Source organism: Amblyomma maculatum, chromosome 6, assembly GCF_055883805.1.
Source record: "Amblyomma maculatum isolate TAMU_Amacu chromosome 6, ASM5588380v1, whole genome shotgun sequence".
Lineage (NCBI taxonomy): Eukaryota > Metazoa > Arthropoda > Arachnida > Ixodida > Ixodidae > Amblyomma > Amblyomma maculatum.
In genome coordinates this window covers 148,546,989-148,764,703 of record NC_139349.1, presented here as the reverse complement: position 1 = coordinate 148,764,703, position 217,715 = coordinate 148,546,989, and the positions used below count along the sequence as shown (strand labels likewise).

The 217,715-nt window shown below is 45.9% G+C and overlaps 1 protein-coding gene and 1 long non-coding RNA gene across 3 annotated transcripts; both read right to left on the bottom strand.

Annotated features, from left to right (window-relative positions):
- Positions 1-15,914: 15,914 nt before the first annotated feature.
- Awh (LIM/homeobox protein arrowhead) lies at positions 15,915-202,722 on the bottom strand. Of its 2 annotated transcripts, XM_084605749.1 has the most exons (6): positions 202,591-202,702; positions 174,674-175,009; positions 73,200-73,381; positions 18,698-18,915; positions 17,311-17,556; positions 15,915-16,557 (listed from the first exon to the last, which is right to left on the bottom strand). In XM_084605749.1, exons 2-6 carry the CDS (start codon positions 174,734-174,736, stop codon positions 16,451-16,453), a joined length of 816 nt encoding a protein of 271 aa, XP_084461875.1. In that variant the 5' UTR covers positions 174,737-175,009; positions 202,591-202,702; the 3' UTR covers positions 15,915-16,450. The 2 variants fall into 2 exon arrangements, with proteins under 2 accessions (XP_084461875.1, XP_084461876.1); XM_084605750.1 differs by lacking the exon at positions 174,674-175,009 and having other exon boundaries at positions 202,591-202,722.
- Positions 107,510-112,698, bottom strand: LOC146186996 (uncharacterized). The gene is made up of 5 exons (XR_014707889.1): positions 112,186-112,698; positions 110,534-110,663; positions 109,990-110,190; positions 108,532-108,744; positions 107,510-107,678 (listed from the first exon to the last, which is right to left on the bottom strand). It is a non-coding gene; the product is annotated as an uncharacterized LOC146186996 (long non-coding RNA).
- Positions 202,723-217,715: the final 14,993 nt, after the last annotated feature.

Sequence of the window (217,715 nt, the reverse complement as noted above, 5' to 3'; positions counted from 1 at the left end):
CGTCGGCGGTCGGGTTCGAACCCGGGTACCCTGGTACGGCAGTCGGTTGTCAGACCACTGCTCCTCTGCGGCGGGGCTGCTGTGCGATATCAGTTCACATTAAAAATCCCTAGCTGATCCAAATTCTGCACAGCCCTCCACTATGCCTCACCTTGCTTTCTGCTTTCCACCACCTTCCTTTCCTTACAGCGTGGTTCAGGTGTACACAGCAAAGGTGACAGATAATGCGCCTTTTTTATAAAACTATTTATATATCGGCCTGTAGTTTCCGACCATGGATGTTAACGGGGTTTTATTCTCTCAAGTGCACTATATGACGTGTGTTGTGGCTGCAGGAAGAAGGAAAAGAAATTGCACGGGCCTGTTACTGGCTCTGTAGCTGAGCCACCTCCGCTGCCTTGTACGGACAGAAGATATATAATAATTATAATTGGCTGACAGGAAGGGAAATGCGCAGTGCTATCACACTTGTTTTTGTGGACATCTGAACCGCTGGGTAAGGGAAGGGAGGAAGGCGGTGAAACAATCGAAAGAGAAAGAGGAGCCGTAGTGGAGGGCTACGGAGTAATTTCGACTACCTGGGGATCTTTAACGTACGCTGACATCGCACTGTACTGGTGTTGACTGTACACGGACGTCTCTTCGTTTCGCCTCCATCGAAACGCAGCTGCCGCGGTCGGCGTCGAACGGATACTTCAGCACAGTAGTCGGGCGTCTTACCACTGTACAAACTGATTGATTTATAGGAAGGGAAAGGTGTGGTAACTGTCTCACTTGTTTTCTGTGAACACCTCAACCGCGCCATAAGGGAAGGAAGGAAGGTTGGAGTGAAAGTGGAAAGAGGGAAAGAGGCGCCGTAGTGGAGGGCTACGGAGTAATTTTGACCACCTGGGGATGTTTAACGTGCACTGACATCGCACAGCACTCGGACGCCTATTCGTTTCGCCTCCATCGAAACGCAGCCGCCGAGGTCGGGTTCGAACCCGGCTACTCCGGCGCAGTAGTCGGGCGTCTTACCACTGCCCCCCCCCCCCGGCGGGGCGACCAAGGGTGGTGCCGTGGTAAGACGCCGGACTACTGTGCCGGAGTAGCCAGGCCCGAACCCGACCCACTCCAGCGGGTCTCGGACAAAAGAGAAAATAGAGAACAAAGAAAAGAAGAGGGAGAGACAGACGAGCGCCGCAACAGCCTGCGTTCACCAACGAAGCGGTGGCGGGTGCAATGACGGCCCACAAGAGATAAAAAGTCAGTGGCAGGCTAGCCCCCACTGCAAGCGGGGTGACCTACCTATCTCAGCCCCATCAGGGCCAGGTCCAGCCACCCCTCCGATCACCACGCGCTAAATGATGAAAACGTTTTATTGAAAGGAAAAAAGAAGGGGATTTATATGAAGGTTCGGATCCTTAGTCCGGGATTCCATTGGTTGAGGTCGCCACCCTCGCTCTTTCCACGACGACTCGCTGGTCCGAACTGGACAGGGCTGCCTGCCATCCTTCCCACGTTGGATGAGTTATAGTAGTGACTAAGACATTGTTATCCTGGCAGGTGCACACCATATGGTACAAATCTGCTTTGTTCCCGCAACGTTTACGTTCCGCCGAGGATTCTGGCTCGATAGCATAAAGCTTTACTGGACTGTTAAATGTCATAACTTGTAATCGGCGTACTGCTTTATCTAATCCCTTGGCTGGTCGCCGGAACTTTAGTCGTAATAAGCGCAGTGCTGTAATACGTCTTCGTAGGTTATTATCAATGGCTCATAGGGAATCCGAGAATTTAGGAAGAGAGGAGGAGGGACCCCGAGAGAAAAATCTCGGGCATCGGCGTGTGCATGCTCATTTCCCCCTACACCCTGATGACTTGGTGCCCAAACAAGCACTTTGCGCGGTGCACAAACTCCTGACTATCAGGATGTTGTAAGCTAGCGGCGCAATTTTAACCCCTAATGATATCTTCGGAATCAGGATGCGAAGCTGCCATGGCGATTACCACCTCTCGAACTGCAATTTTCCCATGTCGAACAGAAAGTCCATTGACCGTGTCTGTCCCTGATTCACCACCGATATTGACACCCTCTTACAGGACCCGCAGCATCTAATGTAGAGTAGCTCGTGTCCATCACCTTGGCCCTGGTACTCCCTCTTTCTTGATGGTATGCGGGCGCAGGTTTTTAGGGAGGGGCAGTGTCCTAAACTTGCCCCTCGACTTCTTCGGAATGTTTCGTCTGGCTTCCACGAAGCAAAGGCAGCATGATTTTCAAGTCTTCCAGCACGTTGCGCCCAGCTTTTTTATTCAGCCTTCAGCGTGGAACGGCGGTGACCACCATTGATCTTTGATCTTTAGACGATCCCCGTAGACGACTCCGAGCTGGCAGGAGCTGCCAACTTGGGTCTCTCGTTTCACATGGGACGCTTATGTTAGAATCAGCCTGCCAGGACCTTGGCATTTCGTTACCCCTCTAGGCCACTAAGGCACATTCATACAGCTTGGTTAAAGCGGGGCTTAATGTGTGGGCTGGGGAAGAAGAAGAAGGAGAAGAATTAGAAGAATGCTCGGTACCCCGCAGCTATTGGTTTCCCTCAATATTCGATTCAGCAGCGTTGAACTCTTCTAATTTTTGTTGTTCCTCTCTGTCATGAACATCATTTTACTTCATTTTACTGGCACATTGCTTCTAGTTCACGTTTCGGAGGTTTTTATCCACTATATTAAGTCTTTGGTTCAGATTCCCGCCGCAAATATAGCCTCCAACTTGTCTATAGCAGATGGATGGAAGAAGAGTGGTGCCATAATTCTCATACAAACGTGCGCATTTTCTCCGGCCCGTTTCTCTCAACTCTGGGTTATGGCGACGCCTTTTCGAGCGAACGAGCTGTATACGATGCGTATGCATGGTCGTTGCTTTCTTGAGCTGGTAGGCCCCCTGACGACTTAGCGCCCGTGTCCACCAAGACAGTAATCATGAGGCCGTGGATAACCACTTTGACATCGGTTGCTCATGCCTTCGCTGAAGGTTGGACTCGGAGTCCTACCTCGGCTTCGTCGTGTACTGTGATAACGGTTAGCTAGGACATGCCGCTGTCGTCTGGGCAGCGGTGTCAGAAGTTAATTCGTGCCACTGTCGAGGGTATTAGGGCGATAACGTTACTTGTCTATGTTTGTGATTTCGTGTCATCAGAAAGTGGACGCAAAACTTGTCGGCACGTTTGCGGCGTTCTGTGTTCAGTGACGAGGCAGGCGTAAAAGAATGATTGTATAAAGTATAGGGTGGAAAAACTCTCGCTAAATACCTAATTTAGTCGATGTCCACGTCGATTAGGGACTTAGGGGCAAGAAAATAAAACGTCGAAATAGCGACTGACGTTGGTATAGCGCGGTAACGTGCAAAAACGGGATTGATGTCAGATTAGAGCGGAAGTCGTAAAAGTTGCGGCAAAAGAAGCACAAGCAAGATGAATAAAGGGTTGGAATTGATTAAAAGTGATTAATTAAGATGAGAATAAAAACGACAATTAAGACAGAATTTGTAGAAAATGTCAAAAAAGGGTGCTCTCGTGGTGATATGTCAGCGCGGCTGCTACAGAGACCGCCGCTGCCGCCGCTGCTGCCGCCGCTGCTAACGTCATGGCGCATCCCAGCAACAATGTGACATCATGGTAGAGATGGATGGATGGGAAACATTTATTTCCAATGGCTTTAAGAGGCGAGAGTTCAGTTTGATTGTTGGCCGCGCCAGATGGCCGCCAGTTCCATCCTGTCGGCGATCTCTTCGGCCCACTCAGTGACCCGAGCCTGGATGGCCGGGTCGGAGCTGCGCAGCACGGCCTCTCACTCCTACAAAGATGGAGCTGGCAGCAAATCGGCGGGTGGCGGATAGGCCGCGCACCCCCATGTAATGTGGTCTGAAGTGGCGGCGACGCCGCACTCTGCATTTAGGGTCAACCTGCTCTTTGAATATATATGAATATAATTTGGGGCAGGGTAAGGAGCGGGTTTGTAGCTGGCGCCAGAGTCTCTCTTGGGCCTTGCTTAATTAATTATGTATGGGAGGAAAGATGCGCCTTCCCAGGAAAAAATGGCAAGTTATATCGTGGAACGAGAGGAAGTCCTCCCTCGCGCTCTCGGGAAACGACGTAGTCCCCGCCCGGCCGACGAAACCTTCTCGTTCCCGGGATTGCCTCAGTGAAGTTCTATCGTCCAACCAGGGACTGGATGGTAGCTTTTAAGGAAATTCCTCGCGGCAGCCGACAGACGGTCCCTCCCGAAATTCCGTACGGCTGTTTTGGAGTCACTGAAGCGACGGCCAGCGCGATGGCTGCTTCCTCTGCAGCCTTGGAGGTTCTGGTGCGTACAGTAGCTGAAGCTAAGATTTTAGAAGGCGTGGACTCACGGGACCCAGTCACCGAACGGCGGCGCGATGACGTTGTGGGGGGAAAGCGGTGGCGCGTTGAAAAAAAAAATAAGAAAGTTCGTGTGCATCGCCTTCGCTTCAGGCAATTCTGGCTTGTGTCAGAATGTGACGGGGCGCGATCGGAGCGACGCCGTACCGCCAATCCCACACTTGAATGAGCGCTGCAACGAATGCACTTGAGAAACGCCACGCGACAGGAGTGATTGTGTACCGTCCAATCTCACACTTGGAGGAGAAAATGAGATTCTGTGTCTTTCCTCTAAACCAGGCATATAGCACTGCAACGAGCGCGCACCATGGAAAGGAAATTTACACTGTGCAGCACGAGTCCCGGCCTTGCTAACAAAATGTTTACCAGGGGCTCGCGATATATATCACGCTCGAGCTTTCGCATTCCTCTAGGGCAGATTCTGTAGTGCTCTCGGAACCTTTAAGGCGAAAGCCTTACTAGGCCATGTTGGAACCAAGTGTGTCTGCAAAATGTGGGAGCGCGAAATGTAACCCGTAACGGGAAGTCATCAGATGGTGAAATTATAGTATTCATGTCTGAACATTTGTTGAGGTACATAAACAGTAGGTCATTTTCGTGTAGGTCATTTAGGTTCTCATGATATGCCATTACTGAAGGCAAGATTAGCCGTTTGTGTTGTCATACAAATGATAGTCATGACTTGTGGGTCACAAAAGGTTCTGAGTCATGGATTCCAATTTGGCTCACATAAAGTGTAGTCATGGATCAAAAATGTCACGTTACTATCATAGTCATAGTCATCACTTGTTGATCACAAAAGTTGCTCAGTCATGAGTCTCAAACTTGGTCACAAAAGTGCTGAGTCGGATTGTAGATGCCACACTACTAAGAGTATCACTTGACAAGGTCATGTAACAGTGAAGTTACATGAGAATGTCACGTCGCTAGAGAACGTCATGCGCCAGGAGCGATGCTTACCAACAATGCACTGCAATGCACTGGCATGAGCGCTGCAACGAACCCGCGCCAAGTTTCCACTATGCAGCACGAGTGCAATATACCGTGGCTGCACAATACCCAGGCCTTCGCGTTTCTCCAATGCAGTCTGCGCAGTGCTCTCGGTTTTTAGGTACAACACAGTGTGTCGCCTAGCTCCGGCTTAATTTAGGGTGCCTCGATGCTTTTCGCCTCCGCTTCGGAGGCGAAAGGCATCGAGGCACCCTAGCTTAACTACCTTGAAACCGGACCCCAAGCGTACCCCAAGACTAACAATGTATGCCATGTATGACTGTCATATGAAGATCTTCAGGCGGCCTTCAGTGTAACTTTTAGCTATTATAATGACATCACATTGACCTGCCGAGGACGTTGACCACGATGCAATACATGTGTAAAAGCTCGAGTGCACACGGGGATGCGTTCAGTTACCCATCGAGGAAGAGTGCGCCAGAACATCGTCGAGACCCTAGACCTCCACCGATATCGATTGCCTATCCCGCAACCCGGTAGATCCGCCGCCTCAAAGCGAGTGTGACGATGACACCTGTGTGTCGTCCATCTCTGGCCTTTTAAACATTCGCCGTGAGCAGCGCTTTGATCCCAAGCTTTGCACCATTATCAATCGCCTCAGCAGTGATCACCTTGACGCTTCCCTTGCTTTGTTTGTGCTCCATAACGGCACTTTATATCGCCGGAATATGTGACCAGATGGCGCCGAGCTCCTGCTCGTAGTCGCCGAACAACTGCGTGCCGCCGTTCTTCAGCAGCTGCATGACGCGCTCACTACGGGCCACCTTGGTGTATCTCGTACGTACGACAGCGCCCGCCGGAACTTCTCAGCCAGGGCTGTACCGTTCTGTTCGTCGTTACGCGGCTTTTGTGACCGGTGTCAGCGACGGAAAAAGCCCTCAGGTGTGCCTGCTGGATCTCTGCAGCCAATCGGCATCCTAATAGAACCGTTTTCCCGAGTTCGCCTTGATCTCCTCGGGCCTTTCCTTTTGCTTCGGGGAATAGATGTATTGCGGTGGCCGCGGACTGCACTATGCGCTACGCTGTCACATGAGCAATACCCACCAGCTGTACAGCTGACGTGGCTGCGTTTCTTCTACATGACATCATCCTGCTTCATGGGGCTCCACGCCAGCTGCTCACTGACCGTAGCCGTTCATTTCTTGCTCGAGTAGTCGACGATGCCCTCCGGTACTGCTCCATTAACGCTATTTCACCACCGCTTACCATCCATAAACGAACGGCCTCACCGAACGCCTCAACCGCACGCTCACAGAGGTGCTGTCAATGTATGTATAGGATAACCACCATGATTGGGATATTACTTTGCCATTTGCAACGTTCGCGTATAATTCGTCCCGTCACGATACAGTGGGCTACTCGCCCTTCTATCTTCTATTCGTCCGCGGCCCTTCACTTCCGTTTGACAGCGTACTGCCTCCCACTGCTAATGCAGTTCCTACGTTCGTGACGCCATTTCCCGAGCTGACGCTGCCCGTGTTATTGCTCGCCGCCGTTTGGCTTCCTCCCAAAATGCTCAAAAACAACGCCATGAATCTCGTCATAGGGATGTCCACTACTCTCCGGGCTTTCTAGCCTTGCTCTGGACTCCCGCTCGTCGAGTTGGGCTGTGTGAGAAGCTTTTGCCACGCTACACAGGCCCCTATCGTGTTTTACGGCCAGTGACTTACGAGATCCCCCCTGTGCATCCGCCACAACAGTTCGCTTTGCTGCGTATCGATATTGTTGATGTCGCACGAATGAAGCCGTACTAACTCCAACAGCAGTTCTCCGACATATTACGCATCGGGACTGTGCTTTTTGCTGCGGGGGTAATGTTACATATATGCCATTGCAGAATGCAGAAGACGATGATCAAAAAGAAAGATAGAAGACGAAGTGATAGCTACAGTTGGTGCTAAGAGAAAGTTGGCGCTGCTGTGTTTCCGTGTGCTGTGTGCCGTGTCATCAGCTGCTGTGCTTCTTGGACTAACCTTGCCATGTATCAATATCATGCCCCAGCTCTTAGAAGACATCTTCCACCCCAGCAACATGAGGCGGACGCGCGCCGTGCTCGCCCTCGACCTGGAAACGGCACTTGACAATGTACACCATTCAGCCATTTTAGATGCTCTAGTCCCCACAAGTCAGCCATCGAATTCACCAGTACATCTCAGCCTTTATTCGTCAGCTCACAGCTGAAATCGCCTTTGGCTCTACTCTCATCTCCATGACAAAGGTTTTGTCAGCCATCCCCACCCTCGAACACTCATTATCTGTTGATATCACCCTATGGATCTCTATATGTAATGTGGGAACCATTGAAGAAAAACTGCAAGCTGGCATAGACGTGGTGACCTCATGCTCACAGGGTCGATCTTGCATGCTCACCCATCAAATCTGCGCTTTTGGTCCTCCACCCCCATCGCACAAGGATAGACAAAGCTCCCCAGCCTAGCATCGAGGTCACTATTAGTGCCACCCGCATCCCGGAGGTGGACAGAGTTCGCATCCTGGGGATGATTCTTCAGAACAATGGCAAGAACACTTCCATGATCACCAGGCTCACTGTTACCGTTCAGCAAATAGTCCGCCTAATTATATATGATCGTTAATACACAGTTGCATGATGGAACACGACCTCCGTCACCTGGTTGACGCTTTCGTTCTTAGTCGAGTAATCTATTCCTTACCCCTATCTCTTCCTCTCTCGAGTAGAGGAGAACAAGGTCAACTGCCTTATCCGTCAGGCGGCAAGACGGCCCACAACCTTCCCCACCAGATGTCGAATGAGCACCTTCTTAAGATGGGTGTACGCAGTACACTCGCCGAACTCACCGAGGCTAATCGATCTGCCCAACATGATCGGCTCTCCTTCACCCTAGTCGGCCGTCAAATTCTTGACGCAATTGGCCTACATTCCTCTGGATATTACTCCCATTCCTTTTCCCCCACGCCGCACGAGAGACCTTCTCACCATTCACCCTCTCCCCAAGAACATGCACCTCGAACATCACGCGGCTCGTCGTATTGCTACGGCTCCAGTCCTACACAAACACTATGGCACACAGCGGGAGACCATCTACGTTGATGCTGCATCTTACACTTCTTCCGCATTTGCCTTGGCGGTAGTGTCAAACTCCTTCATCCCTCTTACGGCACGTGCTGTCATCGCTTGCACTTCCGCGGAAGTGGAGGAGACGGCAGTTTAGCAATCGCTACTAAATCGGCGGCCCTCATTTTCACTGTTTCAAGGACAACGGTCTGAAGCTTTGCGAAAGGCTGTGTCTCCGAACCCGCGCTCCGGCTTCTTAGCCGGTCTCCCGTCCCTATCCGACCTATTCAGCTTCTCTGGATTCCGGCCGGCCACCTAGGTAACCAGGCGGCTAATTCTTAGTTCGACCCCCAGGGGTGGTGCAGTGGTTACGGCGCTCGACTACTGTTCCCAAGGACGCGGGATCGAATCCCGGCCTCGGCGGCCGCTTTTCGATGGAGGCGAAAAGTAAGGCGCCCGTGTGCTGTGCGATGTCAGTGCACGTTAAAGAACCCCAGGTGGTCCAAATTTCCGGAGTCCTCCCCACTACGGTGTCTCTCATAGCCTGAGTTGCTTTGGGACGTTAAACCCCACAGACCAAACCAAATTCTTTAGTTCGAGGTTTCGTCAGCCGAGCAGGAGCCGGCGACACCTGGGGAGGCGCTCGAGATCGTATGGTCGCTTACCACGAGATCACTATGCACTACCGTGAACGTCTTGCCTATACCCCTCCACACAAGTATATTTCACTAAATTGCAGCAGGTGACGTAACGCCAGCTACAATCCCGCACCTTCCTTTCCCCTGACAGCCATTGTTAACCCAGGACTGTTCACGCCGGAATGCACACTCTGTGGTGCTCCCAAAGCGGATTTTGTTCACATTTTTTATTCTTGCTCTAAGCATCTTCCACCAGCCGAATAGCATCTCACAGACATCTAATAATGGGGGGCTGCGGTGTCCAGTTCTGAACCGGTTGCCCAGCGGCAGCTGGTAGACTGGGCTTTGGAAGTCGCCGGGAAGCTTCACCTTCCGGCCACGATATACATCCAAAAGCAATCCCATCACTAGGATGTTAAGCTAAGGCTGACTTTAATAAAGTTTGTCACCACCACCATCCATGTGCTGTGCAGTCTGTTGTTGTTGTGGCTGTAGGAAGAAGGAAAAGAAAATGCACGGGCCTGCTACTGGCTCGGTTGCTGAGCCATCTCCGCTGCCTGATTGATTGATTTATAGGAAGGGAAAGGCGCGGTAACTGTCTCACTTTTTTTCTGCGGACACCTCAACCGTGCCGTAAGGGAAGGGAGGAAGGTGGGAGTGAAAGTGGAAGGAGAGAAAGAGGAGCCGTAGTGGAGGGCTACGGAGTAATTTCAACCACCTGGGGATTTTCAGCGTGCGCTGACATCGCACAGCACACGGACGCCTCTTCGCTTCGCCTCCATCGAAACGCAGCCGCCGAGGTCGGGTTCGAACCCGGGTATTCCGGCACAGTAGTCGGGCGTCTTACCACTGCACCACCCCGGCGGGGCCCTCCGCTGCCTCAAGCAGACAAAAGAAAAAATAAAGAAAGAAAAGGAAGAGGGAGAGAAAGACGCACGCCGCAACAACAGCCGTCGTCCAGTACCGAAATGGTGGCGGGTGCAATGACGGCCTACAACAGATAAAAATTCAGTGGCAGGCTAGCCCCCGCCGCAAGCGGCGGTGACCTACCTGTCCCAGCCCCGTCAGGGCAGTAGAACCCCAGGTGGTTGAATTTACTCCGGAGCCATCCACTACGGCATCCCTATCTCTCTTTCCGCTGTCTCTCCCACCTTCCTCCCTTTCGTTATGACGCGGTTCAGGTGTCCACAGAACAAGTGTGATATACTGCGCCTTTCCTGTCCTTTGTGTGCGTGTGTTCCTTTCAAGTGTGTGTCCTTACCACAGTGTGTGTGTTGTGGTGAAAAACGTTTAATGATTGAAAAGGAGATAGAGGCCTGCATGAGCCGGCTATTGAATAACCGGCCCTTACAAATACTAGGTGGGGTTCCTAGTACGGGACTCCAGTGGCGTCGGCCGCTGCCCAGGTGCACTCGACCAAGGCCTTTAGCAAGGTCATAGCAGCCGAGCAGGGTCGCCTCCCAGTCCTCTCGAGTGGGTTTGGGGTGCGAAAGAATAGCTGGATTGGATGGGCAAGGCCACACCATGTGGTAGATGCCCGAAGACGTCTCCGCCCAGTGCTGGCAACTGCCCGTGAAGGAAGGACTAAAATGGGTGCTGCCGGGACAGCAGGGTGTTGGTACAGACACGGTGTAGAAGCCACTCTTCCGTCTTAGACCTTTGCTCGTGCGAGGGTAAAGGCTATGGCAAGATTGATAATAAAGAAGAATGTCTTTAAAAGAATACGCAGGTTCGAATTCGAGATTCTGTTCTCGGGGGTCGAGAGAGGAAGCCTGGAAAGAACGCGCGGGAGGCAGCGTGGCTGCCTCATTCTCCTCGAGACCCATATGAGCAGGAACCCATACTATGTTCCGGTGAGCTGGGTCCCCGGTATAGGGGCAATTTTGAAGTAGTCGGCAGGCTAAGTATAGAGCCCAGCCTTGCTCGACGTTCCGACAGGCCCCTCGCGAGCCGGAAAAATTATTTTCGAATCAATGTGGGTAGCAGCTAGCGCAATGACGACCTCCTCCACGCGAGTCATGTCGCTGGCGCGTAATTTAAGTCTGTTAACTGTTTTGGACTGTTCGGCCATTGCGGTCGTGTATCATCCCCCATGGTGGCGGCCGGAGGTGTCCACGTATTAAGTGCCGGGCTCCGACCCATTATGGCGGCCCAGGGCTTCCGCCCGCCCCAGGCGCCGATCATTGACATGTTATTAGGAAGAGGGCGTACGTGGAGGGCGCATCTCCGCTCGAAAGGGAGACATACACACTCTTACATAAGGGTGGTATGTTGGATGTGTAGCCGGGCAAGGAGGCGGCGACCCGACGCACACTACCTCAGAATACATTCTTACAGGTTCACAGACAGTATATCGCAATTACCTCTGGGACAGGATTGCACGGCGAGCAGCTAAAATCCTGCAAGATAGTTACACCCGTTTCTAACAACCACGCATAAGCATTTAGTATGGGTACCAGGTCACTAGGGCATCCCAGGGAACGAGAGCGCACACGCCTCAGCCCAAGCATTTCCCCCCTGGGCACCCAATACAGATCTCGTGGAACCCTAGCCCATTGCTAACCTACACTGAAATACTTCAGCACTTAAGATTATCTCGCCGGGTCTACCCTCTACCGGCAAAGACACTAGATAAAGGGGAGGAGGTACACCTCCGCAAGCTACAGACCAATACTTTTGACTACCCACGAAGACTACACGCAATAGATCCAGAGTCATTTGACTCACAATGCAAATTCTGCGGGGAGAAGGCGGACCTGTACCATATGGTGTGGGCATGCCAGCGAAATCAGACTGTCATTAGTAATAGCCAGCCAACGCAGGAGGGGTGGGAGGCAGCTCTGACCAGCTCGGACGAAAGGGGTCAAAAAGAACTCATCGAAAGAGCGCGAACAGTAGTAGCCTACGCCAATAGGGTTCCGGACGGAGGACTCCAACAGCCGCTAAAACCTCCTAACCATTTTATTAAAACATTTTATCATCACCACCGACAGAGCCTCAGAAAGACGCGTGTACTGGTTGGCTAAGTGAGCCTATCGGATCTCCCGGAACGTGTTCACCATGCCCAGGCCCAGGAGACGCTGGTTAAAGGTTTTCTCGAGGAGATAGAGGGCTCTCTGAAAATGTTTGAGCAGGATGACTTCAAGTGCATCCCCGTCTTGTTTCCGAAGGTGGAGGTAAGGAGTCGAGTACAGGATCAACTGGTTACGAAAGCATGCGCCAGCCGCAAGGCGTGTTTGCTCCGCAACCCTCCACGTTTGTTAGAAACCCGACAACGTCGATCGGCTAGGGGATCAACAGGTGCAACTCTGTAGTTCACTGGGGAAGTCTGGTTGATGACCTTGTAGGACCAAGGTAGCGGTGGTGAAATTTCTCACTAAGGCCAGGAGTGAGGAGTGGTGTGTAAAGTAGTACTTCGTCACCCGGACGAAAGAGACCACACGATGAGTAGAATCGTAGCGACCCTTACGATCTTCCTAGCAGGCTTCTGTGTTGAGGTGAGCAAGGTGGCGGAATCTGGCCACACGGGATACGAACTGGGCAGGTACTGATGTGGAGGAACAGTCGGACGTAGAGAAAAATGAACTGTCGAGAATTGTGGCGGGAGGGCGGCCATAAACGAGGAAAAATGAAAAGTAACCGTAGTTCACTGTTCTGCTGTATTATAGGCGAATATGATGAACGGTAAAGTAGTGTCCCAATTTCGATGATCCGATGTGACGTGCATGGAGATCATACCCGATAAGGTGCGATGAAATCGTTCAATCAGACCATTAGTCAGTGGATGGTAGCTTGAAGCCTTTTGGAGGGTGGATGATGCGTGGAGAACTTCGGCAACGACTGTCGATAAGAAGGTCGCCCCTCGGTCATTTAGGAGCACCTGGGGAGCGTCATGCCGCAATACGATATATCGCAAAAAGAAATTTGCAACCTCTTGATCCGAACCAGTGGTCACGGGTGCTGTCTCCGCGTACTGCGTAAGGCGATCGAAAGCACTGATGATCCAATGGTTGCCGTGATCGGAGAAAGGCAGGGGACCATATAAGTTGATGCTGACTACTTCGAATGGCGTGGCGGGACAGGGAAGGGGTTGTAGGAGGCCAGAAGATGGAGAAGGCTGTTTTCGACGTTGGCACAGGGGGCAGGAAGCGACATATTTAGCTACTTAGGAGGATAAACCAGGCCAAAAGAATTGTCTCTTCATGTGGTAGTAGGTTCTGTGAAAACCTAGGTGACCGGCTGTAGCGTGATCATGTAGAGCCGCTGGGGATACGGGGCGAAGCAGACGCGGGACACTGAGATCCAGCGGGTTCCTTCAGGGCAATACATGTAGCGGAGTAAGATGTCATCTTTGAGCTTCAAGATGCGTAACTTGTGTGTTCGAAGCGCCGATAAGGCGGTAGATGATGGGAGAACAGTAGGCGTCGAGTAGTTCTTGCGACCTGAGAGCGTGGCTTTTGTCAGTGGCGCGAAAACTACTGTGATAAGCATCGGAGGGAGGGAGTGTCGGCTCTGGTCAGAGGAGGAAATGCATTGCGTATAAAAACACATTGATGGCGAAAGTGGGCAGTGAGAAAGCGCGTCGGCATCTTGGTGATAGCGACCAAATTTATAAACGACGTCAAACTCGTACTCTACAGGCGTAGAATCCAACGACCAAGTCAAAAATTTTCAGCGAGGGCAACCAGCAAACAGCATGGTGATCGGTCACAACTGTGAAGTGGCGACCGTATAGGTAAAGCCAGACATTCCTGCTCGATAATGGTATAATTTTGCTTAGCTGGAGTAATGGCTCAGCTGGCGAAGGCAATCACTTTCTCACGGGAAGTTGCGGCGCGCTGTAGCAGTACAGCGCCGATACTGCGACCCCTGGCATCAGTGTGCAGGATGTTTGGAGCGGTGTCGCTAAAGTGGCCAAGAACAGGATCCGCTGTGAGGGCGTGCTTGAGGTTGTTAAAAGCAGTGTCGCACTGTGTAGTCCACATGAAAAGGCTGTGCGCTTTAAGTAGTTCATTAAGTGGAGCCGCAACTGTTGCATAATGTCTAATAAAACGCCGGAAATAGGATGCCAGGCCAAGGAAACTGCCCAAATCTGCAGCCATTTGAGGACGAGCAAAATTCAGGACCGCAATAATTTTTAGGGTCTAGATGAATGCTGTCATGGCTAACCAGATGCCCCAAAATTTTAATTTACTTCTGTGGAAAGTGGCACTTCTTGGTGTTGAGTTGAAGACCTGCTGAAGCGACACACGTGAGAACATCATTCAGGTGCCTAAGATGGTCGTTAACATTTGACGAAGAGATAAGAATGTCATCCAAGTAACATAGAAAGGTTCTCAATTTTAGGCCACGAATTACATTGTCGATCATTAAAACGTCGTTGCTGCGTTACAAAGGCCGAAAAGCATAACCTCAAATTCGTGAAGTCCATCGGGAGTTGCGGAAGCGGTTTTTTCTTTGTCGTCTTCGCGCATAGGTATTTGCCAATAACCAGAGCTGGGGTCCAAGGTCTAGAAATATTCGGCGCATTGGAGTCAATCAAGGGCGTCCGCCTTTTGCGGGAGGATCTGGCGCCATCATGCGGGAGCGGCGAGAAACACATTGGACGGCAGCGTATCAGACGACACGAAAGCGCACCATGCGAAATGGACATGCCAACTCAGGTAGAAAGCGAAAGCTTCCCACTTTTTTGCATTCGGGACAGAAAGTAGTGACAGTGATTGCAGTATCATGTTCGCGCAGTATGGGGGAATGTTTCAGCGTTTTCACAAACCACACATAACGCATACAGATACTGTCTTCGTATTGTAGGAGTGTGTAGCGCGGGACATGGCGCGGGCTGTGTTCCGACGTGACAGAATGAGACGTGGCCTCACCGTACAGATTCACGACATACTGTTAAATTTATTGTCAAAAAAGAATTCGAAAAGAAGCGGGAAGAGGAAGGAATTCGAAAGCGGGAAGCGAGCTTGTTTTTCGCAATCTCAATCCGAAGTTCGAACTGCCGGTTCGACGAAGTATTGCCGTAACTGCTGTTTGAAGGTGGTCCAGTTAGTGGTGTGGGGGTTCGTCATTATTAAACCAGTTTCTGGTGACCTCAATGAGGTAGAAAGAAAAGTTGAGAAATTTTAGAGCATCGTCCCACTATTTGTAGGCCCTGCAGCGTTCATAGGTGTCGAGCCAGTCATCTACGTCTTTGTCGCGACGAAGAGCGAACAGCGGCGGGTCGCGTTGTCGGGTGGGTACAGTCGGAGGGGGTGGTGCAGCCGAGGTAGAGGGTCCGGCAGGTTCGCGGGTACTCTCAGTTGACATGGCGATGGTGGCAGGTGCCAAAGAGCGACCGGCACGTAGCTCCAGCGAGAGGCAGGGCACAAAGGGACAAGTCTCACCTCCACCACTTGTGGAAGAATGCCAGGTCGAGACGGCAAGGCAAGGGATACCGTGTCTAGTGTTTATTCTGTTGGCGACCCGAGGCGTGTGCCACAGGTGGCGCCGCGGGATGATGACGATGGTATGTACACGTGAAAGAAGATCCATTGAAGGCTCGCAATAAATATAGTCTCTAAGTCACCGCTTTTGTAGTTGTCGAGTAAAAGCGTAGGAAGCGGTTCGGGGACTTGTTACCTATTACGCGTAGAACTGAAGGCTGCAGTTTTCAAACTTCCCAAATGCATTTCTGGTAACTTCATAAAAACAATAAGCAAACAGCAGCTTCCTCAGGACGAATGTAATCGCGTGGGTTACGGAGTGAACAAATTACAGATAAAAAAAATCGAGTTCCCGTGATTTGTTAACTCAGAACAAAACCTTTAGAGTGTGAAAACAAATGTATTTCGTTTTCGTAGAGGAAGTTTTATTATTGTTAAAGAGTTCATTGCGAATGAAGTGCACGAAAGCCCGGTCGACGGCGGCTGTGCTGGAGCGAACACGGGTGGCCCAGACACCAGAACACGAGGGAAAGAAAGCTACGAAAATTATGCCGCCGCAGAAAATTCTCCATAACATTCTCTATCAAACCAGGTTCATCTAGAGAGGTTCATAGGTACTTTAACGAATAAACCAGGCGACCAGGAAATATAAATATCTGTCCTCGTCTCAGTAACGGTACTCGTTGAGGTTCTCTCCCGCGTCGTACTCATCTCCCTCGAAAACTTGAAGGCAGGGCTGCGGGTTCATATGGATGTACCGGGCTCGACCAACGACCTCAGCGATGAAATGTACAAGACGCGCAGAAAACGGAACAGTGTGCGGTCTGGACGCGGGCAGGGCACTCGATTGCGTCTCCTCGCGTAGCAACAGTTCACCGGGTGTCACAATGAGGCTCGTCACGAGTCCGCTGCACGCCACACAGTTCCGTCCCGGCAGGGTCACGTGACCTGTCCCATGGTCAGTCCTTGATGGGCGCACAGGCAGTAGAGCATCCCGCAGCCGGAGCAGGCGGGACCCGCAGACACGCCGCCGCCCACGGGGTTCACTGCGTAAATAACAAACGGCTGTGGTCTTTCAACCTCGACAACAGCGGCACTAAACTCGGTTATGCTAAGAAATGCCAAGCCGTTGCAATCAAGAGGAGCTCGCACAGAGAAGAGTCAATATGAGGTCACTGACACTTGTTCTGCAGTTAGCTACCCTAAATGTGGTAACAAGTATATTGATAATTAAGCTAGGGGCAGTGCTGTTTTACTGGTTACAGAAAAGCAAGCAAACACTATACAATCTTTCTCCGATGAAAGTGTGTCCTTAATATCTCCAAGGTGGACTGATTAACGTCCTAGAGTGTGCGTCCACGGTAACACTACCGTGCTGCACATTTTAGCCTTTTATTTGTCGATAAACTGAGATCTCCTCCGCCACAGTATAGAGCACATTTCTGCCGACAAACATATTCCGTTGAGATCTAGTTTACTATTGTAGCACATGCGCCCTCGCAGAGCCAGCGCACTATACTATGTCTATGCCAGTGCAAGTGAAATCACAGCACTTCATTTGCAGAATCACTGTGTGATCTGATCCGGGCAGGGGGCCAAGTTGAGCGAATGCGAGCCCAATGGCGCATTAAACAGCGAAAGGAGCAAGTGAGGCCTAGCGAGCTGCCCAGAAGGAAAAACATGGACTTCAAGCAGTGGAAGGTAGAACGCTAGAAGTGCCTAGGCGCGCCCTCATGGGCAGTATTACCGGCATATTTCGTCGCCTTTAAGAGCAGCTGTTAAGCTATAAGGAAACTTGCCTTTCTTAGCCTGGTTGTTGAAGTACTTCTTCTGGCGGGCGCGGGAGTTCTGGAACCAGACCTGGGTGACGCGCTTGCTAAGCCCGGTGATCTGCGCGATGCGTTCCAGGTCCTGTCCGTCCGGGTTGGAGTCGAGGTTGAAGTTGGCCTGCAGCACCTGCAGCTGCTCCTCGGTGAACGTGGTGCGCACCCGCTTAGTCTTGGCCTTGGCCGACGAAGAGGACGCGGACTCCTGCTCGCTGCTCTCTGCAAGAGGACCCACCTCACTCAGGACGCTGCGAGCGCGTTCCAAAGGGGAAGAGAAACCACAGTCGGCCTGTGTCAACCCCGAATTTTGGCCACAAAAGTGACACTTTCGACGAAAACAGATCGGTGTTTCAGGGCTGCTCGCCGGTAATTTAAAAAATCGTTTTTTTTTTTTTTAGGTAAAGCGATTACTCGTATGACAAAGTAATACCAGCGTTGGCGGCCGTCAGAAAACAGGTAGTCACTTTAACTTTATGAAGCTAGTTAACTAAATCCCAGTAAACATTTAGCTACTTCTACACATAGGTACTTTGCGGCAATAGATATTCGGTTCGGTTTGGTTTGATTTATTCAGTCTAACGTCCCAAAACGACTCACACTATATGACAGACTCCGTAGTGCAGAGTTTGGAAAATTTGGACTACTTTGGGCTATTTAACTTGCACTCACATCTCACAGTACAAGGCACCTAAGCTTTCGCTTCCATCGAAAAGCGGCCGCCACAACTGCGGGAAGGCCACGTGTCCCATACGCCGCGAACTGGCACGATTTGACAGAAGTCGCAGTCGGCACAAAGCTGGCATGAGCGAATTTTAAATTCAGCGTGAGATGAGCGAAATTCGTTGAAACTCAGCACCAAAAGTTTTTTGAAATTTTATGAGTAGATATTGCTACTTGTTTTAGTCAGATAAAAACATGTAATTTTACTAGGTGCTTACATTTTATAGTAAAACATTTGCAGCGATTTAACCATGGTAGAACCGAGTTAGACGAGCGATAGCTTAGTTTTGCATGTTTTTGCGTATTTTGCCTTTTTTTTATCATTCTACTCACCGAGACCGTTTCAGTGGCATACAACCTGATGTCAGCGTAAAGTGAAACTTTTATTCAGTGTTAATCAATTAAGGCAATTACTTATTATTAGCCCAGCACAATTACACTCGACATAAGCTATCCAGCTATATAGACTTGATGCTGTAGCTCGAAGGTCTTAACATTACGAGTGTTGATTGATAGGCAAGAAGCTTTACATTCAATTTTGACGGTATCCCTCACTAGCAGACAAACATCAGCCTTTCCCCGGTGATCCCCTGAATACATTTTCATAAAGAACGAAATCTGGATGTAGTATAGGACGCACCGTCGTTGGATCCCGATGCGCCGTCGAGCAACTCGAAGTAGTGGCTCTTGCAGAGCACGCGACCGTCGTGCAGTGCGAACTCCTCGCCGGTGGAGAGTTGCCTTTTGCAGGCGTCGCAGGCGAAGCAGGCCAGGTGGTACACCTGCTCACGGGCGCGGCGCACCCAGTCCGAGGCGCCAATGGCACGGCTGCACTTGGCGCACTTGGCCGCGAACTGGCTGCGAGAAGGAAGAAGCCACCCACAGAAATCTTCGAAACTGGAACTTTCTCTCCGGGTGTTATTAATGCTTTTATTCCGTCGTGTGGAATGGCGGACTTTTTACTTGCTCTAACTGATGGCTCGCTTAAAATTAGTGCTCGGCGCGATAAATTTCGCTCCGGAATGGCTGACCGCGATTATTTCTCTGCAATATTCATAAAAATGTGCCAATGGCTGGGCTGCCAATGCCAATGGGGTATTGAGAAGACAATCGACTCCCTTAAAATATGTTCTAGCCCAGGCAGTGACTTCATCAATTCAAAATTTCTAAAGGGTGCTAAAACTTACTGTTCATTATTACTGTCTAAGATATTTCAGCAGTCCCTCCACACTGGTGCCCTACCTGCTGACTGGACGGTCGGGAAGGTGATAAGTTAAGTTAAATTGGTTCACAGGAAGGGAAAGGCGCAGTAACTGTCACACTTGCTCTGTGGACACCCGAACCGCGCCGTAGGGGAAGGGAGGAAGGTGGGAATGAAAGTGGAAAGAGAGAAAGAGGAGCCGTAGTGGAGGGCTACGGAGTAATTTCGACCACCTGGGGATCTTTAACGTGCGCTGACATCGCACAGCACACGACGCCTCTTCGTTTCGCCTCCATCGAAACGCAGCCGCCGCGTTTCGATGGAGGATCTATAAATCAGGTAAAAGAATTCACCCCTGAATTACCGCCCCATTTCCTTAACAAGCATTCTATGTAAAGTTTTAGAACACATATTATATTCAGGCATTGCAAACTTTCTGGATTCCAATTCATTTTTTACTAATACACAGCACGGTTTCCGTAAGCGGTTGTCTTGTGAAACACAGTATCATTCACACATAAACTTCATTCCATCCTCGATCGCCGCTCATTAGCCGACTGCGTCTTTCTCGACTTCGCAAAGGCGTTTGAAAAAGTACCCCATAAACTACTACTCCTCAAGCTAAGTAAACTTAACCTCGATCCAAATTTTTTTTCCTGGCTTGAATATTTTCTTTGTAACCGCTCTCAGTTCGTATCTACTAACATCTTCCCCATTACGTCCCGTCGAATCTGGCGTACCCCAGGGTTCAGTTTTAGGCCCTCTCCTCTTTCTAATTTATAATAACGACTTACCTAATTGTGTATCTTCTAACAATCACCTTTTTGCTGATGACTGCGTTATTTTTCGGGAAATTAACGACATTAACGATTTCTGTGCTCTATAAGACGATCTCACTTCCATATCCGCGTGGTGTAAATTATGGCTAATGCAAATGAATTCTTCAAAATGCAAAGTTTTACTTGTTTCCCGCACATCACCTGCTACTAATACATATCATCTGAATAACACTGCACTCGAGGCTGTCACATCATATTGATATCTTGGCGTCCGTATAACTTCTTCTCTCACTTGGTCACTCCACATTACCACCGTAATTAACAACGCTAACAGCATGTTAGGCTACCTGCGCCGCAACTTCTCCGCCGCTCTATACTTCATTAAAACTAACGCTGTATAAAACGCTTGTCCGCACTAAACTCGAATACGCATCAGCAATTTGGGACCCAAGCTCCACTAACTTAACTAATTCACTCGAGCTAGTGCAAAACAACTCTGCCCGGTTCATCCTTCTTAACTACAATCGTACAGCAAGTGTCACCTCCATGAAAAACATGCTAAATCTACCTACTTTAGCCTCCCGTCGAAATTTCTCACGGTTATGCTTATTTCATAAACTTTTCTACAATTGCCCCATTCTACGAGATGAACTTATTTCTGTTCCGTATTTCATCTCATCCCGGCTTGATCATGCACATAAAGTCGGCATCGCATCATACAAAACCAAAGCTTGTTCGCAGTCGTTTATTCCCCGCACATCTTCAGATTGGAATCACCTTCCCGGATCGACAGCCAGCATTCAAGACAGCCTGCGATTCCGTGCCAACTTAGCTAACATTGTATACTCAGGCCCTTAACAATCGTAGTCATTGCTGTTACAATAACCAATGTTATTTTTGCCTTGCACTTACAACTATATTCTTACTATAGGAGCTAAAAATGTATAACCAGGACCATGACGCTTGTATTTTTCATTTTTGTTCTTCAACCTCTGTTCTATTATTTTTGTAACCACTCCCCTCTGAAATGCCCCTGGCCTTGAGGGTAATCATAAATAAATAAATAAATAAATAAATAAATAAATAAATAAATAAATAAATAAATAAATAAATAAATAAATAAATAAATAAATAAATAGTATCCCCGAAATCACAAACCATCTAATCCGGCAAGTTTCGAAGCTTAACTATAGAAGACGAAGCTCAGTCCCTTTTTATTGTGTCCGAAGTTGTTTGAAACCTCCAGTGGTACGTGTTTCATTTCCTTTATATATTTCACGCCCGTTCGTGCTTGCTACTGGACCTTTCTTTAAGACCGAACCGTCACTCTTCATCGGCTGGTTAGACCAACACCGTGTTTACAAACAGAGGGGGCGCTCGCGGCGCCGCAGCCGACTGGGGGGTGAAAAATAGGGTTAGCGCCCATAGGAATACACGGAAGCGAAATATTCCAAAGCAGTTGTCTCCTTTCACGGGGCACCTGTGGTGTCGTTATTCGGTACAAAGCAACCATGAACATCCTAGAACAGATCGTCAAAATATGAAACCTCATTACCGAGACGAAGTATTTTTAAAATACCGCGAAACATGTGGGGGTGCGAGTTGGGAGGGCAACCCGTAGAAATACATGTAAACACAACTTACCGGAACATTTTTCTCATTTCGCAGAGCATCAGAAGTGACGGCCGATCGTTAAACGTTGATCAGCGCTTTGAAGAAGTGTGTGATAAAGTATGGTGCGTCATTACGGAGGCAGTCTACTTTTAAAACTCTCCGAGTAACCTGTGTTATGAATCCAGACACCGCCAAAAGGCAAGCTGGGTGTAGCGAATCGCGCAGTTTTGCTTACAGTCTGATATGCTGCCGCATAGGGTAAATAAGCTTGATAATACTGTCGCTCCAGTGATACGTGCTAGACAGAATTACATTTAAAAAGCAGTTGTCAAACGCCATGCGACAATATGAACCGAACGAGAATTCGCGCATTGCAGCAGACAGCGTAGCTGGCGATACCCACCGCGGCCGCCTCCAGCTCCGGAGCGTCTGCTAGCGACAGCGGGTGGTGCATGGTCGTCTGCAACTGTGCGCGGTGAGTTTATCGTACTGTGAGCGGTCCCGCAAGTCGTCAGACTTACATTACTTGCAAGAGCTAGAATGTAGTGTGTCATGCAACATGACGTCGGGGCGTCGTACGTCACCAAAAAATTAGAAGGGTTCAACGCTGCTTAACCGGGCAAAACATTGCGGTAAGTTGTGTTTACATGTATTTCTATGGGTCGCCCCCTCAACTCGCACCCCGATACGTTTCGCGGTGTTTAAAACATACTTCGCCTCGGTAATGAGATTTCACACTTCCACGATCTATTCCAGGGCATTCATGGTTGCTCTGTACCGAATAACGACATCACAGATGACCCGTGAAATTAGAAAACTGCTTTGGAATATTTCGCTTCTATGTATTCCTATGGGTTCTAAGCCTATTTTTCACCCCCAGTCGGACCACGCTGGCGATAGAAGCGTCACCGCATCGTGCTTACGTCACAGACCAGTGTTGGTCTATAGATACGCCTCAATTGAAGGAAGTGGGTAACCTGGCTGGCTACTTCAGGAGTTAGCGACTAAACTTGCAGAAAACCGAAAAAATAGGTATCGTAACCAGTCCGAAGAACAGTTCATCGATGGTAAAAACTAATTGACGGCTAATAAACCAATCGTAGTTGAACGCGCAGCGAGCGCAGGCTTTGTGTAAGGGAACTAAACAGTACAATTACGGAGTGCGGAACTCCAAACGCCGGATCGTACTCTTTCCTGCTGTGCTCAGGTAATATAACTTCTATTTGACTTCTTCAGTTGAGGATTTCTATGCGGGAATGTCCATGAAATAGCACTAAGTAAACAGACCTTTGAGCAGGTTCGTGACAATTTCCCAACACTAACCTCCCGCCGAAGCAAGATAACTAACTGTTCGTCTCCCATTCTGCATGGACCTCGTGCTCACAGACACCTTGAGAAAGTCTCGCCTCTCATAGACCTCCAGTCCCCATCATCTATAGCACGGGGCGGCAGTATACTGTGCGTGAAAGAACAGCATATAAAAACGCCATTGTGAGAAAGGAACACAGAATAAAAACAGCCCAGCAAAAATATTAGTGCTGCGACAAAGTACAGCGAAAAACGGTGAAGCGTTGTTGCAGAGAATTTGCGAACATGTAATAGACCGACATATATTGAAAACTGAAAGGGGCGCTGTTGAAAAAGAGAGAGTTGTGTGTGCAACCAGTTAGCATAATCGCCTTAAACAGCTGAACTAGGCCCACCGAATAACAAATGACTCTTACTTATGCACATCCACAACTATAACCGACTCCTGCGTCAGCTTTATATATATATATATAAAGCGAAGGACACTTAAAAAAGACCTGCCATTGACGCCACGTGGAATTCGGTACTTGACAACAATTAATGATGATTTTCAGTATGACCTCATCATGCTATTGGGCCTTCACAGTATTTGGAGGAGTAGGATGGCTTATAGACACTGTGATGTCGATGCACGATCTGTATGTGATTATTTTGTTGAACAAGTGTATAAATTAAATAAAATTTTGAAGCAGCAAGACGCTGCGGAGGAGGTCTTGAGTCTGATGGGCGAACTTGTGGTAATGAAAGTCCATTAGACACGGTTGTCAGCCAAGGGGCATGGCAACCACGATCTTTTACTGATGTATTTGTACCAATTCATGCAATAAAGAAAAAAAAAAGAAGCGGTGGCTTTGTGGTAGAGCATCCGCCTCGCATTCGGGAGGTACCGGGTTCGATCCCTGGTTTTTCAATGGGTACAAGCTTTCCCCCGGCCTGGTGCTCGGCTCTTCTGGGGTGAAATACTTGGGAAAAGGTGCCCCGGCCGAAATAGTTGCGCCGATGTGGCAGTGATTCGTTCCGCCATCGGACAACAATAAGTCCGCCTCGCGCGGCAAAGGCCCTTTATGTGGCCTTTTTTTTTCTTCTTGAACCTATATTTTTGGTTCATGGCCCCTTTATCCCAAGCATTTCACCCCAGAAGAGCCGAGCACCAGGCCGGGCCGGTGGGTAACCGGCGGCACTGGGGATTGGACCCATATATATATATATATATATATATATATATATATATATATATATATATATATATATATATATATATATATATATATATATATATATATATATATATATATATATATATGGCCATATATATATATGGCCAACCATATGAACAACCATGGCCTTTGCAGGCCATGGTTGTTCGAAACTAAGCCCCCGAAGGGGCACAGCAGGGTTAGCAGAGCCTCTTCCAAACGCACACCCCTAAAGGAGCCGGGCGCCGGGCCGGGGGACGCTTGTACCCAATTTTACCGGTGGGTGTCCGGCGGCGGGTTTCGAACTGACCACCTCCCGCAGCCGAGACGGGCGCCCAAACCACTCGGCCACGACTATATATATATATATATATATATATATATGGGTTCATTCCCCAGTGCCGCCGGTTACCCACCGGCCCGGCCTGGTGCTCGGCTCTTCTGGGGTGAAATGCTTGGGATAAAGGGGCCATGAACCAAAAATATAGCAGCTGCAGAAAAAGCGGAGGAAGCGAGGCGCATGCAGACTGATCCGGGTTTTTCTGAGCCGTGTGCGTCCGGCCTTCATACGAAGTTCACCTGTATTAAAACCATTTCATCTGTTACATTTGGTGCTAGGCGCTGGGTAAAAACGTTCTGGATCCACCAGTACCTCGTCGCAGCCGTCTTGTAGCAGGTCTGCCATCTTTAGATACTCAACAGTACCTTTCAATGGCTACCACTCGCACGACGCAGACTCATGAACAGCGACCTGAAGAGACGACGACCTTTCCCCACCATCGTGAGCCGCGTACGTTCCACGGTGAGCCCGAAGATGACGTTGAGGAATGGCTACGACATTACGAAAGATGCAGCAAGTACAACCGATGGAACTCAATCGCACGTCTGTACAATGTTGTTTTCTTCCTCGCTGGCACGGCTCTGACTTGGTTTGATAACCACGAAGAAATCCTAACGACCTGGGACCAATTTGTTGAAGAAATTACGAAGCGAATTTAAGCGATTCATCACAAGAAGTTAAAAAACTGGCTTATTTAACTTTCATTAGACCAAAACTTGAATACGCGTCAGCTATTTGGAATCCGTCACAAGCTTACCACGCCGCTAGCATTGAAGCCATTCAAAATTGCGCTGCACGGTTAATCACATATTCTAAACGATGCAGCGTCACTTCATTAAAGAAATACCTCGAGCTACCGTCCCTCGCATCTCGTTTGTGCCTTCTTCATACATTCTATCATCACCCACGGTCTAGACACGAGCTTCTAACTACACCTCCAAGAAGATCTTCCCGTCTAAACCACAGCCAGACTTTAACACGCATTCCTACCCGCACCTTAGCAATGAATAGCTCGTTCTTCCCCCACGCAATAGTCCTATGGAATTCCCTGCCTGAAAATATAGTCACCTGCACAGATAGAACACAGTTCCGCGATAAACTGAAAAATCATATAAGCTAATAAGCGATTCCAGCTGAACGAACGACACTCTGCCTTATTTTCAGCCTTTTATATTTTCTTAATGTTTTCCCCTGCTTGTTCTGTTTTTCTTGTATTTGTTTGCTCTGTAATTTGCTTTATCTTTTTTTTGTTTCTTACATCGTTCACTACATGTTCCCCTGCTTGTTCTTTTTTTCTTGTACTTGTATTTGTTTGCGTTGTATTTTGCTTTATCTTTTTTGTAACGTTCATAATATGTGAAAATCTGTAGCCTGCCCCCCCCCCCCCCCTTATGTAATGCCTTCGGGCCCTTAAGGTGGAATAGATGAAAAAATGAAATGAAAGTCCTTTGGGGATACTCTTGCGAAGAAGGAACGCGCTGAGCATCAGCTTTCCCAGAGAGCCCAACTTCCCGGTGAGGCATGCACACGTTATATCGAAGAAATATTGAAACTTTGTCGCATTGTAAACCGGCAGATGTCAGAAGAAGACAAGGTAGGGCACCTTCTCAAGGGGATTGCTGAGGATGTGTACAACTTTCTCTTATTTCGCGGGACACCCTTGCCCCAGTTGCAGATGTCATCAAGCAGTGCCGGGCATTTCAGGCGTTAAAGGCACGTCGGATAGCGCCCAAATTTGGCCGTCTTTCTAATGTGACAACTGTTGCCGGTATCGACATTCCGGAGGCTGAAGATATCGCTTCTATGGTCAGGAGGATTATACGCGAGGAGCTGGATATTCAGCGGCAACGTACACATTTCGATGTAACCTACCACCCTACATCGAGGTCCGTATCATAATGGGAACAACGCACGCCATGGGTTGCACAAAATAATGGCGAACCATCTCACAACAACGGCGTGGTGCGGACCCTGCATCATTTCCAGCAGATGATGTGCCTCGTGGTGCTCCTCGTCGCGCTTCAGTCGCCCCATCTCGGCCTCCAAGGGATCCTGAAGTGAACTACCAGAGCCGCCAGCCACCTGTATGTTACGGCTGTGGGGGCAGCGGACATATCTTCCGCTTTTGCCCGCGTCCTCAAATTTCCCGACCCCCTGTCCAACGAGCACCGCGCTTCACGAATGGTGCCCAGTGGGAGCAGCAGCCACCTGCTACCTTCTATCGGCCCTCTTCCCCTCAGCGCCAAGCATGGAATGACTCCCCTGTGTCTAGGTGGCTTTGCCTGTGTCCGATCGCAGCATCACTCCCCCGCCGCAGCGACAACCCCGTTCGCAATCCCCACGTCGCCGCTTTGTTTCTCCACCGCTGGGAAACTAGGTGGTGCGACCGATGGAGGTAAGGTCGCCGGACGGTCAATTTCACTCATACCTCTACCTATCGTCATGCTAAAGAACAAAGCGTCAGTGTGTGTAGACAATGTTAAAATGGATGCTTTGGTTGACACTGGTGCCGCTGTGTCAGTTATGAGCCTTTCATTTAAGAACCGCCTTCGATAGAAAGTTATGTTTGTGTGGGACAAAAACACTACGTTTTGTGGAGTTGGGGGTGAAACTTTAGTTCCGGTTGGCCTGTGCTCAGTTTCAGTTGTAATTGGTGATGAGTGCTATAGGGCAGAGTTCGTTGTATTGAGACGTGCCACACATGACGTTATCTTGGGTGTTGACTTTTTGCGCGAGTGTGGTGCGACTGTAAATTTTAGTGCCGGCGAAATTTGTTTGCAGCCGACCATTATCCCCGCATTAGTAGATAGCATGTCTCAGAGTCATCAAGGAGTTCTCGCCTTGAAGGAAGATGTGCTGCTGCCTGCGATGACGGCGATGTTTCTCCCCGTGAAATCATCTGAATACTTCATGGGTAAACATTCAATAGTCGTCGAGCCAGATGTCTCGAATGGAGCGAAAAAAAATATTTTGGTGCCATGCTCCGGGGGGGGGGGGGGGGGGGGGTCGTGGAGGCGGAGGATGCTCGCGCATACCTCTGGGCTGTGAACGTGCCAGAAGAGCCTGTTCGTCTTCCTTCTGGTTTGACAGTCGCGAGATTTGAGAATTATGTGACTCATACCGTTGTAATTATTTCCGATTGCAGAGGAGCCACGAAAGACAAGTCTGAATATTGTGCTGAGTTTGAGGGCATGGTCAACAAATCGCTCCCATCTAGTGAACGTTGTATTCTGCAAGCCATTTTGACAACTCATGCCCAAGTGTTCGACTTTGCCTCAAATGGATCGGGTAGCCATTTCCCAGCTTCTCGGCTACAGCACAAAATTACCACAGGAAGTGCACCCCCGATTCACCAAAAACCTTACAGAGTCTCCCCGGCAGAGCGCAAGATAGTTCAAGAACAGGTGGACGAAATGCTGCACAAAGGAATCATCCGAGAATCTTTCAGTCCGTGGGCCGCACCTGTGACCCTGGTGCGAAAAAAAGACAATTCTTGGCAATTTTGTGTAGACTACCGTCGTTTGAATGCGGTAACCAAGAAAGACGCATACCCGTTACCTCGGATTGATGACGCTGTCGACTGTCTACATTCGGCGTCATATTTCTCCTCTCTTGATTTGCGATCTGGCTATTGGCAAATTCCTCTACATACATCCTCAACTAGCTCGACAATACGCTCTTCTGATCCATGCGACCGTGAGAAGACTGCTTTTGTAACACAAGATGGTTTATACGAATTTAATGTAATGCCCTTTGGATTATGCAACGCTCCCGCGACGTTCGAGCGATTTATGGACACTATCCTTCGTGGCCTCAAATGGGAAATATGCATGTGTTACCTTGATGATGTTATCATTTTCGGAAAGGCCTTCCAAGAGCACGATGAGAGGCTCCATAAAGTTCTTGAATGCATTGGCAAAGCGGGCCTCATTCTGAATTCTAAGAAGTGCCATTTTGGAGAGCGACAAATTTAGTTCTTGGGTTCTTTGTCAACGATGATGGTATCAGGCCGGATCTGCAGAATTTTGCTACAGTACGCGACTTCAAAATTCCACGCACCCTGAAAAGCCTTCGAAGCTTTCTTGGCCTCTCTTCTTATTTTCGTCGCTTCATTGCTGGTTTTGCGCAACTTGTCCACCTGCTTACTTCTCTATTGCACAAGGATTCGCAATTTGTGTGGACCCCAGAGTGCGAAACCTCTTTCAATCTTCTCAAGTCTTCTCTAACTTTAGCACCACTGCTGTGCCACTTCGACCCTTCTGCTGTGACTGAGGTCCACACTGACGCCAGTGGCGTCGGTCCTGGGGCGGTGCTTGTGCAGCTGCATAGTGGGGCTGAACACGTTGTTGCATATGCCAGCCGTACGTTGACAAAATGTGAACGGAACTACACAGTTACCGAATTGGAGTGCCTCGCAGTTGTGTTCGCTGTGCACAAGTTCCGACCATACCTATATGGACGCTACTTCACCATAGTTACTGACCACCATTCGCTATGCTGGCTCATCGGACTTCGCGATCCATCTGGTCGTCTGGCGCGCTGGGCATTACGCCTACAAGAATACAACTTTGGTGTCGCGTACAAGAGTGGACGACATCACAGTGATGCAAACTGCTTGTCACGGCACCCACTGCCGACTTCCGTTAACGATGATGACGGCTTCGACGGGTGTTTAGCCTCAATCGCGTCGACGTTTCCTAGTATGGCGACCTTTAGGCGAGAACAACGCAACGACCGGTCACTACAGCCTTTTATACAAGAGGCACAAGGAAGAGCAGAGTCAACACAGTTTACATTCGAAGATGGTGTTTTGTTCAAGAAGAACTATTCAGTTGACGGTGCTGCCCTCCTTTAGGTCGTTCCAAAAAGTCTCCGTGCACAAGTTTTGCATGCCATGCACGATGATATTACCTCTGGACATCTAGGCTTCTGTCGTACCCTGTAAAGAATTCGCCAGCGTTTTTATTGGCCACAAATGTATAAGACCACAAATGTGTAAGAATGTGAAAAATTCCAACGACTTAAGGCACGCACCACCCCGCTGGCCGGACCTTTACAACCCGTCAAGCCACCTACCTCACCTTTTGAAAAGATTGGAATTGACCTGCTCGGTCCTTTTCCAAAGACTGTGGAGGGCTGCGGATAGGTTATCGTCTACGTTGACTATCTTACTAGATATGCGGAGACCGCTGCTCTCACTACCGCAAAGGCTGCTGATGTTTTGTCGTTTCTTTTGAATTCCGTTATCCTTTGCCATGGCGCACCCCGTGTTATTATAAGTGATCGTGGTCGGCAATTCACTGCTGATGTCGTAGAAGAAATGCTCCGACTTTGTGGTTCACATTACCGACACTCGACCCCGTATCATCCGCAGACCAACGGTCTCACAGAGCGCACCAACCGCACCTTGACAACCATGCTGTTCATGTACGTCTCGTCTGACCATCGCAACTGGGATTCAGTGCTACCGTATGTGACGTACGCTTACAACACTGCAAATCATGAAGTTACCGGCTATTCTCCTTTCTATTTACTCTATGCAAGAACTCCCCACGTTTTCTTAGACACCATCTTCCCATTTTCCCCCAACGACAATGCGTCTGTTTCCCAGATATATGCCGTGCCGAAGAAGCCCGCTGTATAGCCCGCTTAAGCACACTGGCTTCTCAAAGTCGCTCCAAAGAACACTACGATCGGCATCACCGTGCGGTTGCTTACACCCCTGGAGACTACGTCTGGCTTTGGACGCCTATTCGCAAGCGAGGATTTTATGAGAAGTTTCTCTGCAAGTACGATGGACCCTTCGCCGTGTTGGACCAACTGAATGATGTGAATTACGTTATCGCCAAAGTCACGACGGATAACCGCCGATCCCGCAAGACACAAATTGTTCACGTGGCTCGCATGAAGCGCTGCCATCTTCGATCTAGCTAATTTTCTCGAGGACGAGAATCGTTCGCCCGGGGGGAATTGTTACGCCGCGTAGCGGCGCACTGAGCAGCTGCAGAAGGAGCAGAAGAAGAAGCGGAGGAAGCGAGGCGCGTGCAGACTGATCCGGGTTTTTCTGAGCCGTGTGCGTCCGTCCTTCATACGAAGTTCACCTGTATTAAAACCATTTCATGTGTTACAATATATATACTAGGCTTCTCTGGAAGAATATTGGTCGATACCTCGATTTCTCAATGCGGAAGTCCCACAGAGTCCTAGACTGGGTAATGAGATTCTAGCACACCCGGAAGTCAAACAATTTAAAAGTAAATATACAATAGGATCACAGCGGTGAATGACCGCTTGAGGTGCTCTTTTCTTGAGAAGTGGAGACGCTGCTGAAGCATATTCTTGTGTCGCAGGTGTGACGAGCACTCCGGCGGACTACGACAATATTTCTCGCATCAATTCGGCCGCGGTACTTACAGTAGTCTTTCAGCTCAAGTTCCAGAAACAAGCATCAGAATCTGTATCACGGTGTCTCACCTTTGCAATTTTAGAAATTCACAGCTCTCTAAAAAAAAGCGGCGTATGAAACGTGTAGATATCAGCAAATAATGCCATGGTCATCCAATACATTGCAGTGTTGTAGTCTGGAAGATATTACTGGACCTTATTATTTTATTTCCGACATTTGAAAGCCCTAGATGCATTCTTTATTTCAAATAAAGTGACTGAAGTTGCGACAACGAAGCTCCTTCCGCTGACAGCGACCGCCATGCTGATACGATTGGTGATGTCACAGACTTACTCCGCGTCGTCTGCTGCTGAGCCGGCGCCGATAAGCTGCCGATACATTACTCTGTTTGCGCTCGCTTACTCAAAGACCAGCATGATCGACTCCCAATGAGTGTACTCAGCACCTTTATCAAAACAGATACAGACAGTACTGAAGCGCGATTTAGTTCTCGCCCACACATCCAACTTCAGTGCGACCGCCGCCTTCGTCCGTGACAGTACCCCCACCGCCGTGAACACCGACGCGCCGGCTGTGCGCTTTGAGCCTTCCGCAAGCCACCCGCTTCAAAGATACCGCAGATCCCTTGCGCCTGTTGTTGTTTTGTTGTTGTTGTTGTGGCTGCAGGAAGAAGGAAAAGAAAATGCACGGGCCTGCTACTGGCTCTGTAGCTGAGCCACCTCCGCTGCCTCGTGCAGACAGAAGAGAGAAAGTAGAAAGAAAAAGAAAGGGAGAGAAAGACGCCCGCCGCAACAGCCGTCATCCACCACCTAAGCGGTGGCGTGTGCAATGACGGCCTACAACAAATAAAAATTCGGTGGCAGGCTATAGCCCCCGCCGCAAGCGGCGTTGACCTACCTGTCCCAGCCCCATCAGGGTCAGGAACAGCCACCCTTATAACCACCTCCAGTATCCCTTGCGCCTTTCTCTGAAAAGCACGCTAAAATTTGTTTTTCTCGTAATATTTTCAGGCCCAGGCAATTTAAAGATAAAAAAAAAATTCTTTTAGAGAAATGTTGAGCTATACGATGGTGGTTTTTGCTTACAACCTTCTGCTAGTGTGGTGCCTACGTTCTTGTAGGCTAGCTCTGCTGCTGAGGATTCGTCGAAAATAATTTCCTTCATTACAAAGCAAAGAGGTTGACAGGAAGTGTCATGATCTAGTCGCCCTTTTACTAAAATAGTAAAATGCCTCGCTGATCCCTTACAAAGTGCCGACCGCTGTGCCTTCGATATGCTAAGCAATGTAGGCCTAGCAACGATTACGGAGAAGCAGACGGCCAGAGCATCGTCGTCCACCGCGCTCGTGGGCGGCACCATTGCTTGCAGCATCCTAGCTGTGCTGTATGCCTCATGAGTTTATCGTCTACTTTCATAATGCTGCTGGGGCCAGACTTGGACTTGGCAGCAAGGAGCGTAAACGATGCTGCTAAGACGAGATGGTGTTTTGCGTGCCTCGATGTAGAGCACCGCACCTATACACGCTGCTGCGCTGTCGTGTGGCACTCGAATATTGTACAAAAACGCCATCGGATGGCACTTTATGCGCATTTTATGTGTTGCTTTTGAGACGTGTTTCAGTGTACATTGTGTACGTTGGCTCTAGTGGGCCAGACGTGTTTTAGTATACAGTGTGCCGGCTGTTCAAGCGGGCCAGCTCATGCGGCTTTCGTACTGGGCGCCGACGTGTTCCTGATTCCCGCCCACAGGCGTAGAATAAAAGCGCTAACAAAGATCGAAAAGTAGTTTGCGGTAACCGTGGTTAGCGGCATGAGTTGTTTGGTCCGCCACACCAGCTTCGCGTAACCGCAGTTGACGCAGCTCGTGCACAGACCATGCAGCAGACGACGCGGCTTCAGTTTATGTCGTCACCGGCTACGCCGGTGGCCAGATCAGCAAGCTGTTCACGAAGAAAATAAAACACTGGTCTTAAAAATATTTGCAGTTCCTATAGAGTTGAGACTTTCAGGTTTATTTGCTTGGTACATCGGGAATAAAATTCAATAAACGGTTTATATTCCTTTTTTTGTGAAGAATCGGGGCATCTTAATGAAAAATTAGCCTGCGTGTCATCGTCGTCAATTTGATGCCGAGCTCTGCCTATATCACAGTCATCTGCCTGACCCCAACCCCTGCATGGCAAAGGCCTCTTCCGTATTTGTTCAATTAATCGGCTGTGTGCCACCTACATCTACATGATATTGTCATGGGTCCTTTAGGCTACCCGAGATGGCAGTCCAGAAGGACAAGGTCGGGGCGTTGAGGCGCAGGAGGCAGAGAGCAGGAGTTCAAACCAGGCAAAGCAGCGGCGGCCCAAAAACACACGCACTCCGATGCGATCTTCCTTTTCTTCCTCTTTATTGCGGATCCGCCCCATGCAAACAGCAGCAACTGTTGTTACCACGGATGACAATTCCACCAAAATGCCTAATGTAATCTGCCCACCTAACCTACTGCCATACCCTGCCATGCTTTCCTTTTGAAGCTAAAGCTTCACCACGCTAGTTAACGTAGGTCTTCACGCGGACTTCAATTTCAGATCCAAGGAGCAGGAGGACAAACTGTTGCTATCTGCTTCAGGTGTCCACAGGAAAAGGTGACAGACTGTGCCTTTCCTTTCCCATATAAACTCTAAGAACGTTGATATAAACAAGGCACAGCTAGTGTCAGCGTGGAACTGTTATTGTGCGGTTCAGGCAACGTTCTTAGTAGGTGACCCCAGAAAAATGTGACATATAATCTGACTTTCCTTTTCTAGATAAGCCAATGCACAATATCAGCGCGGGACTGTTGTGCGGTTGAGGTGCAAAGAAAAAATTGGCGACGATTACGGTACTTCCTAATACGAAATTTGAGCGCAGCTCGTCAGATAGATAGATAATTGGTTCACAGGAAGGGAAAGGCGCAGTATATGTCACGCTTGTTTCTGTGGACACCCGACCGCGCCGTGAGGGAAGGGAGGAAGGTGTGAGTGAAAGTGGATAGGATAGAGAGAAAGAGGAGCCGTAGTGGGGGCTACGGAGTAATTTCGACCACCTGGGGATCTTTAACGTGCGCTGACATTGCACATGTTTCAGTTATTCGATAGATTGAGGCAAATAATTTGAGCAAGACATGCGTGTACAATGACAGACAACTGGTCACGAGGGGCAACGGCGACAGCCATGACGACGTGAAACCCAGGACGGGCGCCATAGAGCTTAAAGGGATGCTGAAAGGTTTCTCAGAAAAATTGAGTGAAGAGGTGCACTTTACTTTTTCCACCCTCCGAATTCGAATTTCTCATCGAAATTAGGCAAAGGAAAGCGCAAACGTATTTTATTTTGGCGAAACGTCCAGCAGCCGCCGCGGGCCAGCCTCGCTCGCAGCGCTGCCTCCTGCGATTGGTTGGGCATCTCGTGACGTCAACAAAGGTGTTTGCTCGGTCGGCCCAACGCTGTCGCCGCCGCTGCACATGAAGCGCGGCGCACGGTGGTTTGATGCTGCTGGTTTGCTTCTTATATGACGATGGAACACATGGACGATTTCCCGGAGGATCTTGGTGTCGTGGCCTATAACCTCCCCAAGGAAACAACGATGCTGGCTCAAGCGGTGACTTTAACTCGAACGAAAGCGAAGTGTCAGCACCTCCACGTATTGAAAACGTCCTTTGGTAAGTATACTTCTCTTGTCAAACTGCATTCAGGATACAATGAGTGAAATTTGAGGCGAGCAAACGTAGTATAGCACTGATCCACGTAGCATAGCACTGTTGTCATTGACGGCTTGAAATCCTTTCGCTTAACAGCAGTGCCCCACTTCGCGGAAAGCCTCTTATTTTGCCGGAAATAATGAAAGATCACATCGTCGCGGCCGCCGGTGTTCGTGCAGTCGAAGGCTGCGCAAAACGCCGGCATGATGGGTCCACCGCGTCACTCGATACCGTACATGTTTCTGCACCTTACAACAAAAACGCACAAATACAGAAACACAAGGCAGCTCCAAGCAGCTTATGCAGGCACACACGCAGAAAGAAGTACGATCGCGGAGGCTGCGAAGCGACGATCACCAGTTTTGACGTCACCAGCGGTTTTCGGTTTCGGCTCGCATCGTCAGGGTTATCAGCAGCGCTCGGCGGACGGCGGGGAGCGGAGCTACCGCTCAAATTTAAACGGCGATTACGTCGCTCCTAAATAATGAATCTGCAAAAAAAAAAAAAAAAAAAAAAAAAAATTCACCCGCATGATTTATAAGGATCCCACATCCACACGTGAGCATTTTAATGAATTCGAAAAACTCTTGCTGAAACGATGCCATCCGAGACATCTTTTTTTAAAAAGCGAAGTTTTTTTTCTACCGGGGTGAACTAGGTGTATATATGCAAGCTGCACCAAAATATAATGCTTTTCTCTGTGAGTGTGAATTCTCGGTTACTGCACATGTTACCCTGCAGCTTGGTGTGGGCTCTCGCATTATTCATGAATTACCTTTGCAGTGTATACCATTTGTGGTCATGTCTTCCACTTTAGCTCTGAAGCGTGCCTTTCATAATTGGTTCACAGAAAGGGAAAGGCGCACAATCTGTCACACTTGTTTCTGTGGACACTTGAAATATCTGCATTGTGTACTATGTGTGGCCATATCTACTTGAGCTGTGAAGCGTGCCTTGCTGAATTGATTCACAGGAATGGAGAGGCGCAGTATTTGTCACACTTGTTTCTGTGGACACCTGAATCGCGCCTTAAGGAAGGCAGAAAAGGTGGGAGTGAAAGTATACTTGAGCTCTGAAGCGTGCGTGCCTTCCATAATTGGTTCACATGAATGTAAAGGCCAGTATCTATCACACTTGTTTGTGTGGACACCGCAATTGAAGAAAGCAAGATGACACTGAAAGTGGAGCTGGTTACGAGGAACAACGCTGACGCCACGAAACCCATGAACGGGCGCCAAAGAGCTGCGCTCTAATATGGGACTGATATTGTGCATTTCCTTTCCTATAAACCAAGAGACAATGCCGCGGCGGCCGCTTTTCGATGGAGGCGAACAAGCAAAGCGTCCATGTGCTGTGCGATGTCACTACGTTAAAGAAAGCCCAGGTGGTCGAAATTTCCGGAGCCTTCCACTACAGTGTCTCATGGCCCCAGTCGCTTTGGAACGTTACACCCTAAAACCAAACCAAACTTTATATCTATCGCTTTACGTTTCATAGCTCACTACGTTGCCCTCTGTACGCACCACAAGGGTCGCCGACCGCTCATATGTGCCCTATGGAGGAGGTCTTGCTCCTGGTTACGTTTCCTCGACATATTTTTTTGAGTCCGTGAGAGAAAGAGTGCGTGCGTGCGTGCGTGCGTGCGTGCGTGTGTGTGTGTGTGTGTGTGTGTGTGTGTGTGTGTGTGTGTGTGTGTGTGTGTGTGTGTGTGTGTGTGTGTGTGTGTGTGTGTGTGTGTGTGTGTGTGTGTGTGTGTGTGTGTGTGTGTGTGTGTGTGTGTGTGTGTGTGTGTGTGTGTGTGTGTGTGTGTGTGTGTGTGTGTGTGTGTGCGCGCGCGCGTGTGAAAACGCTACAGGAGTCATAGTTGAGGCGGTCTCTGGAGAAAACGATTCCATCCGAGTGCTGCTCTTCACTCACTATGCGCGTGATGCATCAGTGGTAGTGTCGTCTGCGCTGCTCAGTCTACCTGCGCCGAAGCGAAGTATGATCCATGAAGCGCATCACCACCTCTGCTGCTGCTCGTCTCCCTGCGGCGGATGCCGCCCCGTTTGAGCGAATGGAGGCCGAGAACTGGGCTCCACCATGGCCCCGCCCGAGGAAACAGCCGGGTGCGTAGCCGAGGAACTTGGAGGCGGCCTGCCCCGGGGGAGAGGCTTGATTGCGAGGCAGCATTGATCGCCGCTCCGCGCACCAGCATCGCTAACGAACTGCTCCGGGGTTCCGCAGAGACACGGCAAACAAGGGCGCCCACGAAAGATTTCTGTGCAACGCGGCGGGGCTGCACTCTACCTACAACTCTGTCATACCGCAAAGCCGGCCGGCGTCGTGAGCACTGCACTAAACTGCGCCGGACTCCAGGAGCTTGGGTGAAGCTACGCCGACTAACGAGCTGCAACTTCACTGCCCGAATGGGTATCTTTCGGTGGGAGCCTCGCCGGCCCTCCGCCGTTGCGCAGTCTGTAGGGGCTGCGGAACTTCTGAAACGGCATTCGGGTGTTTACTCATATATATATAAAGAATAAAAACAACTGAGCTGAACTATACGTGCATGAAACGTACTGCCAGCAGACTTCAGCCAGTCAGGAACGCTACATGACCTTCCCGCCTTGGCTGTTATCGCTTGCTAAGCTTACTTCGCAAGTCCCTATACAAAGCGAGTCGAACGTCGTGAAAACTAATAGGGCTCATTGTAAACATGCCGAAACCTACATACTTAAAGTACACGCACTTTAAAGGCCTATATGACGGATGCTGGTGGCGATTTAGCTTGTGCGCAGTGCCTAAAGTCTGGCTCCATCGAAGGGGCGCTTGGTGATTTGAGCACAAAGGGAAAGTGAAATAAGGAGGAAGAGAGAAGAGGGAGAAAGCCGCTGGTGACCTGATTTGCCCATTGTTTTATACAAAAAGGAGACATTGTTTTTCTCCGCCTAAGGTTTTATTAATTATGATAATGGCTCTTATTAAAACTCACTGCAATATTGCCGAAACAAACATGAAATGCGACAACCACTGGCAGGAATAAAAGGAATTCATACAGTACTTATATACATACATTCGATCGTGAGCAGGAGGTTGGGGCAGTCTTAAAGGCTAGTGTAGTGGCGGCCGATACCCACTGAGACCCCCCTGACTTTAAGCCCTGCTTGTGCGTAGCCGTACGAAGACGGTTTCCCCTGTCACTCGCAATGATATCATTGCACATTGTACGATGGCTATTTGACTGGAAAAATTCTCATTTGGCCGGTTTCTTTTCAAATATCTGATCAGTAAGTCGGGGGGCATTCCGCGCCACCCGCAGCTTTGTTACTTAATAAAGAGAATTGAACGCGGCATTCACTTAAATGCATTTCGAATATTCAGGGCCAAACTTAAATGTGTACATTTTCTTGTTGATATTGCCAAAGATTTTATTTTTTGCCCAGCAGCGCCTGCTCGGTAGGTTTACTCTTTAAAGCCCCATTGACAAGAGGCTACAACGTTATATTTGTCAGAAAATTTTTGTAATCTGTAGTTAATGGTGCCCTCAAATACTTTTGATAAAACAGGAAGTACTGAAATAGGCCTGTAATCACAGATTCCGTTCTTTCGCCACCTTTACAAGGTTGAGCCTACTCGAGCGATATTTAATCGTTAAGGAGCATGCCATCTGCAAACACAATGATTTGTGCTAACACTTAAGACATTGACAGGGATTTTAATTACACATCGGCTATGTTATGACACCCTGGCAGTGAATTATGCTTAATGGTTTAATTATTGCTAATATTTTGTCAGCAGTTGTCGGCACAAAAATCCTTAGGTTACGTAAATGTCTAAAAGAACTGAGGTAACGTAGCACGCCGTTGGGAAACAGGACTCGAAGCCGTCAAATATTGACTTACTCAAAGTTTAATGTGTTTTTTGTTTTGTTTTTTACTTCCACGCCGACCCGAAGCTCTAGCGTTTGGTTCATGCGGCTCCTGTCTTCATTTTCCACCACTCCTTTGATCTAGGGAGAGTGCTGTTACATAATAAATCTTCGGTTCGGGTTAATGAACTGTAGAAACGGCTACATTCACGAGAACTCGTTACTAACTGTTGCGAGCCTACAAGTAGCCGATTCACTACCGGGGGACCTATTTATTCAGATCATGGACCCGGATTTAATGAATTTGGTCATTTCTTTTTTCTTTAGCACTTTTTCATGACCATTTCGAATTTTTGAAAATCGCTCGATGTAGTATTCTTGGACATTTTTAGATCACAATTAGGATTGTTTCCAAACGTTTTAAAAATCCTGAAGTAATGCTATGTCATTGCATTTAAAGCAAGGAATGGCGCGTTGTATTTTGCATCTCAATAATTAGGCAGGAAGACATCGTTATAGCATTAGAATAAGTGCTTCAAGAGCATGACATAGAACTAGTTTACATCACAAGTTCCATGGATATCCCAAGCTGTGCTATAAATTCCACTTGGATTTCGAGCACGCCCACACACATTTCTATATTACGTATGTACGACTTCACACTTATGTGCAACAGGCTCCCCAGTAGCACAAATTGTTGCCATAACGTTGCAGAAATGTTGTGAATATCGTCTAACGTTACCGCGACGTTAGCAACGCTGCTAAAATGTTTACATGATTGGCATTCAGCAACGTTGAAGCAATATAGTCAAAATGTGAGCAAGTTGATATATGCATTTTCTCACATTGGGACGTTTCAAAAGAAGCAAAGTCAACATTGCTGTTGTGCATCAATAATCGAATTACATTTTTGCTGAGGATTTTGAAAAACAATTAGTAAATGCAATGGGGACAGTTTAATAGCGGCTAAGCACTAGAAAAAAGTAAAGCACTCAAGTAACCTTCCGAAGTTGAAACTAATGAAACCTGCCTTGTACTTTGTATTATTTTCATAGTATGAATTGTCTATAAACACACGAAATCACTGCTTTCGGCACAAATGAAACTGAAAACGGAACAGTTCAAAGTCAAAATCGTAACCAAATCTGCAAAATGGAAACAATCGTCGTGTACATTAGCCAATGTCACGTGATCAAATATGGCGGAGATTCCGTGCTTTAGTGGAGATTCTTCTGCCCGCCTTTGTGGATTTTGCATCGATTTCCATGGCGTCGAACTGCGCGCAAGATCACGGCAAGTACCTCCTCCCCTCCTGATATATATTCGGCTTTTTGACAGCATCCAATGCCCAATCGTGTTACCGGGAATCGCATGTAGGGCATCAACAAAGCGAGTGGCTGTGTTGTCTTGCCGCGAGCGATGCGGTATATCGTTTGCTAATGTAAAGAAAGCTTATGCTGAATAGTAGCACTGTCATTTTGACATATAACAGGAGAATGAAACAGCGGCAACCATTATAGCATATAACCAATGCTTTTGCAAGGTAAGTGTGACATGCTGAAAAAAGGGCCAGTCAGCAGCCACTAATGCTCATCTTGGATCTAGTAGCAGTGTGAAGCTTTGTGATGGGTAGCACATAAGGTGTGAATCTGGTTACCAAGTTGTGGATATAATCACTAATTGTAGTGCATTTGCATGCATGGACCCCGAGTTTTATGTTTTTATGTTTTTAAAATTTTGCGGGATTTTATTTTTGCCAAAGGGGGCCACCCACGGAACATGTTGGTCGGACATATTTTTTTATTTCCAATACCTCGAAGATCCCAGGAGTGCGGGGTTTTACATGAAGGGTTTCATGTTGCTTTATTGTTCACACCTGTGCATTTCATTAAACCTTTCATTCTAGGCTTTAATGTCAACTTAATTCCAAAAATCATTCAGCGGGTTTAATTTGAAAGTGCGCATAGTTTTTTTTTTTTTTTTGGTTTTAATCCCTATATCTTTTAGCTGTGTCACCCTTTGTGTATATTGTAATTGTTAGGAAACAGTGCTATGCTTTCAAGTACACTCATACCGTGTATATGGTTCTCATTTGTTTCTCAGTGCTGCCAAGGGCTCCATGATTGCGGAAGCAGACGACTGAATCTGATGCCAATTGTGTAGCGGGACATGGTTTTGTTTTTGCTTAATTCAATAAAAATACTCCTCACGCAACCACAGCTCATCTTTTTGCATGTGCAATCCACACTGCACGAATCATTACCTATACGCTATTTAGAATGCATGCTGTTTTATTGCTGCAGTGCATGCTCTTGAAATTCGCGTTCCTGTAATATGTCATGCAATGTTGTACGCATGCTGAAAAATGTTACTGCAATATTGCATCAACACGACAGCCATGTTTATGTCAACGTTGCCGGAGTGCGGTTTAGGGAGGATATTAGCCACGTTCTGGCAACGTTACGGGACCGCATTTTAGCAATGTTGCAGTAACGTACCGTGCTACCAGGGTCAGACGTACCCACACCGTTTGACGTAAGGTTTCTGCTATAAGGCGAGCAAAATAACTCTATCGGGTGAATTTCATGTACTTGAAATCTGCCAAAGCAAGAGCAATTTCAGGCCTGAAGTGGGCGGCGAATTATTTACTAGTGTTTACCTTAATTTGCATTTACCCGTCTTAAGCAACACGTCTTAGGGCCTGGGTGATTTATGTTTGTACAGTTCACATGCCATGATTTCAATAAGGATGTCGTTCGCGGCTTCAGCCGGAGCGCGATGTCGTCGTTGTCGATGTTTACTGTGCAAACAATTCCAGTCGGTCGAAAACCGCACAAGCTTTTCTAGAGCAAAGCAGAATATCTTGGTATGAAGCTCACCATTTAGTCATACTTTCAAGTTCGAATGGTAGAAACCAAAGCCGGTCATTCAAGCGCTGATTACATACGTGGCACTTCAAAGCAGAAAATTGCAAGTGTTTTGTTCCCTCGCGTGCTATTAGGACTAAACGTGGTCATGAAAATTGGGGGTAGCTCGAAGGCAGCATGCTCTTATCGAAATGAAGCAAAACGTTTAGCAAAAATATCGCGCTATGTGATATCCAGCACATGAGGCCCATTCTGCGTGAGTTATCTTCTTATATCAAAGCCCAAGCTAAACAAGATGAATATTCATTTATTTTACCCTTTACTCGATAGAAAGAGACTGATCGTACGAAATTTAGGAACTACGTGCTTAGTAAAACAAACCTCTACCATATCACCTTTAGAAGACGATAATAGAGTCGTATATGATGATGTAGAAGAAAAAAACAAACAGATCTATTAAACTTCTTTTTATTTCGTCTTCATCCACAATCTCAGTGTCGATTCCTTTCAAGACACCATCCTGTATTAATGTAATGCCTCAGATTATTTTGAGATTCGAGATAGCCTAAACTTGCTCTGTGAACTTAAAGTAATACGTCAATGGGTCCGGACGACGATCCTGCCTTTATACTGATGGTTTAGTTTGTTGGGTTTACCGTCCCAAAGCGACTATGGCTGTGATGGACGCCGCAGTGGAGGACTACGGAAATTTCGACCACCTGAGGCTCTTTGACGTGCACACGGGCGCCTTCCCTTTCACCTCCATAGAAAAGCGGCCGTCGATGCCGGGATTCGATCTCGCGTCCTTGGGGACAGTAGTCAAGCGCCGTAATCACTGCTCCATCCCAGCGGGGTAATGAGACCTGTGTAATGAGGTGCACCAACTGTTTGAAAAGCCTCTGCTAGCAACCTCTTTGCCCATGGATTAGAAAACTGTGTTTACAATTTTAGTACATAGGTGGCCAATGAATGTTGTGTGTATTTTTGTTTACTAATATTGCATGTAGAACACGAACGTATTTTATATACTTAATTATACATTTCAGACAACATGACGAGACATAGCCTCCTAAACAGCTCCCAGCGTGCTTCTGTCACGGTTTTTAGTGCGTCACATATCTGACTGAATTTGTTCATGGCCTAATTACAGTGTTGAGCGTGGAATTTCAGATCATGACTTGTTATCGTTTTGTTGGTCTTGTAACTATGAACGGTTGTCCGAGAATGTACCACCTGGACGTATTCGAGACTTTAATCGATCAGACGACACTGCCATAATAGACTACCTAGAAAATTCTTTAGTTATTAACGAGAGCGATGATATTCATGTTTTGTGGAATATATTTAATAAATCAATACTTTCTGCTATTGAAACTTTTGTTCCTCTGAAAACAATAACCGTATCGAAGGAATCCTTGGGTCACCCGGGAAATTATACACCTGAAGCGCAAAATAAAACGACATCGTAGGCAACTTAAAGCTCCTACTGCAACCTTTCAAGAATTAAAGCACGCGTTAGAACAAAAGTTAATGATGGCAAAGAAGCATTACTACGAAGTTATTCTTCCTTGATATTTAAATACTAATCCTAGCAGATTTTGGAGCATCTAAGTAAGAGAAAGGAAGTGAAAACGGATGAAACAGTGTTACTTGATAGCCAGAAAATTGCGGATTCTTTTAATCATTACTTTCAAAGTGTTTTCACATTGAAACCTGTCCTTACTAAGCCGAAAGAGTGTATAGATCCTAGTAGTATTTCTCCCATCTCAACAGAAGGCGCATTATGATTGCTACGCCAGCTTGACACAAAGAAAGGCTGTGGAGTGGACGGCATTCAAAATACTTTTTTAAAACGCTATGCTTCACAGATTGCTGAGTATTTAGCCAACATGTTTGCAGTTTCCTTCCGTACAAGTGATTTACCTTTTGACTGGAAAACAGCAGGTGTAGTGCCTATTCACAAATCAAGTGATCGATCAATACTATCCAAGCAGCTGTTGCAAAATTATAGAACACGTTCTGGCGGGTATCGTTAGGTATTTTCTCAGTGACAAAAACATTTTATCACCTTTTCAACGTGGATTCCGAAAAGGAATCTCAACAGTTACTCAACTTGTGTCAACTGTTCATGAATTATCCTCTGCTCTTGACAATTCCGGCCAAGTGGACATATTGTTCTTGGATTTTGCCAAGGCCTTCGATACGGTCCCACACAATAAACTTATTCATAACCCAGTCGGAAAAAACTACAGAAAATTTTCTGATGTTACGACAGAATTTCTGTGCGGTTTCTGACGGGAAACCCGTTGTGACAACAGAACATTCTGTAGTAACGCCAGAAATTTGTGTAGTTACAACAGAAAACTGCTATAGAACTACAGACAACAATAATATACTACAGAAAAACTACAGAACTACAAAAAATTCTGATGGTTACGACAAAACTGCAGGATATTTTGTCGTATTTTTGACACAGTTCTGTATATTTTTTCGACTGGGAAATTAGAGCTAATATGTCTTCCACAATATATAGTTCAACGGATAGATGCATACTTGGAAAAGAGGAGGCAGTTTGTTGAGGTGAATGGTGCCGTTTCCGAATCACTGTGTGTCACTTCGGGTGTACCGCAGGGAAGCGTGTTGGGGCCATTACTGTTTCTTATATATATAAATGATTTGCCTGATGTTATTCCGAATTCTGTATCCATACGATTATTTGCAGATGATTGCATAGTGTTCAAGCAGATAATGGAAACTTATGATCATGGTATTCTTCAAGCCTCTATGACAACTATTGACAAATGGTGTGTGGAATACAGCATGGAACTTAATATCAAGAAAAACTGTACTCCTACGTGTAACAAGGAAAAAACATTTTAGCCCATTCACTTATTCCCTACAAGCCTCCGATAGCAAAGAAGTAGCAAGCCACAAGTATTTAGGGTTTACACTTACCAATCAATTGGACTGGTCACCGCATATCTCACAAATTTGTTCTTCGGCATTCTCGACAAGTCTGCTTCCTAAAACCAAAACGTAATCGCGCCCCCTCTAATATAAAGCTTTTGGCATACAGCACATTCATCCGGACTAAGCTCGAGTACGCCTCTATCATTTGGGACCCTCACACAAAAAAGAACATAACTGCTCTTGAAATGATACAAAGGAAAGCAGTCAGGTTTATTTTCCACATGTACAGCAGATCTGATTCTCCCACACAGCTAATAAAGGAAATGACATCCCGCTCCTTTCAGTCCGCCGCAAAATGAACAGAATTTTGTTTCTTTGCACGATTCTGTTGCAGGAAGTTAATATTCCATTACCTAACTTTGTCCAACCTTCTACTGCTAGACGAACATGACGCACCACGGAACACATGCTGCAACCTGTCTTTGCCCGAACAAATTCATTTAAATAGAGTTTTTTCCCCCGGACCATCTCTGATTGGATTTTGCTTCCAGAATTTCTTTTCCAAAGTAGTAATTTTAACAAGGCACTGGAAGGTCATTTGTTTGGTTAGGCTGCTCAACTTTTTAGTACTTATATCTGTTTCCTTTGTTCATGCCGAATTGTGCTGTGTGTTATTGTCTATTTTTATTTGTTATAGACTGTCAAATTTTTTAATAATTACTATTACTATTATGATTCCTTTCTTCTCGCCGAATTGTGGTGTGTATTGCATTTTTTGCTTTTCTGTGTGTGATTGTTACCTGGTATGCCCCTCCTACTTGGGCCATAAAGCCTGCAGTATTTTGAAATAAATAAATGAAATAAATAAATACGGTGTAAGCAAGTAACATTCACAAACAAGACTTTATACAATGTAGTTAATGAAACAATTAAATTGAAAACATCTTTATGCACTACATGCAGACAGAAGGTATTTGTCAGTAAATTATTTCTTTTATGTGTTTCAACGGTAACTGGGATATATGTCGTCCTCTTGTGCGTGAAGTTTGTTCAAAAGGCGGGGTAATATGTCTGATATGCTTTACAAACCAAAATTGGTTCTACCAGCCGGTACCTACCAGGGTTCAGGCTTGCGACTTCAATAGACCTGCACGTGAGATTAGCAAGCTCGCTAATGTTAAGATTTTGTAAGGTTTCTTTTACATACCGCTCCATTATTTTCACTTCATATAACCGAAATATTTGGACCATGTCATATTTTTTGAGCAAGTGACCTGTGTGAGCCTTAAACTCCGGGTTGTAAATTGACCGAAATGCAAGTTTCTGCAGATAAAAAATACTTTGTTTATTATTTACAGTGGTAGGTCCCCACACCAAAAGGGCAGAGTTTAAATGTGGCATAAACAAAGATGTGTACAACAATGATTTTATTTTATTAGGGACTCAGTAACGATGTCGACTTATGATCCCTACGGATCTAGATAAACTGTTGATCAGAGTATTTACATTGCTGTCTCAACTGACGAAACAATTGAAATGAACCCCTAATACCTTCATAGTTTGAACTATTTACAATTTCTCGCTGCCGAGCTGAATATGCGGTGCAAGCACTACGTCTTTATTCCGCGCTCTAAATAAAACGGCGTTTGATTTTTCTTGTATTTATGTTTAAATGATTAATAACAGACCAGGACAGCAGAGCCTTCAATGCAGCATCTGCTAGCTGTGCTATCTTTTCCGTAGAGAGAGACGAGAACAGCAGCGTCACAAGTATAAACTGGGCATCGTTGGATGAATCTAGAATGTCATTAACATACAAGTTAAAAAGAAGTGGTTCCAAGATGCTTCCCTGAGGGACACTAGCATTTACTAAACTGAAGATCGAAAGTGTTTTACAGTCACATACTGTGTGCGGTATGCAAGGTAAGAGGTAAGTAATGTGTGAACGGGTGCCCGCAAACCATACTTCTCCAACTTATATAGAAGCCGGTTATGATTAATGCAGTCAAAAGCCTGTGTTTAGTCGATAAATACTCTCAGTGCAACTTCGCTCTTTTCAAAGCTCGGCAAACACTTTCTCTTAGATGTAGTAAGGCGAGTTCTGTAGATTTATTTTTTCTGAAACCGAATTGACATCAGAGATTAGGTTATGAGCCTCGCAGAAACAAGTTATTCGTTTATGAATTACCATTTCATACCCTTTGGAAAACACGAGTACAATGGACGCAGGTCTGTAATTAGATAAACATTTTTTGTTACCTTTCTTGAAAAGACAGTGACTTTAGCTCTTTGCGTGCGCCGGGGGAAAAAAAAACCCGGAGGAAAAAAACCTTCTAAAATGCGCAAGTTATATAGATCACTTAGCACAGGGGCTAAAATATCGATCACAAACTTCACAGGTTTTATCTGTACATCATCGGGATCATGCGATCTGCTATTTTTCATTGACATAAAAATTGAGAATACTTCATTGCATGTAGTTCGGTTCATATACATTGACTGTGAATGATGAAAAAGTTCTGTACATTCCTGAGCAGATGAATTACATAGCGCATTTTGCTCTACAAAGGAGGCGTTGAAAGCTTCACACGTGTCCGTTCCTACTACGCTTTTACCACTAACAACTATCTCAGTCAGAGGAGGAGGAGGAGGAGGATAAACATTTATTATTTGAGGAAGTCAGGCAGGCAGGAGCTTCCACGCTAGATGGCCAGGAGCCCTTGAGCTCTGGCGATGCACACTCGATGGCCCGTAGTTGGATTACCGGGTCCGAGCTCAGTTTTGCCCGTGTTTTACTCGAGTCCCCACATCAAGATTGAAACTCTGCGTAATAATACCGATTCCTGGCTTCTCGAAATTCCTTAGTCAGTTTGTTTCTGTAAATGCTAAACTTCGCGAATAGGTCTAGCGCACGTGTTTAAGGAAAGGACTTGAACATTTTATTTTTTGTTTCAACCTTGCTCAGTAATTGCGGTGTGATCCATTCTTTTTGAGCTTTTTTTGCTCTAGCATGTTTCTTGTTTGGATAGTGTGCTTTGTATACGAGAATGACCTCAGAAAATGAATAGTATGCCGTTTCTGCATCATCAAACTTCACAATATCATGCCATTTCACATCAGCAATTGCTTCCTTGAATGTCACAAGATTTCGGCTAGTGATGTTTTGAAACACGTGAGGGCATTGCGGTACATTATTCACACCTGCTTTGACCGCAAATAAATCTGTAGGTGGTCACTAATCTCGTAGCAGAAAACTGCCGAAAGGAATCGGTCGCTGTCAATATTTGTTATGAAAAGATCAATTAATGACTGGGAACTGTGTGTGATTCTTGTAGGTATGTCAATTAAATTTGTGCATTCATTACCAGAAAAGAGAGAAATAAAATTTTTGGATGGTACGTCATCCACCAGTAGGTTTATGTTAGGCACCACCTAAAACTACCCCATACTTATTATTGTTAATGAAGTACAAGAACCAGTCGAAGAAAGCAGAAATATTGGTCGAGGCAGCCATCAGGTGGACGAGCAAGCACAGTAGTACCAGGCATCAGACAGATCATTAAATGTCACTGTCCAGAGTTACTAAAGAAAACTTCGGTATAAGGTCACACTCCACATTTTTGATAACTAAAATGAAGACACTGCCACCGCGCTTCTGAGCGCGGTTTGCAAAATACGTGTTGTAATTTTGTATCTGAATCACATCTTCTTCATTTGCATACCATGTTTCTGTGAGCATAAAGACTTCATGGTGGACTGGTGGGCGCTGTTTGACACAAAGACAAAGAGAAGAGACAACCTACAACTCGCCTAACTTACCTTTCTGTGGAGCTACATAAAGACTTCCATCAAATTTAGTTCTGCGAACATATGCTTCAGAGCAGCAGCTTTATATAGCAGATATAACATTAATGTGAAAATAACGAAGATAGCTTCCAGAAAAAGCCGGATAATTTTCTAACTCGCTTACAGTTGGTATCTTTCTGTGGCCGTATAGTCTGGGCAGTTACTGAAACACAGTCACGCCCAGGCATCATCTGATAAGGGCGTGCAAGTCCTCCTCACATTTGATAACATGTAGAGATTGTTGATTTTGACGCCTGGCGCACTCTCGACCACCTCTGTCACGCGTACTGGTAAACATCCTCAGTTGCCCACGCTTCGGCTACCGACAGCAGTTCCCTGTTGCACCTCGTCAAATTCTCAACTAAAAAATAGCTTCGATCCTGGTTCATTCATATTGTTTCTGCTCTTTAGCCAGTTGTCTCGAGTTCCCTGGCTGACAAGCCTGATAATCATGCCACGTGGCTTTCCCTTTTTTTGCTGGAAGTCGAAGCACCGCAACTGCCTCGCCAGACTGCACTTCAGGAACACCTAATTTGGATGCAACTTCGTTTAATTTGTCAAAGGGATTCTTCTTTTCCGTTTGCTGAATTCCATTATATTTCAAGATTTTGCTTGCGGCTGTGCCATTCAAGCTCGTTCAGTTCGACTCACAGCCGTTTTATAAAAGCAGACAGTTCAGTTTTCTCGATGCTTCGAGGCATTTTTTTGCGGATTGTAGCTCCGTGTCATGCTTAGAGAGCTGTTTCAGCACATCATCATATTTGCTAGATAATAGCTCATCTTATGACTCAATACCAGCAACAGTCTCCACCAGTGGCATAAGCATTTCTAGCTTCGCGTTGATTGCAGCCAGCATTGTGAGCCCGTCGGCGTCCACTTCACACTTATTTTGACTAGCATCCGGTGCAATGCCCTCACAAGAGGAACATTTCCAAGTTTTACGCCAGGCTTCCTTCCGCGACCGAGCTGTGGTGGCGTTTGCCGGCAGCAGGTTTCATGATACCTCCTGCCACATTGTGTACAAGCTACCAGCTGGTCCTCATCGCCGAGCTGATTGCAGCATCTAGGACAAATGGATTCACTCTGATCATTCACAGCGACAGAAACTGTATCCTTTAAAACCAAATAAAGCAGAAAATTATTCCAGGTTACACATTTCCATTCTCATAAACCTGTCTTTCTCTGCGCAGAAATGTACCACACCTCGGTCTGTTTTTGAATATTTACAACATGAATTCCTTAGAAGCGCCGGTGGCGCCGCCAACATATGTTTCATCGCGCATAGATCACTCGGGCATGAGTTCTTTCATTCCGAAGACATCGTCAGAACAGGCCTCCCACAGGACGTTGCAGCAGTGAATGGCATTGAGTGAATTGATAGGAAGCCCTAGTTCAATGCTTTTCGGTCGTTTGCATTTATTTTGCTGGTAAAAACTCACTCCATTATATTAATAGTCTTCTATATACACCGTTCTTAGATGTGTGTTCAATATTTGCGCTGACGATGTTTTACTTAGTTTCCATATTTTATGCCTCTGTGAATATAGCCTTCTGGCATTTTTAATTGTGTTAACGTATAATTCCGGGTTTCGGATTTTTCACTTATATATCTATTGAAGTTACTTATTTTACACTCTTGTGTATAGCTTTTTTGTTTCTGAGCACAAGTTATTTCGTGCTCTAAATAATTTTTTCTTACAATGTTACGCACCATTCCCCCATTATTGCCCAGTGGGCCACGAGGGTATCTCCAATAAATAAACAGAAAATACATTTAGCTTGGAAAAGTATTTAATGATTACTTTAATCTATATTTTTGCTCAGAGTGTCACTGAGCTTGCCTTAAGTTGACAGAGTGGCTCACAATCGAGCGGAGGAATACTGGATTTGGCTGTTGTGCTTTCTAGGTACAAGCTTACTGTTTCCGTACCAGGTGTCACAACTACAAACGTCAAATAGCTTCATCATCATCATCTAGAGGGCGTGAAACTAACGCATGGAGCTATTACATTCACCGCCATGTTCAACGGCAAAGTTAGAAATTGTATGATCATTATCGTCTCAGCTGCTGTAACAGCCTAATTCTACGCCCGCTGCTCGGCAGAATTAGACCTATATACACACTATTCAGCCTGCCCTATGTCAGCTGATATCAGCTTATTACTGAAAACTACAAATCTCCTCCGCATATCTGATTTTGTGCTGCGCCCCGCTACCTTATGCTGACGTGTGCATTCCAAGAGCGGCAGCCTAGGCTGAAATATTTGCATGTATAACACCGGAATTCCTATACTTTCCGTTAGCTATAAGAAGCAGTCATAGGAGATGACCGAAAAACTTTACAGAAAACGATGCAAAAAATTGGCGCAATGTGTGCAGCTATACTTCGTCTCACAAGATATCTGCAGCACTGCGAAAAGCAGAGGAGCCCTTCCAATTATGCTCTGAAGTTGATCTTGCCCCTGTGCCCTATAATAGAGAATTGTGCTCCTACTGTCATCCCTGCCAATTTGGTGGACGAGAGGCGCGCAGAAGCACAATTGCCTGTTGTAGTGCACGTGATTCCGATTGGTCTGGGGTGCCTCTGCCCTTCGCAGTGCTGCAAAACATCTTGAGAGACTAAGTATAGGTAAAAATTTATTGGTAATGTATTTATTTTACACGCTGTGTAATATTTCGAGAATGTATTGGCCTCGAGGTCGAATAGAGTCGCCACCTTGCGGCGCCGTGGAGAACCCTATACTCAGTGTGGATACGTGTTCGCGTCGTTTGCCAGTCAGCAGTGATATGTGCGCGCATGCGGCGTGTACAAGTGTATTTTTAGTTTGTTTCGTGGTTCCGATGAGCTTTGTCTTATCTCTTCTGCCTCTTTCAAAACTCATTCACGCTTCATTAAAAAAAAAAAGCTTGTCCATATCGAATATATCATGCTGGATGGGACATTCTGTCGGTCTTCGGCGCTTGAAATTTTTTTACAGGCGGCTTCTCAAACGAAGCGACGCCGTGGCTGGACGCCGTGTCAAAGCAAAACATGTCGCTGCCGTCAGCGCAACTTAAGGGAAGCGCTCAGAAATTTCCGTTTCTGTTTGGAATACTAATGCTACTGACGCATGGGACCGCAGACTGCTGCATAGCAGAGCACAGTTCGAACAGGCCAATCTGTCTGTGCTTTCTGTATGCACGATAAAGTGGTTTGAGTACCTTCTTATTTATTTTTGCCGGTAAACCTCCGTCGCGGTGCCTTAGTGGTAACGCGCTCGACTGCTGAGTTCGAAAACGTGGGGTTCAACCGCGGCCGTTTCGCAAGGCGCTCCTCTGCTGTGGGATTTGACTTCCCGTTAAACAACTCGAGGTGGTCAACGACACCGAAGTCCGCCGCTACAATGTCGCTTTGGTCCATTAAACCCATATCCATGTTTTTGTTTTTTTGCGGTTGAAGACTTCTGCGCATTTTGCTTGAGAGAAATGTTCGAACATTTGAGAAAAAAATCTTTCCAACACCTAATTGTTACACTAATTACATAATAGATCAACGTACTTCACGGGTAGCCCATTAAAACTCCTTTTCGTCCAAGTATTACTGCTGTCTACCGAGCAAACTCGTTTCTGACAAGGGGAGTAAAATAGCTTCATATAGGCTTAACTATCGGTGTTTAGTTAGGGAACAAATACATCTTTATACCCGCGTGATGAACTCCATTCCTTCCACGACAGTTTTACATCAGGCACCTGTTTTGCAGGTAACCCTAATATTTTGCTTCACAGAAGATTTAGTCCCTGCTCAATAATTACACTGGTAAAGGAATCTTCAGCCTCTCAAAATTCCTTGCCTGAACATGACAGCGCCCATAAGAAGTTTTGTATGATGTCTTCGCAGCACTAATTCGTAGTTTGCATTGCAAATGGATCGCTCATGGAGTCCTACATTTTGTTAAGTGTGTAAAACTAGCACACAGTAAAATTTATTGGCCTTGTAAAAAAATTATGACACTACTAATGTACAATTTACCACTGTCACAACTCAGTCTACGGGGAATAGACCGTAGACTGAGTTGATGTGCACTTAATCTACGGCAACCCGCCGGACAGTACGCTGTCAGTGCTGCGTTATCGATTCATGTGAGATATAGTAAAACACGCTGTGTCTCGATTCATTCTAAAGTGCTACAGGACAGAGGACGAACCTTGCATATGCGTGGGACTGAGACTAAATTTGCCTCTCTGACCCTCGTATAAGACATGCACGGACAGTTGAAAAGACGATAATAAAAACAAAGCTGTCATTAGGCAAGTGGTACACAACACGAATATTAGGCCCATGAGCGCGGTGCGACGCAAAAAGCGTGCAAAACGATGCCAGAATTTGCGTACCTTGTTTTGCTAAAATCCGCGCTTCTTTTTCGCAGCATTGGCCAAATACATTATTTTTTTACATCGGTATTGGAATACTAAAAAGAGTAAATCGCTAATGCATTGCAGAAGGCACATTTTCTTCGCCAACAAACCCGCCGTAAACTTGGAAGCGGACCTACGCCGCGTGCGTTTCTGCTAGCGCCGCCAGCTGGCGACCCACACTATCGGGGCGACGGTGGCGCCACGTCTAGGTCAGTTCCGCGGCGGGAGAAATGAAAATATTGAGGGGCAAACGAAAGGGGACGATGCTAGAACATTTTCGTTGACTTTTTTTTTTTCACTGATGTTGTACTTAAAAGAATCCACAGCGTGCCTAAGCTCAGGTTTGATTTGGTTTACGAGGTTTATGGTCCCGAAGCGGCTCAGTCTATTAGAGACGCCGTAGTGAAGGGTTCCGGAAGTTTCGACCACCTGGGGTTCTTAACACGCACTGGTAGCGCACAGCATACTGGCTTTTCGCCTGCATCGAAAAGCGGCCATCGCGGCCGGTATTCGATCCCGCAACCTTGGGCATAGCAGTCGAGTGACCCAACCACTGCACCACCACGGAGGGGCTAAGCTCTGCACAATTTTAAGACTGTAATTATTCTAAATGGTTGAAGAAAAAACTTCCTTTCCGTGCGGGGGTATCAGGGAATGAGGCATTTGAGGGCGCTATACTATTTTATAGTATCTCAGGTTGTGTAACGTGCATGAGCTTAAAAACGGCAGCAGCTTTTTCATTTCCAGCAAGTCATAACAAGATTAGCTGGACTGCCCGCGCATTTAATTAACGTTGGAGGTAACCACTGTATGCAATTGAAAATGCCTCATATTACTGGCTCAGGCAACGAAGGCAAACCAGGAATCACGTGGTATCTGGTTTCTGAAAACATGGAAAAAGGCGTCTACGTGCGAAGTTTAAATATAAACATCCGCAATGCAACATATTTCGCCCGCCTTGGGCGTGATTGACGTTACGTGTTTTCCTATGGCAACCGAACTATTCCTTTCCCACTTCTCGTTGCCGTTTTTCGTTCGCCAGATTCCACGAAGTAAGTGACGCTGCTCTCCTCGCGATGCTTGCGTACTCCATTCCACGTATCAGGAAAGTGCGCACTCGGCCAGGAGGTAAACAGTGAGTTGCAGTAGGGCGGCAGGGCCCGGGGGCGCACGCCGTTGGGCTCGTAGCTGGTTACACGTGCCGTCCGCGTGCAGTACGAGACGCAAGAAAACGCACCTCAAACATGGGCTCTAGAGGCCCTTTCCCCACCGCCCGAGGGTGGGTGATGGCGGCCAGTGGGCTGGCGCCCGAGACACGAAAGCATGTGCCGGCGGCAAAGAATCAGGATTGATATATCCAGACAGGCGCGGCGGCCGCATTGTGTCCGCAGGTGTGTATGCTAATGAGGCAGCTCGGCTTGTCAGGTCGCGCTCGTTTGGCAGACGCAGGTGCAAATGTATCCGGCCCAAGCCTTCCGCAAGGGGCCGGATCTTAAGGGGCTGCGGTGAAGAGGCCCTCCTCGAATAGTGCACGTGTCTCCAAAGGCACCTTGTCGAATAACGGCGGCTGTCGCAGACATCGGGAATGCACAATGGCCGAAATACGTCTGCTGTCGGGTGCTAGCCTAGTAGATATTGTCCTATATGCTGGTTTAATCAGTGCAAAAGTTGCGGGTTTCATAGTAATTTGCATTCGAAATTGGCAGATAGTATGAGGTCAGACACTATGGAGGGATGACGATGATATGCTCTCAAACTGGGGCTGCATGTGTTCAAAAGGCCCGTGTCGTCTCGAGGGAATATACTAACACATTTTATGTGCAGGACCTATCGTAAAGCAGAATAAATTTTGTTGCCTGAGGCTTGAGAAGTTTTTCTCTGTTTCTCAATTAGCTACCACATTTGGTAGGGTTGACCTCTGATAATTTTTTTGTCATAGTTAAATGTTCTTAAAGGGCAGGCTTCCACTATACCAGCATCAACGCAGATACCGCACGGCGACGGTACTCATGGTAGCTAAAAATGAAGTATCTTTCTGCGTCGTGGTGACCTGCGTCCTGTACTCTAGACTAAAGTTTTTCCTCTTGGCACTCTTATATTGAAAATGCATCAGCGTCATTGCAACGTGAAACCTAATTGCCATGGAATGCCCCCGTCACTCCTTGCAATCGGCGCCTCCTACCGCGTGTTGATGTGATTGAAGAAAAGCGCTTAGGCAGTGCCGACTCCTTCTGTCACCTTCCGTTATAGTATGCTAACAAATTGCGGAACCATTCCACTAACTTTATGACTGATGCCCTGGAAGTAGCACAGAATTGTACATTGTGTTTTATAATCTGTGTTCATGCTGTTCTTCAGGGCTATTTGCAATCAAAAAGATGACAGACAGGTTCACTCCGCCAACTATGTAGTATCGTGCAAAAGTCTCCAAATCTTGAATGCTCATTCACATTCAAATACTTTCTGACCTGATTTTGTGGATGGGCCACCCAAATTTTGGGAGTGGGCCAAGTCCATTTACGGGTGGGAAAAGTAATATTTCTGAGTGGCGCAAGGGCCTGCCAAAAACACAAAGCTCTCTAACACACTTTTGTGCATGTGCCAAGACATGGAAGCTCTGACCCGAGCCCAGCCAGACTTACCAGCGCTAAGATAGTTTCAGAAAAGGCGTGGCAAAAAGATGCGGCAAAAGTTCAGCAAGACAACCTAAACTATTTCTCTACTATAGATCCTTCTCATGTGAACAATGAGGAAGAAGTACATGTGTTTTTGAATGACAATAGAAACAAACCTTTTCTGGGAGCTGTCACCTCATGAGATGCATTTACGAAGCTATTGACAATCACGACGCTATAGCCTTGCACAACGAGCGCGACGTTTCTGTGGATGATTTCCAAGAATAGCTTTTTGTTTTTCCGAAACCAACTTTCGCAGAATGGAATGGTTCTCTTCGAAAAAAAAGAAGGACTTCCTATCTACTATCCCACTTTGCCTCCAGGCTCGGTGACCTTTTCCTTGCTGTGCGCGACACAACTCTTCGAACAATCACGCTTTCTAAACATTATCCGCTCAGTGAACTATTTCTTATAATCATCCTAGTCTGTGACTACGAAACCATTTTCCAGAAAGCGCCTCAAGTTTTAAGTGCTTTAATAATACGCTACCACCACTCCAATTAAAGCACGAAAAGAAAGAAAATAATTCAATGCGCTTGTTAGAGCTAAGAATCGTTTTAACACTTGATCACTTTCTCTGGTTACTCAAAGTTGCTTAAAAAATACATATAATCAAGTTTTTAATAGCGCCTTGAATAACACATGCTGCCGAAAAGCTTTTCAAATGAGGTGTGCAGGCTGACGCAGTCAAGGTAGCCGCGAGAACTGCCTCTCCCGTCGCAGAAAAAATGCTAAAATGTACTGAGCGCGAAGAAGTAATCCGTCAGCTGAAATGCACAAGCATAGCAAAAAGGTCGATGTTCTTCCATATGTGCATCAAGTTTCGCATTAACTTAAGAATATTGGTAACAAAGTGGGAGTGTATGTTGTCTTTTCAGCCCCTCAGCGCTGTCGAATGGCAAATGAAAACAAAAAAAGCAACACGTGCTCCACCGCGTGGCACAGAACACCCTTTGCGGAATGTTCGGAAGGCGATGTGTACTCAATCCCATTATCATGCCGCAGGTATACATCGGCCAAACAGGGTTATGTAGATGGGAAAATATACCACTGGCCAAGCAGGCCGACGTATATCTTTACCAAAAAGGCCAAATAGGTCGGTGCAGGAATGAAGTCAACATCGAAATTATTTTTAAAGGACACTCGCCAGGAACCTGCTTCTTCACTGTAAAATTGTGCCTGAAAAACGCAATACCGCCCGAAGTTCGAAGATACAGTAGAATGCGGTTTGAACGAACGTCACTTAAACGAAGTATTCGGTTGCAAGAAATTTCTTAAATCCCCCACCGAAGCTGCATGCAATGAACACTATGCAAACGCCCTCATTTTAACGAAATTCAGTGTATTGCTCATTGCAATTCTACCAACATTTCCACGGCGTCATCTTGTGTCCCCCAGGTTCTACTCAGTACTTCAACAAGCACAACCCGCACTTTTTGTTGCGCATTTTTACGCTGAGAACCGCGCTTCATACCGCGTGACGAAAAGTGGCCATTTTATTTTTAAAATGCATTGGCTATCTAATAAAGCTCGTAGCCAGTCAAATTCATAGCTGGTTTTGAACGCATAGCTGACTCCACAGCCATAGCCAGCCATAGCCAGCCATAGTGTTGTGACCGTGCATGGTCCGCGCTTGCGCACACTATTGTGCGCCTGTGGGCATGGTATTGATATGTGCTGTTGGTGCAAGGGCTCTAAGTGAGCCTGTTCCCATGAATCTTTTTGTGTGAGCATGCTTCGCTTTGTTGTGACCCTGAAACTGCCAAGTTGGCCCTGTCAAGGGAACGTCAAGAAAAACACAAAGAAACGTCGCCCTGTGAGAAATAGCTGGAAGTGCTTTTGTTCAACGTTCACCCTTCTCGTCGAGAGGCGCTATTGTCAAGTGTGGAATGCCTATTGTCCAAAGGAGACGATCGGAGTGACACGTCCGCTGACGTACATGAGCATGAGGATTACGGCCATTAGAGGATTTCCCGTGAGTGCAGAAAAGAGTTGCAATTGCCGGAAAGGGACAATGCTGGGAGCAGCATTCGTGGCGCGCACGTACACTTGGGTTTCTGAGAAGGAAATCGACTTGCCGGAACCAACATAGCGAATCTTTGCAGAAGAATCGAAATTTACCTCCTCGCCGTTCCCAAGCTCTACCCGCCAACAAGTGACCACGCTCGACGAAACAATACTGGACCAGTCAGTGCATCAGACCATGCTACTCGCTTTATCCTACTACTACTACCGTGCTACTCGCTTTATCCTATCAAACTACTCAAGATATTCTAGCATATCTGCAAACAAACCTTCAACTTAACTTCCTTCTCTCGCTTCCCGTCACCAAATTTCACACCTCTGCCTTTATCACAAGTTCTTTCATAGTTCACCTCGTGACAGCCAGCGCATCCAACTTGTACGTCAAACATCCCGCACAGGCCATTCTAACAGCGTCATCCCGCATCGTGCCCACACGACTACATTCCAGAAGTCTTTTTTCGTGTACACAGCTCGCGACTGGAATGACCTTCCCAGCAGCCTTGCCCTAATCTCCGACTCTGCTCATTTCAAGACTGTCATCGAAGAAGCCTCATCATCTTTGTAATCACTTCACAAAAACCATTGTTAATCGCCGTTCAAGTGCCCATCCCTCATGTAATGTCCCATCTGGGGGCCCTTGAGGTTCTAATAAATAAATCAGTGCAGTGATGTGATCGATCGGTTGCCGATATCTGAGGGGTGTGCCCTGGAACTGATTGGTCAGCATCTTCAGAGAGGGGCTGGACAAAGGGGGGATTTAAGGACGTTACAGAGCACGAAATGACGCTCTGAGCCCTGGGTAAACGGCTCATCCAGACGCTTCTCGCTATGAACTCTTAACGCTTGCCATTTTGCTGACATACCCTTTTTTTCATGTAAATAAGTTTTCTCAAAGTGCCATTAAACCTGCTTGTAGATATTTTACCAACTTCGAAGATTCAATCCTTCATTAACCCGGAGTCTCTGCACGCTACCAAGTGAAGGCCGCGTCAACGTAGTCCCAGCGTCACGACAATAGCCAGAGCTTGCGTCCTATACATAAGCCTTTTAGCTCCAAGGAAGGCGTTCGAACGCATGCTCTGCTGAAGCAATGATGTACTTGGCGAGACTGAACGCCTTTGCTGCCTAGCAGATCAATAGCAGCAATGCCGGACAAAGTTCGTGAGAGCTTGGACACAGTAATTGCAGCAGTAGACCCTTGCAGTCCTACGTTTAAATGTGCTGCAAACGGTTACTACATTCTTCGCTTGCAAATGACTGCTGTGGCAAGTAAATGGATTGAGGTGTAATTTGGACACCCGATATTTCATGCAACTAATTTAAACAAGCTTCCACGCTCTTCGGTTCGGCTAACTTTTCCTTTAACAGTCTTTTTAAGGCTTTTTAAAGTTCGTTCAAATGCACTCCCGAACACGCTTTCATGCCTCCCTGCCATTCTGAACGTTCACCAGGCTCTAACGGTGTGTGTTTTATAGTTATATGTTTTTGATCGCTTTCAATACGTTGGCCCTGTTTTAGAAAACATTCTAGTTAAAACATTGCGTTGTGTTAGCTGCTGGCCTGTTGGAATGAACCATATGCGCTATGTTATTTATCCCCCTGTTCTGGTTGCGCCAGCCCTGTTGGAATTTTTTTGGTAAGCGAGCTTGAGCTACGGTCCGCTAAAATGTAGGATTCCGGGTGTATCTTTAAGCTACCTTTTGTTGCTTAGCCTTCGCCATGCAACCACAGTCGTCCGGTGTGTTAATTTTTTTAATCATGAATACATTTGTTTAGAAGGCTGTACAATACAATGGTTCGGTTGCCTTCTGGAATCAAGTTGAAGCTAAGAGCCTCTGCCGTCATGTTTCGAGTTCCATCCTTTTCTACTATGCATCGTTGACCAACATCTCTTTTCCTGCGTTGAAAACTGATGGAGCGCGTAATTCTCAACTGACTTCCTACATCAGCCCTCGGGCACGCATTTCATTCTGCACTAGTTATCCCGTGCAAGGTCCCTGTCCTCAAGCTCAAACTACAACGTTTGCTGCATCATTCTTACCTGGCTCAGCCATACACTAGCGGCCTTCCACAAGGAATCGCCACAGCCGCCTACTCATCCCCGTTTTATAAATGTATAACTGTCATATTTTACACATAGCATTTTTGTTATAAGATTGTTTAAAACGGAACCCGCTTTTTATGAGGCACCCACAAAATAGGAGGTTTTTAAGGTGATAAAGTGATATGATGCGATATACTGAAAATAACCACCTACTATATCACACCATGGCTACATTTCGCTCGCATTTCTCTATGCGAGACGAGATGCTCCAGGTAGCTCTCTCCAGACACTATGTCCCTTTATCAGAACGGCTAACGGAAGCCTACAACAGTACCTCCCCTGCAGCTATTCTCAGAATCCCTCCCTGCTAAATCCCGGTCACTATCTTCGACTACTTCTCTTGTCGTGCAGCTTAACGTAGCGCCTTGGCTCGCTTAATTCTCTCACACACTAATGACACCCCATCCCCATCAATATACGTTCTCTCCCGCTTCTTTTTTCAACCTCACCTTGCTCACGCTACCACAAACTAGCCGCTGTTCTTCGGATGTCCCACGCTTCACATATGGTTATCATCCTTTAGGTTTCGACAGGCCACAATGCAGACGTTTAATCCACCCGTCAACAAGTTGCGGATGTCATTGAACGCCACGTAGCCGGAGCACATATCTCAAGCTTCCCTATGATGTCCTAAGCGTTCCTAATTCGCGGCCACCCGCGGGATTCGTGGTCATCCTTCCATCAGCGCTACTGCTAGCGGCCAACTCATACGCAAGGTGTCTGCCATAGTGTTATTAGAGGTTATTCTCATCCAGAGCAATTGGAAAAGCATCGATACTCCGGCGAAAATCATGCAGCCTAGGCCTCGTAGGCCTTACACCTTATTAGGTGCGTTAAGAAACCTAGAAGCATACGGTAAGCTGACCTAGAACGGTTAGTTCAGGCGCTCCGTATCCATCGCTTTATCTATGCCCCCCTCCCCCTCTGCTTGTCAGGCACGGGGCCGCACTGACTGTTTTAAGATCCATACAGCATAGCTCTTCACCTCCCTTATCGTACACAGCCTGCCCCCCTTCCACCGCCAGGAATTCTCTTGGCATGACTGGCCTGTGACACCGTGACGGAGCCTGCACAAGCTCATCTCACATCTAGTACAGCCCTACACCCGAAGGGATGTCGCATTACTTCGAAGTGACCTTTGCGAACAAGGCTCAGATTACGTTTCATATCCACGGTGACTACATCCTTACCTCCTCTCTAAGAACATGCGCCTAGAGCCCCATATCACGCATCGCGAGACCAGGCTCAGTAACTGCACAAGAGATACTCGACAGACTTAACAGTTGTCTCGTCGATGCTGCCGAATACTCAGACAGCGATGCCTTTTGCTCACAGTAGTTAACCGCGTTAGATGGCCGTTGGGTGCGCGCATTCTTCCCATCAGATCGTCTGTAGGAGGCAAGTCGAGGAGGAAGCCGTTGCCTTGCAGACGGCCTCCACATAAGCAGAAACCACCTTCAGCGACACTATAGTGACGTCGCACATTATTTTCAGCTTTATTATTTCATTTCCAAAAGCTAAACAATTAGCAAAGACTAATTAGATATTTCTGTTAGCGGCTTCCGTAACAAAATGTTTTTTTAGAAGTTGTAGATTCTCCCGAGAAGCATGCTGATGAAGATTGAGAAAGTGTCATTTACGGAACTTTATCTAGTGGGCTTCAAAAGAAGCCACAACGGAACCATGCTGCTGGCGCAATCCCTCAGTGCAGACGAAAAGTCCCATGGGAAAGAGCACTTCAGGGAGAAACAAACCTATTTCCCTAAGGCGAATTTTTGGAGGCTGAAGCAGCACTGTTGCCATGTTGAAGAATTTTTTCAATATGCGAGTTATCTTTTAGTGAAGGTATAAAAACTTGCTGACGTGAATTGTAGCTCGGTGCAAATATTTCAGTCAACTTTTCTCTATGGCAAGTTGGCAACCTAGAACGTCTGAGTTCACACTGTTTTCCTGAAATGAATAATCGTAACGTTAGCTTAATATATTTTACTAATTACTTTATAATGGCGAACAATAAAATGATGCAGACCACGGTTGAAACTATTCCATCGCGCTGTAGTATAAGACATGCGACTCTGAGCAACCCTCAGTCTGATTCAGTGAACTTTGCGAGCATCCGATCAGAGCGTAGCGAAGTCGAAACAGAGAGAAAGCGAACTAAAGACAGGACAATACGAAGAAGCCAAGCGTTGAATTGCGTGTTCCAAGCGTGTGTAGTCGTGACACGAATGCAACTGCAACAGGGAGGACATGCCTGGAAGGGACGAAGAACACCCGAAGACAAGACACATAAGCGACAGAAACAATCTCTGGCCGAGAATGAACAATATGTCACAATCAGAGCAATGTTAATAGTACTAATGTTAGCCATCTATACAAGATGCGTACAGAGACGGAGCGCCAAACTCATACAACTTGCCCTGTGCCATCTTTCCCGCATCGGTAGCAGGGGGTTTCGGTCCAGTTCTAATACCGTTACCTTGAAAATTTCGGGAGTGCTTGTATATGGTTTCTAAACGTGCCAGAATCGGGCCAAGTTTCTTGTACATGACGGTGAATCCTGCTAAACTCTTTACGGAGAAGTGAAGACACAGCTCAGATCCCGTACTGATAGCTGGCTTTTTTTTTATCAGTGAAGGTAGTTTCCTTTTATGCAAAAATAGACAAGAGCCACCTGTGAAACACAGAGTATGAAAAAGAAACGGAAATAAATGATCGTCACAGGCAGAAACTCGCCGATGCAAATTGATGGCGATATTAAGCAGTTCGACATCTTTCTCCGGTAGCGATAACGACACACTGCTGGTGAACTTGTCAGAGCTAGCAGATTTCATTTCAAATGCTTCTGCAGTTTGTTTGTTTTACAGCGAATCTTCTGTGTGCGCCCGTTCGGCGTTCGAGCAAAGCCGTCGTTGGAGCCGTTGAAAGTGTAGCCGAACAAAATAGTCATGAGCCACGAGAGAGTGACGAGCCAAAAGACGATTTCTTGGAAGAGAAATTGTATCTGGCTCTTAAGAAAACGAGTGCTTTCTAACAGTACATGCATGCATGCATACATATACATACATACATATATACATGCACATACCTACATACATACATATATACATACATGCACATACCTACGTACATACATGCACATACATACATACATACATACATACATACATACATACATACATACATACATACATACATACATACATACATACATACATACATACATACATACATACATACATACATACATACATACATACATACATACATACATACATACATACATACATACATACATACATACATACATACATACATACATACATACATACATACATACATACATACATACATACATACATACATGAATGCAGGCAGCCACACATACAAACAAGCACCTCTCAAACTCTGTCTCAGTATATCTCAGAAACGCTTAAATAGCTGCGTTCAAATTTTGCATTAGGGAGTATTGTAATCTTAGAATTGTTGTTATTTTACCGATACAGGACTTTGGTTCTTTCAAACTGTGACATGTATTTTTCGCAGTGTGCGGCCAGTCTACCTGGATGATTAACAGAAGTGAGGCGCACCAATACCTTTTGCTTAAGCACCGACCAGTTAGTTGGGGCTAACGTCGTCGCTCTGAGATTAGCTCGTTTGTTGTATTCTGAAAATTTTCATATGATTTTAGGGCTCCACGGAACACGGAGACAATTTACGAGAGGCCATATGCCACATTTTTTGAAGCCGGATGAGAGGTTCTCTTCGCCAGTTGGCAACGCGTCGGCGACGTCTCAGCACATTTGCGCACGCGCCGCTAACGCTGGGAGAGAGAGTGAGCGAAATAGAAGAAAGGCAGGGAGTTTGGGATGCCCAGTAGGCTGCACTACATGGCGGGAAGTTCAGAGCGAGCAGACGATCTCACTTCGCGCCGGGCCGTCGCTAGCTGTCGTTGGCTTCCAAAACCGCTTACAATGACATGCTCAGGGGTGTAACCAAGAGTGGGGCTTATGGGGCTTCAGCCCAACCTTAAAGGTTTTCTTATTGCCATGCACCGCTGACCAAAAAAAAAAAAAAAAGGTTATCCTACATTTTGTGTATTATGTATTTTTCGCTCTCGAGATGACATTTCGGCGCGAACATTGGGGGAACTCGGGCTGGGTTTTGCGCCAACGCAATTCCACATGAAGTCACATAACGCACGAATCTTCATCAGTGTACAAGGTTTCATGGGCGTTTCGATAGCGAGTCGGCTAATCGTGGAATCTACGGAACGAATGAATTTTAATTCCGGAACTTTATGGATATACAGTTCTCATAAACTATTGACGCAAAAAGTGCATAAACTGTTTTAAAGTCGTACATCGGTCCATAGAATGAGACAAGCCACAGTATTAGACAAACCGTGACATCGTCAACATCGCTTCACCATATAGTTTTCATGAAAATGTTACAAATCACCGTCAATGTTAAATGATCATCGTTGCTTGTTCGTTCCAATGAAATCCCACCCCTTATGCAATAGCCCTCAAAAGGGTATTTAAGACAATAAAACAGAACTGAAACACTCGCACCGAGGTCCGATGCGTGAAGGAAGAAAAACAGAGCGTGACGCCACATGCGCAGCACCCGCAGGCCCAACCTCTGACGCCGCTTCCTTCTCTCCCTCGGGGCCCTTGCTTGCACTAAATCTCGCTGTTTTTAGTGACTGGGCACACTTCGGCAGAAAGTCTGTCGAAGTGGTGGGCTGAAAGTCAGTTTCTTAGTGGAAGTTGTTGCATTCTGCCAGTGTTTAGACTCTCTGGAGAAAACTGGGGGAAATTTCCTCACCCACGAGTCCACCAGGAAGACTACGCATTCGAAGAAACATTAACAGCATGAGTGCCTAGTAAAACGGCTGTGATTCATTTTCACCCTTGCATACTCCAAAGGAAACTAAAACGATTTTCGCCTTAAACAATACATGCACCTGCCGGGATTGTCGAATGTTTCGTCTCTCGCAGAGTGCGCATAGCAGGTTACTTGATGGGACGAAAGACCCGGGCAGTATTACTCTTCCGTGCAATTATCGCATCCCAGCACGTAGAACTTCATGGCGCAGTTGGGAGGGCCCATCCACACTTGGCCAAACACACGGGTGCCCTGCGGCAGCTGCCTCTTGGGCATGATGAGTCCGTAAAAAGGCGCGAAGTTCCATTGTCTGCGCGCAACACGTGCGTCAAGTTTCAAAGTTTAGCCTTGTTTGGCGCGTTACATGCAGTGACTTTTGCTTAGATACATATATTCATTGGATACATAAAGCCGTATAGATATATTTAAATATTTTGGTGAGAGGGTTTTGTAACATATGCACTGAACGATGCTTCCAGTAATGCTTTTTTTGCATCTTTATCAAGCTTTATCATCACATTTCTATTTCTAGCCTATATTTTGCAGAACTGCCTCTCACATATACTAACTTTTTCGGCCATAAGTTTGGTGAAATTGCATAGCAAGATCGGTGACGACATCGTTGGAGTGATAAAGATCTGCGAGTGAGTGACAGGTGCCCTCACTGTGGCACTGCACCTGAGATCTGTGATGTGCGTCACTTGCTGTGGACGTGTCCATCAACGACTCCAATTAGACAACAGCTACTCATGAAGGTGGGCCTGCGGTGGAACCGCGATTGTGATTACGAGAAGTGGGCAATGGACAATTGCTACACCGCCAACCTCTGCGAATACCTAAGCGCAACTGGACTTCACTCATTTTACCTTTCTATCTCCTGCATCCCATTCCCCCTTTCTCAACTTATGCCTTGTGGCAAACTTCTCAAAAAAGAAAAAAAGATCGGTGACAGCTACTCCATATAACCGCGTCATTTGTATTTTTCCCTGGCCTTGGAATATGTGCAAAAACCTAAACACGGTTTTTGAAATTTGTGTGACACAGATCCATTGAATCATGTAATGCCATTAAGGCTATGCGCAAAAAAGACAACACAAAAAGCAGAGGCAACGACAGGACGAGCGCTCGTCCTGTCGTTGCCTCTGTTTTTTGTGTTGTCTTTTTTGCGCATAGCCTTAATGGCATTACATGATTCAAGCCAACTAGCCCGACAACAACTCTTGTTGTCGGCTTGTTGAAATATTTGTCCTCAACTTGTTCATTTCGTAACCTTTACGCTTTGCATTTCAGCACCATGTACTGCTTTGCTAGTTTGCAACCGATATGGCTGTACAGTTCGCGTGACGTTTTATTTTCTTAATAAATAGCAAACACATGGAAGCACTGATATCAGTTATTTCTGCTACAGTTTTTGGCCCATACGAACACACGAAGAATACAATATTTCACTTGTCTTGGCAGTGCTCAGTTTTCAACAATTAGTTTGCAGAATTTAGTAGGCACTGGCAATTCAGTTACTATCTATATTTGATCGTTCGGCAAATTCTATAAGAGGCCACGCAGCAACTGTAGCCAAGAAAGTTTCTCGCTATGCCATTGGACATGTTGAACTTACTGAATGCCTAATAGTGATGGCCAACGCTCACTACTGGCGTCTGACAACCTGTGTTGCTCGTGACACGTAAAAACTGTATAAAGATGCGAATTACCTTCTCTCTCTGGCCGGCTCTATCAACAAATTCGTCGATATGGATGATGGAGACGACGCATGAGACGAAGCGTGACCAAGGGATCCCAGCAGGTCTTTGCAAAAGCACGTAACGTCTCCACTCTTTTTGTTATGCAGCTCGGTTTGCGAGGGGCACTCGTAAGCTTTCCTGATCCATGTAAGCGGCAGTAGATCGAGCGGCCCCCCGCGGCCAGGGAGCGAACTTCCGGCGCGCAGAGCTTGGCGGAGAAGGGGGCTCTTGCTTTCTGAACGCGAGCGCTGGACGTCGCCGCTATGAAATGTCGTTACACGTGAGGACAGAACATTGTCGAATCTCGGTTTCGAGCGCTAACCTAATCGAATGGAGGAACTCGCGACGGGCGGCCTGCGGTAACGAACTTAAAATGCACAAGTGGAAACGCGAGACTCCAGCGAGGGGCAGACGTGATCCAATAAAGGGCTGCGGGGTCTTAATCCAATCTGCCAGCGGGGCGGCGCCGAATCAGCCGCGCCCGTAACGGCCTTAATTAGGCGTTAAACGCGGCCTGTCGCCGCCGCGTGCGCAGTGCGAAGCAGGTGCCAGGGCGGCGTGCAGGGACATTCCTCTTCAGCCAGCGAATGCGCTCTTCCCCGAAAACTACGCCGCCATGTCTCCGCGTGTCAGAAGCTTGAGGCCAACTCTTGGTGTCTTCGCACCAGCCCAGTGTAGGTTTTTCTTTTTTTTTTCCTTCGTCTGTCAGCGTATGGCTCCTCTTATAGGACAGTCAGAAGGCTGTTGATTTGGCTCTTTTACTGTGTGGGGATACTTGTGAGTTCTATAAAATTCTTTTCTGTCTGCATTTTGAATTGTACTAATGCTGTTTTTGTATACTTTTCGAGAAACTGACATTCCGACTGGCTCATTTTTGTGTTCACTGAATAGTTTTTATGATTCACAAGTAGTGCTTCTCGCAAGCTTACAAGATATATAAGCTCAAGACGACTGCCCAAAATAGAATGACTAAAGTGCCAATATTGTTTCTCAGCGCCGCGGAGAACGCCTTTAATGGCGCAGCGCCGATTTTGAACATCTTCCCTCTACCACGCCCTTTTACATTATATTACTGTCGGAAGAATAGAGAAAATTAATTGTTGCCATGAAAGTGTTTCTGCGCGGTTTTTGACAGTTATAACCTGTTGCGAGAACAAGAATTTCTTTTCTAACATAAGAATTTTCTGTAATTACAACCGAAAAGCACTACAAAGCTACACATCACAGAAACCTACTATACGTAAAAGTCTTCAGTACTCGGGGTGAATATTACACACTACAGAAAACTCTGACGTTTACGACAGAAATTTTGTCGTAAACATCAGAACTATATAATATTTTGTGGTATTGTTTGCACGACTCTGAAGTATCCTTCGACTCAGATGTGGTAAATCATATTGTCATAAGTAACCTATAATGAACAACTATGTAAGAAGGCAATACGCTAAATGGCGTTTGGCCCAAGTGTGAATATTATCACGGCAACTAAGCATTGTTACGCGACCGCGTTATGTAAGGCTCCCATTATATGAAAAACCTGGTGATGCAGCTCACAGCGTTGTTGTGTCGAGAAAATCCATGTTGGTGGAGTTGTTCCTGAAGCGCATTCCACATGAACTAGCCCGCAAAGGTGGCATGTTACAATATCAATGTCGTCACGGAGCAGAAATGGATTAAACAATCACGTAAATTGTTATTATATAGGTCACGACTGGGACTCAAAACAAAGTATGACAGAGCAGAATGCAAAGGAGGTTATTTGCGCTGTAAAGAATATTGGGATAAGGTGGGAGTCTATAGCTCGAGATGAAGGGCCGTGAGTCAAATACACTATACCTGTATAGGCCATTTAATGCACCTTCGCTGGTTTTCTTTAAAAGTGAGGCCTTGTGTTTCTAAAAGAACCACCTGCAGTTCTACAACGTCCAATGACGTAGCACTGTGTGTGGACGCTTTACGCCCAGCCTCTATCAAAACGCGGCCGCCGAGACAGGGGTCGAACCCGGGTCCCCTGGCTCGTTCGTCCAACGCCCTGATGAGCTACCGATGCGGGACTTATTGGCATGGACTCATTATGGGTACAGCTGAACGAACTAACGAGATACTGGCTGGAGATGAGTGACGGCACTCGTTTTTGTGTCGTCTTCTTTGCGCCGCTCTGTCCGATGTTTAGTTTCAGACTGCATGGGGCACGACCGTAAGAGCGGCACGCGCTCAGGTGCGAGTGCACTCGGATCCCTGGTGGGAGACAAGCCGTTTTCGCGCATGCGTGCAGCGAAACTAGAAGCTGGAAGTGCCAGTGAGGGTAGCATACTATGCGACCAGAGGTCTTTTACTTAGAATGATGGCTGAGAATAAAATATTTCATTCATTCGAAAGCTATAGGGAATTTTATTTAGGTAGACAAAAAACAAACGCACTTGTTTGCGTTCAGAAATGAGGTGATTGCATTGCTGTCGCACTTGGGGTTTTTATTGACTCAAATTCCATGTTGTCTTTAGAGGCAGCTACGTTCGCTGTCAAAAGCGTACGTTTATATTGTACCAGACCGGCGAAACTCGTGCCTCTTTATGTGCGCGTCTTGGAGGGAAAGCGGTCCTTTTTTATGATGTACACCCTATACATTTCTGGTATTCTTTCCCGGTATCCATTCTACCTGCCTTCGCTGTTAACTCTTCCACCGGTTGCTGGGGGCCAATAATTAGGCGGCAGGTTAATGAAGGATGATTTTGTTTTCTTCATTGGCTTGCTATTTATGTTGAGAAATCACCGTCCGCCTCAAAGAAGTTATAAAACCTCCTTGTGCGTCCCAAAAGTTCTGGCGACCAAACGTGTTTCCGCGTTTGGCTCCTGAACGTGGTTGGTTCGCACTCCGGCGTTACAGTCTTTGTCAAAGGAACCATAAAACCTGTTTACTGACACTAGAAAACGCGGTCGGACAATCGACATTCGCAACGCATTTTCTTTAAAGCTATACCTTCACTAACATCTAAAGTATTGGCGATAACAAATTATGCTCCTCTCTTCTTCCTCAACTCAGCATACGTTGGCCTGATAGACTAAACAAAATAGACAGGTCTAGACGGTCCCCACCTCTTCCCGTCCCAGTCGCATCATATATGGCCGCCCGATGAGAAGGCGCGCCCAGAAGACCCAGCTGACGTCAACGAGAAGGGGCCCGATACGACAGCACGATGAAATGTCGCCCCAATCAAGTGAGAGCGGTCGCCACGACTACTTTCTAAACATTGGAGCTTTCCGAACGTCTGAAGCTAGCGCTCTTCCACTTTTCTGGATTTTATATCGCTGTGAGCTATTTGTGATCTCGTCATCCTTCGGGATGGCGGGTGCACGACCCCTGCGCCCACCCGCCACCATCGAACAGGCTACGGCGTACTCGACGGGTCACCTCGACGTCGCGGACGTGGAGCTTCCAGGCTCGGCAGATGACTCCACAGTGACTGAGATGGATTCTGACAACAGCTACACGCCTGTACAGTCGCGCCGCCTGAAAAGGAAGCTGCGCCGAACATCAGTAATGAGTGAGACACCAAAGAATGCTGAAAAGCAAGGGATCTTTTCCGTGGCCTTCGTACCAACAACAGCAACGGCGAATTTGAATGTGATAAACAGACAGCACCTGACCCAGTTTTTCGACCAGCTGGTTCCCGGTGAAGTTGACGAAGTCAGAATTAATCCCTGGAAGAATGTCCTGACCATGCATGTCAAATCCCAGGCTACAGTGGACAAACTGAAAGGAATTGATGCGCTAGGCAACATGCCGGTCCGTTCCTGTCTTGCACATGGGAAAAAGACTGCTGGAGGTGTAATCACCGACGTTGACCTCGAGATAAGTGAAAGCGATCTCTGCATGCTGATCAAATCTACGGCGCGCATTGTGGATGTTCATCGTTTCGGCTGCTCAAAGTGCGTTAAATTAGTCTTTGAAGCTGAATCCCTCCCATCCCACGTTAAAGTGGGCTATGTGAGACACCCAGTTCGGATGTATGTTCCAAGACCTGTTCAGTGCCACAAATGCCACGAGATGGGACACGTGGGCGCCGTTTGTCGAAACGAGGTATCCTGCCGTCGATGCGGCGGTACGCATCCTCATGACACATGCCAGACGGAGACTGTCAAGTGTGCGAACTGCTCGGGTGCTCATGAAGCAACGGCTAAGGACTGTCCTAAAATTCGGAACGAAAAACGTATACCAAAAAAAGATGGTGAGAGATAACTCGACTCATCAAGAAGCGGCCGCGTCTATTCGTCGTCGCAAGCACCGTTCCCGACGCCGACACAAGGAATCGGAAGGCAAGCCTAGCCTGGATAAGTCAACTTCAGAGTTAACGTCAGCTCAGGTGCCACAACAGATTGAGTCTAATCCCGTTAAGAGTACTCTTGCTGTAATGTCGCAGACAGTGTCACAGGCCAAGGATCAGACAGAAGCTCTTGTATTACCTACCGCCTCTGATGTTGAGTGGCCTGCTCTACCATGAAAGGCCAACACCAGGCCTCATCCCAGTTTGGTTGCCACACGTAATGAAAATTCCGACAACCCCGACAGCCAGCAGGTAAAAGAAATGCTGAAACAGCTGGTTCGTTCAATGCGAGTGCTGCTCTCCAGCATCAACACGCAAACAGCAAAGTTTGCTGTTCAGTTTTTGGACGCATTTGAGCCGCGCTTGGCGGCATTGCAATAATTCCCAATGGCGCAACAAACTAACCCCACCTCTATGACGATGCACTTGCGCCGCAGTGTAGTGATGCAGTGGAATGCCCGAGGCCTGCGTGGTCGGCTGAGTGACTTCCGACAGCGGGTACAGAAGTGCCGCTTTCCTGTGATTGTGATCTGTGAGCCCAACATGCCGGCTGCTTTTCGCCTTTCTGGATATGTTCTGCTATGGTCTAGAGAAGCAGACGAAACAAGCAAAGTGCTGGTATGTGTAGGCCAAGACATTGCGAACGTCCGCCATGCTCTGGAGCCCCACAACACGAACCACTACATTTGTTTGACATTAACCCTGAAAGGGCGAGTATGTTCTGTAATTGGCGCCTATATTCCACCGAGAGATGGCTTGGACAAGTCATATCTATTTTCAACAATCCAGTGTTGTGCAGCTCCTCGTATTATTGTGGGGGACTTTAATGCTCACCACCCTCAGTGGGGTAGTGCCATAATGAGCAATAAAGGAAGAGACCTGGCAGACTTTATGCATACGCAAGATCTCGTCAATATAAACGACGGCTCACCGACGTTTCTACGCGGAACAACATACAGCAGCTGCTTGGATGTGCCGTTTGTTTCCAGAAGCCTCCATCCCTCCGTTTCTTGGTGTAGTGATGTGGAAACACATGGGAGTGATCACATACCAACGTACATATGCATCAAGTGGTTTGCACCTGCCACTTCACCTCGTGTGCAATACACAGACTGGCCCGCCTTTAGGGCAGCGGTGGAGACTTCCATCGTGGACCTCCAGTTACCATCTCAAATAGAGGGACTTATTACTTTCTCTCTCAGTGAGAACACTCGCTATGTTTGTGTGCCGCTGTCAGTGTCCAGCATCGACGTGGAATTCGAGCGGCTTCGCGCGATCCGTCGGCGGGCTGAAAGGAAGTACAGAAGGACGAAATCCGCGCAAGATCTCGCACTTTCTCGCCGAGCTAGACGACAAGTTTTGCGCCACCTGGAGAGGTTAGGACGACAACGTTGGAGACCGTTCTGCTCATCACTGGATCCCCGTAAGCCCCTGTCGCGTATCTGGCATGTTGCGAGAAGCTTGCGCACACCTCCGCGAGAAAGGCACCCTTTTCGTGCCCTGGCCCTTTACCAACGCCGCAATGAAGTTGACGTAGCTGAAGATTTCTGTAAAATGGTTGTGGGCGCAAACCAGGCACAGTTACCAATTTCAGAGGTTTTTGCACCACCTTCGCCGAATGATCAATACGACGTGCCCTTTACAATAGCTCAATTAGACGCCGCTCTTGCTTCTTGTCGGCATTCATCTGCACCTGGTCCTGACGAGATTACTTATTCAACCTTACCAAACCTAGGCAAGGATGGTAGAACTGCACTACTTAATTATTTCAATGATATATGGGCTTCTAGTACTGTTCCTGAACACTGGAAAATTAGCCGCCTGGTTGCTCTTTTGAAAGCTCAGAAAACGACTCTGCATTTCCTTTTGGGACATACCTCTACATCAACCGCTGCCGAACTTGTAGCCATTCGGGAATCTATTCGCTATATATGTGGGGAACCACCTCAAAAATGGTGTATATTCACGGACTCGAAGACTGCATTACAAATTTTGGAAAACTTCTTACGCCACACTAGCTATCAGTCCCTGGCACTAAACACTATGGAGCTCATCACATCTGCCCAGCTGCAAGGCCACATGATAATGTTTCAATGGATTCCTGCCCACTGCGGCCTCCATGGGAAAGAGCAGGCCGATGTTGAAGCGAAAAGCGCACTCGTCAATGGCTTCCAAACAGCTGTGCCTTTTTCAAGAGCGGATACGACGTGTCTTCTAAAGTGTTGTAGGAATAATGCTACAGCAGCTTACTGGGCTCAACCAGACGCCCGATACATCCGTCTAAGAAGCCTCAATCGAACATTTAAATTTAATGTTCCGCGTGATATTCCGCGTCATCAGGCATGCTTGATACATAGACTTCGTTTAAACGTGGCTTTCAAGCGCAAGTACTTACATTTAATTGGACAGATGGACTCACCGGAATGTTCAACTTGTGGCATCCCAGAGACTGTGGACCATGTATTATTGGTGTGCTTAGAGTATGCGAACGAAAGAAATGTGCTAGCTGCTTCCTTGAAGCGTTTAGACAAGAGGGCTCTGTCGGAGGAACTGCTGCTGGGCGCTTGGCAGGACAAGGGGAAGGGCGTCCAGGCAGTGCGCACTCTTTGCCGTTATTTGAGCGCCAGCGGACTTGATTCACGCTTGTAAAGCAAGCTGCTGTGTCTGTATATATATTTCATATGCCTTCTCCCACATCGTCACCCATCATGACCTTCTTTCTTCTCTTCTTCCCCTTCCCCAGTGCAGAGTAGCAGGCCAGATTTGAATTATTCGGGCCACCCTCTCTGCCTTTTCCTTTCAATAAATCCATCTATCTATCTTGTTAATTACAGGTTTTGCGCAGTGAATTTGACGCTAGTACTCACAAATGCGATCGCTGCGGATTTCATGCTTTAGGATATTAGGATCCCGGTGGGTGGCACAGGTGGGCAATACATGAAACTCACCGGACGTAGTCGTGTCGGCAGTAGACGCTCCCGTGTCGCACGAAGCACGACGGCTGCCGGTCCAGCGGCGCCCCGCACACGCAGCAGCGCAAGCAGCGTGCGTGCCACGAGCTGTCGCTCAGTCGCAGCAGGAACCGGTCGGCAATGCGCTCGCCGCACGCGCTGCACAGCTCCGCTTCACTCTGCGCACCAGAGAAGAGCAGAAACTAAGCGGGGACGAAAGTTATCGACACTCAGATATAGTTCACTTCTGCGCTGCTAAGAAAACTGTACGCTGATTGAAATACCTGGAAACCGAGAGGGCATGCGTGCTCCATAAACATAATATTGCCAGTTCCTCGGTTGGGGAGACGGCACAAATTTAAGAGCTGTGATAAGGGGCGCACTACTGCTTGCGTTAATGCGTGTGCTTGGCTTTGTGAGACGATATCTGCTGTAATGATTTGAAACTTGGTGCGCGAGTATCAGGATCAGCCTTAACATTAAACGCGCCCAAGCACGTCTCGCTTCCCTTTTCGTTGCTTCTTTTTTGCGTATATTATTTTTGTTATTTTTAGGATAATCATTCCCCGAACAGGCTTATTTACAGCCTAGTTACAGATGCTCAATTACTGTTACTAAGCCACCGGTGATGCTGCATGCGTGTGCACGATGCGGTCGCGTAATAAACGAAGGCGTAAATGCCTTGAAAATATTTTCGTGTCGTGTATATTCGACGTCATTCTAAGGAACTTTCTCCCCTTAAGAATCGTTCTGGTAAACGTGATCAGAATGTTATTATACGTGAAGTGTCCATAGCGATTGACCCTAGCGCCTATACCATACTTAATCGGCGTTAATGAAAGAGAAAGTGAGAATGAAACTGCTTGTAGATCATCGCTTTTTGTACCCAGCATATCAAGCTCATCTGAACAACAACGTACAGAAGATTGAATGCTGCATTCAATGGGACATGCTTCTCAACAGTTTATGTATTTATTTTTATTTATTTATTCTATATACTTTTAAAGCCGGTAGGCACAACAAAAAGGAGTGGTAGAGTTACTTTATTTGCAAATCGAAAAAACAAATAATAAAGGAACTTCTTTGAACAGCGAGCTTGAAATTGGTTCTGTCAGAAATGGGGATTGGTCTGGTACACAGAATCAGTAAAAAGAAAACAATACTAAAACACACTTATTCAATATCTCGAAGGCTTCCAAGCACGTGAAATTGGCAGCATACAAGGCTTCGGTGCTACTTCCTTCCCCAGCCCCCTCCACGTTGATTATGCATCTTGATAATATGTGGAAGTGGAGTTATCCCGGTGATTACATTACTGACAGTGAACTTTGGTATGTGACAGTGCTTACGGGCGGGGGGTACACATCTTTGGCGTTGGTATCGCGGTAATAGCGGCAGTATGGTCTGAAACATCGCTTTTCTGGTGGCAATGAGTGACAATATCTGTGAATAAATTCTGAGAGCCCTAAAGAATCTGCAGTTGTTGTTGCGACTGTAGGAAGAAGGAAAAGAAAATGCACGGGCCTGCTATTGGCTCTGTAGCTGAGTCACTTCCACTGCCTCGTGCGGACAGAAAGGAAAATAGAGAAGAAAGAAAAAGAAGAGGGAGAGGGAGAGAAAGACGCGCGTCGCAACAGCCGTCGTCCACCATCGAAGCGGTGGCGAGTGTAATGATGGCCTACAACAGATACGGATCCGGTGGCAGGCTAGCGCCCGCCGCAATTAAGCGATGGTGACCTACCAGTCCCAGCCCCGTAGGGCCAGGAGCAGCCACCCATCCTCCCCTCCTTCCGCCTTCCTTCTCAGTGGAGAAATGCGAAAGCCTGAGCATTGCTGCTGCACACGGTACATCGCGCGCCCATTGTCGAACAAAAATTGCGTTCCGTTGAACGCATCAAAGTTCACCGGCGTTCTATAATTGGTTTACAGGAAAGGAAAAGTGCAGTATATATCACTCGGAGAATCTCGCTGACACATATCGCGGGGAAATCTCGCCGATGCGAGATTTTCACCACGAGCCTAGAAAGGTTTTCGCTTTAAAAAGGACGAGTTGTGGGGGAGGTAGGCTAGTTGGGCATTTATATACTGCGGGGGAGGTATGAGCAATCAGAATATATCTAGTGGCGCGACCCTGTATCTATTCCAGCGCTGTTATTAGATTAGTATGATGAGCGTAAAAATGAGGAGGGTGCTTAAGGCCAACTGATCTTTCAGCTGGTCAGAGGCTAAAGTGTTATACACCTACAGGCGGGTTGCATTTTTGAGAAAGGAAAACGCAGTAACGGTCTCTCTCATCGGTGGACACCTACGCTTACGATGAACGGCACACAACTGGAGGCACATATATGCTGCCGGATCGAATCCCTGCTGCATACTTGCGTCCAGGTTATAACTAGCAGATGGATGCTAAATTGGAAGCGAAATGGTACACCACCATAAGCTTTAAAAAGGACAGACTTCTTCACATTTGGATTCGAAACCACTTGCGTACTTCTTCCAACGTGTTTTCCTCAATTCAGGGCTACAAATTGTTCGACCGAACGAGCTGCATTTATGCTTCTCGTAAAGCAGCGCTACCATTATTGTCTCGGTCATATTAGTAGGTCACTCATTTAAGGGCAGGTGGCGCACGTGACAGGTTGGCGCGCAAATAGTCCAATAACCCCCCAGCCGACTTAGTGATGATGTATCCCGACGTGTACAAGTCAAAGCCTTAGAAATAATCAAAGCAATGTGTATTCAGACTTCAGAAAGGACAACAGCGTTACCGTTCACGAGATAAGAAGGAACGACATTGCTATGGTGGTTGTGGAATGATAGGTGGGAAGTATTGCTTATGAGCAATTATGAGCCATATGTCACACTATAATGCCAATGCTTTGTTAAGGTCTTTTTGCATGCAGGCTGGTAGCATTTAAGTGATTAGTAGCTTGGCGACGTTTAACGCAATCGTCAGCGATTAGGCGAATTCCAGGCAACTGAAAAATCCGCCATCGCTCTAAAGAAAGCACACTGCCATGCAACAGGACGAAACCTCACCATAGTGACGGACTCCAAACAAGCGTGCTGTACCTACACAAGGGGCAGAATCGACACAATAGCCTATTCTATTCTATAAGCGACAGAAAGACGCATAAAAGCACTAAACATAGTATAGTATGGGCTCCAGGACATCACGGGATGAGGGGAACGAGGCAGTGTTTAGGGCACGCTGACCGAGCAGGCTTAACACTCTACACAGAAGGCACCTTTGAGCCTACTACCTCCAGGAGATATATTCGACAATTACAGAGGCCAGCGGAAACGCTACCCAGCCCCACACAAAATCGTGATCCAAGAGGGGGCAAACTGGTACAAACTGGTATACCCACAACTACACAAACTTAAAAGAAGATTTTCTCTGCACAATTTGTAGACAAATGTGTGCGGTGCGAGAATTAGCCGACATTAGATCAGCTGACATAGACCTGCCCTTTCAATTCGTACTGAAAGAATTCCGCGTGACCTAAGTTCTCAAAGCAATGCGGATTCTGTGATTCGCCTTTCCATCCCAACCTCGTCATCAACAAAGTTTCTAAAATTGGATAAAGTATACTTTCCTTGTAACAAGAAAGGAGTACCTCCGACGCCGTATATGTGCTCTCATACCTTAGTGTACGGTAAGCCTCACCCTCTGTCTAACCCGTGCAGATGGTGGCGCTTCGGAGAATTCGAATGGGGGTAGCCCTAACACCTCTGGTGACTCGAAAGCGGTCTCAGTTTCGAGATTTGAATCCTCACCCTGGGTGCCCCATCTGCAAGCTTTGCAGAAGCCGATATCTACCACCTGCTGAGGGAATGTTCAGCATTGAAGCCGACGCGGATTCGGCAGCTGGTGGCAGCTGGCCCCTAGCCCCATAATATGTCGTCGTCATATGACGCTTGGACGCCGGGACCGCATCATCGTTCACTCCTGGACTTCATTACATCAGCGAACCTTTTTCATTTATTTGACCACACACTTCATAACATATCCTTTTATGCCCCGGGGCAATAAACATCGCCAAAAAAAAATAAAAACGCTGGCCAGCGAGGACAAGGAAGCGGCACGATTTCTCGTGCACTGATTCACGATCCAAGGATTGGCCACCGCTCACAGTGAGCAGTAAAAGTCACGAACTATTCAAATACTCTCCTCAAACACGTTGTAAATAAAGTTTCTTGCATCCCTACAACCAGGCGATTTTCAGACGACATGTTATCAGGCAGGTCGTTAATACATACTGGGAAGAGAAGGTGACCATAGGACAGTTTCTTCGAATGTTATACGGAGAAAAGGGAGACGTCGGAGAGGAATGTGAGTACGCGTAAGAAACTTATTGGCGGTTAGCCAGGAATCCTCGGTTCCATTTTAACCCAGGTGGACAGTGGATCATCACACGTGGATGATCATCATAGGTAGATAATCATCTTATCATCACAGGTGGAGGATAAGAAACTTTAAGGATCAAGTTCTTATAGAGGAGCTTATGAAATGATTTCTCTTAGTGCAATAACACAACGAAGTTTTAATTACTATGAGAAGAGTAATATTTGCCCCGAGAAAGTTGAGAGTTTTGTCTGGTACGGCAAAGAAGGCGCATTTTTTTTTCATTATTTATACGTTTTATGTTCACAATAAACGAAGGCAATTGCGCGCGTTCGACTACTGTTTATCGGTTACGGTTATGACATGTATAAAAGAGGGAAAACCATAAAGGAACTGCACGTCATGACTTGATTACACTTCATTTTATTTCGAATGTCAGGCATCGCAGATGCTGGTACTGTGAAGACACGGCATTAGTGGATGCATACGCCAGTGACTTGGCAATAGGCGCAATCCTTAGGATAAATTGCATTTTGATTGTACCCCTGCTAAGCAATCTCACTTATCGCTCAAGAAGCAAAAATACCATCATGCGCGGCGTACTAACGACCAGCTGGTACAACGGACGTCCATAAATACGAGACTTTTTGGGCCAGCGAAGAAAGGAAGAGAGGCAGCGTATTAACGAAGCCGCTTGAACCAATATTTGGACGCAGAGCATTCGGGTCCTGACCGTTGTATATCTAGAGACATTGTATAGCATCTTGAGTTGCTCCTTTTCTTGTGGGCTAGTCAATGTCTGCATCTTCGCTTTCTTTTCCCTTCTTCACATTACTGCTCCCCCTGGCAGTCGAGGTTGGTGCCAGCCCAGAGATCGGCAGCTACGTCGCCGCAGTCTGTTTTTCTTTTCTCTCATATTAACCAATTCATCTGCCTCTTACGACGTTTCAAGGTTTTTCACTAAGCCGTTACTGGGACCATACCACGGTGGACCAAACTGTTCAAGGAAAGGATATTGAAAGTTGGAGGCTTGCTTGAGCGCTACTCGTGAAGCGGACAGCTAAGCGGAGCCAGCTTGGCGATGTTCTCGCTCAGAGTTCCGCAAGATGTCGCCGACTTGCATTTCTGCGTCGCTAGGATTCACCAGAGCGACGACCCGGCTCCCTCGCGCTGGGACCAACCGACGTGCGTGTCTCTCGAGGAGAGACGGTCTCGCCACGAATTCGGACTGTGTCCCTCGCGCAGTTATTGGTGTCAAAGTAGCGATAGCTGGACGAAAGCGGACCGCGTGACAGCGTTGCGAGCGTCGTGCATCGGCGGCGTGTGTATCTCGCACGGAGCGCATGATAACGACGCGTGCCAACAGGGTGTAACGAGTCGAAGCGTGGGAACGCCGCCGTCAGAGTTGTCGCTCGCGCCACGGGACGCCCGCACGGCGGCCGCGGCGACGGAACACGGCCCAAGGCGCCGCCGGTGCTGCGTTGAGGTGGTCCTCCTTTGCTGCTCGGAATCCGAAAACCGCACCGGCAGAAGAAGGGTCACGCCGGCCAGCGCCACGAGCGATGGCCGCCCCCCGCAGTGGTGGCTGTGTGCGGCCGCCGGCGTCGCGCGTGTCAAACGTGTCAGGGCGCGCCTCTCTCGGCTGTTGCCCGCCCGCGGTGACATCCCGAGAACGCGCTCGGCGCGAGCGGCGGCGCTTTTGAGTCAGACCCGAGACGGCAGAAGAGCGAGGTGCGTTCGTCAACGAGACCGGCCTTCCTGGACACACGTCGCTGGCCCCGACCTTGCCAACAGCTGCGCTTCGGACGCAAGAAGCGGCTTCCCGCGTTGTTGCTCGCAGTGCGGTCTCCGCGCCACCTATACCTGCCATAAGAGAATGCAACTTGGACAGAGCGCCCAGCAGGTTCTGCCGCAACGAACATTCGCTGCGCATAAGCGTGTGCAGATGCGGTCCGTCGTGCTCGCCGAAGACTGCACACCCGCCTCTGAACGGATCGCACGAAATGCCTATATGGTGTCGTGTCGCGGCTCTTGAGTTGCGCTTCCACGCCGACGGTTAAGCCTGATCACAGCGGTGCATACGCTTGGCCTTTGGAAGTGGTCCAGGGAGCAGATTTCGTCGTTCTTTGATCCACTATGGCACCTTTTATCTTTCTAATCTTAATGGGCGGTATGAAGCATTGCCATATTGTTTCCACCAGAAGTTGGGTGTCGGACACAGAATTGCTGAGAGCGGCGGCCATTTATCATAGCCAAGGGCAGGGAGTGCGATCTGCGAGCCCTGATGGTGGTTAAAAAAAGGAGGCCAATGTATATTTCCTAAAGAAACTTGTATACGTACAGTATATTATAGTCATTGTTTCTACATTATTATTATTATTATTACTATTATTATTATTATTATTATTATTATTATTATTATTATTATTATTATTATTATTACAGGGGTGGAACAGCTGCGCCAATTGCGCCAAACTATAAATACTGCAACTTGCTGCTATAGAACTGACTTTTTACGCCCTCCAGCGGCGCACCCGCGCCTAAAGCTCAAAGAAAACTTGTACGGGAACGAAACCGAAACTCAAGCTCCTTGAAATAAACATTGGCATGATGGTTCTTTGAGGAGAGACTAACGTAAGTAAGGGTGGAAAAGTATCGAAATTTGAAAAAAGTTGTGAACAGAACCCGCTCTTCTGTTCACAAACATACGGCGCGCTTCACAAGAGGAATGAAGAAACCGGTGGAATGGCCCCCGAGATCACCTCCACGCGCGTTTCGGAGTGATCTCGGAGGCCATGCCTGCTGTGGCCTCCTCGTGGGGCTCATCGCCAGCAAGCGCGCCTGTGTGCTGCATGAAAAGCAATCATTTATCGAAGTGCTGGAGATAATGCCCATGTCAATGAAGCATTGGTAGTGTGCTGATAAGAGAATACTGTCTTCTAAACGCGTCTGCTTATTGCTGTTCAAATTAAAGAAGAGACGTTTATGAGACCATTACAAGGCTGAGGGCAATCGTAAAGTTGGTTGCGTCTCTTTTAGAAAAGCCAATCTAAGAAAAATTCCTGTGATAGCACTACATTTTTGCCAAGGGAACATACAACGGATGGTGCCAATAGCATTGAAGCCCGAGCTATCAGTTCCACTTCATTCCATACGGTAACTCGGTGTGCTTTTGCAACTGTGCACAACTTTTGCGACCACTCAACAGCAATACTTGATGGCAGTTCACTGCTTGTATTTTTCAAGCTACAGTCACTGAAAATAGACTAGAAAGAGCACCTGTAGTGTTTAGTATCAAGGCCGTCAGTTTTTTATACTGTTTTTGATTTTTTATGGTACGTTAGTACATTATTTCGCCCCATTACACAACCTAGAGAAAAAAGGAAGCAGACAAAGCATGCTTCCTGACGAACCTTACGCTCTGGGCTATATATACATGTCAAGGAACCAGTGTCCAAACAGAAGAAAACATTCACAACTGGTTTGGTAGTACTTAGCAATATATCTCATTCATCCTGAATTATATTTATTCTGGGCTCAGCGAAATAACTTTTATTTTTGCTACATTTAGGGTTATTGTTTAAAGAATGTGGTGGACGGTGATATAAAAGCAACTGTGGTAAGGGGCAATGTATGAGCAGCCTCGAAGTGCTCTCCGCTATGTGCGCGAGCTGTAGAAATATACTCCTTGAATGCAAAAGAAACGACGCTAAGTTATCGAGTGCGGCCGCAGACTGCAGAAATAAAATTATTGGGGAAACTTAAGCTCTGCCTTAAAGACGCGATGCGTACTGGCTACCAGCCCACATATATCGCGTTGCACAATTACCGGCGCGCTGCAGAACGCTTCTCCCAACTAAACCGCGGAATCCTCGCAGCTGAAATTTCGCACAGGAATGACATTTCATGGTCAGTATTTTTAATGCGAAATTTGTTTTGGGGTACATGCCTGATTCGATCAGAAGAAGTAGGATGTTCCCATTGTATGCGGCGGCGGAGATGCAAACCATCGCTGGGGCAACGGCTCGTCTGGCATCGCCGCCGCCGCATAAGATGAGAACATCCGACTTCTGATCGAATCAGGCAAGTACCCCAAAACAAATTTCGCATTAAAAATACTGACGAGGAAATGTCATTCCTGTGCGAAATTTCAGCTGCGAGGATTCCGCGGTTTAGTTGGGAGAAGCATTCTGCAGCGCGCCGGTAATTGTACAACGCGCGGTATAACGCTCCTCGTTAACCAAACCGTATGAACGTGCCTGCGTGGGGAACGTGCATTCAAGGGTCCTGGCAGGCTGATTCTGATGTCACCCTGCATATGAAAGGAAAGGATCGAGTTGGCAGCTCCTGCAAAACGCAATGTCAGGCAAGCTATATTTCACTTAGTGCTCAGCTGCCAGCTACCGCCTGTCAGCCTCCATGCTCGTGATTGTTTACTCACAACGCCAAAGCTGGCGGGCGGCCGCCGACGTCGGATTTTGGGTGAAGGCGGCCTTTAAAACTGTCCCGTTCAAGCAGCTAATTGCTTTTCGGTACGACGCAATCGTGGGGACTTCGGTGGGATGCGATAGATGGATTAATTGAAAGGAAAAGGCAGAGAGATTGGCCGGAATAATTCAAATCTGACCTGCTACTCTGCACTGGGGAAGGGGAAGGAGAGAAGAAAGAAGGTCATGATGGGTGACGATGTGGGAGAAGGCATACGAAATACATATGCATACACAGAAGCTTGCTTTACAAGCGCGAATCAAGCCCGCTGGCGCACAAAAAACGACAAAGAGCACGCACTGCCTGGACACCCATCCCCTTGTCCTGCCGAGCGCCCAGCAGTAGTTCCTCCGACAGAGGCCTCTTGTCCAAACGCTTCAAGGAAGGCGGGATGCGAAGCATAAACATAAGCATCGAGCTATGTTGAATGTGATACGTGCGCTCTAATGTTCTTTTCCTTTTTCATTTGGTGCCGCATACGAACGAGAAACTTTGTGCGCATTTCTCATCAGACAACTCACCCGACTCTAATATAGTGCTCGTTTGTCGATTGCAGAGAAGTCTACTAATTGGTTCTGCTCATATCATCACAGAATTGTGATTCACAAAGCTGTCCTCTTTATGTGAAGTTTCTACTTTGTTCAATATCTGCTCCGGTGAGCTGTGAGCGGAAGACAAAAAGATTGCAGTCCTTCGTTCGACATGATTCGCGCATAACCTCGACAAACATCAGTTGAGTCAAAATGTTTCTCGCGGAAGCGCGTGTGCCGTTATTAGAACTGACAGCACATCAAAGGTGTGGCCAGTTTTTTATTATAAAATTGGGCTGGCACGAAAGCAGCATATCGTATCTGACACTACAGGAGGACGAGCGGCGCCTGAGTGAAAGACGTTGGATTCCGTGTCGCGCCTGACGTACACGCACGTGCCTGATGACTCCCTCAGGGAGGCCTTTCACTTTAACGAGAGGTCGCACAGCATGTGAGTGATATCTGGAAAATCCCAGCCCCTTCCGCTACTTACTAATGTTTACGCCGCAAATGAAGAAAGCGAACGAAAATGTTTATCGCAACCACCCATTGGATCCGTAACGACGGTTAGCTAGGAATATACGCAAGGTAATTTTAAGGAAGGGAGTTTCGTAGCAGTCTACAGATCCATAATCGGCTGACTCCGCTGGTCAAAGTACGGAGAAAAAAAAGGAAGCACTCGATTCGACTGACGCCCCCGGCAAGTAGTGATATCACACATGGACACGGTGCATGTTAGACAGACAGAGTCTGGGCTTTAAACTGCAATGTGATTGCACTGACTGCATTAAAGCTATACGGAAAGGTGTCCGCTCGCTTCGAACTCACTCCCTGCGCATTTGCAGACTGCGTTCCTTATGCATTACCCGTGGAATCGCGCAGGAACAACGTGGAACACACGCCGACGCAGCCAGACAGTCGAACTCGAGCCGTCACCGCACCCGAGGTTTCTCAACGGCCCTACTTTTTAGAGGGCCGTAAATTTCGCGTGGACGATGCTTCTTTCACTGCCTGGGCTTCCGTAGCGGGCGAGACGCGCTCCTTCGGCACAATGCCGCACGGAGTGTTCGCGCGTGCGGCGTACAAAGGGTCGCGTGTGCTTCAATGGATGCCACAATGCGCGGGCAGCCGTAAATGCCGACGCCCAAAGAGGTTCGCTCCTTTTCGGCGCGCATTTCCCGCAGATACTCGTCACATCGAGTGCGTCTCTGTCTGAACAGTAACTCAGCCGCACCGTCATCGGAGCGTGCCAGATGCCTACTTCGGCACGCGTTGGTATAGGCAACGACTTCGGGAGAAAAGAAGGGCTCCGTAGCGAAACTCTTCCTGGACCCCCGACAGTCAGTAGACGTATATAGAGGCCACATAGTCCGAAGAACTCGGTGTTTATGTACTGTGATTAAACAATGCTTTTTTTCGGCGCTGACCTTCATAAGTTTCCGAAAATTTAAACAGTGAGGAGACTGTAGCGTAGCCATAACAGCAGGGCACCGCAGTCGCGAACCAAAAAATGTTAGCACTAATGGCGTGTTTCCAGAGGGGAAGATCGCAAAGTTCTGTACTGCTGTTACGAGTACACCGATATCAAAAATGCCAGGAGTACTCGCGAATAAAAGAGCCGCCCCAGCCGTGCTGTGCGATTTTGGCCGCTGCGGTGATGTCATTCTAAATATCTTTTTTTTTTTCATTTGTGACAGTTCTCATGAAAAAAAAAAAATGAATGGACTTGCTAAAGAATACCTTATTGAGGTGAATCGCACCCGGGAAAACAAAAGGAAATATTCTGAGGCCATGATGGCTGCAAATGCGCTCGACGGTCGTCGAACTGCAGAATGCCTGTCACTCCTTGCAGTTCCCAATTTAAAGTTTACAAAGAAGCGTCGAGATAAAGCCGCCAAGACTAGAATGATCCCAAACAGTTTCGAAGCAGCAGCTTGTGGGGGCGTTCACTAGAGGTAATTTCAGCGCGTCTTCCATTAAAAAGAGTTTATAAAACGGCGTCCCGACGACACTCGGAGAGAACACGTAGGGCAGGATGCTGTCTCATGCAGGCCCTGTGACCTGCGTTGACGTGACAAGGACAACAGCATGTCTGCGACGGCTTTGTTCAGACGTTCCGGAATTTCGTTCGTCTGCGGATGTTGAGCAGGGGCCCAGCGGCGGACTGTATCACTGTAGCTTAAAGTGGATTGCCTTAGTTCAGCTGCCAACGCTGTTTCCCGTACGTGATGGGGAAATGCGGCGCACTCTGGCGCAAAAGGATCCGCTCGCGAAAAGATTTAAGCGGCACTTAACCTTGGATAATCACGGATATAGCATCATTATTTAGCACTCGTTTAGCTAAGCAATGCTTTGTTTAGCTTTGTCACGTCTTGGCACGGCAATGTTTTTTTTTTCTTTTCAAGGGGTTGCTAGAAAGAATGTTCTACGTGTGTACGTTTCTTCAACTTTTTCAACTTCCGTAGCCACCAAATGGCAGGTTTCTTGCTTCGGCATTGTAGGTCAAATAATCGGTCGGAACTATTATCCACTTGTTCCCGCCTGTCGATAGTGGGGAAAGGGCCAAGTCCATGCCGATAGGTTTTTATGGTTTCGTTATTGGTTGGATTGGAAGCAGAAATCCTGCAGGTCGGGCTGGCCGCGGTTTACGGCAAGGCATGGAGTTGGGCTACTTGGTTTTAATTCCAACGCATTTCTTAGCTCACGAGTAGTGCCCCCATGAGAGCGCGTCGGCAGTATGTGGACAGAGCATGCTATCACAGCGTGTCGGCACGGGCTGTCAGTAATCTATTGCATAGGCAATTAATATAATAGTACCAAATTTTGTAGACAATCTAATTAGAATACCTACTCCATAGTGGCCTCTAAATTTGGATAGGACATATCCACGATTTGGTCCCCCGGACCACCAAGATATCTCCTATTCAGAACTGGATAAAAATTGGTGCCTAATTGGAGTGTGACCAACTCAACAATGATGACTTCCAAGCTTGAGTGGGCCACCAACAAAATTCTGTCCCTCAATCCCAAAAACCTGACTTTGTCCGAATTTGACTCTTAGAAATGATGGCACTTAAGTGACGGTATATGAGCAAAGAAACGCAGAACACATAATTCAACTAGGCACAGGACTCGCAATGCTGTACCACATAACATGGGAATGCAGCTCACATCAACTAAAAAAAATTAAAACCCAAATGAAAGATAGTGGGAGGCTTTGCTAGCCAGCACTGACCCGGAGGCTCAGCTCTACCTGGTCACAAGAGCTCGCAAACTGGCGAAAGCCAGTGGTGCCCTGGACTGGGGGCGCCAACCACTCGTCAGCCTCGGTTGAAGAGGCGAAGAAAAAGATCCCCGAGCAGTTAATAAAGTTCACTCACTCACTCACTTACTTTCGCATTTCTGCACGTGAGCAGACTTAAGTGCCCCCTTTGTAATATTTTAGGTTTAGCGCCAATGAAAATCGCGAACAGAACATGACAAAAGGAAGAGACGCAAAACGATACGGCGTTGGCCGTCACCAAATCGACATAGTCTGCGGCGTCGCGGCGTCATTGGAAAGACTCAGTGATGCCAGGAGTGGGGAATGCTGCTTAACTCAGAAAAATCTCTCTTGCTTCGCATAACCAGAAAAAAATACCCACTTCAGTACTCTTACTCTCTCCACGACGGCAGCTTAACCGAGGTGCAGGAATATAAGTATCTCGACGTTACACTAAATAAGCGCCTCAGCTGGAACACACATTCATAACATCTCCACTTCAGCCTTTCGCAAACTATGCCTGATCAGACACAAGCTTAAGGATGCTCCCGCTCACGTTAAACTTCTCGCATACACAATTCTTATAAGTCCTAGGCTTGAATATGCTTGTACTGTGTGGGACCCCCATACGATTAGCAATATAAATGCTCTTAAAAAAATTCAGAGACGGACAGTGCGTTTTATCTATTCCAAATGCGGTCGCACCGATTTGGCATCTGAACTAATGGCAGGAAATGGTATTGCCACTCTCCAAGCAAGAAGAAAATTCCTCCGTCTCAAATTTTCATTTCTCTTACCTAATCACAAGCTCGCACTTGACCTTAGCCATTACGTTCGCCCTCTTACTACTAGGCAAACACGTCACTCTCATGCTCTTTCCTTTGTGCCTCACTTTACAAGGACTAACTTATACAAATTCTCCTTTTTGTATAATACAATTGCTGACTGGAATAGTTTGCCTTCTTCTTTTCTCCAATCTTTAGATATGCTAAAATAAGTATATAATGAGTTATGAAATTTTGCCTCCTGCCAGTCCTTGGGTGTCGGTTTTGATTGTGCCAGTTTTTTTATTGTGCTCGCATCTCATGTGTAGTAATAACCGCTCGCGCTGGTCTACTAAATTTATTAGTGTGTTTTGTACTTTGTACTTTGTGCTTTCATGCTTTCTGAACTGTATGTAACTGTATGCCACTCCTGCCTAATATATAAATAAATGCATAAATAAATACATTTATTGCCTCTTGCTTCAGGTGACCAGCAAGCGTGACAAGAAAGTGCGACCAGAAAACTTCATTTGCACCTGTAATCGCGCAGTGATCAATAATATTGAAATACATCACCGGTAATTAACCATGATAATGAAAATTCATTCGCTAGAGTCATGGCTACTCATAGACATAGATATTCATAGTCATGTACTATATTGCTGGTCATTGTTGGTCATAGTCATAATAAATCTATGACCATGGCCATGACTGACTAATTCTGACTATGATGATGCAAAGCAACAGAGAGTTGGGCTAGTGATGATGACTGTTTCTAACCGTCACTATGACCGACCTACACTATGAATATGCATGACTATGACTAACCATGACTACCTATCGCTAACTATGACTACGACTAACCATAACTATGACTAACTGTGACTGCTATGAGTGACCAACCGTAATTTTGGCTATAACTCTGACTATGGCTTCATGACTGACCATGACTAATGATGACTATGGCTAACAATGACAATACTGACTAACAATGATTATGATAAACTATGAATATGACTAACCATGACTCTGACTATGAATATGGTTGACTCAGAATAACCACGAATATGAATAACCGTGACTATGACTATAGTTAGTCACAGCCAATAGTTAGCCATGTTTGGTCATAGTCAAGTTAGTCATAGTCATGGTTACAGTGTCTGATATCATAACAATGGCACCACTGTACGCGCAGACATGTCTGAACATGCCAGGCGTAGCCATAATAACAATGGTGGCACCATGATGTTGGAAGAGTTAGGTGGCACCATCGCATTCACAACAAAGAAATGCTTTCGCATTGCAGCATGTCACGTAAGGAGGCTTAAGTGTCTTAGGAGTTTTTGTGCTGAAGACTGCGAAGAGTATAAGTAAAGCAGAGGTGGTCAGCTGTAGGCTCACTGTAAGAAGCCTGCAGGATTCCCTCATGAAGGTGGTCCGTAGATATGGTAAGAAGGAAGACAGTATTGTTAGGTGAGAAGTTTTCCTTGACGAAGGCTCAGGGTGCCATTATGGAAAAGGGGGCAAGTCGATGGTTTAACACTTCGGTTAGCGAGGAAGACTCACCTACTAGCACGGTGCAAAATCATTTAGATTGGGACACAGTACAGGCGACGCGCTGGACATAAGTGACCAGAAAGTACACCAGCCACGTTCCTCCATGACGGGTCGCTGATCGCAACGCCATCGTTGATGTAGGAGTGAAAATTCGCCAGATAAAGTACATGAACGGTGTTGTTGCCATAACAGCCAGGTGACATCGCACGCTGCGTTTCTGACGCGCAAGCGGTTCGCTCGCCAAGAACGGTGTATCTCCGTCGTCGCCAGCAGCACTACCGTAGCCGCTTAAGCAAGTTTGGTGTGATTTTGCGCAAACGGGGGGAGGGGGGGGGGGGGGAGGGTAGTCAATGGTAATCTTCGCCAATTCGCCGCCGCAAGTGCAAGGCAACGTACGCAGTAAAGTAAAAGTGACATGCAAAAATGCGGGGTCTGCAGTACAGTACAAAGCAGATTAAAAGTCGAAGTTTGCTCAGATGGAATTTATCTTGGCTGTTGTAATCTTGCCTACTCTGATTGGCCCTCGGGCTGCACATTTTGTAAATAAATAAATAAATAAAAAATAAATAAATAAAATTATAGAAATATCTTCCTCTTGTTTCACAGCATGCACCTCATCGCCTATTAAAAAGTTTAGTTAGCCTAGAGCAGAAGTGAAGAATACAATAATTTACCTCCGCGTAAATACTGTTGAGGACTTTTATTTCCAACAACATAGCAAACAAAAGGTTCATGTTACACTTTATGTAATACGATGGAGTAAAGAGCATGCCACAGGACCATTGATTCGTGGTTATTAGGCGTTCGGGAAACACAGTTCGCACTTTAGTTCGCGCAAATATCCCAAGGAAACTGCTCAAAGCACATCAAGAAACAAGCCTGCGTTCGATGAGGCGAGCGGGAGAAAAAAAAACAAAAATACTCGGGGCCTTCCAACCACTTTGTTTTAATTAAAGAAATGCTACAGCTCCTATCTATCACTTATATACTACCGTTCTCACTCAAGAACTGATGAAACTGAATTTGTTGAAAATTTTCTGCCTCACAGCACCATTTCCCGTCAATTTCTAGTTCGATCCGATTCTACATTCCTTATATGGTGTACATGAGAAATGTTCGAGTACCGTGCGCTGAATTATATTATTCTGGGTTATATTTATCCGAATTTTCATCACCATCATCAGCCGGACATCAGGGCGAAGGCCTCTCCCCTATTTCTCCATTTAACCAGGTCCTGTGCCAGCTTGCACTCACTTGACCCCTGTGAACTTCTTAACCTCATCCGTCCACGTAACTTTCTGCCACCCCATGCTAGGCTTTCCTTCTCTTGGTATCCAATATGTTATCCTAAGTGACCATCGGTTATCGTCTCTTCGTACTACATGCCCTGCCCATGGCAATTTCTTTCAAATTTCCACTAGATTGTCATTACTCGAGTTATTTCTCTGACCCACTCTGCACTCTTCCTATCTCTTAACATTACCTCTACCATTTTTCGTCCCATAGCCCTTTGTGTTGTCCTCAACTTAAGTAGAACTCTCCTCGTTAGTCTCCCCATTTCAGCCCCACAGGTGAGTACAGGTAAGATGCAGCCGTTGTACACTTTCCTCCGTTTACAACATATTCGGAGATATTACAGCATTTGCGTCTTGAAAGGCAGACATTCCCGAAGCCTGCTAAGGGTCTTAGTAAATCAGAAGAGTGTCACCTTCGGAGGTTATAAACTATGTCATTTATTAATCCAGCAACACTTCACGCCATTGAGCCTGAATCCTTTTCGGCGCAGTATAAATTTTGTGGCCAGAAGGCAAACTTATACCATATGGTATGGGCTTGTCAACAAAATACCAGTATTGATATAATAAATCAGCCAACGTGGGAAGGCTGGGATGCAGCCCTGTCCAGCACGGACCTCGAGGAACAACGAGCCCTCGTCTAAAGAGCACGGACAGCGGCTTTTACCAACGGTGTCCCGAACTAGGGACCTGACCAGCCTTCCCTTAATCTAAGCCAATGTAAATAAATGTTTTCATCATCATCATCATCTTGAGTGATACCGGTATAATACCGGTAAGCTGCTATCCATAATCTTCGAGAACTTGCCAAATGCGCGCCATCCCAATCTGTTTCGCCTTGTTATTTACCTTCCGTGGTCCAGAGCTGGGGTTACTCCGTGTTATAATTACACATATTAGCCTATCACTTCCAGTGCTCCGAAGGCTATTCTAAACTGCTGTTACTTCCCGAGGCTGTTGAACATTATTTTAGTATTCTGCATATTGATTTTCAAGCCTACCTCTCTGCTTTTCCTGTCCAGGTCATCAATCACTCTTTACGGTTCATCGCCTGAGTTACTTAGAAAGGCAGTGTCATCAGCGAATCGCAGATTATTGAGGTAGTCTCCACCGACCTTTATACCTGACTGCTCCCATTCCAAGTCACTGAGTACTTTTCTAAGCAACGTTTCCTCTAAATCACATTTAATCTAAGCTTTATTTCACATTATTTCACCAACTAATTCATTTTTGGGAAGTGCGAACCGCCACATAAAGAATCGGATGCGCACATGAAAAAGCTATAGTAGGGGGACTAAAATGAAATCGACTTCATACTGTGTTCTAACCCTGGCATTGTGTAGGATGCAGGGGTAATCAAAAAGGTGTGATGCAGTGACCGCAAAATGGCAATAAGGTTTGTTTAGAATTAGTCTATATTTGAAGAGAAAACAGAAGAAACTATAGTTAGGGATAAGTGCTTCAAAGAATTAGCGGTAAGAGAGAAAGTAGAGGAATTCAGGGTCTTGCTACAGGACAGACGATCAGCTTTAACCACTTCGGTGTTGAGAATAGTTAGACATAAGGGTTAATGGAGAATACTTCAGTAATCTTTGATTAGCTAATGTCATTGGCTTGTTAAGTAACTCATGGCACGAACTGAAAAGCATGACGAATCATCTACACGGGCAAGTCAGAACGGTAGGCTTAAATTAATATGCAGAAGAGTAAAATTATGCAAAACTGCCTCATAAAAAAACAGCAGTTCTTTCCGATTGGAAGTAAGGAGCCAGAGGTGGGATGGAACTATTTAGGACAGGTAGTTGTACACATTACGACCACCATAGAGAAAATTCTAAAAGAACCAGACTAGGATGGAGCACAGTTGGCAGGCACTCTCAAATCATGAATATAATAGCTTACTATATTATCCGTCAAGAGGAAACTATATGAGAGCTGTATTTTACCTGCACTCACCTATGGGGCTGAATTATAGAGGCTAACGAAAGGGGTTCCTAAACTGAGGACATCGCAAAAGGCTTTGAAACAACAAATGGCAGGAGCAACTTTAAGAGACGGAAGCGTGCAGTGAGGAAACAAATGCGCTTTAATGGTATTCGCAGAAATTAAGAGGAAATCTGTGTGAGAATATCGTGCAATGCGAAAACAAGATAACCAATGGGCCCTACAGTAACGAATTGGATTCCAGCGGAAGGCAAGCATGACAGGAGATGACAGAAAGTTACGTGAGCGAATGGAAATAAGTTTTCGGGTACTACAAGGATGCGACTGGCACATGGACCGCGGTTTAATTTGAGACATATGGAAAAGGGCGCTTTAAGTGAAAGGCATTTTCATATACTTTGCTCTTGCTAAGCGAACAACGTTTCGTTTCAATGGGGTAATGTCAATTCTGTCGAAAATTGGGCTAGTTGGCTGAAACTTTTAAACCTCGTTGTTTCACATAAATAGGCAATGAAAAAAATGACATAGCGCTAACTTTCAATGACATTTAAAAGGTAAGCTCTGCTACACCCTAGAGGCACTAACATTGATATGTACTGCCAATTGCATTTCGAACTTTAGCCGGTAAAGCTAAATTTAATACAGCGTCTTTCCTTTCTTCCAAGCCAAATTGTAAATCGGTGTACAAAAAAAAAAAAAAGGAAGGCGCAGTACTTGTCCCACTCCCCCGTGAAAACCTGAAACCACGCAGTAAGGGAGGGGAGGAAGGTGGACGAGAATGAAGAAAGGGAGAACGCGGTGACATAGTGAAGGGCTTCGAAATAATTCCGACCACCTGAGGATCTTTAGCGTAGTACTAGTATATTCTAGGCACTATAGTAGTACACTGATATCGCACAGCATACAGACGCCTCTGCGTTCTAGCTCAATTTAATAAACGTATCGCAGAGCGGTGTACACGTCCTACACGTATCGCAAGCGTTACAAGTGGTTAATATTACAGATACTTTACAGTGCGTTTGTGCTATGGAAGCTAATAATTTATATATCCACCAATTTATACAACATACTATTTTCCACGCGAAAGACAAACGTGATACAACTCGTCGGCCCCGCCGGGGTGGTGCAGTGGTAAGACGCCCGACTACTGTGCCGGAGTTCCCGGGATCGAATCCCGGCCTCGGCTGCTGCGTTTCGATGGAGGCGAAACGAAGAGGCGTCCGTGTGCTGTGCGATGTCAGTGCACGTTAAAGATCCCCAGGTGGTCGAAATTACTCCGTAGCCCTCCACTACGGCCCCCCTTTCTCTCTATCCACTTTCACTCCCACCTTCATCCCTTCCCTTACGGCGCGGTTCAGGTGTCCACAGAGCAGGTGTGACAGATACTGCGCCTTTCCCTTCCCATGAACCAACCAACCAACCGACCAACCAACCAACCAACCAACTCGTCGTCTTTGCATTAAAGAAATAAAACTTTGTGCTTCTTCTTGCACTCAATTGGCACGTGACCTCCAAAGTATGTTAAACGTTTATATTCTCCTAAGTTTTCCGGCGCTGAAAAGACAAGAGATACATCTATCCATCTCGCAATTCGCTTCAAATTATGGGAGACACTGTGCGTATAAGGATAACAGCAAGCTTTTTTCTCCTATTATTGAATGACTGTAATGTCACCAGCTTGCTCATGCGTGTTTGACCTGCTAAAGAATTATTCTGCGAGACATATGGCCATGCAAGCCAGCTAGGGACGGATAGCCTGTTACACTACTGCTGGAAAGTTGTATATGTCAAAGTAAACCAGACTTATGAATGGCAACTTCTAAAACTAATACTGGCAATCGCTCTTCTGGCCAGTTTGGAATGTTCTGAATCGAATGTCTCCGAATTACAAGCTGATTATCTTCGGGTCCAATGATTACACACATGACGGCAGTACAACATACAGCCCAAAGGGCAATTTCACAACGAAGGTTTTGGAATGTTGAAAGTAATGCTGTGTACATGTTCATATCGTTCTGTACCGATCGTTTCATGCGCTACAATTATTTTAAAAGGAGTACAATCTTTGTCACAAAGTGAAAGCCTGGCGCGTGGGCAGGGATTGGGGCGGGGGGGGGGGGAAGGGGGGAGTGGGTGATTCTCAGTTGCGTGCCTGAACTTTTTGGCATGCGTAGGAGTATTCGCCTTCTGATCGGGGACAGTACCGGCGTTGCTCTAACTTTCATGAGATTAGGAACGCCAGAAATGTACAAGGAGACGCACAGCGTTATCTATAATCAAACCCGCCATGGTCGCTGACCGTTTGACAGAGGGCGTAACACTCGTCGAAACTGCCGACTAGCCACCAGTGGACAGGTGGAAGTTCAAGCCATCGGCAGATGGAACTGATAAGCCACTCACACACAACTGAAATCATCGTCGTCAACAGCGTAACTAAAATGATAACAGAACAAGACTCTCTCCTTTAACTAATCCTCTGGTGTTCCAGCTGTACACTGAACTCCGCAGACTTTCAAACCTCGCGCCTTCCTACTTGAACTTCTGCCCTCCCCTCCTCTCCCCTCGAAATTGGAATCCAATTTGTTATCATTATCGACCATCGGTTATATACCATGTCTTCTGACTCATGTCCTGCTCGCGCCCATTCCTTCTTGATTTTTACCAGAATGTCAGTAACTCGAGTAATTTCTCTGACCCACTCTGCAGCTTACTACCTCTTAACTTTACACGTATACAATTTCCCGTTCCAGAGCTCGCTGCGTTGTCATTAGTTTAAGTTGAATTCTACCGATTCGTTATCTTCAATGTTTCTCTACCAGAAGTGAGTGCCAATAAGATACAGGTGTTATGTACAGCCGCCCAAACGTTTATCTGACGTGCGCGACGGCCACATTTTCTGTGCTTCTGTGCTTTAGCGCGGATAAAACTTCCAAGGGGGTCAATATTACGCAAGGGCTTGGTGCGCCCTGCTTATAATCTTATACTTATAAGATTTTGGCGGCTGTACTTTGCTCTTTATACTCGCAAAGTGTCATCCATTATCTGCGAGTACCTGCCAAATATGATCAACTTCCTTTTTATTCCTCAGTTATTTCACCCTCATTGTCTGTATCTGAGGTTCCAACTTGCCCAAAATAGCTGTATTCTCTACTCATCTTCAAGGATCTTTGCCTGGCTACCAGAAACTACTGTTCGCCGAAAAAGCTGAATCGTGATTCTGTTTTCTGAATAATCATTTGAAAATTATTGCTCTGCTTTATGGTCTCGCTAATAAATTCAGATTTTCGGCAGAATTTCAGGACGCCGTTTAGGACAGACCGTTCCCTTGCCTCATGCAAGGTGCCCTTCATGTTTCCTCGAAGTCGCTACTTTGCCAAGAAGGCGCACAAAGCGGAGAGGAGCCGCTTATACGCACGCGTATAGTGTTTGTTATATGCAGCCAATAGCTAAAATATGCTGGTGCAAATTGGGCAACCAAAGCAAGCACACACCTAAAGCTGCGTATTTGTTTTCAGGTGCGATCATTGCTCACTTGGCATGTATGTTATGCGTAATCGCCTAAATGGCCGACCCCATCAAACTATTTGCAGTGCAGGGACAATGCTGATGCAGCAGGGAAAGTATTATTTTTGTTTCTGCCCTATTTCACCACCTCATTCCACAATCGATCTCCGCGTCAATCTAGATCGAACTCTTAGTTATTGCGCAATACGGCTCATCTGAAAATAAGAACTGCGCTCGCCATTGCAGCACTGATTAAAGGTAGCCCATATTTCCTTTTTACCTTGATCATATCTTTGTTTAGTGCATTCGGACGTGCTCAAGTCACTTATACCACTGCCATTTTTCCCTGGCCATTTACAAGACCACAACATCGAGATAATCACGTGCGGCTATTTCTTTGCTCATTTCTTGTTTCGTGATCGCAACATCCTCTCAGTCCACCACTTCTTTCAGTACCACCTTGTAGTTATTACCCTCAACCGGCTAAATCACTCCAAGATTTACAGCTTGTCAATGCAATCTTGTGGACTAACTACGACGCTACATTCACAGCTACATACATTTTTTCACCCTATATCTCTTGGTACGTAGTTCGTTTTTAATGCCATTTTCACTAAAGCCACCATTACGGACGAGAGAGGAAGAAAAAGCGGGCAATAGCGCGGGCAAGAGCGCTCTCGCTGGGCCCGCTAACATATTCATTAAACGTCATCTCACGACCATCGAGCATCCATCTCTCTTTTCTCTATTCTCCTGTTTTCATCGGCTTGCCGCCACGTAACAATATTCAAAGGTTTTTAAGATTAACCTGAAGTTCTCTGCAATACTAAAATTTGCGACGTTTCCTCGGAAAGAGTTTATAGGCTTAATATTTCACATGTTGCGCCCCATCACATTAACAATCAATGTGTCCGAAAATTTTCCCTCGCTAGGATTTTGGTTGTTTGTTAATAATTTTGAAAAATTGGTCCCATTTGTCTACTATGGCAGTCCGACCACTTTTTTTTTTTTTTTAGCGCAGGACAAGCAGCAAAAGCCAAATTTCGGCACGCATTAGATGCTTAGATCATTTATATCAACATGCTGATAATTTTTTTTTTACAATTTTCTTAGTTGTGTCACAGTTATTTAAAAGCGCGCCCCTTTGTTTTATTGCGACAGTTTTAAATATTCACAGTGAGCGCAGGAAAAACAAAAAAAAGTAAAACACTATTGTATGCATCGGAAGCTCAGACCATTCCCATCTAAATGTGTGCACCAGCCTTATAACCGGTAGTTGTCGTCCAAGTAAAAGGTGTCGCAGAATTTTGAACCCGTTGTTAAAGTGACATCATAACATACGTTTTAGTATAATTTTATTGTCATTGGCAATGCAGTTTGATAGCGTCTCTACATTGTATTGCTCGTTCACTCACGGGCAAAATTTTGAGCCCCGTTTAAAAGCTGCATTGGCGTCACTACAGGTGGCGATAAGATAGCGTCGAGGCTACGCTGGGTGTTGACAAGGCGCATGCGCGTCCTATTATATGCTGAATGACTGCCTGAGCGCTTATTTCGTGTCAGGCGAGGTTTTATTTTTGTAATTTACTTTTTTTTTATTTATATATACTGCAATCCCATGCGGGATTGCCGTATTCAACGCTGTAATGGTCGCTTTTGCATGGCCTCTCACTCTTGCTGGCGCCAATGCGGCACTCTTGCCCGATGCGCGGTCAATCTGCTGCACCGACGACACACATTAGGGCACACATCGTTTTTTAACGCATCTCCAAGAAAAGGAATGTTGAAGCCTCGCTTTTGGCCGCCGGCGATGCCAAGCAGCCAAATGCGACGACAAGCCCCGAAGTTCGGAAAAAGCGTCACCTCACACGAAGCAAGCGCTCAGGAAGCGATTCGGGCAAATATATACAAGACGCGCATGCGCTATAGTCACCACCTGCAGCGTAACGTCCAGTCGCGACGCTATCATATATATCCTCCTAATGACGCCAAAGCAGTTTTAAAACTACACTCCGACATCTCGTAAAAATTTGTCCATTACTGTATACGTTGCTGGTTATATATTTACCCGATGCGCTGATTCTGCTGCTAACATTAAGTTGTATTCATATGCCTAGGCAACATGTACAGTAATTTGAATATAGGACTCGCGCCTGAGTGTTTTGCAGGGTGTATTCATTTTGTAAGCAATAAATCTGATTATCTAGTTAAGAAAAGCTCGCTCAGCCCGCTTTGGCACTGTTAGCTCAGCATCGCCGCTGTCTGACACGTCCTAGTGCGCAAGCATGGTTGTACACTGAAGCATGCGCTCAGGCCCATAGGAGAAAGGAAGGAAGCATGGAGGTAACGTTGGGCTTCAGACCCATGTAAGGGAGGCTTCACCAAGGGCACCTCAGTAAGGCGCATTTAAAAATTAACGGAAGTCAAGCCTTCGTAACGCACCTTGAATACTTTAAGGAGCATGTTTATATATGACCTTAGGGCTTTTATCCACACATTTTAGCCACAAGCATTTTAGAAACACGCAGTGAATAGTGCTAGGTAGATCGATCGTGCCTTCTTGCATGACAACCTTCTTGATCGGGATTTTATTACTCATATAGCAATGTTTTGAAACCGCTGTATATATATATATAAACAACGCGCCCACCATCGGCGCGTTGTTTTTCCTTCCGCTTTGCATTTAATGCTCTTTATTCCCATAATCAACACAAGACAACATTCCTGTAAAATGTCAACAGTATGAATAATAATAATAATAATAATAATAATAATAATAATAATAATAATAATAATAATAATAATAATAATAATAATAATAATAATAATAATAATAATAATAATAATAATAATAATAATAATAACAATAACAATAATAATAATAATAATAATAATAATAATAATAATAATAATAATAATAATAATAATAATAATAATAATAATAATAATAATAATAATAATAATAAAAGTTTGCCTTGCACTGCTAGACTGTTCGCTCCTCTAAATGTATATATATATATATATATATATATATATATATATATATATATATATATATATATTTTTCAGCACTTTTGCAGTTCGTGTTCTGCATACTGGTTTTGCAATGCCTGCGTGACTGGGGACGTTCCGACTGTGTCAAAAGTTTTCTTGTAACTTATTTAGGGGATAGTATACTAGATGATTTTTACCCGTTTACAAGCTTGCAGTTGAAGGACTATGAGGAATCGCCTACGCAGCCGAGCTTTACAGGAAGGCGGACAGAATGCACATGATAGAGCTTGATTAGACGAATAATTGATTAAAATTGCCTATTTAAACGTTTTATCTTTTATTTTAGGGCAAATATTAAATCGCGACATTGAAGGGCCGGTGTCAACATCAAATGCAAGCCACGTTTTTAAGTATGGTAATCTGCCAGCTACCAAATTCAAGCCCAATCAAATTAGAGTGTCCACATTTTACGTCGGGAACGCCGCTACGTTTGCTGTTAATCGATACACCCTGTCATCCGGCCGCCAGAATGCGAACTCTGCTCAACATCCAGCCATCCACCATATCATGCTGAATACACCGGATCTCGACCGATCAACATCCATTTGAATACTTGGCTGTCACAACCGGTTCTCGCATTCCGATTACGACTGCAATGGCCTTTGCAACCATCTGGCACTCGTCAGTGATCCTGCACGCTTAAGGCTGCCATTGAGGAAGCTGTCTTTTCATAGCCATGTATAACATTAGCCTGTCACCATTTATCGCAGTACACAAGCCCACCCCATCATGTAAAGTCCCATATTGGTGCCCTTGATGTATTCTTGTAAGCAAAGGTAAGGCAACTATAAGCTCCTGACAGCATTCGTAAATAGCTGTTGTCAGCAGAACGCAGTATTAAAGGTACTTTTGTGAAACTTAATACAGAGCCTAAAATTAAAACTGGACTGACCCCAACTATTAGGCGGAGCGAAGCTGGCATGGTCACTGCCCTTCGCAGCCTGCAGTTTAGTGTGAACCAGAGTTTCTGCAGACAGTGCAGAGAGACCTGTCGCAAGCGCTTGAAAGTTTTACACGTCGCATAATACTGTTAATATGACAGCATGCGCATCTATCTAGTACAAACAGTCAACGACAAAAGGCTTTAGAACACGTTTAATGCTCAGCTGGAAAAAGAAAAAGAGAAGAATCCTCCAGATGCTTTCGGACACGACTGTCGAACAAGGCGGCACGCCAGAAAGGCAGACATCTGCCTGGAGTGAGCGAGGAAAACTTTCCAACGCACGCCGCCTTTTATGGCGCGGAAGAACGCGGCCCACGGCTAGGTGCGCGCGTCGTCCGCCAATAGTTGTCTATAATAAGTTGGAATTAGAAGGGATAAATAAATAATTTTGCCTCGAGTCAGCCTCACGCTTTCCACAGATGAAGGAGTGCTTGAAATACGGCATCCAAGTAAAACTGAAGACGGGATAACGCTCAACAAATGTTTTCAGAACATTTCTTTTTGGCGTAGCACGCAGTTGATGCAAATAGGCACGTTATGTAAAACTGCATCTTGGTCCTGTGATGCGGCGCTTTTCGAAGCTTCGACGCAAAATAGCGCACACAATACCGGTTTACATAGACGAAACTTTGCTCCTTAAACATTCCGCGACGATATCTTTCGTGCGATGTTCAAATAAGATTAATTCGCAGCATATTTGAACCTACAAGACCTTTTTTCCGCGTTTATAGTGTTACGTTAGGCGATGCATGCGCTGATATGCGCATAAGAAGTAAAAAGAAGAATCTGAGTAGTTTGGGCGAAGACGGCGACCGTTCGAGCAGTGTCGGCTGGTGCCCGCAGGAAAGGCCTGTTCTGTGAAAGCCTTGTCTCCCGTCTCCGCTCTATGAACCCTCAAGCTGAAGTGCCCCCGTAACATCTTGGTGGAGGTGCGGGGTATTTCTTGCGATAATTCTTTTGTCGTTCTCTTGTCATGTTGCTGGCTCTTTCCCGCATTGTGTTCGAGTTTCTTAAAGCGCGACGATGAAAGCCCATAGCGTGAAACAGGGCCGTAGAATAAAGTATGTTGATGTCCGCAAAACCTGTGCACCACACAGGTGCGCTGGTTTCATAGTGCGTGTACTCAGGCATATAACTAGTTCGTGTGTCACAAAAACAGAAAGGAAGCTTCAAGCAGACTTCCAAAAGGGAAACCTATTTTCAGCCACTCATCAGAGCTGACCTCGACTAAATATTGCAGAACATTCTAAACGTTTAGATAAGACATTTGAAATAGAAATAGTTCACCTTATGCAGTTTACGATGGTTGTATTCGATACAAGTTTAAATTTTGTTCTCCCTAGCTTGTGCTGTCATCCTCATCCCTTTTCTCTCTTCTCTGGAACCGAAACTCTCGGTCGGAAATAAACAGTCTACCTTAAGCTGCCGTCTGCGCCTGTTCATTCCCTCCGTCCGGATACCGGACACCGCAGAATGGTGACGGGGAAGGTATTAACTGGTAATTAGGGCGCTTTTCACGAGCTTCAAACTTCGCTCACCTTCACTTCAAGAGAACTGCAAGTATGACAGAGAAGCCTCCTCAACGGCTCCACCAGATAAAAAAAAAAGAAAAAACTGGGCATAAAACGGGAGTAGTACCGTGCAAGAACAAGGAAACCACAGGATTGCAAGACCACTTAAGGCAGGCGCTTTGAAAAGCGTCTAATTTGAAAAGCAATGAAGACAAACCTTCTCCACTAACGACGTGTTGCTGAAAGTGCAATTAAGAGACAGCGAAAAATACGCGCTTGTCTTTGAGCTTAAATCCTGCAGCGCCCATATATACCTTTTAGTACCCGTTCCAAATTTTCATTGTTCTCTTCGTGAGTTTTTGCTCGAGACGATTACGCAGTCAGTGAAGCAGAGCGCACCATTGCAGTCCTTCAACAACAGCTGCATCAAAATTTGGAGTAAAGGTCTGGCCAAAATGTATATTATTTTGAGTTGAAACAACCCATCTTGCAAAATAAATGTTGCTAGGATATTGGTCCATTTAAAATAGTCGGAAAGAGCGGGCTGACTCATGTCGGCTAAGTGTTGGCTACTACAGGAATGCATGCAAATTAGTTTGCGCGCCAGAAAACACGGCTGCTTATGCACAACCCGGGACACTGCCTTCATCATCATCATCATCATCATCAGCCTGACTATACCCACTGCAGGGCGAAGGCCTCTCCCATATTTCTCCACTTAATCCGGTTCTGTGCTAGCTGCATCCACTTGACCCCTGCGAACTTCTTAATCTCATCCGCCCACCTAACTTTCTGCCGCCCCCTGCTACGCTTTCCTTGCCTTGAAATCCAGTTTGTTACCCTCAGCGACCATCGGTTATCCTCTCTTCGCACTACATGTCCTGCCCATGTCCATTTCTTCTTCTAAATTTCTGCTAGAATGTCGGTAACTTGAGTTATTTCTCTGACCCACTCTGCACGCTTCCTATCTCTTAATGTTACCCCTACCATTTTTCGTTCCATAGCCCTCTGGGTCGTCCTCAACTTAAGTAGAACTCTCTTGGTTAGCCTCCACGTTTCAGCCCCATAGGTGAGTGCAGGCAAGATGCAACTGTTGTATACTTTCCTCTTGAGCGATACCGGTAAGCTGCTAGTCATAATCTGCGAGTGCTTGCCAAATGCGCTCCATCCCAATCTTATTTTTCTTGTTATTTCCTTTCTTCTGCTTTCAAGCAATGAGCTAAATGTTTCCGGATATCGAGCCGAACCAGCACCAGCGCATACAAAGACATCCAGACCGCATTCTCCTTTTTCAACGGTTGAAGCAAGCAAACTCTTTTTCAAAGAAACAAAACAAGACAAGCGCTGCGTCGAAGTTTCGCCCACCTGAAAGGCCTCTGTACTTGCCTTATACTGCGTCGGTTCACGCGCATATATATACTACGTTTTTAGCATGCGTTTTAATTGTTTTTCTTCAGAGCAGGATTTAATGTTGTATCGTGCAGAAGTTTTGTGTTTTTTTTTCTACGACCTGTACATGCTGTCACCATCAGCACACTTTTCTCCCTTCTCTCGAACTCACACTCTGTGTTGGAAATAAACAGGCCACCCTGACTTGCCGTCTGCGCCTGTACGTTCTCTGCGTCCAGGTAGCGGACACTACATGTAGCGGTTTATTCTACGTATACACAATGTTCGATATATTACTCTCCCTAGCTCAGCATTTAAGCACCGACTTCGCTTCAATTGCGACTGGTTTGAAAGGTGGTTAATTTAACGCTTTCTTCCTTACTTTTAAACCATGACCCCTGCAAGATGCGAAGGAATGCGGCGACTGCCATCTGTGAATAGGACGTATAAAAGAGGGAAATGTAGACGAAGGAACGGAAGGAGGAGGAATGGGCCGAAGGAAAAAAAATAAGATAGTTTGGGAATTGAATTTGAATAGGAATAGCAAATCTAATTAGGTGATTTGTGGCGAAGTTTCCCAAACTGGTTCAGTGATGTACAGTGTCTTGCCACACTCAAAAAAGGAGGCTATATAGTCACCGGTGCTGTGGCTTTTGGTCAAAAATTGTGCTCCTCCAAACACACCACACTATAGTGCGAGACCGGTACCGTAAGGATATGCGTAAGGTCTATAGCAGGGAATTGCTAGATGCAGCATTCGTGAGCCATCGATCGGGAATCGAACCATCAAGCAACACATTATATTGGTGCCCAGGGCAAAGGTCTGTCCTTTATCGCAGTCCTATGACATTCAAACAGCGGTAAGGAAGCTGGGAGCAGTACAATGCTTGGTATGCGGTGGTGATAAGGACGCGCTAGGATCTAAATGTCCATCGCTTGGTTTCTCAATGAATGGACACATGCACTTGAAAAAGCATGGCTCTACGCTGTAGAGTTCTCGCTCTGCGGGAGCCGCGTTCGGTAACATTGAAATAAATGTTATGAGAAAGCGTGTGTACTGTCTTATGCAGTGGCGACGACGCCGGGCTTCCGCATTGCTGTCGGAATCGATCGCCTGTGAATTTATTCGCCCTGCGCAGACACATTCGGTATTTCTCTTTACTCTTCTCTTTCACCTCAAGCAGAGGCATGATTGCTTGAAGCAGGGCAGCCATGATCCGAACAAAATTCGCCATTTTGCTATGCACAGGTGTTGCATGGGTCTCGTGGTGAGCCTACTGAAATCTGATGCATTGAGACTTTTGTGACAGAGCTGAAACCTAGTTGTCAAGCATACTGTTAGATTTACTCGTCGGTTTTACATATGACGGTGTTAACCGATAAGTGCACTTCCTTTCTTTCTGGTTTCGGCTCTTGATTCTGCTTGCGCTCTTCTTCTGGCAGTATGTGTGTGTGTGTGTGTGTGTGTGTGTGTGTGTGTGTGTGTGTGTGTGTGTGTGTGTGTGTGTGTGTGTGTGTGTGTGTGTGTGTGTGTGTGTGTGTGTGTGTGTGTGTGTGTGTGTGTGTGTGTGTGTGTGTGTGTGTGTGTGTGTAATAGCGCGAAGGCATGCAAGCAGATGACATAATAGAATGGCGTTTTAAGGTTTCCTAAATTCAAGACGCACCAACTCACCCAAAAAGAAATTCTAATGTGCGTTTTGCCCATGATGGACTCCATTTTTCTTTTTCACAAAAACTCATATCCTTACTTTCTAAGCGTCTTATGAATTATGCATGAACGCTCTTTTGTGCATACAAGGAAGAAAGAAAAGCTTATGCTATCGGAAAAACGAGAATAAAATATCGGGGAGGCTGTTATTGTGCATACCTCCTGCCTATAGCGGGAAGAGGATTTCGATCACAAAGCTTTCCGCATTTGCTTAGTGTAGTTATAAGCATGTTTCTGGTCCGTTGTAAGCGCCAGCTCTAAGGGTGCTGCGAGTTCTTTTTCCTTTTCTGACTGTCGCAATGAGAAACGCGTTTCGGCTTTGGCAGGCGCCTGCGTTGTGTCGCCCCCCATCGCTCGTTCAATGGTGATTTATGGAGGCGTCCGTTTCCGACTGACAGCGAGGTTGCGGCGATGACGGTCGCTAGAAGAAGAACGAGCAAGAGACAGGCGACCTGCTTGTTCCCGTGCTTAGTCGGGGCAATGCGATCGCTGCGCCTTTCTGATACCCCTTTGTTTTGATCCGCCGACATAATAGCGAGCCGGATTTTATGCGTGCACTACACTAACTCGGCACAATGCTCTTAGACCACGCTGCGTTTGGACTACGTTGACTTGTCCCTATATATAGCGCATGCTCATGTCGTGTTCGAAACATCCAGAAGCAGACGACGCGGTCGCAGGGTGCCTGCACTAACTTTGTCTCCTATATGAATGCGGACAATTGACCAAGATCTTTGGCAGTCGCTTTGTTCTGCCATAAATGAACGCTGGCTGAGACCACTCAACACATCAGCTCACCTTGCACTCTAAAAAAGAAAGGAGTTCGTATCGACTCCTTTTTGGGTAGTCAAAATTTGCCACATATGTGATGCCTTTTTGGGGTTTACCGATGACTCCCTTCGAGCAAAAAACATAATGACCCTCCACTGGCCGAAACAGCGTAAGTGCGACTCCATAGAAAATTGCCGCATTGCCTCCTTTCGGGTGGTCACCATGCCACTTTTCAGGGATTCAGCAAGACCCTCAATGTTAGAGTGAGAAGACTCTCACTAGGGAGTCGCATTGCCTTCGTCGACTCCTTTGACAGTGGCTGCATTGCCTCCTTCAGGGTAGTCACCTGGCTGCTTCTCAGAGGATCAGCAGGACGCTCATTTTTAGAGTGAGAAGACTACCACTAGAGAGTCACATTGCAATCGTCGACTCCTCTGACAGTTGTTGTCTTGCCTCCTTCAGGGTGGTCACCTGGCTGCTTCTCAGAGGATCAGCAGGACGCTCATTTTTAGAGTGAGAAGACTCTCGCTAGAGAGTCACATTGCAATCGTCGACTCCTCTGACAGTTGTTGTCTTGCCTCCTTCAGGGTGGTCAGCTGGCTGCTTCCCAGAGGTTCAGCGTGATGCTTATTGTTAGAGTGAGAAGACTTACATTATGGAGGCACATTGCATTCACTGAGCGTCGGATAGCTCATGTGAAACTGTTAAAGGCAATCCTTATTCGGAGCCTTTTGCTAAACCCCTAGGAAGTGTTTGGGTGATCATTAAAAGAATGGTTCTAAAATCCACTCTACTAGGATCACCCATTTATCTGTGCGGCAGTTCCGCGAGGGTCTGCATAATGCAGTGCATGCTTAGATGAACATATTTCTGCAAAAGACGAGGCTGTAAAAAACTGACAGCTTTATTAAATGATTATACATACTGAGTGTGTCTAACACACGGCATATAAGACGAAAAAAACATACACACACATGAAAGCATAATGCCTTCACAAAGGTGGGGAGTGGTGGGGGATTTTTCATGCCACTTAGAGAGTGTAATAACCAGTGGCCCTGAAAATGTGCACTGCACTTATGAGGGCACTTTAATTAAAGCTGTAAAACACTAAATTAGTCTTATGCTTTTTGCCAGCTTGGGCTCTAAGTTTTGTTAGCAGTGAAGGGCTCTTGCCCCAACTTTGATTTTTTTTTATTCCAAGCAAGTGCTCAATCACACAAAACATGTGCTTCAATGCTGGCGCATACTCAATGCTATATGCCTAGTACATACAGAAAACCACACAAAATCCCTCTGTCAGGTCAAGGACATTAATGCAAAATATCTTCAGATGCCACGTACATTGCTTCCGCTGTAAGCGATCTACTCCCATTGTATACCCTGTTGGGTATGGTCACCGCTTGCCAGGTACCTGCCAAATGAAAATGTATTACACTGTCAGTGAAATAAATTGCTTTGGGTCAGGTAAACTCAGAAGGTTAAACATTGTTTTCCATGCACATTGACATCAACCTGTTAGGCTGGCGCCTTTTTAGCCATTCATTCTTGCAAAAACATTAAGTGAAAAGAATAAACAGAATATGTAGTACAAGCACACCAATTAGGCCCGTTACACATCCAAAATTGCTACAATATAAGAACTGCTCTGGATGTTAGCAGCCTGCAAAGGCCTTCACCAAGTGTTGAAAAAGCTAGCCAACATTTCCACTCGAGATGAGTAATCTGATCAGGAGCATTTAATGACAGTGGAAGATGAATTTCAGTAGTCACCATGCTCATGTTATACTTTCTGCTGCAGCTACAATGTGACCTTTTTGTGTTTGTCACATCATGGAAATAAACTTGACACTTTAAGCTTCCAACCCTTAACTCTGTCACATTAGTTTCCAAAACAGCTGCAAATGATTTGCGGTACATTTTGGCCATGGTGCCTATGGCAGCTAGATATATTTCTCAAGCATGAGCATTTACTGTACAACTATGTAAGAATATTCACACTGAAAAAGAAGAAACGAAAGAAAATGGGGAAAAATGAAGTTGTCAAAATACATAGACAATATTTCACCAAATAGAGTTTCCTATTTCTTTTTGGCTATTGTGGCATTAGTGTAAGGACAAATATAGGTACATTTTATTTTCATAAAAGTAACACACAAATAAATTTTATGATTTTTTTTTACATAACTCTACTTACAAACAATATTTCCCCAAAGAAGTTACAGAGGTTGTGTGAACTTATAGCACTATGCGCAGCACAAAGTTATGTAAAAACATTCTCTGACTTTTTAAGTTGTCTACCGGCAACCAATACAGTGCACTATGTACACTCTTACCAGTGTACATAGTGTACACTCTTTACTCTAGAAAAGAAAGATACAAAACGCTTAGTAAAAAATTTTTTAAACATGCAAAATGGCAGAGAAGAGCTTTTTAGTCTTCTTGCAAACATGTACAGTCATTGAAAAAATTCTGTAGAATGCATGTTCCAATAAAAAAATTATTTTTCTGTGCAGTCAGGTGAAGCAGGCCAGTAAAATGAACTGAATCATAAAGGGACACGCTTGTTCCAGTTAGATAAAAAATATCAGCAGACTGACTAGCGAGGCAATGCAGAAAGAATTTCTTTTTTGTGAATCCGCATCCTGCAGTTTTGTCCATGACTGTACATAGCAGTCAAGAATCAAATTTAGAACTTTATGTGCCGAGCAAATTAAAAGAACAGACATCAACAGTGCATGCATTTTCTACCCTAAAGCAATGTATAAAGCATAAAGATAATGGAGCAATGCATAAATCACAAAGCCAGGGCATTTGCTAAATTTTTTAACAATAATATTTCAGAGTTTTGGGCTAGTGTTAGTTGTCTGTCAAACTTTTCTGTCCGAATGCTACACTTACTAGCAGTGTTTACTGATTTACATAAAAGCTACATCATGAACAAACTATTGTTCAGATCTCTCACTGAAGCCATCATTCCCCTAAATTGCAACCCTGTTGTAAAGAAGTGCATTTACACTCCTTGCAACTGTTAGCATCCTCTGGAGCAGAACAGCAGTTGCTTAACAGCTGGATATTGCTTAGTATCACTTTGTCATTTCATGTTGATGCAAAATGCAATAAAAGACACTTGTAAGCTAGACATTCCGGTTTTTGCACACACCACGGGTACCTTAATTTCTTTGATGACAAAACATTGCTTACATTTTTCATTGAAATATGAGGCTGTTACTTACAGTTCTTGGCAATCACCTCTGCGTTTTTTATTTCAGACGTCACGTCGCAGTTTCCAGACAGTGCTGACTGTTTGCATCTTGCCGCATGAAAAATGCCATCACTGTCTTCTCTCAGTGCTTCCAACAATTTCACATCCACAGAAATGCCCGTGCGTCGATAGAATTCTTCGCAGATCTAGCAGAAATGCAAAAAAAAATATATTGTTCACATCTATGGCACACAATAGGGGTTTATATAAGATCTGGCCAAACTTGTTACATGAAAATTGTTAACTTTTATTATTCATAACTTAATTTGCATCGTGATTTCATGCAATTGTACATATCCTGCTTCTTGTTAGACCTAAACGTACGCTCAGCAGCTGTATATTGACATATTCTGTCAACAGATCCAAAAAATACATGCCCAGTGTATTTGATGAATGACATTCAGGTGTAAATTATAACAATATATTTTCTCCACAATGCAAAATACATTCAGACCAAAAACCTAAATCTGGATGCAAAGCTTGTACTCAGAATTTGAATCTGCAAGATTTTCCTTACCACAGCCCCCTCATTAGCTAAATTAACAGGCATACATTTATTTCCAACCAAAACACTGTGCAGCCTGACTACATTGCACTGTACAACAACAGACATCTCAGCAGAGCTGACTTCCATTTTTTGTGTTTCCAATACGAACGTGGCAATTCAAGTTCACATTGATGCCATTAACACATTGCAATTTTTTGCACTGTCCCCTCATCTTAAGCCAGTTATACTTATTGGTACGAGCAGAGGCATTTTATTTTCATTTACTTTTGGGCTGCCTCACCATAATATATGTCCCCTCATCCTACGCAGTGTTCTCAACAATGCTCACAAAGTCCTTAAAAGGAGAGGTATATGCACAGGATGGTAGTATTTATCAACCACAAATATATACAGAAGCCTGTGCTCTAAAATATAAAATGAACAAAGGAGCCATAAAATTGCCCATTTTGCTTGAACAAAATATTCGTGCACTGCTGGTTTAGAAACGCCACCTCTTTGTCAACCTTCATCGCTGGATACACTTCTAAGAAGTCATTCAGGTTCATCTCAATTTCGAGAGCTCGGCGCCTTGCCGGTGCAGTCCTATCCATGGCGTCCTTCACCAATTCTATAGTAGGCATTGTCTTTTGAAGTTCTTTTTTCATGAAGTTTACGGTTTCATTCACAAAAATGGAATCGATTTTCAATGTGGATTCCACCACAGTCTGAAATTAAAAGCATCATGATGCAACGCTTTGCCTAATGTTCTGTCGAAAAGCAGAAAGGTACTCCGTAAAAATGCGCATACTGAGACCAGCACTAGTTCTTCAGCATGCAAATAAGTTTCTTGCATTTCGGAGTAAGTCGTCAATGGTGCAACAAGAGCTGTAGGATGCCAGAGTGTGGAAGCCTATGCTTCATGCACTAAAAATCATGCTTGGAATACATAGCTGTGTAAGCCAGATTGAAAATCAGATGAAAAATTTTCAGTATACAGGTAATAGCATGCTTGCTCATATCTGAAGAAATAATGCTCTAGAGTAAAACTATGCACACAAAAAGTAAGACTTTTCCATCAAAAATTTTGGAAACAATAGCAAATCCCTTCTTGCATGCACTGCGTATAAAAAACTAAACTGCTGTGCCGTGCATAAACTGCATATGTGCTTAAACAGCATGTAAATAACAGCAAAAATAACCTTATCAATGCTGCATATTACAATTACAATGCAATATTTCAAAAGATTATTTTACCAGTTGACATCAATAAAACTATGTAGGTGAATTTGCCTGCTCTATTTGTTATTAGAATCATTTTTACAATGCACAAAATACATTCAGTCTAGTGTAAGCACTTACAAGATGAAGCTGAAAAAAGTTTGAAGTATTTGAATTGCACCAACTAAATTAGGCTGTAATTTTTAAATACCTCAGTTAGGGAGTTGCATGCCTTAAGTGGCCTATGTTTAATTAACCATCTGCTTACAAGTGCACGTCTGAGGCCTGGTTTTGGCTGTCATTAGTCCTCGCTACATGCCATACTGTTTCAAACTGGTAATGAGTTTTGATTTTCAGCTCTAGTTAGGTTATTTGCTCTTCACTAGTGACACTAATTCCAATATTTCATTTAACTAACCAAATCCGCTGAATCACAAGAAAGCCAAAGCGCACAGCAGGCATGAGCAACATATCACCGGCTCGATTCTGATATGTTACATTCCCAATGCAGCAGGTCCTCTTTAAGTGGTCTGTCAAATAATTTCTTCCCAGTTCTTTCTCTTCAAAAGCATATTTTCAGCTCGTGTGCATGAAAAGGAGGAAATTAACTTCAGCAAGATGTGTTATGCAGGGAAACCCAACCATCTGTTTTGGTAACAGAGTGGATTCTAGGCCAAGGTAAATATAACTGAGGCAGCAGTCAGTACAGGGGAAGGTAAATACAACTATGGCAGCAGAGATTCACCACTTACATTAGATGCGTGAACATGTCAAAGGCAATCCAGCCAACTATTTTCTTCTCGAGTTTGTCAGGCACGTCACCCTGCTCTACGCTTCGAACTTCTGAAGCTACATGTAAAGGCATTTGTGCCAAGGTGTATTGGTCTGCACTTCTTGCACCGTCCTGCCTATTCTCTGTCTGAGGCAGAACTTGGAGTACTCTGTTGACAGGCCTGAAATGTGATAGTAAAGATACGGTCATTGCACTAACTGATAAGTCAAAAACAAGGCTCAAGCAAACAGCTCCACATTTCTAGGCTCCCTCAAAACTTAGGAATTCATTTGGAAAGCAAGTCACCAGACAAGCAATGACACCAGATCATGAAACATTATCCAAAAGGGAAAGACATATTATTTGTTTCAGGTTACCCAACATTGTGAAGTATGCACTTCTCTAAACATTCGCTTCTTAATTCAGTACATAAATCTTAGTTACTCTCAGAATAGATGAATAACTTGATAAAAATGTCAATATCTCCCGCGACAGCTTCCCTTCAAAAAAGAGTGCATTTATACCTTTCTACAGGCGGGCCATGAGGAGCTTCACCAAGAAGGCGGTTAATCCATGCCCCGTCCTCCAATACTGTCTCAGGGTCAAGGTCACAGGGTCAAGGTCAACAAAACACTTGAATCGGTCGTTGTATACCTGAAAATGAGCACTGATTATGGCGAGCTCATAGGATGACACCAAAAGCATTACCTAAATACTGATGCCATGCTGATGGGGGTTGCCCTTTCCTGTTGATCTTAAAACAATATATGGCCCTCATGTCAACCATAAAACAGCAGTTCATAGTATATATTTTAGGTCGCACTAATTTTTGAATAGACATTGCTTCCTTGCTGCCACAAGAGAAAAGCAAGTGTTTTAAGGACAACTGAACTGAAAATTTTACCAGTTTAGTTCCAACCTACACCAATTCCACAACAAAAAAGGAGCATCAGCATACAGTGGACACACACACATGCACGCACGCGCATACACAGAGAAGGAGAGAAGAAAAAGGATGCACAAGATAAGCTATGATAACAGCCGTTAGCCATGTGTTACAATTATTGTTCTGAAAGTGGCAAACTGGCTTTCAACAAATGGCTTGTAAAGCAAGCAGTATGCACGTACAATAAAATTGAACTATGTGCATAATTTTGAGTGCATGCATGCATTTCGAAAATACAATCTGCAGTTGCATTTTTACAATTCCATCGCAAGGATAGAAAACAACAATTAGCCTGCGGCTGTCACTCAGTGGAAGAGCAACACGTACGGACGCGAGGGAAACAGCGCCTCGGTGGACGGCGAGCCGGAAAGAAAAATGACGCTCAGATTAGCGTTTAAAATTTGCGTAGCTCAGCTTCACCGGCTGGCTCACACACGGCTGATGGTGGTCATATCCACGAGCATGGAAACGAAGCGAAACTATGCGGCTGTAGTGTTTTAGGCCTAGAGGCGGCGGTTCCGCTGTCATCCTCAAGCTTTCCGCAGAGTTTCGCAGGCGCGTGAGTGCGCAGTGCAGTTCTGGCTTCAGGAGCATGAAGAAAGAACGCCGAGCGACGCCTCGACGATCGAGAACGTGCTCTCCTATAAACCTGTACAAGCTAACCGATGCGAGTCCAACGGCACCCGAATTAACGAGCGCCCCACGCCTTCCTATGTTTGCTATAAGAACGTACGCTGACGAAAAATCATCAGTTTCTTAACAGGCGGAAGGGGAATTAACAAACTAATTTTTAGTCTATATTAGTCTATCCCGCAGTAAACAAAGAAGGTATCGCAAACATGCATCGCAAGCGTCCAGGTGCACGTGTGCAGGAAAATATTTCGTGCGCTATAGGCACGTACACATCAAGCTCGTACACCCGTCAACGACTGCAATACGATAATGCCAGTGATTGGCCTCAAATCATCTCTCCTCGACGATTAAGCTTACAAGGGCATGATAAAAAGAACATGCATGGCCGCGCAGCCGATTAGCGAGTTTTAATTACTGACGACCGTACGTGGTGCTCATGTGCAAGCAGTAATCGGTATGCAAAACACGGTACCACGTTCATTTTTTTTTCTTTTTTTCTCTCGTCAAACGTATCATGGTTTTATGTGTCTCCCGTGCTCACGATTTGACAAAGATCCGGAACACACATCACGCACAGCATGCAAAGCGAGCACTCACCTGAATCGGCAGGCGGTCATCCACCAAGTAGGCGAACTCGCTGTCAAGAAGGCTTGCGCCAAGTCAGCGAGCGTCTGGGTGCCTGATAATGTGATAATTTTTCTCGACTCCCCGCACGACACCAAACAAGCTACCTGCATGGAAATTTGCTCGGCACCATGCCGCCCTTCGCAGTTCAGCGAATCTGACACTTCTTCCAGCTTACTACGCGCCCGCACTTCCACAGCGAGACCTACCGCACGCCACCGCCGAAAATGGCGACCGGTGCAAACAACCCACGGCTGACGCAATGTTTTCGCGCCTTTTTGCTAGGGAGAAAGGGGCAGCTAGGCAAGGAGGTGTTTGCTGCGCATTCATCCTCCTTTGATTCAAGCGTGCTCTTTCTCTCCTCAACGTGATCACATCCTCCACCCCTCTCTTCTTCACCGCGTTGGACTTTCAGCCCGATCAGTGCCTTGGCATGGTTTCGACTTTCCATAGAAGCGCGCCGCACGGTTGGCGGGCGAGGATATCGCATGAACAGGATGCGCTGATCTTCGCCGCGCCGCGAATACATTGAGTTACGCTATCGGAATTTCGGAAAGGCAACAGGTCTGTCGATGCACGGTTCGCGCGGTTCACAGACCTTGAGCGCTAAGACTTTGCAGCTTGGCTTAGATGCTAACGTAAAAACGCGCAGAAAACAGCACTCTCGTCGGCGCCAGTGTCATCCGCGAAATTGCGCTAAGCGGCGCGGTGCTCGATTTTCCCCAGGTGTTTGTCGGTGGTTGTTCCTTCCCGTTCGTTGCTTGGAAGTTCGCAATTGTCTGCCTTGCGCATTCGCCGCCGATGTGTCGTTGATAACTTTCAGTGACTATGACTTCCGCTTGCTGTTTTCGATGCCCTGTGTGCCAGTTTTCGGCCAGTAAATTCATAACTGTCGTGTGGCATCTGGAACATGACCACTCTTCGGATCCAAGTTTCATGATCGCGTGTGGCATCGATGGTTGTCAAAAACACTACAAAGTTATGGCGAGCTTCCGAAGCAGCCTTTATCGCAAACCATTTCGTCCGGTGACCACCAAACTGCAGCGAAACTTGAACTCGAAGAAACGAGCTGTAGTGCTGATGCTGCTGGCTCGGACACCTCAGTGGTGGCCAGCGATGAACGCTCTGCCAGTTTATCAGCTCTGCAAAATGAGCCGTCCTCGCCGCTAGGTTCAAGACACAAGGAGATGCCGGAGTCATTGTCTTTCCATGCCTTTGCGACCTTCTTGAAGGAAAACCTGCCTAAACTCTTTTTTGATATTGGTGGAAGTAGGAAAATCCCTTACTCTGTGAAAGTTTGTTTAGAAAAATCGAGATCATAATTCAGTCGGCCTTGAAGCAATTTCCTAATCTTGTAAAAGGTGAACTCGTTAAGTGTTTTTCTACCGTGCCAGAATGCATGAGTGGAGTACTGGATTGCACTTCATTTAGCGACCTCTTTAATGATATTCGGTCAGATTTTGGGCTCAAGCATTCCTGAAGACAACGAGGATTGGGAGATTTACCTCCTCTTCAGAGGAATCGTTGATATTGTGTTGGCTGACGAAATTCCAGTAGAAGCACTTCTTACCTAGAGAACAAAATTGAAGAATGTTTGTGCTCTTTTCTCGATTGCCATTCATCTACTCGTCTTTTCTTCAATAGGCGTTTTCTTTGCTCTGTCGAGGGGAGCTTTTTGTTTAAATCGTGTTTTAAAGCTATCAATGCCTAAATTGTATCTCCATGGCCTTTTCATGTTTCCGCACCGTGATGCTTTGGTATGTCTTGCGTGGTTGCGTATGCTGCTTCCACTGCTTCATTTTTAGTACGGCCCCATCTGTGATCCTTTACGTGCACTGTAAATGAGAACCCACCGGTTACGCCGACGGCAACGCAGCTCAAGCCAAGAACGGGCGCATAGGAGCTGCATTCTAAAAGTAAGCAAAACCTAACAATGGCCTAACAAGTGGCAAGACAGCGTAAAATAAAGTGCTGTCACAAATTCTTTTTTTTTTTTTTCAGCAGCCGTTTTAATCCCTACCCGCCGTCTTTGGCCGTGACTCCGTTAAGGCCACGTGGAGAGTCAGACGCCCGCAGTGGAGGGGGTTGCAAGAATTGATTCCTTTTGCGACTCCTTTCGTACAGAAAAGAGTCGCAAAGTTGCAGAAAGGAGTCAAATTGCTGTGACTCCCCACACTCGACTCTCTTTTTTTTAAGAGTGTGCAGACCATTCTTTTACTGTCCGGATGAGCCGTTCTTTAGGGTTGCCGGAGCCAGAACTCTGCGTCCCGTGGCAACACCCGTTGCAGATAGTCATCTGCCTCCACACAGTTGCAGCCGTCTTTATCAGTCAGGCTCACTTGAATTTCAGTTGACTGTTTCCACGTTTGCCGGAAAATTTGGTGGCATGAAACCTTTCGATATCCAGAAACGATTACAGGGGGCTAGGTTTAGGCGTTTATGTTCACACCTAGGGAAATTTCTCGTCTCTTTCTTCCTCCCGGCATTCCAGGAAGTTCCAGAAATACCTTTCGATTGTTCTCAAATACAGGCGAGCAGGATGTATCGCACTGGGCAAATCTTATACACATCATCAAGCGGCATATGCTATTGCATTCCGTTACTGCATCGCTAGCAACCTACACGCTACAAGAGTGGTCTCGGCCGCCGCCAGCCAGAAGAAAGGGGGGCATCGAGGGTGCCTCGCGTTGAAGGCACAGCTGCAAGGGCAACGCCGTCTTTTGTCGCGTCTCGCCGCCCAGACGCGCGTCCAGGCGCCCGAGCTGCCGCTTCGACAGGTTTACGAGGCCTGGCCGCTGCCTTGTCGCCATCGTGACAGCGGCGACGCGTGCGCCTCTCTCTCGACGCCGGCGCTGCTCTGGAAACGGCGGCGCTTTCTCGGTTCGCCCTCGCAAGTGGCGCGCAACAGCGCCGCCCGCCTTGCACCTGTGGCCCGGATCGATACGAGCTTGCTGAGGGCTGCGCGGTTGTTCGAGCCGCTCGTTGGGTGTCGATCTCTCTTTTGGGAATGACGTGGGTCGGTTGTCCCATGTCGGGTGCCACTTGTGGCCAGTTCTTGGATATAAATTACTGTCGTGCTATTTTCCAATACCAGGATTCCCCGGAAAGTATGTTTTCGCCTAACGAAGCACATAAATCTAGAGAGAGACACAGATATGCACCGTTATTCAGAGCAGGCGAGGAGCCTTTGCAGTCTGCAGGAATCAGGGAATCAGAGCCATTTTCCACATCCAGTCAGTCTTTGAATTGGCAATCCAAGCTGGGCTTCGACAGCTGAGTTTGCCAATGCTCTCCGGTTTTATCTTCGATGCCGATGGCTGTGTTTGGGGAACAGGATGTCCACATTATACGTCGTATATACGTGTGTGGTACTTTATAGAGTGCGCGCTCATAACTGCAGAGGGTGAGCGGGATCCTGTGCATTAAGAATACTCTTTCACAGCTGCAGGTCGTGGCCGAGATTTGCTAACAGCAAATCTCGGCCCAATGAAGTGGCGGTTGGTCGAGACGTTTTGAACGGTGACAGTTTCTTGTAAATTAAACTTGGCGATAGGGAATATGCTCTTAAATCAAGTCTTTATTGCATGAGGATGTCAGTATTTTTGCATATGAAATATATCTTGCTTTCTCCGAAGTCCAACTGGCAGTTGTGTTGCGTTAGCCTATCCTCGGGCTGATGAGTTGACGGACTTGCTTACTATGAGATGGGTGTGCCCTGGAGAAAATAAGATGTAGGCGTCAGAAAAGCAGCGTACTGACGTTGTGCACCAAATGATCTCAAGTGCCATGACAGATATTATTTGCGTTCCATAGCTTCTGTAGGAGGACGGTGAATAAGCAGAGACGATGACATGTTACACGTTGAGAGCGCTCAGGTGATTGCAGGCTCTTCTGCTCTCTCTGTCTCTGTCTCTCTCTCTCTCTCTGTAATGTATTGGGAAAGTTGGGCATTTCTTTAGAAGTGGATTCGTTGATGAGTGGGCATGTCTCGCCACTTACCTTGCAGCATCGGAGTGTCTAATAAACAGGTTATGTACGCTTTTGGTTACGGCCAGGACTCTTGCCAACCGCTGGTTTTTGTTGCGAGCCTTAGACATATAATGCTTAATGGAGCTACGATGATGTATGCGCAGAGATCCCGCGATGCGCTGCATGGTGCATTCTGGTATCGCTGTTTTTCGAGGTACGTTAGTTTTATGCGTTGCCATTGGCTGACTTCGTGTGCTTCAGCATTCCAACGGGCTGTGAAGGCCCATGTGAAGGAGCTTTGGCGTTCAGATATATGTCAGTGACGGTTTCGATGTCTTTGAGGGCGGGAAAGGCCAATGTTAGAGAGCAGCTTTTAGGACCCAGTTCCTGCTATTCGGCAGTCAAGAGGAAACGGACTGTAATACATAGTTGTAATACATTTTCGCTTTAGTGCATAGATACTATATTACAGCAGCAAACTGCAGGGAGTTCTGTAGTTCCAATCCCGTTGGAAGCAACTCACTCAATGCAGCTTGCCGCAAAAAAATGTGCGGCGCGTCTGAGTGTAGAAAGGATCAATTCTCCAACTGTGTGCGTCAATAAACATCTTACTATTCTTTCGTGGCTAATCGTTTTGTCTTTTTTTGTTTTCGTTTTTACACCACGTCAAAGCAGCCAGCACCAACCTGCGTCAGTTGGCCGGCGGAAGCCTGTTGTCGAATCTTCCTTGGATATTAGCCGATGTGTGCATGGATGCATTTTGATTCTCGCGAGGCAATAAAATAAAGATACAATTTGATATATAAGTATAGAGGAAGAATAGTTTGAATATATACTTGAAAGAAATTTGACAAGGTGAACACTATACTTCTCTCGACGTTTCGGCTGGGGACCGACCTTCGTCTGAAGAACCATCCTTCGTTCTTCAGACGAAGGTCGGTCCCCAGCCGAAACGTCAAGAGAAGTATAGTGTTCTTCATCTCGTCTATTTTCTTTCAAGCATATCCAACATAGCCCCAGGAAATTCTTTTACTTTATATATATATATATATATATACATATATATATATATATATATATATATATATATATATATATATATATATATATATATATATATATATATATATATATATATATATATATATATATATATATATATATACTTTTCAAACACAGGAAAAAGCTTCGGATGAGCATCCATATAGTCACCTCGGCCATGTGAGTTTTGGAAACGTAAACTAAAACAAAGATATCAGCCTTGGGAAACTCTATAGCCTTCGGAAAACTTCTCGAGGAAATTAACACAAGCGTTCACAGAGTGCTAAAACTATAAAGTCATCAAACGAAGAGGACCGACCGTTCTTGCTATTCGTAACGCGAATGCTCTTGTTGTTGCGGCTACTTTTCGGAAGCAGGTCCTCGGATCAACATCTGCGGACCGGTCGCACGCGCAACTGTAAGTGGCAGCATGCACTATTTCTACTTTTATTCTGAGTGCCGCATAATAAATGTGTGCGGAGGAAAAGATATAAGCACTTATTGCCGATTACGCTGCTCAGTGTGCACACTGGGCTGGTTCCTGCAAAGGCAGATCGTATACCTTGCCTGTCGAAAATTGGTCAGTAGAAAATTGTCTGAAAGTTGGTGTTTTGCTGTTGTACTTGTGCTTATAGATGTTTTTAAATTCTTTTTCAGTTGTTTTTAAAGGTTTCGTGTTCTGTACATTGTACAGTAGGCTCCTAGAAGCACACTACAGCTATTGAATCAATGCCGAAAAAACCGCCAGATTGCCTTTTGACCGAGGATTTAAAAAGAGAAAGTTTCGTAAACGAAGGGAAGCCGAGAGGCGCGTAGAGGTTGCAATGTTGTTTCCTTCTGTGGTAATTTTGTGGCATTACGGAAACTGTGGAGCATGTATTAAGGCGGAAGTCTTCATAGGCTCATGAGCGGGGACAGGATTTGTGCGTCCGCGAAGGATGTCGCATCATCATTGTCGAGAAGTGAATTGATGAGTAAAAGAACTGTTTTAAGAGGTAGAAGTAAAAAAAAAAGATGGGTCTGGGTGCAAAATTTAATTGTTGCGGAGCAAATAAATAATTAAATTACAGTCAAGGAAGCAAATTCGACGTCGATTTAGTGTGCAGTCGTCAAAACAGTCACGGACGTCGAAATTGTGCAGAATATGTCAAAAGTGTGCAAAAACGCACAAAATGTTGCAAAGCTTTAATATCAGGCCTCATCATTACGTTACAACATCAAATATTGTCGGTAAAAGGGAAAAAGTAGTAAGACAGTGAGAACATGTAGAAAAAGGAAGAGAAAAAGCAGTCAAAAGGGGAGACAGAGTAAAAAAAAAAGAAAAATGACCAAGAAAAGAAACGAAGAGAAAAAAAGAAGCAAATAGGCGCAAAGAGTCGCTGCATTCCCCCTATACCGCCCTACCCTAAGAGAGGTCAAGTGCCTCCAACGAATCTTTGATGGTACACCAGTGTATGTACCCGAAAGACGAAAGGATAATCGTATAGCCACTTCCTTGCAGCGTTTGGACAACAAGCCTCTTTATAGGAGGATTTATTACGTGGCTTTTGACCGAGCAAACGGAAAGCTCTGCAGGCAATGCGGGCTTTTTGCAGTTTCTTGGGTGACACGGGACTGGACACGCACTTGTGAGGCAAGTTACTGCTCCTGCGTATTTGTGTCATACCTCTTTTCATCACATCATCGCCCATTACGTTCCTCTTCTTCTTTCTCAGTACAGAGTAAGGCCAGATATTCAACTTGCCTCGCAACCTCTCCGTCTTTCCAATATTTCTTCGATCGAATGGCTTTTATCCCGATAGCACTCTGGAATATGCAGTGCAGAAATGCGAAAGCTTTAGCGTTGCTGGTGCACACGGTGCACCACGTTTGCGCTCATTATCATTATCAACTAAGTGTATACACCGTCATTATTATTGCTAATGCCATCATTGTCATTATCCCTAATTGCAGCTTCATTATCATCGCCACCATTATCCTCACGGTAGAGAAGGAGAAATATGACATGCTATTTACTATCCCGGACTTGGCGCAGTTGGTTAAAGTGCTCGGCTGGAGATCCCAGGGATGGTGGTTCGATTCCCAGTGCAGACCAGATTCCTGTTTTTCTGATGACGTTAGTTTCAATTTCTGGTGATAACGTCATTTGATTGACATCTATGTGTGACCGTACGAACGCTGACAGTATGAGCCTGGCTCATACCTTAGTAAACACATCTATGTTCTCTAGGAGTATCGAGATTAGTAATCACTTTTCAGTTGTTGGTTTCGGGAGTAAAGAGCTGATTCGAAAGACTCGTCTCGGAAAATAATTTATAGCAGACGCTTAGGGCTTAGGCACCGCCTAAAGGTTGACGCATCAGCGCGTGTGTTTTTCGGAAGCGTTTGGCGACTGTTACGTTTGGCGACTGTTGGAATGATTCCAAGTCACGGCAACAGGGCCGTCTCAGCGGAACAAGCTGTTGCAAAATTAGGCGGAATTTAACTGCGCTTAAACCGATTAAGATGGTTTTTGTTAGCTGTTTTGCCTTGAGAGCACTGAGTTTGAGAATGCACCGGCGAAGTGTCGACTGTTTATTTGGCTACAAACTCACAAATACGATGCCCTACAGCCAACTGACACACGTAATATCGATATACAGGGTGTTTCACATAACGTGAAGCAAGTAGTAAAAAAAAACCACACAGCGCAACTTGCTGAACCATCCGCATATAATCTTCGGTCAGGTGGTGCTCCACAAAGTCTTGTTATATTCCGTTCAATTAAGTATATTAGATACATTTTGAAAAATAGTTATGCTCCCCTTTTGGGCCAAGTGAGTTTCATGTAAGTTGTGGAGGGAATTCGGAAGCAACATATCCAGATTTTTTTTCTGCCAAGGTACCTATGACGTGGCCGTATATTTCTGCATTTCAAGACAGCCTGCGACATATGTAAAGCAAAATGTCACATGACTGCGCCCTTGCGTTATAATACTGTAACGCTGCCAACAACGTTTGGACGAACGAAACGTACGCGGTGGCCGTGCCCAAGTGAGCGGCCACGGCTCACTTTACGGGCTGTACCATTACCGAAATAAAAATAACCTGAGCCTGTCATAATTAGGCTAGTTCAGCGCTTTTTCCTCTTTTTTGTTTCGTGATTGCCATATAGCTTCATAAAACCTCCGTCCAAGATTGCTGTCGGTGCCATGCGCACCGCTTATCGGTGATCGTGGCTCGGGCTTTCTGTGTTCCGGCAGAATGTTCCGGCAGAATGTGCCGAAACAGTTTTGAGACTGTGGTGATTGGTGGAGTCCGTCGCGCACTCATTCCGAGGCAGGGAGCATGCACGCTTCGTTAGTTCAAAACGCGCTTGGCAGCGCTGCAATACGGTACCGCAAGACCGCACTAACGCGGTATGTTCTCATAATTCGCATGCTTTCTTTAGATGCCGGGAAAAATGATCTCATAGGAGGTAGATTCACAGGATAAACTGGATTGGTTGTAACTTAACCCCCCTCTACGGCTTAATGAAATGCGCTTGGCTGTAATACGAATAATAAAAACTTTGCATATTTTATTTTAATTAATTAGCTAATTGAACGGAAAGTGGAAAATACCCTGGGGAGCTCTATACGACGACAAACAAATGTTGCTCGTCTCAGATAGCTACAAGCTTCAAGTTTCTTGAAAGACGTTGTATACTCCTACCCCACGCATCGACATCTAAAGGTTGCCCACGCACGCATTCTTCGTAGAATTCACTCTCATTGCACCTTTTCGACCATTCCCATCTTCGTTCTGAACCCCCCCCCCCCCCCCCCTCCCCTCTCCGTTTCAAGTGCCCTGCTCTATATTGTCACGGGTTCTTTAACCCCTGACAATATAGGAGAAGGCAACAGAGAGAGACAGATCCAAGGAGTCCGGTACAAGTGGCTTGGCAGGAGCGGTATCAGGAATCATGCGAAGCGGTGGTTTCGAAATCACGAGCACACCCCACGATCATTTATTGCCCGATCTGCCACCAACAGGAAGCAGCATCTTAGAGATTGTTACGCACCAGACTTCTCTTTCCCCGAATGGCGCATCGTCCCGTTGCGCGAAAAGTCTCAAGACGTGCTCCTATCGGTCCCAGAAAACTTTCAGGTGAATCACGGGAACTATACTTCAGAGTGAGGGAGCCCATGAAACGTACTCGCTATATGCAACCGGATACACCTCGTACTTTACATCGCCAATGCGGCGGATCACGTTGTCCGGTCCAAAATGGCCTCTCAGGAACTTCTTGCTAAGACCGCGACGACGAAATGGGGACCAAACCCACAGTTTAGCACCAGGTTGGAAATGAACGCCAGCGGTTGTACTTGCGTGTATTGATGTGCTGGCATTTTGCCAGCTGTCGAGCTTCTTCCGCGGGCGAAGTGATACGTTGATCATCGTCGTATACGCGTATAGGCCTCTGGTTGGTAGGGTAGCGTAACTACAAGCATACTAATCACTCCCCAGCAAAACACCAGGCGAAACGGAGAAGATCCGGTGGCTTCTTGAATTGCGGTGTTGATAAGCAAAATCAACGCAGGGAAGAATGTCGTCTTATGTTGTGAGCTTGACATCCACATACGTTTAGTTCGGTATCCTATGGGGTGAAAACGTGGACACTAACGAAAAGGGTTCTGCTTAAGTTGAGGACAACGCAGAGGGCTATGGAACGAAAAATGGTAGGGGTAACATTAAGAGATAGAAGTGGGCAGAGTGGGTCAGAGAAATAACTCAAGTCACTGACATTCTATAGTAGATATCAAGAAGAAGAAACGGGCATGGGCACAACATGTAGTGAGTAGAGAGGACAACCGATGGTCGCTTAGGGTAACAAACTGGATTCCAAGGGAAGGAAAGCATAGCAGGGGGTGGCAGAAAGTTAGGTGGGCGGATGAGGTTAAGAAGTTCGCAGGGGTCAAGCGGATGCAACTAGCATATTATTGGGTTAAGTGGAGGATTTACGAGGCCTTCGCCCTGCAGTGGGTATGTTTCGGCTGATGATTATGTGATGATGACACTGAGATTATATCTCCTATAATCTTGTTAAGGCGCTTAGTGAGCTTGGTACGTTTGGTCGATCTAGCCAGCAGCCACTAGTTGACAAAAGGAAACGATAAGTGGACTTCTTTTTGTGTGTGTGTTGATCAAAGTGAGGCAATGATGTAATCGATTTTCTATGCAATTCAAGGAAAACTTCCATTTACTCTTCATTTGTGTGCTGGTTGCCTTAACGAGGGCTTCGAATCTGGCAGCCTTGACGTCACAGCTAGCGTAGGAGGTTTACTAAACTGATCCCATCCTTCCAGTTTGGCCACCATCGTATACATCTCGCTCGCGGTATCACAGGACGTTTCTTTATCCGCCGCTGCTAGGAGGGTGGCGCTGGCAAACACTCTCAAACAGCTAAGACGCCGGAAAAAAAGGAAGAAGTAAGGAAGAATGAAAATCCCAGAGATAAGGACACAGATAACCGAAAGCAGGAGCCAACAGTTAGGAGAGGGAGAGAGAAGGCCCAGGTGCTTATCGCCGGAGATTCTAACATGAACAGGTGCAAGCGAGATATCTTGGAACGTGTAAGGGGGGATAAGAGAGTGTTGGTTGGAGCCTTCCCAGGGAGAACAATGAGGGCTGTGCTAAAAGAGAGTAAATAGACTGTTGAAGAATTCCGCAGAGCGCAGTATGGTAATAGTAGCCGCGGGTCTAAACGATGTCCTAAATGGTGACGCTGCAGGAGTGGTGGAAAGTTTAGCTAAGGGAGTTGACGAGATCAGGGAGATAGCACAGCAGACGCAGATAGTTGTATGCACAGTACCAGAGGTGCTAGGATTGAACGGAAAGATGGAAAAGGACGTGGTGACAGTTAATCAGGACATAAGAAAGTTAAGCCTGGAGAAGCGTTTCGAAGTGGTTGAGGTAAACAGGGAGGTACATAAAGCAGGTTTTGGTAGGGCTTTTCAGCGAGATGGCATTCATTTTAACAGAAGGGTCGGAGCAGAGATCGGCTGGCGCTTGGCAGGCAGGGCTGTAGCTTTTTTAGGAGGTCCGCGAGGACTCCGTGCACAGAGGTAGTTAGAAGTGAAGCAGAAGAAAGTGTAATAATGGAGGCTGAGCCCCCAAAAATGGCAAAGAGTAGGTCGAGAAAGAAAAGTACAAAAAAGAAATTTAACACTAGGATCAGCTACATAAACATGCAAGGAGGTAGAAAAAGAGCAAAATGGCTAGAGATAGAACAGCAGTTGAAGGATGACAAAATAGGTGTGTACACTCTTTGCGAGACTCATCTCAGGGATCTAGAAGATCCGCCGTTTATAGAAGGCTACGTCTGGGAAGGGTGCAACAGAACGAGAACGGAAAGAAAGGGTGGAGGGGTAGGTATGTTGATACACCAGGGAACAAATTGGCAAAGAATTAAATCATCTTGTAAATAACATATCTGGGTTTCAGGAACCATTGCCGGCATAAGGACATGGCTAGGGGTAGTTTATTTAGGAACAGGACATCAATGCAGGCAAGAAAACAGGGATCCTGTTGAATGTCTCAGTGACGATATAAGCCAGTTTGGAAACGGGGCCAATATTATTCTGCTGGGGGACATGAACGGCCACATCGACGATCTGGATGGATACACGGATTGTAACGGGAAGCTAATGCTAGATTTCTGCGAGCGACACGATCTAGTTATAGTAAATAGAGAAACAAAATGTGAAGGCCAAATCACGTGGGAATTCCGCAACAGGCAGACGACCATTGACTATTGTCTAATGTCGCAGGAAATTTATAGCAAGGTCACAAAAATGGAAATAGACGAAGAAGGGGAGTGTAGTCTGGGAAGTGATCATAAACGTATTAGTCTGCAGATGGGGCCCTTGATGAAAAGAGAAATGGAACTTAGACAAAACGTAAACGCAAAATTAAACGACGATCAAATAGCGCAAATAGCAGCAGACATAGAGGAAGCAATAGAGAAAAGCCCCATGGAAGACTGGGATTATGAACAGGTAGAACTACTCATAAGGAGTAAAATTCAGGAGGTTAAAGTAGCAAACCGCTGGAATGGAAAGAGGAAGCCACGGAGCTGGTGGAATAAGGAAATCAGGGAAGCTATTGAACAACGACGGGCTGCTTCAAGGGAACACCGAATGGCAAAGAAAGCACAGGCTTCTCAGGAGGAAATCGACCAAAAATAGGAATCATATCGACAAAAGAAACTTCAAGTGCAGGCCCTCGTCCAAAGTAAAATAAGACAGTCCACCGATCGCTGGATGGCTGATATACACGATGCCTCTAGAGGCGGAGCAAGAAAATTCTGGAACCATATAAGCTGGCTAGGGAAGAAGAATCAAAGAAAGCAAGATCGGATTCAAGATAACGAGGGAAATTGTTTAAAGGGAGACAACGCAGTGAACTACATTACATCAGTTATAGCCGAGTCATTTAAGAACGACGATAGGGTAATCTCCGCAAATCAGGAAGCAACACAAGATAGCAGAATACAAAGCACCTTAGAACTGACCAATCTAAACTGGAAAAAGGCAGAAAAAAATATTCCTAAAAACACATCTACAGGAATAGATGGAATTCCGATCAAGCTGATTAATGAACTCGGTCCAAAAAGTAAGGAAACGTTGTTAAAAGCTTTGGAAACAGTCATAACGAATAAGAAAATTCCGGACAGCTGGCGGCAGAGTAAAATGAATTTGATTTATAAAGGGAAAGGAGAAAGGATGCACATAAAATCCTACAGGCCGATTACCATAACATCTGTAATGTACAGGTTAGCAATGCAGGCGGTGAAATTAAAGGTGCAAGCATGGGTTGAAAGTAACAAGATACTCGGAGAACTTCAGAACGGCTTTAGAAGTGGTAGGCGCTTAGATGATAGCCTGTTCGTGCTTACCCAATGCATCGAAATATCTAGAGTGGAAAAAAGACCTTTGTATTTGGCCTTCCTGGACATAAACGGTGCGTACGACAACGTAAGCAAGGAACTCCTGTGGAACATATTAAAAGAAGGTATCGGTTATGAGATAATAGAGTTCCTACAGGAAATATACCGGGATAACAAAGTAGAAATTACGTGGGAAGGGATAAGAAGTACGGAGGATGTCAAAGTATGCAAAGGATTAAGACAAGGCTGTCCTCTATCACCGGTGCTGTTCATGCTTTATATGATAAACCTGGAACGGAGGATACAAGACAGTAACCTAGGTTTTAACCTGTCATATAGATTAGGTGGAAAGGCGGTAGAGCAGCGCCTCCCCGGTTTGATGTATGCAGACGATATTTTGCTGCTAGCTGAGAGTCTGGAAGAATTGCAAACTCTAGTTAAGTATTGCGGGGACGAAGGGGACGCTCTAGGCTTCAGATTCAGCGCAGTTAAGTCGGGTCTGATGATTTTCAACGGCTCAACTGATCAGGGTCTTAAAATACAAGGCCTTGAAATACCTAGAGTAGCAGAATATAAATATTTGGGGGTATGGGTAAACGAAGGATTGGCATACATTGGAAAGCATGAGCAATCACTTAAGGCCAAAGGGCGAAGGAATGCCGGGATAATGAAGCATAAGGCATTGTGGGGATACAATAGGTATGAGGTATTGAGGGGTATTTGGAAAGGAATTATGGTGCCCGGACTTACTTTCGGAAATGCGGTTTTGTGCCTAAAATCAGAGGTACAGTTGACATTAGAAACAAATCAGAGATCCGTTGGACGATTAGCACTAGGTGCCCACGGCAAAACTACAAATGAGGCGGTACAGGGAGATATGGGCTGGGCATCTTTCGAAGTACGGGAAGCTCAGAGTAAAATATTATATGAGGAACGCCTGAGGATATTGGACAGTAACAGATGGGCAGCTAAGGTATTTAAATACCTGTACCTAAAAAGCGTTGACTCACAATGGAGGAAAAGAACTAGGAAACTAACTAGTAAGTATGCTAGTAACAAGGACGGAGAAATAAAGAGCATTAAGCAACAGGTGAAAAACACAGAAGGTAAAAATTGGATAAATTCGATGGAAAAAAAACAGAGTGTGGAATTATACCGAAAGTGGAAAATGCAGATCAGGAAGGAAGATTTCTTTGATAACTCAAGAGGCAGTGCCCTACTTTTTGAAGCTAGATCAGGGTGCCTTAGAACGCGAAGCTACAAAAAGAAGTTTAACAATGGAGATGACGCATGTGCTGTATGTGGAAACTCCAGTGAAACAATTGACCATATTGTACTCGAATGCAATGGTATCCATCCGGAAGTTGATGCAGGCGCAATCACTGCTCCTGAAGCTCTGGGGTTTAGAGATAACAGTGGCCGGGTGAATAAACAGGCGGTGGAAACTAGCAAAAAACGGCTGGAAGATTGGTGGCTTAAAAGCAGAGAAGTGACATAATGTTAGTAATGTAGGAGCAAAATTTAATAAATAGAATGATGGTTCAGTTAACCATTCTAAATCAATAATTAAGATATAGGGAGAAAAATGAGCATGATAGTTACTGCTACCACCCCGTTTCAAAGGGGACGCTCCTATATTCCATCCCTCCCTCCCTCCCTCCATCCGTCCGTCCGTCCGTCCGTCCGTCCGTCCGTCCGTCCGTCCGTCCGTCCGTACGTACATACATACATACATACATACATACATACATACATACATACATACATACATACATACATACATACATACATACATACATACATACATACATACATACATACATACATACATACATACATACATACATACATACATACATACATACATACATCACGGCCGCTCGATGGAAGCGCACTGGGTGCGGCCTGCTGCGTCGCGCCGCCGTCAATGGGCAAGCGCGTCCTTGGGGAGTTTACAGTTGCGCCCGCTATTTCTGCTGAGGGCGCCACGGTTCGGGGACACGTCGCCGCCGGGGTCGCCAGCTCTGAGTGCGTGGTTTGCTTCCTTTCTGAGCGCGTTCGCCTCGCGTCTGCGTGGTAAACGCAAACTTTTTTGTGCGCGCGTGTGCAAGCACGTTAACGTTGAGACTGGATGCGTTTGTTTTTTAAGGCGAAAGCCGTTCTATGCCCATGGAACGAAAATCTATGCGCTGAAGCTGTGCCTGTTATCTGTGCGTCGCATCTGTGCACTGGTGTGCCAGTCGCAAAAGCGGACGTGCAAGGAGGGAGATTAAGAATGAAAGTGATTGATGGTGATAGGTAATCAATAAAAGTTATAGACATTGATAGAGATAATGACTAATGCTAATAACTAATAATAGTTAATAATGACTAAAATTATTTGTAATGGCCAGTATATCCAACTACGACATGTAATGACCGCAATTGATTAGAAATGAGTAAAAGTGGTTAGCAATGTGTGGTAATGACTATAATAGCTAGGCATGACTCATCATTACGGTTAATGACACCGAAATGATCAATATGTGAAACGACATGTAATGACCACTGCTGATTCAAAATGAGTAACCTGCTTAGTTATGAGTGATAAGGGCTACAATGACGACGCAGGCAGACGCATCATGACTGAGAAACGAACAATATATCAAACGACGACTTGAAATGACGAACTGTGGCAAACGATGAAAGGCAAATGATAGGAGAAGGGTAGGCTTTCGCCGTCCTGCGTTTAAGAGACTTCTAAGAGACCCTCTAATTTTATCTGCTGAGCTCGCTTCAGGCAGACAGCAGCGAGGAGTGGAAATGCACTCGTTTCCTCTGAAATGAAAGCGGCGTTGCGGTTAAAAAGTCCAGATGCTGAAGCATAATGCCCTATCAGCTGCCATTGAATTTGCTACAAGGGACAGCAGATTGGACTTGTTGGTATTTTAATTATAGGTTAACTGTGCAAACAACGCGACGGGAACACAGGAGAAGAAGACGGCATAACCGCGCTAGTTGTGTCGTCCTCTTTTCCTGTGTTCTCGTCACGTTGTTTAACCTATTTAGTTACCAGGGAGCTGGCCAGTGAACTAGGATTTTTAACTATGCGTTGGGAAGCAGATGAATACAATGAGGTAGCACCAGAAGCTTTTCTCGCAGGTTATATTGCGAGGACATATCAGAAAAAGCTCCGAAGGTTTTTTTTATATATAAGCATGCAATTTGTTCTAAATTTTGCGGCGCTAGTCTGAGTGGCCTTGCAAGTAAGGGAGCCTGTGCATACAACATTTGTTTATACTGTTGAGACTGTTTGAGCCGATGCGATAAAACGAAAAGCCACGTTCCACAGAAAATCCGGCGCCCGCTCTGTCGGCGGACAGTCGGAAAAAAACCTCTTTGGTAAGAGACACTTTATTTGGTGATATGGCCAGATACCTTTGGCGAAATGAGAACACATGACATGTTCAATGTGGCAGGAGCTGCCAAACCAGAGAGAGTCAATAAGATGTAAGGGTGAAATGGAAATTATTGAAAGCGAGAGGACCCTTAGATCCCAAGTCAGGCACACTATACTCCTAAAGGGCACGTTCGTACGGCTGCGGTAAAGAGGGGCTTTATATAGCTATGTGTAGGGTGCTATTTCACATAATGCGGTGGCTTAAAGCTGCATTCTAATGATATGAGACAGAGGCAGCAATTACGGGATACGGTGAATAAGCAGGTAGCAAAGTGCGGGCACTCTAACGAGGCTCCTCAAGGAGAATTAAGAACCCCAAGATTTGTTTATCACTACCAGGTTGTTGCTTAATTTATGCGATATTTGGTAATGATTTTGAGGCGACATGTCAGTCGAGCAAGAGCCTGTTGCAGGAAATATAGCCAACTGGACCAGTTACAAGTTAATGAAAACCAAGGACAATGGAGGCTTTATATACCCCGCAAAGGAAGTAATCAAGCTTTGTCAGCTTAAGCGCACCTTCATTAACAGGATGATGAAGTCTGAAGAGGTCCGGTGAAGTAGCAAGCTGTGTAAACTTTTGGTTTCGTCATTGTTTTCTCACTGTATACAGTACCTGCAGCTAATCTATAAAAACAATGATCGTGCCCATCTAAGGCGCTATGCAAGATTAAGTTGCTGCCCCCACTGATAGCGAGCTGGGCTGGAAATGTCAACTCAACAGTGGAGCGATGTGTATAGCTATGGCATAAACCTCTCTCAAGAAAGGTTTTCCGCCTGCGATTGGTAATTTTCTTCCTTTTTTTGCGTGGCCATTAAATAAGCGTACTTGGCTGCTTGCTGAATCTCGGGTGCAGTTGCGCTCTGACGCGTGAACATTCTTGTAATCACAGCTAATAGTTTCACAACAGCAACACTCGATGCGCGTTCTTCCATTGAAAATTACGAACCAGCAAAATTGTATGGGTTTGCAAGCAGCCAATAAAAATATTATTAAAAACTTTCGGCGCATATATGTAGCACCTTGAGGCAGACCGCGGCTCTATCAAGCGCGCTTACTTTGTCCGGTCATGCAAAATGCGGGAAGCCATGACGAATAGCGTTCTGGCGTATAAAGTTTAAGTCTCCAACTGAGTCGAAGATCCCAGGTTATCATCTAGATTTAACCTAATAAACATCTTCATATTTGCACCGTAAAATTTGTCACAATGAGATAGAAAGGTTGGTTACATGTCGCATTTTCACAAAGGTTGCTCATAGTAGGACAATTTTTTATTGGATAGCGCTGCCAGCTTAGAACAGGTTGACATCAATTTGTGTATAAAAGCTGTATGCAGGAATGAGTAACACAGTTAAGTGGTTATGCCTTAGGCTACCATGGCAGCTAAACAGCTTCAAATTGTTCACAGCCGGGTCACATTTTAATGTGACGAACAACTGGATCCGATGCAACATCACGGTAAGGCGAGCTCTCCTTTCGAGTGGTCTTCAACCACCGTGAGTAAGCTTTTCGGGGTACACTCCAGTGTACATCCTTGCTGAGCAAGCGCTAAGTGCTGACATGGTCACACTAGACATGACAGTATATACTAATTTTTGTTGCCAAATTGTGTGAAGCGGAGCTCTTATATCCTTAAAATAAAGCGCTTCTACCACGCCTACGCCTCCCTCAAAGCGCAGCCAGGCGCAGCTCTCCGCGCGCGGCTGTCCCTGAACGGTGGCGCCGCGGCGGTAGGGACTGGAAGTAGGCGTCTCCCGCCGGTTTCGGGCGATGTAGCAGGCCGCACCTAGTGCGCTTCCATCGAGCGGCCGTGCATACATACATACATACATACATACATACATACATACATACATACATACATACATACATACATACATACATACATACATACATACATACATACATACATACATACATACATACATACATACATACATACATACATACATACATACATACATACATACATACATACATACATACATACATACATACATACATACATACATACATACATACATACATACATACATACATACATGCATGCATACATACGTCCGTCTGTCCGTCCGTCCAATCATCCATCCATCCATCCATCCATCCATCCATCCATCCATCCATCCATCCATCCATCCATCCATCCATCCATCCATCCATCCATCCAAGGATAGGTTATACGTTACATGATACATAAGAAAATGGAAACTGAACAGCCGTCGCTGTAGCTCAGTCGATACACTACCTGGTGTGAAATTCGGAGGTCGTGAATTGGAATCCCACTAGTGATAATTGCAATTTTTTCTTATACATTCTAATCGATTATTTTTACAATTACATTATTAATGCGGAAGCATTTCTGTTCTCAGAGTGTCAAAGTGTGACGGCAGGGTATGTCCGCAGATTGTCCATACGCATACTTCATTTGTAACAAAACAGCACGGAACAACGGGAAAAGACCCAAGCGCTGACTCTACAACTTCTTGTGTCTTGTCCCGTTGTTCCTCGCTGTTTTGGCAAAAAATAGATAACCAACTTGCCAAAGCTGCTGTCCTGGCTGATACTTCATGCCAGGAATAATGGAACCACAGTCCTTCCCTGTCTCGGCCGAGAGCGCTGACCGCTATACTATATATACGCCGACTTCCAGCGAACGTGCACATAAATGCCTTTTTGTCTAACGGAGAAGGGCACTGCAGATCTTTGAGGGAACTAAAGAAACAAAACTAAAATTAAAAATGAACAAAATGGAAAGTACATTTTAAGAATAATAAGCTAAAACATTTAAAAAATAAAAAAACACGACCCTGCAATTTTAACATCACATTGAACAAAAAAAAGTTTCCTATCCTTTCTTTTGTGTCAGTGGCTGTTTCCTACCTTCTTATGACAATCGCGGTGGACACCTGTACTTGGAATTAATGGCATACGATTGGAGGTACACCTATGTCGTCTTTTCGAATCCCCATCGCAAATTGGTCGACAACTTGAGTATAGCAGATTGATGCTAAAGTGGAAGCAAAATGGTATGACACCCCCTGGACGCTGCACAAAGATCGGTTGCTTCCCAGTAGTTGATGCAAACTTCATATGCATAATGTTTTCCGACGACTTTTTTTACGACTCGTTTGCAACGATGTCAAGTTTCGTTCCAGGTACGGGGACCAATTTTCGAGAGAACGAGCTGTGCACGGCATTGCGTCATAGAACAAAGCAGCGGTTGAGCTTGGCTAAAACGTGATATACTTGTCAAGTAATGCCTAAAACTCGTTTAAAACCAAGATATTCTTTGTTCAGATTGCCTCCGCCACGTGTTGCTACGTTTAAGTTTATTCTCAAAACCGTCGTCATCATGTATGCTTCAGTATTAGGAGCAGCACAACGACGGCGAAATGACTAGCTAGGCGAGAAATCAAAGCTCACTTTGTGAAGAGGACGACATCCGAAACACAGTGAGGCTGATAGCTTAGCACGTAAAGTACAGCGCTGTCGAGATGACGCATTGGTCTCGGACAGCGCCAACAAAGCTGATATTTTTGCCTCAGCTTCGGTTTTAAAACCACTGGCAGCGAGTTTTGGCCAACAAAGCTGATATTTTTGCCTCAGCCTCGGTTCTAAAACCACTGGCAGCGAGTTTTGGCCAACAAAGCTGATATTGTTGCCTCAGGCTCGGTTCGAAAACCACTGGTAGCAAGTTTTGGCCAACAAAGCTGATATTTTTGCCTCAGCCTCGGTTCTAAAACCACAGGCAGCGAGGTTTGGCCAACAAGGCTGATATTTTTGCCTCAGCGTCGGTTCTAAAACCACTGGCAGCGAGTTTTGGCCAACAAAGCTGATAATATTGCCTCAGCCTTGGTTCGAAAACCACTGGCAGCGAGTTTTGGCCACCAAAGCCGATAGTTTTGCCTCAGCCTCGGTTCGAAAACCACAAGGGGCGAGTTTTGGCCAACAAAGCTGATATATTGCCTCAGCCTCGGTTCTAAAACCACAGGCAGCGAGGTTTGGCCAACAAGGCTGATATTTTTGCCTCAGCGTCGGTTCTAAAACCACTGGCAGCGAGTTTTGGCCAACAAAGCTGATAATATTGCCTCAGCCTTGGTTCGAAAACCACTGGCAGCGAGTTTTGGCCACCAAAGCCGATAGTTTTGCCTCAGCCTCGGTTCGAAAACCACAAGGGGCGAGTTTTGGCCAACAAAGCTGATATATTGCCTCAGCGTCGGTTCTAAAACCACTGGCAGCGAGTTTTGCCAACAAAGCTGATATTTTTGCCTCAGCCTTGGTTCGAAAACTACTAGCAGCGAGTTTGGCCAACAAAGTTGATATTTTTGCCACAGCCTCGGTTCGAAAACCACAGGCAGTGAGTTTTGCCCAACAAAGCTGATATATTGCCTCGGTCTCGGTTCGAAAACCACTGGGTGCGAAGTTTGGCCAACAAAGCTGATATTTTTGCCTCAGCCTCGGTTTGAAAACCACTAGCAGCGAGTTTTGGCCAACAAAGCTGATATTTTTGCCTCAGCCTCGGTTCGAAAACCACTAGCAGCGAGTTTTGGTCAACAAAGCTGATATATTGCCTCAGCCTCGTTTCGAAAACCACTGGCTGTGAAGTTTGGCCGACAAAGCTGATATTTTTGCCTCAGCCTCGGTTTGAAAACCACTAGCAGCGAGTTTTGGCCAACAAAGTTGCTATTTTTGCCTCAGCCTCGATTCTAAAACCACTGGCAGCGAGTTTTGGCCAACAAAGCTGATATTTTTGCCTCAGCCTCGGTTCGAAAACCACTAGCAGCGAGTTTTGGTCAACAAAGCTGATATATTGCCTCAGCCTCGGTTCGAAAACCACTGGCTGCGAAGTTTGGCCGACAAAGCTGATATTTTTGTCTCAGCCTCGGTTTGAAAACCACTAGCAGCGAGTTTTGGCCAACAAAGCTGATATTTTTGCCTCAGCCTCGGTTCGAAAACCACTGGCAGCGAGTTTTGGCCAACAAAGCTGATGATTTTGTCTCAGCCTCGGTTCGAAAACCACAGGCAGCGAGTTTTGGCCAACAAAGCTGATATATTGCCTCAGCCTCGGTTCGAAAACCACTGGGTGCGAAGTTTGGCCAACAAGGCTGATATTTTTGCCTCAGCCTCGGTTTGAAAACCACTAGCAGCGAGTTTTGGCCAACAAAGCTGATATTTTTTCCTCAGCCTGGGTTCGAAAACCACAGGCAGCGAGTTTTGGCCAACAAAGCTGATATATTGCCTCAGCCTCGGTTCGAAAACCACTGGGTGCGAAGTTTGGCCAACAAAGCTGATATTTTTGCCTCAGCCTCGGTATGAAAACCACTAGCAGCGAGTTTTGGCCAACAAAGCTGATATTTTTGCCTCAGCCTCGGTTCGAAAACCACTAGCAGCGAGTTTTGGTCAACAAAGCTGATATATTGCCTCAGCCTCGGTTCGAAAACCACTGGCAGCGAGTTTTGGCACACAAAGCTGATATTTTTGCCTCAGCCTCGGTTCGAAAACCACAGGCAGCGAGTTTTGGCCAACAAAGCTGATATATTGCCTCATCCTCGGTTCGAAAACCACTGGGTGCGAAGTTTGGCCAACAAAGCTGATATTTTTGCCTCAGCCTCGGTTTGAAAACCACAGGCAGCGAGTTTTGGCCAACAAAGCTGATATATTGCCTCAGCCTCGGTTCGAAAACCACTGGGTGCGAAGTTTCGCCAACAAAGCTGATATTTTTGCCTCAGCCTCGGTTTGAAAACCACTAGCAGCGAGTTTTGGCCAACAAAGCTGATATTTTTGACTCAGCCTCGGTTCGAAAACCACTAGCAGTGAGTTTTGGTCAACAAAGCTGATATATTGCCTCAGCCTCGGTTCGAAAACCACTGGCTGCGAAGTTTGGCCGACAAAGCTGATATTTCTGCCTCAGCCTCGGTTCGAAAACCACTGGCAGCGAGTTTTGGCCAACAAAGCTGATATTTTTGCCTCAGCCTTGGTTCGAAAACCCCAGGCAGCGAGATTTGGCCAACAAAACTGATATATTGCCTCAGCCTCGGTTCGAAAACCACTGGGTGCGAAGTTTGGCCAACAAAGCTGATATTTTTGCCTCAGCCTCGGTTTGAAAACCACTAGCAGCGAGTTTTGGCCAACAAAGCTGATATTTTTGCCTCAGCCTCGGTTCTAAAACCACAGGCAGCGAGGTTTGGCCAACAAGGCTGATATTTTTGCCTCAGCGTCGGTTCTAAAACCACTGGCAGCGAGTTTTGGCCAACAAAGCTGATAATATTGCCTCAGCCTTGGTTCGAAAACCACTGGCAGCGAGTTTTGGCCACCAAAGCCGATAGTTTTGCCTCAGCCTCGGTTCGAAAACCACAAGGGGCGAGTTTTGGCCAACAAAGCTGATATATTGCCTCAGCGTCGGTTCTAAAACCACAGGCAGCGAGGTTTGGCCAACAAGGCTGAAATTTTTGCCTCAGCGTCGGTTCTAAAACCACTGGCAGCGAGTTTTGGCCAACAAAGCTGATAATATTGCCTCAGCCTTGGTTCGAAAACCACTGGCAGCGAGTTTTGGCCACCAAAGCCGATAGTTTTGCCTCAGCCTCGGTTCGAAAACCACAAGGGGCGAGTTTTGGCCAACAAAGCTGATATATTGCCTCAGCCTCGGTTCTAAAACCACAGGCAGCGAGGTTTGGCCAACAAGGCTGATATTTTCCTCAGCGTCGGTTCTAAAACCACTGGCAGCGAGTTTTGGCCGACAGAGCTGATAATATTGCCTCAGCCTTGGTTCGAAAACCACTGGCAGCGAGTATTGGCCACCAAAGCCGATAGTTTTGCCTCAGCCTCGGTTCGAAAACCACAAGGGGCGAGTTTTGGCCAACAAAGCTGATATATTGCCTCAGCGTCGGTTCTAAAACCACTGGCAGCGAGTTTTGCCAACAAAGCTGATATTTTTGCCTCAGCCTTGGTTCGAAAACTACTAGCAGCGAGTTTTGGCCAACAAAGTTGATATTTTTGCCACAGCCTCGGTTCGAAAACCACAGGCAGTGAGTTTTGCCCAACAAAGCTGATATATTGCCTCAGTCTCGGTTCGAAAACCACTGGGTGCGAAGTTCGGCCAACAAAGCTGATATTTTTGCCTCAGCCTCGGTTTGAAAACCACTAGCAGCGAGTTTTGGCGAACAAAGCTGATATTTTTGCCTCAGCCTCGGTTCGAAAACCACTAGCAGCGAGTTTTGGTCAACAAAGCTGATATATTGCCTCAGCCTCGGTTCGAAAACCACTGGCTGTGAAGTTTGGCCGACAAAGCTGATATTTTTGCCTCAGCCTCGGTTTGAAAACCACTAGCAGCGATTTTTGGCCAACAAAGTTGCTATTTTTGCCTCAGCTTCGATTCTAAAACCACTGGCAGCGAGTTTTGGCCAACAAAGCTGATATTTTTGCCTCAGCCTCGGTTCGAAAACCACTAGCAGCGAGTTTTGGTCAACAAAGCTGATATATTGCCTCAGCCTCGGTTCGAAAACCACTGGCTGCGAAGTTTGGCCGACAAAGCTGATATTTTTGTCTCAGCCTCGGTTTGAAAACCACTAGCAGCGAGTTTTGGCCAACAAAGCTGATATTTTTGCCTCAGCCTCGGTTCGAAAACCACTGGCAGCGAGTTTTGGCCAACAAAGCTGATGTTTTTGCCTCAGCCTCGGTTCGAAAACCACAGGCAGCGAGTTTTGGCCAACAAAGCTGATATATTGCCTCAGCCTCGGTTCGAAAACCACTGGGTGCGAAGTTTGGCCAACAAAGCTGATATTTTTGCCTCAGCCTCGGTTTGAAAACCACTAGCAGCGAGTTTTGGCCAACAAAGCTGATATTTTTGCCTCAGCCTGGGTTCGAAAACCACAGGCAGCGAGTTTTGGCCAACAAAGCTGATATATTGCCTCAGCCTCGGTTCGAAAACCACTGGGTGCGAAGTTTGGCCAACAAAGCTGATATTTTTGCCTCAGCCTCGGTATGAAAACCACTAGCAGCGAGTTTTGGCCAACAAAGCTGATATTTTTGCCTCAGCCTCGGTTCGAAAACCACTAGCAGCGAGTTTTGGTCAACAAAGCTGATATATTGCCTCAGCCTCGGTTCGAAAACCACTGGCAGCGAGTTTTGGCACACAAAGCTGATATTTTTGCCTCAGCCTCGGTTCGAAAACCACAGGCAGCGAGTTTTGGCCAACAAAGCTGATATATTGCCTCATCCTCGGTTCGAAAACCACTGGGTGCGAAGTTTGGCCAACAAAGCTGATATTTTTGCCTCAGCCTCGGTTTGAAAACCACAGGCAGCGAGTTTTGGCCAACAAAGCTGATATTTTTGACTCAGCCTTGGTTCGAAAACCACTGGCAGCGAGTTTTGGCCAACAAAGCTGATATTTTTGCCTCAGCCTTGGTTCGAAAACCCCAGGCAGCGAGATTTGGCCAACAAAGCTGATATATTGCCTCAGCCTCGGTTCGAAAACCACTGGGTGCGAAGTTTGGCCAACAAAGCTGATATTCTTGCCTCAGCCTCGGTTTGAAAACCACTAGCAGCGAGTTTTGGCCAACAAAGCTGATATTTTTGCCTCAGCCTCGGTTCTAAAACCACAGGCAGCGAGGTTTGGCCAACAAGGCTGATATTTTTGCCTCAGCGTCGGTTCTAAAACCACTGGCAGCGAGTTTTGGCCAACAAAGCTGATAATATTGCCTCAGCCTTGGTTCGAAAACCAATGGCAGCGAGTATTGGCCACCAAAGCCGATAGTTTTGCCTCAGCCTCGGTTCGAAAACCACAAGGGGCGAGTTTTGGCCAACAAAGCTGATATATTGCCTCAGCGTCGGTTCTAAAACCACAGGCAGCGAGGTTTGGCCAACAAGGCTGAAATTTTTGCCTCAGCGTCGGTTCTAAAACCACTGGCAGCGAGTTTTGGCCAACAAAGCTGATAATATTGCCTCAGCCTTGGTTCGAAAACCACTGGCAGCGAGTTTTGGCCACCAAAGCCGATAGTTTTGCCTCAGCCTCGGTTCGAAAACCACAAGGGGCGAGTTTTGGCCAACAAAGCTGATATATTGCCTCAGCCTTGGTTCTAAAACCACAGGCAGCGAGGTTTGGCCAACAAGGCTGATATTTTTGCCTCAGCGTCGGTTCTAAAACCACTGGCAGCGAGTTTTGGCCAACAAAGCTGATAATATTGCCTCAGCCTTGGTTCGAAAACCACTGGCAGCGAGTTTTGGCCACCAAAGCCGATAGTTTTGCCTCAGCCTCGGTTCGAAAACCACAAGGGGCGAGTTTTGGCCAACAAAGCTGATATATTGCCTCAGCGTCGGTTCTAAAACCACTGGCAGCGAGTTTTGCCAACAAAGCTGATATTTTTGCCTCAGCCTTGGTTCGAAAACTACTAGCAGCGAGTTTTGGCCAACAAAGTTGATATTTTTGCCACAGCCTCGGTTCGAAAACCACAGGCAGTGAGTTTTGCCCAACAAAGCTGATATATTGCCTCAGTCTCGGTTCGAAAACCACTGGGTGCGAAGTTTGGCCAACAAAGCTGATATTTTTGCCTCAGCCTCGGTTTGAAAACCACTAGCAGCGAGTTTTGGCCAACAAAGCTGATATTTTTGCCTCAGCCTCGGTTCGAAAACCACTAGCAGCGAGTTTTGGTCAACAAAGCTGATATATTGCCTCAGCCTCGGTTCGAAAACCACTGGCTGTGATGTTTGGCCGACAAAGCTGATATTTTTGCCTCAGCCTCGGTTTGAAAACCACTAGCAGCGAGTTTTGGCCAACAAAGTTGATATTTTTGCCTCAGCCTCGATTCTAAAACCACTGGCACCGAGTTTTGGCCAACAAAGCTGATAATTTTGCCTCAGCCTCGGTTCGAAAACCACTAGCAGCTAGTTTTGGTCAACAAAGCTGATATATTGCCTCAGCCTCGGTTCGAAAACCACTGGCTGCGAAGTTTGGCCGACAAAGCTGATATTTTTGTCTCAGCCTCGGTTTGAAAACCACTAGCAGCGAGTTTTGGCCATCAAAGCTGATATTTTTGCCTCAGCCTCGGTTCGAAAACCACTGGCAACGAGTTTTGGCCAACAAAGCTGATGTTTTTGCCTCAGCCTCGGTTCGAAAACCACAGGCAGCGAGTTTTGGCCAACGAAGCTGATATATTGCCTCAGCCTCGGTTCGAAAACCACTGGGTGCGAAGTTTGGCCAACAAAGCTGATATTTTTGCCTCAGCCTGGGTTCGAAAACCACAGGCAGCGAGTTTTGGCCAACAAAGCTGATATATTGCCTCAGCCTCGGTTCGAAAACCACTGGGTGCGAAGTTTGGCCAACAAAGCTGATATTTTTGCCTCAGCGTCGGTATGAAAACCACTAGCAGCGAGTTTTGGCCAACAAAGCTGATATTTTTTCCTCAGCCTCGGTTCGAAAACCACTAGCAGCGAGTTTTGGTCAACAAAGCTGATATATTGCCTCAGCCTCGGTTCGAAAACCACTGGCAGCGAGTTTTGGCCAACAAAGCTGATATTTTTGCCTCAGCCTCGGTTCGAAAACCACAGGCAGCGAGTTTTGGCCAACAAAGCTGATATATTGCCTCATCCTCGGTTCGAAAACCACTGGGTGCGAAGTTTGGCCAACAAAGCTGATATTTTTGCCTCATCCTCGGTTTGAAAACCACAGGCAGCGAGTTTTGGCCAACAAAGCTGATATATTGCCTCAGCCTCGGTTCGAAAACCACTGGGTGCGAAGTTTGGCCAACAAAGCTGATATTTTTGCCTCAGCCTCGGTTTGAAAACCACTAGGAGCGAGTTTTGGCCAACAAAGCTGATATTTTTGACTCAGCCTCGGTTCGAAAACCACTAGCAGCGAGTTTTGGTCAACAAAGCTGATATATTGCCTCAGCCTCGGTTCGAAAACCACTGGCTGCGAAGTTTGGCCGAAAAAGCTGATATTTTTGCCTCAGCCTCGGATCGAAAACCACTGGCAGCGAGTTTTGGCCAACAAAGCTGATATTTTTGCCTCAGCCTTGGTTCGAAAACCCCAGGCAGCGAGATTTGGCCAACAAAGCTGATATATTGCCTCAGCCTCGGTTCGAAAACCACTGGGTGCGAAGTTTGGCCAACAAAGCTGATATTTTTGCCTCAGCCTCGGTTTGAAAACCACTAGCCGCGAGTTTTGGCCAACAAAGCTGATATTTTTGCCTCAGCCTCGGTTCAAAAACCACAGGCAGCGAGTTTTGGCCAACAAAGCTTATTTATTGCCTCAGCCTAGGTTCGAAAACCACTGGGTGCGAAGTTTGGCCGACAAAGCTGATATTTTTGCCTCAGCCTCGGTTTGAAAACCACTAGCAGCGAGTTTTGGCCAACAAAGCTGATATTTTTGCCTCAGCCTCAGTTTGAAAACCACAGGCAGCGAGTTTTGACCAACACAGCTGATATTTTTGCCTCAGCCTCGGTTTGAAAACCACTAGCAGCGAGTTTTGGCCGACAAAGCTGATATTTTTGCCTCAGCTTCGGTTTGAAAACCACTAGCAGCGAGTTTTGGCCAACAAAGCTGATATTTTTGCTTCAGCCTCGGTTCGAAAACCACAGGCAGCGAGTTTTGGCCAACAAAGCTGATATATTGCCTCAGCCTCGGTTCGAAAACCACTGGGTGCGAAGTTTGACCGACAAAGCTGATATTTTTGCCTCAGCCTCGGTTTGAAAACCACTAGCAGCGACTTTTGGCCAACAAAGCTCATATTTTTGCCTCAGCCTCGGTTTGAAAACCACTAGCAGCGAGTTTTGGCCGACAAAGCTGATATTTTTGCCTCAGCCTCCGTTTGAAAACCACTAGCAGCGAGTTTTGGCCAACAATTTTGGCTCAGCCTCGGTTCGAAAACCACAGGCAGCGAGTTTTTGCCAACAAAGCTGATTTATTGCCTCAGCCTCGGTTCGAAAACCACTGGCTGCGAAGTTTGGCCGACAAAGCTGATATTTTTGTCTCAGCCTCGGTTCGAAAAGCACAGGCAACGAGTTTTGGCTAACAAAGCTGATATATTGCCTCAGCATCGGTTCGAAAACCACTGGGTGCGAAGTTTGGCCAACAAAGCTGATATTTTTGCCTCAGCCTAGGTTTGAAAACCACTAGCAGCGAGTTTTGTCCAACAAAGCTGATATTTTTGCCTCAGCCTCGGTTCGAAAACCACTAGCAGCGAGTTTTGGTCAACAAAGCTGATATATTGCCTCAGCCTCGGTTAGAAAACCACTGGCAGCGAGTTTTGGCCAACAAAGGTGATATTTTTGCCTCAGCCTCGGTTCGAAAACCACAGGCAGCGAGTTTTGGCCAACAAAGCTGATATATTGCCTCATCCTCGGTTCGAAAACCACTGGGTGCGAAGTTTGGCCAACAAAGCTGATATTTTTGCCTCAGCCTCGGTTTGAAAACCACTACCAGCGAGTTTTGGCCAACAAAGCTGATATTTTTGCCTCAGCCTCGGTTCGAAAACCACAGGCAGCGAGTTTTGGCCGACAAAGCTGATATATTGCCTCAGCCTCGGTTCGAAAACCACTGGGTGGGAAGTTTGGCCGACAAAGCTGATATTTTTGCCTCAGCCTCGGTTTGAAAACCACTAGCAGCGAGTTTTGGCCAACAAAGCTGATATTTTTGCCTCAGCCTCGGTTCGAAAACCACAGGCAGCGAGTTTTGGCCAACAAAGCTGATATTTTTGCTTCAGCCTCGGTTCAAAAACCACAGGCAGCGAGTTTTGGCCGACAAAGCTGATATATTGCCTCAGCCTCGGTTCGAAAACCACTGGGTGGGAAGTTTGGCCGACAAAGCTGATATTTTTGCCTCAGCCTCGGTTTGAAAACCACTAGCAGCGAGTTTTGGCCAACAAAGCTGATATTTTTGCCTCAGCCTCGGTTCGAAAACCACAGGCAGCGAGTTTTGGCCAACAAAGCTGATTTGTTGCCTCAGCCTCGGTTCGAAAACCACTGGGTGCGAAGTTTGGCCAACAAAGCTAATATTTTTGCCTCAGCCTCGGTTCGAAAACCACAGGCAGCGAGGTTTGGCCAACAAAGCTGATATATTGCCTCAGCCTCGGTTCGAAAACCACTGGGTGCGAAGTTTGGCCGACAAATCTGATATTTTTGCCTCAGCCTCGGTTTGAAAACCACTAGCAGCGACTTTTGGCCAACAAAGCTCATATTTTTGCCTCAGCCTCGGTTTGAAAACCACTAGCAGCGAGTTTTGGCCGACAAAGCTGATATTTTTGCCTCAGCCTCCGTTTGAAAACCACTAGCAGCGAGTTTTGGCCAACAAAGCTGATATTTTTGCCTCAGCCTCGGTTCGAAAACCACAGGCAGCGAGTTATGGCCAACAAAGCTGATTTATTGCCTCAGCCTCGGTTCGAAAACCACTGGCTGCGAAGTTTGGCCGACAAAGCTGATATTTTTGCCTCAGCCTCGGTTTGAAAACCACTAGCAGCGAGTTTTGGCCAACAAAGGTGATACTTTTGCCTCAGCCTCGGTTTGAAAACCACTAGCAGCGAGTTTTGGCCAACAAAGCTGATATTTTTGCCTCAGCCTCGGTTCGAAAAATACTGGTAGCGAGTTTTGTCCAACAAAGCTGATATATTGCCTCAGCCTCGGTTGGAAAACCACTGGCACCGAGTTTTGGCCAACAAAGCTGATATATTGCCTCAGCCTCGGTTCGAAAACCACTGGCTGCGAAGTTTGGCCGACAAAGCTGATATTTTTGCCTCAGCCTCGGTTAGAAAACCCCTGGCAGTGAGTTTTGGCCAACAAAGCTGATATTTTTACCTAATATTTTAAACGCGATGGCGTTAAGGAGCTCGTTACACCGAAAAAACTGTTCGCTGTAACGTCCTGCGCAAGTAATAATCCGAGAATCAGAAAATCAACTCAACGAATCGGGAGCGATCCAAATGAAGTCAGGCTTCGCTTGGCGGTTCATGTAAGTAAAGTGGTTAATAAAACATAAACATTTTTAAAATAAAGTCGCTCCATTTCAGCTGTTGGATATCGATCTCAGGTGCCCGGGTGCATATAGACCGCATAAGCGTTTTGGTAGCGGCGTATGGAACGCGCCAGTAGAGAATGCTTTGTGGTGTGTGCGATGATGTATAGCCTGTCTATGAATGCTGCAGCGGCGTAGTATGTCGTGCAGTGTAACTAGTGAATGTATGCGGTAGTATTATATTATGTCATGTAGTACTCATTTATGTATATACTGCCGTGGCGTAGCATTCCGTATAGTGTAAATAGTTAATGTACCGTAGTATAGTTACCTATTGTTAATTAGCGTTAGTACCCTGGTATGTCGGTCAGTGCAGTACCCTCCCCTCTCCCTCTAACCCACCTTCCACCTTCTCACTCCCCCTCCCCTTACCCTCTCTTTGTAGGAAAAGAGTACAGAAAGGGAGAGATACTCTCTTTTTTTAGAGAGAGTATAGGGAGAGACTTTCTCACTCTTATCTAGCACTTTCTCTCCATATCTAGAGGGAGTAGAGAGTGGGAGAGAGACAGGGAGAAAGTTTTTTTTGTCTTTCTCTCGAGGAATCAGGGGCCTCCCAAAGATTGCGGCAGGGCGGCCAAAATGCTTTCGTTTTGCTGCACGTAAGGTGATTTAAGTGGTCCCCTGAATTTTGTTTTAAGGCCGATAAATAAACCTGCGTAAATGGCAATTTGGCGCCAGCCTTTTGGCGAGCTGTTTTTCTAGTGTGTTTACAGATCCTGTACAGGGACTTTGGTCGTGAAGCAATTAAGTGAAAAGCCAGCCAATTACTGCGTGCTAAAAAGCTACAGCTAATCAGTCACGTTATGCTTGCTCCAAACGAACTCATACCCCAACCCCTGGCGCATGAAGCCAATCGACCCAGACTACGACGGGCAACATGTGTGTGAACGGTGCAGTGACCGTGTAGACTTAAACCATATGCTGTGCGGTTGTGCATCGAGCGACGCCTACGCCAAGAACAAGGAACGTTGGGACAAAGTGTTAAAAAGTGCTTCACTACATGATCAGCTTCGGGCTGTCTAGGAGGCCCGCGCGGCGGCGGAGAGCTTCGGGGTCTCTGTGCCGACGTGGGAGCTGCCCTCTACATCTGGCGCCTAGCCGAGTGTCCTCCAGGACCCCTACTGTGGGAAATAAAGTTTTACCAAACCAAACCAAAAAGCTACACAGAACAAGAAAAACATTGCAAATAAGCAAATATTATGCCGTGATGGGTTGCCGGAAATTTGGAAATAGTTTGGTTGGACTTCAGTCATTTTCGGTTAGGCCATGCGATTCTCACCAGCCGTAAGTGAGTTTCAGTAAGATAGGATGCCTTGGTCTCATTTTAAAACTTCATTAAGGTTCCCTGATGTATTTCCAATGTCGGCCGTAGAGGTGGCAACTGTTAAAATACCTCTAAGGTCGATATTGAATGATTTCTAGATGGGCTGAAATAAAACAGCAATGTAAAGAAGATGAAGAAGAAACAACGCTGCGGCATCGCCATCAGCATCGCTGGTCTCCGGAGGCCATCGCTCTCGCGCTGAAGCTGTGCCCTGCGGCTGGTATTCCGATCCTGCTGTGCCCGAATTATTGCCAGCGCTAGACGTTCCAACCAACCATTAAATCCACATTTCAGCAAGTATAAGGTATTTGGAAGTTAACTCTTGAAATCTGCACTAGAAAAACAGCGTAACTGCGTTATAAAAATGATAGTAAACAAGAAATGCTACGTGCACTGTCCAAGCTAGGACAGCATTTTGAGGTTTAGTCACGACATGCACATAACGACACCCAGCTCTGACAGCTTACCTCGGTCGGTTCGACGGATGAGCATCATGACGCTGATACCGCTTTGTCGTCTGTTTCGTCCTATAGGATACGGAGATGGGTAGTGGCTCGTTTTCTATACCTAAACCATCATTACGCGCATCAGTCCACTTTAGTACCGTACCAAGCACAATTAACAAATGACCCACTCTTTCATCTGATTGATACATGCTCTGCAAGAATTATCGCTTTAACATGTCCACGGCACCGACATTGTTTCACAATGTAGCATCCTTTTCAATCTACTGTTGCGATAGAATAGCGCTTTAAAGTGATGGCGTCCTATGATGTATAAAATATAATTCCAGTGTATTAAAATTAACATAGGTTTTAAAATAGTTTGGCCTTCAGTCATTTTCGGGTATCAAAAACTAATCTTAGGCGTCTGCTACCGTGCACCTTAAATGTCGCCTGTATACATTTTCCAGTGAACATCAGACGCAGTAAACACAGTTTTCATGCGCTTTCCACCTAAACCCTTATTTCTCATCGGCGATTTTATTTTCCTTAATATTGGAGGGGGCTCGCAGCCTTCTCAGATAGCATAATTTACGTGAGAAACCAGTGAATGTTCGAACTTGCGTTCTACATTTTCGCTATCGCACTTTATTTTATAATCGACTAGAATAGCATGTAACTGTTCGATTACTCGACTTAATTTTGACCAGCCATTCTGAGTACGCCCTCCTGTCACATATCTACCATGCATAAGTGCTCACTGCTACTTATTATTGTTTAATAACGCTGAAGTGTCAAAGGTAACCAAACATCATACCACATGAGCTAACTTTTACGCTATAAATAATGAGCTTTCTGCATTTATGGACTTTTTCATTCAAGATTTTGGTGCCCGTTCTGCTGAAACTAACTGGCCAGTTTTTGCGCACAAAGCTCATACAGTCATTGAAAGACACAATCTTAGCTTCAGCATTGCCACAGACGTCTTTATCTCTGGGCTAAACTTTCATCTTCAGACGTCCTTTATTCCGCATACAAAAAGCATCTGATGCTTGCATCGTTGGATTAAAAAAGATGCCAAACAGAATTCCGTGTCTAACACTCTCCCATCCATGCTCAAGACACAATCTGGAGACATTTGGCGCACAATCCTCCCCCCCCCCCCCCTCCAACTGACAACCGTATCACGCTCGAAGACTCATCCCATAATTCTGTTTACGCAAGACAATCTTCGACTCTTCTTAAAAGTTAATTCATGAAAAACTGCTCTCCAGTTTCAAATTTCCTCTCCTCCGATAAACCATTATAACTGCCTCGCAATGCCCAGAATCATTGTTGAAGTTCAACTAGTAACATTCCCATTCGCTCCTCTCCAGGCCCCTACGGAATAACAGCAGTTTTTATAAAATACATGTACTCATATCACCGCAATCCTAACAAGAATTTCCAGCAATCACATGGCACAGGTTTACTCCTTTCTGCCAGGAAAATTGGGTATAGGTGGTTTCATCTATGAATATAGCTATAAAACTAATCCCAGCTTCGAACTAGCGACCCATTTCTTTAACCAGCACTTGCTGCAAGCTGTTAGAACATGTCATCTATACGCAACTAGTTACTTTCCTGGAATCCAACTCATTTTTCACCTCCGCTCAGCATGAACTTCGAAAGTCATACTCATGTGAATCGCAGCTAGTATCCCTCACACATGAACTGCATCTAATCTTAAATCGTTCGACACATGATGAATTTTTTTTAACTACTCGATGGCATTCGAGAAAGTTACCCACAAGTTCCTACTCCACAAGCTAAGACAATTAGTGTTGACTGCAGTTTTCTCAAATAGATTCATGACTCCCCACGTACGAATGTGCGCTTTGGTTTGGCACTATGCCTCGGTTGCTCATAATTTACATAAATGACCTATACATCTACAATATGCTTTGAGATTAATCTTTTCTCCGATGGCTAGCTGTGTTTTTTTTTTTGGGGGGGGGGATATCTAATAACAATGAACACATTATTTTGCAAAAAGATCTTACTGGTAGAAAAAATTTACGTAATGCATAGCAAATGAAACTAAGTACTAATAAGTGTAAAGTCATGCGCGCGTCTCAGACAGATTCCATTTAATTGCCTTACTATTTAAATAAGATTGTTTTAGTTTACATGAACTATACAAATATCTAACGGTGTTTGTATAACATCGAACTTAACCTGGATGACGCACCATTGGTTAGTTTATTAATAATGATAACCTCTTGCTGGGTTATCATCGCCGTAAATTCACACCTGTCACTACAGCGATAGCTTTTAATGCGGGCATCTTTCTCTGGGGTTACAACAAACCCCAGAGAAAGATGCCCGCATTAAAAGCTATCGCTGTAGTGACAGGGGTGAATTTACAACAAAAAGGAGAAAAAAGGCAGTACATTGACATAAGCAACATCGGATATGGGTCTAACTATTGAGACGGACATACAGCATCGAGAATAGGCACTAGTGTGTCAAAGAACACGTGCTCTGGTTTGACACTCTTCTGGAATTAAAAATTGCGGGTAACAATTTTGGCAAAACCCGCAAGAAGCATTGAGCAGTGACCATTGGATATAGTTCTGGAGGCGTTCTGTTGAACCATTTGTTTGAGGGTGGTTTTCGGGCAGAATGTCTCAAATCAGATGCACATATTCGGAGGAGCTCTTCTATCCTATCGGCAGTAAAATAGCGGCCTATATCATTTATCACCATTCTCGGGGACCATGTCGCAAGATGACGGAATGCAGCATAAAAAGAGACACTTGGTACGCTGTAGCGGCTGGAAGAGCGGCCGTCTTACAGTAACAAGTAATGTGGTTCACACATACAACAATCCAACGATTCATTTTTTGTGACTTTGGGAAAGGATCCAAAAGGATCCACCCCAACTTTGGATCCACCCCAAAGGATCCACCCCAAAGGTGCTTTAGGCGACGCCACAGGGTGAAGCATACCGGGCGCTACACCAGTAGGACTTCTGTGGCTCTGGCACTGATGAGAGCTGGCCACATACTAGTCAATAGTGTGGCGCATCCGCTGCCACTAGAATCGCTCCTGGGTACGGTGCGAAGTTCTCGCGGATCCCAGGTATCCCGAAGCTGGATCGTCGTGCATAACGCGTAAATCAAAAGTGGAGGCTTTCAGGCACTACCAGCAGGAATCAACTGAATAAGCTTCTTTGTATAACAAGCCATCTCGTAAATAAAACTGTGTTCGAGGTTGGGTCCTGAGCAGCCTTCAAGAACGACTCCATATGCGGGTCGTTGTGTTGCTCTAATCAAAAGGCGCGAGTATCAGGAAATCCTTCAGATAAAGTAGCGATGTAATGATCGAAGTTGTCCGCGTCGCATTCCGTTGCGGCAAGTGGCAGCCAGAAGAAGTCCGCATCTGCGTGCCGTCGGCCACTCTTGTGCGAAACTGTGTAGTCGTACTCTTGTAAGCGTAGTGCCCAGCGAGCCAGGCGACCAGGCGGATCACGGAGATTAAGCAACCAGCATATGGTGATCGGTTACTCTTACGAAAGGGCGTCCGTATAGGTAGCAGCGAAACCGCTGCACGGCGAAAATAACCGCAAGGAATTCCTGCTCGGTGATGGTGTAGTGGCGCTCAGTCTTGCGTATATAGAGTTCGATTGGCGTAAGCAATCACATGCTCCCGGTCGTCATAGCGCTGAACGAGGACAGCACCGATGCCTATACCACTTGTGTAAGTATGCACTTCCATTGGAGCAGAAGCGTTGAAGTGCCGTAAGATAGGATGCGACGTTAAAAGGAACTTGAGTTGCCGGAAAGACGAGTCACACTCAAATGTCCACTAGAACGGAGCGTCTTTATCTAGTAGGCACGTGAGCGGGTAGGCGACGTCTGCAAAACGAGGGATGAAGCATCGGAAATAGGAGCAAAGCGGCCAAAGCTCCAAAACACTGCGGAGCTCGTTCATATTCTGAGGTTGCTGAAACTCAGCAACAGCTACGGTTTCCTAAGGACCGGGCCGAATGCCCTTACCATCGACGAAGTGACCAAGCACCAATGCCTGTCGCTCATCAAAACGACACTTTGAATTTAGAACGAGGTCAGCTTGGCGCAAGTAGTCCAGCACGAGCACTAGGCGGTCGTGTTTTTTAAATGTCCAGCCAAAAATTACTACGTCGTCCAGATAGCACATAGAGGCCTCCCATTTCAGTACACGTAGTATAGAATCCATGAATCTTTCAAATGTTGCAGGCGCATTGCACGAACCGAAGGGCATAACAATAAACTCGAACAGTCCATCGGGTGCGATGCAAGAGGTCTCCTTGCCCACTGGGGTGCATCAAAATTTGCCAGTATAACCGCAGGCCTAGAGATGAAAAGTATGATGCAGAGTACAAGCAGTAAATGGCGTCATCAATGCGGGGAAGCGGGTGTACGTCTCTTTTGTGATTGAATTTAGGCGGCGGTAATCTACACAAAATCTCCATGTACCATCTTAATTTCGCACAAGAATTACTGGAGCTGCCCAAAGACTACACGACTCTTGAATGAAACCCTGTCTTACCATTTCCCGAACTTGCTCATTGATGACCTTGCGCTCGGACGGTGCCATGCGGTAAGGTTTTTGGCGAATTGGGTGAGCGTATCCGGTGTAAATGCGATAATTGGCGCTTGACCAGGAAAAGAGCGTGAACTGGTGGTCTTCGAGAAGTAAAAAACGAATATTTTGATAGCATATCTTTTAAAGCATCACGTCTGTGGCATTAAGAAAATTACTAATCGTACCTCGCAGTTGAACATTGGCATAGAATACTGCGACATGCCGCTCTGGTACATTCGTAACCAAGGCCACTGATATGGGCACGTTTTCACTACAAAAGGCAAGCTTCATTCCAGCTGCTAGGAGAACTGGCTGCAATGGTCCACAATCCCGTGCAGCCCTGGGTTACCGGCACCAAAGCAATAAGGGACCAGAAGAGATTCTTTCGCGCAGTTCGAATACTTAGGCATCACGGTTGCATCAAACGTTTCGGTCGCACGGCGAGAACACGAAACCGGAACGCACTGCATAGACAATGGCCACACAATTAATGGTATCGTTGCACACGCAAAGCACGTCATCACAAACAAGCGGTTCCTCTAAGAGCTCAGGCGGAAGGCAGCCTTCAACACTGATCTCACCCGCGCAGCAGTCCACGGTTACACCACACATAAGCAGAAAATCAATAACAAAAATTACGTCACGTGTGGAGGGGGGGTAGCAGGGCGAACTACGCCGAAAACATGGTTCCTCCGATACGTACCTTGGCAATACACGCTCCCCACAAGACACAACAAATCGCCAGTAACACTATGAAAATTGGCATTTCCGTCCCAACAAAACATGACTTTGGGTGCGAGCAAGTTTTTAAACGATAAGCTCATGATCGAAATAGTTGCACCTGTGTCCGCTAACGTCATTGTGGAACACTGTCAACAGACATGCGGATCTTGTTATTGAGCGTAATAACGGTAGGAGGCATTTCTGCGAGTAGCGATAGGTCTCCGACTGCCTCACTTCCCCGGCCGCAGCGCCTAGTTTTCCCGAGGTGGTGACTCGGAGCTACGCCGCTGGCAAACGGCGGGCACGAAATGCCGGCGGTGGAGTCAGACTAAGGTCGGAAGCCGGGGAGTGGTTGCGTGCGCCACCGGACTGAAACTGGCCGTGCGGAGGAGGCGGCCAGTACCGAGGGCAGTCAACTGGCTGATCACTGGTCGCATGCATGGGTACGTTGGTCGGTCATACCGCGATGATGGATGACGGCGGCATTGTCTTGATATATGGCCCGGGATACCGCACCGGTAACAAACGGGGGCAGGGTGGGGAAGGGGTTGACTTTGAAAGGACTCGATATCAGGGTGCCGATAATAGCCAGTTTCGCTCTGAGCTATAAACCCGGGTGGTCAATTATAGGTGTTTGCGGGTGAAGATCGTTACGCTGATCAGGATGCCTCGAAGAAGCAGGGCTTTCAAAATGCTGCCGCGGCCATTCGTTGGAAGAGGCTGTGTGTGCTGTGCGAACCGAAGCCAAACTCAATCTGCGATTTCAATGTGTAGGCGAGTTCGCACGGGAAAAAAATGGCGGGAGGACACTGGTACAGTGTGCCGGCCGTGTGAATCGAGCCTGAAAAGCTCTTCAGGAATTATTTGCTGGATAGTCGAGGTGAAGTCCACAGAGACATGCTCGTCAACGCTGGCGACGGTTGTCACATTGATCAGCCTTCCGAACTTAGGTGTTATTCGGCTAGTCTTCAGTGCTTCAAAAGTGCGGATGTGACGGAGAACAGCAGAGACACTCGAAATATCATCTTTGGCCATGAGATATTTGTAAACATCCTCTGCAATGCCTTTAAAAAGATGTTATCCTTTGTCATCATCCCACATACGAGAGTCGATGGTCTTGCGCAATTTGAGGACCTCTTCGGTATACGTAGTACAGGTCTCGCCAGGTAGTTTGCAAAATGGACGACTGTTTGCTCGGTAGTACAGGTCTCACCGGGTACTTTGGCACGATGGGCGATGGTTTGCTCGGCCCGTTTCTTGCGCGCTGACGAGTCGCCAAAGCACTGTTTAAGTTCAGTAACAAAGCGCTCCCATGTCGTCAGCGTATCCTCATTGACCTGAAACCACATAACAGCTGTGTTGGTCAGGAAAACCACAACGTTGTCAAGTTGAGTGGCGGATCGAGTCTCAATGGTTGTAGCGGCTCACCCGTTGGTAATGGCGGAGTCAGTCTGCAACGTCCTCTCCCGCTGCGCCAGCGAAATGGCCGGGCTCCCGGTATGGTGTATAAAGGACGGAAGCAGCCTGATTTGAAGTGGTGAGAAGCACAGCGCTAGACTCATTCGGCGGAGGCATGGTAGCGAGCAGTGGCAGAAGTCCAGCAAGGCGGCAACTACGACGAGGTTCCAGGGACGCGTCAATAGCGGGGCGAAACGGCGGATCGAAATCGCGCCCTCCACCACATATAACACTCTTGGTATAGCACCACGTAAAGCAACATTACTCTGATAAAACAACGATGCACCCGAGCCAGACGGCACCTCAACTCTCACACTTCTTCGTCCTCGATCCTACACCGAGTTCCTCATCTTCTTCATCTTAATAGTTTGTAGCAATACCTTGCAAATTTTCTAAGGCCAAAACAAGTGCCGCAAACAAAGGGGGCCAGCCAGGCTCTGGGATTAGTCGCTTCTTTGAACGTCTAACGATCCGGAGCTCGCGCAAGAATAATATGAGATGGGCTGAGTCCGTGCTGTCAGCCAGGGTCCGCGTTACGAGAACGTTGCGGACCTTTGAGAATGTCTCGCAGTTGACACACACTTGCTACAGCTATGGGAGGCTAGGAGAGGCCTTACTAGAAGACTGAAGCAGAAAACGGCAATCGTATACACTGAAAATAAAAAAAAGCTCAAATCACAAGACAAGCAGAAGAGTACATGTGGACCTTGACCAAGAACAACTGGGTAACCAAGTGCGATTCATTGAAAGACGTGCTTGGCCTCAAGTCCGAATGGAGCCTCATGCGATACCTGATCGAGCCTAGCAAGGCGCGGGGAGAGCAACAACGGAACCTTAAAAGAGCACTGCACGGCTATTCTGGTAGTGACGAGCAACTGGTCACATCCCTCACGACGGTAAAATACCTGTATACGATCAACGATAACGAACCTCTGTTATAGTATGACGGAAGTGACAATCCGGAACTCGACAAGGACATTGAGATTAAAGAAGCACAGGCAGTGCTGCTATCTATGCGGAGGGCCATCGCGCCAGGACGTGACAAAATTATGGTACGTTCACTTGCAAACATGAACGAGAAGATGCTACGTCATCTGAAAACATATCCCTATGAGGCAGGAGAGAAGGTGAACATCAGCAACCCCCTTTCAGATTTCACTCACTTCATGTGCCGGCAAGCTGATGGAGAAAGCAGTGCATATATAGAAGGCTTTCAGCGTATTTGGAGGAAGACGATTACATTCCACATACAATGTTTGGCTTCAGGGGGCACCTATCCACGCAAGACGTACTACTGCAGATCAAGGTCAATGTTAATGACCCACCCACCAAAAGCAACAGTCCAGCGATCTTAGTCTTGGTTCTCAAGGGAGCTTTCGATGATGTGAAGCACTCCAAAATCCTGGATAACCTGCGGAAGACGCAGCGTGGAAACTGGACGTATGAATATATCAGAGATTTTCTACAAGACAGAAGCTCATATAAGGATTGGCGATTTGCTGTCCCGACCAGTCTCTATGGGTACTATAGGTATGTACCAAGGAGCAATCCTCTCTCCTTCACTTTTGAACATTTCCCTTTGCATTTGCCAGAACAACCTAATAGCTTAGAGGGATTTCGGCACGGCCTTAGTGCAGGCGATATCAGCACATATAGGTGACTGGGGCCAGTATGGGGGAGATAGAAGACATGCTTCAAGAGGCTATGTAGAGAGAAATATGCGGAACAGTGCGGGCAGCGCTGCTCTAAAAAAAATTATCAGAGCTTCTCACATGCGCATGAGAGGAGATGAGGTACCTGTCGAATTTCGTTGCACGATACTTCGACTCCTGAGTTAAATGCAATGCGCGTCCTAGGGGTTTTTGTTAACAACAAAAGTCCCAAAGCACCAGTTGATTACAAAGCTGCGTACAGTATGCGAGCAAGTAATGTGCATGATCAGTCGTATTAGCATTAAAAAGAATAGGATGATGGAGAAAGGCATTCTTCGGCTGCTTCAAGCCTAAATACTCAGCCGAATCGTGTACGTGGTGACGTACCTGTACGTACCTGCGTATGAGGACATGCAACCTAAATCATTTCAATGTCATAAAGAGCATACAGGAATGCATCGTGACTGTCGCTAAAACATCTACAGAGTGCTTGCTAGAGTGTGGGGAGAGGGGGTGAACAATACGACGGAGGAGCTGATTGAAACCCACGTGTCCGGTCAATATGCCAGATTGTCGAGAATAAAAGCTAGACATATGGTGCTGGATGACTTGAAACAGCTGCCTTTGCTTCGCGGAAGTCAAACAAGGCATTCCGAAGGTGTTGAGGGGCAGGTTTAGCACACTTCCCGTTCCTAAAAACATGCACTCTGAATTCTCCAAGCAAGAAGGAGTACGAGGTCCATAATGGGCCATAAGGGCCATAACTATAAATTTGATGTAGCCTTCTTCGTGGATGATGCGGGTCCTGTAAGAGGGGTGTGACAATATCGGTGGTGCATCACGGGAAAGCGGTCAATGGACTTTCCGTTCGGCACGAGGAAATTGCAGAGTTACAATATGTGGAGATCGTCTTTGCATCTTAGCATCCTAATTCCGAATATATCATTATGGAGTACAGAAATTATATGCGGGGCAGAATAGCACCGCTAGCCTGCAAGATCCTGAAGGGTGTAGAGGAAAACGAGCACGCACACGTCGCTGGCCGAGCTTTTCTTCTCCGGGGTCCCTCCTCGTCCCTCCCTGAAGTCTCGGAGTCCCCACAGCCAATGTTAACCTATGCAGACGTATTACAGTACTTGCGCTTGTCAAGAGAAGAGTTTCTGTACCCAGCCAAGGGATTAGATAATGTTAGGCAGGGTTTTGAAGTTGTTAAGAGGGGGTTCAGGCATTGGCAGCGGACAGGACCGGAACTGTGGTGGCTTAGTTGTTGTTATTCTCCTCTAAACTTATGGCACATACCCACACAGGCGAGTCGACCAAGAATTGGGGTGCAGAAATATCTGTTTTTTTTAGATCAATAATTACATAGTTAAAAAATGGAATGATTGCTAGGGAAGACAGAAGGAAAGTAAAATAAGAAAAAAAAAACGAAATTTAAAGGAGAACTCATAAAGCACACAGGAGGAGAACACTGGTTTGTATTTACAGATTAAAAAATTCAAAGCATATTAGCAAGGCAGACATTTAGATTTTATTCAAAGTTTTGAATGGCGTCAAAATCAGGCCTGTGGCTGTACACAAGCATGGCGGCACCGAACAATAATAAAATCTGACTGCTCGAATTAAGTCTCAGCTGTTGCAACGGCTTCTCCAAATACTGTCTTCTCATCATGATGAAATGGCGTAAAAATAGTAAGAAATGGTCTATTGACTTTGTGCGCCGCAGAATGCGTAGAAGGGATTAAACGCCAAACCAGACCTGTGCATACAGAAATTTAGAGGCGGGATACGGCAGCGCAGCCTAGTTAGAGAGACTTCAATCTGCCGTGATTGACACGGTTTCCTCCTCCAGGAATACTTGAGATGCAGGTAGTCATTCCATGTTGTAGACGATGATGACGATGACCTCAGTCAAAATGGCACATACCCACGGCGGGAGATTGGCCAGGGCACCATTGTAGATTCTATATAAATATGGTCAAGGACTGGTGTATTCAGATAAATGTGACTGGTTGACTAGAATTTGGAAAAAATAAAAAGGAAAAGAAAAAAGTAATGGAGTATCACCTAGCATAGGAATCTACCTGATGAAATTATGTAATCATTAATAGAATCGCACACTGGTTTAAGGCATATCCCATGACGCTCGCCCGAAGGAGAGGGAAAGGTTAGAGGTAGGTCTAATCTCGAAAGGGGAGTAAATTTTACGGAGAGATGCTAACCGCCTGCAGAAGAGGAAAAAAAAATTGATAGATTCGATTTCTCTACAAGACTCACAGAGTTTAGTAACGGAATGCCCCGAATGACATCAATACAGATTTAGTTTCGGTAATCAAGATAGAGACTTACAGACACTTCACGTTGCCTTGAACTACGCATGCGTCTACGCCAGTACCATCTAAGATGTTGGTAATCGCAGGTGCAGAAAGGAGAGGCTCGTGACCCACGCAATGAAGACATTTGGAAGTTTTTTAATTGTGATAAAGTTAAGTAAACGGTATTAGGTATGCACGGAACAAGAGGTCCACCAAAGGCGGATTTCGCTAAAACATCTGCCCTTTTATGTAATGACACAATGACCAGGACTCAGTGAATACGCACTTCTGTAATGTGTGGAGGAATAAAAAAATAAAGAGAACGGCAAAGCAGAGTATCCCTCGAAGTCTCGTGCGCCTCCAACTCGGATAGGCTGTCAGAAAAAAAAACAAAAAAACCTTAGAGATATCACTAGGAATCTTTGTCAAGGCCAACTCAATGGACATATACTCAGCAGCAAAAAGTAGGCGCATATATAGTCAGGGATTCGAAATGAAAAACTTCAGTCAAGAGCATGGGACAATATGATAATAGATGATTTTTCATTCTGCTGGGAGGCAACTGCAAAGATTGCAATATGGCTCGGAAAATTGTCCAAATACTCCTCCATAAGACCATTTAATACAGTGGCAAATAAATTCATTGCATTCCCTGGGAGGGTGTCATCAAAATGAAATTATAGTATCAGGCCGCCGGTGGTTACTTGTACTAAAAAGCTTATTGATACGAAAAATTTCTACAGCACGAAATTAGTAAACACAACTTGAGAGAGTTTATACCTAGGCCAAATTTTGTCAAAGTGGTATGATGGGGTCGAAGTAAATATTGGGTTAGCCCTTCCAGGGACAGGCTCCAAAGACCTTAAAAATGTTCGCACGGTCAGAAGCTGAAACCGCGAATTTAGATTAGGTATCCGAGATTGAAAGTACAGCACAGCATTGGCTACTCATTTGGGCAGACCTAAGTATAGGCGCAGAGCTCGTCGTTCCAAAACAAACAGGGGTTAAAGCTTGTACCTTGGACGCCCAAAAAAGAGAATGGAGCCGAGTTGAAATATTGGCCGCACGTAGGTCTTATAAAGCAAGAGCAGAGTGTCCCGACGCAATACCATATTTTTTGTTGCTGATTCTCATCCACCGGCCAAGGGCACGTTCACCTTCAAGTACAAGACTCCGAATTTGGGGCCTGCAGTCTAACTGTGGGTCCTATATTATGCCCAAATATTTAACAGAACAACCTGTGGGATTAGGACAATATGACATGGCAAAGAAATGTTAACAGGGGTAGTCTGTGGGAATACGAGGACGGCACATTTGCTGACATTTAAAGTTAACCTTAGACTGTCCAGCCAGACTTCCAGAGCATTAAGAATCTTCCAACAAAATATATAGGTTGTGAATATTTGTGGCAGCAGCAAAAAAACAAACAAACAATATCGTCTGCATACAAATAAACTTTGACGGCCGGGTGAATAGGAATATCATGCATTAGTACATTAAACAATCACGGTGAGAGGACTGAGCCTTGCGGTACTCCTCTTGACTGGGGGTAAGTGTTGGTATTTAATGTACCCTGTGTGCAAAATAGTAATCTATTCTTTAAAATTCCCTTATCCACGCAAAGATGTACAACAGAGTATGTAGACTAGCTAGTATCTGAAGCAAAATGCTATATTCTACGCTATCGTACGCCTTGGTAATATCCTAAGTAACTAGAGCTGAAACCTCTTTTTCTTAATGGCAACCCTAATACGGTTCCCCAAGTCTGCGTGTGCGCTCCAAATCGAGCATCCCCTTCGAAATCATCTGAGCCTCGCTAAAGCCATGAAAGGATAGAACATGATCCATGAGACGAGAGTAGACTAACCGATCTATAAGCTTAACTAAATTTGAAGTGATAGCAATCGGCCGAATGCTGTCGAAATCAAACCCTTTTCCTGGCTTTTCAGTACTAAAATTATTTTCGCTGTTTTCCAATATTGTGGAATCCAGGCTTTTTCCAAAGACCAATTCAAAATATGCAATAGGTCTCAGGCAAAGCCTTTCAATAGTAATTTCAGCATGGTAACTGATACTCTGTCAACACCAGGGGCAGCCGACTGCAGGCAAATAACAACAGACTTCGGCTGTAGATACCATAGTGAAGTTTCTACCAAACTGAAATCGGGTTGAAGAACAAGGCCTTGGGCAGTGGATTCCAATTGATTGAATTCTTCTTGTGTGGACAAAACCATGGACTGGGTGGTATTACAGGAGGGCAACACTTTTGCACGTTCCATGTATATCTATAGAGAGATTTCTGGTTGACGGGGTTAGACAAATAGGTGTTGAGATTCACGTTATATTCATCATTAGCCTTGGACATTGTTCTTTTAAACGAAGCTGCAAAGAATTTTTAATTAATCGAGTTGTTTGGGAACAGGCTATGGGCTAGGCGTTTCCAAGCGGCTTTCTTCTGATGACAGGCTTTTTCATGTTCTTCTTTCCATCAGCTCGAAGAGTCTTGTTTTTAATGGCAGACTGAACAATAAAGTTTGATTGCCGAGTTGCGTCTAACACTGAGGACAATACTTCAGGTCCGCGCTTCGATTTATCAGAGGGAGCAGGGTATGTTGACAAATTTTCGTGATGCACCAGTTGGCCTAAGCGGACTACATGCAATGATAAAAGTGATTAGATAGTGGTCACTTGACGTACCGCAGTCTATCGTAAACTACGATGATACTCCAATACCATTTGTAGCTAATGTTAGATCAATAACGGAATGACAATTCGCTCTCGTATAAGTAAAGGCGGGACTATTACAAGAATGTACATCATTTCTTGATATCCAAGACCAAAGCCCGCCATAGTCTGTTCTGAAACCCCATATGACGTGATGAGAATTGAAGATTCCAGCCAAAACTACATTTGAATTATTACGCAGCGAAGCTTTTAAACCCTCTGTCCTACGGACACTTGTGCGAAAGTCAATATTTGCAATTATGACAGGGACACACTGCGGAGCAATCAACTGAACGGGAAGTATCTCACAATCAGGGCCGCAAAAATTCATGAACCACTTTAGCGCGATGAACCATGATAAGATAGAGCGACAATTCAATTGGAGTAGAGAGATTCCTGCATTATTGCTTTAAAAATAAGGCAGCAACAGCCTCTTTCGATACATCTGATTTCTTTGTAATTCCTTGTGAACCTGTCTTAGATTTGACATGCGGATGATCTGATTTATTAGGAGAGGAGGAAGCATGACGCTTCTGATGTTGGCAGGCCATTTCAACGTCTGACTGACATGCGGTAGAAGTGGAGACTGAGTCAGTATCATTTACATCTACAGGCGTGGAGGCAGAAGTGGTAGGTTGACTATCATCTATTGTATAGGAAATAGAGTATAGGTATAGACAGAGGTATAGTACTTATAGTCGACGATGCAGCCTGCGCGGAAATGATTTGTTGCAAAGCAACGCTGAATGTAATAATTAAGCAATCGAGTATCCCAGCAACAGCCTTCTCTAGAGCAGCAACAACCGACTTTGTTATACTTCCTTCAACATCGGGAGTTGAGGTGCATACAATATGTTTGCGTATGTACTGTCTTCTCGCTACCAGGGCATAAGCATCTGCACCTGTCGCTTTGAATGATGTCTAAGACACTCTGCTCAACGGCCCTCTTATAACAAGTGGGATCATCAGCTCTGTGACTGCATTGGCAAAGGCAGCAGTTAATAGTCTCAGAAGTGCAGTGATCCGATGCATGATTACCGCTGCAAATGCGGCAGCGCGTTGCTCACTTGCAAGATTAGCACTGCGCCGAAAACGCTAACAATTTTTACATTGTAATGGACGAGGATGCAAAGGGTCAACATGGTATATTATTGGCCAAACTTTAATTTCACAATTGCAAGAGGACCCTGCAAATGTGTCAATAACTGACTCCGTTGGTACGCGTGAGCCCCTAGCCTCTCGTCTGCTACAGAGGTAAACTGAAAGGATACCAACACCGGCCTCATGAAAGTCTTCAAGAATCTCAGCTGGCGTAGCGGAGGAATCACCCATGAATTATTCCTTTCACGCATGCAAGCTTCTCTCGAACAAACGCTTTGAGAGGCAATGGGGCAAATGAGGTGCAGTGCAATAAGTCTGCAACGCAATCCAAGTCATCAGATTTGCATAAAACTGCTCTTCTACCAAATGCTCGCCCCTCCGAAATCTGCAGGTATCGGCTGGTTGGAGCTTTCGGTTGACCTTGGATAAGACGAAGATTTTTATTTTCATTACACCATCTCCTACAGGATGCAGTGCCACAGGTATATGCTTGACACCATTGGCAGAAAAACATTTTAGCGGTATATATGCTGTCAGCCGCTGCAGACTGCGAACCAGTTTACCGGACCTGAGCCCGGGGACAATGTGATGGTCGTAACCCTAGGTAGTCATGAACCCTAAAACAAAAGGGGGAAACCTGGCTAAATCCCCCATTCGCGGAAAGGCCTTACCAGTTGACAACCACAAGACGCCAAGACAGGCAGTGGACCAAGCCGCAGTATAGTCAGGCAGTGGGTGGGCATATCAGATGTGTCGATGATGATGATGACCTCAGACAAAATTCCACATACCCACGGCGAGGGATTGGCCAGGATACATTGTAGATTGTAAATATATATGGTCAAATACTGGAGTATTTAGGTAAATATGGGTGTTTAACTTAATTTGGAAAAAAATAAAAAGCAAAAGAAAAAGTAATGAAGTCTTCTTCTGGGGGCTTCATCCACCTCTTCTTTCTCTCCCTCAGCCATCTGTCCGCATAATCATAACTTCTGTACAGAAGTAGAACAGTGTTATTTACGCAAATTACAGACCATGCCATTTGGGAATCCCGTAAAGCTTCGCGCAATCGAGCCAGAATCCTTCTAAGTGGAAATGTAAATTTTGCGGGCAGAAAGCAGATTTGTGCCATATGGCATGGGCCAGCCAAGCTAATATAATGCCTCAGCCACTATAACACAACCAACGTGCATGTATAGGATGGGAGGCAGCCGTGTCCAGTTCCCACGTCGAGGACCAGCAAGCCCTAGTAGAAAGAGCGAGAGCGGCCGCGTTAGCCAGTGGAATCCCGGACTAACTGGGTCCTACCAGCCATCCCATAAAATACTCTCCCTTTTCCCTTCAGTAAAACGTTTTAATCATCATCATCACTGTAATTTCTGCACTGCTCCATCTTCCTTTAACGTTCTTGCTCTTCAAGACACTAATACGACATCAACTTGAGTATAAGCATCATCAGTTTGGGACATGTAAGGCCATGATGGCTATGCGCATAAAAGCCAACACACACAAAAAAAAACTCTTGTTGAGACCAGTATGGGATTCTGCTCATGTTGCTCTAGAACGCGTTCATAATAATTCCACTCGTTTTATTCTTTATAATCACAATTTAATATCCAGTACACCAGCCATGACAAATAGCCTCGCACATACAGTATACATCATCGCGCCGTAAAACTAAACGTTTAATTTTATTTCATAGGCATCATTACCGTCACTTACTTCACAGCGTATGTATTACCGAACCACTTTATCGCTCTCATCGCATTGACCCCCTTCGAAAAGTCGGTATCGATCATTGTAAAACAAACTTTTGTTTTGGTCATTTATTCCACTTATACATTTTCAGCATGGAACCACCTTTTCGTCGATGTAGTAAATTGGTGACAACCAACGTTTTCGCAACTGTTTAGCTAATATTTTATAATTAGGTGAAACTGGTTTTTATACTCCATACGCCATGTATTGTTATGTTGTCCTAACTTTTACCAATCCTATTTGTAATGGCACTGGACCTGAGGATAAATAAATACGAAGATAGAGCAGTGACGAGAGACAAGACCATGATGCTTTGTCCAGCTGCACACACACACCCGTTGTTAACCAAATCAGATCAAGTATATTCTCAACATTAGTACAATGTTGATATGGCTTCCCAGGCAAAAAAAAAGTGAATACAGCTTTACAAGGGCAGGGAGCTGGAGAAGTATAATTCCTTGCGTCTATCGCGTGCTGTGGTAACACGCGGATTATAAGCAGCATACGGCGTGCGAAGAAACCATGCTTGCAAAGCAGTTCTTGAGGTAACAGCGCGGAACACAGGACGGGAGCACAAGATTAGAGGACGACACAACGAGCGCTGATGCAACGAGCGCTAGATGCATAACCAACATGCCCAAGCTGCTATTAAAGCAGTTCCGTTTTGCGTGCAGACACCCTGTAAATAAATAGCCGTAGTGTAACTGCAATTTTTTGTTTACCTTTCTAACTAATGCTTAATATAATGAATTACATTTATGGCTTGGTAATTTAGTAAAATAATCATTACTTGCGACAGTAATTTCGGCGGAAAATTTCCTTAGGAAATTAAGCTCCACCACTATTCACGTCTGCAAAGCTTCGACCTTCGCTTTCAATCTGGTCGGGCGCCTCAGAAGCATGGAGCGATGTGCTTAAACCCTGCCTGGGCACACATACACGCACTGACGAGTGGCACTGGAGGAACACCATGCAGGAGAGCCGCCGCGTTGGGGCCGAGTAGAATTAACGGTCGCTGTTGTGCCGGATTACTGGCAAGATTGTGCGGCGCCGCCGTTCACGAAAAAAAGGGAGGGGGCTCTGATGGCCACCTTTCGCCGTGAATGGCAACGTTGTAACTGCGGCCTTCCGACTGCACCCCACGCACAATCTCCAAGTGTCGCCATAAATTGTCAGCACTGCGCAGACCTGGCCGTAGGGAAGGCGCATCTTTATGTCCCCGCTTCGGACCCATACCCACCCCACGGTGGTGGCTGTGTTCGGGATAAAAGGCGTCCACAGCGAGAAAGAGGGAAAATCCCAGCGTGTTGCTCTGGTTTACTGCGCTCAGCCGTGTTGAGCGGGCGACCGGCGGACGCTGCTGGCGGCCCTGTTCAAAAAGAACCTTCCCGGAATCGGCTGCCTTAACGACCTCCAAGCAGGACCTGCTGTGTGCTAGTGAAGAGTGATTGAGAGTTCAGAGGAGGACACCCGACAAAAACGGTGTGTTCGATGAGTGTGAACTAGACCCCATAGAAGGGGGCATCCATGTCAGTCTCCGACCCTTTTCTCCCAATGTCACAGCACTGTAAATGCAGTGTCTGAAGTGAATTCTATTTCTTCACCATAACTCGCCTCCGGCCATACTTGTTCCAGCGCCCACATCAACATTGTGTCGTGAATTTAGCGTTTGTATTTGGACCTAAAGTTGGGAAGCCTTAACGCAGAGTTTAAAACTGGGTCTTCACACATTGCGTGGTCGGATCAACCATTCAGCGCGGTACAGGAAACATTTCTTCAAAGTAGGGCAAAATTTTCCACGTCCGCTTTAAGGTTCGGCTGCCCTTGTGATCAAATATAAATATCAAAATCTTTTCTAAGGTTATTTTTTTTTCTTCTCAGCACGCTGCAGGTGCAGCGAAGGGTACTATAACAAAAGAAAACGTTGCAAATGTACGTAAGAGAAAGAAGAGCAATTTCATGACCGGCTTTTTCTAAAGCATCAATGTCAGCGAGTTACGATAGTTGCAGCTCATTCCACTCCATTGTGACGTGGAAAAAAAATTAAAGACGTTGCTTCGTGAAAGCGTGTGCCTATTTCTTGTTGCGCTCGACTTTGTCGATTTAAGGTACATTTTGGAGCTGCTGGCAAATTAATGTTTCATAGAAAAAAACTTTCAACCTTTGTATTCTCTTCCCAGATTCAAGGGACTGGTTGCCCTTTTGAAACATTACAATAGTTAGTGAGTCAGGGGCACTATATTTAGAAAATATAAACAGAGCAGCCATGAGTTCAGTTCTTTCTGGTGCGTTACTAGCATATATCCTGTGTGTGGATCCCAAATAGTTCAAGCATGCACAATCCGGTCTAAGTATAATCATGGTGTTACTTGCCCAATGTTTAACCTAAAAGGAGCTTGTTTGAACGAGCTCTAAGAAAACAGAAATTACGAAACGAAGGATAGCGCAAGGCACCAGTATATTTATTACAGTTCACGCTATTCGATAGTGTTATACTTCGAGGTATTTGTATTCTTTAACTTCTGACAGGGGCCGTGTGGGAAATTTGTTGCAGTGATCCGGATAAATACTGTCTTGTCAGCATTTTGTTGTATTGCTCATTTAATGCGTCATTCACTCATAATATGTAGTTTAGAATTAAACAATGTTGCGACCTGTAACTTGAACTTCAATAAACAAAACGCAGACATCGGCAAATGACCTAATTTGTCATTATTATAGACACGAAACAGTAGTCGCTCGAGACCCTTGACTTGTGGGAGATGAGAAGTGACGGGAAGTTCGTTAGAATAATGACATAGACGACTGATTATGACGTCATCACATGGTGACGTCCTGACCGATGACATCATCAGGCGATTAACAAATATGAACTTGATCACGCCGGGCGTCCGTTCCAGATGTCCCTGCAGCGTCTTTTATTTGGCGCTTCCTCGAACGCCGCACCAAACAGCATACAAAAGACGCAGTGAAGCAGGAATCAGCGGCGTTTCAAATTGGTTTAGAGGAATTAAAAGGCTGTATTTGTCACGCTTCTTAATAAGTGGTTCACAGGAAGGGAAAGGAGCATAATCTGTCGTTTCCGTGCACGGATACCTAAACAGCGCCTAAGGGAAGGTAGGAAGGTGGGAGTGAAAGTAGAAAGAGAAAGAGGAGCCGAGTGGAGGGCAACGGAGTAATTTAGACCACCTGGGGATCCTTAACGCGCGCTGACATCGTACAACAAACGGACGTCTCTTCGTATCGCCTCTGTTGTTGCTGTGGCTGTAGGAAGAAGGAAAAGAAAATGCGCGGGCCTGCTACTGGCTCTGTAGCTGAGCCACCTCCGCTGCCTCGCGCAGACCAAAGAGAAAATAGAGAAGAAAGGAAAAAGAAGAGGGGGAGAAAGACGCGCCGCAACAAAAGCCGTCGTCCACCCCTGAAGCAGTGGCGGGTGCAATGACAGCCTACAACAGATAAAATTCAGTGGCGACCTAGCCCCCACCGCAAGCAGCGTTGACCTACCGTCCCAGCCCCGTAGGGCCAGGAACTGCCACCCTTTGCGGAGGGGAGGGGTGGCTCTTGGCTGGAGGGGATATCTAGCCCTGCCACCGGATTTGTATCTGTTCTAGGCCGTCATTGCACCCGCCATCACCGGTTGTGGATGACGGCTGTTGCGACGCGCGTCTTTCTCTTTCTCTTCTTCTTTCTTTATTTTCCTTGCTGCTCGCCCGAGGCAGCGGAGGTGCCTCAGCTACAGAGCCTGTAGCAGGCCCGTGCATTTGCTTTTCTTTCTTTCTACAGCCACAATAACAAAACATAGCAGGCCCGTGCATTTTCTTTTCCGAAGCAGCGGAGGTGCCTCAGCTACAGAGCCTGTAGCAGACCCGTGGAAGCTCTGAGCTTGCCCTGATGGGCCTGGGGCAGGTAGATCAACTCCGCTTGAGGCGGGGGCTAGCCATGCCACTGATGTTTATCTGTTGTAGGCCGTCATTGCACCCGCCACCACTTCGGTTATGGATGACGGCCGTTGTTGCGGCCGTCAGTAAAAATTGGGTGGGTGAAGGGATAGGTGGATATGCACGGCGCCATTAGGACCGTTCACTTTTTGTTTAAAGTTGTAAGTCGAACTTTCTCAGGGGTCCTTGTAGCTATAAAGTACACCTATGTCATCATCACCACCATCAAGAATATTGACTATGTAAGACGTTGTAGCAGCGCATGACTGGTCAATGTAAACGCGGGGCCCTTCAGCAGCCGCTGAAGTTGCAAGATATTCCAGGTGAAAATCATGCCAAACCTGCCAAAAAGCCATAGCATGCGCACTTAATAACAGCATATTTATACTTTTTAGAATAAAAAGATAGCGCAATAAGGACGAGGACGAAGGAAACACCACAAACACAAACGATACTAATAACTGGTTTCATTCCACGCAGCAGGTAACTATAGGGCTACACATCGCATGCGCACATGACACCAGGGCAACAACAGCCTTCTTAACAGGAAGGAAATGTTATGACATATTTTAAATTGCTGAAAGAATCGCTACCACCGAAGAAACCTAAAGGAAAACAAGCACGCGCGTGAAAAACGGTACACTTATTACGGATAGCTCTCCAGGAAGGTGTGCTCGAGGAGTACAAATTTCTTGACGCATCGCTACCACAGTGATTCTATTTTTTGTCGATGTGAAAAGCCTCCAGCAAAACGCTGCTTTTTGTGCAAGAACCTTTGTCCAGATTATTTGCTTCTTCAAAAGCGAGACTCGCACTTGTAACAAAACGGCGCTCCAAATTGTGCAGTGGAACTGCCACAGCCTCAGAACAAACAAAATACCTCTGTATTAATGGTTTCTCACTTTTCCTTTTTTATCGGCTTTACTTCTACTCCTAGAAACACGTCATTCTAAAAAAATTCCTGCGTACCGTGGTCTGCACACCCCCAACACTACCAAACCCCTAGTTTCCTCCTTCATCCGTAGAGACCTCAAGTTCGAACATATCGAAGTCCCCACCGTGCTACAACCCTATCTCACTGCTTTTGTATTTTGTCCCTCACCAAAAAATCTCTACAAGAGACGCACCGAATACTGCCTTCTCGTCTTCTCTTTCACTGCATCACTATCTCCCACCAACGAACTGCTACTGGCAGGACATTTCAATGCCCGGCAAGCCAGTTGTGGCTATACCCGACTACATTACGGCCTGGCCTCATTCTTCACGCACATATTACGCATGCATCACTTCACCGTACTCAACACTCCTGACACGTCCGCTTGCACATAGCACAAGCACACAAAAACCGTCCACCTCGGACCCTATAACCTCCACGCACATCCCCTGGCACAGCACGGACGACTCCTCAGCGGTCACTATAGAATACTCTATAGAATATCTCTCCTCCTCTCTCTCCGCTGCATTCCTCAAAAATGCGCGATTCCACGGCATCTCAATCCCCATCGTATCCAGATTGGCTCCAATCTCTTTTTTCGGCATGACGGTCTGCAACTATGAAAGAAAAGTCTTCTCCACCTATTCAATCTCGTTATCCACACCTAATCCGTCTGTGGAAGTATCGCAAGCGGCTCCTTAGCAGAATCGGAAAACTGCCACACAACCTCCAACTCAAAAACTAGACCGACTACACTCTGACATAATGCACTACTGTTCCACCCTTGAACCATCTAATTGGGATAAAGTTTGTAACCGCATCAATGGCACCCTCCACCAAAATCCACCTGTCATCTCCTCCGATCCATTCTCGGTCCCCAACCCCACCACTCTCCCACTATCTACAAATTTTTATCTCTGCAAGGTCCGGACCTCTACATTCCTCCACCTCTTCTATAAACCTGTCCAGTTTACAGAGGTGCTTCTCAATCAGATCTCGACAAACCCTTCTCTCTGAACGAACTTGGCTTTGCTCTCGAACGAAATTCCTGCTCCTCGACATCAGGTGAGGACCTCGTCACCTACACTCTTCATCGAAACCTTCACGACTCCGGCAAAGAAGCTCTTCTTTCTTATATCATTGAACACTGGTGTGAGCGCACTTTTCCTGACGAGTGAAAATCTACCACTATTGTCCTTATTCCAAAATCAGGAAAACCATCTACTCTTCAAAACCTTCATCCCATATACTTCGTTCTTGGGGAAGACTGTGGATGGTTCTGACCCGCTTTCAGGAGCACGTCGACGCCATCGACTTCTTTTCTCACCAGTCTAATCGGGTACCGTGGCAACATCAGTAATGATCACATGCTCGACTCCATTCAGCACACTAACTGCGGACACAAGACATATACTTACCTTCGTAATTTTTCGCAGCGCAGGACGGCCACATTTCGGCTACAAGATACTCATACTAAACCAATCGCCCTAACACATGGCACTCCGCAAGGTGCCGTGCTCTCCCCCAACCTCTGGCCTTGGCATGAATGCTCTATCCAGAAGGCTCGCCTCCAACCCCAATCTGCATCATATATTTTACGCAGATGACATCACACTCTGGTGCACCCACGGGTTCCCCGGAGATATCGAGCGCACGCTATCAGCAAGGCCTTGACCTCATCTCTTTTTTCTCTCACACCGGATTTCAGCCAGCACCGGAAAAATCCGAAATTCGATATCTCCTCACGTGCCCGCAATATCAATGCTCCACCAAGTCACTCATATGACCACACATTTATAACCAACCAATATCAGGGGTCAATTCATGCCGGGTTCTCAGCATGCACCTTCACACGAAACAAAGCACGTCCTTCGTTCAAGAAGCCACTAACACATGTTATCAGGTTACTCCCTTTCGGCGCGTAATTAGGCGTCATGCTGGACTAAGTGAGTCTCACGTGCCATGCAGCTAGCACAAGCCTTAGCCCTAAACGAAATCATTTACTACATACCTTACCTTATACTTACACAGCAACACCTTGCCAAACTCAGTGCCGCATTTAACCTACTTAAAAGCAGCAGTGCATCTCCCAGTTCAGACGTTCAACCAGCCTCTCTACGAAATAGGCCTTTTCCTGGCTCTTCCTGTGCTCATCAACCTCCATCGGATCGAAGTGGCAGCTAGCATGCATGGATTCTGCGGGAAGCTGGAATAACCCTCTTCCTCTCCACATATATCCAGTCATGCACTCCCTTCTAGCCTCCGCATTACACCCATCCCCAAAAACATGCAGCCGGGGCTTCATGAAAGTCGTCGACAGGCCTAAGCTGCAAACCACAACCCTCCTTTCTTCACTCATACGGTGGCGTACACAGGTGCCTCAAGACTTTCAGAAACTGGCACCGGCGCATATGTCATCCATTCCCCGCATCTTCCGGACCCCATATGCCCCACGTGTGGACCTATTAGCAACCTTCCCAGATCGACCATGCTTGAAATCACGCCCACCATCGTGCACGCCGCTCAGACATTGGCGCAAATGCCCTCCAAAATAACTGCATTATATACACGGACTCACAAAACGCTCTTCGATCCGTCCACAACCACACCGTACCCGTTGACCTACTCCATAGTCTCGATGAGGCCCTTTTCGCCTTACGCCAAGCCACTGTCGCTCTAAAGTGGATACCTGGCCATTCAGGGATCGCCGAAATTAAGCTGTGTAATCAGATCACCCGTGATTTCCATAACCGGGCTCCGGTGATCCCCTGGGTCAGCCCACCGACAAATGACGAGGCACACGTTCTAAAAAACACCCTGAAAGAGCACTGTATACGCAGCTAAAGGAAGATTTTGCCGGTCTTCCTGCGCCCCACCCAGCCCTCACTATCCCCAAAACCAGAGTCCTCCGTAAAATTCAAATGACCTGACTGCTCCGGCGCGCCTCTACCTTTATCCCATGCGAGCTGACCCATCGTGCCCTAACTGCCCCTCCAACCCCTCCAACTATATGCGAACCCTGAACATGCCTTTTCCTCTGTCCTGCCGCCATACAATCCTCACATTATCCCTACCTCCACCTGTCTCCTGGCATGCCAGACTGCACCGAAATATAGCCTTGGTATACAACAGGCAGCCTACCTGTTGGACGCCTAATTTTAGTCCTCCATAATCATTACTATCTTTTAGTTTTATGTTTAGGGCATGCCCTTAAGCGGTCATTAAGACAGCGCCCCGTCTGCCCCATGTAACATCCTCCGAAGGACAGGGGAATTAAGTAGACCACTCCCAAAGCATGTGCACATTTGACGAAGGCTTCTTCATGTCGCTTCCTGCAACCGCGCTCAACCTCCCCGCCGAATCTTGAATGTCTCACCAGCTAGCCTTGCAACAAGTTTTATTGAATCATATCAGTACTATATATTGTATAAACTACTGCGTGTTTCATGCAACTATATATAGGATTAAAAAATGGGGGACACGTAAGGTCTGCCTTTAAGGTTTTGACGCGATAGCGAAGGCTGCCAGCCCACATATAAAGCCCATGCACATCAACCAAGCCGTGCCTGCGTGCCGAAGGGCATTGTTATACTCCGAGAACTTTTCTATCACCTGGTTGGCATTATGATCGGTTGTAGATCCCTTTCCGAAAACCTGCTTGATCATTTCGTTGATTGAACTCTCAGGCTGTTCTTATCCTATTAGCCATTATCTTATTAAATGTCTTGTACGTGCAGATAGTAAGCCGATTGATCTGTAATTTTTCAACACCTCAGCGTTACTTACTTATGAATTAAGACAACGTTAGTGTTCTTCCAAGATTCTGGTATTTTCATGTCATCAGGCATTGCGTATGGGTGGCCAGTTTTTTCAGGACGATATCCCCTCTGTCCTTCAACAAATCTTTATTTACCTGATCCTCCCCAGCTGATTTCCTCATTTCAATAGCTCTAAGGCTTTCGTAACCTCTTCCTTCGTTACTGGAGGAATGCCTGACTGCTCATCACTACAGCCAGTTTCATCCTTGTCCTGACTATTATGGCTACTGTCGAGGTCCTTGGATAATTCCTCGGGTACCTTGATTATCTTGTCCATGTTAGTATTGACATTACGTGCGCGTTGTCCCTTAGTGCATGCATCTTATTTTTACCTATATGCCTAATTTCCTCTTTATCGCTTTAAGGCTGCGACCGTTCTTTAGAGCATGCTCAATTTTCTCTATGTTATACTTCCTTATGTAGGCTACATTTCACTTACTGATTAGCTTTGATATCTCTGCCAGTTCTATATGTCCAATCTGTTGAGTTGGAGGCTTTCATATTTTGGCATTTCTTAAACAAATATTTCGTCTCCTTTGATAGTTTACCGGTATCATATAACTGTCCTACCTCCTACTTTTATACCGCGTAATCAGAAAATGATCCCCCTGAAATTATGGTCCATTTGTTATTGGTTAAGCTGAGTTTCCTCCATGGGTTAGCACTAAATATCTGCAGTGAGAGACTGGATTCTACGTTTCCTCTTAACGCTAATTCATTGATGGACTTCTTCATCATTAATCTGTTTTATTCCCTCTTCAAATCCAGATGAATTGGAGGTATCCTATGAATACTCTAATAAACCCACGGCCCTCATTCCCCAGCGGCTGCGGAGCATGCATGCTGACCATGGAGGCGGTCAGACCTGTGACGCAGCGGAGGGTGCATTTCTCGCTCCGCACAAGCCGCCATTGGAAACTGTCCGTGCGGCAACGTTTAACGCTAGCACCTTAGCTATAGTGAGTCTAGTTGAGCAGTGCTCTTCAAATAACTTGTGGGCGTGACACCGGACGAGGGTTAGCGAGGTTAGGAGTCCAAATGAGGTAGATACTCTCCTAAAGGGCGGCATGCATTGTGTTATCGAGGTTGACCGGAGAAACTATCCGAGATATATGGTTCCTTGTCAGCAAACGCATATTTATAATATATATGAATTCTACAGCATTATTGAGAGGCGGCAGGTATCGTAAGCGGTATAAGTTGAAGGTTGTACAGGCCTACGCGCCTACATAGTCATGACGACCAGGCAGTCGAAAGCTTCTACAAAGATAGCATCGGAAATGGGGTGGGTAAAAACACTGTGTACTATACTGTATACTATACTATACTATCAATACAGAGTCTGTATTGATGGGCAACTGCAATTCCAAGGTATACGCACAAAGCAAGCCGGAGACCAAACAATGGCATTGGATCAAGGAATAGCAGCGGGTAGTTACTCAGTTTACAGGCACAATAACTTAATAATTACGAATACCTTCTTCAGCAAACGGAAGAACCGGAAGTCGACATGTAAAAGCCCTACGAGGCGACTAAGAATGGAATTGACTTCATGTAGTCTAACCCAGGAATTGTGCAGGATGTAGAAGCGGAAAAGGTCGATGCAATGGCAGGATATATGGTCTCGAATTAATCTGGATTTGAAAAGACCTCACTCAGCCTCACCTCGAACTCATTTGTGAGGTTGAGGTCGGATCCCTCAAAAGAAAATAAAATGAGAAAAAGAAGCGCAGAGAAATAGTTATGCACCAAAGTTGTAATTAAAATCCATCTGCCGAGAATTGGCTGCCAGCCAAAGCGATGACTGTCCCAATATAACTGTATTATACGTAATGGCGGCTATGTCCAGGGTGTTCCCGATAACTTAAGCCAAGGGTTTAAGAACTCAGGCCACCGTTGCTGGGTGAAGTAATTTACATTGTTCCCCATTATGTTGCGCGCCTCAGGTTATTTGTTTTATAATCCACTTAGGTAAATAACAATGACGCATTTTTCAAAATAATCCTTCTATGGCGTATAATGCGTTTCGTTAAGCCAGCTGTATACATTGGAAGGTTAAAAAACGACCGATCCACTTTTTTCTCCGAGTGACCCTTTTTTATGGAATTTAAAGAAAGCCCTCAAAATGCGACAAAGAATATCTCGTAACCGCGTAGGCTTCGTTCATTTAAAGCGCTTTTCGCAGTGCTGCAGTATGAAACCGCAAAAAAGCGAGCACTTTTTAGATTTTCGCGAATTTTCTTAAAATGCTATATGGGATAATTTGGCAGAAGGAATTGCTTCTGCATTTCCGCAACCCCTCTAGACGGGGAAACACATTTGACCTTAATATGAATAACGAAAATGTATAATTGATCCAAGCCAACTATCTAATAGACCGGAATTAAATATAATATCAAGAGCGCCACACAGCTACATGGCCGACCACTAACAACTGTACAGGGTTGCCTGACATTACGTTTGGAGGCAAGAGCCGCCAACTCGGTCCTTTCCTTTCACATGGCAGTGGGCTACTAACCGCAACAATATCAAAATCATATTGGAAGGGCACAGCGCAAAAAGGCACGGGACGAAATGAAGAAGGCGTAACACGATACCAACTCGATACCAACTCGCCCAATTGTCTATCCTTCTTCAATGCATATCAAAATCAGCTTGCCAGGACCTTTGAATTCAAGATACCACGGTAGCACAAGCTATGAATGAATACTATTCGGCAAACGGCACTAGAAAAAACATGAGTACGTCGGAAAAAAAAAAAAATTAAGGATGGCCGATGGTATATGCAGGTACAAACGTAATAGACTTAAGTATACAATTTTGAGTTTAAAACGAGGTCAAGGCTTTTTTAGGTCAAAAGACCTCTGGTCGCAACGTCAGGGTGCGATAATTGAAGTGAGGAGAACGGGCATGTCACGAGATGGTGTACACGATGCTAATAAAAACTCGTAGCTGAAATATGTGTTTCATCGTACAAAGTGCACCGTTCGAGGCAGCGATTCGTGAGGGTAATCAATAGAGGGCGGAAAGGATTGAGTGCACGTGATGAGGGAATCACAGTAATTGGAAAAGTCCAAGTCGCGCTGTGAACAGTTTCCCGCAATGCCGACCAAATTGCTGCTGCGCTCGCGTCGATCGATGCTTCCCAAATTGCGTCTCGGGAAACCGCGAAGGCGCGTCCTTTGTGGTCCCCAGAGCTATCGTGACGCCACCCGCAGGGCGGAGGCCTTCGGAGAGGGGCTTGCAGTGCGGACCGCCCACTCGGACCGGGGGCACGTGACCCGCGCTCGCTGTATAGAGCGATGCTACAGCGGGCGCCGTTTTGGCATTTTCGAGCGTATAGTCCTGAGTGGAGTCTGGGTCATCATTCAGCATGCTGATGTTTCCGTTGGCGATGTTCTAGTCGTGGAACTTCGCCGCTCCCGCTCACGTCCACGCACGGTAGTTGCTGCGTGCGATGTATCCATGGGTGCGCGCCTTCTCTGGTCGTTCTTGCAGGGCGTCCGTCAGGTCTATCTTTCGGGACCTGGGCGCGGAGTCCGACGGATCACTCAAGGATGGGTGCGAGCTGCAGCGTGACCTTGAACGCGTGCGCCGCAATTTCCGTATAGTTGTTGCGACTAGTACACTGCATCTGCAGCACACTTCTTCGTTGTTAACACTGTTAACAAGCTGTTAAGGAGGCATTATTCACACACGTTCCATTCCGCTACACATATTGCTTGGTTCAGCTGAGCTGACCCCGGCTGGTCGATTTAGTATACGCCTATTATGAGTTCAGAAAGCATCGCAAGGATATGCGGTTTACCCGCCGCTGCTGTTCAGTATACAAGTCCCGGTGGTGTGGAGATGTAGCGGGTTTCCCTGAAGCCCCGAAACGTCCCGCCCTTTTTCGAAATAATGCATCTTAGTATCTTCCCTTCTTGCACAATCATCTGTTCATCGAGCCCATATATGGAACAGTTATATATGAACGCCAAAAGAACGCGCTCAAATAAGACGACACAATGATGTCGTGAAGTATGGTCACACATGAATAGCAGCCAAATATGGCAACGTTCCCCGTTCGACGCCGCATATGCGATATATAAGGCGACGCATCGCTGCGCCGCCTTAAATACATGTTTTCGTGCGGGCGACGGTTTCCCTGTTATCTGGTTCATATTAAAAGAGTGACATATTGCAAGCAAAATAAGTATCGAGAGCGCGCTCTTCTTCAGCCACACATGCAGGACATGCATCGTGATGGCCCCGTTGACAAACTGTCTGAGCACAGAAGGCAGTTACGCCCGCGCTCCAGCCCTAACAGCCGGCAGGCTGCTCCCAAAGGCAAGACGTTTTTGGTCGCGGCCATTGAACACGGGTCAGCAAATTTGTAAGCAGATTCGACTGAGAGCCTCAGTGCGGCACAAAGTTCGCCTGAGCTGCGCAGTCTTAATCTGTTTGCACATACGTTCCAATTATAAGCAAAACTTTATTAAAGCTTGTCCTTTATAAGTGGAAGATATAAAAAAAGTTACACTTCCAACTTAGATACGCGGAACCAGATTGAGAATGTAGTTATGCCGCAAAAAAAAGAAACCCGATGCTAGATTGCAGTCTCAAAATTTGGCATGCGTTTCTTATCGCAAGAACGTTGAAAGCCTTAAAGAAGTATAAACAGTCAATTTCGTTTGGTCTGGGGGTTTAACGTCCCAAAGCGACTCAGGCTATGAGAGACGCCGTAGGGAAGGTCTTCGGAACTTTCGGCCACCTGGGGTTCTTTAACGTCCACTCACACCGGACAACACACGGGCGACGATTGCCTCCATTGAAAAGCGACCGCCGAGGCCGGGATTTGATCCCGCATACTTGGGCACAATATTGTCGAGCGCACTAACGTCTTTGCTACCCTGACGGGCACAGCCACTTTGCGGACATAGAATAACTACGTCTGAAATGAGTTCGGCTATGATGTGTATATATGGATGAAAACAGCTGAAAAGCTGGAAGTGAGCTTCTCGCTGCTTGGAAACCAGGCTTGCTTCTCCGCTCGAGATTGCCGCCTCTTGGAAAACACGTTTGGAATTCATGTGGTTGAAAAGGGGTTCAGTGCATAGCAAGCGGTTACTGCGAAAAAATACGTTCCCCGCTGACTAGGCGCTCGTTTTCCGTTGGAGGAGTTGTCGTTAAACGATCACGCAACTCTACTAGCTCACGCGATCCACGGCCTCGTGGCGCACGGACAATTTGGCGCAGCCGACATCACCGAGGAGGGTTAGGCGACACATCCTTGCGAACTTTCCGTGGCGTAGGGGAGCTCACCTTGATGACGCTCACGGTGACTCGATCGTCGGCGCTGGAGCGCAGTATCCGCTCGGCCAGCATGTCCCGGTCGCCGACGAATCGCGTCGTCGACTGCGCCGTCGCTTCGGCAGGCCTCGCCGGTCGCCTCCCCGGGAGGCGGAGCCGGCGTGGTCTACGCCCGTCAGTGACGCCCACAGGCGGCCGGCGACCCACTGGCAAGCGCCCGCCCAGCGCTTCGATCGTTTTGTGGGATTTCTCGGTCCCTTCTGTGCGGTTTGGATCGTGGCATCGATGGCGCTAATTGGCTGCCACACTCGACCAACTTCCCGGAGGAGCAACGTTTCACACCTAATCCTGCGCTGAAGGGAGGAACGGTCGCTTGACGACGTTGTCGAGCTAGGCACAACGAGCACCCCCCAGAATACTACTTCCTTCTCAATGTTTTCACCAAACGTTTGGTATTGCTTTATTTGACATCACTTCTCGACTTCTATTTATGGTTTCCATAGCTCAGTGGACTCCCCGGTTGCTCATGATGCATATACTTAGAAGTATCCCCACTAGGCTTACAGAGCTGAGTTGAAAACAAGCGTGGCTCCTTATCTAAATATTACCACTGGATTATTCACAGATCTCCAAGCTGACTACCCACAACACAACAGTTCCGAGGTGGTCGAGAGATGAATGCACGTGACGCCAGCTTCTGGCAAGAAAGTGCGTTTGCGTAGCCCCTCGTTTAAAAAGTATGAATTCCTTAAAGAGAAAACAAAACGCGTATATGTCACGCGTTTCTTATTACGATACTTGAGAGAACGGTACTGAGTATGCGATTTTCATGAAACCAGTTTCCCTCCTAAGTAAACTGCGTACCTAGCAACTAGTATACATTATTATTATTATTATTATTATTATTATTATTATTATTATTATTATTATTATTATTATTATTATTATTATTATTATTATTATTATTGTTATTATTAATATTATTATTATTATTATTATTATTATTATTATTATTATTATTATTATTATTATTATTATTATTATTATTAATATTATTATTATTATTATTAACACCTCTGTACAGCGTTTTCCTGATTGTGCCGTTGCGAAGTTTTCTATAGACGTAGGCAGTGAAAGCATGGCGCATCTGAAGCGATGTGAGCTGAAAACGTTTTCTTTTCCATAGTACATAGTAATCATTGCAACTATACACATGTGTCCACGAAGAGAGCTTTTCATCGCGGAAAAATCAAAGTATTCCGCACCACTTCTGCACTCTTGGCATGGGGATCTTTGTGGAAATTCTTCAGCGCTATATAGCTTGCCATTCTGGAATTATCTTTGCTAATGCAAATTGATGACGGCGCGCTGCTATTTGGCCATTTGGAATAACTGTAGAAAGGCTGTAATACCGTTTGTCACATCGTCGTTAAAATTATGAAATCACAGCGCTGAAGGAAGATCGTTTGGAAGACTCGAAGACTTGTGCAGAATCGAACATACTTATCTTGCCAATCCGATTTATCAATAAAGAAAACAAAAACATGATGGGCAGTGATGAGTTGCAACAACCGTCGGTGGCCGATCGTCACAAGAGGCTACCAACATCTGCCGGACATCTCATTAAGGTCCTATACGTCTAAAGCAGAATCCAGACACTCCTGGAAAAAAAGAAAACATGTCCAACAATGGAGTTGCTTTGAAAGCAGGGCTGAACTGAGGTGTTTGGTTTCCCTCGCTGCGATCTGTTAAGCACAATTTTATTGCTGTATTGTCCTTGGGGGCCTATAATGCTTGTTTTATCTTTGCTGTTCTGCTCCTGCAGTATGACTTTGCACATCGCGTAATAAATTCTTCATGCAGCATGCATCACAATTTCGTTGAACCGAAGTGATAATATGAGCTACGGACATTTTATTTATTGTGGTGTTTTGTTGTTATGAATTTTTACCCGTCATTCGATCTTCCCATTTCAACAATACTTTAAAGCTTTGTTCGTAACCGAATAATCCTCAAGGAACTGAACAATTCAGAAAAAGGACCACATGGAACCAAAATTGATGGCGAGGTCCCTGTTATACATAGAGAAACAAGAATATCGAAATATATGTTTCGGTTAATTAGGGAGGATATTTGAGTCCGAACGCTCGTTGGTTCCGAGGCGAGCTCCGGTTTGCCATGAAGGCCGATTGGTCCAGGCGCGGTAGCGAGGGCGTTGTGGTCTTATGACTTAGTGATCTGAAATATATATATATATATATAAACTTAAAGGAGATGACACACGGTAGAAAAACGGTAAACCTAGAGCTTTGGCGTTTAGAGTTTACGGTTTTTCTATCGTGGGTCATCTCATTTACGTTTATGCATGCCCAACCGGAGCCAATCGAGCTTCCACCCCCTCCCTATATATATATATATATATATATATATATATATATATATATATATACCTATATATATATTAGGCCAATTGCAAGGGCCGAGAGGGCCAATTCGCTCATAAGCGTTGATTGTTCACTAAGATATCAGCCCATCTTTGCTTTTCTTTGTACGTAATATATCTGGAATACTTGCTCTGTTATCTTTATAGTCTTCTTTTCGCAGTGCGTCCATTGTCGGGTTTTCGCTATTGTCATTTACCGAGTCGTTTTTATTCCTATCGTGTCGTGGCGTTTTCTTATTTGTCTGTTCTATTATTATGCAGTGTAATTCGGACTACTAGCTATAAATTTTGTAAAAGAAAAAGCTGACTTTGTTGGACTTATTCAAAGAATCTCAATCACAGACCGACACTCGTACTTAGCGGGTTGACCGGCCTAACTTTTAACTGTGTTCTCAAACCTCATATAGAGGGATGACGGGTAACTGTAAATGGGATCCCGCGCCTCTGTTGATCGTAAAAGCGGGGGTTTGTGACATATCGTGTTATTCTTCGGCTCCCTTTTTTTAATCGAGATTTCACCTAAAAAAAGTTGCTTGTGCATTTAGGAAATAAAGTATGCGTGGGAGTGTTCTGCCGTACAATAAATTTAAGTGGCCCTTTAAATATTAAAAGCCCTCTTCCACTGCCTGATTTTTTATTACGTGCCCAAACTGGCAGTTGCAACCTGTGCGAATTTGAATGCATTGGTGCGGGCGCTATTTCTTGCCGTTATGAACTACTGGCCAACTCGAACATGTTCTCCCCGCGAACCAGTGCTCATAGCTGGCGCCGTATAAAGAAATGTATATATACAGGGTGAGACACTATGTGTAGCAGGGCTTCAATCGCCTGCAATACAACATAATATTTTATCAGATGTGTACTGTTCCCTCTGTTTTTGTTATCCTCTCAACGACACGCAGAATAAGTTTTTTTTTTTTGTAGAGGCGCTGCAGAAAAAAAAAAATTCAGGAAGGGGTGCAACCTAACAGCAGTACTTCCCCCCTACGTCCTACAGGTTTAAGCCAATTCAAAAGAGGCCGCACAAAGGCCGACGAAGTTGTCTTTCGTGCTCGACCCGCGAGAAACGACAGGTCCCATATTCGAGTAAGTGTCGGCCCTCGACGGGGTGCGGTGAGTGATACAATCTGCAAGATATGATCTCCGCGTGGACGTCCGATCCGTTCGCTGCTGCGCATGCAAACAGTATACATTGAGCGTGTGGTCGGGGCTTGCCGACTGCCTCCTTTTGGCGCCAGTGCACTTGTGGCTAATGTATTTCGCTTCGTTACTGTATTGAGGCTCAGGTGACCATTGGAGGGGGCACGCGTGAAAAAGGACACGTCGCTTACAAAGCCAGGTTTGGGCGAGTAAAGGAAGTGGTGCGGGTAGTACACAGAATAATCCATTCAGGAAGGTGGTCCCTCTCACGAGTGCGATTTCAATTTCGCTAGGAGACGGCATGCAGTATCGATCGTCTGCTATCAAGCAATGCACGGGTGTTATATCGGCGATGCTGATAAAGAGTCTAGAGACTTGCGCTGTGTTGTGTGTTGTTTTAGATTATACACATAAGCAAGTAAGGAAAGCATGCGTAAACGCAAATTGATAAAAAGTTTTCAACAATTGAACTTCCGCGTATAGAGGAGCAAGCTTGGGCGAGTTTTGACCTCTCTCAATACTATGCGTGAATACACGATGCGACCACTTGTCTGTACTTGAAGCATTGACGTTTCATGAGCATCACGTTTTGCTTGAGGTGGCAGCGATAGTGGGGCGAATGAACCACTTCACTCGCGCGCTCGGAAATTCGAGTGGGCTCAATCCGAGCGCGAACATCATCGGGCAGCGCCGCTGCGCTCGTGATGGCTGCGCGACGGCTCTCGCACCTTCCCGCCGGCATTCTCAGCGGCCGCGGCATTGTCCCGTCCCCGGGTCTCGCCGCAGCCGCCCGACGGGGTCCGGGCAGCACGCGTTTTGCGGATAATAGGCCCCAGGGAGTCACTCCCTTTCAACGCGGACCCCCGGCGCGGGGAGTCGGCCCAGAGCCAACAAGGCAACACATGTACCGCTCGGAGGGCTTTTCATCGGCCTTTTGCGAGCCCTGTGCTACACGTTCCGGTTTCCTGCGGTCATGCACTCCCGAGTGTGGTTCTCTCCGCTTCGAGGATATATGTACTATAGCATCCGCCCCCACCGGAACGACTATTTGGTATTGCTTATTTATTTTTGGGTGCCCTGAGACGCCGAGGTCGTTTCAGAAACAAGTAAGCTCATGCAACAAAGCGAAATCATTTACAGCAGAACATACAGGAAACAACAGAAGCCTGTACATACTGAGGCGTGCATTTAAAGCAGTGGTGTTGAGACAATAAATATACATATATGGTCTGCTTTGGGAGCTAAGGCCCAGTCAGGCGGTCGCCTTTTGCCTTGGCTTCCACTTTCTTGCAGAAAAACAGAAATAAACTGCAACTACAATATATATATATATATATATATATATATATATGTATATATATATATATAGTTTGTTATTGGGTTTTACAGCAAAGCGCGAGAGTGTAGTGAGAGATCTTGGTAATTAAAGAATTAATTAAAGATATTTACCCAATCAATTTTGACATATCTTGGTGTTCAGGGGCACTATTACATTACGAAGTTGATGGCAATCAAGATCAAATATGAGTCACCTTTTAAATTGGTTTTAATCGTGAGCTCAATTATTCAAAAGTAATAAATATCTGTTTAATAGATCGTTGACTTGAAGATAAGAAATATTAGGAAGATTGGATGGGCATGGGAGAGGCCTTTATCCTCCCTTGAGTCCACCTAACGACCCTAACACATGTGCCATTCTTACAGATATTTGGTGCCTTCTATACACATTGCAGTGCTAACTGAACATTAATTGACAGGTTCAGTTTCCCAAGTCCGCCTATCCGGAGCAAGATATTCTTAGCACCCTCGTCTGCATCCACAGTTTCTCCATCAGCAGTTCAGGGACTGCAGGGGCAGGGCAATTGGTTTAATCATGAAACATGTTGGGCTGACCAGGACGCAAAATCCTCTTCTCGGCTCACGGTTGCTGGGGGATCCGGCCTGATATTCTCTATTTTAATCGACAGCCTCTTCTTTTTTTTTTTTTGGTCGGTGAAAAAGTGCAATGGGATCAAAATTCGTAAGGCGCTCCTCCCTTGCACTCAGTTTGGCTGCGCTATATAGCTCCACGACATCGCTACTCTGTATGATATCAGTCATAATATTGTAAATACACAACTCTAATAAGGATAGCAACTGTAAATGTGGTTCTTAACCGCATTTAGTTTAGCCCTTTTTGTATAATGGACGTTGATCGGCCCACTGCAACATAAACCAAATACTGTTTATTTAGTCGTGCATAAGTTAGCGCGCGCGCACGCATGCACGCACACACGCACGCACGCACGCGCGCACACACACACACACACACACACACACACACACACACACACACACACACACACACACACACACACACACACACACACACACACACACACACACACACACACACACACACACACACACACACACACACACACACACACACACACACACACACACATACACACACATATATATATATATATATAGAGAGAGAGAGAGAGAGAGAGAGAGAGAGAGTAGACTACTACCGAACTCGATATTCGCAGGTCGTCGTTTCTGCGTCCACCATGAGCGCGTTCTTTCTCTGCCTAATTTGTGTTTAACTAAATTTCGCACTAAGACAATTACAGTATTAACAGAGGTTTAAGTACGCTTTCCTTGGCCTCGCCGACTTTTCGCTTCTCTCCTTAATATACATATATACGGGGTCCCAACTAACTGAACCAAGGATTAAAAAATAAAAATTTCGAGATAGGCCAGGGTAGGGCCAGTTTCCACACAATCGCCAGCTGCCTTGAGCACCAAAACCATTTTTGCTTTGCAGTTGTTTAACTAGCTAACTATGCTGATTTTTCTAATTGACTAAATATTACCTTTAGACCATAAACGTGAATTGTAAAGTTGGAGCCCACCTTCTGAAGCCCTTATTCCATTAACTGCGATAAAGAAAGCGTCACGTCTATCTTTTTTTCCGTACTAAAAAGAAATCCCCCGAAATACAAATAAAATCACGTGACAAACGCGTTTGAGCTCCGCGATTATGGTGCTTTCGGTCGTGATTTGAGCGAAAGAAATCAGCTGCGACCGTGACACTCGACGGTCCCGTTCCAGCGGCAGGCTGAAATGTTGGCAATGGTTAGAGCGAGCTCGCCGCGCTCGTTGCTACTTGCACAGTCCCGTGCGCCGGCTGGCTGACACGGGCGAAGAAACCATCGCAGGCATATCAGCCTGCTGCTGTAACTAATTTAATTCACTCAAATCAGGACTGAGAGCACTACAATCGTGGCGCGCGAATTGGCTAGTCGCGTGGTTTTGTTTGTATTTCTCGGGCTCCCTTTTGAGCCTGAAAAAACAAAATAAAAACAAAGATACACGTCACGCTTTCTTTATTGCATTTAATGGAATGGGGATTTCAGAAGTTGCCCTCGAACTTTCACATAAATTCACCTAAGCTCTTACCTTAGGTAAATTTTAAAAATTAGCATAATTAACTAAGTAATTGCAAAAGAATGTCTGCGATGCGCGAGGCGGCTGGCAGTTGTATGCAACTGGTTTACCTGGCCTAACTCTAATTTATTTTTTATCCCTTGGTTCAAGTTAGCTTGAACAGTGTCTCCATCAGTAGCTAAGTGACTGCAGTTGCAGGGGTGTATTCATTGGCGAATTCATGAAAGATGTTGGGCCGGCGTACTATACACAAGGACGCCGAATCCTATTCTCAAGGTTGCTGGGGAATCCGGACTGCACGTTTCGACAGTCGTTTTATTTTGGAAACTTGGAAAAAGTGCGGTGGTATGTATGATGTATGTATGTATGTATGTATGTATGTATGTATGTATGTATGTATGTATGTATGTATGTATGTATGTATGTATGTATGTATGTATGTATGTATGTATGTATGTGTGTGTGTATGTATGTATGTATGTATGTATGTATGTATGTATGTATGTATGTATGTATGTATGTATGTATGTATGTATGTATGTATGTATGTATGTATGTATGTATGTATGTATGTATGTATGTATGTATGTATGTATGTATGTATGTATGTATGTATGTATGTATGTATGTATGTATGTATGTATGTATGTATGTATGTATGTATGTATGTATGTATGTATGTATGTATGTGCATGTATGTGTATGTCCCATCCTCGTTGCCACTGTCACATAGCCGCGGCCGATATGGCCACGTTAGAAACTGAACGAAAGTATACGCATGGGAACGTGGAAAGTAAAAAGCCGGAGTTTATTGCAACAGAGAGTGGTTATAAGTAATCCAGAGATAAAGGGAAGGGAGAGGGGACATGGTGTGAGAGAGAGAAAACTTCAAGCTTGCACAGTGTGTAGCCCGCACTATGACACAGCGGCCGATACAGCAAAAGAGTGTAAAGCCAGGGGTACGCGTCATATTTAAGGAAACATTTGACTCGACGTTTCGATCGGACTACCAATCTTCCGACGTCGAGTCAAATAACGTGTTTTCCTTAATGAAGCGTACACCTCGCTTTATACCCTTTTATTATTTAAGCAGTCAAGTGTGCCTGTTACATGTATAAAAATGCCTTTAAGGAAAAGTGTCATGACTATAAAGCCCATTTGGCTCGTCCTTTGAAGCCAGTGCGTACAGCCTTTGTCAAAAATATACAGCCCGAGGGGTTCGCTTTTAAGCGCCCTTACTAAGCCCCTGGAAGTAATACTGGAATATATAGGTAAGCATAGAGAAAAATGGGGACTAGATTTGTCGTCTACTAGATTTCGAACTGTGCAGATGCGTACTGAGCCCAGTTACGGGGCTTAGAAGCAAAACCCTTGGGCTGTATATTTTTGGCAAAGACTGTACCTCACGTGAATTGCAAGGAATACGAGGCGCTCCGATACCGATGGTCCATTTAAGTAGAAATTGGCCGGAATGATGTTGCCGAAATGTACAAACATCCCTTCATGACCAATTTCTTCGAAATGCTTCGTTTACCTTGCCATCGTGGTAAGGCGATATAAGTTCGAGACAGGAATTTTTATACCGAAAATATTTGTTTCCTTTTTATTAAGCTAGCCGTTCATATAATCGGTCGCTCTCGCAGTGAAATGGATTTCAGTTCATGACGGTCAATTCGGCGTTCTCTGAAATCCTTGCAGGGAACATTATGTTTGTAATGTTTTTGTACGTATACCGAATTATCAGTGAGCTCTTGCAAAAAGTTCAGTATTTTATCTTTGCTCACGCCTTTATAATTGTTTTCGGTGGGATTTGATTCTGCACAACTTATATAGGCTAAATGGTTTCCTTTCTGCAGTTATCTTTTGAGCAGGTTAACCATGCGGGCTGCAACTACAGTGATTTAGACTTACTCCCGAGCTGCTTGTTCATCGTCTTGCTGTGTAGTTTTTCTGTTTGTCCCCGTTGCTGTCCATTCTGTTTACTTGGCGCGAGTAAGCGATGTACTATCTGCCGTTTTCGAATTGATGAATAATACATTTTCCTTCGGCAAGAGCAAGCCAAGCAATAATTTTAGCTCTTTTTATACGCCTCCGCCATCATGCATGTCACGAAAATGAAGACAATATATGATCACTCTTACTACTTTTCGTAACGTAAGCACGTCCTCCCGCTGGCACTTCAGCCGCGGTGCCTTCGATCCCAAGTGCAGAAGACCACCGAAGAGATGAGCAGAGTATATGCGGGGCTAGCCTTGCGATATTTACTCATAGTAAACGAGCGCGAAAATACGAACACGACAGGTAAGACAACATGAGACAAGCGCTCACATGAGAGCTTGTAATGAGCAACGGAGTGAACGCGTGTTATCTTACCTGACGTGTTCGTCTTTTCGCGCTTACCACGAGTATTTACCAACTCGCGCAACTTTTCATGTCATTGCGATACTTATACGTGTAAATACCAGCTAGCAGAGTTGAGGCACACACAAGTGACCTTGCGCAGGTACAACGTAACCACCTGCCGCGTAGTCAGAGTTGTAGTCAATTATTGTCACCATGCATTTCGAGCTTAGATCAGTGTTTTGAAAGGCTTTTTTAAGGAAACGTCCTCCTTTCTGTTGACCGGTATCCGACCTGGGCAAGGGTCTCCAAGTACAGCGTCTGACACTCTGCAGACAAGCAGGATGGACATATCTCTCCGTATTGATATCCGGGAGGCGCACAAGGCAATTATGTATATATCTTCACGCTCACCAGACCCATCGTGGTCATCCACGTTGAACAGGAGTGCGACTGCGGTGCAGAAAAGTGGCTTGAGTACATCGGTCACAAGCTGAGCGGGTACCACATTCTTCACAAGCGGTTGATTTAAGGCAAGAACCTCTATACACGTCCTGAGGTATCTTATTGACGGATTCGTGTTACATGAGTGTATATAGGTCCCATTGTTGCTCAGGTCGTCTTTCCCTGATTACCATTAACTTTACGCTGCAGTGGTCCTGTATGAACTCGGCCACAAATCCATGCAACCAGAACTAGATCCCAAAGCGAGCCGTGCTTAGAGAGAGAGAGTACAGCAATCCGACGGTGGGCGCTACCAGGAAGGCTATGCTGCGCATTGTCGGTCCGCATCATACTACGCAGCGCGCTGGCGTTTCTGGGCTCAGAACCGCGTGGCACCGAAACGGCTGTGTGCGACGAAACTGGAGCTATAGTTGTCTGCGTGCTATACTCGCTTTCAGCAGCCACGACAGAACACGAGAGGCAATCCAGGACGACCGACGTGCCTGAGAGGGCGCACTCCTGGCCACGTTTCCCCCTCGCACGCCGGAAGCTGTCCTCGGCGCCTGTATGTGAGCCGGCCGCAGTCTTTCTCTGTGGTCCGCTATCCACACGTCAGCGTGGAACATGTTCCCCGCCGCAGCAACCTTTCCCTTCCATTGCAGCCACAAATCGGCCGCCACAATGGCATTGTGGGCTCCCGCCGGGGCGCGTGCGCAGCCAAGCGTCACCGGCGGCGCTGAGCATGAAGTGGCGCGACCATTGTTGCCACTCTATCATGGCGAGGGAGTCACAAAGTCGACCCGGCTTCCCGCGCCGCTCCTGAAAGGGACGGCTGGCGTGCCCTTGGAGGCGCGTACAAAAATCCTCTTGTCGCGGCAACTTGTTGCCCCACTTGTGTTCGCAACGCGACGGCGCCTACTCGGCCATTTGTTCGTGGCGGCGGCCCGCGCAAACAAACGCGCCGTCGCCCCCCTTGCGGAGGATCATTGTACGAGCCCACGTCAGGGCGTGCGTCGCTCCCACCAGCGGTCATGGCTGAAAAGTGAACACCGCGTCGTCGGTCGAGTATAGAATATCTGGATGAGAGATATTCGAGATCTCTTAAGGCAGAGTTATACTCCATTTTCGAAGCATGGGCGAGCGTTGGTTTGGTTGACGTCGGATACGTCATGTCGGCGACGCTGCACCCTGCAGGCCCAAAACCATCCACTCCGCCCCTTTCGGACCAGTCCGGGCTCGGCGCGCACAGTGAACTACGGCTAACTACGGCTGGCAAAGCGTGTATACGCGAAATTGGGGAATCATTTACCATAGTTGGCTGCTCGCTCTCTTTTTCATCTGCTCCTCCTCATAGCTTATAAGCTCGCAGGCTTCGACCCCTTTCAATGGAAAGTGTCCACAAGGTCTCGCAGTTTCAGCACGTTGTGATAGGAATCGGATTCTTACTTGACATGTTGCATGAATGTCCCAGTCCGAAGAAATATAAGTGCGTTGCTGCCGAATTGCCTGCGCCACGACAGGAGGTCATTTCACATACGAGAAATGCAACGAAACTCGCCTTCGGTTCAGCTTTACCCTTCTCTCAAGATAATTGGTCCTTTCCCGTGGAGAAAGGGCAGTATTTTTGTAATTGTGACAAAAATGCTTACAAATTTTACGCGTAAGAAAAAAGTGTCTGGAAAAAAGCTACTTACAATGGAGCTGAATGTTGCGCTATGGCGATGATGAACAATGTATCAACAAATGAATTCGTGGCATTGCACTTTGACAATGATCTGTTTTTCATCAAAGTTCTATACAAAAATAAGTGCCCCAAATGAAAAAATAAATAAAACCTATGAAAAACGAATGCATAAAGCAAGTATTAAAATTTGGAACTTTTGTTTAGTACAAAATTAAGCATTTATAAAAATGGAATGAACCACACGAGATAAAGAAACATAAGTATGAGTTGCTCGAGACTATGTGCGCCCATGTTTGTGTCTGAACTGAGATGGAATAAAGGCACTGGAGGCACTTGTTGACTAGGTGGCACAATGCAAATTTACAGAATGCGCTTCTTGTATACTCCCGAAAACGCGTTTGGCAACGCCAATTGCACAGACTGATAGAAAAAGTTATCTGCTGAAGGATTGATGTCACGCTTGGTTTCTAATCGCCGTGATGTCAAAAATATATAACAAAACAAAAATAAAAGTACGCAAAACATATGCACAAAACAGATAATAAAAATGGAACAACATTTAGTACAGCAATGAAGCACAGAAGCATAAATGCGATACATCACAGGAAAAAGAAGGCAAGAGCTGCACACATGCGTAGCTCGAGGTCATGTCCGCAAGCAACACGAAAGCTTAGAGTACCTTTGAGCCCAGAACGTTTATCGCTCTTTTAGTCCTGCATGCAGCAGTAATTAGAAATGAAACAGATACCAAATGAAAAAAAAAAAGAATACGTGTGTCCATGAATCAGTCCGAACAGGGATGAAATAAGACAATGTACGATATGTTTGTGGTTACTGCACGGCACGTAAGGCTTTGCAGGCACCCTGGCATAGCCTCGCGGACCCGGCGACCAACACTCCCCAGCGCTGTTAGTTAGTCCACGTTCGCGAGCTTCTGTGTTATGTTTGCATGGGGAATTTAGCATTCTTTTGAAACGATATTCAGTACTGCAGCACACTTACAATTTTGTACTCATCACGAGTTTCACCATATGAAAAAGGGACCTGAACATAAAAAATTAACCCTGTAATGTTCAGGCATAAAAACATCCAGCAAAACATTATGGAATTCAAAAATCTTGCTTGCAGGTGTCCCATTACGTCAAAAATATTAATGACCGTCTGTCTAAGCATCTAAGCAGAACGGCGTGCATGCTATAGGATGGTTATAATTATTTCTTAATGGATATGAAAAACAAAAACTGCATGTCAGTATGGTGGTTCCTGCTGGCTTGTGGGGTTTAACGTCCCAAAGCGACTCAGTCTATATGAGCGACGCTGGGGGTCCATGCGGTAAATCAAGAGTCAAATATAACTCCTCCATCACTTTTGAACACAGAATTTCAGCCAAGAACATGGTTTGCAGTTAGCGCTTGTATTTTTGTTTTGTTAATGAATCTATACTTAACAGCAGGCCCGCACCGCCTCATGCGCAGACACACCTCAATTTTTTTTTGTTAAAAAATTTGCCCCTGCGTTGGTTCGGTCGTGTGGGCTATACTGAGTATAGGCTCAATGCAAACCACGGCAGCCATATACTTCGACGGTGGCGAAAAGAAAAATGTACGCATGTGCCATAGTGTCGCAGTGCATGTTAAATTTAAAACACTAGGTGGTCTGAATTATTTCTGAGTTCTCCCGTATGGTGCTCCTTCGTGGCCAGTGCGTCATTTCAGAACGTGAAATCTTACAATTTACTTAAAAAAAAAAACGAAGGAAACACCGTTTTGAATCATTCTAGAAATTCACGTAGTTCAGCAAACAGAGGAAAATTATTCACATTTATTTTACTCTGTATGATGAGCGATACACAAACCAATGCAGGGTTAACAAAAAAAAAAAAAACGTATATCGCAGGTGAGAAGTAGCTGCCTGATGTGTACCGAACTGTTGTTTGAACTGGGCATCAACTGCATTATTTCTGCCTTGCTCCAAGCTAAGATCCAGATTGTCCAAAAACGTCATCCTCCAATATTTTTTCTTTCGAGGTTACCCGAACAGCATATCTTCCAAGGTTCGTCTTTTTTCCTTTCCTTTTTTGTCTTCCGAGTTCCTTTGCTTGTCCTAACACCGAAATCGTCACATCTAAAGTGATGATTGCGGTGTTCCTGCTGGGTCGATCACCATGCTCATGATGTCTCCTCGTCATCGCCACCAATATATGATATGGTACCCATAGCTGTATTTAGAGGAAAAGTCTGTATGAATTGTGGTAAAGCGCCTGCTTTGGAGTGGCTGAAACTTCCATTCGTGTAGCATTTTTTTTTCTTTCGCGTCAACGGCACTGCTGCGCGCTGGAGGCTTGTTAAAGGGACTATGAGATGCTTAAAATGAGGTAGAGCAGAGCAGTCGAGAGATAGGTACATACGCACTAGTCACTTCGTGGCATGAATGTTTGAGGAGGAGGAGGAGGAGGACGAGGAAAGGTAGGGAGGTTAACCGGCCGTAACAGCAACCGGTTTGCTACCCTCACTGGGGGAAGGGGGTGAGTGGATATAAAAGTTGTGAGAGAGGGATGGTTGAAGTTAGTACAGTTACATCACAGACATGCCACATCACATCACCATCAAAGTCATATCACTTAACATAAGGGCAAGCTCATAGTCTTGTATTAGGCCTGTGATTTTCATAAAGCGGAGCACTGCCTGGGAGGCCTTCACCGCAGACGATCGCCGTGGCCAGGGACCTAAAATCTTAATTTCAGTCAATCGGCGTCCATCTAGATGCTCCAGCGTACGGCACAGACACTATCTTTCCTTACTGTATATTATAGGGCACTTTCAAAGAATGTGGCCTATAGACTCATCGCATCCACAGTTTGCACATGCAGGGCTATTTGCCATGCCTATCATAAAAGAATACGAGTTTGTGAATGCTACACCAACCCACAGGCGGCACAGCAAAGTTTCTTCGTGTCGGGTTAGGCCAGGTGAAAGCCGGAGCTTCAGGTCAGGGTCCAGGGACTTTAAGCGGCAGTTCACAAATTGGCCAGAATGCCACAAGGAGAGTGTGTGTTTCCGCGCAAGTGCGCGAAGCCTGCCCGCTGCGTCTGCCCTGGAAAAGGGAATCAACACGCAATCGCCGTCTTGACGTTTGAGCTAGCTTCATTAACACAGGAGAATGACGCTCCTCTTCTCCTCCGTCAACACTCCGAGACACCATAAAAGAAAAACAAAGCCGTGTGCTGCGCGATGTCAGTGCACGTTAAATAACCCCAGGTGGTCGAAATTTACGCAGTCCTCCACTCATAGCCTCAGTCGCTTTGGGACGTTAAACCCCACACACCAAACCGAACCAAACCAACAAAGAAAACAGCTCGCGGACTCTGCCCGGCCCATGAAAACGTCATCGGCTGACGCTCGGTTCGCAAACTTCCTGTTGTTGACGCGCCCGTTTTCCCCAGCATAGAATTTCTACTCCCCACGCCACCCACACATTCATCGGTCTCTGCCTTTCCCTCGTCTGCGCTTGCATAGCTTTCAACCTTGTCTCATATCTTCCTCTGCCGCCGGTTTCTCCAATTTCTTGACCTCTCGGAATTGTGTGCGAACGCAGCCCGAACGACCCGGCTCGCTTGCGGGCGCGAAGTTCCTAAAGATACGTCGGACGTACCCATTCGGTTCTCGTGAAGATACGGCGGACGTCGATATGCAGGCTCATGGCTAAATACATGCCGAACGTACGTATGCCCACATTGCGCTTGCTACGCGTGAATGAATCTTATCCTTTATGATATCAGCTAACCGCAACTCTGGATGAGAGGCTACGAAGAGTTCGTCCATTCAAACGTAGATCACGGTCTTCACTAAGGATTGTGTATGGCAATCACCGGATGTTACGCACATAGCTGCAGGCAATGTGACGTACTCCACCAGCTGGCATCGAGATACGCACATCCACGATCAGCTTTCGCTATCAGCATCTCAACTATCATCTCAGTCTGCCCGTAATGCAAGCAGGCTATTCCAAGCATTTACGCTGTCTTAGATCCTGCATCGACCTCCGAAGATCGAGCGCCGGCATCACACACTAACCTCGCCGTGCAGAAAATTCGGCCTTCAAAAGTATATATATGCTGTTCATTCATTCATTCATTCATTCATTCATTCATTCATTCATTCATTCATTCATTCATTCATTCATTCATTCATTCATTCATTCATTCATTCATTCATTCATTCATTCATTCATTCATTAAAACTGTCAGCCTATGCAGGCTATTACAGGAGTGGAAATAAATAAAATGCACGCAAAAAAAGGAAGTACATTTAAACAACTACAAAAGTCCGACGCAAAAATACAAGCAAATACAGTGGACGTCAAGCAGAAACTCAAACAATACATACAAAAAAAGAAAAAGAAAGGGGGAAACAGATTATGCAGAGGGACAACTTTGATATAGGCGCGCTTTGTTCAAAATATGTTTTTAGGCTTTCAAGAATGGCATTTTGAGCATTACTTTTTACAATGAAGTCCGGCAGCATGTTCCACTCTTTATCACCCGAGAAAAAAAGCTGTATTTAAAACAATCCTTATGAGAAAGCGGCACAGGAATATACATACTATGGCGATGTCTTGATGGCTCATTGGGGTGTATTGCAAAATGGTGTGATGTGTTAATCTTAAAGTGACCATGCATTAGAAGAAAGAGATACTTCAGCCTTTCTATCTTAGTGCGGCATTCTAGTTTTTCGAAGTTGGCTGATTTGCATAATTCGGTTGGTGAATCGGTTCTGCGGTATTTATTGTAGATGAAACGAGAAGCAAGTCTTTGAACTTTTTTCAATTTTTGTTTTGTTAGATCCGGTGTAGGGGTTCCACAAAAATTTCCCATATTCAAGTACCGGTGTTATCAGGGTCCTATAAGTGAGTATTTTTATATTGGGAGTTGCGCTGCGGATATTACGACATAGTCCCCAGGCTGCCCTATGCTTTAGACCATATATTATTTATTTGCGTATTCCAGCGTAGGTCAGAACTGAAGGTCAAACCAAGATACTTGTTATTATGTTATATGCCATGCTAGTTCCTTACACGTAGACAGAGGAAATAACGTATTTCTAGTTAAATCCTTCCTTTAGATTCTATCTCAGAGCCGTGGCAAAAACATGCCTAATTTACTAGAGGACCACGCTGCTACAGCGGCGAGCTCCATGTCGAGGCGAAGATCCGCTGCAGCGCAATACACCAGTGCACAACCAGAAAGCCAGAAGCACGAGTGACCCTCTTCCCTACGACAGCGATGTTCTTTGGTGTTCACGGGAAGACTACACAAGTGCTTAGCCTGCATCTCTCTCTCGTCCTTGAAGTTTGCGTACATGTAGTTTAAACGCCCGCATGCTCGAGGTTAGCGTGACCCGGCTGAACGGCCGCAGCTTTGAAACGAGCGCGGGAGATATACATGCATCGCCGGACTTCGGTACGCGGTAGAAAATGTGCGCTGCACATTTCGTTGCAGAAGCTTATTCTTGGAATTGTGTAGAGAGTGTCATGCAAGCGATCGTTGCTACAACCACGCATCCGTGTTACCACGGCTGGCCTACCCTGATGCGCATAAATGCAGTCGGGTACGTGCCCTCCTCAGTGCGTTGGCCGGCTTTGCAGAGCTTGCAAAACCGCACCGATCACGTCGTCGTTTTATTTTCGTGCCTTGGGTGCTTTCATAGGGACTTTCGATGTGTGCAAAACAAACGTCAGTTGTCGCCAAGCACTTGTCTTGTTGATATTGTTCGCCTTGCGTTTCGAACATACGTCCGCGTGCTCACAAATGAAATATGCAGTTGCACGATAAATATTCTACTTTCGAGGGGCTACATGCTGCTGTACAGCAGTACGGGAAGGAGAAGTTTTATCATTTGTATATCAGCGACTGTCGAACTATCAAGACGGTGAGGAAGAAACGAAACGCCATCTAAATGATAAGCTGCAAAAGTACCAAATGCAATAATTTTGCAGCATAAAAAGCAGGAAGTCCTTCAAGAGCCGGCGCAAGGGAGAACGTGAAACAAGGTTGGATGTTATTCTGACCTATACAATATTTTAGTATCCATATGTACCTCCACTGTTGACCGTAGCAATGATCGAATAGATGACGGATTTTCATAATATCGGGCGCGAAATTGATGACTACTTGCTGCAGTGCTCAGTGTTGGAGAAATTCGGCCTTGATCATGCACAAATCCGTTTTTCAGGTGTAGTCAGCAGCTATAAGTTCGAACAGTTCGTCGTTGAAGTCCGCGGACAGCGCTGGACCGTAGAGCGATTTTCCACGCTACATCGGCGTCTTGCTAAAAAGCCAACCTAGGCGTTTGACGCTCAGCTGCTTTTTGTGGTCCGCTTAATGAAAAGAAACACCTTCAGAAAAACTATAAAGGTTCAAAAATTATATCTTTCATCTCTTTAACACTTTCATTCCCGGCTGTCTTCAACAAACAAAGCAGGCGGACGCTGACAACACATGTGAGCACTTGAGACGAAACCAAACACCTGCGCGTCTTTAGAGATCCATAGAATCACCTTCACAGTTTTTAAAGTTACGCTAGAATTTAGAAAAGGTCACTTTGTGATCGCTGGGACATTAGACCCGCACGATAGTTCTGTCACAGGAATAAGGACCACTTAAGACCCAACGCTTACCTCATATAATACAGCTAACCAAGGTATACTTTATAACGTTGTGTTGATATTTACCGTGTATAAGCGGCCAATGCTGCCATGCACCAAGAACAAGGTTTAAGGTATTTATTAGGTACGTGATGACTAAAATGTTCTTTACAATGTAGCTGGTTCAGGAACATTGCTTCATTTAGGAAACCAAAAATGCAGGAAATTTGAACTAATGCAGTCTCTCCTGCGACCACGCTGGGATGGAAAGGGATCTGTTGCAAAATTGTACACAACGTTTTCGTCTTAATTTTTCGAATCTGGTGCACATGGGAATGTTGTTGGTCAAAAAGTTAAAGGAATCCCCCAAGGAAGAGTAAATTTGTGATAAGAGAGTAATTACTCATTGGCATCTACCAAAGCGCAGCCATACGGCTACAAAGGAAAGCTATACAGCTTTCTCAGAAACTTCGTGTATAGTTAAAGAAAAGTTCGCCCTGGTCCGGGGATGAAACCCGGGACCCCCGCCTTTCCGGGGCAGTCGATCTACCGACTGAGCTAACCGGAATGGTCAGCAGAACAGGTTGGCAGGGCTTGGGTGAATCGATCTACAACTCGAAGTGGGAATGGGGCTGTTCGAGTATTTTAGGGAAACCCCCAAGGTGGAGAAGATTTGTAATAAGGGACTCAATCATTATCATCATCATCATCATCATCACCATCATCACCATCATCATCATCATCACTATTATCATCAGCAGCAGCCTGACTATACTCACTGCAGGGCGAAGGCCTCTCCCATATTCCTCCAATTAACCCGGTCCTGTGCGAGCTGCATCCACTTCACCCTTGTGAACTTCTTAACCTCATCAGCCCAACTAATTTTCTGCCGCCCTCTGCTATGCTTTCCTTCCCTTGGAATCCAGTTTGTTGTCCTAAGCGACCGTCGGTTACCCTTTCTTCGCGCTACATGTCCTGCCCATGCCCATTTCTTCTTCTTGATTTCCATCAGAATGTCAGTGACTTGAGTTATTTCTCTGACCCACTCTGCACTTTTACTATATCTCTTAACGTTATCCCTACCATTTTTTCGTTTCATAGCCCTATGCGTTGTCCTCAACCTAAGTAGAACCCTCTTTGTTAGCTTCCACGTTTCAGCCCCATAGGTAAGTACAGGTAAGACGCAACTGTTGTATACTTTCCTATTTAGCGATGCCGGTAAGCTGCTAGACATAATCTGCGAGTGCTTGCCAAATGCGCTCCATACCAGTCTTATTATCCTTGTTATTTCCCTTTCATGGCCCGGATCTGCGGTTACTACCTGTCCTAAATAGATATATTCGCTTACTACTTCCAGTGCTTCGCCACTTAACCTAAACTGCTGTTCCTTCCCTAGACTATTGAACATTACCTTAGTCTTCTGCATATTGATTTTCAAGCCTACTTTTTTACTTTTCCTATCTATAGGTCATCAATCATTCTTTACAATTCATCCCCTCAGTTACTTAGCAAGGCAATGCCATCAGCAAATCGCAGAATACAGAGGTATTCTCCATCTACTCTTATCCCTAACTTGTCCCGTTCCAAGTCTCTGAATACTTCCTCTAAGCAAGCTGTGAATAGTACTGGGGAGATCGTGTCTCCTTGCCTAACACCTTTCTTTATGAGAATTTTGTTACTTTCTTCATGCAGAACTATGATTGCTGTGCACCCTCTCTACATATATTCCAGCACTTTCACTTACGGCTCGTCTACACCCTGATTTTGCAATGCCTGTATGACCGCCGAGGTTTCTACTGAGTCAAATGATTTTTTCGTAATAAATGAATGCTATGTATAAGGGTTGGTTCTATTCCGAGCATTTTTCTATCACCTGGTTGATGGTATGAATATGATCGATAGTAGAGTATCCTTTCCAAAAACCTGCTTGATCTTTTGCTTGGTTGCAGTCTGAAGTTTCCCTGATTCTATAAGCGATTACTTTGGTAAATACCTTATATGTAGCAGGCCGTAAGCTAATGGGTCTGTAATTTTTCAAGTCCTTAGCGTCCCCTTTGGTATTGGCATCCACCAAAGCTCAGCTATACGGCTATAGAAGAAAGCTATACAGCTTTCCCAGAAACTTCTCAGTTAAAAAAAAAATTCGTCCTTGTCCGGGGATCGAACCCGGGACCCCTGCCTTCCCGGGGCAGTCGATCTACCAAATGAGCTAACCAGGACGGTCAGCAGTACAGATGGCAGGGCGAGAGCGAATTCATTTATAACTCGAATGTTGAAATCTCCTTTCATCGCCTTTAAAAATCCTGCCATTTCACTCTCAATTTGCTTTGTACAAACTTCTTGGTATTTTCATGCAGCATGCTCATACTCTTTAATTTAGCATTGCGGTAAGGTATCCTGGTTATTTAATTTCATCACTTTTCAAGATAGTTGTCCGGCGTCCATAAAGTGTAGGGCTTCTGACGACATAAATACCTTGGAAGTCAAAGAAATAAATGAGACCCACAATCATGAGCTATCTAATGTATGCTTATGCATGTCCCTCGCCCAGTGGAATGGTGTCAGCACATGCTGCTAGGACAGGCCTTGTGGTAACAACAACCCTTGTCTGAGGTGATTCTTTAATGGGGAGTTAAAGCGCCATGTAACTGTTAGCACTGACAGAACTCTTGATCGTGTTATTCATGTCATGTTATGATGCCGCCCTTGCATGCATATAGGTATACATTTCAGACTCGTCAGTGCACCTTATTCACCACTTGCCACCAATGTTAGTGCAAAAATGTCTTTTTCATGCATGTTAACCAGCTTGATTTACAGATGTACTCTGTGCACAATACAAAAGTGCCACGAGCCAAATGTCACGAGGCCACACCTTACAAAGTTACATTTTGAAATATGTTCCGCGAGGCGTTTCAGCTCCGAATAAGAGAGGCTACTCCTCCATGGAGGCACGTTCGTACAGTTTGGTTAACGCGAGGCTTACAGAAGTCTACGCCAGGTTGTTTTTCACATAACAGGCCAACCTACATCATCATCATAATCATCATCATCATCAGCCTGACAATACCCACTGCAGGGCGAAGGCCTCTCCTATACTCTTCCACTGTAGGGTTCAAGTGGATACAGCTAGCACAGAACCGGTTTAATTGAAGAAATATGAGAGAGGCCTTCGCCCTGCAGGGCAGCCTACGATCGTATGCTAATGAGTACGTGTGAGAAAACAGAGACGTGAATTAAGGAATTAATGATTAAGTTGGTAGCACAGGGCATGTGCATTAACGGGAATCCACAGTGGGATCCGCAGACAAGAGCCATATTTGCATCATACCCTTACAGGCGATTAGGTGTCTCCCTAATGTTGAGTGTACTGAAGGCTTGCCATTTTCTTTGTTCTTCTAGGTGAGGAAGATGTGAAAATGATAGCATCGAGAATGCCCGAGACCATCATTAACGAGGATGTTGATCTCAACAGCGTAAAAAAATATTTCACAAAAGATGGGTGACTAGTAGTGCTGGCAACAGCTGAAGCTAAGCGGACAGGCAACGAATGTAGAGATATGTGACGAGACGACCAGTCTGTGGTGTGTGACATCTGCCTCCGTTACTTCATTAAGCGATTGACCAAAGCGGATGGGGATGGTGGTATTGGGAGAACTGCAGTGTAGAGCTTAGATGCAGCCGTCCATTAACAATTGGAGTGCATTAAGTGCATTGTTTTGTTTTTGTTAGATGTTAGTGGCTTCTCTCCAAAAATTATGAGAAATTTCTTACTACGCAATGTTTGGTGAGATGTGAAAAGCGTCTGTGCAGGCTAGAAACATGGCTGCTGCCGTGAGGAATGGTAGGAAAACACACAGAGATGACCTCCATTGCGATTAATGTGCAATAAAACTAGTATTTTTGCTATTTACTTTTCTTTGTATACATTACTTCTGTGAGGGAAACCACAGACTAGAAGGAAATGTAATGGCGTGCATTTTGTTACTTTGCTGACTCAGTAGTTAAAGTGCTTGGTTGCTTGACCCATGGATGCAGATTTGATTCCGCCCCCAGCAGAGACATTTCAATAGAGGAAAAACAATAAGCAGTCATGCACTGTGCATGTTGAAGAACCCTAGGTGGTCGAAATTATTCCGGAGCCTTCAACTGCTGCGTCCCTCATAGCTGTAGGTGTTTTATAATAATAATAATAATAATAATAATAATAATAATAATAATAATAATAATAATAATAATAATAATAATAATAATAATAATAATAATAATAATAATAATAATAATAATAATAATAATAATAATAATATTATTATTATTATTATTATTATTATTATTATTATTATTATTATTATTATTATTATTATTAATAAGTTTATTTTTTCCATCACCGTGTACATAATATCGGGGGTCTGAAGTAAAATCTGCCTTTTGGCAGCTTGACAGAGCCTCAGACCCCCACTTTGGCAAGCGCAAAAGAGACCATGTAACATAAAAACTACAACATGATTACATGACAGAAATCGCGTGCAGAAATACATTAATACCGCTTCACGCACAAAGACAATAAAACACACAATAATAATAAGGCATACAATGTGAAAGAAATTTTCATTGATTTCTCCTAGTTTTTTTTTTTTTTTTTGTCGCCATCGCCATGTTACGGCATATTAAGAAAATACTCAAAAAGTTCTTTAAACGACAGTTCCGATAGAGTGATGTTTGTTTGTAATCTGTTCTCTAGTGTCTGTTTTCCATATGAAGTTCTGTAAGTTCTAGCTTTCCATGGATTGGAGTTGCGGGTTTCATGCGTTTGTGTCCGGCTTTTAGGTTTACCAGTGTTTGAATAAAACCTGTACGGTTTGAGATTTCACGCTTGTAATTACGAGCTAAAACATAGCTTCACAGGTGTAGGACTGAGATTATTTTGTGTTTTAAGAAAAAATAATCTGTATGGTGTAATGGTGCTACTTGTTCCACAATGCGCAAAAAGGGTTTTCGTAGAACGTGCAGTTTTTGCAGATTTTCCTGCGTTGTTGTGCCCCAAGTCAAGATTCCATAACTAAGTTCTTGGAATGCTAAACCAGATATATATCACAACGTACTCTGAGTGAGATGCTATTGATGGTCAGTTAATCATACACAAAAAGACCATTTTTTTTCTGCGTAGGAAAGCAGTTGCTCTACAGTTTTATTGTAGCCTTTATGAAGAATATCACACTGCCTCCACATGACCTTCTCTCGACCCTTGATATGTGCCACAATCACACACCCGATTATGGATTTGTCTAAGGTCACCTGTGCATGCATGGAGGGGACCACTACTTTCCATTTGCCAGAACTGAGATGCATGATCCACATCATGCCTGTAATTGAACTGCCTGCTATTTGAATTGTCCAGCACTGATGCAAGTTTCAAACAACTGAGATTAGCGAAATAATTCAAGCTGAGAACCATGCCAAGAACTGCTTCGGTTTCATCTTCAACAACTGAGAAGTATAATCAGCCAAATGTTGCACAACATAGATGAGAGATTAGAAAATCTAAAAAGGCAACACATCCTATCTGTGGCATATAGGGTTTTACATCCTAAGGTGACACATGTAGCTGTGAAGAATACTGTAGTGGAGGGCTAATGCTTAATTTGACTGCCTTGGCTTTGTACTTCGCGTTGAAATCTTGCTTTCCTCCTCGATCAAAGTGTGGCTGCCATCACTGGGATTAAATATGACGACCATGGGGCAAGTAGCCGAACGCGCAGATGACCATTACAGCTGCCACATGCATGGCAGATATTCATCTTCAGGTATGGACTGACAAACTTAAAAGTTTACTATTTGTGTTTGTCCAGCATGAAAACGCAAAAAAAAACGAAGCAAAAAATAAAACAATGAACGTAGTACATTGAAAAAGCACTAGTCATTAACACATAAAGCATATTTGTTCCATTCATAATGATAAAGTGGCCTTCAATAATAGTACAAGGCCTGAACATTTAAGAAAATTGTGTGCCTGGCAGCTAATAGTTTACGGAAGCGTGAACAATTTTACCTGCTGTAATGCGCATCTCGGCGGTGTGGGCTGGTCACTTATTTTTCTGCCAACTCCAACATGCTAAAAGTGTATCATGTGCATTCCCAACAACTTTGCGCAAGATCAGGTTAAAGTATTGCCGTTTAATTGTCTTTCGAAGCTTCAAAACTCAGAAATATAAACAATAGGCGTGTATTTTATAAATACCACATTTTTCGAGTTTTGATCTCTGTAGTGCAGTCTGATAACAAATTGTCGTTGTCTTATTTTATTCTGACTACGCGCGGCGTGTGTCAACAAATTTCCACGACGCTCTCTTAATATACGCGACATTTTTGGACTTACCACTGCACCTAATAAACACTGACATGTACGTGGAACAATTGCGATTTTAAATGGACATGATGATGTCTGTCCAGACATCAGCACACTTATCACAGCACTGTCGTAAGACGTAGTACGTGCATCACAGCATCTCACGGGAAGCACAAACCGGCGCCTACACCTCCAGTCGTAGAGCAAACAAGAATGACGCGATGCTTGGGCTTGAAACGTGCCGATGGTGCCCAGCTTGTATGTATAAGTACAACTAGCAGCACCGCAAAGCACATTTAAACCTCAATACGAACAGAAAACGATGCGTTATCTGACACGTCTTATCACAGATGGAAGTGAAAAGATTTTGAAGAATCAAAACAATGTAACTACGGTCGTAGGCTATAATCCACATGATAACGAGGGCCAAATGAGCGGGCGTGCGGGCCGCGTGCTGGCCGTCATCAACACCGATTACACGCGCTTTAGCTCAGGCCGTGCGGGTCGCGGGTTGGCCGTCATCAACACCCATTACATGCGCTTGCAGCTCTGGTCGTGCTTGCCGCCCTGCCGCAGTCCAACTCATGTAAACGTCGACCGTATCATCATGCCATCACGTAGTCTATCACCCATTCTAGGCACTACTCTTGCCACTGTACTATTCGTCGTAATTTCACATTTCACGTACGTAGTACCACGGACGGTCTCGAGGGAGAGCGCGCTTCTCTGCTCTTACGGCCTCACCAATGGGGTCTGTTTGCACCGCCCGCCGCGCCTCGGTGGGGTCGCCACCGAGGCCTGCGCCTCTGTTACCGCCTTTCACGCGCAAGGGAAATGCGCGCTCGCTCTTCGCTCCTCCCGTATAAATTGCAACCTGCAGATTCGAACATTTCACCCCTTATGGTTTATACAAAGATGCCGTAATCAGCGTCTAAGATTTATTGTGCATGATGAATAAAATAGTCAATAACCCACTCGCGCACGCCTTCGTCAGTGCAGCCGCGAACGGTGGAATGAAGCTTACCACTTCTCTTACTTACCTCAATACTTTTTGCCTCTAAGTTTTGTACAAAAATAAATGTACCAGGTCATGCAGTGCGCCTTTGAAATCTGTAAGCAGGTGTATAGCGGACCTGACGCGAGTGCTTGTCAAATTTTCGGTGGATATTCGCTACCGTTCATAGAGCAAACACGGCACCGATGAAACTTGACGCCGCGTCTATGATTCAGAGTAAGGAACAAAAATATACGCATATTGTTGAAACTGCAGTTGTTTAGTGGAGTGGGCTGTTCTAGCTTCGCTCAAAACAAATCAGTCGGTTGAAAGGCAGCATATGTATATGTAGTCTCGCGACTAACGTACACGTGTGACAGACGGAATCAGTACGTTAATACATAAACAACAACTTTCAATCAACGAAACAGGCATAAATAACCTGGCGAGTGAAGCGGAATCATGCTATTTTAGGCGTAATGACAACAAGGGTGATGACATTGCAAGTTCAGAAATATTGTCTAATTACAACTTCATTGAACAATTAAGTGCACAGAAGCATATAACCATGGCGTGATATCTGAAAATTTTTTCTTCGCGATTCATATGCGGACGACTCGATTTAAGGACAAATTTGCTCGGGAACAAAACTGTTCATATTAACGAGGCACACCTGTAATTGATTTTTTTTCTTTAGTTCGCCCCAGGTAGCGCCAAAAATATTACAGTACTGTTCGATTTCAGTTTTAGTCTGTTCATATTAACGAGGCACACCTGTAATTGATTTTTTTTCTTTAGTTCGCTCCAGGTAGCGCCAAAAATATTACAGTACTGTTCGATTTCAGTTTTAGTTAAACGTTATTTCGTTGTTCATAATATTGTTTTTTATAACGCCATAGTAGGGCTACAAAGACACGTTAGCATAACCTTTCTACAAACTTTTGAACAACATATATCTAATATATGTATTGTCGTGCCCGGCCAAAGTCGCCTAGAAATTCAGCCGGTGCGTCGGATTGGACCATTTGAGCGTCAACGGCTTCTCAGTTACGGAGACTCAAGTGCTTCCGTTCGAGACTCCGAGTGTGAGTTCGGCACTAGCGTCCATCGGGAGCAGTTCGCCCCCTGAGAGAGCGGACGCGGCGGAATCACCCCGGCCGTCGCTGCGCGAGAACAGTCGCGTATGGCTATGTTAGCTTTCGGCCCCAGAGCCGAACTCGTTGTGTAAATGCCTGTAAATAGTGTATAAAGCTTTTTCTTCTTCTTACTAGCGCCGACTCGGATTCATCGCTACCGGCCAGGGAGCTGAGAGCCCTCGTTCACGAAACGGGTGACGAGCGCTACGCAACCAACTCCTTGGCTGTTGACGGTGGGCTACTGTGTGATAACCCCACCGGCACAACATTGATGGCAGCGGTGGGACTGACCGGCGTCAGGCACCTCGCCGCGGTGAGTACCTGAAGTTTCCTTCAAACGCCAGACTTTCTCTGACACACAGGGTAGCTTAGAGAAAGGCTGAGTTAACCTTGCGTGTTTCAAGCCTACAGGAAGTGTTTTCAAAACCAAGGGATGCTGAGAGGGCAATCAGTGTGAGAAAAGCTTGTGCGTCTCTTACTAGGAGCGAGATAGCGAACCTCTAGTACACTATTCTAAAAAGGCAAACAACAAGAGGCCGGTGTAAATGATGGAGAGTTACAAGGTCAGAGAACTTCTCAAATTTGTGATGAGTTGGGCATCGATTTGGCCTCAACAAAAAGAAAAAAAGGAAATTCTTGAGATCATGCAGGCAGTGGAAGTGACGGATGAGGAAGCCGCAGAGGCCTGGGATGATATTCAAGAGAGAAAAAGGGAGGAGGAAGCCGAAAGGCTACTCCAAAAGCGTGAACCCTTGAACGCCAAGAACGCTATGAGCGTGAAAGGTTAGAACACAAAAAGCGGTTTTCCCGCTTAAAGAAGCTTATGCAGCTCGAGCTTTCAGCACATGAAAAAAGTGTTGAAAGGCATGACGCTATAATTGCCATTCAAGGTAACAGTTCGAAGCCGCGAGAGAGTCTGCAACCGTTCCTCATCGCCGAGGATAGGCAGAGTACTTGGCAGATTTCGAGCGTGTCTGCAAAAGTAAGCGCTTCGAGCGAGATACTTGGGCACAAAAATTGGTAGCTCTTCCCTCCGCTGAGGTGTCGGAAGAAATCAAACGCGTGTTAGACGGTGACTTGAAAAACTACGATTTCCTGAAAGAGTCATTACTGAAAAGATATCAGCTGTGAGAAAACTGTACCAAAGCGTTCTTGGATTTGGCGTAACAATTGAAAGCCGCTATAACCGAATGGCTAGACAATCAGGAAGTCTCGGAGCAACTTGTACTTGCACCTGAGAATGAGACACAGCTTGAGGAAGCGGCCGAGCAACGCGACCGCAGCACCGAGCCTATCGAGTCTCGAACAGAATTGTTTCGGTTTACCTTGGTCGAGCCACTGGCAGCTGAGACGGTTGGAGGCGGCTCCATCGGCGAGAAATCCGCAGTGAAACCGTCCTGCACGCCGCCCCACGTAGCTGTAAGCAATCCACAAAATGAGAGTGCGGATTTTGCATTAAATCAACCGCCTGACAACTCAGAAGCAGAAGTTGTAAAGCGTAGTGGAGATGTAGTCAGGCTAGAAGACGACAAACTGGCGATTTCTGAGTCGCCATAGATTATGACACACAGAAAAACGAAGGGCAGTTCTTGGAAACTGCGCAGCCCACGAGCGTTGAACAGCTAAGGCAGAGCCATGACGTGGACGCTGTCGAGAGCCACACTGGTAAAGTCGACAGCGAGCGACTAGACAGGAGCCGTGAATTTTCGTGTCCTGACGCGCTCAATTGTATTGGCGAAAACAACCCTGGTGCGAACATGGACCTCACGCGATCCGAAGCGCCCCAGCTGTCGGACGAACTTGATCGTGCGCCGGTTAGCGCTGAGCGATGCGGCACACCGGCAGATCAGGGTAACCTGAGTGGCGAGCCTGCAGAGGATATGTTTATCTCGGGGGCTGGCGTGAGCGAGCCTTGTTCGGACGCGACTGGCAGTGAGTCATGCGCTGCTGGCCGCGATGCAGACGCGGCGCCGCACTCGGGCGATGTCGGCGCCATACCCACTCCGGTTACCAGCAGCTTGAAAGAGCTGGTACCAAAAGAAAGAAAGCAAACATTCAAGTGCAGCCGCCGAAAAGAGCGGAAAGGCAGGTGCATGAAAGAATGCTGTCACCGAAAGGTGAGAAAACACAAACGATCGCGAAATGAAAAGAAGCGGCGATCCCAGCGGCACAAATGCACCCGTGTTGAGAAAAAGCGCGATTGGTGCGCAAAGCGTAAGGAACGAGACAGATCGTTCCACAAAGCGAGTAACTTGTGCTCGTCTGTTCTTTCACACACAAAGTGGAAAGAAAGGTCTCGTAGAGAAATGGACAGCTGAAGCTGTACCGAAGGGAGGTGAGCCAAACCGCCCGAATGCTGCTTCGCGTTCTGCCGCTTGCGGAAGAGAGCAGCACAGTGCGAACTCGGATGCTTTGAGTCATGCGCATTCGAGACATAGCTGCCTTCGACGACTGTTTTGTCGCTAACGGTTATGCTGTAGGCAGATCGGGGCAAAATTGAATGACCTCCTTGCTTCTTCAGTTGTGGTTTACGGCCCAAGTGAATTCAATGAGACTCTTTTCCATTACTTGTTACTTTTCCCTGCTATTTAATGTATCATTAATGTGCAAAATTGTTGTTTGAACCTTGTGTACTGCATCCTATACACCTGTCTCTTGTTGTGGTGGGAGAAAAAAGGGGACAGCAATTTACCTAATTGAATTTGAAATTTTGCCTCTGTCTTGTGTTTGACGGGTGACCGAGGGTACATGCTTGTGTTGGGTGTTGCCTGTTGTCGGTCGGTTTTGCAAGCCGCAGAGCAGTTTACCATTACCAGTGGCGAGAGGCAAGGGCATTGGAGCAACCCGAGCGAAGTTTGTCGACGTGCCCCGGCAACAAGGCTGTCGGCAGAGATCCTGACCTGGCGAGTGGAACCCGAGGCACGTGAGACTTCCTGGCGCCCGAACACTGGACGTGAGCTTAGAGGAACCTGGCGAACGAGCGCGCCCGGCATCCGAGCCACATGCGAGCAGCTCGTCTTCCCAGCGCATTGTCTGATGGCGGGGGTGCTGCTGTGCCCGGCCAAAGCCGCCCAGAAATTCAGCCGGACGCCAAACTTCTCCGGCGAACGCCTCCTTCACAACATCCGGATACTGCTCTGCAAAGCACCGGTACACTGGAGGCGCGCCGTGCCAAGGGGAGAGAAGCACCGATTTTGAACATGAGCTGAGCATTCAGACAGCTCGGCGCCGTGGTCCTGGCGGTAGACCCCTTCTCGCCCCGCGGCAAATTTGAAGCAAGAGCGCAGCAATCTCTCCCATTGGCCCTGCGAAAGGGCTGCCGTCGGATTGGACCATTTGAGCGTCAACGGTTTCTCGGTTACGGAGACTCAAGTGCTTCCTTTCGAGACTCCAAGTGTGAGTTCGTCACTAGCGTCCATCGGGAGCAGTTCGCCCTCTGAGAGAGCGGACGCGGCGGAATCTCCCCGGCCGTGGCTGCGCGAGAACAGTCGCGTACGGCTATGTTAGCTTTCGGCCCCAGAGCCGATCTCGTTGTGTAAATGCCTGTAAACAGTGTATAAATTGCTTTTTCTTCATCTCACCAGCGCCGACTCGGATTCATCGCTACCGCCCAGGGAGCTGACAGCTCTCGTTCACGAAACGGGTGACGAGCGCTACGCAACCAACTCCTTGGCACAACCCTGTTGACGGTGGGCTACTGTGTGATAACCCCACCGGCACAACAGTATGCAGCATTAATGTAGCATTATTGAAAATGGTAAAATAACCCTGCACGAGCATGTAGTCTACCAATCGTGACGGTACGCCACTCCGCAATACAGTACGGTATACAACTCCTATACTCACCTCTGAATAAATAGCATAGAAACAAGCCTTTATATTCATTATTTAGGAGTGCCCCTTGAGTGATAGTGGCGAATGTGTAAAACCAAAATAATTGGGCGGTGCTTGCTCTCAAAGGAAGGCATTATTGCACAGATAGTTACAAGAAACTGTTAGTTTAAAAACATACTAAAAAAAGAAAGATAATGACATTAGGAATTAGTCTTGAAATACATTTGCTATGTTTTTTAGTGAAATAATGAATATAGCATGTAAAAATTTCATTAAAACAACGTTTATTTGCAGAACTAAAATAATGTTTATATAAATATTTATGTAATACAATATATCAAAATTGCTAATTTATAAGTTATAATAACATTTAAAACTTAATTTTACAGCCTTTACCTTGACTGTTATACTAAAACGTTATGTCATGCAACCATTAGGCAAATTACATTACATTTTTATGAAGTTATTTTCGTCTTCGGTGCTTTCTGGATCGTTTCTTATCTAGCGCCACTGCCATGTTAGCCTTCAAGAATCTTTGATGTTTTCACTGCTCATTCAATTTCTTTACTCTTATTATTGTAGGGTTGGGAAAAATTCGGGTTGAAATGAACAAATTAGCTACTGTGCCGTAATATATGTCATATGCTTGTCGAACTTGCTGCGCGACAGTGTTTTTTATATAAAGACTGTTCACGAGCGTAGTACGCTGACGACATGCGGCTGCAGCATCTACCTTCTGTGGTCTTTCATTTCGGGGCTGCATTCATCACGAAACCTGCACACGAAAGCGCGACAAAAGCCATCCGGCCGCCGCTGAAGCAGGTGCGGAGCGAACAGTGAGCAGGTCGCGCCCCTAGTGGCGGCGGAGAGCGTAACTCAATGAGAAAAGCTCCCATTCTCAAAAGGAAGATTAGCTCCAGCAGGAGACGCACTGCGAAAGCACAGCGCGAAGTGGAGTTGTTGGCACGAAAGGCTAGAACGATCCCTTTTGCGAGGTCTCCCTCGGGTCCTCTTCGCTATTAGAAACCCCGTTACAAATACATTTTTTTTAACTTACCTGAGAAAAGAAAAGTTAGTTAATTAGTTAGTTAGTTAGTTAGTTAGTTAGTTAGTTAGTTAGTTATATGGGGTTTTATGGCGCATAAGCAACGGCGGCTATCATGCGCCAGACACAAGGTTAGATGATCTATCAGATGTCTAAGGTTATGATACTTAAATTTGATTTAAAACATTGGCTTTCTTAGAAAAACGCAAACTACAGAAACATCGACGAGTGCTTGTTCGCCTAAAAGCAATGCCGGGTGAAATGGGGTGTGTTCGTTATAAAATGCAGTAAAATATCTTTTCCTTTGTTCTTCGAGTTGTGAGCATGAAAGTAAAATATGATTAACTGTGAGCTCGTCACCGCACATTTCACACACAGGTTTGTCTTTTTTCGTTAGCAGGAAGTTATGGGTGATGTGCGTGTGACCTATGCGTAAACGGCATAAAATTACCTCGATGAATCGTTTGGGGGGCTTTACGTTGTGAAGCTTGTTATTTAGTTCATTTTCCCAAGCGTCCTGCCACTTAGCTCTCAGTTTGCAGCGTATTAATTTCGCAAAATCTCTGTGTGGCACGTAAATTTGTTTTATTTGCACATTTTTTGCCCGTGCAGCGCATACGTCTGCTCGTTCATTACCCCTTATCCCAACATGACCGGGTACTCAGCAGAATTTTATATTATGTTTTCGTCTTGTGATATTTACTATGTTGTGTATAATCTTTCCTATCAGTGGTTCAACTGCATTTTTGGAGTTTATTGCAGTGATGACACTTAATGAATCTGTGTAAATGATGCTGTTTTTGATGTTTGTATCTAATATTTTCTGGACGGCAACATAAATAGCATAGCACTCGGCTGTAAAAATTGATGAACATTGAGGCAGTCGTATTATTTTAACTGTTTTATTTTGCACTACTGCACTACCAACACAGTCTTTTGTTTTTGAGCCATCTGTATAAAATGCAATCTAATTTTTATATTTTTCTTTTAATGCGAGTAATTCTTGTAATATATGCTCACGCGGTGTGCATGTTTTCTGATACGGTGTTAGTGTGAGGTTGGAAACTGTTGGGAGGGTGTACCATGGTGGGTGTGGTTTGTTTCCTGGGGCAATACTTGGCATTTCGCTAATGTCTATGTCCTGCCATATTTGTTCAAAGCGCATGAAAAGTTGCTTAATCATCCGGGATTTGTTGTTGAAGATTGTTCTAGATGGACATTTCGTGACTATTGAATAACAGAGATGTTTTGGCTTAGAATGGGTTTTAAGGATGTATCTGCATGTTAGTGCGGTTCTTCTATTTTCTAGGGCAGGTTCATTTGTTTCTGCGTAAAGACTTGCTATTGGAGATGTTCGGTACGCACCAGATGACAGCCATAAACCAATATTGTGTGTGGAATCAAGTCGTTTTAAATAAGGTGGTCTGGCTGAGCCATATACTATGCATCCATTGACCAACTTTGAGCGCACCACAGAGCGATTTGTAAAAGGCATAATCGATCGGACCCTCACCGTTTTCGCGACAGCACCTGTAGGAAGTTAAGGGCTAGGGTAGCTTTCTTCTTCAGGCAGTTTATGTGGGGTACACATATAAGCTTTCTGTTAAATATGACACCTACAAATTTATGTTCTTGTTTTATGGTAGTATGGTTTGGTTCAAGTATCGTGTGGGATTGATCTGTAAAGCCTCGTTGCAGCGAAAACACAACGGCTACTGTGTTTTTGGGAGAAAACTTATATTCATTAATGTTTGCCCAGGGAGATAGCTTATTTAGTGGTATTTGTATTTGTCTTTCACAGGTGGATATGTTGAAGGAAGTGCATGTTGTTTGTAAGTCATCTACATAAACGGAATACATTATGGACTTGGGAATTACTTTAACAAATGAGTTCATTTTTACTATGGAGAGTGTTGTGCTTAGGTAGCACCCCTGTAGTACACCATTTTATTATGTAAATGTTATGGACAGCACTGTGCCCAAGCGGACTTGGAATGTACGATTAGTCAGGAAGTCGTTCAGGCAGTTCAGCATCCTGCCACGGATTCCTATAGATCTGCTATGTCGCGCAGGATACCAAAACTCCACGTGGTGTCCTAGGCCTTCTCCAGGCCGAAGAAGACCGCGATGCAGTGTCGCCTGTGGCTGGACGCCTCCCGGATTGTATTTTCAAAGCAGACAAGATGATCTGTTGTCGAACAGAATTTTTTAAAGCCACACTGTTGTGCATCTAGAAGTTCTCGGGTTTCTAGAACAAAGTTAAATCGAATGTTTACAATGCTTTCAAAGGATTTAGCAATACAGCTGGTAAGGGCTGTGGGTCTATAACTGTTAGGGTTTGTGGGGGGTTTACCTGGTTTAAGAAAGGGTGCTATTATGGCCTTTTTCCATGCTTCCGGTATTTTGCCAGTTGTCCCTATTTTATTAAAGAATTTTAGCAATGTCTCTACGGCCGCCTGTGAGAGATGGGCGAGCATTGCATAGTGCACATTATAAGGGCCTGGTGCTGTTTTCTTTCCTGAGGTTAAGACTCTGTTTAGTTCTTGTATTGTGAAAAGCCGGTTGAATTCTTCATCTAAATCTGCTGTAGAAGCAAGCTCGTGTTTTTCTGCAATTGTTTTGTGTGTTTTAAATGTTAGAGTGTAGTTGGACGAGCTTGAAACATTGGAAAAGTGCTCGCCTGAAATGTTAGCTTGTTCTTCTAATGTTATCTGCTTTCCGGGTGGTGTCAGCATAGGGTATGCGTAAGGGGTAACATTTCCTGTGTATTTGCGTACCTGTTCCCACATTTTTTAGAGGGCAGTGAGCTGTTTATGGAAGACATGTATTTTTGCCATGAGGTTCTTTCTGCATTTCTCCGTACATACCGCGCTCTGTCTCTAGCTTCTCTGAAGTTACTTAGATTCCCTGCTGTCGCATATCGACGGAGGGTGCCCCATGCTTTGTTTTGCTCCTTTTTTGGTAATTTGCATGCCACGGTCTACCATACCTTGTGTTTTTTTTCTTGGCGGTATTGAAGTTTGCGGGATGGCTACTAAAGCTGCTGATTTTATGCACGTGGTAAATCTTTCATTTATTTGTTCTACAGTCAAATCTTCAGAGTGTACTTTTTCTAATGTAGCATTTGCTCTAAAAACTGACCAGTCGGCGAAGTAAAGCTTCCATCGCCGTGGCCTTGATGGGACGATGGGTATAGAGGATGATAACTTTAAAATGGCGGGTAAATGGTCGCTACCCTGAGGGTCATCTAAAACATCTCAGTTAAAATCGTTAAATATGGATGGTGAGGATATAGATAAATCAAGAAAGCTCAAGCTGCCTGAGCTGGGGCAGAAATATGTCGGCTTTCCAATGTTCAATAGACATATGTTATTTGACAAGATAAAATCTTCTATAATTTGCCCTCTCTTGTCGGTTCGTTCACTCCCCCAAAACGAAGAGTGCCCATTAAAGTCCCCAACTACCACGTATGACAATGGTAACTGTTGAATAAGATCTTCTAAGCCACAGACTGTAATAGTTTGATGTGGAGGTAAATATAAGGAACAAACTGTGATTGTTTTGTGGCTAACTATGCTGAGTGCAACTGCTTCTAGATGTTCGGTTTGGTTTGGTTTGTGGGGTTTAACATGACAAAGCGATTCAGGCTATGAGTGACGCCGTAGTGGAGGACTCCGGAAATTTCGACCACCTGGGGTTCTTTAACGTGCACTGACATCGCACAGCACACGGGCGCCTTGCTTTTCGCCGCCATCGAAAATCCGCCGCCGAGGCTGGGATGCGATCCCGCGTCCCTGGTAACAGTAGTCGAGCGCCGTAACCACTGCGCCACCCCGGCTTCTAGATGTGTGTTCAAAGGTATTTCTCTAACAGGGACGTCGCTTGGTGTTATGATTGCGACGCCTTCTGAGAGTCGGCTCGCCTGCTGTCTGTCACGTCTGAAGGTTTCATATTTTTTCAGAATATTTGCGTTTTGGTGGACGAAGTCTCCGGGAGGCACAAAGCAATAGGTGCCATTGATTTAAGTATATCTGTGATATCTGTATAGTTTTTCAGCAAGCCTATGCCACGGACGCTCGATGGAAGCGCACTGGGTGCGGCCTGCTGCGTCGCGCCGCCGTCAATGGGCAAGCGCGTCCTTAGGGAGTTTACAGTTGCGCCCGCTATTTCTAGTGAGGGCGCCACTGTTCGGGGACACGTCGCCGCCGGAATCGCCGGCTCTGAGCGCGCGGTTTGCTTCCTTTCTGGACGTGTTCGCTTTGCATATGCGTTGTCAACGCAAACTTTTTTGTGTGCACGCGTGCAAACACGTTAACGTTGAGACGGGACGTGTTTGTTTTTTAAGGCGAACACCGTTCTAAGCTCATGGAGTGAAAATCTGTGCGCAGAAGCTGTGCCTCTTTGCGCTGGTGTGTCAGGCGCGAAAAGCGGACATGCCAGGAGGGAAATTAAGAATGAAAATGATTGACGGTGATATGTAATCAATAAAAGTTGTATACATTGATAGAGGTAATGACTAATGCTATCAGTAATAATGATTAATAATGACTAAAATGACTTGTAATGACCAGTATGTCAAAACTACAACATATAATGACCGCAACTGATTAGAAATGAGTCAAAATGCTTAGCGGTGTGTGGTATTGAATATAATAGCTAGGCATGACTCATCATTACTGCTAATGACTACGAAATGACCAATATGTCAAACGACGACTTGCAATGAACACTACTGATTCTAAACGAGTAACTTGCTTAGTTGAGTGGTAAGGACTACAATGACTACGCAGGCAGACTCATCACGACTGGGAAACGACCAATATATCAAACGACGAGTTGAAATGACTGCAACCGTGGCAATTGATGAGAGGCAAACGATAGGAGAAGGGTAGGCTTTCGCCGTCCTCCGCTTAAGAGACATCTAAGAGACCCTCTAATTTTATCTGCTGAGCTCGCTTCAGGCAAAGGCAGCAGCGAAGAGTGGAAATGCACTCGCTTCCTTTGAAATAAAGCGGCGCTGAGGTTAAAAAGTCCAAATGCTGAAGCATAATCCCCTACCAGCTGCCGCCGAATTTGCTACAAGGGGCAGCAGATTTGACTTGTTGGTGATTAATTATAGGTTAACAGCGCAAACAACGTAACGGGAACACAGGAGAAGACGGCACAACTGCGCTAGTTGTGTCTTCCTCTTTTCCTGTGTTCCCGTCATGTTGTTTAACCTATTTAGTTACCAGGGAGCTGGCCAGTGAACTAGGATTTTTAACGATGTGTGAAGTAGAATGAACACGATGATGTAGCACCACAAGCTTTTCTCGCAGGTTATGTTGCGAGGACATATAAAAAAAAGGTACGATGTTTTTTTTTTTCTTCATATAAGCATGCAATTTGTTCTAAATTTTGCAGCTAGTCTGAGTGGCCTTGCAAGCAAGGTAGCCTGTGCATACAACATTTGTTTATACTCTTGAGACTGTTTGAGCTGATGCGATAAACTGAAAAGCTCCGTTCCACAGAAAATCCGGCGCACGCTCTGTCGGCGGAAAGTCGGAAAAATACCTCTCTGGCAGGAGGCACTTTTGCTGGTGACATGGCTAGACACCTTTGGCTCAATGAGAACACATGACATGTTCAATGTGGCAGGAGCTGCCAATTCAGAGAAAGTCAATAAGATGTAAGGGTGAAATGGGAATTGAAAGTGGGACCCTTAGATCCCAAGTCAGGCACACTATACTCCTTCAGGGCACGTTCGTATACAGCTTCGGTAAAGAGGTGTTTTATATACTTATGTGTAGGGTGCTATTTCATATAATGCGGTGGCTTAAGGCTGTATTATCATGAAATGCGACAGAGGAAGTAATTAAGGGATACGGTGAATAAGCAGGTAGCAATGTGTGGGTACGCTAACGAGGCTCCGCAAGGAGACTTAGGAACCCCAAGTTTTGTTTTTCACTACCAAGTTGTTGCTTAATTTATGCGATATTTGGTAATGGTTTTGAGGCGGGATGTCAGTCATGCAAGAGCCTGTTATAGGAAATATGAGTCAACTGGACCAGTTACAAGTTAATGAAAACCAAGGACAATGGAGGCTTGAAGTACCCCGCAAAGGAAAAAAATCAAGCTTTGTCAGCTTACGAGCACCTTCATTAACCGGATAATGAAGTCGAAAGAGGTCCGGCAAAGTAGCAAGCTGATGAAACTTTTGATTTCAGCATTGTTTTCTCATTGTACACAGTGACTGCAGCTAATCTATGAAAACAATGATCATGCCCATGCTGAGTAGCCATGCAATATATCGTTAAGTTGCTGCACCCACTGATAGCGAGCTGGGCTGGAAATGTCAACTCAACAGTGGAGCGACGTTTATGGCTATGACATAAACCTCTCTCAAGAAAGGTTTTCGGTCTGCGAATTGTACTTTTCTTCCTTTTTTGTGTGTGTGGCCATTTAATAAGCGTACTCGGCTGCTCACTGAATCTCCTGCAGTTGCGCTCTGAAGCGTGAACATTCTTGTGATCGCAGGTAAGAATTAGTTTCACAACAGGAACACTCGATGCGCGTTCTTCCATTGAAAATTACAAACCAGAAAAATTATATGGGTTTGCGAGCAGCCAAAAAAAAATAGTAATAAAAACTTTCTGCGCATATACGTAGCACATTGAGACAGACCAACACTATGAAGCGCGCTTACTTTGACCGGTCATGCAAAATGCGGGAAGCCATGACGGATAGCGTTCTGGCGTACAAAGTTTAAGGTCTCCAACTAAGTCGAATATACCAGGCAATTGTCTAGATTTTACCTAATAAACACCTTCATAATTTCACCATAACGTTTGTCAGAATGAGATAAAAAGGTTGGTTACCAGTCGCATTTTCACAGAGGTTGCTCACAGTAGGAATTTTTTTTTATTAGATAGCGCTAGCAGTTTTGAGCAGGTTGACATTAATTTGTGTATAAAAGCTGTATGCAGGAATGAGTATGAAAATGACATACGGAATTCACGACATATAGAGATTTAAGTGGTTGTGCATTAGGCTACCATGGCAGCTGAACAGCTTCGAATTGTTCACATTTTCATTTGACAAACAACTTGATCTGAATGCAACATCACGGTAATGCGAGCACTCCAATCGAGTTGCCTTGAACCACCATCACATTAAGTTTTTCGGGGCACACTCTAGTATACATCCTTGCCGAGCTAGCGCTAAGGGCTGACATGCCCACACTAAGTCATGACAGTATATACGAATTCGTGTTGCCAAATTGTATGAAGCGGAGCTCTTATGTCCTTAAAATAACAGGCTCATACAACGCCAACGCCTCACGCAAAGCGCAGCCAGGCGCAGCTCTCCGCGCGCGGCAGCGCGCGGCTGTCCCCGAGCGGTGGCGCCGCGACGGCGGCGACGGGAAGTAGGCGCCTCCCGCCGGTTTCGGGCGACGCAGCAGGCCGCACCTAGTGAGCTTCCATCGAGCGGCCGTGCCTCTGCAGTTCCAGTGTATTATGTAAGCCATAGTGGTATGTTGGGGACTAAACGTTATTTCATTTCTGGCGGGATCACTCTAGGCTTCCCCTTGCTTTCAAGCGAGTGCCGTCGCCCCTGCACCCCAGTCGTGGTGGGGGTGACGTCCATCACCTCACTCTAGGCGCTGGAGGTCCGTGGTGTGGCCACGGACAAACAATCTTTAGGCCTCCCCCTACTGGAGGAAACCATACGGACTCCCGACTGCGCAGTCGGTGGGCCCGTTTTTGGAGTTGGCAAGACAGCCTTGGCTGCCTCTGCCTGGGATGCATTTGCTCGGCCTACCACAGGGTCCGAAGACGCCTTGGTATGTACCATGTTGCGGTCTGGCGCTCCACTCTTGCGCTCCGTCTCCGCGTAGTCTGTCTTGGCCTGGAATACAAACATGTTTGTTTCTTGTAGCCGTTTCCTGGCTTCTGCGAAAGAAATATTTTCCTTTGTTTTGATAGTTATTTCTTTTTCTTTTTTACACTGTGGACAAGACCTTGAATATGCTGGGTAGTCCCCATCACAGTTTGCACAGTGAGAAGTAGTAGAGTCACAGCTGTTGGTGATGTGTTCTTTGGAAGCACATTTTGCACAGGTTGTATGGCCACGACAGCTGTGTGATCCGTGGCCATATCTCTGACAGTTGAAACATCTTCGGAGGTTGGGTATGTAGGGTCGGACTTATATTTTTAGGTAGCCGACTTCTATGTTTTTAGAGAGTGTGCTTGCACTGGGAATGTCAGTATGAGGCGCATAGTCGGTATTTCTTTGTCATCTTTTCGGATTTTGATTCTTCGCACATTCACTACATTCTGGTCCGCAAGAATATCCAACATTTCTTTTTCAGCAATGTGGAGAAGATCTCTGTCGCAGATCACGCCGCGGACAGTGTTCAAAGACCTATGACCAGTTATTCTCACAGGGACGTCTCCAATAGACTGAACGTTCATCAGCTTTGAATGTTGCGTTTCATCATTGAGTTCAAGCAGCAAGTCTCCACTAGCAATCTTGGTGAGTTTTGATTTTGGACTCAAGGCTGCTGTCAAACTCTTAGATACTTGAAAAGGGGACAGAAATCGGGCAGGTTTCAGATCATCTTCAGAGTGGATCACGTGATATTTAGGGAAGTTCGTTGTTTTTTGAAAACGTCAGCTCTTACACCGGTGCGTCTCATTTTGTCGGGGCGATCAGTTTTGGATGAATTGGAAGCCATAAGAGTTATGGGTTTTTCGGCCACGGCGCCACCCACCCACCACGAAGTCTAACAAGAGGACGGGGCAGGAGGCTGCAAGCAAGTCCTGCCCGCGCCAGCTGTACCCCATAACTTAACCCCATATGGCAAAACTCAGGGTGGATCGCCACGCAAGGTTAACCCTCGCCGCCTGAAAGTAGGAAGAAACGGAGAAAATAGGAGAAGACAGAAGAGTTGTGAGAAAGAGGGCAGGAAAGTAAAAGATGGAGGGGAGGTCAGGAAAAGGCTAATGCCTATTTCCCCCGGGTGGGTCAGCTCGGAGGTGCCGTCTATGGGAAGCGTGGGCCAAAGTGGTGTGTTGCCTCCGCCGAGGGGCCCTAAAGTTCCAAAAGCCTCGGCATCGGCTCAACCACCAGGATCCCCTTTTCCCCAGACACGACGATTCCACGCATGGCTAAGCGTGGGTGCTTGGGGTCCGTGGTGTCGCACAAAACACAAAAACACCTGCTTTAACAGGTGCCCCCTGCGGAGTGAGAAAAGGAAAATGTTACTGGGGTTTTAAGGAGAGAATTCATTTCCTTATGGTAACCATATGCAGTCTCCTAAAATTTACCCATGCAAGGGAAAGTTAGACAGTCATTTGCGCACGATCAACGCAAGTATTGTATATCAAAGTGGCGATGACAGGGTCGTTCAATGCATTGCTGTTTTATACTTCTGTGAATAATATACTAGTCTGATTCTACTAGCAAAATTTTAGTGCTTGCGAGCAGCGCCTATCACAACAATGCGATAGAAATCACATTTGGGAAACTCCTCCAACCGAGTGCGACCGCAAATTTGGAAATCATCGCGTCACGTCACAAAAAAATAAACGGCGGAGCGTCGTCTGCAGTGCAGACTGCAATATCAAGACACGTCTCTTTTTCTTTTGTGCACGATTCACAGAGCGGTCGTTCTTCCTGCAGTAGTGCTTGATGAATATGTTACTGCACAAGACGGATGTAGAGTAAGGTATGTTTTTTTTTCGGCCACCGTCGGTGGGCTGCGCGGTTAGGTTCCTTATTGATGCACTGATCTGTCGCATTACACCGGCGACGATGCTAGCACGACCGACGGTTACCTATCACCATAGTGTGAGGTTTTCGGCCCTGCGATGTTGACGGAACTGATCAGCCGACGGTCGCCCTATCTGTTTTGGTCTCATTGGAGGCCCAGCGAGAACATGACACCCGATCAGTGAACGGCCTGAACATCTGCGCTTATCTATAGATGAACCGTGTTAGAAAAAGGAAAAGAAGCAGGTAAACTTTATATTTTCCTCCTTCTCAACAGCAATGGCCTTGGTCAGAAATGTAAGTCGGCGCCCAACTTCCGACCCGTTCTGTGACTAATAGAACTAACGCGAGTACGCAGAGTTGAGTTGTTTATTTTTGGTGATTACGGAGCGCGCATTCACAAGCTTGAGTGGTTGCATGGTACCATCGAGTGTAGTTCAGGCCCTAGTGACCCCAAATCGGCGACAACCTGCATTACAAAGCGCGTGTACATTCAGCCGGAAGTGTCTATGTGACCCTGCCTGGCGAGCAACTGAGGGCATTGAGTGAGTGAATAATCTTTACTCAATCAAGACAAAAACAAAGATAACATAAGTGAGCCTTTAGTCCAGAGCCACAAAATGATAAAAAAGTATTAAGCATCCGGAAGGACCCTGTTGATATGGCCCTCCATTATGCCACACTCGTCTGCTCTATCAGGTGGAGCGAGCCACTCCAGAAGTGAATGAGGTCGATAACTGGGTGGGAGAAAGTTTATGCACTGCTGGCGGGATTGGAGGCTGTCTGGGTAGTTCCACAACACGTGTACGGTGTCAGGGTATGCCGAGCACTAAGAGAATTTAGGGCGGGAGGGATATCCGGTGATATAATGGAGGTTATGAGGGATGGGAAGACTATGTTTTTGTGCTTATCGGACAAGACAGGAATCTCAACGGGAAAGGAACTTGGAAGGGGATGGCAGAAGGCAGGAGCCTTCCAGGAGCTCCTGGAGGATCTTGCGGAGCCGAGCTAGTTCTTGGCGGGCAATGGTCTGGGGGTCATAGTGGGTGGGCCAGGGAGTGCATGAGTCTCCCGGAAGATCTGCTGCACGGGAGAGTTGATCAGCCATCTCGTTGCCCGGCACTCTGTTGTAACCTGCAACCCAATCTAGTGTATAGGTCGTCTCCTGGTAAAGCGCTAAGTGAACTGAGAGTTGACTAAGGATGTGAGTGGGAAGCGCGTGCTCAAGAAAAACCACGAAGCGCGTCTTGGCTGTCAGTAAATATAGTGTGTCGGCCTGAAGGAGTGTGGCAGAGTATGGCTGAGGCTAAGGCCTGGATCTCGAGAGCTAAGGAGGTGGGAACATGTGAGAGGTGAGGGACAGTGGGCAATTGCCTTGGGGCTATATCAGCTATACCGTGCTTTGCTGAGGCTCGGCATGATATCAACTCTCTGTATTAGCAATACTTTTAGGGTCGGGGTAGCCGTAGTGTAGTGTGCAGATGCGACCCTTCCTACGCCAGTATTGTTTACAGGGTGCATGTTGCGGGGTATGGTATGTGTATACGAGGCATATCTGTCTTAGGAGGTGGTTTTAGAACAATCGGGTTAAGGCCGTTGATATTTTAGTCTACGGAGCTTAGAATCTGTCGACCATGATGCGTCAAGCGGAGGCGCGATTGTTGTGGTAGGAGGTGATGTCGGTTCTTGCGTCCAGAGGTGTGGGAGGGCGGTTTCTTCAAGTTTTAAGAGCGGCTGTGGCCAGATACCCCACCAGCCAGGCGCGTGTGAGGGGAAGGAGTCGAGGTTTTGCTGTTGGGAGGAGTTAAGTCGTACGTA

Excerpts from the sequence above, each read along its gene's own strand:
- Awh (XM_084605749.1), bottom strand. The coding sequence starts at position 174,736 with ATGCTGGCCGAGCGGATACTGCGCTCCAGCGCCGACGATCGAGTCACC. Across the intron at positions 73,382-174,673 it reads TCACCGTGAGCGTCATCAAG|AGTGAAGCGGAGCTGTGCAG; the intron begins GTGAGCTCCCCT and ends TCTGGTGCGCAG. Across the intron at positions 17,557-18,697 it reads CGCATCGGGATCCAACGACG|AGAGCAGCGAGCAGGAGTCC; the intron begins GTGCGTCCTATA and ends GTCCTCTTGCAG.